This window comes from Vulpes vulpes, chromosome 15 (assembly GCF_048418805.1).
Source record: "Vulpes vulpes isolate BD-2025 chromosome 15, VulVul3, whole genome shotgun sequence".
In the NCBI taxonomy this organism is placed as follows: Eukaryota; Metazoa; Chordata; class Mammalia; order Carnivora; family Canidae; genus Vulpes; species Vulpes vulpes.
In genome coordinates this window covers 54,409,685-54,698,042 of record NC_132794.1, presented here as the reverse complement: position 1 = coordinate 54,698,042, position 288,358 = coordinate 54,409,685, and the positions used below count along the sequence as shown (strand labels likewise).

Below are 288,358 nucleotides of genomic sequence, written 5' to 3'. Positions count from 1 at the left end.
ACATTCCAAGAGGGAATATATAGTTCATTATACAGAGATCTCATCTGTGTGTGGGTTCAGTTATTCTCAACAAGTTTATATGTACTCTTCAGTGGGTCTTGAATTAATGAGCCCCTTCATGGTATTATGTGTAGATTCCTGTGCTGGGTGTACTTACTTAACCACAGAATGAATAATCTTATGAGTAAAGCCAATAAGCAGTCCTTTACCCCTTAGAGAATTCTGTTGGAGGATGTGTATGTGCAACTGCTGTGTTACTTAATGAAATGTATTGATGATGAGTTGAGTAGTATTATAAAAATGTATTAAAAATAATAAATGAGGGGATCCCTGGGTGGCTCAGCAGTTTAGTGCCTGCCTTCGCCTCAGAGCGTGATCGGAGTCCCAGGATCAAGTTCCGCATCGGGCTCACTGCATGGAGTCTGCTTCTCCCTCTGCCTGTGTCTCTGCCTCTCTCTCTCTCTCTCTCTCTCTCTCTGTGTGTGTGTGTCTCTCATGAATAAATAATTTTAAAAAAATCTTAAAAAATAATAAATGAATAAAGCCAGCATATAGCAAATGTTATATGTTATTATGTGCCTAGAACTGTGCTAAGAACATTATGCCATGTAATTTTTACAACTCTGGGAGGTTTTAGCCACATTCTGAGATCAGAAAACTAAGACTCAGAGAGAGTAACTAACTTGTTCAAGATGGTAGAGCAAGTGCATGGCACTGAGAACTCAAACCCAGATCTGCCTCACCCCTGAGCCTATGCACCCAACCACTCTGGCAAAGCAAGTGGTGACTAATTGTCTAATCCTTTTTCTGGCCCTTAATTATTGCATTCTGCTGCTTTGTGGCCTGAAATTTATTTTAATTTTTCCTGTGGCTGATAGCCTATGGCATAAGATTCCACATTCATATGCTATGATTGCAAAAAGCTTATGTGGATGGCCAAGGAAAACTTCCTTTTCAGATTGTAATCACTTAGAAATATTTGTCTTTACTTTCTAGGCTTGCATTTACAGTCGGAATGCATAAGCACTTCTAGTTACTCTGCTTTTCCTTTTTTTTTTTTTTTTTTAATGTGTTGGATACTTACTGTGTCAGCCAGAATTCTAGACGTTGGGGATACCAAGTTCCTGCTCTGACAGAGTTATTATTCTGTATAGATATGATCTCACTGGAGGAGATAGATGACTTCAAGTTGACATAGATAGCATAAAAAGTGGTAATAAAGTGCCAATAAGAGCAATACTGGGAGATAGTGACAGGGGTGTATGTGTGTAATGTATTTTTTTCTAGGATTCTCAGGTAGGCTTTTATGGTAAGATCAAGTTTGAACAAGGATATGAAAAAAATGAGGAAGAGTGTCCTGCAGATATGTGGGATAGCACTTGGTAGGTAGAGGACCAGCAAGTATAAAGGCCCTGGGGTAGAAGTGTACTTGGCTTGCTTGAGAAATGGCAAGTATGACTTGGGTGTGAATACAATGTAGTGAATGAGGGGGAAATGGTAGAGAAAAGAGTAAGATAATACAGGGTCTTATGGGCTCTGGTAAGGACTTCAGATTTATTTAAAGTGAAACATTATAGAGCATTGATCAGAGGAGTAACATGATCTCAATTACTTTTCAGAAGGATCACTCCAGTAGCTTGATGAAGTTTATGATAAAGTAAGGCAGCAGTGCAGGCTCAAAGCCAAAAGAGGAAGCTCTGGCATTATTCAGGGTTTGACATGGATTGGATTCATGTGGTAGTGGTAAGGCTGGAGAAAAGAGATGGGAATCTTAATATACTTTGAAGATAAGCTTATAAGACATAGAATCCAAGTGAGTAGATAGGACTGGAGATATTTCAAGGGGGTTGTCAGCATATTGGTGGACTGAATGAGATGTCTGAAGAGGGAGTGTAGTTAAGGGGCAGAAAAGGTCCTAGGGTTGAACTCTGGGGCACCACAGTGTTTAGAGGTTGGAAAGAGGAGGAGGAACCAGGCAAAACAATGGAGAAGGAGTAAACAGTGATGGGAAAGGAAGACCAAAAAGTGTGACATCCTGGCCAGGGCACCAAGTGAAAAAAGTGTTTCATGAAGGAGTGTGGGATCAATCACCTCAAATGCTGTTTGAGAGATTGAGTAGCATGGGTCAGATGATTGAGGGTTAGCCATTGGATTCTACAACATTGAAATTGTTGACACTTTTGACAATAACTGTTTAGGGGAATACTGGCATTGAATGAATGAGAAAAGTTGGTGTGGAGAGAGCGGGAAGAGCTAACTTTCTTCTTTATAGAGAAATGGGCTGGAGAAGAATATTGATAAAGAAAATTTTTATTTGGCTTTTAAATATGGAAGAAATGACAGTATGTGTGTTGATGCGAATGATCCATAGAGAAGAAAATTAGCCTTAAATAGGAGTGTGATTATCCACCTTTGAAATGGGAGGGAAGGCAATGTATAAAGACACAGATGCAGGTTAGTGGAGGGGGTGCATGTAGATTTACCCTTCTGGTTGCTTTTGTTTTCTCAGTAAAATAATAACCAAAGTTAGCAAATGAGAGGAGGAAAGCAGAGTTTTGGGAATTTGAGAAGAGAGGAGAAAGGGTGAAATAGAACTGAACAGGAAAATACAGGAGTGCCAGGCAGTGTGAGGGCTCACTCAGGTTTTTGTAGCTATGAATTCAAATGGTGACGAGTCAATATGGTGGTGGGATTTTCTTCAGCCATCCTCAGCTGCTTGGGTAGAGGCCTGAGGGAGCATGTGGAGAACTGGATTTGACAGGATTGTGCTCAGCCTTGCAAGCACAAGAATTTTTTTCTAGGCAGAACACTTATAGAGGAACAGAAGGGGAAGGGAGTTGGGCAGATGTAAAGGAGTAGTTATAATGACAAGGTTAGATGTCCCAGTAGGGTCAGAGAACTAGCAGACTTCAGGTGCTAAAGAGGGGTAGCTGGATATATAGTTATATGGTGGTCACAGAGTGGAATGCCGAAGCCTGAGTTTATAAAAATACTCAAGTATTGTGATGACACCATAGTTGTGTAAATTGCAACCTGAAGATTCTTGAGCAGTGGCCCTATAATGTGGAAAGTAGTCAAGCATTCCTTGGTTGCAGATAATCTGCCATTTGGTTGTTAAAAACTCCTATTTTATGAAATGTATTATTGAAATAATGTCGGAAGAACATGAGTTTGATATTATTGTACTACTGAGTCTTTTTTCAAAAAGAATTTTACTTAAAATAATTAAGAAAATATGAAGACTTCCTTTGGGCCCAGAAATCCCATATCCAGAAGATAATTAGAGATGTATTCTAAGATGTGTTTTCACACTGTTCACCACAAAATTAATTATAATAGCAAAATTTGGGGAGAAGTCTGATGGACATATATTGATTAAATATATTATGGAATATATAATGGAATACTACTATACAGGCATTAAAATATGATATGGAAAGAATATTTTTTTGGCATGGGAATATCTTCATCACACTTAACTAAGAGAAAAGTAGTAAAAAAATAATGATTTTTTTTTATAAATAGCATTTATAAAATGCTAGCATTTTATATGCTATATATATATATAAAGCATATGCATATATAGCATTCAAATGGTCTATTTGAATGAACAATATTGCATGAAAATACAGCAGGAGTTAAATTTGGCTGGTGGCATTGTAGATATTTTTTCCTCTTTGTGGAAAAAGTTTTCTCTGATTTTCAGGGTGTTTTAATTGAGCATGTATTGCTCTTGAAATCAAAAGATAAAGCAAATAATAGTTGCTATGTTAAAAATTCTACCTTTTTGCAGTAACCTATATTTGTTAACAATTATTGCCTGTTTATAACTTGGTTCTTTCCTTAAACTTCAGCAGAACAATTCATCTCAAGTTATTCTTAGTTTGATTAGGGTTCCTAGGCCTATAGGTAGCTAAACTTGACATTCTTAGAACAGTTATTTAGCTTCTGTTTCATCTGAGAGATTTTTAATGACTATAGACTTTTTCACACTTTTAACCATATCTATTTCCATCTGTCACTTCACATGTAGCCTGAAAAAATAAGGCAATAATGATTTCAAGTCAATTCTAAAGGCATATATAAAATAAGAAATAATCTTGATTCTTTTGTAGCCATAAAAAGATGTTTTTCTTCTTAAAAAACACACAACATTGCCCTCTATCATCAGATATTTAGCTGATCAGTGTTTACTGATTAATTTCTTGAATATGAGTACAACTGACATCCCTTGCCAATAATGACTGCAGGCTTCCAGATCATTTCCATATCCAGATTTTTGAAGAAATCTGTCCCATTGTCTTTTCTGGAAACAAGCATTTAAAAACTATGTTTAATCAAAACCAACCATAGTTTTAGTTTCCGTTTAAAGAAAATCTAACAATCTCTTAGCATTCTCATTGGGTTGTCATAAGAATCTAGTCTTTTTTGTTAATGGCCTGGTTTGTTTCTGATTTCGCTGTTGCTTAATCTCCTGGGGAGTAGAGCCAAGTGCATGTTTTCAACATTCATCTATTTTCTCTGCACCCCAGGAAATGTGAAATGTGTGTCACATTCAATGAAAGATTGTGCTTCCACCATGGAGTCTTCATTTGAATGTCTACGTTTGTTTATCAGTTTCTATTTTCTTGCACAATCTGAGGCAAGTAAGTAGTTCTGAGTCCCTTATTCTAATACTAGAATTTTCCAAACCAAATTTCCTCTTAGCAGTGTTCATTTCTAGATTTTAATGTGATGTAAAAATTTTACTATCTTTGTGGCTTGGTTTTATATTTTTTCCCATATTATAAGCAAGATTGAGATAGATACATGTATGTCAGAATTTTCTTCCTATCAATGGTTCTGTGGACAAAGACTGCAATTAAATTTGCAGAACATTTACTGGAAAGTCATCTACAATAAGACGCTGAATTTTGAGGAAGATGATGTCAGATTAGTAATTATTTGGTTTGACAGTCTAACTTTTGACTTTGTGTGTATGTTTCTGTGTGTGTGTGTGTGTGTGTGTGTATGATGTCTACCACCAGCTGTACATGCTTCTATTTCCTTAACTATAAAAAGAATTCCTAAATAGCAACCATTTAATTTGTCTGAATTCCCTTGCAAATATTTACCCAGATGTATTAGTTTTACCAGAGGTACAATCATATACATATACCTTTTCAGTTAAATGTACACTATGTCATCACTAAATGAAAACAAATTGTGGAAGGCACAATTCTGAATGAGTGGAGAATTTGAATTGCAGGATATTTATGGAACTTGTTTCAGAGGCTTTGAATCAAGGCTGCTGAGTGTTACTCCCCAGAGGTTTTGCTTTACTGAGCGACCAAGATGGTTATTTATAATCAATTTCTCAAGGGCTTGTTAATTGTTCTCAATGTAAGGAAGGGTGCTTAAGGAAGCTGTATTTCTTCAGTTGGGGTCTGTTGGATCTCAAGTATTTATTAAAATGCAGCTTCTATTTTCAGTTTTAGTTCTGACATGCAACGAGCTTAAAAGTGGTCACTCTTGGCTTTACAACAAGAAAACGCTGAACAAACTGAAAATCAGCATCGTTTCTTGGACTTGTCAGAGAACTGAGGTTGCAGAACAAATCAGCACCCTGAAATCTGGAGAGACCAGCAAATCTAGAGTCATAATTGATATCTGTTTACCTGGAGAAGAACTACTCGAGTCACAGACTATTATGACCACTTAAGTGTTTGTTTTGATGAATTAACTGCAGGTTGATTTTATATTAGCTTAAGAGTGAAAATCTCCTTGGGGCAATAGTCTTGGAAGTGATGATGGAAGCATCTCTGCATTACATGGGTTTACCTCCAGGAACCTTACCATGTTCTCATGGTAAAGAGCAAAGAAAGAATCCCTTCATAGTTCTGTCAGGGAGAAGGGAAAAGCAATTATTGTGAAACATGACTAAAGATTCTCTATCACAAAATCCTACTCTCTGTGGGGGAAACAATACCAGAGTTTTAGTCCACCTAGAGGAAGAGCATTTCTCCAATAATTGCCCCCTGTACCCCTCCTGTCTCACCTAAGCAGGATGGATGGAGATAGGAAGCAAACACTGGTGAATGTCCTAGCCCAGAGATGCAGACCCACTAAAAGACAGTTTAACCACCTGGCCACCACACAAATGGGACTCTAATACCTCAAGCTGGATTATAGTTTAAAAAGCTACAAGCTGCAGACTCCCAGTGGGAATTTTTAGAGAAACCCAAAGATACCAGGAGAGATGAAAATGAGGTACTAAAGGAATTTGAAGTTATTGGCACCTTATAGTTTCAGCACACATAAAATGCAACCCAGATAAACATAAAAACCTCATACTATAGGCTTATTTACCTTAGTTCCTATTAATCAATATGGTATGGTATACTTTCATCAAAAACTTACAGTGCATGGTAAAAATTAAGAAAAGTCACTATTTGAAGAGACAAAGTGGGCATCAGAACCAGACTCAGATATGACATAGATTTGAAATGATCAGATAGGATATTTAATGAATGAATGAATGAATGAATGAATGAATTAGTAGAGGGGCAGAGGGAGAGAGAGAATCTTTTTTTTTTTTTTAATTTATGATAGTCACACACACACAGAGAGAGAGGCAGAGACACAGGCAGAGGGAGAAGCAGGCTCCATGCACCCTCTGCTCCCTCCAGGGAGCCCGACGTGGGATTCGATTCCGGGTCTCCAGGATCGCGCCCTGGGCCAAAGGCAGGCGCTAAACCACTGCGCCACCCAAGGATCCCGAGAGAGAGAATCTTAAGCAGACTCTGTGCCCATCATGGAGCCTGGTGCAGGGCTCGATCTCAGGACCCTGAGATCATGATCTGAGCTGAAATCAAGAGTCAGATACTTAACCAACTGAGCCACTCAGTACCCTCAGATAGAATATTTTATTTTATTTTTTTCCAATAGGATATTTTAAATAACTGATTAATATGTTAAGGACTCCAATGATAAGAGTAGAAAACATGCTAGAACAGATGGATAATGTAGGCAGAGAGAAGAAAACTCTAAAAGAATAAAAAATGTTGGAAATAAAATATATTGTATCAGAAAAGAATGTGGGACTCACAGGTGGCTCAGTGGTTGAGCGTCTGCTTTCAGCTCAGGGTGTGATCCCAGGGCCCGGGATTGAGTCCCACATCGAGCAGGGAGCCTGCTTCTCCCTCTGCCTATGTCTCTGCCTCTGTTTCTCTTGTATCTCTCATGAATAAATAAAATCTTTAAAAAAAGAAGAAGAAGAATGCCTTTCATGGACTTATAAATCACTAGACATGGCTAAGGAGAGTCAAAGAACGGAGATGGCAATAGAAATTTCTCAAACTGATGTGCAGAGAGAAGAAAGAATGGGAGAAAGAAAGAAACCAACCAACCAACCAACCAACCAACCCAAAACCCAACCAGAACAGAATGTCCAAAAACTGTGGGACAATTTCAAAAGGTGTAACATACATGTAACTGAAATATCAGGAAAAGAAAGAAGAAATATTTAAATTGACTATGGCCAAGAGGGGCATCTGGGTGGCTCAGTGGTTGAGCATCTGCCTTTGGCTCAAGTTGTGATCCCAGGATCCTAGGATCGAGTCCCACATCAGGCTCCCTGGAGGGAGCCTGCTTCTCCCTCTGCCTATGTCTCTGCCTCTCTCTCTGTGTCTCTCATGAATAAATAAATAAAATATTACAAAAAATAATGGTCAAGAATTTTCCAAAACTAGTTACAGACTCCAAGCCACAGAATCAGAAGCCCAGAGAACAAGTAGGATAAGTAGCAAATGATTACCATTATAGCTATTATATTCAAACTTCAGACAGAGAAGAGAGGAAAGGAACTCTTATGTATAGAGGAACAAAGATAAGAATTACAACAGACTTCTCATCAGAAATCATGCAAGAAATGAGTGAAGTACTTAAAGTGATGCAAGAAACAACTCTACCAATCTAGGTTCTATATCCAGTGAAATTATCCTTCAGAAGTGAAAGAGAAATAGGTTTTCTCAGGAAAACAAAACTGAGGGAATTCATTGCCAACAGACCTGTCCTGCAAGAATTGTTAAAGGAGGTTCTTTAGGGAGAAGGAAATTGACACCATCAGCAACAGGGATCCACATAAAGAAAGGAACAGCATCAGAGAAGGAACAAAATAAATGGATATTAAAATTTTTTCTCTTAATTGAACCAAAAGATAGCTGTTCATTTTAATCAATAATAATAGTGCACTGGGTAATTATAGCATATGATAAGTGAAATGAAGGATGGGGTTGTCTTAAGGGACAGGTTGGAGGCAGTGGTGTACTCTGTTAAAAGGTACCTATGCTACACATGGAGTGGAATAGTGTTATTTAAAGGTGGACTTAAATTAATTGTAAATGTATATTGCAAACTCTAGGTGAAACATTAAAGTTGTTTTTTAAAAAAGATTTTATTTATGTATACATGAGAGACACAGAGAGAAAGAGGCAGAGACACAGGCAGAAAGAGAAGCAGGCTCCATGCAGGAGCCCAATGTGGAACTCGATCCAGGACTCGATCTGGCACTCCAGGATCATGCCCTGGGCTGAAGGCAGGCACTCAACTGCTGAGCCACCCAGGTGTCCTTAAAGTTGCTTTTAAAAGAAGTATAATTGGGGGCACCTGAGTGGCTCAGTAGGCGAAGCATCTGCTTTAGCTCAGGTCATGATCCCAGGGTCCTGGAGCCCCACATTGGGTTCCCTACTCAGTAGGAAGCCTGCTTCTCCCTCTCCCTTTATCTTCTCCCCACAGCTCATTCAGTGTCTCTCTCTCCCAAATATATAAATAAATAGAATCTTTAAAAAAATAGGTATAATTGATAGGTTAAGAAAAGAAATAAAAAGGAATTACATAAAATCTTCAATTAATACCAGAAAAGGCGGGGGAAGGGGGGGAAGGAACAAAGAACAAATACAATGAATTGAGAATAGTTACAAATGGTAAATAGGTTTACATTGTGTCTCTTTGGTTAAAATAAAATGTTTCAGACTTGTGCCTGCCATGGCCTGTTGGAGACTTTGTCCCTACCACACAGCTAATGTATGAGGGCAGCCTCTGCATCTGAGGGACACTGGGCAATAGTGTCCTTAGTTTGGATCCCTTTGCCTGTTCCTGGGCCTCTTTCTCCTTTGTGGAATTGATTTGAACGGAACCCATGGAATGTTAGACCAGAGGAAAACCCTGGACAGTTGTGGGGAAGAGGTTTTTCTGCCAGAGGGAGCCTGTGCTGATTGTTGTGTTCATTTTTTTACCCTGTGGAGCTCTCAGGAAAGATATTTCACTCAGAATTTTGGGATAAGCAAATGAAGGTAGCAATGACAATAAACCCTTGGGGGAAAGAATCATACAATTTATATTCTGGAATTCTATGACAATCATAAGAACAAGCAAGTTCCTGTTCCCACCTCCCCCACTGGAATAGTCTAATTTCCAAGCAGATTTATCAAATGCTAGTTTTATAATAAGGCAAATAGCATAAAACTTTAAGACTTGATATTGACCTAATAAGTAGTTGTTGGATGTAGTCAACTGACATAAAATTAACTTTTGGGATTCTGTAGAGTAAGTAAAAGGGCTCTCATCAGTGCATGGCCTTAGAAATATCTCTGTGCTTTTTCTTGTCAAGGATATCCTTGTCATCTTGCCTTTCCACCTCAGTTTCCTCTATTAAAATTCTATTTTCATCTTTATTTTTACTACAAAATTCACATGCTGTTTCTGTCACGTTAAAAAAATAGGCTAATGATTCACTCTCATGTTTTCTCATGTTTGTCACCAATGTGGGTCCCTTCTGCATGTCCTATATGGAATTAACATTTAACTTGATCAGAATAAATATGCTTTCTAGTACTGAAAGACAATTGCCTAGGGTTACAAAATTCCTGAGTGACAAACAATCCATTTTCATTGTTCAGTTTTTTTTCTAGGGATTCCAAGAGTGTCTTTTAAGTAAAAAATAAAATCTGCCTTTATTATCCACACTTAACAAATACTGGTCAGTTTATTTGCCATCAGAGGTCCATCAAATGTTTATCATTGTAAATTATCATTGTAAAGTACTACAGCCTCAAGTTCCTGAGAGGATACTTAAAATATTTTCCATAATTTAATATACTCAGATGCTTTCATACAATTAGACTACATTTCCTAAAATGATGTTCCCTGAATATTAATAGCTTGCCACAGAAGTTTCTTGCTGAAATATTTTTGAGAAAATGTACTAAAGTCACTTTAAAGATTTTAGTACACTAACATACATAATGAATTGCTAGAAAGTGGTTTATTGTTAAATATTTGGACAATGTTCATTAGGACACTTCCTCCTGCATGATGAATTTAGCAGTTAACTGGCATTTTTATTATTTAATTTTGAATAGATATTTTTTGAGAGAAACCATGGGAGGTCTGAACACACACACAAAACTACTTTAAACCTTGTTTGTGTTGGTATGTTTTTGTGCATGAGCCAATCACTTATTTTGTAGGTACTGAACTTGATGATAAAATGGTGTTTATGATGCAACTGATATTCTGGTTTATTAGAAGTGATGAAGAGATTCTTAGGACAAATCAAGTACTTAAGTAGGAAGCCAGAGGTGGAGGTGGGAGTGGGGGATTCTTGATAAAGAACCTGGAAGTTGGAAATATGTTAAGAGGCTGGTTAAAGGAAGAAAAAAGAAAAGAGATGACATCCTTGAAGCGATACAAAAGATCAGAGAAGTTGGGTCTATAAAGAGACCATTCAGAAATGAAGCACTAGCATTCCCAAACATGGGGGCAGTTTATGGAGTTCTATGATCCAGGCTGAGGAGGAAGAGACACAACCATGGTTGCTAGTGCAGACTTCTTACTGAGAAGAATGGAGGCAGCTGGAGAGAGCACACACATAGTAAATAGGGAAGAAAGCATTTCTCCTGGATTACATTTCCAAAACAAGATGGTCAATGCTAAACCACATTACTGCTATGCATTTCTGCAGGTTCACGCAGAATGAATCACGTTGCCTCAGGAGACATGGACTGTTTATCTAGTGGTTGCATTCCTGAGAGGGAAGCTAAAGGGCATGTAGCAGAAAATAATGAGCTTTGGAGTAAAAAATCTGGATCCCAGTCCTAAAACTGTCGCTCATAAGTAGTGTGATTTGGGACAAGTTAGCCTTCCGAAATTCCAGTTTCTTTTTTCATCTCTAAAACAAAAATGATGGCTGCTTCTTCAGAACATATTAATAGGTGTAGGATAAATTTTGCACATAGAAGCAGAAGCATTTTTTAAAGTTCCAAATATATTTAATTCAGCTTTGATTAAAGTGAAAACTAGAGGTCCACAAGTTATTTCAAGAAACTTTAGAGAGCAAGAAGCAATATTAAAAAAAAAAATCAGAACATGACATTCTGGAAATGGGAAAAACTGTGGAGACAGTTAAAAAGATCAGTGGTTTCCAGGGTTAGAGAGGAAGGAGAGATGAATAGGGGGAGCACAGAGGATTTTTAGGGCAGTAAAGATACTCTGCATGATACTATAATGATGGCTACATGCCATTGCATGTTTGTCCAGATCCACAGGATATACAATACCAAGAGTGAACTGGCATGTAACCTATGGATGTACAGTGATAATGTGTCCAATGTAGATTCATCAGTTGTAACAAATGTACCACCAGTTAGGTGACAGGGGGCAATGTCGATAGTGGGGAAGGCCACACGTGTCAGAGTAGGGAGTACATGAGAAATCTCTCTACCTTCCTCTTGATTTTGCTGTGAACCTAAAACTGCTCTTTTTTAAAAAAATTTATTTATTTATTTATGATAGTCCCAGAGAGAGAGAGAGAGAGAGAGAGAGAGGCAGAGACACAGGCAGAGGGAGAAGCAGGCTCCATGCACCGGGAGCCCGATGTGGGATTCGATTCCGGGTCTCCAGGATTGCGCCCTGGGCCAAAGGCAGGCGCCAAACTGCTGCACCACCCAGGGATCCCACCTAAAACTGCTCTTAACAAAAAAGTTTTAATTTAAAAAATCAAAGTGTTAGGTTAGTCATTAAACTCTGTTTAAAATTAATTTTAAATCTATAAGTTACCATAAAGATGGATTTCCATTTCAATTTGTTTGCAAAAATATTTTTGTTTTAATAATTTAAGGACTATTGAGTTGTAGCCACAACTCATTCCATTGCATGAGTGCTTGCAATGGAAAACTCCAGTTGTTGAAAGGCTCAGGTAGAAAACAGTTCTCCTAAAATGATAACCATTTTTTAAGAGGTTGATTTCACCCACCAACTTAGCAAAAATTAATCCACTAATTTTTCTTTGAGTGGTTTATTGCATGAACTACCAATATAGAAAGACTGTACAGACTCTCAAAATTATGAATAGATTTAAAGTGTTTTTTCCTTGAAAAATGTATCTTAAAAAAAAAGAAAAGAAAAATGTATCTTACATATAATTTTAAAAGTGGATAAAATGCATGAACTTTAAAATACAATGCAGAAACTGAATTTTCTTCAACACATATAAATATTTGTCTTAATCAGTTTGGTCTGCAGCCTGTTCCCTGTTCCTTGAAAGTTCCTATTCCCACATAGCCCACAGTCTGCCAAAACCTCAAGAATTCGAAATTAAATATTCTAAGTTAGAGGTAGAGAACAATCCTACCTGTCCTTGTTATCACCTTGCTTCCAAGGGGTTCTAACCTACCTGGCTGGCATGTTTGTTGGTTTAAGAGTCATTCTAACTTAGCTGGGAGATGAAGGACAGGGGAGAGATGCAGATTCCAGGCAGTCATAGCCATCCTACCCTTTCATAAAGTTTTCATTATCTCTGGGTTGGCTGCTGACTCTGTTTAGATAGCACTCTTCTATATTGGGGGTGTGAATGTGTGCGTAGACAGCAAGAGAGAGGAAGAGAATGATAACGCAGATTGGCCAGAATGTTCACAATTAGTAAATCTAATGTATATCGGTGTTCTTTGAGCTATTCTTACAATTTTTTTAACATTTGAAATTATTTCAAAATAGTTAAAAATAAAAAAGAAACATGGCCTGAGTTCTATAGAAGAATCTCCCCACACATCCCATGCTGGTTGGGAGGTTGGTTGGTGTGCACATAAAAAACCTCTAAGACATGGTGCTGCCTGGCTTCCCTTTTTCGGCTCTGACTCAGCTGACACACTCTGTTATAAGTAGATGAAGAAGTAGTAACCTAGAGGGAAAGATGATTGCCTAAGGAGGCATATTACATCTCTGGTTTTTGAAAAAGTTGGGGATGTAATCTAGGCTTCCTGACCTGTGTGAAGCTGTAATAAGTGACTAGAAAGGCTCGAGAAAGCCAAATGGACCTTTGTCATCCAAATTCAAACCCTAGTGAAATTGTCTTAAAGGAAAGAGAAGTGTGTGTGTGTGTATTTGTGTGTGTTTTGGGGCAGAGGGTGGGGAAGGGAGTGGCCTGGACCATTTTTCCACAAGCCCAGCCTTGTTCTCTTAGTTCATAGTCATAGTGCTCACATTTCCTTCCAGCTTCCCTCATCCCTGCCATATTATTCTTTTAGGAATGATTCCCACCTCTGGAGGATTCCACACCAGTGTGGCTCAGATCCTTATACCCTGAATACCATGAAATTTTGCTTAGAAGCAAGAGTAAGCCAGGGCCCAGGAAGGGACACATGTTGCAGCAGCCCTGATGCAGAATCTCGGTGCAATGCAGGCAGTGAGACAGCAGCATGGCAGCAGATGACCTGATGTGCCATATGGATGTTCTCCATGTGGACACCCTTCTCAGCACCCTGGCAGGGGAGCTCTGGGCAGGGCTACTTCCTTTCTTGAGACAAGTTCATTGATCGGCAACCAAACTTGGGCTCAAATTTGACCAATGCTTTAAAATACAGTGTGTTAATAGAAAATTTGGGATATAATTAGACCAGTATAGCAGGAAGTGATTGCCGTAGACAAGAGAGTTTATTACTCACAGTTCCCAAGAGGAGGGGGCAAGCCATGCCATGAGGTGAGGACACATGGGGAAGCTCCAGGGCCATTTAAGAGGCAGAGGAAAGAGAGGATCTGTTGGTGGCAAGAACCTTTATTGTGGCTCCTGTGAGGATGGGTTTAAAATTTGCATCCAAAGCATTATCATATCCTCCATCTAACTGGGCAATTTGTGTTATCCTCCCATTACATCCACCGGTTTCTTGAGGCACCATAATACTGAGAATAATGTAAAAGATTCTAATGAAAATAGAGTTAGCAAGCCCAGAGGCAAAGGAAACTTTGATGTGAAGGTAAGATGGCTTTGACTGTTCAGAACTGGCATAATGGCTGGCTATGAAGGGAATTTGGAGCTTTCTGTGAAGTTCAAAGCAGGTAGAGACCAGACTTAAGATGGTAGACTTGATACATTGTGGTCCCCAGGGAGTAAAGCTACATGCACATGAGTTTGAACTAAATGAATTCTTACCCTGTCCACCTCTAGGGACCATAAAGCTAACAGATGGAGAAGTTCAAGGAGAGAAGACAACAGGCCAGCAGGATCTCCAGTCCAAGTCTTGGTTTCCGTCTCCTGAGTCCCAGGCCACAAATATTTAGGTAGCACTTCTAGTCACAGGAGATCCAGAATACTTGCTTTCTTCTCCAAAGAGATAAGTTGCTCTTGACGTCAACTGCAGTCTGTCTTAAATCAGGTGCCCAAAGGCCCCCAGGACAGGGCTAGCTGGGAAACTGTGTGCGAAATGAGCCACTTTGGAAGGCACAGAGGAATGCTGTAACAGGACAGAGCATCCCCAAACGATGAGGGAGATGGTTATGTTGGTGGGACGTATACTGTAGATTGCTGTCATTCGTGTTACCACTTATCCTCCTGCAGTGTTTTATAATAAAGAGAAGGCTGAACGGGGTGGTGAGTACCAGGCCAAGTGTTTGCAGGCATGACCTCTTACTTCTGACTTTGTGAATCCTTGTCTTGGATCCTTGCCATTTTGCCTTCCTAAGCTGCCTCCTAATGCTTCCCAGTTCCTCATATTTCCATAATAATATCTGACTCATAACTGGCTCTCTGGAGAGTTTGAAAAGCATTTTATATTGAGTGTCTGCATTGGTCACCTCTGTGAAATCAGTCGGGGGCTTTGCACTATTGGATCATTTGTTTTTATGTTGGGCCACCTAAGAGGGCATTGGCTAGACTGATATTTAAATTTTCCCTTTCCCCTGTGATGTCTGGTGTCAACTTTCTTGTGATACCTCAGAGTATATCTCCCTTCAATGTGTTTTGACCATGCAACTGCCAGCTAGAATCAGAGCTTAGATATCCTGGGTGGCAAGATTTAATGAGTAGCTTTTATTAATTCCTAGGTAATAAAATTTAAAAATAGGTCTTCAGATGCATTTAAAAATGTGTCATGTATTATTTTAGGCATGTGAGCTATGAAATAATGGCAATAATGATGTGTTTAAACCCATTAAATCATGTAGCTGGCTGAAAGTGTTCCATAAAATAGAGTGGGAGTAATAACTGTAGGTCAAATTGAATTTTGAAAGATGACCACACAGGGACCAGGCAGGCTCAAGAACATGAATATACTCTGAGGCAGAAATCATTTTAATGGAATTTCCTGAGTTTTGCAGAGAACACATGTAGTTCGTAAGACAAAGATAGCACAAAGGTGTAGATATTCAATAATTGATTCAGACATCAAGCAGGATGGCCTGCTGGGATACTCCTTCCCTAAATCAGTCTGTGTTCAACAAGTCCTATGTGTAAAGCAATCTGGTAGGCACTGAGGAATTCCCTGTGGATTTGTTCTAAGATGCATTTTTATGCATCTCGTTCAGTTCTCTCATGAACCCTAGTGAGGCAGGCTGAGCAAATAGTTGTCTCCCAATCTCACAGATGAAGCACTTGAAGCTGTGGTACCCCTCAAATTTTAATGCACATATGAAACAACTGGAGCTTCTGTTAGAATGCAGATTCTGCTACAGTAAGCCTAGAATGGAGCCTGAAAATTTGCATTTCTAACAGATTTCCTCATGATACTGATGCTGTGACATATGGCAAGATCTTATAGGACATAAATGATTCCAACTGGTCTGGCCAGGAAAAATCCATTCAAGGCATAAATAAATGGCCATCACATGATTGCTGAGTTATTATCCTGATGCTATTGGCTAATAGTTGAAAAATATGTAGTGCAGATCTCCATAATAGAACTTACCATGATGAATTATATTTTACTGTGCACTGAACTGCTTCCTCAAGCAGCCTGTAGGTTCCTTGAAGAAAAGTAATGGTGGTGGTGGTGGTGGTGGTTGTCGTCGTTGTGGTAAGGGGGTAAGGTGGTAACAAGTAATGGCAAAGATGATGATCCTGAAAATCATAGCTAAAATGTACTGAGCACTTACCTTGTGTCAGGCATTGCACTAAGTCCTTCACGTTACTGTCCTTAATCTTTACCACAATCTTCTTCATGGGACAAGTACAGTCATATTCCTAACCTACAAAAGAGATATGGAAGGGCTAAAGAAGATAAGCAGCTGGTTTTCAAACCCAGATCTTTCTTGTTCAGGATGGGAGCCTTATCTTCCTCGTCTTTGTCTTTTGACACCTTGCATAGAGCTGCTGAGGGGTGGCTTTTGTTTTTGTGAAGTGGGTATTTTGGGCCAAGAAAAGGTTGGGCTTCCTCATAAGTGCCACAGTAACACAATAGACTACCCTGGTGGAGTGACTGCCCTGATTCTAGGGATTTTTTAATTGGGTGGGTAACTGGACTAACTTAGTGGTTTTTAAACTGTGTTTTATAGAGTTGCTTCAGAGATGACCTGAATGGGGTGAAATGCAAACCTAAAGGGCAGGCTCTGGACTTTCCTCTGCTTTTACTAGAGTAGCACTGTTTGATCTGATTTATAGATTCAGGTTGTGTGTTAGCTTGTGTTTGAATAAAGGTTTCTGATGCTATAAACATGTCTAAACATGTCTTTAGACCAAATGATCTCTAAGATCTTGTCTAAAATTGACATTGTTTAGTTTGTCAAGGTCTCCTGCCAGCAATTGGCGGAGCTTGGATTAGAATCTGGGTCAACTGGCTCTTTCTTCTAACCCATGCTATTCTGATTCCTAGACCTAGCATCTTATTCCTCAAGTAATTCACTGATGAATTTAATTCTCTGAGGCCCAGTATTTTAGGGAAAAGAACTGAAAGTTGGATGACCTTTGTACAAAACCTGGCTCCTCCACTATTTAGCTATAGAATCTTTTTTTTTTTTTTTTTTTTTTTTTTTTTTTTAGCTATAGAATCTTGAGCAATCATTTATTTATCTCTCAGATATTTATTCTACCTTGCTACAGACCAGGCAGTGTTTGATACCCTGGGAATATACTAGTGAACAAGGCAGACAGAGTCTCCACTCTTATCAAATGCATATTTAAAGTGGTGATACAGAGGGGTACTTAGGTGGCTCAGTCAGCTGAGGATCCAACTTTTGATTTCAGCTTAGGTCCTGATCTCAGGGTCCTGGGATTGAGCCCACTCAGGCTCCGCTTGGGGCTCCATGCTCAACAGGGAGTCTGCTTGTCTCCATCTTCTTCTGCCCCTCCACCCCACTTGCCTTCTCTGTCTCTCTCAAATAAGTCTTTAAAAATTTTTTAAATAGAGTGGTGATACAGAGAATACAAAGCATATTGGTAAACAAGATAATTTCTACCAATAAGGACCACCACACAGGTGAAAAAAATAAAAGGGGTAGGATCAGAGAGGAAAGTGAGAACCATGGAAGGAGGATCTACCTTGGACTGTAGCAGGGGCTCTTGATGAATAGTTGTTTACTTTTCTACCTTCCAACAGGAGGAAAGATTCTGTTAAAAACAACAGCAACAACAACAAATGAAACAAAAACAGAAACTGAAGCAAAACAAAACAAAGAGATCCATATCTCTTCCCAATTGGATCCATCCTTTTGTTGTCAGGTGACCGGCACTCAAGAGGAAGGAGAAGACGTAGGTCTGTCTTCTGAGGCTCGTCTTCAGAAAGCTTGCCTGGGATGTGCAGGCACTCAGCACATGCTTGAGGAGGAATGAGAAGGCCCCACATGTGGCGGGACGGTGCTCCAGGTCTCCCTCCCCCCTGGTTTTCACAGTCTGCCCAAGCAGTGAACAAGCATCATAAGAAGCAAACACGAGTTCCCAGGTGTTTCTGCTGTTTCCTCCTTTTGTCTTGTCTTGGCAGATAGTTTGCATTAATAAAAGGAACCCTCCACCAGGAGACCTGAGCTCCAGTTAGAGACATGTCACTAGCTGGTCAGTTGACCTTGAGGAGTCCTAGAATGTTAGAGCACAAAAAGATTTTAGGGAAATTCTTCCTTTTGCAGGCCAAGAAGTCAACCTTAATTCAAGATTATTTGGTAAATGTGGACAGGTCTAGAATCTCAGGTCTCATGATTTCCAGTGCAGTGTTCCTTCCGTAACAAAATGTTCTCACTCTGTCTCTGGGCCTTAGGTACCTCATCCATAAAATGAAGAGATTGACATGGCTCAGGGTCCTCATCAGTGCACAGATATGCTTTGTCCAGCTAGCATGGGGCTGGAAAGTCCTTCAGTGTGAGTCCATGGGATAGGTCAAGTCTCTGGTTTGACACAGACCCTGCCAGTCCCGTTCACCATTCACTGTCATCTGCTTGGCCCCTGTTTGCATGAGTTTAGGATCCCAGACTAGAGGTTTCTCTTAGATCCCTTCCAACCTTGAACACATCTGATCCCCTGTCTTCTCCCTTCATACCTTTAGACAGCAGACAGAATTTCTGATGGGAAAAGAGAATCTTTTGGAGCGACTTTGTCCCTTTCTGGCAGAAATACCACCCATCAAATCAGAGAGGAGTGAGGGAAATTACAAAAGTTTAGTCATCTCAACCCAGAGAGGCCAAAATCTGACTAAAGGCAGCCTCAGCTTATTAGAAATTTAACTCGTGGAAAACCACTCAGCAAGATCAAGAGGTGAGCCTCTGTGGGCTTTAGAAATAAAGGGCCCCTTGTAGCTAAAACTCCACCCTTTCAGGGAGACCCCTGCATCACACATGCAGAAAGTATGTGAGGCTGGAACACCATGTTTTCTGGGATGGCGGCGTCCCAGTGGATCCAGTCTGAAGCTTAGTGCTGGGAGGAGCAATGTTGGCTCCAGATATTGGCCTCGAATGAAACAATGACTATGCATGCTTCAGGGAATTTTACTAAGTATGAGATCACCCTGGCTGTTCTGGGCTTTCTTCACAAAGCCTGTTATCTATAATTGGGGAGTTAGAAAAGGCAGAGACTTTAAATATTTTGGGGAGCTTAGCCCCTGCCCCACAGAGTGAAGCTCCTCTAGCCCTGCTATCCCCCTACCCACAAACACTGGCCTCAGATTCAGGGAGGCTTTTACTTTCAGTCATTCTGCAGTAGAAATGCACATTGCTGCACATTTGCTCTGTCAAAGGACCTGTGTGGCCCAAGTGACAAAACATTGATTCCATTATATCTCATCTACCTAATCTCTTCATTCCCCTCTTTGCTCACTTATTTAACAAATATTTATTGAATACTTGCCTACCATGTACAGACATTATTCTAGTGCTTGGGGTACATGAATGAACAAATCAAGAAAGAAATTCTTGTGCTTATAGAGCTTGCATTTTATCTGTGCAACAGGTGATAATTCTGGGTGGTTCCTAAAAATGTCTAAGGTTTTATGAGTACCTTCTTAGTTACTTGACAATCTCTTTGATGAGATTTTAAGGGATACCAAGGGTCTAAGACATGTTTTCTTTACTCACTTTTCTCTTTACACCCCACAATGACTGTGAGGAGCAAAAATATGATTTCCCAGATTCTATGGCTCTTTTTCTTCCTCCAATCCTATAACCACTAGAGAGCCTCAAGGCTTCATTGTCATAGCCTGAACTCCCACTCTAGATTTCTGAATGCTTGAAATGGGCTTTTTAAACTTCTGGTTTATATCTAGTTTAAAGACACTTCTTCTTGGATCCCCATGTGGAAACTCAAGATGTCTATAAATGAAATGGTCTCTCCACAACCAGCTATCCATCCTGGTTTTGATATCTCTGTCATCAATAGTAGTTTGTTTATTTTTTTTTCTTTCTTTTCCTTTCATTTTCTTGGTTTAAAATCTTGTCTTCACTCACTTCCAATATTTCTGACACTCAGCTTATCTATGAATTTCTTTCATCTTGTTCCCCCATGTCTGTTCCTGTCTTTTCATTGTCATTGCCTCCCCCCACCCACCCTGACCCTCTGTGCTCATTCTTGGGTGGGTACATCAGCCCCTGCCTGCCCCCCCCCATCTCTCCTGCATATGCACTCCAGACAGATGTGCCTTAAACACAGCGTTCCTCTCACCACTCCCTGCTCCTGTCAGACGTCTAAATCCCTTACCAGGTTTGTGAGGCCCTTTGTGACTCCCCTCTACTGATCCGACAGCTTTTTCCATTTTCCCATTTTCCTCTACATGTACTCTCTGCTCTGAGTCAGGTGGGTCTCTTAACGTTTCTCAGATGCACAAAGCTCATTCTATTTATGCTCATGCTTTTATTCTCAGCCAGGATGGCCTTCTCTTCTTTCTTCCCTTAGCCTAAATAGATCACACACCTATTATTTGGAATAACTCAAGTGTCACTTCCTCCCTGGAGCCTCACTGGCCAATGAAGAACCTCCTTCCTCTGGTTTTCACAGGTTTGCCCATAGTATTTAGCAATCATTTACATCAGTTGTTAGTGGTTTGCCCATTGTTTCTCATATTAATCTCATCTCTCCAGTCAATCAAAGCTCCTTGGTGAGGAACTGTAGACTATACTACAACATATATAGTCTGTTGTACTACATTATACCTACACTATAAAATTTTGAGCCTAAGCTTTCAAACCTAAGCTTTTTTGATTGATTGTGTTTTGGTAGACTCTACCCACATTTCCCCCATGAAATAGGATGCTATTGCACTTCATTGTCCCTTACAACATTTTATGTCAAGGATAAATAAAAGTTGATTTATATGAAGAAAAAATAGCTAACCATGTTTGTCCCATCTCTGAGATCCCTATTTATGTACATAGATACATTATGTGCGTTCAGGCACAGAGTTTATTCTGGTGTTCTTGGCCATATCTTTTATATTAAATTAAAGCTCTCACTTTTTTTTAAATCCCCTACTCATCTGACCTCAAAGGAGAAAAATAATGTTAAAAGATATTAGGTTGGTTCATCTTTAAGATAGGTATTTTTTCTGTTAAAGTCATTTAACATAAGGTTTTATAGTCATTTACATAGAAGAGAAGTCACTTTATGCCTGTCAATGTGAAAAATAATTTGCCTAGAAGAAACGGGAATATGATTGTTTATCCTCTGGCAATATATGCAACTTAGAACTCAATGAGCTAAAAATCTGTTCTTTTCAGAATATAAATCAACTGTCAAGAATCTGTGTACCAAATGATTATGTGTTGCATATTTCTCTCTTAATTCATGCACACCATGTATTGTATAACATTACCTCATATGCCGTAATCATGTGTCACATGCAAGATACATAAAATACATCATGAATGTCCCACTAGATATCAAAGCCATCCAAGTCTAATTAACTTACTTTACAGACTCTTTCTAGTTCCTGTCCCAGAACATATAAACATTAGAAATCAGAAGTCAGTCTAAATGTTTGAATACCTTATCATAGTAAATCATAATATCTTGACTTGCTATTCTTTGGTTATCTGTACATTGAGTCTGGATGTCTTTCAAGTGTACTTCTTGTTTTTTAATGTCACTTCAATGCAATTTAAAAAATGATATAAATAGGAACCTCTTTTCATATTGAATAGGTTCATGAACTGTGAATTATTGGATATGACTCATTTACCATTTTAATCATCTGTAGGTTTTTCAAGAGTCAGAAGGTTCTATCTTGCTTCCTGGCAGAACAAAAATTATACTCCTTTTATTTAATTCAGGAGAATCCATAGGCTAGAGGAAAATCTGCAGAAGAGAACAGAGATATTTTGTCCACAAGCCCCATGGGCATATTGAGGTTTCTAGCCATTTGGGATCTGCACTACCTCAGAAGAAGATAATATGCAGAATGTGGAGGGCACAGAAGGAAAGTACATGGGGTGGCCTGGCCTCCATGTCTTTTCAGCGCATGTCATCATGTCCACAGAGCTCAGACAAAGGAGAATATGAGCTCCAGCCCATGACTGTGTATGTGCATTATTCATCAAGGGAACAAGCCTTAAACACATTCCTCCACCCACATCCATTCCCTTCTTCTTCTGACACATGCTTTCTGCATCCTCGACTTTTCCCATATGCATCAGGGTCTGGAACAACATAGGAGTAGCACGGGCTGGACAGTTTGGGGAGCCCTGTGTCAAGAACAGATATGCACCCTTTGCCTGCTTTGGAAGAGATAGGAATTTTTCTTCTCAAGAAAACTTGCCATATTCAAAGAATAAGGAGTAAGAATAAGAAGTAATCCTTACTTCTCATCCATTAATGTTTTAAAAAGCAAGACCTTGTAAGCACAAGGCCTTGAAACAGAACCCTCAGTTACAGGTTAAAACTCATGAGTTCACACAGTCTGAAGTTCTGATGTTCACTTGGATACATGTTGCCACCAAGGAATCAGCAATTGTGTATCAGGGCTCCCCAACCATCTTACTCAGGGCAGCTGGCCGTTTCCATATTCATCCTGGTCAGGCCTGCTGAGATCCCCAATCTCAGGGTGGAGGAAGCCTTGAGCCTTCCCAGAAGACCACAAAGGAAAGGAAAATGCTAAGAAATCTTGCCAACTTGGATTGTAATTTCAGCAGTTTTATGACAAATTCTTGTAATGTTTACTCATTCCCCCCCCCTTTTTTTTTTCCCAGAAAAGGGTATATCTCTGCCTCCCAGGGTTTTGCAAGTAATGCTTACACATTTTTGTAGCAGCTGTCATTAAACAATGCTTACTTTTCTCCTAGTTTTCATTATGAAGTTAGAATTCATTGAAGTGGGACAAATGAAGTATTGTTTTTCTGCAGTTTTGAGACCATACTGAAGCAGCAGCAATGAAGGAAATGGGTGGGGAATTGCTATTAACTCTATTGGACTTGAGTGTTCCCAAACTGAACACATTATCTTTCTAGAAAGTGTCTCTGAGCTCCCTAAATACTAAATTCCTTCCTTTTTCTCTCTCCAACTTTGTCGCCTTTCTTTTTAAGTAATCTGAAATGTGAATTGTTTTTCCTGCTAAGTGATACAGAATAACTATGGAACAGTGCTTTGCAAATAATAAGTATTCAATAAATGTTTCAGAATGAAAGAAAATCGATTGTGGTTTTAACTGTCATGCCTAGGAGTCATGAATTCCAACAAATAATTCTTTTCCTACCCTTTAAAATGGTGTTTACTTCTTTCTAATGCATCTTCTTTGTAGTAAACTATATACGGTACCAACGAGAAAAGATCACTCAAAATTCCCTCGTTACAGTGAAAATATCTTTTTTAAGATTTATTTATTTTAGAGAGAGAGGGAGAGAGCTGGGAGTGGGGGAGCAGAGGGAAAGAATCCTAGACAGACTCCCCCACTGAGCATGGAGCCCAATGTGAGGCTTGATCCCACAACCCCAAGACCACAACCTGAGCCACACCAGGAGTCAGGTGTCCAAGTGACTGTAGCACCCCTACAATGACAATATTTTTATGTGTATTTTCCTTTGGCTTATATGTATATTTACATAATCATATTTATTTATATATTTAACTTTCTATCATATAGTCAACATTTTCCAAATTATAAAGGGCATGATTTTATTTTTTTAAAGATTTTATTTATTCATGAGAGACACAGAGAGAGAGAGAGAGAGGCAGAGACAGAAGCAGGCTCCATGCAGGGAACCCGACGTGGAACTTGATCCCAGATCTCCAGGATCACGCCCTGGGCTGAAGGCAGCACTAAACCACTGAGCCACCTGGGCTGCCCTAAAGGGCATGATTTTAAATAGAAATATCATATGTTATATAATTCTATCGCATTGTTAACTACTGCCCTTTTAGTCAACAAGATTGTTTTTAATATTTCAATATTACAAATGTTTTTAAAAGATTTTATTTATTTGACAGAGAGAGAGCAAGCACAAGCAGGGGGAGTGGCAGAAGGAGAGGGAGAAGCAGGCTCTCCACTAAGCTGGGAGCTAGATGTAGGGCTCAATCCTGTGACCCTGAGATCATGACCTGAGCCAAAGGCAGATACTTAACCAACTGAGCCACCGAGAAGCCCCTCAGTATTATAAATATTGAGATGAGGATACTGTGACCATTCTGATATATTTAGTTCTGAATGTTTCCTTAGGGTTGATTTCTGGAATCGAAATACTAGGTAAAGATGTATTGGCATGTTAAGGCATTTTTATTATGGACAATTTAAAGCATAAGGAAAAAGGAGAGAATGGCAAAGTGAACCCCATGCACCCATCACTCAGCTTCAACTATGACCAGTTTATGGGCACTCTCCACCCATCCTGGCGATGGGCTTCTCCACCATCACTACCCACACTCCCTTCCCCATCCTGAGGGTAATTTGAGGCAGATACCAGGCATCTGCCCATTTGGTCCCAGAACTCACCCCCACAGTTAACTATTAGCACGTCCCATTGCTTTTGTCTCCAAAATATACTTTGTCCTCACTCCTCTCCATCTGTGTTGGCATCACTCCAGTTCAGGCCACTACTCTGTCTCACCTGGACCACTGCAATAACCTCCTAATTGGTTTCCCTGCTTCTATTCTTGCCCACTTATCTTAAGGTAAAGATTTAATACTTCTAATAACTATTTTAAGACTAATCCCTATATCAACTCACAATAAATTTGTCTAATTCTTTACATTTTTCTGTTGAGCATGTTCTTTTTTTAAAGGATTGCAAAAAGTTTTCAACTTGTTTCAGAGAGATCATTCCAGGTGCAACTTGAGCAAGTAATCTCTTGATAGAGGAGGTAGGGGAGAGAGGGAGGGAGAGATGTAGGTATATATATATATATTCAGGAATATATAGATATATATGTAGATTGTGAAAAGATATATATAGTTAAAATCAATCACTGAGTATATCTAAAACTAGTATATCTATAGGACTTCTAAAAATTATATATAGGTGTGTGTGTGTGTGTGTACACACATAGAATTACATATAGATCTAGAGCTAGATTGTGGAAACAAATAGAGATATAATGCCAAAATCAGTCACTAGGTGATATCTAAAATTGATGTACCTGGACATATTCTAAAAAATCATATATGTATTTTGATTTCTATGTTTGAGGGATAGTTCTGCCTAGAGAGAGGAGGCTAAGTTAAATGAATTTTAATTAAACTCTTTTAGCTATTAAATTCTTTGAATCTATGACTTTTTTTTTTTTAAATAGACCCCACACCTAGATTGGAGCCCAATGCAGAGCCTGAACTCATGACCCTGAGATCAAGACTTGAGTCTGAGATCGAGAGTTGGACACTTAACTGAGCCACCCAGGTGCCCCTTTGACATTTCTGGTTGTAATGTAAATTTCTAGGTAAAATATTTTTTTCTAGGTAAAAATTGAACAGAAAAAAACTTATTGCTTTTGAAGACATGACAAAGATGAGCTATCGGGTTAAAGTCAAGAAGAGGTTGATTAAGTAAATGATGCTGATGCTGATGCTTACAATATGTCCATTTATATTTTGTCTGTCCTGCAGTTGCTGAAGCCATTGATGTCATAGAAAGTGTAGGAGGACTGGGACGTGGTAATTTATAATAGTCTGGAAATTTAATTGTGCTGACTCCTCAAGGTAGAAGGCCCAGTTTGTTTCTCTGTTTCTTTCTTTCTGGAAAAAAAAAAGAAAAAAGCCGGAGGTGGAGAGGGGCAGAGGGAGAGGGGAAGAGAGAGAATCTTAAGTAGGCTCCATGTCCAGCACAGAACTTGATCCTGAGATCATGACCTGAGCTAAAATCAAGAGTCAGACATTTAACAGACTGAGCCACCTAGGCACCTCTAGAAGACTCAATTTCTATCACTTCAATATTTGGACCTCAGACTATGTCAGACAGCCCTTTGCAACACTTCTGATCTCCCCATTTTAGCAATCTGGGGCAACCCACCCCATGCAGACCCCCTCCATCTTCATGCAGATGTGGTGGTGGCATAGCCTCTCTCTCAAGACAGTCCCAGGGCTGCTTCGTGTACCTCTCACCTCCTGCACACTCCTGGGAGGAAAGTAAGCCTACCTCAGCCTGTGCTTGGAGGAGTGAGAGTTATTTTCTTGTGGGGCAAAACTTAATAGATATATGCACCCTCTTTTCCTTTTCTGGATGCAGCTCTGAGAAGCATATTATAGTGCTCTATGTCCACTTACTAACACCTCTGGGGCTGCCTCTTCCTCTTTTCCTATGCTGGGCCCCCACCCCTCCGGGTAGGAAGCCTCTACATTCCCCCTGGTATCCTGCTTCATAGTATTCATACAGTTGGTAATCCTTTGGTAATCCTCTCCTTGATTGTGGGCTGGACCTAGCGACCATTCTAAAAACAGAATACGGCAATGGTGGTAGAATGTCCCTTCTGAGGTTAGAGTATGAAGAGACTCTAGCCTTTACCTTGTTTGCCCTCTTTTGCTTTCTGTCTCCCTCTTGGAGCCCTGTTTCTGGACAAAGCAACCTGCCATGTTAGTGTTGTGAGCCCAGTGGAGAAGCAAAGGAAGGATGTCATCAACCAATCGCCAGTGAGGATGTAAAGGCTGCAAACACCCACCTGAGTGAGGCTGGAGCAGATCCTCCCCCAGCCCACCCATGAGGGACCTTCATTGCACCTTGTACCACTACCACCCCAGCAGATACTTTGTTGCAGCCAGCCCTATGGGAGAACCTGGGGGAATTTAGCACCAGGTTAAGCTGCTTCTGGATTCCTGATCCACAGAAACGGTGCAATAATGTGTTGCTTTAACCAGTGAACTTTTGGAGTGTAATGGAGCATCTGCAACAGTGATAGATAACCAAGGCATCCTACACCCTGCAGCACCCCTCTCTTTCACTTCTGCTCCCTGTGTGCACACTCCCCAGTAAAGTGCTCACAAATAGGGTTTTGTCTTAAATGGTTTTCTGGGGAATGCTAACCTATCTTCTTCATGTTTTCTGGTGTTTATTTGCTCATTCTCCCTGTGACATGCAAGCCTCCATTTATTTATTTATTTATTTAGCCTAGAATAAGGTAAATCTTTTTGATTTGCTTACTCCCCTCTTTTTTTCAGCTCAGGGTAATTTTCCTCAGTGGTATTATTGGCTGTTATTCCTGTGCCAGGTTTTCTCATTTCTCTCTCGGGAGCGCTAACAAGTGTTTGGCATGCATCTCCCTTTCCTGTCCTCCCTGCTTGATATCTTCTCTCTCATCTCTCTGTCTGAAAAATTTTTTCCTTTGCATTTTGAAGCAGGCTCTCATGATGGTTTTTCATATTTCTGATTCTGTTTTCAACTATTTCCATTACGGACTCCAAATGATATTGACTTCTGGAATTGATGAAAATACCTTTTATGAAAAACATTTAGATATTTTAAATTAAGTTTTACATTGCCCTTTGGTCGGTTGATAAAATCTATTTTTGAGATATAGAAGATTGTGGTAACTCAGGAGCCCCGGGGGACTCAGGAGAGGGACAAATCTGTGTAGGACCAGGGGTGTGGTGAAGACTTGAAGACAATGTAAAGAGACTGAAGAGGGGGGTATATTACTTTGCTTTAATAACAAGCCCAACTATATTATAATCAGCCTACATGTTTCCCATAAGAAGTGCCAGCCAGACAATATTATGTGCTCATGTGTTCCCCTGAGGCTGCACATTGCCTTTCTCTGATTTCTTATCTCCTTCAAAGCTACACTTGATATTCATTGGAATTAGGTTTCATCTATATCAGAATATTTAGGGTGGGACCATGCTACTATGATTTATTCCAGGAATGGCCTTGGCAGTAAGCGAGCAGTGTCTTTATTTCATAGCTGGGAAAAAATGGTTCATAGAGAAGTTAAATAATTTATCCAAGATTGGAAATCTGAAGGAAGAGCAGAGAACTTTTTAGCCGTCTCCTATTTTCAGAAATTCTTCATTTTAACAATTGCACTGTTTCAAAATCAGGTAATTATGAAATTTTTTGTTTTTTACTTTATTTTTTTGATGAAAGGCTTTTTATTTTATTTTATTTTATTTTATTTTTAATTGGAGTTCAATTTGCCAACATATAGCATATCACCCATTGCTCATCCCATCAAGTGCCCCCCTCAGTGCCCGTCACCCAGTCACCTCAACCCCCGCCCACCTCCCTTTCTACTACCCCTTGTTCATTTCCCAGAGTTAGGAGTCTCTCATGTTCTGTCATCCTCACTGATATTTCCCACTCATTTTCTCTCCTTTCCCCTTTATTCCCTTTCACTATTTTTTGTATTCCCCAAATAAATGAGACCATATAATGTTTGTCCTTCTCCGACTGACTTATTTCACTCAGCATTATACCCTCCTGCTACAAACATTGGGGTGCAGGTGTTCTGGCGTCTCACTGTATCAGTATTTTGGGGGTAAATCTATCTCCAGCAGTACAATTGCTGGGTCGTAGGGCAGATCTATTTTTAACTCTTTGAGGAACCTCCACACAGTTTTCCAGAGTGGCTGCACCAGTTCACATTCCCACCAACAGTGCAAGAGGGTTCCCTTTTCTCTGCATCCTCTCCAACATTTGTGGTTTCCTGCCTTGTTAATGTTCCCCATTCTCACTGGTGTGAGGTGGTATCTCATTGTGGTTTTGATTTGTATTTCCTGATGGCAAGTGATGCGGAGCATTTTCTCATGTGCGTGTTGGTCATCTTTGTCTTCCTCTGTGAGATTTCTGCTCATGCCTTTTGCCCATTTCATGATTGGATTGTTTGTTTCTTTACTGTTGAGTTTAGTAAGTTCTTTATAGATCTTGGATACTAGCCCTTTATCTGAGATGTCATTTGCAAGTATCTTCTCCCATTCTGTAGGTTGTCTTTGAGTTTTGTTGACTGTTTCTTTTGCTGTGCAGAAGCTTTGTATCTTGATTAAGTCCCAATAATTCATTTTTGCTTTTGTTTCCTTTGCCTTCATAGATGTATCTTGCAAGAAGTTTCTGTGACCAAGTTCAAAAAGGGTGTTGCCTGTGCTCTCCTCTAGGATTTTGATGGAATCTTGTCTCACATTTAGATCTTTCATCCATTCTGAGTTTATCTTTGTGTATGGTGTAAGAGAATGGTCTAGTTTTATTCTTCTGCACGTGGCTGTCCAATATTCCCAGCACCTTTTATTGAAGAGACTGTCCTTTTCCCATTGGATAGTCTTTCCCGCTTTGTCGAATATTAGTTGACCATAGAGTTGAGGGCCCATTTCTGGGTTCTCTATTCTGTTCCATTGATCTATGTGTCTGTTTTTGTGCCAGTACCACACTGTCTTGATGATCACAGCTTTGTACTACAACGTGAAATCTGGCATTGTGATGCCCCAGATCTGGTTTTCTTTTTTAATATTCCCCTGGCTATTTGGGGTCTGTTTTTTTACCTTAAATTGGGTCTTACTTTTGGTGAAATTCTCAAAATTTGTCTTCAGTACATACAGTCTTCTGTTTCTGTGGTCTTTTCCTGCCTTCCCTCTTCTTTCCATTTCTGCTTATCTGTAATGTTTCAACCAAGGATCCTTTATCAAAACCTGGTCTTAGCAAAGGAGCTGAATCTATACCCTCATACAAGAAAGGTATTAATTAATGTTTAAGATATTACATCTCCCTGTGAATTACAAATAAAGGAATCTTGTGCAATTAGGGGGACTTGATAGGTTAGAATACAAGGTTGGAGGAACTGAGGTGAAGAGTAGGGAAAAAAGTTTGGAAAAATTTCTTTTCTTGGCCCTTATAGGTCACCATGTAAGTTCTACTTCTCCTGTTGTTGTATTGTGACACAGTACACTGTACCCTGTATACACAGTACACTGTCGCAGAGACTAGCAGGATGCACTAGTCAAAGTACATCAGGAATAGGTATCCTGCTTGCTCAGGTTTACATTTAAAAAAAGAGAGAGAGATATTTTATTTTATTTTATTTTATTTTATTTTATTTTATTTTATTTTATTAGGCTCCATGCTCAGTGTGAACCCAATGCAGGGCTTGAACTCAGAACCTTGAGATCAAGATCTGAACTGAGGTCAAGTGTTAGATGCTTAACCAACTGAGCCACCCAGGTGTCTCCAAAGACTAATTTTGAGAGCAGTTTTAGTTTCACAGCAAAATTGAATGGGAAGTCCAGATTGTTTCCATGTGCCTTCAAACCCCATCTCTCCCCACAGACTTCCTTACTACCACTATCCTGTACCAAAGTGGATATGTGTTACAACTGATGAGGCTACATTGACATAATAATAATAATTTAAATAATTATCCTCCAAAGTCCGTAGGTTATATGAGGGTTCACTTTTGATGTACATTCTCTGGGACTGGACAAATGTATAATAACGTATCCCTCATTATAGTATCACAAATCATTGTTTCACTGCCCTAAAATTCCTCAATGCTCACCCTAATCATCTTTCCTTCCTCCCTAACCCCTGGAAACCAGTAATCTTTTTACTCTCCACAGTTTTGCCTTTTCCAGAATGCCATATAGTTGGAATTATATAAAATACAGCATTTTCAGACTGACTTCTTTAACTTGGCAATAACATTTAAGGTTCCTCCTTTCAGTCTTTCAATGGTTTGATAGCTTCTTTCTTTTTAGTGATAAATTATAGTCCATTGTCTACATGTACCACAGTTTATCCATTCACTTACTGAAGAACATTTGGTTGCTTCCAAGTTTTGACCATTATAAATAAAGCTGCTTATAAACACTCATGTGCACATTTTTGTGTGGAGTAAGTTTCTAAGTGGAGCATGGTTCCTGGACTGTATGGTCAGAGTATGTTTAATTTTGTGAGGAACTGCCAAAATGTCTTCCAAAGTGGCTGTACCATTTTATATTCCTACCAATAATGAATGAGAACTCCTGTTGTTCTACATCCTTATCAGCATTTGGTGTTATCAGTGTTTTGGCCAGTCTAAGATGTGGCTAGTGGTATCTTGTTGTTTTGACTTGCAATTCCCTAAGAACAAAGGATGTTTAGCATCTTTTCATGTGCTTATTTGCTATCTGTATATCTTTTTGGGGGAGATGTCTGTTCAGGACTTAACGCCCATTTTTTAATCTGTTTGTCTTTTCTTACTGTGAAACTTTAAGAGTCCTTTGTATATTTTGGATGGCAGTCTTTTATCAGATAGGTCATTTACAAATATTTTCTCTGAGTTTGTGGCTTGTCTCATTCTCTTGAGGCTTACACTTTTTGAAAGTGCGTTACCACACTTCAATTTTACAAAAAAACCGACATTAGTACCTACTTTCACTAACTGAAAGAAATCTTGGGATTTTTGCTTTTCCAAAAAAAAGATTTATTGATATATTTTAGAGAGACGGTGCATAAGTGTGTGTGGGAAGGGCCACAGGGACAGAATCTTTGGCCATCTCCCCCCGCCACCTCCCTCCAGCACCGCTGAGCATAGAACCCATCTTGGGGTTTGATCCCACCACCCATGAGATCATGACCTGAGCTGAAACCAAGAGTTGGTTGCTCAATGGACTGAGCCCCTCAGGCACCCCTTAGGATTTTCACTTTATGAAAAGCAAAAAATAGCATTTAATGTTTGCTTTGTGGTGAGCCATTATAGAGGCAGCACACTCCCAGCAGCAACAGTGGTACTGCCAAGCTCCTTCCCTGGGAACTACACCCAAGCATCTCAGCATCAAGCTGCCATAGCTTTGAAATGTGTCTGTGAGCATCTGTGCTTTATCTCAATTTATTTTGTGCATCTGCTAGCAAGATGTGTCCTGAAATATTAGAAAAGCCTAAGAAGAAGTTATTTTTTGGGTCTGGGAATGCTCAAATTTTTTTTTTTTTCTATATAAGTTAATGGTGATTGCCTCTTTGTTTTACACCATTTCATCTTTAGAGAGAAATGCTCTGCTTGCAGATAAGGAGGGCAACCTGTATACGAAAAATAGTTTCTTTTCCGTGTTCATTTCCTTATTTGTTTCTGAGAAGCAGCCAACAGAACTGAGGTGATGAGAAAAGAACATTATGTTCTGGTATCCATGGAGTAGGGAGGTCCAAAGAAGGACAGTTAATTTCTTGTCTGTTTTCAGCTGCTTGGTTGCATACATCTCAATACTAGAAGCTATACAGAGATTAAGGAGTGGAATATGTGGAACTGAAGTTTACCTAGATTTTTGCTATATTCTTTGGAGCTTTAAGGCCTTGTTGCTCTTGGAAGTTACAGATCCCAAATCTGTGTCAATGTCTCATATGGACTGTAGGATCAGCTCTGTCTCACAGGGATGCTTATCAATAAAACTAATCAGGTCCTCCAGTGTATAGTGATCTTATTGTGGTTCTAATTTGCATTTATTTGATAACTAATGATATTGAACATATTTTCATGTGGTATTTATATAATCTTTTGTGAAATTTAAATACTGTGATCATTTTAAAAAATTGATTGTTTTCTTACTGAGTTATAGAAGTTCATTATATGTTTTGATACAAGTCCAATGTCGGGTATCTATTACAGCCATTCTCCCTTTGCCTTTTCTTAACAGTGTCTTTGATGTTTTAGTTTTGGTGAAGTTCAACTCATCATTTTTTTCCTTTTATGATTAGTGCTTACATTTTCCCTGCCTAAAAAAAATCTTTGCCTATCCAAAGATCACAAAGATATTTCCCCATATTGTTATCTAAAAATGTAGGTCCCTTTTAAGATTTTTATGTAGTGTTAGATAAAGATCAAGGCTTACTTATATCTGTCTGGCTATCAGTTTTACAGCATCATTTACTGAGAAGAGTGTCCTTTCTTCATTGACTTACTTTGGCACTTACATAAAAAAATCAATGGGGTGGTGGAGCACAGCTGGAGCAGGAGTCAATATGGCAGCGAGCACCAGATGAAATCCTTGAAAAACCTGTTGCACATGAAGTTCATGCAAAGGGCACTGGACTCGGAGACCAAGAAACAACTAGAAGAGGAAGAAAAGAAAATCATTAGTGAAGAGCACTTGTATTTGGATTTGCCAGAGCTTAAAGAAAAAGAGTGTTTCATAAAAGAAAAGCAGATTTTCTTGTTACATGAAGATCTTCTCTGTGGAAGAAAGTCAGAGGATTTAATCCTGAGGTTGAGAATGCTTCAGATGAATGCTAAGAACAAAGCGGAAGAAGTTGAGGGTGAAGCAGTAGAGCTCCATGTATCAGATGAATAAATGTCCAGAAGAGAGGAGACCTTGGTGGGGACAATTGGAAAAAAATTTGCCAAGAAGAGAGACCATGTCAATTATGAAGAAGATGAAAATAGACACATAAAACCAAAAGTTAAAGTAAAGAAGATGTTTTTAAAGCCCCAGGATTAAAGTGGATGCTTTAAAACAGAGCTCAGGAAGCTTTGCAAGAGTTAGCATATTGTGGAACTCATTCTGATGGCTCTCTGTAATTAGTAATTAATACTATAATGTTTATTTGTAAAGAAATGGATAATTTTGGAAATATGCCATTTTTGAAACAGATGTGTGGTGGATATTATACATCCTTTGCTTAATGGTGTTCATCAAGAATGGATTTTTAGCCCTCGATCTTCAAATGTGCATAGGTATGTGATTGCTTCCTAAAGATCTTTGTGACCTCAGATTTTTTAAAATAGACTTTTCCAGTCACTGACCTTGAATTGACACACATTAATTAAACTAGTGTTTAAGTTGTCCTTATGTTTATATTTTACTTTAAGTTATTAATCATGAAAAAAAGTTATTAATCATGCCAAGCCAATTTATACATACATTTTAGAATTGAATGTCATGAGACTTACATATAAATTCATCAAGAACAAATATGCCTCTCCAGACAGAAGTACTTGAATGCTACTAAGTCATTGTTAGTTTGTGGAATTATGGGTTGTTGTTTTTTTTTTTTTAAGATTTTATTTATTTATTCATGAGAGACAGAGAGAGAGAGAGAGAGAGAGAGAGAGAGAGGCAGAGACACAGGCAGAGGGAGAAGCAGGCTCCCTACAAGGAGCCCAAAATAGGACTCCATCCCAGATCCTGGGATCACGCTCTGACCCGAAGGCAGATGCTCAACCCCTGAGCCACCCAGGCATCCCTGGGTTTTTATTTAAAGCTTTTATTAATGAAAATTGTTCTGTAATAAAAAAATCAATGGCTAATATATATGTGGGTCTGCCTCTGGACTCTCTAATTACTTCATTGATCTATGAACTATCCTGTCACAAGTACCACACTGTCTTGATTATTTAATTACAGTGTAAGTCCTCTAACTGTGAGATTTGTTTCAAATGAACTTCTGGCTCATCTAAATGTGTACCTCCATTCCTCCCAGCTCCTTTTTCTTACAACTAAAAATCCTTGCATTTAACATAACCATGAGCTTAGGAAGTCTCTGAAAGGTAGAAAAAAGAAGATGGGTTGCAGAGGGGCCGCAAGACTTAAGGAAGATCAGGTAGTGAGTTTCTGGGTTTCTCCTTTATCTTGAACTAGGAGCTGTAGAAATCTTCAACCCAGATGGCTAACAGGTACAGACACAAATAGCTCCCAACCCTCTCCTTCCAAGTAAATAACAAGTAACTCTGTTCCCCCTTGCCAAAGTTTGGGAAAAAGATGGCCTAATAAAATAATATTTTAGGCATACTGGCCCTACTCCATCCAAACACCAATGGAAAAACCACACTCCCTTCTCCTACCCCACAAACAAACTATGTGCTCCAGTTCCCCCATTGGATGTCAGCAGGGCTGAGCAGGAAGCTGATCTTCCATTCCTGCCCAATGGAAGCACATGGTGCTCCAATTTCTATGCCAGGGTAGTGTGTACAGAGTCCAGTGATCAGCTAAGTCTCCATGCTCACCCAGAAGCCACAAGAAATAAAGAGGCAGTGCTAGTCACTACTAGGTTGAATGGAGAGGTAGACACATCCACAGTTAGAGTTGGGAATATCAATACCCCACTCTCAGCAATTGATAAAAATAGTGAACAGAAAACTTTTTTTTGCCATTCTTAGTCCTTTGTATTTTCCCTAAAAATTTTGAGTCAATCTTTCAGTTTCTGAATAAAACTCTAATAGAATTTTAATTGCGATTATGTTTATAGGTTGTACATCTCTAGCCCAATTTAAGAAGCATTGACTTCTTACCAATATGGAGTCTTTCAATATATAAACTGCTATCTTCCCATTTGTTTAAGTCTTTAGTTTATTTTTGTAATGTTTTATCATTTTAGTGTACAGATCTTACATGTTTTATTATGGTTATTCCTATCTATTTCATATTTTTATAGTACTTTAAATTATTTACTTAACAAAAATGTCTTTATTTGTCCTTGGAAGATATTTTTGCTAGGTATAGATTTTGGAGGTGACAATTTTTGTTTGTTTCAACACTGTTAAGATACTGTTCCAGATTTTTCTTGCTTTCATTATTTCTGATAAGAGGTCAATATTTCCCTTGTACATGATGTGTCATTTCTATATCTCCTTTCAAGATTTTCTCTTTATCCTTGCTTTTCAGCAGTATCAGCATAGTTTTCTTCATATTTATTCTCTAGGGGTTTCCTAAATACCTCTAATCAGTAAATACAACTTTCTCCAAAATAGGAAAATATGTGGTTACTATTATTCAAAAATTTTTCTGGTCTCTTCTCTCTCTCTATCTCCTCTCCTTATATAATTTCAAATATATGCATTATAGACATTGATAAGATAAATCCTTGAGGCTCTGTTAATTTTTTTCCAATCTTTACTCTTGTGATCTTTAAATTGGATAAATTTCTATTGGTTAGTATTCAAGTTCCTTGACTTTTTTCTCTATTGTCTCAATTCTATTATTAAGCCCATCTAGTACATTTTTAGTTTCAGATATTTACCAGTTTTAGAAATTTTGGGTTTTTTTATGGTTTCTATTTCTCTGTCTTTCATTATGAGCATGTTTTCCTTTGCTTCATTGATCAGAATTATAATACCTGCTTTAATCATTCTTGTCTGCTAATTCCAACACCTGGAACATCTCAGGGTTTGTCTTTTCTCTGGAAAATTGCTTGCATTTTTCTGTTTCTTTGTGTGTTGAATATTTCAGATTATGTCCTGGACATTGTGAATTTTAAGTTGTGAAGACTTTCAGTTTTGTTGTATTTCTCCAGAGAGAGTTGTGGTTTTGTTTGGTTTAACAGGCAATTAACTTTGCTGGACTCAGACTGTGAACTCTGTCTCTTGGGCAGTAGGCTCAAATTGCAGCTCGGTTCTTATATCCTTCACTGGGTTGGTTGCAGTCTGTCCACCTATCTGCAAATTAGGCAGATATTTGGTATGAATATATACAAACAATTTGTAGCTCCCCATTTCTATATTCTCCTTTTGGGGGATTCCACTCTCATTTTTAGCAACTGAATTGCTCCAAACTTTGTATTCTGTTTCTTTTGTCCTGAAAGACTGTGACTTTTCTCTTGAAGGTTTAGTCACCCTGAACAATGCTGGTTGCAGTCCTCTACATCTAATGTGGGGCTCAAACTCATAACCCCAATATCAAGAGTTGCATGATTTACTGTCTGAGCCAGCCAGGCACCCCAAGAAAAGATAAAGTCTGGGCAAAGGTAGGTATTCAATAGCAAGAGATTTGCAGAGCCGATATGGAATTTGGCTTGATGAGGGCCAAGGAGCAGAGAAGTAAATGTGGAAAGGGTCCAAAAGATGCCCATTAACTTGGGTCCCCTAGGTTCCTGGGGGCCTAGGAAAGTGGTTAATGTCTATCCTAGAAGCAGTGATAAGTCTACTAACTAATAATATCAACTTTTCTTTCTAATGCTGGTTATTTTTGCTGATGGACACCTAGACTGATGAAAATGGATATTCATTTTTGCTCAATAAATACAACAAAATCTTTCAACCATGGGTCTTTGTTTAAAAATTAATAGAGGAAGACATTAGTGGTAAAAAGTTGGAGCACCAAGTGAAAACATTCTGGTTTATTTTTTGTTTTTAAATATTTTATTTATTTATTCATGAGACACAAAGAGAGGCAGAGACATAGGCAGAAGGATAGGTAGGCTCCCTGTGGGGAGCCTGATGCGAGACTCGATCCCAGGACCCTGAGATCATGCTCTGAGCAGAAAGCACACACTCAACCGTTGAGCTACCCAGTCCTCCCAAAACATTCTGGACTAAAATCAACAGCAAGAACATACCTTTAGGTTCCTGATCAAGAATGTAATTCTAAAGTATTCTCAAATCTCAAGTCAAGAGCTGCAGATTTAACTCTGGAAATGTAAATTTATTATTGCATATTATAAACAGATTTTATTTTGATTTTTAAAAATTTTTATTTTTTCTTTCAAAATTTTTATTTAAATTCCAGTTAGTTAATATACAGTGTAATATTCATTTTAAATGTAGAATTAAAATGATTCAGCACTTACATACAACACTCATTGCTCATCACAGGTACCCTCCTTAATCCTCATTATCTATTTAACCCATTCTCCCACAACCCTCCCTCCAGGAACCCTCAGTTTGTTCTCTAGAGTTAGGAGTCTGTTTCTGGGTTTGCCTCTCTCTTTTTCAACCTGATGTTCATTTATTTTGTTTCTTAAGTTCCACACATGAGTGAAATCATATGGTATTTGTCTTTCTCTGACTGACTTATTTCACTTAGCATAATACTCTCTGGCTCCATTCCATCATTGTGAATGGCAGATTTAGAATGAAATGAATGTTTTGATGGCTGAGTAACATTCCATTCTAGTTGATGACTGACTAACATTCTCTCTATATATAGAAAGTGGAATCTATATATATACACACACACCACATCTTCTTTATCCATTCATCAGTTGATGGGCACTGGATTGGGCTCTTTCCATAATTTGGCCATTGTTGATAATGCTGCTATAAACATTGGAGACAAGTTTTAAAGAATCGCCGTCTCTTAAAGGATAAAAAACATTTTGCAAAGCTTTCTATAATTGATGTCATTTGAGTATACACATGCATTTATAATATCATTCACAAATCATGCAGAAGCGAATGCAATACATGAATGTAGTTTGTTAGTCATTCCCAAAATTCTGACCACAAATGGAGATTTGCAGGTCTTTTTTTCTCCTGGTATTTGCCAGGAGCAGGGTCTATTTCTGGTATTTAGAGGATGTCCTTTCTTTCCTCTTTAGTTAATCAAAATTCCTACCCTTCTTGTTAACAGAATCTGTTCCTAAGAATATATCTGAAACCAGAGGACAAATGCTGGTTAATTATAGGGTTATCCCCCCCCCCCCCAAAAAAAATTATAGGGTTATCCCTTCCAGGTCAATTTGCTTATTTATTAGAAATCAAAACTCTAAACTATAGGAAAACACAATTTTAATTACCTGGTAAATATAATTTCTTACAGATCCTCACCCATCTAAACCCCTTGTCACTCCTAAACAACCCCTGCATCTCCTTTGCCCACCAGCTACTCCAGCTTAGCTGAGCTGCCTTTAGAACTGCCACATATAACAAGCATCAAACTCACGTTATTTTCCCTTCCACGTTCCCGATATCTCTCCTCCTCCAGTCCTCAATTCTGTTCATCCCCCATCCAACCTGTTTCTAGTTTCACTATCACCTTTGGTTTCACCTCTCCATTGCTCTTCATATCCAATCATTTATCCAGCCATGATAGTTCTACCATCGAATCACACAGTAATCTTTCTTTTGTTTCATGTGTGCTGTCATATCCCTGGAGCTCACACTCATCACCAAGACACAGAGGCTGCATTTGCTTCCTGACCTCCTTTCTTAAAAGATTTCTGTTCCTCAGTCCCACCATCATGACAAAAATTTTTCTAAATCATGTCACTCCCATGCTCTATATTCTTTAATGTGGTATATTTCCTTAAGACCTCAAACTTCTAAAAAAAAAAAAAAAGACCTCAAACTTCTGACCCCACTTCCTAATCTCATCTTTCATTCTTCTCCTTTATAGGCCACCTGGTTTTGTCCATTTTCTAAACAGGTGGTATACTTCCTTGTCTTTGGCCCTACCTTGTACAAGAGTTCCTCTTCCCTTAGGAGAGAAGGGTTCTAGTACTCACCTGTAAAAGATTGTCCCAAGTTTTCAATCCTTACCTTAGCTCCTCTTTTCTCCATGGCCTCTCTTGCATAGAGGTCTCATTTTCTCCTCTGAACATCTAGATCTCCAATTCTCTACCTACTTAGTATTTAAATATGTATTGCTATATATTATTGGTTTCATTTTCTTAATGTATAGGTTAAATATATTTAATATAAATCTCATAATATTATATGAGACTTACATATGAACCTGTTTCACCCTCCAGCTGGAGAAGGATCCCAGGCTGATTCTTTCTTTTGTAGAACACATGGAAGAAGCTGAGAGAAGGGAGAAATAACTCTACTTAATAAAGAGCTTGTGAACATGGAGATAGGCTGAAGAATCCCAGGAGAGAGTCTAGGGAGGAGAGGAAGAGAACCAAGGTGGGGGTAGGTGAAGTGGTTGTTCTGAGAGATTTGGAGAGAGAAAAAAGAGGGATTGAGAGAGAGTTTCTACAGCAGAGAAAGTCTTGCCATGTTTGGTGTGGCACAATTTTCCCTTTACAACTCCTCAAGAGACAAAACAAAAAACAAAAACAAAAAAACAAGAAAACAACAACAAAAACCCCCCCAAAACGAAAACAACTCCTCAAGAGACCTTAGTAAAGATTTACATTACTTTTTTTTTTTTTTTTTGGTATTTTTTACGTTACTTTTTATTGAAGATTGCCTCAGATGGTTTCTCATTACATCAGGTTCTCTTTCTTTTGTGTGTGTTTGTATTATGGACTGAATGTGTACCCTCAAAATTCATATGTTGAAGTCCTACCCCCCAGGGTGATATTTGGAGATTGGATCTTTGAGAAGTAATTAGGGTTGGATGACATCATGAGGATGGGGCACCCATGATAGGATTAGTGGGAAGAAGAAGGAGAAGAAAGAAGAAGAAGGAGAAGGAGAAGGAGAAGGAGGGGGAGGAGGGGGACGAGGGGGACAAGGGAGAGGAGGAGGAGGAGGAGGAAGGGGAGGAGGAGGAGGAGGAGGAGAGATTGTTTGCTCTCTGCTATGTGAGGATGCACAGAGATCACCATCTGTAAACCAGGGATATGGCCCTTACTAGTGAAGGGGAGCAGAATATGCCATCCCAAAAATATGTCATTTTAGCATATTATTTTAAGTTCCTTAAGAAACAGTTTGGGCAAGGACACTCTGATCCTCCTTAGTTCCCTTGAAAGCAGGAAATAAATTTCCCACGTGAAAGGTACCCTCCCTGTACCAGGAGGGTAGAAGTCATCCCTTACCACCAGAAATAAGGAAGTTAGGGCTGAAACTGTGTAAATGAACCTGGTTGCTTCTTCACTTACTTACTACCCCAAGTCCAAACTTCTTTGTCCTGTCAATTCATCACAAATTTATTATTTGTCTAAAAGATGTAAAAGCTGACTGCTTTAGTCACTTCTTTGAGTTTCATATTTTTTCTAGAGCTTCCATACATACAAATTAATTTTTTTTCACTTAGTCTATCTTATGTGAATTTAATTTTTAGACCAGCCAAAGAATCTAGAAGGGGAAAGTTTTCTGCCCCTATACCAGGAACTGAATAGGCCAAAACTTTAAACATTTATTTATTTAATTTAAAATTCCAGTTTAATTATCATCTGGTGTTATATTAGTTTCAAGTGTACAATATATTTTACAGTATAGCAATTCAACGGTTCTATGCATTGCTCAGTGCTCTTCAGGATAAGTATACTCTTATTCCCCTTCATCTTCGTCACTCATCCCCCCATTCACTTTCCTTCTGGCAACCATCAGTTTATTTTCTATACTTAAGAGTCTGGTTTTTGGGTCTCTTTTTTTCTTTGTTCATTTGATGTCTTTCTTAAATTCCACACGTGAGTGAAATTATATGGTATTCATCTTCCTCTGACTTAATTCAATTAGCATTTACCCTCTTGATCCATCCATCTTGTTGCAAATGGCAAGATTTCATTTTTTATAGCTAATATTCTGTTGTGTTTGTGTACATATTTATGTGTATATTATTATATATATTTATATATATATTTATATATGTGTAACATACCACATCTTCTTTATCCATTCATCTATCAGTGGACACTGGGGTGCTTCCATAATTTGACTATTGTAAATAATGCTGCAATAAACATAGGGTTGCATGTATCTTTTTGAATTAATGATTTTGTTTTCTTTGGATAAATACAGTAGTAGAATTACTGAATTATATGGTAGTTCTTTCTTTTTTAAGATTTTTATTTATTTATTCATGAGACACAGAGCGAGAGAGAGGCAGAGACACAGGCAGAGGGAGAAGCAGGCTCCATGCAGGGAGCCTGACGTGGGACTCAATCCTGGGACTCCGGGATCATGCCCTGGGCTGAAGGCAGGTGCCAAACCACTGAGCCACCCCGGGATCCCTTATATGGTAGTTCTATTTTAAACTTTTGAGGAACCTCCATACTGTTTTCCGCAGTGGCTGCTTAGGCTAGCATTTTGATCTTGGACTTGCCAGCCTCCAAAACTGTGAGAAATATGTCTATTATCTAAGCCACCCAGTCTGTGGTATTTTGTTATGGCAGCTTGAACAAATAAAATGTTGAGATTGGCTTTCAGGTTCAGAGAGGAAGAACTAATTCTTGTGCATGCACACACACACACACACACACACGCCCACACACTCATCTAGTCTGTAAGTTCCCTTGGACCAATAATTTTTACTTATTATTCCATGCAATACCAAGCAGTACTGTGAATATAAGAAACCCACCTGCTAACCTGTTTGTCTTTGTTATTCCTGGACCTTTGTGCCTCTCTTCACCCAATTCCAATAGACATCATAGTCTAGTGGGTATTCCAATGAAGTGGATATGTCCCAGTCACTATGCAAAGAGATACATTAGGGTTTGGGAAGAAGAGAAGGTGGGAGAAAATGAGATATAATCATTTATAGGAAATATATATTTTGTCATTTGGGTTACCAAGATATATTTCTCATATATATTTGGTCTTTGTCCAAATTCTTTGTCCAGTTCCTGGCTCACAGCTTCCAAAACTCTTGGAATTTCCTGAGTGATGAGAGCAATTGGGAGCATCTTTTGTTATATTTGGCCTCTTTTCCTAGTTCCCGAAAAGCTTCAGAGCCAAAAAGGTAAATGGGTGTCTTGTTATTCATAACAGGTCCCTATCCACCACAATTTGGTTTCTGTGAATGAGATGACTTTTGGAAATCAACTAGGGATGGGGGCTGGTTGCCAGCAGAACCAACCCTGAATAGAGGGGTTGAAATTTCAGTCCCAATTTCAGTCCCCAACCCTGATTCCTGGGAGAGAGGAAATAGGCTGGAGACCGAATCATCATGAATGACCAATGAATTTTTTTTTTTTAATGAAGTTCAGTTTGCCAACATATAGTATAACACCCAGTGCTCATCCCATCAAGTGCCCTCCTCAGTGCTGGCGACCCAATTACCCCATCCCCCCGCCTGTGTCCCCTTCCACTACCCTTTGTTCGTTTCCCAGAGTTAGGAGTCTCTCATGTTTTGTCACACTCTCTAATTTTTCCCACTCATTTTCCCATCTTTCCCTTATAATCCCTTTCACTATTCATTATTTCTTATATTCTCTGTATGAGTGAAACCATATGATAATTGTCCTTCTCCAATTGACTTACTTCACTCAGCAAGATACCAATGAATTAATCAATCATGCTTATGTAAAGAAGCTTCCATAAAAACACAAAAAAGGAGAGGATTTGGAGAGCTTCCAGATTGGTGAACATGTTTAGATTTAGGGAGAGTGGTGCACTCTGAAATATAGAAGCCTTGCCCCTGTCCACATATCGCTTCCATCTGGCTGTTCCTAAGTTATCTGCTTTTTTTTTTTTTTTAAAGATTTTATTTATTTATTTACTATAGTCACACAGAGAGAGAGAGAGAGGCAGAGACAGGCAGAGGGAGAAGCAGGCTCCATGCACCGGGAGCCCGACGTGGGATTCGATCCCAGGTCTCCAGGATCGCACCCCGGGCCAAAGGCAGGCGCCAAACCGCTGCGCCACCCAGGGATCCCGTTATCTGCTTTTATAATAAACCTGTGATCTAGTAAATAGAATGTTTCTCAGAGTTGTGAGCTCCTCTAGAAGATTAATTAAACCCAAGGAGGGTAATGGGAATGTCTGATTTATAGCTGTTTGGTTGGAAGTACAGGTGACAACCTGGACTTGTGATTGGCACCTATAAAGGGGAAGGGGCAGTCTTGTAGGAGTGAGCCCTTAGCCTGTAATGCAAGAAGGGAGTTGTTGGAACCTCCAATCTGTAGCTGGTTGGTCAGAAGCACAGATAACAAAGTGGGTGTGTAATTGTTGTTTCAAGTGAAAGGCATCTCATGAGACTGAGCCCTTAGCCTGTGGAATCTTATGCTATCTCTGGAAGAACTGAGTTGAAACTGAGTTGAATTATGGAACACCTAGATGGTGTCCAACAACTGCTACTTGATATTGGGGGGAACCCTCACCCCACACACCTTGGAAATTTTGCACAGAACCCCTTTACACATATATGTACACACACACAAAATCATCCTATAAATTTTTAATTTTTGTGTTTTATAAAGTAAAACTGGCATATAATAGAAACTGCTTGACAATTATAGCATTAGGATTATAAATTTCCAAGGTGCCTAGGTGGCTCAGTCAGTTAAGTGTCTGCTTTTGGCCCTGGTCATGATCCCAGAGTCCTGGGATCAAGCCCCGAATCAGGCTCCCTACTCTGAAGGAGCAGAAAGCCTGCTTCTCCCTCTCCCTCTGACACTCCCTGCTGCTTTTGCTCTCTCGTGCTCTCTCTCTGTCAAATAAATAAACAAGATATTAAAAAAAGAATTGTTAATTTCCTTTGAGAGGGTAAAGTTAAGGATTTTTATACCTGGATATACTTCAGAGAGCTGGTCACTTTAGAAGTACAGATTTCTAGGCCACATCTCAGACCTGCTGAATCAGCAGGGTGTGAATATCAGGGCTAAGAATCTGAAGTTTGACAAGCTCCTTAGTTCATCTTAAGCAACCCACCCATGGCTCTGCTTTTCGCTGAAATTTAACCCCCTCATTTTCTTTTCTCCCCCCCCCCCCAATTTTCTTGAAGAGGAAACTGAGGCTCCCAGAAGTAAAGAGAGTTGCCAAGAACACAGTAGGTTAGGAGCGAAGCCCAGACCAGGACCCACATGTGTCTTCTAATCCCATGCTTGTCCCATCCCAGTTTCTGTGGTTGATGTTCAAGCTACAGGCATCATTTTCTAGTTTCCCAGCCTCTCCCTTCTTCCATTCTATCACTCTGGACACTTCCCAGGGGCTGATTATCTGTGGAAAGTTATCTAGTGTGATGTCATTAACATTGTTGCTAGCAGAAAGTCATGTAGAAATAGAGAAAGTTCTTGCTACAGCATGTTATGTTTCACAAATGGCTTGGTTTCCAGATGGAACTCACAGGAGGCAAATTTTAAGCTTACTAAGTCACGTCGATTGTGGTTAAAAAATACAAAAGCATGTGAGCTTTTGTGGATGTAAGAAACACAAATGAAAGATGTCCAGCAAATCTATTGTCAGCATAGGTGAATGGATGCATGGCAGTCCTGGCTATAGAAATAGAGAATTTAGGGGAAGGAACAGGTTTAGGGAGTTTGCTGATATATTAGTTATCTATTTCTGTGGAATAAATTAGCTCAAAATTTAATGGCTGCAAGCTCCACACATTTATTATCTCAGTTTCTGTGGATCTCTCTGGACACTGCTTAAGTGTGGGCCTTGGGCTCCAGGTCTCTCACAGCTGCAGTCTAGTTGTTGGCTGGGGATATGGTATCAGTTGAAGCCTTCCAAGCTCACTCGTGGTTGTTAGCAGAAGTGGGTTCATCCAAGACTGGGTACTGAGGACCTTAGGTCTTCGCCCACTGTGCCCTCTCTCAGTTCTTTGTCACAGGGCCTCTCCACGGGGCAGCTCAGAACATGGCAGGTGCCTTCCAGCAACAGGAGCAAGCAGGAGAGCAAGAAAGGGCAAGCAAGATGGAATCCAGAGTCTTTCTGTAACGTAATATCACAAGTGACATCTTATCACCTCTGCCACCCTCTAGTTGCTAGAAGTGAGTCACTAGGTCTAGCCCACACTCATGGGGAGGAGATTACCCAAGGGCATGAGTACCAAGAGGTGGAGATCTTTGGGGGATGATCTTGAGGGCTGCTGCCCAGCCTGTGGGAGGACGAGGTGGAGACACCCAGCAGGAACTTGGACAGCTAAATTTGAAGCTCTAGAGGGATATCTGGACTGGAGATACAGATCTGGGAGTTAGTAGCATTTAATGAGCAGGAGGTGAAATCATGGGAATAGATAAAGTCAACCAGAAAGAACATTTTTTTTTTAAAGGTATCCACCATTTACTAGTATCCACTAATTACTAACTTCTTAGAGAAAATTCAGATTGAAAATAAAAACAAAAACATGGAGGAAAAAATAAATGTCACTAAGCAAAGCTACTTGTCATTCCTAACTTGATTAAGACTTTGAGATTTGCCATGAAAATTTGGGCTAGGTCATGCTGCATTTCCTGGTAAGATTAGAATATTATTAAGATCCTGAGAAAAGCTAGTTGTCCACAGAAATTACTTACAAGAGATGACAAATTGAAACCCAAGCAGTCTCCTGATGAAGAAGAATAAAGTCTAGTTTGTCCTCTATCTATTTTAAACTACAGATCTGATGGATCTCAGTGTTTCCAACAAGTTTGGGTGATGAATACAATAAATATTCATAAAATACAATTAATCATGGTCCTTTAAAGGCCTCCTCCCACAGGACCCCTCCCCTTCATAGACACCCGGCCCAGGGCGTGTCACAGAAGCCTTGGAGAGTTAGAGGTATGTCACAGTGAAGGATGGGAAAACACCTCATAGTCTACTTTGGCCCACGATCTTCCCTCCCTATGTGCCTTTGCCTCATGCTCATCGGTTCTGCTGGAATGTTCTCCCAGACTCTCTTATGCAGCCAAATCCTACCCTCCCTTAAAGGCTCTGCTCAAATCCCACTGCTTCCATTAAGTCTTCCTGACTGGACAGGCCCAGCCCAGCCCACCCCACTCCTCTTCTCCTGGACTTCTGTCTTGGTGCCGCCCATTTTGCAGGCTAATCTCCAGCCGTTTTCTGTGCTTGCTTTTGTGTTATTCAACAAGGGCTGGCAAACTGAGGTCCATGGGCTTGATCTGATCATACTGCCTGTTTTTATATAGCCTGCAGGCACAGAATGTTGCCTTTTTAAATTGTTGAAAAAAGAAGAATAGTATTTTATGTGGATAATACATGATATTTAAATACAGTGTTCATAAATATTAATTTTTGTCTGTAAATTTTGTGGAAATTTGCTTTCTTTTGCCTCTCTGCCCACAAAGCCTGAAATATTTGTCATTTTAGGGGGAGTTTGCCGACCTCTGCTAGTAGGCATCTGATGTCTCCCTCCTAAGAGAGGCTGTAGCCTTTCCAGGAAGACACAGCGCTGGCACTTTCTGGTGGCTTCTGTGGGGTCTACCATAGCGTGGAGCACTGAGTTGGTGATTGGCAAATACTGTTGAAGGGAGCTGAGAGAGAAGGCATTTTTAATTTGTGATGGATACAATGTTACATCCTTTCTTGTTGTTCAGGCCTTTTCTCTGTTCTGTTATGTCTGGTAGAAAAAAATGACAGGGAATACCAGGGTGGGTCGCAGAACTTATGGCAAACACAAATGAAATGAAGTCTGGGAAACGGAGCTTTTGTTTTGGGTGGGGAGGAACTGTTTGCTTTGGGGATTGAGGTAATGAAATTTATTTCAATAACATAATTTAACAGTTGTACATGCTTTCTGCCAGAAGTACAGCTAGGCAAACCTCACCCAGGAACCCCCATCTGCAAAATGTGAAGATTAAACCCTGCAATGCTGAACAAATTCTCTTCCCTGTTTGGCAGAATGCAAAAACCATACACACACACCTTGGTTAGGCTGTGTAAAATGCACCATATCGACACAGACTAGAGAGGAAAGCAGAAAAATAAAAACAATTGTGTTAGTGTGGTGGGATTATGGGAAAAGACTCACAAAAAATACTGTTTTCTTTAAATAGCTCAAATATTTCTACAATAAAATCTCTGAAAATAATTAAAATGAAAAAAGTCACATTCTTTCTCCAGCATGCATACATTTTAAAGTTTTTTTTTTCTTTTCACTTTTCTCCCTCACAAAGCCAGAATTTTACATTGAAGCAGAAATTTTTAGGAGACTGGGTATAAATATAGACACACACATGTACAAATTTTCCCTAAAAGGAATATCTATATCATCTGAAACTGCCCCTCCTTAAACTCAAAATCTCTAAAACTGTAAAATGGGAAGAACATTACTGATGTCCCACTTAACACAGTGCTTGGATAACCCAGGCTTCAGAAATGGTAGTTGTCACTAGAAGGGTCTCTTCCAATGCACTAGACCTTGTGATTCTTACAGGCAGATATTAAAGCTCCTTCACAGTCAAACCCTCAACTTCTGGCAATGGCTGGCACATTGTACCTGACTTTCAACTGAATTTGGTTAAATGAATAAATGAGCCAACTAATAATAATAAATTATATATATATATATATATATATATATATATATATATATATATATACTGCTTCTATATATAGAAGTAGTCTGCTGGCAAGCAGGCAACTTAACTCTACCTTCAGTTCCTTTTCAAAGCCAAGACCCATTCATTCATATTGCCTCCCGTGATGGAACATCTAAAGCTCAGCCAGGCAATGTGACATGGCAGGGCTTCATCAATAGCTGGGAGCCTTAAGACTTTCCTTACAGAGTGATAAGGAAGAATGGGGTGAGGTTTTTAAGTGGCCATGATATGACCGTCTTGAAAGGAAGTTAAGGTATTCATCTGTGCATTCAACAACTATTCATTGAGCACCTGCTATGTACAAGGAATTGCTCTATGTGAAAGAATGTGAGTAGGAACTAGAAACTGAAGCAGAGAGGCAGGGAAGTTGACTACAGTAGCTGTTGTGATCCCTTCATTTCCTGGGAGATGTTAGTGACTGTAGCATAGAGTAGATGGAGTTCAGTGTATATTCAGACCGTGATAGAGCTTGAGGAATGAATTATCCATAATAATATCATGTGTTATGGATACTGGGAGTGGCTTCCATCTACATCAATCCTAGATCTTGACTGGCATTTTTCTGGCAGATGGGTGAGGTAGTGGTGATGAAATGAAAAGTACCCTTGACTTGCTGTCAAAGGCATGGTTCTGAATCTAGCCCTGCCTCTAGTACTAGTTTAATGAATGTGAGTGAGTTTCTTGGCTTGTTCTGAGTGTGAGCTTATTTATCTATTAAAACTGAGACAGAAGTGTTTTCCGTCCTAAGTTTGTATTAGCTATCTATTCCCATATAATAGACCATCCTAATAATTAAGAGGCTTAATTAAAACTACAATGATATCTTTATTTTGTGAGTTCACTGGGCAATGCTTCTGCTGACCTACTGGGCTCACATTTGTAGCTACATTTAGCTAGCAGCTTGGTGAGGGTCTCAACTTATTTGAGACAGAGTTTTTCATCCTGGACTTCTTCAAGGCATGACCATCTCAGGGCCCTAATATCTCAAGACAAAAGAGGAAGCTACGAGGTCTCTTAAGGTCTCTAGCCTTGGAAGTCATACCACATCACTTCCATCATATTTCTGCTGGTTAAGGGAAGCCACAAGACCAACTCCGATTCGAAGAGTTGGGAAATAGTCTCCCACCTCTTGATGGAAAATGATAAGAAATAGTGTGCTTATATTTTTCAATCTACCATAAAGTTGTGGTGAGGATTAAATGAGATTATGTATGTGATTTAGTATTGTTTTTCTTATGTAAGTAGATATGGTTTCTGGTAACTGTCATATATACATTCTATTTTTGTAACTTCAAAATTCTATAATAAGCAGTATTCTATGAGTCCAAAGCTAGTATTTAATGGTATGACTGATTGTACTATAAAGTATCTATTTGCCAGCATCAATGAAGAGAATTGGGGCTACATGAAAGTCTAGTTAACTCATTTCACAAAGTAATGCTTTAGTTTTCTTTTTTTTTTTTAAAGATATTTATTTATTTATTCATTCATTTGAGACACAGAGAGGAAGAGGCAGAGACACAGGCAGAGGGAGAAGCAGGCTCCATGCAGGAGCCCGATGTGGGACTCGACCCCGGGTCTCCAGGATCAGGCCCTGGACTGAAGGCGGCGCTAAACCGCTGAGCCACTGGGGCTGCCCAATGCTTTAGTTTTCAATAAAAGACCCAGAATCTGATTTTTGAGGGTACAGAGGACATCTGGACATTTCGTGTGTGTGTGTGTGTGTGTGTGTGTGTGTGTGTGTGACAAGCATCAATGCTCCCAGTGTTGGTAATAGTGTTTTGGTCATTCTTTATGGAGTAACCCCCTTCCCATGGCATGCATCTTGTTAGGACCATGCATCAAGATGCTCCATCATCTTCTAACTAGGATTGTGGGTAGGTTCCTTAAACTAGCTAAGCCAGTTGGACCCTAGCCTTTGAAATTGAAGCCTAAGAGAAGTGGCAGAAGGACTAAAGTGGTTGGAATTGATTCACCCAAACAGTATTACCTTGATGAGATTCTCCATTTGTTTCTGCTGCCTCTACCCAGAATTGTACGAGTTCCCATGATATTCTAGCGTCAGCTTCAATGAGCCATCTCATAACCTGATAATCCATTAAACAATTATGTTTGTTTAAATTATCCAGAGTGAGTTTTCTTGTAGATAGAGACTGCTGACATAGATATTTATTCAGTAGCTATAGAGTAGTGAGAGTGGTCTGGGAGCAAAAATGCCGGAAGACTAAATGATCAAACAGCAGCCAACAAAGTAGTTCGCTTTTGTAACAATTTTCAGGATAGTGTACAAATTTCCTTGAATAAGGCATATAGCCTCATCCTTAAGGATCTGTAATCCATCTAGGGAGAATAAGTACAATAATTACAGAAAAAAATTATAGTTCACCACAACAATATGTATTCTAATTGTCAGTGCCTGACATAGTGCTTGACACACAGAAAAGCTGCCTATAATTATGTATTACATGAATATATTATTAAATGAGTGACTCAGGTGCAATGAAGTTCAAACAAGAGAGGATCTTGAGCAAAAATTCCTCAGGGACAAGGAGGAATTCGAGCAGGTTCTTTTACAATGGGTAGAATTCTTTGAAATGAAGAGGAGGAACAAGGGAATTCTAGCCTGTGGACTTATTTTACAAACAGTGGTATAAACTGCTAAGATTAAAGAGAGGTGGCTCCTGGATCATCTGGCATCGAGAAAATCTTATTACAAAGACATGAGTTTCTGTGTTTGTTACTGAATTTTGTTACTGGTAACATGCTGCTTTAATATATGTTGATTGCCTAGATAATGGAAATATTTCTTACATATTTAAAAGTACGTTTGGGGGGGATCCCTGGGTGGCACAGCGGTTTGGCGCCTGCCTTTGGCCCAGGGCGCGATCCTGGAGACCCGGGATCGAATCCCACATCAGGCTCCCGGTGCATGGAGCCTGCTTCTCCCTCCGCCTGTGTCTCTGCCCCTCTCTCTCTCTCTCTGTGACTATCATAAATAAAAAAAATAAAATAAAATAAAAATAAAAGTACGTTTGGCTTCCAGTGATCAGGTTTTTTTTTTCTCTTACCCCGTATGGTTAAGCCTTGAGACTTACTGCCCCAAAAGGGTGTAGAGCTCCCAACCATACAAAGTGGAAGTAGAAAATCTTTGCTCTAGTGAAGGAGGGGGCCAAGGGGACAGAGGAGGAAAAAAAAGGGCAAAGGCGAGAAGCAAGCTTCAATCTAAATCTCTCCCTTTGAGGTAAAACCCTGGAAGGCGACCTGGAGTTGAGTTCGGAGTACATAATGGAAATGTTCAGAAATGTTGGAAGGGGACTCACAGGGCACCAGGGTTTGCTCTTTGTTTTGTGGGCAAAGCCTTAGAAGAGCCTGTGTTTAGCTGCTTCTGTACATGTCACTGAGTGGAGGAGTCTAAGAGAGATTACAGTGTCTCACATGCTGCTGCAGTGTAGGGATAGCAGGCAGACTTTGCAGATTCCTCAGAGGGTGAAGGACAATCCAGAATACTGTGGGGTCTTCTTGGATCTCCAATAGCCCTGCTTCTCCTGAGCCATGATTCCTCTGCTTAGATCCTTTTCCCCATCTGAACAACTCCCTTACCTTTTTCCCTGCCTGGGGAGACAAACCATGAAAAACTCCTAACTCTGGGAAACAAACGAAGGGTTGCAGAAGGGGAGGTTGGGTGGAGGGACTGGGTAACTGGGTGACAGACACTAAGGAGGGCAACATGAAGAGATGAACACTGGGAGTTATACTCTATGTTGGCAAATTGAATTTAAATGAAATTAAAAAAAAAAATGCCTGCGTCAAGGTTCCACTCTAGGCTATTTAAGTCAGAACCTCTGGGGACTGGGTCATGGTGTCAGGTTTTTTTTTTTTTTTTTTAAGGTCCCCGGGCATTCTACTGTATAGCCACGTTCCGAGAGCCACTACCATAAGTAAAGTCTAGTTACGGGTCTAGACATCAGTTAGTATCACTTCTTCAGGAAAGCCTTCCCTGATCAGTCCCAACCTAGGTCAGGTAGCCCTGTTATACAGCCTCCAAGAGAGCATCCGGTATTTCTTCCTCTTGGCATTTAACAACTGGGTCATTACTTTTTCAAGTCAAGTTTTGCTGTAGACTATCTGCTGCTGTGTGAGGGAAAAAAAAACCTTTCTGCCTTGCTCACCAAGGAGCCAGATGCAATTATGCACCAACAGGTAGGTACATAGGTGGTGGTGCTCAGAAAATTCACATCTGGGATGAATGTCAACCGAGGGGGTGTGACCAAGCTGCCAATTCATAAATCTGCTAAGAGAACTTTTACAGGTGAGACCTCAAACTGCCACATACTTCTAGGACTATGACTTTAAAGGGGCTCATGTGTTTGACAATTTCCCTGTTTTCATCTTCAGGCTGTTGTCCTAGTTGGGGAGGCTGATCATCGCCATTATAACTCTGCAGTGGTCAACATTATTACTTCCATCTGTCAATCAGAAAGAAGCTAAACAACTTGCCCAGGTTCCCATACCCTATTATCTAGGTACAAACAATTGCAAATAAGGAAAGCCCCCTTCAGCAAGAAGTCCTGTTTTTGCTGAGCTCTGATTTCTGGCTTGACAGCTGTGGCTGCTATGCGGGGATTTTCTGGGGTCTCCAGTTCTAGGGGCAAGGGCCCAGGGTGTGATTTCCTGCCCTCCTAAGCCTTTATAGAGTACCGGCAACACGGGGCCTTATCCATATCAGGATGCCATAAATACTGTATCCTTCAAAGTCACCGTGCCTTGCTTGTCCTGGAAGGCAGTCGTGTGTGTGTGTGTGTGTGTGTGTGTGTGTGTGTGTGTGTGTGTGTGTTTGGGGGAGGTGAGCTAGGATTGCCTAGAAGCAGCCCAGTCTTGGCTGCAGGCTGGGCACGAGGGCCATCCCAACCATCATCATCACCTCCGTCCCACACTTCAGTTCCCAACACTCACAGGCCTCCGACTCGGAGGAATCCCCCTCAGACGCTCGGAGCGTCTTGGATCAGCCTGGGTGGCGCGACCTGAGCCTCAGAAGGGGGAGCCTCGAGTGGGCACTCGACGCCCAGGGGGCAAGTGGCAGCGGTGGGGACCCCCTTCCGCGCCCCACACCAGCCCCGGCAGCCACGCGCCCTGCATCGCCCCCCCCCCCCCCCGCCCCCGGGGCTCGGGGCTCCGCTGCGGGCCGGGCGCGGGCGGCGAGGACGCGGGGGCCCTCGGCGGGGGCGAGGGGGCGCGGGGGCCCTCGGCGGGGGCGCGGGGGCTCGGGGGCCCTCGGCGGGGGCGCGGGGGCGCGGGGGCTCGGGGGCCCTCGGCGGGGGCGCGGGGGCGCGGGGGCGCGGGGGCGCGGGGGCCCTCGGCGGGGGCGCGGGGGCTCGGGGGCCCTCGGCGGGGGCGCGGGGGCGCGGGGGCTCGGGGGCCCTCGGCGGGGGCGCGGGGGCGCGGGGGCGCGGGGGCGCGGGGGCGCGGGGGCCCTCGGCGGGGGCGCGGGGGCGCGGGGGCGCGGGGGCGCGGGGGCGCGGGGGCGCGGGGGCCCTCGGCGGGGGCGCGGGGGCGCGGGGGCGCGGGGGCGCGGGGGCGCGGGGCCCCTCCCGGGCCTGCGGGCCGCCGTCCCCAGCGCGCGCTCGCGGTGCAGGTGGCACAGCCTTCCGCGCCCGCCGGGCCCCCCGGGTCACCGGAGGTGGCCAGCCTCGGGCCGGACCTCCCGGCGGCAGGGACCGCGGGACCGCGACCCCCGCCTGTTCCGTGCCCCCGCGCCTCGCCCGGCACCACGGTCCCCGGCCCGGCAGGACGCTGCGCCGGTGCCGCCTCCGGGCCGCGCTGGTCCTGCGCGAGGGAGGCCCCGCGCCGAGGCGGCGGCTGGCGGAGGGGAGTGGAAAGGGCGGATGGATGGGGCCGCGGGTGGGGGGCGGGGAGGGGGTGTGGGAGGGGGTGTCGTTTTCTTTTTCTTTCCTTTTTTTGAAAAAAGTATTTCTCTCGCGAGAAACCGCCGCGCAGACGATACTTGAAGAGGTGGGGAAAGGAGGGGGCCGCGGGAGCCGGGCAGAGGCGGTGGGTGCCGCGGGCGGACGGGCGGGCGCGCGGACGGGCGGGCGCGGCGGCGACAGCTGGGGCGGAGCGGGGCCGGGGCTGCGCGGCCGGGACCGGGGGCGGCCGCCGCCGCCGCCGCGGGAGCCGGAGCCGGAGCCGGAGCGGGAGCCGCAGCCGGAGCGGGAGCCGGAGCCGCAGCCGCCGCTTCTCCAGTGGGTGCCGCCGGGGTCCCGGCCGGGGTCGGCCACCGGGGCTGGAGCCGCAGCGGCGGAGGCTTTTGCGTTCGCGCCGCGCGGAGGGCAGGGGCAGGGGCTGGGGCAGGGGCAGGGGCTGGGGCCGGGGCAGGGGCAGGGGCAGGGGCTGGGGCCGGGGCAGGGGCCGGGGCCGGGGCAGGGGCCGGGGCCGGGGCAGGGGCAGGGGCCGGGGCAGGGGCCGGGGCAGGGGCCGGGGCAGGGGCCGCGGCCGGGGCAGGGGCAGGGGCCGGGGCAGGGGCAGGGACGGGGGTGAGGGGCTGCCCCGGAGCGTCCACAGGGGCGCTGGCCCTCCCCTGCCCGACGGCGTCCCGGCCCGGGGCTCCGCGGCGGATGCTCGGGGCCGGCGGGGGAGGCCGGCGGGGCTGCGGCTGCGGCTGCGGCTGCGGCTGCGGCTGCGAGCGCAGGGCGCGCGGCTCGTGCCGCGAAGCTCCAAGTGACGACGGTGCACCCGTGCGCGCAGCGAGGCGGCGTCGGGGAGGCCGAGGGTCGGCGGAGCCGCGGCCGGCGGGGCGGGGGCGGGCGCGGGCGTGGGCGCGGGCGCGGGGGCGGGCGCGGGGGCAGGCGGTCCTCGCTCCCCCAAAGCGGCTGCGCCACGCTGGGCGGCGCGCGGGCTGGGCTCGGGGACGGGGACCCCGAGGCTCCGGCATCCCGGAGCCCTGACCGCCCCCCCCCCCCCCCGGCGATTTGTCTGTTGCAGCTGGCAGGGGCCGCCTGAAGCGGAGCAGCGCCTGGAGCAGGCGGGAGGAGCCGGCCCGGGGCGCGGGCGGCGGGACAGCGGGACCCCGGCGGCGCGGCGCGCTTCGGGGCGCAGCGGCGGCCGCGGATCGAGCCCGGGGCGCGGCGAGAGGCGGCGGGAGCCGGCGGCCGCTCGGCATCATGCGGCGGGGAGGGCTGCTGGAGGTCGTCCTGGGCTTTACCGTGCTCGTAGCGTCCTACACGAGCCACGGGGCGGACGCCAACCTGGAGGCTGCGAGCGCGAAGGAGACCAGGGCCAGCCGGGCCAAGAGAAGAGGCGGCGCGGGACACGACGCGCTTAAAGGGTAACGGGACGCGCCGGCCCCTCGGCTCGGGCTCGGGCTCGGGCTCGGGCTCGGGCTCGGGCTGGGTCTCGCCGCGCCTCCGCCCGGGCCGGGGTCCGAGGGGCGGGCGGGCGGGCGGGGCCGCTTCCCCGCGCCTCCAGGCCTCGGACAGCGTCTCCGGGGACCGCGGAGGTTCGGGGGCTCCGGCCCTCGCCCCGCTCGGGGCCCACCCACTCCGCCTCTGCTCTTTAGAGACTCCTGCCCCGGAGGAGATGTCGTGGTTGACGGGAATCTTGGGCCATCGTCGAGGCGGACTTTTGGAGGCGAGAAGGGCTCTTTGAGGAAGAAGGGGAGGAGCCCGTTCCTCTCCCTTCACACCGATTCCGGTTGTGTCCAGGGGAAAGTGCGGGGCTTGCGGGCACCTTTGCAGATGCCCCGTGGGTCGGGGAGCGCGGCGAGGAAGGGCTGTGATGACGGGCGCGCGGGACGCACGCGCCGGTGGCTCCCCTCGGAGCTGGGCTCGGAAAACCGGGGCTGAGCCCTCCGGCTGATACTGCCTTTCAGGTGTCTGCACTGGAGGTAGAGCAGGGCACTGTTTTTAAAAAAGAAGATTTTATTTATTTGTTAATGAGAGAGACGCACACACAGAGAGAGGCAGAGACGCAGGCAGAGGGAGAAGCAGGCTCCAAGGAGGGATCCCAGCGCGGGACTCGAACCCGGGTCTCCAGGATCAGGCCCTGGGCCCAAGGCGGCGCTAAACCGCTGGGCCACCCGGGGCTGCGGAGCAGGGCAAAATTTTTGAGGACTTGGGTTCTTTGGGGTTGTAAACAGGTCCTCTTTTCATTGGGGCACTGATACTTCTGTGGCCGGCCTTAAAGGGATGTTTTTAACGAGTGGTGTAAGTGTTGTGTGCATGCGACCAAGCATTTCACTGGCTTCCCAAGTCCCCATCACAGGAAATGTTTCAGCAGGAAATATTTACATCAGGCAGGTTGACTGTCTAAGCTCTGTCAGTTCCCCGAATTGAAGGACGGTGGGAGTACAGTTCCCTTAAAATTGTTCAGGTCGAAAGAAAAATCTGCCTTGGTGAGATTGTTGGAATTCAAGCCTCTATAGAAACAGCAGGATGAACTGTGAATGATCCATTTTATCTCCTTGGAGTAGTCTGTTAAATGAACCCAGACAGTGTGCGGCACACAGAGGTTTTCTGTTAAGTTCTCATGATTCTCATTGTTGCTCCTTTTTGAATGATTCTGTAGCTTGATTATATGATCCTGAACGACCAGGTGATGATGTCCAATCCGATATGTGGCTGAACATCTCCTTTATTTTTGTTGTTGTTGTTGTTGTGGGCTGTTTTGACTAATTATATATATATATATATATATCCATATATATATGGCATAAAATTTATATTTTATATAATATTTTATATAATAGTTATATTATATTGTTTGTATGGCCCAGGTACAGGAAGAAAAAGTGTAGTAAACTGAATGGACCAGTTTTTGAGTCTTGGTCTAGACCTTGGAGGGACAAGGTGATTGTCAGGGCCAACCACTTGGGCTGCGGTAAAATATGCATGATTTTCTGGCCTCAGGAAGTAGTTATGATTAATTTAGTTCCATCTTGGCCTTTGTGGAAAATAAATCCAGGACTCCAGCAGTGTTGGAAAGGAAATTCCCTTATCATGTTAAGCCTGATTCTGATCAGGCGGCAGACCTTCACTGCTGTGTGCAAGGCCCATGCAAGCAAGTTCAACAGATGAACTAAAACTCTGATTTTCATACGTTCTTCAAAGGACCTGATTTAGTCAGCAGTTTTCCTTAAAAAAAAAAAAATATATATATATGTATATATATATATATACATATATATATTTCTGCTGTATATATTATCTTAATAGTTCAGCTGGATGGCATTGCTCTTACAGAAAGAGAGGAAGTGAGGTTTAATTTTGTGGATGAAAGTCTGCAGGGAGACATTGGGCCCTGCCAGACATTCGTCTCATCTCTGTGCACTATCACCAACCAGCGTTGTTTCCTCGGGAAGCACAACTCGATGTGAAAACAGAAACCAAGCTTTACTTTGTTGCTTAACAGAATGTCCCTAGTTTTACTCACACCAACACTTATTTCAAAGGTATTGCTTTTTTTTAGGATTATAGGGAAACATCTCTCTGTGTTCCTCATGGGTTTTGGTCACTAACATAGATGTTACTCTATTGCAAACTATTCATAAAGTCTTCCTAAAAATGTGTTATTAGTAGAATAGTAATTATGAGTGTGCCTCACTCTCACATTATCTGTAAGATTTCATGTATATATAAAGATATTAGAAATAATTATAATTAACATTTACAGTGTACTATATCATATATAATATGATAATGAACCTTTATAATAAAAAGGGTTTTGTTTTTAGAATTCTATGTTATCTTATAAGGTTTTATATATATACATATATACACACACACACATATATGTATATATATTTGGGGGAGGTGAAAAATAATTTAAAAGGATATGCAATTAAAAAATTTCCCTCTTCCCTCTCAGACACCATTTTTGTGTATATTTTTGTAGAACTATTATAGGCATCTATATGCATATACAAATATATATATATATATACATACATGTGTATGTATTTGGCTCACATTTGTCCTATTTAATACATGCAGTATACTATACATACTGTTCTGAGCCTTGCTCACTTCCATGTATTTTTAGTGCATCTGTCTGTTAATTCATGTGCATGTACCTTGTGCATTCTCTCAGTGTACGGAATCCCATACTGTGGCTAGAATGGTTCCGTAAGGTGGCTCTCTAGATTATGTTAAATTTTTTGCCGCTCCCAAATTCTGCACGCCTTTGTGTGCCCATGTGCAAATGTATATGTGGCACAAATGAATAAAAAGTACAATCTCTGGATGAAAGGTTTTCCCACAGATTTTTAAACAAGTAGCAATTTTGATTTTGAATTTGAGTAGCATTTACAAGGTATTCTCTCTGCTTATTGCCATTACAGCCTCACATGAATAAGTCTTTCAACCATGCCCTGCTGTATAAATCATCAGGAGAAGCAGTTGTGTGTAATGTTTTTCCAGTTATTGCTTAAAATCTCTATTTTTGCTAGTTAAAATATTACCGGCTTCAAAACTAACCTCTTTGACTTACAGCAAAAGCTGTTTACCATTTTGATGGCAATGCACAGTTCATGAAGTGAAAGTGATTTGTAACCCCAAGTCTGTCTGATGCCCAGTTGGTGGCAGCAACTTTCAGCACCTCACTAATATTTCCTCTAGTTAAAAGGTGCTCTAGATTCACCAGTGTCCACTGTGCGTGGGTCTCATCTCTTCCACAAATCGTGCCCTCTTGTCTTTCTCTGATGTGACAGGTGACTGCAGAGTTTGCCTTGCTCTTCTTGGGATGTAAATTCCTTCCCTGTCAGCATCCCAGCTTCACAGACTAAGGACCTGCCTCATTTTTCCCTTTCTGGGAGTGTAGTCCTAGCTTGTCTTCTTCTCCTCCCATCCTGTTGCAGGTGTTTTTTTTTTTTTTTTTTTCCCTTCCCACTGGGCAGCAGAAGCTGTTCCACAGTGGAAATTTAAGCATCTTCAAGTTTCTTCCCAGCTTTCACTGTGTTTTCTTAGACTAAATTGCCAATTTCTGTTTTTACAGGAAATCCTTTTTTTATGGAATGAGTGTGGTCCCCATTCACTCTGCAAAAATTGCATATTTCTCTATTTTGAAATGAGAATTTTGCAAGTTTCAAAAATGTTTTCGAATAAGAAATGTATAGCAGTTTTCCTTTGCCAGAGCACTGCTTCGCATGTGTGAAATGACTTTATGACAAATCATAAAATCCTATCTTTTTGTGAGAATTTCAGTTCACAAGACTTTTTCAGCTAAATTCTTAACTTCTGTGATTAGGCAAAATGTGTGGGAGACAATTCAATTAAAAGGAAACACACAGCTCTACTTGAATAGCAGTAGTTAGGAACCATTTATTTAAGAGTGCCTTATTGCTTTAGCTCTCAAATAAGGAAATATTGCAGTTTCCTGTCAAAGGGAAAAAAATTCTTTAGAGTGAAACCCCTTTTTCTTAAATCTCTGATAAGATGGATTGAGAATTTCTATCCTTGTTGCCTCACTTATAAGTATATGAGACTAGATGTATTTCACACAATTTGTGCTCTTGTGCGTGATTTTCTTTTTGGTCTTTGTTTGTTTGTTTATTTTTTCCAGAGGTCTTGTTACCAGAAAAATACACATGGAACAGTTCGTACACAGGGTAGATTATGTGACGGCAAACTCCAAGGGATTAATTACACAGAAGTCTGTTATTAAAGAACTTTAGCAGGGAACACAGAAAAGTTCTGTAGACTTTATAAAGTCCATTTATTTTACAAAGAGGACTTTAAGACTTCATCTGAAGTCAGGTAGGTTAATAATTAAATATGGGGAAAAGACTCCTGCAGTGGTATGGTTTGTCCTTGTGTTTATTGAAAAGATTAAGCTAAAATATTGCAATATAATTAAAAAAAGATATTTTTTAAAAGATTTTATTTATTTGAGAGAGAGAGACACTGCACATGTGCGTGCATGGGGGCCAGATTGGAGGAAGGGTAGAGGGAGAGGGAGAAGCAGACTCCTTGCTGAGCAGGGAGCCTGAGTTAGGGCTCCATTCCAGGACCCCAAGATCATGACCAGAGCGGAAGGCAGACACTGAACTGACTGAGCCACCCAGATGCTCCCTCTCCCCCATAAAAGATATTCTTAAATAGAAGTTCTTAACAATTCTACATTTTAAATGAGAAGATGGAGACAAAATATTTATTTATGTGACTCACATTGTAGCATTAAGACCTAGAGGCTATTTACAAAAATGCCTAAGTTGTTGATATCACAAATTAATTAAAACATACCTCAGCCTATGGTGAGATGAGCTTGAGGCTGATGGAAATGGAAGTACAGACATCCCTCCAAGCTTATGGGGAGTTTAAAGAATATTGAAACATTCCCTTGCTGTCTTGTGTAGCTGATGATTAAAAAGATTACAGTATTATGCCAATGACGCTTATCAAACAAAATACTGAACAGATTATTAGGGTATTTGCAGAGAGTTTGTTTGCTTTTTCTTTCAGTAAACCAAACAACCAATTTGTGAAGTTTACCCTTTAAAATGAAAAAATAAGATTTTAAATATTTTCTTGAAATAGAAATAAACTGTATTAACAGTTTCTTCACTTCTAGAAACTAACCCAACAAATGGGCCTATTCAAGCAACTTAGAATTTTTTTTCCATGAAATTTTTTAAGAAAGCTGAAATTGATTAATATATCAGGCCTGAATTCTACGGCAGGCATTGTTAAGGTTGATATTCATTCCCATTTGAGTCATGAATCCTATCAAAGCCATTTTAACACTAACTGATCATTAGATGGGGTTTCAAAGAGTTCATTAATTCAGGAAGCCTTGATTAGATGCCAGCCTGAATTTAACTCTGTGGAATGCCAGAGACATCCAGCCGGCAGCCTGCAGGGGCTTCATATTTGGTAGGAGGATGAGATGCATCATGGGAACCAGGAGTCGATGGAAAGGTAGCAGATGGCATGGGGCATAGGATTAAGTAAGAACAAATAACAACAATAATTGTAGCAGTGATAGGTGACTTTCAGATGACATTTATGTGTGCCAGGTCCTGCTCTCAGTGTTTTACATATGGTAACTCTTGATACTCACTGCAGTTCAGTGGGGTGGTTCTTTTATTAGCTTTTACAGCTGAAAGAGCTAAGGTGCATAAAAGTTAAGTTTTAAGGACAAATTCGCAATATTAAATTTTCTTTCTCCATTAATTTTAGTTATGGTTTTGGTTTTTCATTCCACTGGACAAAAAATGCAGGACTAAGACTTTGGTAAAATTCCACTTAAAATTCCTAATATTCCTTCATGCTAGTTCACACATCCCAAGTGTGGCTAATAATATTCTAATATTTGTCAAGTGAGAAACTTTCTCTAATATTTCTACAGAGACATTGAAAAAAAACACAGAAGGAATTAGAGAATGCCAGAGTTGGTGGGGGCTTTGGATGGCACATATATTATATTTTAGTATTACACCTTGAACTTTTACTTGAAGGTGGAAGGTCACCAGCACAGGTATCCTCCTGCATTGCCCATTTCTCTGAGTGGAACTCTTTCCTCATGATGTCATTCAGAATCTCTTGTTCTCATGTCCTGTGTGAAAAATGTCTCTTAGAATAGAATCGCAAGAGATGTTCGTCTTTTCAGGGGAAACTGGTATGTGTGTTAAGTTTTTACCAACATGACAAGTTATTTGATTCTTCCTGTTTCATTTTTTACCTTGGCCACCTGTAAGCTCAGAGCCATTGCTATCATGTAATTTTTACATTAAATTGCAGTAATAATAATGGTAAAGATTAGCAAGCTCTGATATATCACTCAGTATTATACATTACATACATTAATTCGTGTAATGTATAACTTCTCTATGAGGAGGATTATACCTACTTGCCCATTTATTACATGACGAGACTGAGGTGCAGAGTTTCAGTAATTCTTCTGGTGACATAAACTAATAAGAGTTGGGAAATCTGGTCTCATAGTTTCATTGCTCTTAACCAGTCTATCTTACTGCTTCCCAATTATAATAAATCTTATACTTGGTAGGTTTCTTTCTTTCTCCCATACTCGTGATAATAGCTTCATTTCCTCAATCTTCCCCCATCACTACTGTGGGAAAGACTCAGTATCTATTGAAGGCAAATGCAGTCATGTGACAAGGGAAGCATCACACTGGGAATAGAATTCATCAGAAAAGACTTCACAGTGAAAGTCTATTGGGGTTGGCAAACTGTGGACCAAGCTGCCTGTTTTTGTGAGATTTTATTGAAAAAAAAAAAAAAAGGCAGAGTGGAGTAGTTGTGACAAAGCGTGGCTGGCGAAACTAAACGATTTACAACTTGGCCCTTTACAGAAAAGAGTTTGCCGATGTCTGGTCTATGTGATAAATAAGTGACTATCTACTAGCACTGAGAACTTTTTGAAGATAGAGTTCACCTTTGTTTTCTTTATCACTGGGATATTGAGGAACTGGGCACACGATAAGTGCTCAATAGATGATTTTTGATTGACCAATATTGATTGACTGGGTAAGGTAAATAATATAAGTTACAGCTTGCTTGGAGGAAATATAGAAGAGAAGTAAGAGAAAATTTGACCAAAGAAAGCATAAAGTGAAAAGTGTGAAGGCATTGAGGACACTGAGTACAGTTGGGCAGGGTTTGCACAAGTTCAAGGGGTACAGTTCATACATTGGGTGGCCTAGGAAGTGGTAGTGCCCCCTACAGTATGCAACTGTGTGTGGCTATCCACAGCGTGTGACACTGTCAGGGGTGGGGGAAGGACTAAAGGAAGCAGAACATTACTGTCTGTTGTGACAGGTGAGCTAGAAAAGGATTCTAAAATGGGAACATTTTAGACCTTTGCTGTTCTGATGAAAGGTGTGTGGTTTAGAGGGTAGGGAGGCCAGAGGCAGGGAGATTGGGAGGCTAATAGAGGAGTTAGGGTGAGGGTGGATGGTGGCCTGAGTGGTGAAGGGGGTGAAGAGGAGGCGCAAGTAGTGTTTCAGAAGTAACACAAGTAGTGCTTGACCACTTAGTTGGTCAAGAGGAGAGGCAAAGGGGAGGACACACCTAGGATGCCTCCACTTCCACGTATCGTAAACCTCATTATACCTAGAAACATTACAGCACTTTAATGAGACACTAAAGAGAAGTGAACCATTCCTAGTCCCTCTACTGCAAGGAAACAAGCTATTTTCACTTGTGAGTGTTTTGATTTTCTTATTGCTACGTAACGAATTACCCCAAACTTAGTGGCTTAAAACAACAACAATTTTATTATTTCTTATGATTCTGCAGGCCAGGAATTTGGACAGGGCACAGTGGGGAATCTTGTCTCTGCTTCCCACAATGACTGATGGGGCTGGAGTGAGCAAGATGATTTCTACACGTGTATTTCTGGTTCCATGGACTGGCGCCTGCTGCCCTGTTTACTTTGGTGTGGTTAATCTAAATGGATGGACAGAAGAAGGGAATAAAGGAAGCAAAGAGCTACTTGTCAGGCTCTGCTGGGTGCTTTCCAGGTTTTAAAGCTCTCCTATACAGTCTCCTGCCTGGGCCTGTCACTGGGGGTGGAGGCCCTGAGTGTGTCTTTCCAAATGGAGAAACTGAGTCCCAAGGATAGCTACCAGGCCTTGCACAGGGTAAGTGTCTATCCTGGCCAGCTCTTGTCCCCCAGTCACGTGCTTTGAGCCCATACATTGACTACAGAACTGACTTGAATGGCTGAGGGCTAGCCGGAAGGGCTCAGGTGGGCTTATGTGTTATCAGCATTGGCAGGGTTCGTTAGCTCTCCTCCAGATGGTCTCAGGTAGTCTCCCTTGCCACGTGGCCTCCCCACACGACTCTCCAGCAGGAGAGCCACACTTTTACCATGTACCTCGGGATTCCAAGAGCGCAAAAGTGGAGGCTACCAGACTTTCTCCAAACTTATCCTAGAGTAGTGTGACCTGGAATTCCAGCAAGTCCCAGGCCATCCACATTCAAGGGCATGGACTTATAAACCCAACCTCTTGATGTGTGGAGCAGCATGTGTCTGCAGGGAGGGGAGGAATTTGGGGGGACATCTCTGGAGACTAGCTACCACAGTAAGGGATTAGGTTTTTGAGAAGGAGAATCAGATGTTTTAATCCTACCTTGATCCAGTCGGATTGATTTACTTCTTCATTGAAGATGCTGCTTTGTATTTTGCTTCTCTAACTTCAGGATGAAAAATGCCTACCCGCACAATGTGTCTTCTGATCTGTTAGATTAATGTTAAGGATATTGTTCCTAACTCATCCACAGTTGTCCATTTAAAGGACTCACATACCCCATGAATAAGTTTAGTCCCTAATAAACCGGCAAATTTTGTTTTTTCAAATACTAGAATTATGAAACTCCTAACATTACCCTCCTTTTTCCTTTAGCTTCTAAGACAGGGACCAACTGAATGCACAATCACTTTCATTTAGTAACTTAAGTATCTGGTGTGTTTTGCCTTCCTTCTATGGAATTTTGCTTTCAATTTCTATTAATAGCTTCATATTTATATATCTGTTGGGTAATTTGCCTCAAAAACATTTTTGGGGGAGCCAGGGATTATAACTGATCAGTAAAAATAGATCCACAACTGCCAATAGTAAATATTGTAGTGAACTGAACTCTTGTTATTTCTGCTGTAAATGGAGTAGCCACATTGTTAATAGGATAAAACTGGATTCAGAATACCATCAAGGTTGGATTGTGGATCCAGTGCTCTATTAGCTCTATTATAACAAATCCTAGTTTTAAGTTCTTGTGACTTCACCAGTTTCTCAAGTGGCTTTTTTGTTGTTGAAATTATCACTGAGTCTATTTACTCAGCCCTTCAGAGCGGAAGGGAGAGAGGAAGATTCCCTATGTCCGCCATTCCAGCCAGAGATAGATTCCAGACGGCGAGCAGGCTCCGGGTTTGGAGAGTTGCTCCATTAGACAAGTGATTTGGTTCAGTGTTTTGAAGAGTTGTGAATTCCTAGATCATCAGTCATACTTACATTCAAATATAAGTATCCAAACACTGAAGCCCAAATATAGAACAACCATGTTATGATGTTGGTGTTGGGAGACAGAATTTATGGGGGCCCTATGGACACATTATGTTTCTTGTTAAGTTTGTGGTTTTGAACTGAAGTATAGGAATATCTCTATTAATCAAGGGACAGGGCTTTGTTTTGTTTTTCTGTTTCTTTCCCTTTTCCTCCTTGCCTTCCTCTTTTCCTTCTTTCTTATCAGCATTTCCTCCTCCTTCTTTTTCTTCTTCATCATCATCATCATCTCATCTTCCTTTTCTTGCTTTTGTACTAACTTCAGAAGCTGAGCCATAGATAAAATAGGGATAATAGGAATATCAAATAAGAGTTAAAACATTAAGAAAAATAAATTCTAAGTAAAATGTTAAATTTTTATTTGGTAGTCTCAGGATGTTGCAGAAGAAAAGTGGAGGTAAGTAAGGATTTTGTTAGGAGAGAGAAGGAGAAAGATTAAAGGAGACAAGGGGAAAGAGTTGGGAGAAACTCCTAGACTGGAGAGTCTTACCAGCCATGGATCTGGGCTGGATGGAGCAGGTGCTGGGTTCAGACAGATAGGAATGACTACCCCCCACCCCAGGTGGCCAGTGGCTTTAATTAGCCTCTTCAGGGGACTGGGAGCTTCTGGAGGAGTCAGGGCACATGAAATAAAGACATCTGGATTTCAGAAAAGATTCCTACATAAACATTTAGAGAGATGCCCTGGAAAAGCAGGTTAATTTATCATACATGATGAGCCTATATATATGGTGCCATGTAAAGTTTGGTGCATCCCCTTCTTCCTATAGATAATGATTTATTGTCCACCAGTTCTCCTATCCATTGGTACTGATTTGTAAGATTGTGTAATCAGACCCAAATAGGTTGGTACCTTTATTGAATAACTTTTAAAGACTCTTATTTGAAAAATAATTTTTTGGGTATATTATAATCATGACTCAGATTTTTCTTTATACTCAGACCATCTATCTTTACAAAAATATTATAAATTAGTGTTATAGTGGGACAGACTTCAGAAACTTATAGATGCTGAAACCAAGGCCCAGAGAAAGTTCATTAAAAATTGCTCGCTGTACTTGCTTTCTTCTCCCTTTCACACGTGTGGAAGCAGAGTCACACAGTGACAAAAGACAATTTAAGTATAAGTGTGTGCTTGGGTACAAGATTATACCTCTTCTTTGTCTTCATGTCTTAGGAAGGGTGACTGGTATCTCTAAGTCCTCAATTGTGCTTCACATAAGCAAACCTCCCGCAGCATGTGGATGTGGACATTTGTCTTGTTCTTGTTTATTTAGCCTTAGGCAGTGCCATCAGTCTCTCAGTGGTCAACCCTGTTGGGAAGCTGGGCACTAGACTTTAACTCCTCAGCGCCTCATTGGTATCAGTGATGTCAGTCCATATTAGGTGAGGTTCAATAAGATGGGGCTTTCCAATAAGATGGAGGTAGTCACCAGTTAGAGTATCGGGAAGGGATGGGAGGACGGGAAGGGGAAATCTTTTCTGTGAGTCTAAAGAGTAACATCCCCTCCTACCACCACCACCCTGCTCATACTTGTAATTGCCAATTCGAGTGTCAAACGTCCTGGGACAGGCCATGGCACTTCTAGGTATGTAAGCTCAGACTCTTATCTGAGTCATTACCTGACTCAGTTATCCAAACTACTAATTTATACATTTAGATTCCATGTAAGAGGCATGCCAATGAAGAAAAAAAAAAAAAAAACGTAAGTTCTTATCTTTTCTTCCATATCCCTCTTCCAATAATTTTTAGAACATCTGCCTAAACCAAGGGACAACTATTTATTCAGCATTAATCGGACCTAATGTTTGACTTTCAAAGTGAACACCCCATCTCAAGTCTGTTGATATTATTATATTCTTTCCAGTGGTTCTAGGCAGAACTACATTAGGAGTATCTTTCTCTCCTTTGATGGGTGGGATTAGTGTCCGAGGTGATGTGGACAAGTGCTTTACAAAGAAGGACTTGATATGCAGCATTCAAGTTGACAAATAGTTTTTAATCTTTCATGGGCTGCTGCTGCTTCACACCCAGAGTTTAGGCCACTGAACTCAAGTTTGCAAATTTTATATCCCATTACCACCCTGTGAGCTCTGTACTCCCCAGGGCCACATAGTTGATGTTTTAGCTGGAATCTGAGAAAGTGTCTGAACATTTCCTGAAGAGTTGGCTAGGAGTGATTTGGCAGTTCAGTCATAAAAACCCGGAGCGAGTGGCTGGGGTATATGTTATAATTACCTCACACCGTTTCCTATTTGAGCCTGGTTGTGGGTAGCTGGGTACAGTGGTATTGCTTGTGAGACTATATTTTAAAGGACTGGGGAGTCATTTTCAATGAACACTAATAACCATTGGCCATGTTTTTAGGGAGGCTTGGAAGTGTGGACATAGACATGCCTAGAGGCAAATCCTGGCGTCACCACCTTCTAGGAAGGAACCTCAGACAAGTGGTTTGACCTGTTTGACTGTCAGTTTCTTCACTTGTAAAATGTGATTATAACACCCTTCTGGGTTTTCTAAGGAGTTGATACATTTCAAGTTCCTGGTGTAGTGCCTGATGTGCTTAGCTACGGTGATGAGGATGATTATAATTCTGTTACGGATAAGGATAAAGAGGGCTGGAGTCCTACAAAGAGGCTGGATTTTTATGACCAAACATTTAGCAAAACATTAGATAGCCATTAGTATCTGGAGACCGCAGTCTCAACTTTCTCATTTTGGAACTGATTATTTTCAGAATCAGAGGGAGCAAACTTGAACTTCAAACATTTAAAAAATATAATTTTAATGGAAACTCACTTTGTGGAAATCTGGTTATACCTAAAGACTGTGCTGATAAGGTTTTAATTTTTAAATTTCCCCTTCCCTCAAATTGTGTTATCTTTATTGGAAAATAAATTTACTGAGTGTGTGATTCCTCATTAACACACCCTGCCAGAGCTGGTGTATCTTTTTACTGGTAGCTCTGGCAAAGTGGCCTTGCCTCCTTCCTGCCGGTCCCTTCTTTCGGCACCATTCCTGTCACTGTACCCAAAACTGTGACCAAAGAAATGGGGCACTTGGGTGGCCAGGCCTGAGTCATGTGGAAAGGGTTTAAAGAAGTAGGAGGAGTGCTAGGTTGTTAAACACAGTATGTACACCCAAATTGAGAAAACTCCCTTTCCATAGACCCAGAACTCCTTCAGCTCAGTCTGTCATTCCCATTCCCTCTGGGTGCTTTGTGGGCAGGGCTATCTTATGTGATTTGGGGTGAAGCTGACCCAGATTGGCCACCCCCGAGAGGAGCCATGGCCTTTGCTCTGCAACTGAGCATTCCCTTCCTTTGGCTTCACGCCGTGTAGCAATGTAATGCTCATTCAGTACAAAGGATTCTTACTTGTTGTTTTCCTTCTGTGCCCAATTTCTCTGGAGAAATGGAAAATCTTGCTATTTTTTCATTTTCTTTTAATGATTCCCATTTTGATTCTAATGAGGGTTGACTTTTAAGAGATATTAAACTACAGGGCATCTGGGAAAGTGGAACAAAAACATACATTATCTTAATTTAGACAGTGCTTTGGTAGAGTTCCTATACCCTGCACCCTTACATACTGAACCCTAGTTAACTGATTTGGCAATAAACACGAGGAAGTTGTGGTTGCTTCATGTTCATTCACAGGCTATAAAAATAAGAGTGCTTTAAATAAGGAATGGCTTAAACAGACAATAATTATTTTTCTGTTTGTCATTAAAAATGTTCAGATTACCTAATCTCTCATTTCTTTGGGGTAAATCACACCATCACCAATACAATCAAATTTTATAAAAAAACAAAAATATGAAAACAAATAAACAGCCAACCAGGTACTTTCTCTAACTTCCCATAAAAGAAATAAACCCGAAATAACGAAATAAACTTTTCTTTTTAAACTTTTGAAGACCTTTCAGGAATTTAACAAGAATATGCAAATCGTTGTCTTCTTCCTCCTCCTCCTCTTCTTCTTCTTCTTCCTCCTCCTCCTCCTCTTTAATTATTACTTTTTTTTTGTTCAGCAATTCTGACTTTGTGTAGATATTTTTGAACATCTGACAATTCTAGACAATGGAGCCTAAAATGGGGTTATTTATTTTTGAGGGTTTTTAATAAGATTATTTGCTTATTTATTTGAGAGAGAGTGAGAGCAAATGCATAGGAGCAGGGGGGAGGGGCAGAGAGAGAAGGAGAAGCAGATGTCCTGCTGAGCAGGGAGCCCAGATGCTGCTGGATCCCAGGACTCCCAGATTATGGCCTTAGTCAACGGCAGAAATTAACCAACTGAGCCACACAGGTGCCCCTAGATAACAGAGTCTAATTGGACCTTGGACTGACTCCTCTGCTCATTTGCATTTTGGACCCTCCTTGAAAATAGGTTGTTTAACACACATTTTCACATTTTGAGGAGTCAGAAAACATATAGGATACCTTGCTAAAAGATTTTCTTCTTCTGTTTCATATTTCCCATAACTATAAGAATTCTTCTGCTTGTGAACAGAAAAGCCAGCATTTAGCCCCATGATGGATGAGATGCAAAATAAGCCCTTTTCCCTCAAACTCATCTTTTGTTGAGTGATGAGTTTATGTTGGTCATAAGGAAAGACAAGGTGTACTTACGAAAATGGATCATGTCAAAAAGTAATTGTGATGCTCAAGGAAACCCATCCCCTGGGACTAACAAGCTTAGTTATTTGCAGGGATGTGGTTAAGTCCTTTGTTTTTGGATTCCTTGTCTAATGAACATTAACCTTCTTTAGTAGCTGCATAGAAACATTTTAGTTAGTTCTTCTGCTTGTTTAAGATGGGAAACATTTTGGGATTGGACTGTTATTATTTCCAAATGGGGATCCCCATCCCACTCAAGAATGTTAAGTTGCATAACAGATAAAAAGTGGGCCTTCAAATGAATGAAAACAGAAAGCAACATGTGTTGTCATGGTAGCATATAGGAGAGGATGGCTATCAGAATGAGCTAGGCCACATGCTGCCACAGAGTTGTTATTTTAACTTTTTAATATGGAGAATTTCAAATATACATGAAACTAGCAAGAATCATGCCATGCAGCCTGTCCAGGTTTAGCCCTTATCAATTAATAGTCAATCTTATTTCATCCACTTCTTTCTCTTGCCACACATCATTTCAAAGTAAACCCATGAGAAACTGTTTCATTTGTTGTGAACATCTCAATATGCACCTCTAAAAGATAAGGGCTTTTGAAGAAACATAAAATACAATACCACTATTGTTATTATTCTTTAAAGATTTATTTATTTATTCATGAGAGACAGAGAGGGAGGTCTCTCTGCAGAGACGTAGGCAGAGGGAGAAGCAGACTCTTTGCAGGAGCCCAATACAGGACTCGATCCCAGATCCTGGGATCATGACCTGAGCTGAAGGCAGCCGCCCAACGCTGAGCCAACCAGTCGTCCCACAATACCACTATTACACTGAAAATTAGCATTAGCTTTTTTAATATCCTCAACTATCCAGGCAGCATCATTTCCTTCTTAGAGGTTGTCACTATGTTGAAGTTTGGTGCTGGCATTGAGACCCCAGGCTGCTTAATTACAGCTTGCAATAGGAATATTGTCAGACCTTCCCCAGAGCTCAAAAAGTTTTGAGAGGACAGGGCTGGCATCATTCAGGCTGAAAGGGAAATCTTTTGGGTTGGATTTCAGGGAAGAGATATGCTGGCAGTTGACATGTGAGTTGCCACTTTCTCCACGTAATGGACAGTGTGTCAGCAAGCTTCAAATTAAGTTGTAGAGACATGAAACTGGAAGGTTTTAGAGAACATCATCTGGGTCCACCCTGGCCTTTGTGCAGCTCATTATCATCCTAAACCGGGTCAGACACTTGCCTGCATGATCTGATGGTTTTGCTTGAACGTAACTTTTAAAAAGACAAGTCATACCTGTATTCAAGTACATGTATAGAACACATTCCAGGGATAGCTATGAGTAGATTTTGAATTGTCACATTTTGAATCTCTACCTTGCCTCCCACCCACCCATTCCCTCTAAACACTGAACATATTAACAACTGACTCATATTTTCACTAGATGGAATAGGAAAAGGATACTCACCACACAGAAGTATAAGTCTATAGAAGTTGTTTTTTTTTAAGATTTTATTTATTTATGAGAGACACCCAGAGAGAAGCAGAGGCTCAGGCTGAGGGAAAAGTCCCCCTATTGGGGAACTCCATCCCAGGACCCCAGGACCATGACCTAAACTGAAGCCAGATGCTCAGCCACTGAGCCACCCAGGCATCCCTATAGGAGTGTTTCTAAAATGTGTTCCTTTTACCGTTGCTTTCCTTTTCCAACATGTTTTGTAAGATCTGTCTCAAAATGTTTGTTTTTGCAGACCTAAAAAAGAAAACCAAAATATAAAAAATTATGCATAAACTAGTTTATATAAACGAACACATTCTTGTTAGGGTATTTATGGAAACATCTTTCTAATCTCTAATCTAAAAATCTCTAGTATTAACCTTGGAATGTTTTATTAATAAATTCCTTTTGTTTTTAATTAGTGATTGATGACATGTTTCCATTGTGTGGCCTTTGCGCAATTACTTCACTTCTCTGAATTTCAGTTTCCTCATCTGAAAATGGGCACAGCAATATATTTTCTTTGATAGGATGTGGGGGAAGAGTCACATGATCACTTTGTAGATTATAAAGCTCTCCCCAAATTGTTATTATTTTTAGTCTACAGTGTGTCTTCAGATGGACTAGATAAATTCCTGACTTAGTGAAATTTCTTTAAATTTAAATTAGAGGGACTCCTGGGTGGCTCGGTGGTTGAACGTCTGCCTTTAGCTCAGGGTGTGATCCTGGGGTCTGGGATTGAGTAACGCATTGGGCTCCCCATGGGGAGCCTGCTTCCCCTTCTGCCTATGTCTCTGCCTCTCTCTCAGTGTCTCTCATGAATAAATACATAAAATATTAACAAATTTTAAATTAGACTATTCTTAAAAATAAAATTTTTCCAGAGATTTAAATGTTTAGATATAAATGTTTACAACTCTACCTCAATTGCAAAATTTTAAAAAGTTACCAAGTTCTTTATCCTTAATACTGTGCATTGTTAATTTCAATGAAATAATCTCAACAACTGCATGCTTTTAGCTAACTTCTTCTAACTTTCTAGAAACTTAAATTCTATCAGTGATTTATTTTCTATTTTTTTGTTCCTTAGCAACAATGTTGCTCTATTCTGATGAAAAAGTTTGGTAGACAAATGTTTTAAAAGACCCATTGCGTCTGGATGGCTATGAAATAAAGTTTGAGGCACAAGGTTTCTGAAACTTTTGTAGCTGTAAAGTGTTTCTAAGCAATTCATCTGAAACATGGAAAAATTTCACTTTCAGATCCCATGAATTCTATTTATGGGTCTCTTACACATTTGATTTTTTATTTTCAGTTTAAAAATTTTTAAAAAGTAGACGAAATATTGACTTTTGAGTAGTAATTGTCTTTTTCATTACTATTTTGATATTTATTGTTTTTATAAACATTTACCTTTTCAACAAATTAAATGCTCACTATTCTGACAGAAATCTCTCCCACTTTTGTCTTAGTCAGTGGAGATACATTTGGAACCCTAAACCTCCATTTACCATGGAAGATTCAGGTAGTGTGCTAGGTGCTGGGTTGTAAAGATAAATATGAATTTTCTGTCTTTAGGGAATTCACATTGCAAAGCAGAGGGTAATCATTGGAGTCCAGGTGATCTGAAATGCCTGAATAACTTGAATATGAGATTGAGGCCACCAAATCGAATTCAAAACTGACCTGTTCCTTTGCTTCATCTGGAAGCCAGTCTTCCTGGAAATGGCTCACTGAACTCTTGGTCTGTGAACCAGTCCAGGATACTGATCTCATATTATAGTTGCTGGCAGGGTGAAACCTTCTGGTGTTTAAAGAAATCAGGTATATTAAGGATTAGAATATCCAATTGCTCCCCAGTTTGGCTTTTTTTAAAAAATTTGAGTATAGTTGATACACAATGTTATACTAGTTTCAGGTATATACTCTCAGTTTTTAAATCGCTGATTTTTAAAATATATTTTATTTATTTATTCATGAGAGACACAGAGAGGCAGAGACCTAGGCAGAGGGAGAAGTAGGCTGCCTACAGGGAGCCTGATGTGGGACTCGATCCTAGGACTCCAGGATCACACCCTGAGCCAAAGGCAGATGCTCAACCACTGAGCCACCCAGGCGTCCCTAAATCCCTGATTTATTGACTTATTGGATCTGCCCTGTTGGCTCTGACAGTCTCATGCAGGGGAGGGGGATGGCCCTGGGCCTGGGCCTGGGCATGCTCCCCTTCCAGCTGCCCTCTCAGGACAGTGGATTGGCCTGAGTTTAAGGTGTTGGGTTCTCACAGCTCACTGGGCAGCCTACTGTAGCTGCAGGGACCATGAGTTTGAGTAGCCAAGTTTCCCTCTGGTTGCCTGCTGTGGAATGTGTTTTCCCATAGAAACAACATTTTAAGTTGTGGTCAGGTTCCCAGACCAGCCTACAATAGCCTATTTAGCTGATAGAGACTGCTATTTGACTAGCCTGGGGACCAAACCACCACCTATTAACATTGTTTCTATTGGAAGAGCCATTCCGAGTTTTAAATACCAATAGAGAAATGACATTTTGGAGCTCTACCTGTTTGTCCAATTGGGAGCTGCCAGTACTCAGAACTAGGGTATCAAATCTCTGTGCACTACTAGTTCCTGAAGGACCCCATTCTTTCCCCTAAGCCTGACCCCATTGGCTGGTTTTCCTGTCTTTCGTGGGGCTGCCAGTACATTCAGAAGATATTATTATCTCCCTGGACAGAGCTCTTGGTTTGAGAATTTCTGGGAAGTGGTGAGAACCATGGTTTTTTCTGTTGGTGGTAAAGACAAGGGAAGAGTTGGAAGTGAAGGGAGCAGTGAATTCCCCAGACACCACCCGGCACTGCCTTTCACCACGCAGGTTTTGGATCACCTCCTGATTTTAACCATTTCTATAATTTTATCGATCCTTTGGAAAAGTACAATATGGCTTTGGCTTTACTGAATGGAGTAGCAGCCCACTCAGAGAAACTATCACCATAATCCTTGAACTCATAGGTAAAGCCAAGGGGTTGCAGAGTTCTGGAAAGCAGTTTTCTAGAAGTACTCTGTGTTTTCATGGTGTCATTGGCCAGACCCTCTCAGATGCTGGCAAGATGCAAATTTGAAACAGGCTCATTTTTCTGTTTTGAGGCTATCCCTTCTCAACATTGTGGAGTCCAATAGTAAAATTCCAACTTCATAAATGCATACATCTCTCCCCATGTGTAGATGGAGGACCTTTTATACAACCAACTGTGAGTTCAGTGATGCCAGCTGGCCACATGCAAATCTCCCTCCCTCCCAGTAGGTTCAGTGCAGACTATGACAGCAAGTTAGTCCAGTCATTGCCTTTAGAAGCTTGGGGGCCACTTGGATGGTTCAGTAGCCTGTGCAGACTTCTGTATTCTAGGGTTGTAAACAATCCAGAGTACTAGGAGCAGAAAGTACTCAGTACTTCAGCAGGATTGGGACCTGCTATACATAGTGATACTTCTCGTCTTCATGGTTCAATGTCTAGTTTCCTGTTATAGTGTACTCTGTGGCTTTAGATTCTTTTTTTTTTCTCAAAGGAAAGAACACACACACACACACACACACACACACACGTTCCAGTCACCTGTAAAAGATTCCAAAGATTTAAATTGGCCTTTAGTTTAATATGTCCTCCCAGATTTGAGGTACTGTCTCTGCAGCCTTCTGTTCTTCAGTTTCTTTTAGGCCGTTTGTGTGGTGTGTGTGTGGCCCTGATATGATCACCTAAATTCTTTGGCTTTTAAGTTTGCGGACAGTTGCTTTTGATCAACACAAAATCCCCACAAAAGCAGTTTACGGTGCACAGCAAATCAAACTGTTGATGCAGTACCCTTGGTGTGGTGCCTGTGCTGTGAGTTACCTCACTCAGCAGTGAGGAAAGTGATCCCCCAAGAAGCATCTCCAGGCAGACCTTTTAGTGCACCACCCTGTGAACTTTGTGACTGTTGCCTTTAGGAATTGGCCACATATGGCTGACACCATCTCTTGATCAGTTGCAACAATCTGCCACAGTGAAATATGCACCAATTTGTGAGCTGAGAACTTTTTGTTTAGTTGCTTTGGGATTTTTGTTTTTCTTTAGCTAAAGAAATAAATAGAATCAATATTCATTTATGAGTGTTTTGTCTACACTGAGTTTTTGAAGGAATATATTGATCCCTGAAGTAGATATTGGTAACTTCACTGATCACAATAAATTAATGATTAGCACATCAGCAAAATAACCAAGGCATGAAACTATTATATATTATTGTTTACCTAACAATAACCTTTCAAAGGTATGAAATGTTTTTCTTTTAAATAGATTAATTTGTAAGACATTGTTCCCACTATTAAACAGTTTCCATGTTGGTGACATTTATAGATGGCCTATTTAGGAATTCAAAGACATATTATTAATGTTTGTTAATTGTACTTTGTACTTCCTAAGGCACTCAGTTCAGTCTTATCTTGTATGCTTCTACATAGGCTCCAGGATATTTTAGGCATGACAGACATTGTTTCTCTGCCTGAAGAACTATTCATTTTGGAACAGAGAGGGTAGGGGCAGGTTGCAGGGGCGAGAATCTAGACATATAATTATTTAAAATATATGACTACAGGATAGCATATGTAAGGTTTTGAAAGGTATGTCTAGAATTGTGTTGGTAGGTTGAAAGGTGGTTGGAGTTAATTGAGGAGGAGGATTACCACTATAGCGGGAGATGAAATTATATATTAAAAAGGAAAGATGGAAGAGCATATATAAAGATAGAAGAAGCATTTGGATTTAGCATGTATGTCATGGAGGAGAGGTGAATGCATGAATGAGGGCTGAAATGATGAGGGGAAGGAGTGGGGTGGGAGGGTTGAAGTTGAAGGTGTAGGTGAAGATGAGAGTTGGGTGATAAGACCTACCTGGCAGAGATACGAAGCTAATAGTGAGATGTTTCATGTCTTAGGGAGGGTAAAGGTCTATGCCTGGAATGTAGGAGAACAGAGCTAAGCATGATGAACACGAAAAGGTTAGGGTTGGCTACATTGTTCTAATGAAATAGGATGGAGGAAGCCAGGAAGAAAAAGAATGTAGTATCAGGCAAGCAGTGAAACACCAAGATTTAAACAAGGGGTTGGCCTGAGGGTCAATGGAAAGAGGTGGGTGAGGGATGGGCTAACTGGGTGATAGGCCCTAAGGAATGCACTTGTGATGAGCACTACATGTTATATGTAAGTGATGGACCACTGAATTCTATACCTGAACCCAATTTTACTATATAGGTTAACTAGGACTTAAATAAAAACTTGAAATTAAGAAAAAATAAAGAACAAAGACTTTTTTGTTAATGGAATTAGAGAATTTAAGAGGAATCTCAGCAGTGGGATGAAATAAAACTAGTGATTCCTCTTAGCAAGTGGGAAACATTAAGTCTTATTAGCTCAGAGAGGTTTCTGCTGAGCGTACCTGGATGATGGGGCTGAGCACCCTTGTTCTGGACTCCTAGGTCTCCAGGCTGATCTTGATATTTGTTTTTTACCTCTTTGCATATTTGCCTGTCTTCTTCCAAGAGCAAATACTGTGTCTTAGTCATCATCAAAACCAGGAAAGAGTTTATTTATAATTGCATGGTTACAGTATTTCATTTTACTTTTTTAAAAAAGATTTTATTTATTTATTTATTTGAGGGGGGCTGTGAGGGGAGAGGGACAGTCAGACTTCCCACTTAGCGTGGAGCTTGACTCAGGGCTTGACGCAGGGCTTGATCCCAGGACCTTGAGATCACAACCTGAGCCGAAGTCAGATGCTTAACCAACTAAGCCACCCAGGCCCCCCTATTATTTTACTTTTTAAGAAATGTTTCACTGTAGAACACTTTTAGATTTACAAAAAATCAGGAGGATAACACTTCATGAAGTAGGTTGGAGAGGTTGGCTGGCTTATGCTTTCAAAGTTGGAGACCAGAATTGTCCTAGTCCCAGCCAGTGTGGACCCAGACAATCCAGAAATGGGTTGCTAGGTCTGAAGAGCCCCCACTAAAGCTTGAGGAGACTATGGAAGCCGTTTTTATTACCAGGACTTGAAGTTTCATTACCTGAGATGTTGTGAATGTTATGACTGACAGATGGGCTGGAGTAGTCACATGTGGTATTCAAATCACTGCTAGTAGATGTGTCATCTGCCTCTAGCAAAAAGGCCAGAATAAAGGCATCCAAGTAAGGGGAGGAGCTCTTGCAAAGTTTACTGGAGTAGTGGCAGATCCCCTCCTCAGATAGTACTCATACTGTTTCATTTATTTTTTTTTCTTTTTACCTTGATAAAAAAAAAATCTGTCAAAAAAACTATTAGAGCCAGGGTGTATTGTTCACAATATATATAGCTCATTTATGTGTTATCGTTTCTTTCATGATCTTTCACATTTTTTTGACAGTGAAAATTATGATTTTTAAAAAGTGGAACAGTGGGATATTAGGATATTGCCTTGAGGCATGTTACATGGACAGTTGGGTACCCTTTATATTGTAGGGTGTATGCCTTTGATACCCCTCCACACTAATACTTTAGAGGACTGAGTCATCATCCCCCACACCCCCATTGCAGTTGAAAAAAGCAGGCAACTCATGCATGGAGTAGGGTCAGCCTCATTAACCTTTATCTTCTTGCCCAGGGATTTAATCGCTTCGCATGTATATGAAATAAGAGCCCCCTGAATTTGTTTTTATTACCCAGTCTTGTCTGAAAGGGAATTTGAATTTGGGATAGGAAGGAGAAAGGCTATCTTGCCTATAAGAGAGGCCAGACTTGCAGAAGTGGATTCTGGCTAAGGAATGTGGACACACTACAGACATCTTGCACAGAGGCCAGTTCCTGCAGTGATGTGGTCAGACATGGTAAAACCCAGCTGTTTGCTCCACTGAGAGGGGCTTTGCTAGCCCACACGCTCTCTGAGTGCTGTGTCTGAACTGGATCCCAATATGTAGCCTGCTGAGGCTCACCTACTCCCCACAGAGATTGGAGGTGGGTTGTTGTAGAGCACCGTATTCAAAGCACTTGGTAAGAGAAGTTACAGATAGAGACTTAGCAATTAAAACAGTATAATATTCAGTGGTGAAGTGGACTCTAAATGCATTTTCCTTTTCCCCCCCTGAACTATTACAATATCGATAAAATGCTTATGCTTAGTTGTTGGTTTATTGATGGACATTCTGTGGCTTTTGTTACTCATACTGTCATGAATGCTATTGGGTGGAATACCATCTTGCCCCTAAATGCATCTCTTTGCCTTAGCATAGGGATTGAAAGAGTGTACTCTGGTGTCAGGCTTCCTGAGTTCAAATCCCTTTTCTTTATTTCTAAGCTGTGGGACCTTGGCTGGTTTGTTTAACCTTCCTAAGTCATAGTTTTCTTAGTGTTAAAGACAATAATAATAGAACTTACCTCAAAGGGTTGCTATGAGGGTGAAATAAAGTAATATATCTTTAGCACTTAGCATAAAGTTTCTTCTGTCTTTAAGCTCTACTTTTAATTTGCCAAATGCTGCTGCCACTTGTACTAAGCTTTAACCCTCAGCTTTTTTTGGTGGTGGGTTGGTGGGTATGACTGATGAAGTGAAAAGGAAGAGAAAGTTAAGAGTGCTATGCTTTCATTTACACACACACAAAAACTTCATTAAAGATTTATCTTCTTTGTTAATGTTTTTTTTTTGTGCTGAAACCTTAGAATAAAATCTTTTATAATGGAAATAATCCAACATGTCCACCTTAGACTTTACATATTTTTGTGCTTTCCAGCTTAAATAAGACATTCATTTATTTCTAGAATTAGAGTTGGTTTTTTTTCTGTGTATAAGTAGAATAAATGCTACCCAGTTTGTTTGAATGGGTGCTGTTAGTTTGCAGTTTTCAAGACCAAAGTTAGCAGAGGAAAAATCTCATGTCTTTCTACTACCTTGCATTAAGCCATATAACCTAGTAGTATTTAGGGTGTTAAAGAATGAATAACAATGAGATAAAAGAGTCATTGTTTGAGGAGGTTGGTTGAAACGATTGCAATTAAATCACATATTACTACAAAGGATAAAATTATTACACTTAAAAAAGATCAGGACCTTCAAACAAAATAAATCACAATTAGACATTATGTAGAATTTTAAGTAATGCAGTGAAGTGCAAATGTGATCACTAATGAAACGGAACAGTAGGGACACCTGGGTGGCTCAGCAGTTGAGCATCTGCCTTTGGCTCAGGGCATGATCCTGAGATCTGGGATCCATTCCCACATCTGGCTCCCTGCAAGGAGCCTATTTCTCTCTCTGCCTATGTCTCTCTGTCTCTCTTTCTTCTCTGTGTGTCTTTCATGAATAAATAAATAGATCTTAAAAAAAAAAAGAAACTGAACAGTAAATGAACAAAGCAGTTCATACAATGAAGCAGAAAGTTCCCTATTTATGAGAGATGTTTATACTTTTATTATTATTATTTTTTATTTTATTTTTTATTTTTTATTTATTTATGATAGTCACAGAGAGACAGAGAGAGAGGCAGAGACACAGGCAGAGGGAGAAGCAGGCTCCATGCACCGGGAGCCGGACGTGGGACTCGATCCCCGGTCTCCAGGATCGCGCCCTGGGCCAAAGGCAGGCGCCAAACCACTGCGCCACCCAGGGATCCCGAGATGTTTATACTTTTAAAGTAAAGTTACTTCTTTAAATAAAAGAGGATGATCAAAGTATGACAGCATGAATTAAAAAAATGAGCAGTTAGGAATGAGTATTAGATGAGAAAGCAAAAGAATTGTCTTCATTTCCCCAGATTCTCATCTTTTGAGGCAACCAATTTTAGCCATTTCTGGTTTCAGTTCTTCTTATGCTTACCTTCATGACACCATGTACTGTGCCTGTACCTCTATTTCTAGATTTAAACAGTACCCATTGCCTCCTTGCCATGAAGGCTAGGAATGTAGCTCACTTAGATATCGATACCTTTCTCTTTTCCTTCCCATTTTTTGTAATAATAGTATGACTTTCAGTTATTGGTTATTTTAAAACCTATAAGATACTTAAACTGCTATTTCGTGGATCAACTACTTTTTCTCCAAACCTTTCTTCCCAACTCATTTCCTGACTTATGACAGCTATACTATTACTTTTACAGGTGCAGGTTTAAAACATTTACATTTTGTTTTGCAGTCATTGTAAATCATAACATCTTCCATGGTTTGTCTGTAGGTTGATTGTAAACATTGAAGAAACGATGAGGATTGTTTATATTATTGTGATTTTTCAAACACCTTGGAAAATATTTTGAATATTTTGTTTTGTAGGACTGAAATTATTGATTCTGGCCTCTTTTTTTCTTAGCCTTTTCCATGTAATACATGTTATTGCTTCATAAATACACTCATTCTTGTCAGACAATATGTCCTGATTTTTGTTTGGAAACATAGTTACTCTGACCGCAGGACACCTACAAAGGCTCAGGGGTCCTCTGAAGCTATTCCAGGATATGGTTTGGGATTGGACTGGATCCAGTGGAGTTGTTGTAATGAGCTGTTAGTGGGGAAGATTTGGGGTGGTTGACTCTGGCTTGGATTATCATTTTCAATATAGGGAACTTTTGTGGAGTTTGGAAGGTTCAATTGTTCCCCTGACCCTAGCTCCCTATCCTAACTCTTGCCTCACTCCTCTTTCCAAGATTCTGAGTTGCCCCCAGAAGTTTGGGTACTCTGAACTGAAGTTTGGGGCACTGTTTGTCACAGGAGGGGCACAAGATTGAGAGCCACTGGCTTAGAATTTGTGATAAGCTCTCTCTTCCTTAACCTCTTATAGTTCCTTTGGTTGAGTCGCTAATTTAGGTGAGCAGATAATGCTGTGTTGCATTCATGTCCATATTTCATCTGATACACACACGATGTGGCCAAGGGAGACATTTCATTATCTCCATGTGTGGAGACTCAGAGCCCCTCGTTTCGGACATGTAGTAAACCTCTCTATCCCATTATTCTCTGGCTAGCTTTGGAGACATCCAGGGCTATTGGGAATGGATTTAGGGCTCTTTCCCAGATTCTTTTAACTTTCTTCCTCCTTCTCATTCTACCTTGACATCAGTCAGTCTGAAGTATGCATTTTGCCCTGCAGTGTTCTAGGTCCCGTGGGGCTGTAAGATGAGCGCAGGACCAGGCAAAGACTTTACCTTGATTCCCAGTCCTGCTTATGCTTGAAGTAGTGAGTTCAGAGGAGGTGCAGGAGGCTTCTGTACTGTTACACGTGGTCTGCACACACAAGTGCACCGCAGCCAGAAGTGCATTTAAGTTACACAGTTGTTTTTAAAGGGTTACGTGAATGGGACTCAGGATTTATAACACCAGGCCTTGGAACAACTACTGTTTATGAAATTGATTGCAAAACATTTGACCTTATTATTCTACAGCCCTCAAGCTTGAGGAAGTAGCATCAATGTTTAGGCCCTTGGATGTGGCATAGTGAAATGAATGGTTTCTTTGGGGTCACTGTGTGTTCAATCCTATGCCTCAGTGTCTAAGAACTAGTATAGAACTAGCTAGATCCTTACCCAGTTACTCCCTTAAATTGTTAAATATGGATCCTCTGGACTCTGCATGGAGGCTTTCCACCAAGAAACCTGATGAAATATCTGTATACAAGAAACCCAAAGTTACATTGACTTTATTTTTCTGTAACTGCCGGTATCAACTATTGTGTTTCCAAACTTTGGCTAAGGAAATATTTACATTTTTTGGCTTTTATTTTTTCTGACTAATGTCAGAGTTTGTATTCCCGTAATTCTGGTGAAAGGAAGAATATAGTCACATTTTAGGGGTGAGTTGGGTCATAGAAAAAAATATACACAGCTTTAATGAGTAGAAATTTCAAACTTTGTATGCAGGTTTTATGATGACCTTTCTCAACTAGATTGGTAGGAATTTTATTGTTTAAATTAGACTCATATAGCCCCATAGATTTTTATATCTGTTCCTTGTGATAGGATGCACTGCATTTGGTATTTCTGGTTTTTGTTTTTCTGAGGTATGCATAGGTGATATTAAGGGATATCCTTGTTGGTATCATTATATTAAAGAGTCCCAAACTATGAAACCAGTATGAGTTTACCTTTTTTTTTCCTGCAAAAATTCATCCAGTTCTTGTAACTCAGAGAGACTTTTTTCCCCCTTTTATTGGTTCTATATATATATATATATATATATATATATATATATATATATATATTTTTTTTTTTTTTTTTTTTTTAAGTCTGGAATTCTTGTGATTGGATTTTTTTTTTTTTCCAGACCCAATGTCTGTGGATCACGTTATAATGCTTACTGTTGCCCTGGATGGAAAACCTTACCTGGTGGAAATCAATGTATTGTCCGTAAGTAAATAGATGATCTGTCATTCTTCATGTTCTTTTGTTGTTTTGGTTGCATGGTGATTCTTAGTACTTGTTTCTTTGTAACTGTATACTATTAACATGTTTATAGCAGAGTCTTCCAGCTCTAAGATTTTCCTACTTCCTCTGAATCAAGATTGGGAAATACACTAATTTGGTCAAACCACTGTTACACTTCAGTTCAGTGGCTTCTTTTAGAAGATTTCTGATTTACAGGGAATAGAGCCACAGGGATACTTAGCTCCAGGGTAAGTCACTTGGCTGTGTAGACGTGTAATCACTTTTGATGGGATTTTGAAAAAAGAATACCATGTTACTGCTTTTCTTATTGTAATTTCTAACTGGGCTGGCCTCCCACAAGCTTACCCAAACCTTGTACATTGAATTTTGGTGGTCGAGACCAAAGACAGACCTAACTCATAGAGGGGAAAGGAAGTGGATAGAACATCAGCTGCAGATGAGTGGAAAGCTGAGGGAAGAGCTCAGATGGTACTGGAGATTCCTCTACTGATGCTGCTGCCGCAGTGAACCTCCAGATTCTCATCAAATCCCATAAATCGGGAGTGATAGACCACATGCCAGAAAAAGCACTATTTAATGGAGATACTAAGTCAAATTGGTTATGGTTTCTGTTCTGTGTGAACTTTTACTGTCATCATACCTATGAAGTAATTTCCAGTTTTCAGAAAATTCTGTCAGTGTAATGGGGGAATTTTAGAGCTGAAAAGACGTTAAGGAATCAGTTACTCTCCTTTCTTTCTTGGCCTAGAGTGGTCTGTGTAGAAGAACAGAATATTTCAACCATGTTCTTCTGGTGACCTGACAAAGTTAATCCCTTTCCCAATTCTTGATTTTGACCAAAAGCATCTTGCTCATTTGGCACATCATGCTTTATTTAAGGATCAAAACTGAATCACTAAGAGAGATGTATAATGGTGTTTGTTTTTTAAATGAACTTGACAACAGAATGCTTTCCCTGGTGCTCTGTAGTATCTCTGAGAAATATTGTCTTCAGGTATTTAAGTAAACGTTTATAGGATCCTTTGACGGTTTATTTCTTAATAGTTTTCAATCTCTATCCTAAGCTTTTTTGATGTTTCAGTGCACTTTCTATCAAGTGTATTATTTTTAGCCTTGCACATCTCATTTGCCTCTTGCAGGGTTATGCAAGCGGGCATTTGTGGAAGGGATCATGCTTTTTTTTTTTTTTTTTTTTTTTTTTTATTTTATTTTATTTTTTTTGGGATCATGCTTTTGAGTATAAAAAGTAGTGACCAAATCTTTGTTAATATATATAAATTATTTTCCATTTAAACTTATTTTTCTAGCCACCAGCAGAGCATTTGGTATATACTGTACAAGTCTCTCGGTGGCATGAAAGTGTTTATATTTCTCTAAAGAGTGAACAGCTTATTGACTGTAGAATCAGTGCTTTTTTCATGAATTTCAGACTCCTCTCAGACTGTTGATGTAATTGAGAATGGAACTTAAACCTAGGGTAAAAGCTGCTCCATAGATTATATGTTCCCAGTGGGCAGGATCTGATGTAGAGAATTAGTCTGAGTAGGGGCTAATATTTTTAGAAAAATTATTAGGCAGTAACCATTTATAATAAAATAGGCCCCCAAGAATACTGCTGCAATTTTTATATTATTACATCTTAAAGTTAATAGAAAAACAAAATGCTCCTAGGCATTTAAGTATATTTAAATGCAGGACTTCTGTTTGTTTTGTTTTCTCTAGATAGTATGTCCTGGGCTTTTGATAGAATGGGTGCTGTGTGGAATAAGCCGAGGGAGTTTGAGGACCGCTGATATGAATAAGGGAGTTACTGCATTTTACATCCAGAACTTATTTGGTCCAACACATTTGTTTTGATTTTTTTTTTTTTTTATTTTTATTTATTTATGATAGTCACAGAGAGAGAGAGAGAGAGGCAGAGACACAGGCGGAGGGAGAAACAGGCTCCATGCACCGGGAGCCTGATGTGGGATTCGATCCCGGGTCTCCAGGATCGCGCCCTGGGCCAAAGGCAGGCGCCAAACCGCTGCGCCACCCAGGGATCCCACACATTTGTTTTGTAAATGCATAAACCTGAGACCTAAGGTCACATAAGTCATGATGGCAAAATTAATGAGAAAGCTGAGAGTCTAGATTTCCTCATTTGAGGACTGGGTTCCAGTAAAGCACCATGCTCTGAAGCCATGTACTAACAGACCTCTGGTTTTATTCACAGCCATTTGCCGGCATTCCTGTGGGGATGGATTTTGTTCTAGGCCAAATATGTGCACTTGCCCATCTGGTCAGATATCTCCTTCCTGTGGCTCCAGATCCAGTGAGTATAACATGTTATTATATATAATATTATTTTATGTGGTTATGCCCTATTTTCTCCTAAATTTGCTTTTGGCTTTTCTCTTGCCTGCAATATTTTTTTTTTTCACTAGAACATCTGCCTTCTCTGTTCTGCCCAAAATACTTGGAATGGCTTTCTTCAATCTGGCCTCCCATTTTCCTTCTTCACTCTTTACAAGGAAATACCCATGGGACATAGTTACTATGAGTAATATAGGGATTATGACCTCCTTTGTAGGTATTGCCTTATTTATCTTTGTATCTCCAATCTAAACACTGTAAAAGATGCTCAATGGAATGACTGTTTAATGAACATTTTAAACAGTTCAAGACGGCTCAAGAAAACTAGGCATTTTTCCTTATGGTACTGAAATATGAGTCTGATTAAATACTTTTTAAAAACTGAAGACCCCTGCCTTTGCAAGAAGAAAATGTGAGAAGTCATTTATGGCAGTTCTGTGATTTTTCATGAAGCACAAATCTATTTTCCCTTTCACAATTTTACCACTTCATTCTGCGAAGCCAAATAAATGCCCACAGTTCATTCTCCAGAGCCTTTGCTTGCTTGTTATATTCGTTTTTTACACTTTTTTGGGGAAGGGGGGTTTATTCTTTAAATGTGGGGTACTCAGCAATGAATTAGGGGAAATGCAGTGGTTGGGGACAAGGTGAGTCATTATTGGTCATTAAAAAAGTTGAAGGTTATGCCTATATAAACAGCCCCTCAACACCTGACCATTACCAAAGCAAAAAACTTAAGTTCCTTTTCCATTTCCCATTTCCTATGAGAAAATGAGTTCTCCTTAGAGTGTGTTCTGTGTCTGACAAGGTTTTTGGCAAAAGTATTATGGAATAAATTCATTCTCTTTTGTCTGTTGCAGGTAGAAATTTCAGTGTGGTCAAGGTTCATTACCTGTTAAGAGTCCCTAGTATTTAGCTATGGTTCTCATGAGCTGATTAACAAGATAGGGCAAGTGGTCAGAATAGACCCTCTTGGTGTGTGCTAACATACCTTGGCATTCATAGGTGAACACTGGTAACTCTGCCTTAGAGGTCTATAAAACCTTTCTGGCGGGGACCATGCCAGGTCTGAATGCAGGGCAAGCTGGAAGTGCTGGAGGGTTCGTGGCCCTAGATGCATCTGTTAGTGACAGACAGAGAGTGTTGGATATGTGCCCCAGCTTCCCTGCTTCTCAGTTTTCAGAACTTTGAAGTGTGTTCTCAGCTGTCTCTTGGAGTTCCCTAGTGGCTTGAGCCCCAGCTGCCCCCATTGGTAATAGGCTTGATCATGTAGTGAGCGTCTTGACCATCTTCCTTGTCTCACCTCCTCACTCTCCTGCCAGTGTTTCCTGAAGTTACTTCTAAAACAGACTACTTGCCCTTAAATTCTTGTCTCAGAATCTGCTTCTGGTGGAACCCAAACAAACACAGCCTACTAGTCCTTCGGAGTCTAGATATCAAGTTGGGAACAGACCCCATTGCTAGATTGGCCCTTGGACCAGCCAACAACAGTGTATTCCTCTGGCAGGGATAAAATGTAGCTGGATGATAAAACTAGGTATCCAGCTGGGAAGGTCTTCAGTATGATAGTGTGAGGTGCTGCTGACTTCTCTGTCTAGTAAAAAAAAAAAAATCACAAGATGGAAAGATAGGATGTTAATAAGTTGGTCCTAGTAGATTTCAAGCTGGCCTCAAATGGGAGTGTAGCAGGTGGTCCTGTGGACCAGATTTAGGTTAGAGACTGATGTCCAAGACTTATGGATGATGTTCTCTGAAGAGGTTTAGGTCTACCTATGATACCTGGACTTTGGACCTGAGTAGCTTGTGGATAAGAGTGGTGTGAGGAGGACAATTTGGTATTATCAGGATCTTTGAGGCATTTGGAGACTTTAAAATCATTGGCTTGAATTCTACTTGAATTAATGTCTAAACATCTTATAAAATTAAAGATGGCAGAGTATTTTAAATTAAGGGTAGCAGTGATAATCAGAATTCATTTCTGGTCTTTTGAAATGTTGCTCTAAGGAATAGCTATACTGTCCTCTAGAACTTCCTGGCCACGGTGTGGTTGACAATAAATATGGAGAGATCCCTTTGCTAACTTTCCTGCTAGTAGGAGGATAACTCAGCACAGCAAAATATTTGCATCGATTACCTGTGGTTCCACCAAAAGGGGGCAAATTTAAATCATTTCACCAATAATTCCCATGAGAAATTTTATACTTGTTATATGATAGGATTGAGGAGGCCTGGGAAAGTTATGGGTCCTCTGAGGCCTTAGTTTTCTCATTTGAAAATGAAAAGAATGAAAGGAGGGTTGTTCTTTCAAGTTGTTTTCTGCTTTTGAGTGTCCTGGGACTCTGGGAATAGGAAATGATCTCTTAGTGGCCTGAAGGGGAGATTGCATTTCCAGGAGGTCCTAACTGCCAGCTAGCAATTCCTTTGGACACTAGGAAGACAGGGCTCCTCTTAACCTCTTGGACCTCTTGGCATTGGTCATAGGGGCACCAAAGCAAAAAAAGATTAGCTAGCCAGAGTCAGATAAATGGGTTTTCTGGACTTTTTGTGTTTGTTTTTGTTTTTTTTAAAGAGAGAGAGCAGGGAGGAGGGGCAGAGGAAGACAGGGAGAGAGACTCTTAAGCAGGCTCCATGTGGAGTCTGACAACAGGGCTCTGATCTGACCAACTTGAGGTCATGACCTGAGCTGAAACCAAGAGTTGGATGCTTAACTGACTGAGCCACCCAGGTGCCCCTCATGTATATGTTTTTATATAAACATAAGTCTTCATTTCTCTGAGATAAATGCTTAGTAATGGAATTGCTGGGTTGTATGGTAGTTGCATGTTTAGTTTTTCAAGAAACTACCAGGCTGTGTTTGGAGTGGCTGTACCATTTTATAATCTCACTAGCAATGTATGAAAGATCTAGTTTCTCTGCATCCTTACCAGGTTTTGGTGTTGTCACATTTTTAATTTGAGCTATTCTGATACGTATGTAATTATATCTCATTGTGATTTTAATTTGCATTTTTGGCCTGATTTATGATGCTGAACATCTTTGCTTGTGCTTATTTGCCACCTGCGTATCTTCCTCAGTGAAATGTGTCTTTATGTCTTTTGCCCAGTTTATAATTGGATTATTTGCTATTTTGAGAGTTCTTTGTATATTCTAACTACTTGCTCTTTGTCAGAAATATGATTTGCAAACATTTTCTCCCATCTGTAATTTGTTCTTTCATGTTCTTAGTTTTTTATAGAGCAAATATTTTAAAATTTGATGGAAATACAGTTTTTCAATTTTTCCTTTAATGGATCATGCTTTTAGTATTAACTCTAAGAGCTCTTTCCCTAGCGCTGGATCCTGAAGATTTTCTCCAGTTTTTTTTAAAAAAAAGTTATATAGTTTTATATTCTAAATATATACCTGTGATTTATTTTGAGATACTTTTTTTTAATGGGGTGTGAGGTTGAGATCGAGGTTCCTTCAGTGCTTATAGTTGTCCAGCACCATCTGTTTTCGAAAAGATTGTCCTTCCCCATCGAATTGCTTTTGCACCTTTATCAAAAATTATATTTGTTTAGGTCTATGTCTGGGTCTTCATTTCATTCTGTTGATCCATGTGTCTATCCCTTCTCCAATACCATTCAGTCTTGATTACTGAAGCTTTATGAAAAGTCTTGAAAATTGAGTAAACTAATTCCTCTCACTTTGTTCTTCTTTGTTGAAATCATTTTAGCTATTCTAGTTCTTTTGCAATTCCATGTACATTTTAGATTAATTTTCTCTCTCCCTCTCTCTCTCTCTCTCTCTCTCTTCCTATATATATATAACTTTCTAGGATTTAGTAAGCCTGTAAGTCATTTTGGGGTAGTATTAACATCGTTCCTTTGTGGAATCTCTTACAGTTTGAAAACAAATGATCATTTTCAGTTTTTTTCAACTCAGTGAGATTTGGGGGTGCTTTTATTCCCAATATAAATCCAAGCTCTAAGGGAGAAGGCTAGGGGAGCAGCTCTAGACCAGTGTGTGAGCAAGTTTGAGCAGGTTTGGGACAACCACATGCTGAAAATGTGAGGGCACTCAGGATAGGAAGGAGGTGCTATCGCTAATCCAAAAGAAGTGACCCTTGGAAAGGTTTTTCAGGGAAGTATGGAATTTATATGAACAGGGAGGAGAGGAATGGGTGGGACCTGCTCAGACTAGAAATAGTTTAGTCCTTTGCTTTCTAGTCTGTTCTAAAGTGCCTTTATCACTGCTATCATTTAACCTTTCTCTGATTTTTTTTCCAGCTATTACTAGGGTTTTGTTTTTGTTTTTGTTTTAGGTACTTTAGTAGAAGTTGCTCTTCTGAGTGGCATGTCTTTCGACACCACAAGACGTTTATGCACGTAGGGGAAAATCTCATTGCTGTTGTCTCTCTGAATGAAAATTACTTTTGTCCTGCAGTGACTCTGCCTTTGTGTACCTGTCTCAGGTGTAAAGTCCAGGAATTAGTCTTACTCTCTAACTAGTCTGTCTGTGCTTTTCCTAGCCTAAGTTAAAATCACGTGCTTGCCATATAGATGCTTATTTGCAAATTGCTCTTGATGTTCTTTCTGTCACTTGTGCTTGCCAAGATAATGGCAGGTCTCCAGAATCCTTCCCAACCTAATGCATCCCAAAGAAAATGATTACCCTAGCCCAGCATCTCTCTCATTCCCATAGCATGCTCAAATTGTTGTCTTCTGGTTGGTGATCTTATGAACTAATTTGTACTGGGCTATCACCTAAAGTGAATTTCTTCTACTCTTCCTAGTACATGGCAAAAAGAGGGGATTTAGTCATTTATTTATTGAATGACTAAAATGATTGACCAAATCTGGAAAAAAAACCCCTATAATTTGTTTAGGATCCTATATAGATACATTCCTGCTCATTCTAAGATGTTGAGTCTTACTTGAAACCCTCTGAGGCTGTATTCTCATTTTCAAGGGGAAGTCCTCATTGGATCTTGGCTTTCATGGTTATCTGCTTGTAGCAGCTTGGACACTGACACTTGAACTCCCCTGGTATCATCAGTTTCTGGTAAAATCTTAATGCAGATTGAATTTAGGTATATATTCTGACTTAAGGTATTTAGAACATGTAACAAATTTACAGCATTTTTACGGGTTTAAGTAGAGCTTTGGCTTTTTCTAGAGATATAGTACTTGGTCTTATAATGGCCAGACATCTGGGATGCTTGTTCAAAGCACTGTAAATTTGAATGTGCATCAATGGCAGAACTCAATAAAAAAACTAAAACCAATTTATGTACATATGGTCTCTAAATTGTTCTCCAATGAAGCTACATGTCTAGTTCCTTTATTTCTTCATAGAAATCCCATGTGATTATTCTAAAGAAATATGTTTCTCCCCTGAACATCTAAGACTCACAAAGAATGTGAAGTTTCTTTGGCAAACATATTTATGGCAAAGCAGATGGTTAAGATCCAATTATCTCTTGTTACGCCTGATCCCCCAGCTCAGAGATTCATAGTTCATTGGTTTATTGAGACCACTGGACTAACTATGCTTTACAGTTTCACGAGTCTGACCAAGGGTTTTATTTTTTAAAGGAGACATGGTATTTTATGCTGGAAAAGGTTTACCTGAAAGAGTAGGAAAAAAAAAAAACTGTAGCAGAGTGATTTTTATTATATTGCATTTAAATGTAAACTTATCATTTTTCCTGAAAGAATTCATTCTATTTTTCAATTTGAACAAATAATGTAAAGTTACTATTTGAACTACTGTTAGCTTTTTATCTCAAAGTAGCTAAATGGCTTTGTTACTCATGTGGGAATGGAAATTAGCTCTTGGCATGAACCACTTTAATTGAAATCAGTTTGTGGGTTGAGTTCCTATGCTGCTTGACACATGACATCATTTCCTGTGCTTTTCCCAATCCTCACTGTTTTTCTAAGATAGGATGAAGCTAAGTTTAACTTCAAATTTTAAAGCAACTATACACCTTTTCCTGACCTACTTAGAATATTATCCAAATTTTCACCAAATCATTCCTTTTGTATATTTGTAGATAGTTTTTTAATTCAAAAGCATTTTGGCTGAGACATTTTAATGGAATCATAGGAGCCTAAAATAACTGTTTTAATCAGTTTCCTGGGTTGCTTGACTTGTATAACAATGTTCCAACAAAGGAATTATTTCTGCTTTTATACATAGGGAAGTGTAGATAAAATATTTTTAATAGCAACCTACTTACAGCTGTATAATAGCTTAGGACATAATGGGCAATTTCTCAGTCTTAGTGTTTGAGAATAGCTTTCTATGTCATTATCTGGTGGTGTGAGTTAAGTAAGTGGAGATTACCTTAGTAGAGTTTTATGCCACACCTGCAAGTAGGCAAGGTACTACTCTAGGCACTTGAGGGTATAATTAATAACCACGATGCTATTCACTCTAATGAAGCTTTTAGACAAATGGGTTGGGAATAGGAGAAATAACTAAATAAAATAGGTTAGGTTATATAATAGACATTTCAAAAGAGAAGCATAAAGCACTCTGGAGTCAGAGAAAAGAGGGCTCATATCTAGTGGGAGAAGGAAGAGAAAACAGAAATCAGAAAAAAAGAAAAGAAGATACATTTGCAGTGGGTCTTAGAGATAGGTAGGGTTTCAGTATTTGTTAACAACTGTGTGTATGGTATGTTGGGGATTAAGGATTAGGGGTAAAGAGACCGGTTAAAGAGGAGATTCCATGAGGAGACTAGAACGATGTGTTTGGCATTTTGCATGGCACACAATAGGCACTCAGAAATATTTGTTGAGTGAATGAATGAATGATAAGTGGATTGGGGATTGAGTCACAGGACATAACTAGGAATATGTAGAGGAGCCCTGAAAAGCCCATGGCCACGCTGAGAGATGGAGGAAGTTCTTAGTGTACTAGAGATAGGGAGTTTCTGGTGGTGCCTCAGAACACTCTCAGGTGTTCTTGAGAAAGTGTATCACTTTCCGTCTGACTTAATTAACTTTCTGGTCCTCTATGAAGGCATCGGAAGTACTGAGTTCTGACATCTCTTCCACATTGTCATGCTGAGATTTGTGTAGCTCCTTATGAAAATGGCACTTTCTCCTGGAGTCTGCAGCCACTTTTTGATATGGCGTGGAGAATCCTAACGAGGCCTGCTCAAGAAGGTGGCTGCTGCGAGGCGTCTTCTCTCCACTCATAGCAGATTTGGCCTCTATGCTCCAGGAAGACTGAGCATAGGAGCAAGGCTGAGCAGCTGATTTCTGCTGTTGCACAGAAGGAGGGGTTCTCTTCTCCCTATGGAAAATTGTGGATCCTTTTTCTGTAGGGATTTTCTTCCACAGCTTGGGGGACAGGTTGGAGTAAGCCAACTTCCAGTGCCCAATCCCGGTCTCCTTGTGTAGGGATGTGTCAACAAGGATTCATGACGAACTGTCAAGCCCTTAGTCTTCTCCAGGTAGGGTAGTTATTATTTCCAGAGGACGAAGGGACAGCCTGGGATTCTGAAAGTGTTTCAGCATCCTAAATTACTGAACTAGAGACAGCCTAAGCACTAGAGAAAAGAGAGCACACGCCATGCTGTTGTTCCCCTTCACACACGTCTATTACTCTAGTTTCCTCTAGTGTCTCGTCTCACATCCAAGGCTGCCACCCATGGTCCTTCTTCCCTGACCCCCAAAGTCACACTCCTGTAGGTGACAGTGTGATGAAGAGTGGATTTCAAACACTGTGGGTCTTATTTAGTTTAAGGTTATGGTTTAAACAAGCAGCTCTTTCTGAGCCAAGGCTGGCTACCTCCGTTATCAGGCAGCTTTGTTATTAAATGCTCTTATAGTTATTTTTTCCTTCTGTTTGCTGCCTCCAAAATTAATTTCCCTTCCTTCCTTCCTTCCTTCTAGATTTTATTTATTTGAGAGAGAGCATGAGGGAGAGAGAGAGAGAGAGAGAGAGTGTGTGTGTGTGTGAGAGAGAAAGAGAAAGAGAAAGAGAAAGAGAAAGAGAGAGAGAGAGAGAGAGATGTCACGGCAGGAGCGGGAGCAAGGAGGAGAACAGAGGAAGAAGCAGGATGCTTGCTTGAGCAGGGAGTCCCTTCCAGGACTTGATCCCAGGACTCTGGGATCATGACCTGAGCTGAAGGCAGAAGCTTAACTGACAGAGCCACCCAGGCGCCTTTGCGGCCTTCAAAATTTCTTTAACAAAATTCCTTGGAATTTCTTACTCAGACTGTTTTCCTGGCCACCTACGGTGGGACTCTAAATCTTTTAACAGGAAAATTATTGCCGTTGTAATCTTGTCTCATACGGTTGCTCAGGGCACTATTTTCTTGTTAGTATAACTTACAGAAACAACATTGAGTGGGAAGTCCTGCTAAATTAGGGAAGTCATTTAGCACTATTAAGGTAAATATCAAAGAAACAATTACATTGTAATTGATTTTATGTTCACAAAAAGAACATGTTTAGTGTTCAGTTGGGTTATTTCTGCACAAGTATGTGAATCTTGATAAACCATTTTATTTTCTCTCCAAATCACAGCAAATCAATTCTTGTGAAGTGTTGCAACCTACTTACTTAAACTGCAAAAATAAATCATTCTATTTTTTTTTCCTTTTCAAGTCCAACACTGTAATATTCGCTGTATGAACGGAGGTAGCTGTAGTGATGATCACTGTCTGTGCCAGAAAGGATACATAGGGACTCACTGCGGACAACGTAAGTAAATATAAGTATCCTAAATGCTAAGCTATGCAGACAAATGTGTAGACAGATATGGAGACAAAATGAATCCCGAGATAGTACTGATGGATTCTCTCTGATTATCTGAAATGTGGCATTTTTTACAAATGTCCCGTGAGTCTTACAGATGATCAGATCACTCACCTAAAGCACTTTGCACCAAATATCTGATTGGATCCTTGAGAGTGCTGGTTTGACTCATTTCCTTTTCATTTTTCTGCAGCATCCCCCACTTACCTCTTCCCATTAGTATATGATCAGCACCCAAGGGACAGAATTCTTGTTTGCTCTAGATGTATACCTTCCATTTGATTGTTGAATATGTCCACCTGAATTTTTCAGAAGCATCTCAAAATATTTCAAGACTCAACCTCATCTGTCTCCTCAAACATGTCCTTTTTCTTGATTAATGGTATCTGTATCTCTCTGGTTTCCCAATCTAGATTCTGCTACTGTAATACCACAAGGTGTTCAGTTTGCTGGTTCATACATGAACACTGTTTATTTTGTGTCTGCTCTTAACCAATCCCTGCAAAAGGCACAAATTCCTTTAAGAAAGCTTATTTTTTATTACACTAAGATGAACCTACACCCTGCAAAAAATGTGGAAAAGTGCAAAAATAGAAAACAATAAAGTTCTTCATAATCCCGTCATTCCAGATATTACTTTCTAGTCTTTTAATGCGTATCTGGTACATGAGATCTTATTGTTTGCATGATTTTTCATACTCCTTTTTTACTTAATATTTTACTAGAAGTATGTTTAATGTTATTAAACATTTTTAAATAAGGTTTAATGGTTGCAGAATACTCCATTATATAGATCTTTTACTATTTATTTAATGAATCTTTAACGATGAGTGTTTATTCTGTTTGCTTCCGGTCTTTGCCATTGTATATAGCTTTACCATGATGAATAATGTTATTATAAATAAACCAAAATTTATATAATGCTCCCATGACTGGCCATGCACTACAGTGTGGTAAGAATAATGAGTGAGTTTTGTGTAGCCCACAGCAGCAGCATGGGGAGAGGAGACACAGGACGGCTTCTCCAGTTGGGGAGACCCTTAAGCTGAGTCTCGAAGGATGGGGTGGAGTTCACTTGTCAGATGATGGAAGATGAGCCTTTTATGCAACTGGCACAGCGTGGGCCAAAGCACAAGAACATGGCGTAGGAGGAGATGTCAGACACAGCGCGAGTTTTGGTGTTGCTGAGGGAGGTGATGGGAAGGGAGATAAGATCAGAATGGAAGTCGTGGGCCAGATTTTGAGAGCCTTTATGCATCCCATGTTTGCAGCCAAAATAGACCCAGGGAAGAGGAATGAATTATTTACTACGTACCATGTGCTGGACACATTTTCAAACTCTTCACATGGATTAACTTGTTGAATAAAACAACAGCCTCCTGAGTTAGAGGCCTCTGTTACCTCTAACAGATGAGGAGAATGGGGCACCGGGTTGTCAGTAACTGGTCTACAGTTATATGGGGAGGGATTGGCAGAGTTGGGATTTGAACCCAAGCAGTCTGTCCTCATGGCCCGAGCTATGAAATGCTGGCCTTGTACACTTTACTTAAAATGGTTTAAAATGAGAAAGATCGTGCTGGCCACAGTGTAGAGGTGTAACTGCAGGGGTAAGAAACAGGAAGCAGGAAGACTAGTACCAAGGCTGTGTCTATAAAGGTGCTGGAATGGGAATGTAGTCAAAGGCATTTTTGGAAAGGGAGTCATGAGTTGCTGCTGGAAACCTCCATGCTTCCTTTGGTGCTCCTTGAAGTTTACCCCCCCAAACTACCACTTAACAGACACTCAGTTAACACTTGCAGAGTTAGAAAAACTTTCCTAGACCTCATTTTCCTAATCTGTAAAATGGGATGGTTGGCTTAGGCCATCTCAAAATTTCTTTTCTGCTTTATCTTTTCCTTCTCTCTTGACTATAAATTAAGAGGCAAATAGGAAAAATGAATATATATAAACATCTCTAATTTTATGATGAGAAATGGACTCTGGCATAGTTTTGGCTCTAAGGGGTTGTGTCAGTTCAAGTTTTCTAATCCCAAGCAGATGCCAAGACAGAATTAGATATACATGAGATTTATTGTGGAAAAGGCCTGTAAAGAATAAAGGGCTGGGGGCAGAAAGCAGGAGTAGAAGGGGAGGGCCTTCGTATATAATGCTGGTCTAACCTCTATACGAGGAGAGTGGGATTGTGTAGATTGTGTAGAAGGTACCTCAGACTATAATGCAGCTCCAAGGAAGCCTTGGCCAGGCTGATGGCAAGCTCAGAGGAAAGATTTCCCATCAGGAGAGTTCCATAATGGGCAGAAATGCTCAGTCTCTGCTATCCCACTAAACTTAGTCATTGGGTGGTAGCAGCCAGAAGATATGTGTCCTTGGCATGAACATGAAGCAGATCTGAAGGTGCGGCAGCTGAAGGCTATCAGCCAGCTAAGCTCCTTACATTAGGTTTTTTTGGAAGGATATCTGAGTGGCTCAATTCCATGACTGCCACAAGGATACAGATAAAGTGTGCAGGAAATATATGAAGGAGGAATTAATTCAAAAGGAGGTATTAGGGAAGTCTCATGGAGGAATGAGATTGGAGCTGAGCTTTGAAGAGTGGGTGGTGCTGGCAAGTTTGATGCAGCAGAGCCCACCACCTGGGGATAAAGATGCCTGGAAAGAGGCTGTGCATGAGAGAATTGCAGGAAATTGTACAGAGATGAGTTGTTCAGGGCTTGAGCTGTTGGTTCTTATTTTACTACCTTTTCTGGCAAGTAAGATGTCCCTCCCGCAAGCATCGCTGGACTTATCTCACTGATAGATTCTGTTACAATAGTGGGATCTTCATTATGGTCCGTAAATATGGTCAGAATATATATCTGTAAGGGTAACAGAGGTCAATGTTTCCCTCATGGGAATCCTCAAATCATAAGCAAAAGAGTCAGCTGGCTAAAATGCAGTTCTCATTCAGTGACATCTCTTGTAAACCACCATTTTAGATGTAGAACTGAAAGTATTGCTCAGATACTTCCCAGAATGAAGCCATCAGCATTAACAGAGGTACAAACTCACCTCTTCCAGGTGGTTTGACCGGAGTTGACTAAGGAATATAGACAGATATGGGACTGTAAAGTAACTGTTTAAAGTGAATGCCAGGATGAGTATTTAAATTTTTTATTGCTGTCCCTGCAGGGGATGGTAGGTTTTACTTCGTTAGCATCTACTTTCAGGTGAAGGCTCTCAGCTTCTCTCTTCTTACCTTCCAGCTGTCTGTGAAAGTGGCTGTCTCAATGGAGGCAGGTGTGTGGCTCCGAATCGATGTGCCTGCACATACGGCTTTACTGGACCCCAGTGTGAAAGAGGTAATTTTTTTAATGAATGAGTATAAATATGTTCTGGTGGCTAAATCTGTTACTGATTTAAGCATGCATTGTGTTTATTACAGCTACTTCATGAATTTTGCTGAGCTTTAAGGGGGTTTCTGAATTGTCACTGAGAGGGTTCCTGTGATGATAGGACAGTGGCCCCAAGTCTATGCCTGTATTCAGTAATTCTTGCTAGTAGACTGCAGGACTCACTCGTGAGCCTATGCATAAGCACCAGTTGGCAGGCATCAAGATAAAAAGAGGAGAATTTTCCATAAGGGTAAGGATTGAGCTCATTATTGTTCTAGTAAATTAGAGAAGTGGCTCCAAACGAAACATCTGTATGGAAAGGAAAAAATTTAGAATGAAGAAAAATACTTGAAAGATCTGTGAGAACCTACTGGGGGCTGTAGTAGCTTACAAGCATAGCATCCAAAAGTCACTAGAAATGTCAATTGCTGAGGAACTGGGCTTTCATGTATGTGGTTTATCTAATAATAGTGCAGCCTACTGATGTGTGTATAATCCTCACTTTTCCATATGGAGACCAAGGCTTGGGGAGGGCAAGGGATCTGCCTAAGCTCACACACTAATAATATGCTTTATTTATTTTTTATTACTTTTTAAATTTAAATCCAATTTGCCATCATATAACAACCAGTGTTCATCCCATGAAGTGCCCTCGTCAGTGCCCGTCATCCAGTTACCACATCCCCCCACTCACCTCCCCTTCTGCAACCCTTTGTTTCCTAGAGTTAGGAGTCTCTCATGGTTTGTCTCCCTCTCTAATTTTTCCCACTCAGTTCCCCTTCTTTCCCTTATAATCCCTTTTAGTATTTCTTATATTCCACATATGAGTGAAACCATATGATGATTGTCCTTCTCCAGTTGACTTGTTTCACTCAGCGTAATACCCTCCTTTAAATGGAATGTGGGTATTGTGTGTCTAAGTCTGATGCTTACTGATGCTCCTAATTAAAAAATTTTTTTAGCCAATATGCCTACCTGTAAAAGGAAATATGATATTGAGATGTATTTAGATGTGTAATATTATTGAGTTTTCCCCCCAACCCCCTGAAATTTGGCTTTATTGAATGTCTTGTCTCTACATTCGTAGCTGTTTCTCATCATTCATAGTTTCATGGTGAAAGTTTGGGAGGTTTATTTCATACAAAACTGCACAAATAGTCATGAAAACACTCATTAAAAATATTCACGAACCTTTTATTTATTTATTTATTTTTTTACTCATGAACCTTTTAAACTGCAATCATCGGGGGATCCCTGGGTGGTGCAGCGGTTTGGCGCCTGCCTTTGGCCCAGGGCGCGATCCTGGAGACCCGGGATCGAATCCCACATCGGGCTCCCGGTGCATGGAGCCTTCTTCTCCCTCTGCCTGTGTCTCTGCCTCTCTCTCTTTCTCTCTGTATGACTATCATAAATAAAAAAAATAAAAAAAAATTTAAACTGCAATCATCACTTTTATCCAAAGTTTTATAAAGATTTTTTTCTATTCTGAGATGGAAAGCTAAGATTCAAGTAGCAGATGTTGAATATATGTTATGTAAAAACAAAGAACAGAGATTGGTATGGGAGAAATTATTTTCTGCTTCTATTTTTGTAAGTTCATCTAAATTCAGTTATCTATTGATAAAGCAATAATACCAAGTTTAGTAGATAATAACTAGGCTAATAGTAATAGTAATTCTAGTACTCTAGGTTAATTACTATTATTACTGGATAAATTATATTGTATCTTAGTTCGTTACCACCAAATGGTATTGATGAGTAATCAATACATCAAGTGTTTTTATTGATTCAGAGATAATATATCTCTAATGATATTCAAAATAATAGAGATGCTTCTTTTGATTAGGTGGTAGCATTCTGTAGCCTTATTACTCAGCGAAGATGATCGGGGATTTAAATTGTTGAGAATAAAATTGCTGGCATGTAACTTGGACAGTAGTGTGTGAAAATAATTCCTCAGATAATAATACTAAAATAAATAATATATTTTAGAAAAATCACAGAAAGTTTTAGGGTATTTTACCTCTAAGGGAGTGGTTAATGATTTGCTGTAAAGAATATTGATGCCCATAGTTCAGACATTGATGATAATACAGTCTAAAATAAAAGCATGATATTTTACCATTCCACAGTTATTTCTTCAAAGACTTCACCTTTGACCAAGATTAAGAAATGGGGTGAACACATTGAGTTACTAAACCTATCCTCAAAATTTGCATATTACTTAGGAATTTCTCTAAGTTTGGAGTGTCTTTAACTGCTCCCTTTGAGGATAACGCTATCCTGAAATTTGAACTAAGATGTAAATATATTTTGGTGCCGTAGAATCTTCACAGTGGTGATTATCTAAATAAAATTATTCCCTAAATGGTAGATTTTCAGGCATATGCAGTAGTGGAGGTTGGGGAGAAAGCAGGCTCTCTTTGCCTGTTCAACCCCTGAATACAGTCCTAGACCTTCAGTGAGAGAAGGGAAACACAAGTGTAATTTCACTCACCACATGGGAGAGGGGAGTCTTTTTTATTCCAGAATTGTATTTAAACTTAGAGAATCTTCACTGTTTTCTGCTCTTATGGAAGTCATCTGCTTACCTCTTTAAAGAACTAGAGGTAATATCTCCCTTTACTCAAATGCATGCTCATGATTTCAAGAATGATTAACAAAAATGTAGGACTGAGTCAGGGCAAATCCATCCTGAAGCATAGGAAAATGTTCAGTGTGATTTCTATGGTGGTTTAGTATACTAATGAAGTTGTTTATTGCTTAGGTTGGTTTATTAAGTTGTTTCATTACCCAGGCTAGTTGCATTGTGTTTTAATTGGGATATGGCTTTTTATTTTTAAAAATAACTTGCAGGAAGTCTTTACTAATCTCCTCTTTTCCTTCCAAAAGGCCGAGCCAAGTGCTCCTTCTGCTTTCTCCCTTAGTACATTCTCCACGCTTGTTTTGATAGCATTTACCACATTATATTGAAACAGCGGGTTCCCATACTTCTCTCCCTGACTAGGGTGTTAGCTCTTCAGCAGCAACTATAGTTTCATCAACTTTTTAATTTGCACCCCAAGTTCAATGTCTGATGCATAGTATTTGGCCAATAAATGTTGAACTGGACTTATTTTAAAGCACCAGAAGGGCAGCCCCGGTGGCTCAGCGATTTAGCGCCCACTTCAGCCCAGGGCGTGATCCTGGAGACCTGGGATCGAGTCCCAAGTGGGGCTCCCTGCATGGAGCCTGCTTCTCCCTCTGCCTGTGTCTCTGCCTCTCTCTCTCTCTCTCTCTCTCTCTCACGAATAAATAAATAAAATCTTTAAAAAAAAAGCATCAGAAAATCTGGAGATATGGTTATCAGGTATGAATAAATATCTCCTGGAAGTAATTGCTGTTTACCTACTTGTTGATAGTCCTGGATATTTTTCATTGGTTTTGTTTTAAGCAGAGTTTACAGTGCTGATGACTAATTGAATTTGGCCCTATCTTTCACAAGTATGATCTTTTTAGGGCCACAAGATTGTCATTTTTTTCAGTAGGAAAGGATGTGAAAAGGAAGGCATATTTTGACTAAACCAGGTGGCACATTTATACCCTTTGGGGGTGACACTGGCAGGATTTGGATCATTTTGAGCCAATAAGTGAATCTTAATAATCCATGAACATAGTGTTTGGATTTGTGATGGAGACAAGCAGTGGATCCATGCTTGAATTGCAAATCAGAACATTCATTCAACAGATGCAATCAGAATATGAAGCAAATTAGTCTTTCCAGGAAAATAATGTTTTAAAAAAATACCTTGGGAAGTTAGCTTTATGGGGAAGGTGGCAGTGATACTGTTGCCTGTCTCTCTATACTAAGAGGAACAAAAGTAGAGATCTATGACTTGCTTGGCCTGCAGTGTTTACTTTTTAAAAACCAAATGTGAATGCCTTTAGTTACATTTTCCAGTTTGTCACAGTCTTTACCTCTCCCTGTTGTGATGCATCCTGCTCTCTTCATCCGTTTTTCAGTTGCTTCTATTAGTTGCATTAGTTTGCTTCTTAGCCCCGGCAGGCACTTAAGTCTGCCACCTCCTACTACATTTATACAAAGTGTAGATTTACACTTAGGATTTTCTGGATAACCTCCTCCCTCAGCTCCCCTTCATTTTTGCCTTCTCTCTGCTGGGGCCCTGAGCTACTTAGTAAAGCTTGTCTTGCCTACCCTCAGTGGTGCAGTATGTTAGTCTTTCTTTCTTTCTCTCTCTCTCTCTTTCTCTTCCCTTCCTCCCTCCCTCCCTTCCTTCCTTCCTTCCTTCCTTCCTTCCTCCCTTCCTCCCTTCCTCCCTTCCTCCCTTTTCTTCCTTTTTCTAGCATTTCTTATTTGAATACTGAAATGAAATCAGTGCCTATTTGGCAGTGACAACACAAGCTGGTTGTGTATTCCTCTAGTTATTGCCAACAAGAGTATGTGGAATCATATTTTCTCTTGCCATCTTGCATCAGAATGCTGATGACTTAGAATCTTGTTAAATGCTCTTGTATTAAACAAAGTGAATCATGTGATGGATAAGATTTCTCTAGGTCATGAAAAAAGAGAGAAGGATGATGGGGGTAGAGCTGAAGTTGAAGATGGGGAGGGGATAATGATGAATAGGCTTGGGGAAGAAGAGAACAGAAGATAGATACTAAGAAAGCGTGAGGAGAAACAAGGCCACCAGGAGAACACTGAGTGAAAGAAACTAAAAGCAAGGAATTCAAGAAATAGCTTGACAATTGTTACTCAAAGGTCAAGAAAGAATGAGAATCACAAAGAGGCCCTTTGATGTAGCAATAGGTGATGTGTACTGGATGCTTAGAGTGTGCCCGGCAGTGTGCTGAACACTAAGGCAGTTTGCAACAATCTTATGACCTATAACAAGTCCCACCTTGTAGAGTAGATAGAGACAGAGAGAGGACAAAGAGCTGGCCCCAGGTCAGAGAGCTTGTAAGAGGTACAATCAAAAACTGAAACCAGCTAGACTGGCTCAAAAGCCTATGCACATAACACTGTGCTATATTTGGATTTCGCTGGGAAAAGCTCATTAGTAACCATAGAGAATTTTTCTGAGGAATTATAAGAAATCCAGAACCATGAGTTTTAGCATAGAAAAGTTACAGATTTTTAAAAAAGCACTTCAAGAAATTTGGCTAGGTAAGTAGTTTCCTTCTTTGGTAGAGTTAAGTTGCTTTTAAATAATTTTAAAAGCCAAGGGAAAGGAGTCTTGAGTATTGCTTGGGTGCATCTAATGTAGGAACTCGAACTATTTCTCTATTTGCTGATTTTGTTGTTTTAAACATTACAGTCCACTCTTGGAGAAAGGGTGATACCTGTCTGTTTATAGTCCATGTAAATTGACTCCAAAAGACTGAACCAACATTTTGAAATGTAGACCTACAAAATGATTATTCTTTGTGCAGTTACTATGGAAGGTTATATAGTTTTCCTATGATATTACAATTCTTCAAATCATATTTGGAAACTCTTTTTTGGAATTATCTTTACAGAGTCAGCAATACATTTGAATAAGTTTGTGAACGTTTTGCCTTCCTTTCTGGGAGGCATTTAAATTTTAAGAAACAGCCTAAAATAGAGTCCATTCTAATGAGTCTAGTGGATAGTGGAGCACTTTAGTTATTTGGGGTAAAAAATGGATTTAGATTAAAAAGTTGTGTGACTTTTGAAGCACATGGAATTGGATTAATGTTTTAATGTTAAATTTTATGTGAGCCAGAAGATGAACTCTTTTGGAAGCATAGATGCTAGTAACAAGATATTTTCTATTATTACTCCATCTGGAGATCTTCATTATGTACCATCTGAATGTAAACATGGACATGGATTCTTCTCTGTCTCGAATCATTTGTTTAGTGTTTTCTAAAAGGTAACAAGCAATAAACTGCTTTTACTGAAATATGTTGAGGCCCTTGTGAGCTTTGTTTTTGGTATTTGGTCTAAATGGAAAGTAAATACCAGTGTGTAGATAGCAGGGTATCATGCCCTAAATGTTACTATGCATCTGAAGTGGTATTGCAATATTTGGTAGTTGGTGGATCATTGGATAAACTTGATCTTCCTAGAACACTTCCAGAAAATGCATATGTTGACATAGATATTCAGTTTTTGTGGTTGAGTAATGATATGAACGTAGAGAACATATGCTACCATGCCCCTGGATGCTGCATGTGCCTGGTGTGAACAAGCAGGGCTATTCACAAAATTAAAGCAGTTAATTTTTGTCTCCCACTTACAGTCCCTCTGAGCCCAGTCAGTAGGCTAGTCTTCTTCCAGCTGGTGGATGGAATTTTCTGGTCCCTTTCAGAATGTTTCCCCTGTGGGTCCCTTATGTGAGCAAAGATGTCTGTATTCTTCTTGGTTGCTTACATTTCCTTCTTCAAGCCCTAGATGTCCAAAGGTACTCCAGCCATTTGGCCTCTTTGCCACTCCACTCTAGGCAGCCCTTTGAGGAAGAATCTAAGTCCATTCCATACCAGCTTTCTCTTACAGTGGTCCACAACTACCTGGTGGAAAATACTCATGCGTTTTTTGCCACAATACATTTTTAGAGTGCACACCAACTTCAACAAAGAGGCAGCCTCTCCCTTGAACCATATCCAAGCATCTGGCCAGCCAGTGTCCAGGCATTTGATGGTTCCCAATCTGCAGTGTCCTCCAAACTGTGGTGGATACAGTCTGAGTAGTCTCCTTGAAGCCCCTCTCATGACTTGTCATCATAATGTGGTCTTCCACCAGCTTCCTAACTGTGTTATCCCCATCTCTTCCTACCTCAGATATTTTTGTATTCCTGTTAGGCAATAACAGGGTTTAAGAGCCATATGACCAGATTGTCATCACCTCCTTTGCAAATTCTGCATCATAGTGTCACTCTTGACTTAGAATGTGGCATCTTTTATCTTGGTGCTTCAACTGAAATGTTCATTTTAACACCCTTTAATATAAAAATGAGTCATTTTGTACGGCTATTAAATTTTATTTAAAATTTGATATCATGGTTTCATCTTCTAAGACCATTTGTTTTCAAATTTCTTTTTTTCCTTTTAAGCTCTTATGAACTTCTAAAAAAGATAAAACTAATTTTTATGTTAGTAGCCACACTTAATATTTGGATCACTTTTCAGTCTTGGGTATTCAAAATGCTATTGCAGATAACACTGAGCAATAGAAATATAATGTGAGCTACATATAGAAATTTTAACTTTTCTAGTAGCCACATGAAAAAGTAAAGAGAAACAGGTAAAACTAATCTTAATAACATATTTTGTTTAACCCAGTATATCTAAAAGTTTTATTTTAATAGATAGTATGAAAAATTATTGAGATATTTTGCATTCTTTTTTCCACAGTAAGACTTTGAGCCCTGATGCTTGTTATCCCACATCTCAGTTTGGGCCAGCTAAGAACCAATGTGGCTAGTGGCTACCATATTGGACAGCACAGCTCTAGAGCTTTACTTCTAATATTACACATCAACACCTCCCCTAAGATCTCTATTAGATCTCCAGTTTTCCTTCTTCTCACTGCTTCTTCTTCACCTTTTAAGAAAGCAGCATCTTAGAGAATCAGAGCCTGTATTGATATTTAAAAAATAAGCCAATGTAAACCCCCCCCCCCACAAAATTAGAGGTTTTAGGTTAGAGTCTAATTTCTCAGGAATTGCTAAGCTGAATTTTGTTCAAATATAAGCGATTAGCAAAATCTCTTGTAGTCACATCAATTAAGTATTAAGAACTATAGCAAATACTTCATAAAGGCTCAGCCTTAAGCTAGGCACTGTGATGAAATCAGAAGGAAATTTATGGTTCTTGTCATCAGGGACTAAAAATCATTTTTCAAAAAGATAGAAATGTGTATGTGAAATAGTAAAATAACAGCAGGGCAATGATTTAGCTAGGTAGATGAAGGAAAGTCTACAGATGAAGGGAAAGAGATAGTACAAACATGAAGAGGCTGGAATTGACCAGAGGAGATGGAGGGCAAAGTTGCCCTTAGGAAGTTCTTGCTATGCTAGCTTTCTAGCATGTTGGAAACCTCCTCTGAGAAAAGACGAGGGGGCATGATGCCAACTTGCCTAACTCCAAAGAAGGAAAAATCTATCTCAAATCTCTCTGTGATACCCGTCTGTTCTACTCAATTGTGGCTTCTGTACCATTTCTGTATGAGGCAGGGTATTGGTATTTCAGAACATTCTTTGAATATATATATTAGTGGGTGGACTAGTCTATTTCTGAAACTGTTTTAGCTTAATCCTGTGGATAGCAGTCTGGAGACCCTTACCAATTTTATATGCTCAATTGAGAGTCCTTGAGAATGTTTGGTGTTTATGTTCCCTAGTAGTTATGGCCTCTAGAGAGTTTGTGCTGTTTTTGGTTTATGAATGTATATCGGACAAATATATGGGACTTCGTGGTCTAGATGATGTGCCAAAGTACTTTTTGTAGAACATTAGTCCCATGGGGGTTCCATGAAATGAAGTTTCCATGGTCAATAGCATTTTGGAAACTCTATACCATATCCTCTTTTGGAAAGGCAGTGGGTGTATTAGTATGTTAGCTCTTGGGAGTACTTCAAGGTAACTGTTTTTATTTAGTTTAACTCAGCACTTCTAAATCCATGAATTTTAGAATCCCCATCCTCCCCCGCCTTTCTCCATTAACACCTTTAACATCTTTATCTTGAAGATCTGGATTCTGATTATTTTAACAGTTATTTTGAAAATCATTTGACATCTCTGTGACAACACCTTCGTGTTTTACATAGATATTCTAAATCCATATATGATCCTTATCTGAAGATGAGTATTTACTACATGTCTAGAGGTTCTTGGAGGAAGATTCTCAACATGTAGTAACTCACCTCTTGTGTTCCTAAGAGGATTCATTTGGCCATAAATTGAATTGCAGTATGAAACACCCATTCCCAGGGATTTGGTTTTCAGACATTCTAAAGTATAACCTAGGTTAGGTGGACTGTGATAAATACCTGGTTCAGAAAGGTTTGATGTGGGCAGCCTGGTGGCTCAGTGGTTTAGCGCCGCCTTTGGCCCAGGGCCTGATCCTGGAGTCCCTGGATCGAGTCCCACGTTGGGCTCCCTGCATGGAGCCTGCTTCTCCCTCTGCCTGTGTCTCTACCTCTCTCCCCCCCCCGCCCTCTGTGTTTCTCATGAATAAATAAAATATTAAAAAAAAAAGAAAGGTTTGATGTGATTGGCATTATGCTGTCTAGTTTTGATCAGCACTTGAGGGTTCTACTTACCAGAACTGGGAATATGTGGTATTCTTGAAACCAGAGCTTCTCTTTTCTAGATTGGTTAAATTCTTTTCTTTCAAGGTCAACTTTAAGGCTTATTCCTCCAGTCTTTTCTTGACCATAGGGAGTGCCACCTCCCAACTCCATCAATTTCCATACGAATTCACTGACATCACTCTCTCTGGTGCCTGGACCTCTTCTATATTTCTATTTGATAGTCAATGCGTACATTAAATGATTGGTCTTTGTCGTTTACTTTAAGCCACATTAGCCATTTTAGTATTTTTATTCCTCTAATGAATTATTTTTCTTGTACTTCATTACATTTTTAAATAATTGGGTGACACAGCCTTTGTCTTTGGGGATATATATATTTGGGGGATATATATATATATATATATCCCCATCACTGAGCCACCCAGGCATCCCTATAGTGATAGTTTTTAATGATGTTTATTAAGAAGTAAGAAATGAGCATGTTCATCTTGTCAGAAACTTCTTTCCATGTACATTTATTGATTCTTATGTTGAGATCCTTATATCAGCATAAAAATATCTAGAATCCCATTTCATGCCTCTGAGGAAGCCTTATAAGTAATTTATAATATTTTAAGCTTTCTTAAAAATATTTTCTTTAGGAACACTTGGGTGGCTCAGTGGTTGAGGGTCTGCTTTTGGCTCAGGGCGTGATTCTGGGGTCCTGGGATTTAGTCCCCCATCGGTCTCCCCGCAGGGAGCCTGCTTCTCCCTCTGCCTATGTCTCTGCCTCTCTCTCTCTCTCTCTCTCTCTCTGTCTCATGAATAAATAAATAAAAATTTTTTAAAAATATTTTTTCTTCACTAAATGAAACATAAATGACATACTCCTTTAAAAATGTAAATATACATACATACACAAGCATGAATATATATGTAAATATATATACACACATATATATTTTTTAACTAATATTTTTTAAAAAATTAAATTTGGGCTATTGGATCCTTTCTGATATGAGATGCATGATCTGAGAATTATCAAATTTGCTGATCTTATTCTAGTTTGGGGGCTAACAAAATGCTGATTCATACATAGTCTTCTAGCTGGTCTATGGTGCTTTTCATAGACCAAAAAACCAAAAAAAAAAAAAAACCAAACAACCCCAAAAAACAACAAAAATAAACCCAAAAAACCAAAAACTGTGTCTCATTGAGTACCAATGAGAGCCCAGTACTGTGAGGAGAGTAGGTATGCATTAAATCTTTGTTGATTTACTTAATTTAACTGTGGGACCTTGAAGTTGATGAGAGTATCTAAGTATTAAATATATTTGTTTAATACAACATTTTTTTAAAAAAGGGTATTCTGAACAATAGCACCTACAAATGCATCTGTATTTCATGTGGAAATAGGAGTACAGATATTGATAATTGAAATGTGTGGGAAGTGAATTCTGTTGCACACATGAAAGAAATGTTCTCCAACTTTCCTACCATATTCCCTCAGCAGCAATCCCTTTTCTCTGAACTTTTCAGAAGAGCTTTGTAAGTAAACAATAGATCAGGATATTTATTTCCTCAGGAAATAAGGAATGTTCTAATGGTGCAAATCATAAAACAGGCCCATTTCTATCTTGGTCCCTGGAGACCCCTCACTCTCTTTCCTGCCTCCTCATAGGAGACATTGTTGACCTTCACTGTTGTAGGACATTCAACTAGGTGAAAGAGAAGGCTTGCAGGTTTGGGGGCAAATTTTACTCAAATTGAAAATGGTTTTATAAATATTCATTAGCTCTTAAGGATCATTTCTTTCCTAAAGTCCTAATGGAAAAATCTTATTTTCTATTTAGGGATTTCAGTAATTTATTCTTTAAATTCAAACTGGTGAACTTTAAAAGACAAAGGCAAAAATCATGGCCCTTCAAAGTAAAATTTGATTCATTCTTTGTATAATGATTTGTAAGCTTCATTTGCAAAGTGGGGAATATTTTGGAACTTTCTTGTACTATGGGAAAAATAAAAGGCAAGGCATACATAGATTTTAATGATATAAAACTGGTTTTGGATAGCAGTGTGTAATAGAAGTTTGAATTGTCCTCTTTGAGGAAAATAACCCTTAAACACCATAGAAAATTCTTTCTTTCTTTCTTTTTTTTTTTAAAAAGCAGAATTTGGAGTTGGATAGAGCTATTTCTTTTCAGACCTTATTTAGGCTTCATTTCTTTCTACAGTGTTTTTCCACACTGCCAAGCAGAACAAGCTATCACAAACCCAAAAAAAGGCAATGGCTCTAAAAAGTCATTAGAGCCCTTTACAGAGCCAATCTGCAGTGTGCATAGGGTTCACATGTTCTCATGACTTCTAGATTGTGATTTTTAAATTTTTTTATGAATGAGAGGAAATGAAAGGAAAATTGTTTTCAAAACTAAATTTTTATTCCAAAGGACTCCTCATTCCAACTTGTCAATATCACAGGACAATAATTTCAATGTTTTAATTTAAGATGCCTAATTAGGAGATGGATGTTTTTTCAATTGCCTCACCATTCCTTGAAAACTGGTTAAGAGCTCAGACTCTGGGAAAAAAAAATGTTCTCTATCTTTATAGGTCTGATTCTACTTTTTGTTTGTTTCTTCATCTGTTTTGTTTTTATTCCACATGTAAGTGGAATCATTTGGCATTTGTCTTTCTCTGTCTGACTTATTTCACTTAGCATAATACCCTCTAAGTCTCTCCAGTTGTCTCAAATGGCAAGATCTTATCCTTTCTTATGGCAGAATAATATTCCATTGTATATACATGCCACATTTTCTTTAACCATTCATCTATTGATGGACATTTGAGTTACTTCTATATCTTGGTTATTGTAAATAATGCTACAATAAACACAGGGGTGCATGTATCTTTTTGAATTAGTGTTTCATTTTCTTTATGTAAATACCCAGTAGTAGAATTATTGGATCATGTGGTATTTCCATTTTTAAATTTTTGAGGAAACTCCAAACTGTTTTCCCCAGTGGCTGTACCAATTTACGTTTCTACCAACACATTGCATGAGGGTTCTTTTTTCTCCATATCCTCACCAATACATGTTTTTTCTTATGATTTTGATTTAAGCCATTCCAACAGGTATGAGGTGTGATACCTCATTGTAGTTTTGATTTGCATTTTCCTGCTGATGAGTGATATTGAGCATCTTTTCATGTGTCTGTTGACCTTCTGCATGTCTTCTTCAGAAAAATGTCTATTCAGGTCCTCTGCCCAGTTTTTAAATTGGATTGTTTTTTGGTGTTGAGTTGTATAGGTTCTTTATATGTTTTGGATATTAAGCCCCTATTTGATACATCATTTGCAAATACCTTCTCCTATCCAGTAGGTTGCCTTTCTGTTTTGTTGATGGTTTCCTTCATGGTGCAGAGGCATGTTATTTTGATGTAGCCCCAACAGTTTATTTTTGCTTTTGTTTCCCTTGCCTTAGGTGACATATCTAGAAAAAATGCTGCTATATCCAATGTTGGGGTATTTTAAAACCATGCACTCCAAACCTCACTTATTAGAGTTCAGTTTTGTTAAATGCACCCATAAAAAGGCATAATATTAAGCTGAAAAGAAAATGTTCAGTAAGATATATGAGTTTTTATGTTGTGTTATCAGTTTTTTCCCTGGTACTGTGTTAACAACTGGAGATGTACAATAGTACATGAGACACACTTACTTCTGCCTTCTGGAGTTATACTCTAATGGGAAAAGAGATTATAAAAATAAACAGAGAAACACCAAAGTACCAATGTGGCGAAGATCATGAAAGAAAATAGAGATTATGAGGGCAGGTAATAATAATGCATGTGGACTGATGGTCAGAGGTGACTCTGAAGAATAAGTTGCCAGCCATGTGAAGAGTAAGAGGAAGCTTTCTAGATGGGAGGAAGAATGTGTGTGTGTGTGTGTGTGTGTGTGTGTGTGTGTGTGTGTGTAAAGGTTCTAAGATGGTAAGCGCCTATGTATTTGAAGAAATGAAAGTAAGCATTTTATGGACAGAGTTCAGAGAGTGAGGAAGAGTGATAGGAGATGAGGTGGGAGCAGTGATCAGGAGAATATTATAGGGAGCACTGTATGCAGCATATTAAGGCATGGACAGTGGTGCCATGTCACCCACATTGGGGAATGAGAAGAACACTGTAGATTTTTCTATGGCACCTAAGAATCCTGATGGCTCAGGTCATCCCTGAGACTCTGCTCTAAAGAGCCCCCAAATACTGACTCAGATAAGGTGGTAGAGTTCTTTTTGCAGGTTTCCAATGCCCTTTCAAACTAGGGGAATCTTGAGTTTTAAGTAACTTGTATTGCTTTTCCTCCAATCCTTGTTTCTAGAACTCTGACCCCTAGCAATCCCCTAGGAAAGTGGTGGTTAAACTGAAACTTAGATGCTTTTAAAACACATAAAACAAGTTCACTATGAAAATGGTTTGTTGAAGCATCAAGTATGTTGAGATAATTCATGCCTTTGAGTGGACTTCTCCCCAGGGAACGCCTTTGGATGTCATAATAGCAATTCTGGTATCAATAAATCATTTACTGTTTGGACAAGTTATAGCCACCACCTCAGTCACCAGATACATTTGTAATGGTTTATGTGTGAATAATAACAATAATCACCTAGCAACATACTGTTTGGTCATGTCATTTGTATAATACCACATGTGGTTTTGCCATCTTTGGATAGACAAACTCTTGATGTGTTTAAAATATATGTTGCAAATTAAACAACAAATATTGTTGGAGGCCCACTGTGTACACAATACACGAAATCATGCTGCATGGTGTGTGGCTTTACAGAAGAATGACACATTGATGTCTTTTGCTAGTTTTTTTAGTATTTCTCCTGCCTTATGAGAGAAGGGACTGTATCTGTCTCATTTACCATTTTACCTCCAGTGCTAGGCACCTAGTAGCTCAGTAAGTATTTGCTGACTGGCCGGCTGGCTGAATAAACGGATACTTTTTAGGCACATTTTATTTCTCATAACACAAATAAGAAATAAGTGAACTAGGTCTCTGCTTGTAATGGATGGTTTTCCACTTGACCTTTTAAAGCCATGAACAGTGTCAGATATCTAGCTAAATAAATAGCTAATTGAATTCTCTGAAATGTTAATACCTCAGAAGAGCCAAAGTTATGGGATACCTTCCATACATTCAGTACTTTATAGACATATACACAGCCTCATTTGGTTCTTGGAACAATCTTGAAAGGATACTCTTATAATCAAGGAAATAGATTGGAAAGACCCTCTGTGTCTCACCCAATGCACATCTCAAGAAAGAGATCTCTGTTTTCTACTTCAGCCCAGACAATGGTGCATCCATAGTTTCCAATAAATCTTTGCCTTGATTTTAGATCTATAGTCATCTGTAGGATTACACTTAGCCATTATCAATTATCTTTATTTAAGCTCTACCTTTCTTTGTTTCTCTCCATCCCATGTATCTCTTTGATTCTTAGTTGGCCTGCTGACACTTGGCTATTTCCATTCTTTCTGTTTCTCAGTCTCTAGATTAAGTTTTAAAATACTAAATTTTGTGGGACTAGGCAAATCTTTGCAATTGAATTTGTTGGGGAGAGCTAGTCTTTAATTGTAAGTGGATGCTATATGATGAAAATACTTTTGCCTAGGCCAAAGACAAATATAGTGATGGATATGGGAGCTTAGCTGCAATTGAGCTGTGAATGGAGTAGGAAGAGAATGTGGTCCCAGTGGAGCCTGAGAACACACAGACACAGAGAATTTGGATGTATGAATGAATTGCTCTGCTTTGGTGTAATTTATGTAAGTGTGAAATTAGACCAGGTATAATGCAGTGTGTGTTCAGGGAAGGGCTGAGAATTGATTTTCTTTTAGGATCAGTTTGTTTTCTTGATGCATGTGTCAGGGGATTTGCAGTTTTGTTCTTATAAAAATAACTGAGGATTTAGAGTAGGAGAATAGTCTCATCTATAAGCATGAGCTCCATAAGAACAGGAATTTTTGCCCATTTTTCACAATGCCTAGAATAATGGCTGATGCATAGTAGATGCTCAGTAAATGTTTGTTGATTAAAAGAATGGATCTGGTATACATGCAACCTCTCACATTTAACAATAGTACTAGGTTCAGAGTGAACTGAATGATTTGCAGGTGTATTGTCATAACGATGTCTGAACTAACTTAACTCAGTGACAACTCAAGCTGAATCAGGCTTGATTCTTGTCTGCTCCACTGTACCAGTGCATGCAGTTCTATTCACTGTTTCCAGGGGGCAGCTTCCTACCCCTCTGATTCACTGTATTTGATTTTGAAATTATAATTAGCTGTAATTTAACTCTATATGACAGAATAGTAACTTCTGCTAATCTGTGGCTGAAAATAGGAGGATAAGAATGAAAAGAATTAAAATGGATTGCTTTGGATAGTCTAAAATGACATGGATTAATATGCTATCAATTTTCTTCCCTTGAGAAACATTTGGTCACAAGGAGATCTGGCTTTCAGAAGAAATTCAAATTTGGGTGTGTGGCTTTTGGCATAGTCTAGCATCACTGGAATGGTCTAAGTAGATTTTGTTTCTTTTTTCCCATGCCTTGTCATAGTTGCTCAAAAAGACCCAATCCAATGTCTTGACTTTAAGGTTATCTGTCAGCTATAGGCTGAGCATTAACTTGCCAAGTCTCATTGAAAAACCAGTTAATAGAGTGCACTTAGGCAGTATATAATACTATACTAATGTTAGGGGTGATATAATGTGGGATTTCCATGGAGAAGCTAAGAGAGAAAAAGATTGATTAAAACATTGATCTCCAAAGAGTAGGCAATATATTTCATGTCTCATGGTGCTAGGGAACGATATACTTTTAACGGATTCCTTTCAATTGCCCCAAGAAATATAAATGTCATGTTTGTGAGATTTTCAGGAACTAATGTCCAAAAGACTGTGTTTTCTTGTAGTCATGGTGTGTGCATAGTCACTGTGTGTTCTTCTTTGATAGTGTCACGGTATGGGTAGGTATGAGGATCTTTTGGCTGAAAGGTAACAGGAAAAAATGGAAAGGAAGGAAAAGAAAATTAAAATAAGATGTTGGATTGAGAAATAACAAGAATGGTGGATATTTCAGGTTTACTTTTTTAACTTCAATAACTGCCAAAAAAAAAAAGAAACAGAAATGTCATAATCTCTCCTCAATTTCAAAATTTATATTTTGTAGCTATTCATAGATTTGTTTCTTTTTCAAATCTACACAATATTAAACTTATTTCAGAAACTTCATCTTCACTAAATAAATATAAAATGTTAACATGAGATTATGCTATCAAAGCAAGTATTCTCATCCAAAATATTTTAAAGAAATTATAGGGCAAGCCAATTATCCTCTTGAGAAATAAGGAAGAACTTATTCCTTGATCAAGTCACAAATTTACCTTTAGATTCTTATTATTTGGGCTCTTTTCTCCCATTAGTGTTTAATTCATTCCATCTTAGAATAACATTCATTTCAATGTACAACTGATTTTAGAAGAAATAAGTAATTTATTTAATGAGCTCCTTTTTTACCTTCAGAAAGTTAATACAAATGATAACTCTTGGGGATCCCTGGGTGGCTCAGCGGTTTAGTGCCTGCCTTTGGCCCAGGGCGTGATCCTGGAGTCCTGGGATCGAGTCCCGCGTCGGGCTCCTGGCATGGAGCCCGTCTCTCCCTCTGCCTGTAGCTCTGCCTCTCTCTCTCTCTCTGTCTATCATGAATAAATTTAAAAAAAATTAGAAATCTAAAAAAAAAAGATAACTCTTAGTTCAAATGATTGTTAGAAGATATATACACCTTGCCACCCTTAGGGCAGTTCAGATGAATTGGATCTAAGTGTGCACGGATTTGATTAAGTATGGAAGAGGTGCTCATTGATTAGGGCACTTCCTAGGACATGGAGCCTGAAAGGGCCTGACTTACAACTTAATTCTTCTTTCCTTCATAGTTTGTGAAAAGATAGAACAGAGAATGCTTTTTTTCATATATAGTTCTCTGGATCCAAGTGGACTGAGATAAGATGTAGAGTTAAAAGAACTCTACATCTAAGTCAGAAGATTGCTAAAGTATTCTCATTGCTGTTCACGTCCTGAGCTGTTCTAAACATCCATAGGTTTCAGAAAGCTAGCTCCAGGCAAGTTGAGACTTTATAGAACATAAACAATGAAAAAAACACCAACTCACTTCCTTTCCTGATTTTTTGAGAGGGTGGTAGAAATACACGTTCAACTGTATGTAGCTGAAAGCACAATATAAAAAGAAAAAAGAAGGGCTGGTATTTAAAAAAAATTTTTCTTTTTCCAAATTTTTATTTAAATTCTAGTTAGTTAACAGTGTAATATTAGTTTCAAGAATAGAATTTAGTGATTCATCACTTACATACAACACCAGTGCTTATCACATCAAATGCAATCTTAATTCCCATCAGCTTTTAGCCCAACCCCCACCTTCCCTTCCAGTAACCGTCAGTTTTGTTCTCTATAGTTAAGTCTCTCAATTTGCCCCTTTTCCTCCCAGCGCCCCCCCCATGTTCATTTGTTTTATTTCTTAAATTCCACACATGGGTGGAATCATATGATATTTGTCTTTCTCTGACTCACTTATTTTGCTTAGCATAATACTTTCTAGCTCTAGCCATGTCATTGCAAATGGCAAGATTTCATTATTTTTGGTGACTTAGTAGTATTCCATTGTGCATCTTTACCACATCTTTTTTATCCATTCATTAGTCAATGGGCACTTGAGATGTTTCCATATTTTGGCGCTTATAGGTAATGCTCCTATGAACATCAGGGTGCATGTATCTCTTTGATTTAGTATTTTTGTGTTCTCTGGGTAAATTACGCAAGTAGTGTAATTGCTGGATCATAGGGTAGTTTTATTTTTAACTTCTTGAGGAATCTCAATACTGTTTTCCAGAGTGGCTGCATGAGTTTTCATTCCCATCAACAGTGTGAAAGGGTTCTCCTTTCTGTACATCCTCACCAACACTTGTTGTTTCTTGCATTGTTGATTTCAGCCATTCTGACTGGTGAGAGGTGATATCTTATTGTAGTTTTGATTTGTATTTCCCTGAGTGATGTGGAGCATCTTTTTATGTGTCTGTTGGCCATCTGTATGTCAAGAAGGGCCATTGTTAAAATTAAGAGCAGACCTAGCAGTAATCATGTAACTGGTTTGCTTCATACGTGGAATTAGACCTAAGTTCAATGAAAATGGTATTTCTAAGAATTGATTTTTGCCGGGAAATTATCTGTTTTTAAAAAAGATTTTATTTATTTAACAGAGCACACAAGCCAGGGGAGTGGCAGGTGGAAGAAGAAGGAGGGCAGGCTTCCCTCTGAGTGAGGATCCCGATGTGGGGCTGGATCCCAGAACCCTGGGATCATGACCCCAGTGAAAGGCAGACGTTTAGCCAACTGAGCCACCCAGGCACCTGGAAATTATCTATTATAAGCATGTAAAGAAAACCTCATTCTCTACTATAATTGCTACATCCAGGCATTTATCATGACACCCCACAATACTTTCTAGTGCTCCGGGTACAGTCTCTGGTCCTCATATTGCATTTGCCTTGTCTGTCCTCTATTCAAAGCTGTGTTCGCCACTTAGGTACATAGTTACTATAAGTGTCTACAAGCTTTAACAAGTCGGAGATGCATTTTTGCAGCTGACATTTTTCACTTAAAAATAAATCACAGAATGCACTTTGGAGAGTTCAGGTCTAGGAATGGAACATTAACAAAGGATACATCAAACCATAGACACTTTTAGTTGATCCAATTTACAGTGTTTCCACATCGCCTGAAAAAATAACATTACTACCAGCAGAAGTATTGTTTAGTCATTATTTCTGCGAACATACTTTTTGAGTACACATGTGGAGGCAAGTACCCTATGCTTCTTACCTTGGAGACTTGAATTTTCTTCCTTATTTTTCTCTTTTAACAAATAAGCTAAAAAATGAATTTGAACCATTTGCCAACCTTAGAAGGTTTGATTAAAAAAAATTTTTTTCCAAATACTTAAATCAGTAGAATCACTCTTGATTCTCTGCTTCATCCCTTGCCAAAAATAAAGACTCTAATCTTCAAGTTCTTGTAAACAGTGTATTCTAGGTTTGTTTGTTGGTATAAAGAACAGTAATATTTTAGTAATAACTATATAATAACAGCTTAATTTTTAAAATTGAATTATTAAGCTACCTAAATCAGTCATTCCGTGTCAAATGAAGACTGTCATTACAACAAAATATATATCATAAACATACCAATCTTAGTGATGTATGGTATCTCAGGCCTTATGGGAAAGAGTTGCAAATAGGATGGTCATGCTAGGGATCCCTGGGTGGCGCAGCGGTTTGGCGCCTGCCTTTGGCCCAGGGCGCGATCCTGGAGACCCGGGATGGAACCCCACGTCGGGCTCCCGGTGCATGGAGTCTGCTTCTCCCTCTGCCTGTGTCTCTGCCTCTCTCTCTATCTCTGTGACTATCATAAATAAATAAAAATTTAAAAAAAGGGATGGTCATGCTATAGAGCCAGCTCACTTACTAACTTTTCTTCATTAATTCATGCAGTATGGAGAGTCATGTTAAAGTAAAAATGACCTTGTTGAGTAATCAAAACTGTTGACTATAGAATCTCCAGGGAAGGAGGGGCAATGAGCATTTTTTTGGACCACTTAGTTCAAGAAAGAACAGGCTTTGTTTATTTAAGGGGCTAGTTCATCTGTTTCCTGGTTGCATTCTTATTGTGATAATGCCAGAGTATATTATAATGGATAAAATGGGAAGAAATAAAGTATAATTTAAGTGGGCCAGGAAAGAGTGGTGGTAGATGTTTGAATGTTCCCTTGGAATTAATCAGTGGTTCATAACCCTAAAATACTTTATCTCTAAAACTGAGTTTCTGACTCAAGTTACACGGGAGAAAATACTAGTTGGCTTGAGAATGGAAAAACCTTGGTTCACATAAATTTGTACACATATTCCTTTATCATGGGAGAATTGTAATTAGGGATTCAGAATCTTGAGAACATGATTATGACCTAGTTATTCCTGCACTGCAAGTGCTCATAGGAGGTACTGGCTAGACCTGAAAATAATGAATTAAGAGATTCCAGCTGGGATATGATGAAAGCATTTTTGGGAATCTCTGTATCTTGGCTGGACCACATGGTTTACAACTTGGAAAGGCCTAAACTAGTAGTAGTATACGACAGATTTATAGCCCAATTGATGTTGGGCATCAGAAAAAAAGGCTGAGGTTAAAAACAACGACTTGAAAATTATGAGCTTTAAAAGAATTGCCATTGGAAGAGAGGCTGAAGAAGGAAAGCATGCATTCCTTATAAGAAAGAAAATAATAATAATAAAGATTGAGGGTAAGGCATTGAATGGGAAGCATGGTGGTTTGTTTTTCATAGCAACCCTCTCTTCTAGTACCCCTTATCCACCTTCTCTGCTTCATAGGTCTCCATGCCACTCCTTCTACCTAACACATTATATAGATATTTTTGATCTAGCTTTTCCACTATGCTACTGAACTTCATGAGTACAGGAATTACTTTTCTGTACCACTCCCCTCAGCTACTTTGTTGGATCCTCAGCTAGCAGAGTGGTGTCTGACACATAGTGGGCTTTCAATAAAAGGATACTGAGTGAATGAAAGAATGAATGGTGTAACTTTAAACCAAAAACTCGTTTCAGTCTGTCTTTCCTTCACTCCTTCTTTCCCTCCTTCCCTTCCTTCTTCCAGCAAGTACTTATTAGGATGTGCCAGGGCACAAAGACCCAGAAAACAAGAATCCTGCACTCCTGGAGCTTACAGTCTGTGGGAACAAATCCAGTCACACAAACAAGCATATAAATGAGTAAATGAGAGATTTCAGTACAGGGTAATAATGTGATAGATGTATGCACAAAGTAATGGGAGTAGAGAAAGAAAAAGCATATCAACTGAGAGGTCAAGGAAGATTTTTTGGAGGAATGGAAAATTAAGGATTTCTAGAATCTAGAAGGATTTGTATGAGTTAATGAAAAAAAAAAAAAAAGACTTGGCCTAGAAGAATAAAACAGCATTTCTAGGGAAACTGGAGCTAGCTTATTGTAAACAGAGACATGATACCAGAGCAAAGGGAGCTTGGAGGTAAGCAGAATGGATAATAATTTAAAAATCATTGTGTTTACAAGGTGTTTTGGCGTTTTCACTGAGTCGAATATACTGAGAATTCAGAATATTTTAGACAAATAGGGGAGATCATTCACTCTGATCATCTTACCTTTTCTATCTGTCTGCTTCCTATCTACCCCTTCCCAACTTGATATCCTAGGTTAAGAATTAGGCAGAGCTCTAAAGCAAGGTCACCATTCCTCTGCCAGCACGTTATTTAGAGTGTGTGGAAACTTCATTTGAGCATAATAACTGGTTGCAAGGCTATAAAGTCTATGTTAGGACAATGGTCCTTTCAGGCTAATTTTGTTATCTGTGATTGTGGGCAGAAGCTGTTCTGGGATAATACTCATGCCTACCGTGTTATTTACATATGAACTATTTCCAATTTCTAATCTGCAAGTGTTCTCTTTTGGAACCTATTTTTACGGTTAGCTCTAGGAATGCCTACCTATTCAGTAAAGTGGTAGTTCTGTGTTAATTTGATCTAATGTAGCCTCCAAAGTTTAGTAGTGTTAGTATTAATATCTTCACATATGGAGGTTTTTTCATCCATATATATTCATTTAAATTGATATTTGGAGGTGCCTGGATAGCTCAGTCAGTGAAGCATCTGACTTCACCTCAGATCATGATCTCAGGGTTCTGGGATTGAGCCCCATGTTGGGCTTCTCACTTGGTAGAGAGTCTGCTTGTCCCTCCTCTCCCTCTCCCTGTGCCCTTTCTCCTGCTCATGCTCTGTCTCTCAAATAAATAAATTAAATCTTTAAAAATAAATTGATATTTAAAATTAAATAAACAAAGCAACATAAAATTTTCGTAAAATTGGGTGCTATTTTGTATCTTACTCGAGTTTTCAAATGGGAGACTCCTGATCGTCTTGATTTGATGTCAAATGGAAACCATTCCATAGTTTTGACCTTTCTCATATTCTTAATCATGTTAGCATTTCTTTGAATATTTTCTAGCTCATTACATTTATATTTTTCATATTTTCTAATGATAAAAAGAATGGGAGATGTTTAAGCTATAGATGTATCTGCACATGGGGCCTGCACAAAATGGATGCTTAATACATTTTTGTTGAATGGATGAATAAGAGCTAATTTAAAAACCTACATTTGATCATTAGCAGCTTCCACTGTCTTTAGGAAAAAGTCCAGGCTCCTTTGCAAAAGCTACCAGTCCATTTACAATCTGGAACTGGTAGACCTTTTGGCTTTATCTCTTGCTGTCACAACCAATGTTCATGTTGTGCTCTATGCACTCATAGCCTCATGTCTTGACTCATTCCGTCCCTTCTGTCTGACAGATTCTTACTGATCCACTAGATATGGAAGTTTCCCTTACTATTGCAGAAGAATGACTTCTTCAATATTTCCAAAACATCTCATGTATACTTCCATGAGAACACCCATCTTGGCACTTCACTTGATGTATTTGTGTCCTCACTCAAGACAGGGCCTCTGTCTTATTTACCTTTTTGTCTCAGGGTCTAATATTGTGCTATTGTGACCATAGCAAGGACTCAGTAATGTGTTTTGAATGAATAACTGGTGTGATTGGGCCAGAGGCAGGGCTTGACGATCACCTGTTCTATAGCCTATGCTCCATACCATGAGGACAAGAGCCCTGTGATCAAGACAAGGCAACAGGGTTGGTAGGCTGAAGAAGCCTAACCCCTCGCCAGGGCATCTGCATGGAGGAGTAACCCTTGCCAGCTTCTAGAAAGCCATGGATTCTGGCCCGTCTGTCCAGCTGGCCCTCTTTCGGGAAGAGTCCTTGAATGGTGCTGCTCTCGCTGCCTTGCCGGCAAAGCCTTTCCCGAGAGATCTGGATCAGTCAGAAGCCTGAAGTCTGGTTCACAGAGTTTCTTTAGTTGTTTGCCAGGCATCTGGTTAAAGGAAGTATGACAGACTTCAAGGGACTGACGAGAATCTGAAATCTCCTTGTTGGGCCACAAATTGTAATTGAGAGCCATATCTTAGGAGCATAATAGAGATTATTTTCCTTAGGACTATGATTTTACATTTGCTGAAGCTTATTTCATATTTAACTTTCTGTCCACTTAGCCTTATAACAGCTTTCTGTTTTATAATGATAGGCATTGTGCTTTTTAATTTTTATTGTGTAATAAGCCACATCGTTTAATTTATGATTCATTGGATTCTGTTAGCATATAAGGAGTCATAGTGATAGTACAGAAATGTGATTAGGTGTCGTTCATGGTGCCATATGAGATAAATGTGCTTCATCACATGAGCCTCGAATGTGCACTGCCAACATATAATTTGAATTGCTTTGTGTATTCTGAGCCATAACTGAGACTTTATAGATATAAATATAAATGCAAAAATTACAAACTTTCAAAAATCATTTCAGACAATCCCAAAAGATAGATCTCAGAGGAGGTTCCTTTCTTAGTTGAAATGCTTTGCTAACTTTGTTTTCAGGTAGTTTTCAAACTTCTTACCCTGGCACATAAGGGCTCTTATAACCTTCTGTACCTCCCCAGCTCCTTTAGCACTTTTTAAAAAAGATTTTATTTATTTATTCATGAGAGACACAGAGAGAGAGGCAGAGACACAGGCAGAGGGAGAAGCAAGCTCCATGCAGGGAGCCCAACGTGGGACTCGATCCCGGGTGTCCAGGATCAGGCCCTGGGCTGAAGGCGGCGCTAATCCGCTGAGCTGAGCCACCCAGTCTGCCCTCCTTTAGCATTTTATATATTTTGCCTCTATGTGAAACAAATAAACCGTAACATTTCAGATACAGCTGCTGTCTTTCTCTTTTTTTCCTTTCTAGTTCCTTTGCCAGTCCTCTCACTTAGAGGCTCCGGTCACTATGAATTTGTCATGTATTTTTTCATCTCTATACTTCACAATACAGAAGAGCTCTTGGCCATTTGCAAATATGTAGATTTTGCTGTATACTTTCTCTTCCAGATTTTTAAGTGAATGCTAGTTAAGCCAATCCCACTGCTGCTCCCTGGGAGCTCTTTGCTCCCTGTAGTTTGAAGGTTCTTTGTTTTGTTTTCTAACAAATTCAATTGTTGCTCATTTTTAAAAAAAGTTTTCTAAAATTTCCAATATGGTGCTTTTTCAGAGATTTTGTGGAAGTCTTGTCACTAAATTTTGAATTTGATTTGTCACTGTTTTGGAAGGTTGGTTGATCTTTCCTCTTATAATCTTTCTGCCCCCATACCACAAATATTAATTATACATAATTTCTTTTTACAGAAATCATATTACCTTTTATTAACAGTTTGCATCATCTGTTTATCTACACATAAACATTTAAAAATACCATGGAACCATTGTGTTTCCATTTTGTTGGGCATTTGGCCTCTACCTTTAGTTTTTATTCTTTTCTGTTGTATCACTGTGTGTAGCATTTTGTACATGGAGCTTTTTCTGTATTTAGAATAATGTGGAATTATTGGAGCATGGTGGTGAGCACCTTAAAGTTCTTGAAACATATTGCCATTGTGTTCAACATGTGCCTCTGGGTGTCTAAGTCCTGGTTTCTCCTCATTCTTACCACTGTTTCTTTTTATTTTTTATTTTCTTTATTTATTCATGAGAGACACAGAGAGAGAGGCAGAAACATAGGCAGAGCAAGAAGCAGGCTCTTGGCAGGGAGCCTGATGTGGGACTCAATCCCAGGACCCCAGGATCATGCCTGAGCCAAAGGTAGATGCTCAACCACTGAGCCACCAAGGTGTTCCACCACTATTTCTTTTTAAAATAATCAGAAAGAAAATGAGTTTTTGCTCATCAATCTCAATAGCCATCAGCTTTTTATAGAAGAAGTTCTTAAATCTTTATCTTATCTAAATATTTTTCAGGTATTTCTATTGTACACATAGAAAAAGGTGTACAGATATTTTTGTTTAATGTTTCACATGGACCTTTTCTTTATGGTTTCATCTACGGTTTTTGATATTAAAGAGCCCCCCAACTTCTAAAGATTCAATAAATATTTTCATTTACAATCTTTCAACTTCTTTATGGTTTGATTTTTAAATACAGTTGATGCTTTAGTCCCATTTGGACTTGTTGCAAGCTTAAAACAGATACTACTGAAGAACCATTGTTCTGCCGTGACTAGTTTAAACCCAGGATAACTGCAGTGGCTGATAGATAAATTCCAGGATTCATCTTGCATTTTGTGTGTGTGTGTGTGTGTGTGTGTGTGTCCAAGTGACTCTTGTTAGAAGTGTCATTTAAATCAGATTGATAGGTGTTGGGACGCCTGGGTGGTTCAGCGGTTGAGCCTCTGCCTTTGGCTCAGTTGTGATCCTGGAGTCCCGGGATCGAGTCCTGCATCGGGCTTTCTGCATGGAACCTGCTTCTCCTCCCTCTTCCTATGTCTCTGCCTCTCTGTGTGTCTCTCGTTAATAAATAAATAAAACAAACAAACAAAAAAAGATTGATGGGTGTTACTAAAATGTTGGCCAACCTTGGACTTCCTCTACTCACGCTGCCTCCTGTGGCTCAGTGGGGATCTGGCAGTTGTCCCTGAAGGATACATTGCTCCTATTTTCTGATTGTCCTCCAGCTAGTTCATGCTAGGTCTTCTTGGCCTTTCTTTTGGGCTTGTGACTCTGCCTTTCAGCATTACTCAACAAACCCATTTTCCTGAGGCTCTGAAAGGCCTAAAACACAGAGTCATTCATCTGTCGGCAGGATCCTTTCCAATCACCTTCCTTCCAGGATCTGCTCACCCATCTCCTGCGGACTGGCCAACAGATGCAGTTCTCCTGGCCTCACCAGCAGACTTGGGCCAGCTCTTCCTCCTTACTAGCTGAAAGGCTTTCTTTTCTAGCTCTACTGCTTCAGAATAAGCGAACATTCTGTTCACAGCAACAACATTGTGCGTGTTTTTAAAAGGAATGAGTATGGAGCAAGTGATTTAATAACTAATCAAAATTTGACTTTAAATAAGCTAGACTTTGTGGGTAAGACAGCTTTTGAAACTCCCCAGTTTAAATGTGATGAGCTCCTTATCACTGAAAATGTTCAACAGAGATGGGAAAACACTTAAGAAATTGTATATAAGGGAGTCAAGAAGTTCACGAGGATAACCTCAATAACTTTCTTACCCTAGGGTTCAAAAGTTTTATGAGCATCTCACATCCTATCTCTGTTGTTTTTCTCAAAGTTTCCCCAACATTTATAATAGCAGAAGCACAAAACAAAATTTCCAATTCTAGAGTCAGTTTGGAAAAAGTGAATTTTAAGAAATACAGGAAAGATGTTGAAAAATGTGTTAGTTATCTGCCCCACGTGTTTAAAGAAATACAAAGCTTACTCACCTGGTAGGTAAAACAAACCACACATACACAAAAAGAATAGCAAGCCTATATAGCTAAGAAAGAACTAGAACATCTAACTGCAGATTTGTAAGGTTCAATATAAGGTCAATATATGGATGTATCAGTTAATACATGCATCTTTTAGATAAAAATAAGAATTGATGAGCCAGTTGGGTTTTTAAAAAGCTTTGTGGAGGTGTATTTTACATACCATAAAATTCACATGTTCTGAAGTGTACAATTCAGTACTTTTTAGTAAGTTTAGAGTTATGCAGCTATAGCCACAGTCTGTATTTTTGGGGCATTTAGAACATTTCTATCAGCCCCCAAAAGATCCTTTTTGCTTATTTGAAGAGAATCCCTTGCCTCCATCCCAACCACACCCCAGCAACCACTTATCTACTTTTTGTCTCTATAGATTTGCCTTTTATGGATCTCGCATATAAATGGAATCTTATGTAGCCTTCTACACGGTTTTTTCTATCTGACTTTCTTTGCTTTGCATAACATTAGTATGTGTAGTATACATTAGTAGTCTGTTCTTTTTTATTGCTGAAAAATATTCCGTTGCATGAATATACTACATTTTGTTCATTCATTTACCAGTTGATGGACATTTGGATTGCTTCCAGTTTGGGGCTATTGTAGTAACTATGGCTATGAACATTCACGTACAAGTCTTTGTGTGACTGTATGTATTCATTTCTCTTGGGCAGATACTTAAGTATGGAATTGCTGGATTGTAGGCCAAGTTTAACTTTTTTGAACTGCCAAATTGTTTCCCAAAGTGGTTGTACCTTTCCCCTTTATCAGCAATGTATGAGGGTTCTAGTTTCTCCATATTCTTATGTCTACATTTTATTGTCTTTTATATTGTAGCCATTCTAGTGGGTGTGAAATGATGTCTTAATTACAGTTTTAATTTGTAATTTCTTAGTAACCAATGACGTTAAGCACCTTTTCATGTACTTATTCATTATTTTCTTTGGTGAAATGTCTACTCAGATCTTTTGCCAATTTTAAAGTTGGGCTATTTTTCTTCTCATTATTGAGTTGTAAGAGTTCCTTGTGGTTTTTGATGCAAGTCCTTTATCAGATATTGCAAATATTTTCTCTGCCTGCAACTTGTCTATTTTCTTGATGGTGTCTCTGGAAGTATAAAAGTTTTTTATTTTGATGATGTCAATTTATTCATCTTTTTATTTAATGAATTATGCTTTTGGAATTGTATGTAAGAGTTCCTTGCCTAACCCAAGAACTTAAAATTTTTCTTTTATATTTCTTCTAGAAGCTGCATAGTTTTAGCTTTTATATTTAAATTTTGATCCATTTTGGATTAATTTTTGTGAGTAGTGTTAAGTAAGTGTCAATTTTGTGGGGGAGGCATTTGGATATCCAATTTTTCTAGCAACATTTGTTGAAAAACCATCCTTTTCTTCTTGAATTTCCTCAGCACTTTTATTGAAAATCGCTTAACCACAATTGGAAGGGTTTATTTCTGGCCTTACTGTTCTGTTCCATTCATCTATGTCTCTTTCCTTACTCTAGTACCATAGTCTATTGATTACTATAGCTTTATAGTAAGTTTTATAGTTCCGCAGCGTTATTCTTTTCCCAAATCGTTTTTTCTCTTCCGGATCCATTGTATTTCCTTTTTTTTTTTTTTTAAGATTTTATTTACTTATTCATGAGAGATGAAGACAGAGGCAGAGACATAGGCAGAGGGAAAAGCAGGCTCCTTGAGGGAAGCCTGATGCAGGACTCTATCCAAGGACCCCAGGATCACGACCTGAGCCAAAGGCAGGTCGACCACTGAGCTCAACAACTGAGCCACCCAGGTGCCCCTCCATTGTATTTCCATATAAATTTTAGCTTCAGCTTGTGAAGTTGTGCAAAAAAATCCCACCAGGATTTTGATAGAGATTGCATTGAATCTACAGATCAATTTGTGGAGACATGTCATTTTAATGATATTAAGTTCTCCATTTCATGAGCATGGAATGTCTTCCCAGTCCTCAGTATCTTTTAGAAATGTTTTTTAGTTTTCAGTGTGAAAATTTTGCACTTATATTATTAAATTTTTTATTGTAAATTTTATTATTTTTGATAGAATTATGAATGGATTTTTTAAAATTTCATTTTCAGGTTCATTATTAGTATATGGAAATATGATTGCTCCTTGTATAATGATTTTGTATTCTATGACCTTGCTGAACTTGTTTATTATAGTAATTTTTTTGGTAGATTCTTTAGGATTTCCTCCATACAAGATTATATTGTTGGTGAATAGAGATAATTTTACTTCTTTTCAAAGTATGCTTTTAATTTCTTTTCTTTGCATTATTGGCTAGAACCCCTAATACAGTGTTCAAAAGAAGTGGCAAAAGCAGACATCCTTTCCTTGTTTCTGATCTTAGTAAGAATATATCTATTTTTTCACTGTTATTTATGATATTAACAATAGGTTGAGGGAGTTCACTTATATTTATATTATTTATATTTTGTTAAGAGTGTTATCATTAATGGACATAGGATCTTGTCAAATGCTTTTCCTGCATTTATTGAGATGATCATGGTTTTTGCCCTTCATTATATTAATATGGTATTGATATTGGTTGACTTTCAGATGTTGTAAGCCAAACTTGCATTCCTGGGATAAATCCTACTTGGTCATAGTAGAGAATATTTTTTATATATTGTTGGATTCAGTTTGTTAGTATTGTGTTGAGGGATTTTGTGTCTCTGTTCATAAGGGATATCTGTCTGTAGTGTTCTTTTCTTGTGATGTCTTTGTTTGACTTTGTAATCAGAGTAATATTGGCTTACAGAATAAGCTGAGAAGGAGGCCAAATGATGTTTATTTTTTTAATTATGGTCAGGACAAGGGAAAGATGATATAGAAGTGTTTCTATATGTATGGTGGAATTCCATTTAAATGTCATTTTTTAAAAGATTTTATTTATTCATGACAGACACAGATAGAGAGAGAGAGAGAGAGAGAGAGAGAGAGGCAGACACAGGCAGAGGGAGAAGCAGACTCCATGCAGGGAGCCTGATGTGGGACTCGATCCTGGGTCTCCAGGGTGACGCCTCCGGGCTGAAGGCAGGTGCTAAACTGCTGTGCCACCGGGTCTGTCCTTAAATGTCATTTTTAATCTGTTGTGAAGTAATCCTTTTATAAAACATAACAAAATATAGGAAAATTATGCAAAAATATAGAAATACAAACCTCATTTGTAAAATAGGTTTAGCTTATAAAAAATAATCGTGTCAAATTGATACAACAATTTCTACAGGCTTACTATTTTTTTAAATTGCAATATAATGGTCATATAACTTTACATTGGTTATAGGTATACAACATAATGATTTGATATTTGTATATCTGCTAAATGATCACCACAAAAAGCCTAGTAAACATAGCCTTGTGTAACCACACATAGTTACAATGTTTTTTTCTTGTGAATTTAAGATTTACACTTTTAGTAACTTTCAAGAGAGTTATTATTACTCTTAATTTCTATACCTACTCATCACAGACTGGATACGAACAGCTCTCACAAGTCTGTCAGCCACCTTTGAGTAGCACGAGCAGACTTATGCTTCTCAAATGTTAGTTGCATAGCAATCACATGAGGATTTTGGGAAAATGCAGATTCTGATTCAGTAGATCTGGGATATGGCCTGAGATTCAGCATTTCTCTCAAGCTCCTAGGTAATGCTGATGCTGGTGGTCCACAGACCACACTTGGGTACTAAAGCTCTGAAATATAATGCAGATTGTAAGAGAGATGTGATTTTTCTTATAACTCTGTCATAAATTGCTTTGGGACATATTTTGTTTTTTCAAAGACAGTTGGATTGGTGTCCACGGGTCAGGATACTCTAGATATCAGTTGTTTTTCTTGGCCTCTAACCTCCAACTGCTCATCTACAAATTGAGGAGGTTGAACTAAAGATCTCTGAAGTCCCTTCCAGATCCCATAGTCTGTGATGTTAAGCATGCACGTCAAGGGAGAATTATGGCTGGATTTACATTTTCTTTTAATATAAATCTAATAAAACAGGAACACCAAATCATATGTTACCACAGTTCTTAACATGATGTTAAAAACTAACAATAAACATGCTCTCCTAAATTTTGGATGATACAGAAAGATTAATAACAACATTCAAGGATTCTTCCATGTTGAAGCCTTCAAAAAAGTGGGTGGGGGTCTGGCTTAACCTTATAGTTGGAAATAGAATTAAAAAGTAATTGACTTGCCTCAACTGTGGAAAGACAAGTAAAATAGGTGTTTATATTATGAAATTCAAGTTGACACAAAATAGCTGAAAGGCTTCAATTTCAGCCAAGTTGAAATGATCTCACTTTCCTTTATATTTCATTTTATTTACTGAGATACTTGAAACATTTCCCCCTATTGCTTAAAAGCAAATGGAAAAGGTGCTAAATGCATGGTAGAAATGTGTTGTCAAAGCCTCCAGGGGCTGTATCCTCAGTCTTCAGCACATATTAGTGTGATTCTGCTATTCTTACTACAGATGATTACAGCAAACTCTGCAATGATGGGTGGAGACACTTGGTTGGCTTCCAAAGAAAGTGACTAATAATTGACCTAATGTACAGAGCACATGAATAACATATTCTTTGGGCAAAAAAAAAAAAAAATGGTTTACAGGGTATATGAGAGTTCACATCCCTCTTTCAGTTCTTCCAAAAGATTTAAGATACTAAGTTGCTTTATTAAATTTTTAATCCCTTAGTCAACTGCAGATTATGCATTAAATGCCACTCTGCAATTCAAGAACACACTTCTGCCCTCAGGGTTTTCTTAAAGAAGTTGTTTAGAATTTTGAGGAGAAATAGTATTGATTTTGTTACATTTAAGTTTGCAGTGGCCTCACACTGTAAAACAAATTTATTATAGTTTTACATACCATTAAGCAATTGTTTCCTTTGGTGAAGAGATTTGAAGTCTCTAAAATATGCAGGAGTTTTTATTTGATGAGGAGATGAGTGGAAAGTTTAGAACTTTCCTTTTCTCTTTTCATTTAACACATTGAACATCACTTGAATAATACACTTACTGTATTTCTGTTATTTTTGGCTTGGCTGCAAGATATTTTATTTGGTGGATTTCCTTTTATTCATTTAGTAATAATGGGGTCAGCTCAGCAGACCTTTTTATTTTTAATTAACTAACCCTTGATTGTGTTATGTGCTAAGACACATCCATTAATGTTAAGAAGGACACAGATCAAAACATTTTACCGAGGTTCTTTCTGGGGGGTGAGATTATAGTTGAATTTTATTTCCTGCCTTCTAATTTTTTGAATATTCTACAAAGGCCATTTTTTAAAATTAAAAGACTGCAAATATAAAAATTAACAAAGCCTAGGGATTTCTAGCTTTATTTCTCTAGTTTTATTTCTCTTTGTGTGTATGTGTTTAGCATACATTGTTCACCTACTAGATGCCAGAGACTTTGGTGAGTTTGGGCAGTAAGGCCATTGAGACTCTGCTGTTATCCTGAAGGAGCTCAGGCTCTAGTCATCATCTCACCAAAGTATAGTCAGGGAGCCTGATAAATGGCACCCCCGTTATATTATTATCACCCATAAAGTGCATTAATAATGCCATGCCTCTCCCCTGGGGCATTAAAATGATTAATTGAAATTGTGGATATCAGGTGCTTGGTCTAGTAGCTGGCACATAGGAGGCTTTGGTTATGATTATTGTGCTTTGAACATTCAACATGATGGGGAACTTGTTACCTCCAGAAGTAGCCCAGTTTATGCTTGGACATGTCAGAGAGAAAGTGAGATATTACACCCAGGTTAAATCAGTCTCTGAAGAGCCTTCCCCATTGCTATAGCTGCTGTTTCACATAGCATCCCTTTAAATATCACAACTAGTGTTTTTGGTTATTACATCGGTTTGAGCCAAGTTGTTGTGATGATTTCTCTGAAAAGGCATCTTTATTCGTATCATGGGGGCTAGTAAGAAACTAGGATTTATTTTGTCCTTATGCAACTATATAGATAGTTGTTTTGTAGATATGTGAGGACCACCTGGAGTTTTTGCTTTTTATTTAACTAAATTAACTTTATGTTATTAGTAGAAAACAAGCATTTGAGAAGACAAAGCTGTAACTAGAAAAATATAGGTGCTGGACATCTGAAGCAATTCAGATGAAGACACTGAGTCCAAAGATTTCCAGTCAATTCCCTCCAAAAATATCTTTTCTCTGACCTCACAACAAAACACACATAAAACCCCATTGGCTTTGTATCACAGAAATGCTTCTCTGTCCTCACAGATGATTCTAATAAGTTTGCCTTATTGATCTGGCTGCAAGGGGTGCTGCCCAACAAATAATCTTATAAAATAAAAAGCCTCTGGAGATCCTTTAATAGCCAGGGTGGTGTTGGGTCTGCATGATGAAGAGGATTATGGGTGAGCAAAGTCCAGCTAATCACAGGTTTATTGTTCTAGAGTTGAGTGGCCACAGCGTCCCTTTTGAGCTTTCCGTATGCCTGCCTACCATACCAAACATTGCAGTCTTTCCCTAAAATTTCCAGACCACCCACTGTAACAATATAGTATATAAAAGGATCCAGATGCTCGGAAAGAGAACGGGTGAAGTATAGAGCACGCGTGATACCTTCTAGATTTTTGAGTACTGTTTTTACATAGCTGGCTCATTAAAGATACCAAGCTTCATCTCTACATCTCCTTTCCAGGGCATTTACAAAAATTACATATATCAGGATTAGATGTATCACAGAAATATGCATTTTAAGATTGTACTTGATTCAGGGGTCTCTGAGCCTTTCCAGCTTTGCACCCCTCTTTAAGCATTTCCTGGAGAAAGGGGCAGACATGGATGATTATAGGGCGTGTATGCACGCTGAGTTGTTAAGACAGATAGGAGGTGGCCAGTACCATGTAAGAGAGTGATAGCCCTGAGGAAAGTGTACCAGATACCTGTGGAGTTTACACCTGCAAAATGGAGGAGTAGAACTAGCTGCATACAGATAACATTACAGTTTATGGCTTAATTGCTTGAAGTTCTAAAAATGCTTTCTTCTGTATCTGTTTTGGAAACACATATGCATTTGGAATGTAGGCAGCTTTGCAGCATTTCAGTGGTGGTCTGTGGCTTTGCAAACCAGGTTTGTTCAAAAACTGGCTTAATAGATGTGTCTCACCCAACCCTAAACACTCTGTCCAGGAGAGGTGACTTTTAAGAAGGAATCGTCTTCATAGGAGACTCCTGATTAATTTATTTATCTTTACCCCTTTATTTTCTCTCACCATTCTGCCTAGTATTGTTTCTCCCATCCCTCTTTATCACATACTATATTTTAAAAAAAATACTCACCTAGAATTTTATCTCTTCCTCTAGAAAGGTTGCTTCAGGAAAGCAGGAGCTAGCCACCTGTCTTCTGCTGTATCTTTAGAGCCTAATAAAGTGCCTGGCATATAGTAAGTAGGTTCTCCATAGGGACTGATGATAAAACTTGGTCCATCAAGGAACTCTGGACAGGACTATGAGAAAAAGATCTTCTTTGTTCATTCATTTTTTTTCTTCAGGCATTTATTGAGGACCTGATATATGACAAAGACTGCAGTGCTAATTAACTGGGTAAAGCTTGCTTTAAAGGAATTTATAAATAGATAAAAACACATCTATAATGCAGTACAACCTCTTCATTAAAGAAAACATAAACTAATGAACACATTTAAAATGTCTCATTAAAAAAATTAAAAAATGTCTTATTAAGAGTTTTAGACTCTTCAAAATCTTTTTTAAAACAATAAATAAAATTTCCCCTTCTAACTTAAATGCTGTAGTCAGGTTATGAACAAAGAACTTGTGTGGGCTGCTCTCTGTCTAATTTAGACTAGGGGCCCCCACTTGCAGGGAGGATGCTTTCCCTAAACCATGGGCAGAGATTGTCTGTCTTTTGTGAGTTGGCATGCAAGTGTTTAAGTGGTGATCTACCAATGGGCCATCACTAAGTGCCATCTCTAAAAATAGCAGAACTTTATCCTTGAAAATGAAAATGCTTTGGTTTTAAAAATATGTTTCTGTTTCTAATGAATCCAAGGCTTGAATTTGTTTAAAGACATGCACATTTCCCTATGGTGATGGCAAAAAAAACACAAAACATTCATGCCCAAGCATGAGGGCTATTCTGTACAGAGTCTCTTGACATTGACCTAATTCCCTATTTGTAATACACAACCCACCCACCATTTGACAAAACATGTTATTTGTGGGGGATATGTTCCAAGACCCCCCAGCAAATGCCTGAAACCACCAAACCCTATGTGTACTATGTTTTCTCCTATACATAAATACCTATGATGAAGCTTAATTTAAAAACCAGACACAATAAGAGAATAACAACAGTAACTAATAATAAAATAGAACTGTTATAACAATATACTGTAATGACTTCTGTGAATGTAGTCTTTCCCTCTCTTAAAATATTGTACTGTCCTCACCCTTTTTTGTGAGGATGTGAGATAATACAGTGCTTATTTGATGGGATGAAGTGAGATGAGTGATATAGGCAGTATGACATAGTGTTAGGTTACTACTGACAGAAGATAATCTGCTTCTGCACCACCCTGACCTTGGGTACGAAAAACTATGGAAAGTGAAACCATGGATAAGGGGGACTACTGTAAGTAAAGTTTCTCACAGTGATCTATGGTCACTTTTTGTCCTGTTGTCCATCAGAGTTGCCTAAGATGTCACACTGTGTGGGTCTCTAGAGCCAAACCTTGTGACCATCTGGCTCAGTGTCTGCCTTTTGTGGGAATGCTATGAAGGCCCAGTGAACCAAAGTTACTAACCAGGGGAGCTAATTGATGAGAGTCCAGACAGGTACCCATTTTCCCAACTTCCAGTTCAGTGTTTCCCAAATGTGGTCTGCTGAGCACTTGGATCAGAATTGCCAGGATTGCTTTGTAAAAATATGATTTATGTTCCCCTAGGGAATCAGAATTATTGGGGCTTTAGTCTAGGAATTTGCATTTTAATAAGAATATCCTCAGTTATTCTTATGTACAGTAAAATTTAGGCTTCAACCAAACAGCCTGCTTGCCCAGAATGACCCACCTTCATATTGTCACCTGCTCAGTAGGTTGACTGTATCAACCATTTAAATATTAGTTCTTTTTTAAAAAAGATTTATTTATTTATTGGAGATAGAGAGTGAGTGAGCATGAGCAGGGTGAGGGGCAGAGAGAAAGACAGAGAGAATCTCCAGCAGATTCCCCACTGAGCGTGGAGAATGGCTTGGGGCTCGATCTCATGACTCTGAGATCATGAGCTGAGCCAAAATCAAGATTGGTTGCTTAACTGACTGAGCCACCCAGGTGCCCCAAATATGAGTTCTGATAACCTAAGAACATTAGTCTAGTTGGTGAGGTGAAGCCCCTAATAGAGAGAGAGGTTATTTTTCCATAGTGTTAGAGTAAGAAAATTTTCATTGGAATGTTGTTGATTTAGTGGCTCAATTGGAAATTGTTAGTGAGGTCTACAAACATAAATATGAGGCTTTAAAATTTTGGATTGAATCTGATGAAGCTTGAGGAGTTGACATTTAATATATTCACATATGCTTGTGTTTTCATAAAAACCTCTCTGGATGAATGTTGAAGGCACTAATAAAGTGGTTACCTATTTGGTGGGAGAAATTGGGCACAAGGTGAGTGAAGGGGAAGGAGGAGTGAATACTCTGCATTTCTTGAGTTTTGAATCTTATGAATGTATTGCCTATTCTGAATTACATAAAATTTTAGAGCGTTAACATTTACTATGGGACCTTAGCAGGTGATTTCTCTGATTCTACCCAGCCTACATGAACACAGGCTGAGGAACCTAGATCTTCCTGTAGCAGGAGGTAATAAACATTCTAAAGGTCAAGGCCAGGAAGGGAAAGACTGCAGATTCAGCTAGTTTTAAGGAAATCACTAATTGGCTTGAAAAGATAGGTCACTGTGATTGCTCACGTATACCCATGATCTCAAAACCTTTCCCCAACAGAGACCGTTCATCACCAGGAACTCAATGACCTTGGGAAAATCACTCACCCCTCTTGAGACTTAGTTTTCTATTCTGTAATAATAGTGATGAAAACTCATTACTTTTCAGTTTGCCAACTGTTTCTGAATACATTCTTTTATTTAGCCTTCACAACAGCCCTGTAGGGTGGGGGGTGTGGTGCCATCCCTATTGTTCAGATGAGGAAAAATATGACCCAGAGAGGTTAGTTGGTTTTGGATCATATAAGGGGCGTTTAACTTCCGTTACTGAATTCCTTTTATTGTAACATAAAGTGGCATGGATCGGACAATGTCTAAGGCCTCTTCCAGCATTAAAGTCCTTGAGGATATTAGCTATTCAGAGCTTAGTCAACTTTTCTTGAAGTCTTCGGAGAAATCCAAAAAAACTGAAGTTATGGATCCTCAATTGTAGGAGCTCCCATTGTAATTGGAGTATGAACATGCTCATATGATGTAGACCAAGGAATACTTATAAACCTAGTATAAACCAATCGTAAATGATAAATATACTAGAAGTTTTCATATCACATAGCCTATCCTTGTGCACCTAACTACCAAGAGGGTAGGGAATTCCAGTTCCCAGGGAATAACATCTGAGTCTCCCATCCCCTTCATGAATAATAATAATAGTAATAATAGCAACTGCTCTTCGATCACCTACTAGGATAAGCATTTATTATGTATTACCGCATTTAATCCTCACCACAACTCTCTGAGAAAAATATTATTACTCAGCTTCTATAGATAAGGAAACCAAGTACCTTTAGATCCAGGGATTTGAACAGCCATCTTGTAGATGACAGAGCCAGGTCATTAACCAGGGTCCTTTATTGGTATTAGGTATGTGAGCTTCACCTCATGGCTGTTTAATCTTTTGTTTGTGAATGCGTGTAGGATGGTTTCAGATAAGGGTATATTGTAGAGGAAACTTAACTGACTCCTTTCAACATCTAGGGCAGGCTTGATCTCATGCAATGGCAATGTAAGTCATGTTCCTGTACCCATTAGTAAAGAAGAGTCCATGAATTCTGCACTTTTATGAGCCTCACTTCCGTGGAACATCTGTTACCTTGTTTTGCCTCCTACATATTTGAAGTAGGAATAGACAAATTTACCCTTGCAGATAATAGGTGATGGAAAGTAAACGATGAGCATACTAAATCATGTGACAGGCTTTGTCTCTATAAAAGAAGGGTTTTGTGGATAAAGTACTTTCAGTCTTTTCAGTATATTCTTTTCATTATTTTTGTGCAATTAGATATGAAAACTTTCCTCTGTCATTCTCACCTTCCTATCTGCCATCATCTTTCCGTTCCTCCTTTGCCAGAGCAAATCCACTCTGTACTTGAATGCTGTGGAAACCTCTTGGCAGTTCACAGTCTTAGCATTTACTCAGTCATTCTGGGAAGCAGGGAGAGTTTACATTGTTTCCTTAATTCACATGGACACAGGCAAGGTTCATAGCTTGCTGGGTTGGCAGACAGTTTTTGAGGATTGTAAAAATTATGCTTTGCTCGGTACCCTGGCTGCTCACAGAGGCCTGCTTGCCTGTCCTTGGTCTGTGTCCTCGGCAGGCCTTTTACTCAGTCAGACTCCTCTAATGAGAGAGTTCTTGGATTTCAGTCTGGGGGAACCCAGCCTCCACCCACCAGACTTCCTGGAGAGCTCTCTGCCGAAGCTGAAAGTGCCTGGGGCCTTGAGGATTGCATCAAGCTCCCTTTCGAAGGGGTCTCAAAATTCCTTAGACATAATTTATTTGTGGCTACAATTTGTTACGAAAAGAACCACGCTATTCCAGCCAATAAATTGTCAGAGGAGCACATACCTAAGATAGAGAAAATGGCTTGAAGTACAGAATCCTTATTCCCTGTTCTAGTGCTCTGTATTCAGTATTTCTAGTAACTTTAAGTAAAGCTTATTTTTGAGCAGACCCCTGGTTTCTGCTCTTTGCATTTACAAAAACCCTTGGGGCATATGTTAAGTCAGGGCAAGCCATTTTATTCACCTGTTTCTTAGTCTGAATTTAAGATAATCATCACTTATTCCCAGTGTGAATTCAAAGAGCTCTGAATGAAGCAGCTCTCTTTATGGAAAATCAGATTAAGTGGATGTGTATATGCAATTCTCCATAGCTCACAGAGTAAGCTCTCACCAGAAAGTCAGAGCTATGTAGCACCTACAGCTACTTCCATGTTACGTCAAAGATCATCCTGGCTTTATTTTTTATAAAACTGGCTTTTAGAAAAAATAGACTTAGCTCATAGGCATTGCTTCTTTGAAGATACATTTGATGTCCATTCCTACTTAATCTTCTCTCTGAATCTGATCCTTCTGCTATTCATGTATCTCTGTTTTTGCATAAATATATACTGTAGCCAAATATTTTGTATGGTTTCTTTGGGATTGTTTGTTTTTGCCCTTTTGTAAAATTTCCTTAGCTACTTCTTTGGTATAGAAGTAGGTATAAAATTTACAAAGCTAATGGTCAATGTGCCAAAATCACCTTTATTTTAGCAAAATAACTTTATGCTTTGCTTAGCTGGGCTATAAGATGACTTAGATAATTTATACTTCTCTTTACTACACTTTAGGGAGTACCTGCTTAGAAAGGGTTTCATATCCTAGCTTGGAATAGATCTAATAATTAAAACTCTACTTTCTGGAATTACCAAGATATCAAAGAACTAAACCTCATGGTAAGAATGTTGAAATGATGTTCAAAATGATACTCAAGTATTTATAATCTTTGTATCCTGAACTACATTATTTACATAAACTTGGAGGAGATACTCTGGAATGGGACATAGTTGAAAACAAAGGTATGTGCATAGAAATATATGAAATGTGTTGTAGGATTGAGCAGTTTCAATGAAGCAAAGAGAATTCCAATAGGGAGGTGAGAAATGAGGTTGGATGCTAATTTAGCCTAGTTGAGAGAGCTTGGGTGCTAATTATTATTTGTGTCCAGCCTGTTTAAGAGTTTTTTGTTTTAGAGCACCTGGGTGGCTCAGTCGGTTAAGTGTCTGCCTTCAGCTCAGGTCATGATCCTGAGGTCTTGGGATTGAGTCCTGCATTGGGCTCCCTGCTCAACAGAGAGTCTGCTTCTCCTTCTCCCTTTTCCCTTCCCCCTGATTGTGCACTTGCTCTCTCTTGCTCTCTCACGCTCTTTCTCTCAAATTAAATGAATAAAACCTTTAGGGAAAAAAAGTTTTTCTTTTATAAGAAAGCATATTTGAATGGAGGAAATGCCACTCTAACTTGTGACTTAGCCACTGAAAGGGAAGTCTAGTTAGTCAGATCTCAAAGCCTGAAAACTGTGGCCAGGTGGTGGCAAATTTGTGGCCAGGTTGTGGCTGAATTATATTTTAGGCATAGTGTTTAAGGTGAGTGTTACGTTTTATTTTCAAGTAAGAGCCTTGCAAATGCAAGCATATCATTTGCTGTCAATGTTATAAGGACCCTCCACAAATAGCTAATTATGCTCAGAGCAGCCCCAGTAGAAGAAAGATGCTGTAGAGGAAAACCGAGTTGTCAGGTATCTTTCCTTAAACTTTCACCTGATTCTTTTCCCTTCCCCAATCTACACCCATCTTGCCTAGCCTTCTCAATGAATACTTGGCTTGAATTTAGTTCACTCAACTTTGTCGCTGACACACCCGTTGTTCTGACGGAATCCTGGCTTGAATGGAGCTTGCTCAGCTGTGCGTTAGACAAACCCTTCTGGCTGACCTGGTTTAAACCTGGCTTTCTTGACGCCATCTCTGGCATGTTCCAAGGTGAAAAAGGACTCTGCTGCCCTTCCCATTGCTCCCCTGGAGGGGAAACCAATTGCTACTTGGCACCAGAGTTTATCAGGCCCACATCCAGAGTAGTAACATGATTTAGTGAGAATAGTCCTGGGCTAGAAGGCAGGAAACCAGAGTTCTAGTGCTGGCTCCACTTTTCAGTAGCTGTGTGACCTTGGGCAAATCATTTCCCTGCCTTAGCTCAGTTTTTTCACCTGGAAAGAAAAGTTAGGACCTTTCTGATCCTAAGGATCAAGTATGCACATAATGTTAACAAATCTTTGAATGAATGGGGATTTGGGTTCCACGTGCTAATTAATCCTTCTGCCTTCAACACTGCCTCTTTGCCCAACACATGTGTCCTCTCTATTGTAGTTCTGTAGTGTGCACTCAATGCACCTCTTAGGCTCGGGCACTTCAAGTCCTTCCTTCCTAAGATGAAAACTATCCACTTGGGACACTTCCAGCTACTTTACATGCAATAGTTTTCCTCAGCTTTCCTCAACAACCCTGTAAAGGGCTATTATTACCTCTACTTGATACGTGGTAGGAATTGAGGTTCTCTGAGGTTCTACAACAGCACAGTGATGGTAATGGGTAGGATTGGAATTCATATCAGACTCACCTGTTTCCACAGCCTGAGCTTAGCCACTATCTTCTCTCTGAGAAGTCCCTGCCATTGACATAACAAGTACCTGACTTTTGTACAAGAGATCTCAGGGAACCCCTCTTGTTAAGGGCTCCAAGAAAATGATTCCTAACTTCATTTCAGATGCGTAGGATTTATGCTTTGCCAAGCACTTTTCCACTTAATTTTAAATCCGTGGATATTTCAAGGGGAATTTAACCCATATGTTTCTGTTTCCCTTGTACTTAACTCATCAAAGAGAATTGTTTTGTAAACCTTAGCCTCTTCTTATGAGCACTTTAGAGCTCATATTTGGCGGGCATTGGCTGGATTTTGAATCTGCCATGGTTGAAGCTTGATGTTAAATCCTTCTTTCCAACCACTACTTCATGGTGGTTTCATCTTGTGAATGGTTAGAAATTGAAGGTGAATTATAAAGACTCTTCCAAAACTGCACCAATATTCCACTGATATAAAAAGAGTCACTAACATTTGAAGTTTATTACGCTCACCTAAAACCTCACTCCATTAAGCTGTTGAACTTTGTGTGAATATGTTCCATGAGGGTAAAAAATTAAATTCATAAATGCTGCATTTTCTCCTGAAAATGGTATAGAGCAAAACTGTGAGAGATATTTGAGAAATTTAGATGTATTACTGCCTTGGAAAAGCCTTTTAGCTTAGAATCTCCTGTTTGGAAAATATTTTAGTTACATAGCTAGTGAAAAGTTTTTCAGAGACCATTAGAAACATGGAAGGCAAAAAAAAAAAAAAGCCTGTTTATTATCTTAGCATGTAGATTAGTTGGGTACATTCAGTTCTGATATCCTGCTGAGTTGGAGAATTAATTAACTTCACATGAGCTCATCTAAGGAATGTGTATAATTGTTGGTAGTTGTGCATGACCCAAAGGGAAACAAGAACAATTTTTCTACCTGGTTAAAAGTTCAGTTCAACAAACATATATATTGAGTGTCTTCTGTCCCTGGCATTTAGGGATAGAGGAAGAGAGGTCAGAGGCAAACAAGGGACTGTCCCTCCTCCTAGGGAATTTACCCCATTCTGTATGCTTCTGTCTGTACCACAGGCCAAACAGTGTGAGTGTTAAATAGTGTAAAGGCATTGCACCATAGAAGATGATGATGTTCATTTTGACTGATGAAGTTGGACAGGCTTCCTCCAAAATGAAGTGTTTAAGTTTGAGCTTGAAGGATGAGGTCTTTAAAGGGGGCTAGCCATTCTGGGATGAGATAACCAGACATGTTCTTGGACAATATAGACAATGCCAAATAGTTTCCCCAGATTTCTGCCCTGTGTGTAGATGTGAGGTGGGGTGAGTCTGTGGAAGTGGATCAGAGTTCTAGAAACTCAAGCTGGGCTAATGAGGATTGTGTGTGTTCCTCATTAATGAGCACCTAGGATTAGCGTGACAGCCTTTAACTGGACACAGGTTTTCAGTGCTGGGAGCCTTTAGTCTTTAATCAAGGAGAGAACATGGGAAAGTGATAAGGAAAGGAACAAGATAGTGAGGAAACATTTATGCAAAATTTACGTAAAGTTAACATAAGTACCATGTATAAATGAAATTAGCATAGCACATTACGTATGGCCTTATGTTTGAATAGTGCACAAATGAGGGTCAATTATTTCTGAGGGAGGAGAAACCAATCAAATGATGCATGTTATATGAAAAGATCTCCTCTATTCATGCTACCATTGTTACAGAACTATTAGACATAAGATTAAATATTTTACATACTTTATCTCCTATCATTCTTATGAACACTTTGCCTGTTATTATCCCTATGTATAATTAAGAAAACTTAATATCAGAGAGTAAATACTTTGTCCATGGCCACATAGGTATATAAGATGCATCCATCTCAGTTTGTAGATAGTTAGAAAGTTAATAGAAGAATATACAACACTTAGCATAAGCACTGGAACAATGCCAATACCTATTTAGACTTCCTGTCCCAGCTGCTGGAGGTAACTACCTCTATTATAAATTTTAGCACTTATATTTTCAACTGACACCAAAATGGCTTTTGTGTTTTCATGATTTAAGGTGGATATATTTACGAAAACAAAATTCGAATGACTTGCATTTCATGTGAACACTCCAACACTGCCCTGAGAGTTTAAATATAGCTCCAGATTTAGGACTAGAAGTAGGATCACTGATGCTAATACAAACATTGCTTGAATCTTGAGGGTTGTGATTTAATCCTGACCTACAGAAAGACAAAGAAATGGAACCTAAAAGGGGGTGTCAGTATGAAGGCCTAACCCAAGATTTGAGAAGTCTGAGTTCTAATTCCATCTGCTATTCATTTGCTTTGTGACATTGAGAAGATCACATCACTTCTCTGAGTTTTAGTTTACTCTTGTATAAATTGTATGATCTCTTTGAGGAAGGCAAAGTAGTAAGGGGAAAGCACAGATTTTAGAATCAGAAACCCCAAAATCAGAATTTTCATTCGGCCACTTAGCCTATGTATGGCCTCGGGCAAGTGTCTTTACTTTGAGCCTCCATTTCCTCTTCTATAAAATAGGATGGGGGAGTCTCCCTCAGAATTGCTATGAGAATTAGGTGAGCCAGCATGTGAAAGTAGTCAGAACAATGCTCTAATCAATGTGTGCTTTCTTTCCTCCATCTATAAGCTTTTTTCCGGTTCTAAAATGAGAGATTCCAGTGCTCATCTTATACGTAGACTTTTGAAGCACAACCAGCTCATAATTATGGAATTTCCTGTATTAAGGGGCTAAGCACTTCTCTCAAATCAGACTTGTCATCAGAAGACTTTCCAAGGTCTGGATGAATCTTTTCTTTTTCACATTAACAACAACATCTGGGATTTAGAACAAACAAATAAAAACCCATCTCTTTTCACCCAAGCGTTAGGGGCAGGTAATGGAAAGGAAAGTGTGATAAAGTTCATTTACCACCCTTTTTCTTCCCCTTCTTTGAGACAAAACAGATTAGAAGGCTGAGACTTTGTTTTTATTGGTTGTAGGGACCATCTGTCTCTGCATAGGGGATCAGCGCTGCTACACTATATGAAGATTGAATAATTCCTCATCTTGATGCAAATGCAGTGACACCTTTCAGGGGCCTTCCAGTCTCTCCCTACCCATTGGCCTCCTCAGCATTTACATATTTCTTTGCTTTTCAGTACATTCTTATTGACACATAGTTTGAAATTGCCACTGTTTGGCAATAGCTCCAGGATTCCATTAGTTCCAGATGTCCCCTGTATTTGTGTATATTTTTATGATTGTTATGGTAACAAATCAAATACACATAACAATTAGAAACCTGAGGGAGAGGGTAATGGTCTTTATTTTCAGTGAAGGGCAGTATATGGGACAGATCACATTAAAAAAATAACTGTTAAGAAAATAGAGAAACAAATTGGTGACCTTATTTTTAAAAAATGGAATGTGTTTCACAAATGAGAAGTGGCAGTAGTGTTGATGCATATGATTCTTTCTATCTTAGTTAATTTAACAATGCGTATGCATTAAAAGCAGAGTGTTAAGGCAAGTTGGCAGAGGCTAATCATGTCCCAATGTTAGACACCTTAACCAGTTGCCAGGAAGGAAAATTAAGTTGATGTTTAGAATATGAGTTCATGAAAGAATAATATCTGGAATTCTCCTCTGAATTTAGGTGAAATTTATTTGAATGTACTTGATCTGTTTTGCTTAATCTTTTTGCTCTCAATTTTAAAAATACATGCTATGTAAAAATTTCAGAAATGTAATATCTTACCCTTAGATCATTCACTGATACATGTGCCAAATGATAACAAAATCCATGTACTTAGTGTCTCAGTTGGGAGTGAGTTTGGATGAAGTAATAGAAAACTACCACAGAGACTTAAACAAGTAGGGATTAATTTTTCTCATGTTACAAATTAATTTGTAGGTATCAAAAATGCCATCAAGGACCACTGGCCCTTCTTCCTTAATGCTTTAGCCATCCTTAGCTCTTGGGCTTTTGTCCCCATGATTGTAGGTTGGCTGAGGACTTCCAGGCCTCACATCTTTCTAGAAGGGCAAAAGGATAAAGGACAAGGAGGGTGATCCAGATTACTGTGTCTCATTTTATCAGAAAATGAAAAGCTTTCCATGACTCTCCATCTTGTACACGTCCACCTGCACCTTTTTGACAGACCTGGGCACCTGTCTACCAGTAGCTGGAGGGTGGGTAAGGAGAAAGGGATGGAGAGTGGGCAAGTCATCTGTCCACCTGTGCCTTTCAGCTTCCTTGACTTGATCTTCATGTCAGCTTTTTTTTTTTTTTTTTTTTTTTCTTGGGCTCTTCTGTGTTTGGAGATTTTTTATTTTATTTTATTTTATTTATTTTTTATTATTATTTTTTTAGTTGTACAATTCAATTAACTTTTATTGGTGTTCAATTTACCAACATACAGAAAAACACCCAGTGCTCATCCCGTCAAGTGTCCACCTCAGTGCCCGTCACCCATTCCCCTCCAACACCTGCCCTCCTCCCCTTCCACCACCCCTAGTTCGTTTCCCCGAGTTAGGAGTCTTTATGTTCTGTCTCCCTTCCTGATATTTCCCAACATTTCTTTTCCCTTCCTTTATATTCCCTTTCACTATTATTCATATTCCCCAAATGAATGAGAACATACACTGTTTGTCCTTCTCCGATTGACTTATTTCACTCAGCATAATACCCTCCAGTTCCATCCACGTTGAAGCAAATGGTGGGTATTTGTCGTTTCTAATTGCTGAGTAATATTCCATTGTATACATAAACCACATCTTCTTTATCCATTCATCTTTCGATGGACACCGAGGCTCCTTCCACAGTATGGCTATTGTGGCCATTGCTGATAGAAACATCGGGGTGCAGGTGTCCCGACGTTTCATTGCATCTGAATCTTTGGGGTAAATCCCCAACAGTGCAATTGCTGGGTCGTAGGGCAGGTCTATTTTTAACTCTTTGAGGAACCTCCACACAGTTTTCCAGAGTGGCCGCACCAGTTCACATTCCCACCAACAGTGTAAGAGGGTTCCCTTTTCTCCGCATCCTCTCCAACATTTGTTGTTTCCTGCCTTGTTAATTTTCCCCATTCTCACTGGTGTGAGGTGGTATCTCATGTCAGCTTTTACTTTTGCTCTATTTTGCAAATCCCAACTATCATTCACAAGAGAAGTTCAAGCAAGAGAGTAGAGCAGATCCAGAACAAATCTATCAGCCCTGCTGAATGGATTAAAAGGTACACGTCCTGTGGTCTGTTGGTCAGGGCCATTGTCTGTTTTTAAGATTGTCAGAGTAACTCAGTAATCTGTAATCATGGTATTTGTAGGGGAAAGGGAATGGAAGAACTAGGAACTCTGGTAAGTATTTTATATACATGCTTTCCTGCACTACTCATACTACCTACCTTGGAAGGCAACCCCGGGAAGCAGAAGAAACTGACTCAAGGGTAACTACTCACTGCCACACTGATCATCATAGTTTGAGGATTAAAGTCAGATGGGATAGATTCAGGGAATCACAAGTAGTTAATTATGGCTTGGCCAAAGGGAATGTGTAATGCACAAGATTATGGGTTTAGACTAACTTGGGAGATATGTAATTTTTCATGTTCATTCATTCATAAATACTTGAGAACTTATTATGGTCCCACAAACTAGTCTAGGCCCTGGGAATAGAAAGTTTAATGGGATAAAATATTTATCCTTAAGGCTTACAGTCTGATGAAAAACAATCATATAAATCGTGATTATGGTGGAGTCTCATTAGTGCCACAGAGGAAGAAAGAAGAGAATGGTCAGGGTAAGACTTTCAGAGGAGGAATTTGTTGAAAAAATAGGGGGAGGAAGGGCATTCCAAGGAGAAGGGACATGAGTTGAGGAGATACAATCCCCTCGGGGTCACAAAATAGGGACTGCACCAACGGGAATGGCAAGAGATGAAGTTGAATAGGAACCAGAGAAAAGCAGAGATGGTTGGTGTTAGAGGAGGGGCAGATTAAGAAACTGTCAGGGTGTTAAATTTTACAGGGTTTGTAGGGATGGCTAGTATGGGACGTGAGGACTTTTGTAACACCCCCTCCCAAGTTTGTGGACTAGGTGATCTGGGCTATGATGATGCCTAGATACCAAAATAAGAAGGGTGAGAGGACAAGTCTGGTAGAAAAATGAGCTTCTATCTACATATGTTTCTACTTACACTGCCTTTCTTGGGTGATGAAAATGACCTTCTCTCCCAGGACTGTTATGTCCTGGCTCAGACCAGCTGAGAGGCCACCAGGGCATCTGAATGGTTCATGGCTTGTCCACTTAAAGTCCATCAGACGGGAGGAGTGTCTGATTCGAGATGCTCAGCAAATTAGTTGCTAAGCTGAGACTGAAAAGCAAGTCTCTTGACTTTTTAGGCCTACTGCTTTTCAATTCTATCCCTATGGCGTATTCTGCTTAAATAGACAAGGTAAAAGCATCAATAAATGCCTGCTGCCATTTGGGGCAAATCAACTAGAACCTTGTGTATTACCAGGAATTAGCTACTGACTTATATATGACTGTGATAACTTTTCTGCAAATTTATTTGTTCTCATGTGGCCCCTCTTGAGTTACAATTGAGATAAGAGGGTAGCTGCTAAAGTGGTGTTTGGGCAGTGTTACTCACTGGGGAGGGTTTTATGTTTTCACTTTTCTTTGAGAATGGAAAGTTACATATTTTATAAAACTCTTTCTGGTTAATCTTGACAAGTTACCTAAGTAGTGCCACAGTCTTATTAAGTGGTGCAGAAGTTTATGCCTTTTTCGAGCCACAAATACTCTTAAGAATCTGATGAAAACTGTGGACTCTCTTCGTCCAAAAAGGTATAAATACACACCAACCAGATCCGGTTGTTTGCAAGTAACTCTAGTTGAAGCAGAAGGGAGATTTATTCCTGAGGTGTCCCAGGAATTCGAGGGCAGCAGTGCACCAGGGCTTTATCGAGGGCTGAAAGCAGGAATCCACAGCTCTCTTGGCCTCTCCCTGAGGCCATATGGTCTCTGTCCTTGGTCCTCTCCACAGACATTGTCCTTCCTCCATGCAAATAACTTGCTCTGTGCTTCTTTAAATACATACTGGCCTAGAATTCCAGAGGTGACATCACCTGAGGTTCCTGCCACCTGCAAAGATGAAGACCAATACTTCCCAATCCCACTTCCAAGTTTCTTGAAGAGAACACATGATTGCCTCCACTTGGATCAGGCACTTAGTGAGTAGGGTCACTTCACTGTCCAGCTCTGTCAGACTGGTACACATGATCTGTGTGCAGTTTCTGGGCACTCTGGGACCTCCTGGGTCCCAGTTAACTGTGATTGTCAAGGTAAGAATTATGGACTAGAGAAATTTGAATGCTGATAAAGAGGTGCTACCTTTTAGCCATAAAACTATTGCAGAAAATGGAACATACATTTGAGTAGAGGATGTTTGCATGAGCATAAGAGCTAAGAATACTTGTTCCATGCAGGAGTTGTGAGTTTTGAATATCAGTAGTTAAATCCCAGGATGGTGAATCTGATGTAGATTGAATTATAACACTCTCCAAGGTCATTGATATTATATTCCTAACTTTTACCCTTAAAGGTTTGGAAATTCAATTTTAATTATTGTTAACATGCTTCGTAAATATCCAAGGGAATACAATATAGACCTGTTCATACATCCAGAAAGCCAAAATCTGGCTCAAGTTGTTTTTTCTTCCACAGTTGGAGAAAATTGTGGTGTTCAGCTTGCCTCTTGGGGCATGTTAAACCACTTTTAATGCTGTCTCTTATTATTTTCTGACCATATGCACTTTCCACACATATCTAACTAGCTGCCTCAGATGAAACCCAATGTCTGGCCAAGCTGATGTAAATCTTTAGTAAGTGGTAAGAAAGAACAGAGTGACACAGTGCCCATTTAGTGTTCAGACAGTACCCGATTTAATAGTTGTAGACCTTATAGTCTCAGGAGCAACTTGAGATTTTCTTTCCAGTTCTAGAGAATGGAAATTTCTGAGCCGTCTTTCCACTGGCTGCATGAGGTGAAACTTAGCTACAACTAGATTAACCTATTTGGCTACTATGCCTATAGCATAGTATTCATACTTAGCTCTTACCTGGGAAGTCTGGAATATAATTTTCACTTCCAAACAGCATGATGCATACTGTGCAATTGCTAGCTATTCAATGCTGCAAAACCGCTGTCACCTACAAAACATACATGCCCCAGAACATCAAAACCTGTATGTTACCAGCGAAGCTGCCAAGAGGCCAGAAGCTGCCATGATTGTCCAGTTAGTAACATGTTCTCAGCACATGTGGTAGGTCTTACAAATGGATGACCATGAAATAACAGCAAAAATGCACTTCTAAGGTTCTAATGCTTTTAGTCTTTGGTTTCTCAGAAAATCAGTCTTCTGCCATGTTTTGATATCTGAGCATGCACAGATTTTTGTTAGGAATCTTCTTTTGTTGATTAATTAAAAATGATCTGATTGGGTTTTGGAACTGTGGCCTCTCCCATTCCCTCAGCTTGCATGCCTGTCTTCTGTACAGTTCACTCACGTGTTCTAAGTAATGCTTATACTTTCTTCCAACTTCTCTTTCTTCAGTTGAGTTCAGTGCCAGACTCGAGCTGGAAACAGTCTCAGGAAGTTTTCATTCATCAGTCGTTTTCTTCCAAAGAAAAATTCTGAGAACAGGAAGGTCACCTTGAGAACTGCTTGATAATAGAGTATCATAGTTCAGTGATGTGTGTGTGTGTATGTGTGTGTGTGTATGAGAGAGAGAGAGGTTGAGAGAGAGAGTCATACACAATGAGAGGGATAAAGGTGGAGGGGATGATCAACCTATATAATCACGTACCCATAAGCAAATGAATATTTGGTAAAAAGCCAATTCTAGAAATAACACTTCTTAACCAATGTATCTAAGCTCTCTCACTGCCATTTGTCTGTCTTGATAGTACAGAAAGTCCATATTTATATGAGGCATTTTTCAGTTGTGGTTAAATAGCTGAACTTTTGTCCTCGCTTTAAGTTTTTCATCAGATCTTTAAGAATTGATAATATCATCGGAGTGTGGTATGTATCAATTTCCGGTAGAATGAGCTTTGGGCTGGCAGCGAGAATGCTCGTGGTCTTGGATTCCCTTGCCCTGTCATTTCATAGAAGCAGCAGTGAAGTTCCTCTGGAGGAAATCCCACCCACATGCCAGGATTCCATCACATATTATTGGTCTGAGCCATGTGTACTTAACACTCGGGTTTCTGTGAGAATTGGCTAAACGCGTTTGAAGTAAGAATTTCAACCATATAGTTTATATATAAATTTGTGAATGTGATATGACTACACGCTTGTTCAGAAAGAGGAAGGGGAGGGCAAGAAATATAGTGAAAAAGCTAAAATGCATAGACCCAGATTAATTTCATTATACATAGGTTTTATAGCATCAAGATGTACAAATAATACTGTATTATGCAGGGCCAGCCTCATCAGTTCAAATCACCTGTCCTATACTTAGTACTTGTGAAAGTGTGAAGAACTTTTGTATTGCTTATTGCTAGTTAGAGACTAATCTTTGGTCAGAGTCCCCATTTTGGTAAGAGACTAGCCATGTATCCAGCTACTGGAGCCAGAAACCCACAAGTCATCCTTGTCTTTTCAGTTTCCCTCACCCCTCACCTGCAGACCACCTCTAAGCGCTAATGGTTCTCACCCCCCAGGGACCCCTGCCCCTTCCCAGTTGCTCTCTACTCTTGTGCCATCACCTAGCCACCGCCATCTTCCCTCTGATCCTCCAGTAGCCTCCTTGTAAGCCTTCCCATTTCCGCTCTTGAACCCTCTACACAGCACTTTAAAAATAACCTGTTGTATTTTCCACGGCTTCCTATTGAGCTTAGAGCCAAATCCAAGCTCTTTACCATGGCCTGGAATGTGCTGTGTAATCCAGTTCCTCCCAATGTTCCAGCCTCATGGCGTGTCCTTTTCTCTTTGCTCTCTGGGCTCTGGTCACTGTAGCCATCTCTCATTACTGGAGAAGCCAGGCCCTCTCAGGCTAGAGCCACTGTTCTCTGAAGCACTTACTCTCACTATGTGCAGCTGGTTTGCTCTCATCTTTCAGGCCTCAGTATAAATAGCACCTTCTCCAAGAAGTCTTCCATGGTAGGTTTCCCCAATTATTCTGTCATGGCAGCATGCTAATTTCATTTGTAGACTAAATCACGGCCTCAAATCTAAAGGGATTTTAAACATATTCACCTATTTGCTGACTACTTCCCCTGCCAGACTGTAAATTCCATGTGGTCACGGACTTTATCTCCTGCTGCTCACAGTAGCTTGATAAATATTTGTTGAATGAAGAAATCCTTGATTACATTTTACAGCTGTAAAGTTTACTCATTGAACTTTCTCGTTGAAGTCAGAATGTCTGATTTTATTTTATGCAGTGGGATTTTTTAAAATTGTGGTAAAATATATATAACAAAATTATCATTTTAGTCATTTTTAGAGGTGTAGTTCAGTGGCATTGAGTACATTCACATTGTGTGCAACCATCACCACCATCCATCTCCAGAACTTTCTTACCTTCTTGAATTGAAACTGTACCCATGAACCAATAACTCCCCATTCCTCCTTTCCCTTACCCCTGGCAACCAACCACCATTCTACTATGTTTCTATGAGTTTGGCTATTCTGGCTATCTCATATTAGTGGAACCTACATCGAAGTAACACCAATAGGTTCATTTTTATTGCCCCTTTACAAACATAGGCCTTTATTCTCTATATGTGAAAATCTCATTTATAATGATAATTTTCCAAATTTAACAATAAACATTCCATTAGAATCCTTCAGAAATAGAATTTCTATAGAATTTGTATTTGGAAATTAAGCAATATTACAAGGCACTTTTGAGACATGTGAGTTGATCTAAGAATATGTTGACCCTGGAGAATTTTATATGTAATATCATTGATCACAGGGCCCTTTACTCTTTTGTTATTAATCTTGCTCTTGGAATGTGGGGAATGTTTCATACTTGGTGGCTTTGAAGAAAATATAAAAGAATAAATAAATCAAATTGTTATATAATACTATTGTTTTTGTCTTGCTGTTTAATAGCTGATGCTCTGTGGTGAAGCTGCAGTTTGGTTTAACATGGCATTCATGCAAGCCATTTTAAAAGTGCATAAGTCAGAGCCAGCTGGTTCTTTAACATGCTATTTGCAGACTATGAAAAATGAAGACACTCTGTAATTTTATTATCTTTTTTTTAAAAGCTTTTATTTATTTATTCATGAGAGACACACAGAAAGACTGAGGCAGAGACACAGGCAGAGGGAGAAGTAGGCTCCATGCAGGGAGCCTGACTTGGGACTCGATCCCCAGTCTCCAAGATCACGCTCTGGGCTGAAGGTGGCGCTAAACCGCTAAGCCACCTGGGCTGCCCTATAATTTTATTATTTTTTATTTATTTATGATAGTCATACAGAGAGAAAGAGAGAGAGGCAGAGACACAGGCAGAGGGAGAAGCAGGCTCCATGCAGCGGGAGCCTGATGGGGAATTCGATCCCGGGTCTCCAGGATCGCACCCTGGGCCAAAGGCAGGCGCCAAACCGCTGCACCACCCAGGGATCCCTATAATTTTATTATCTTGATGGTAAATATATCACCCAACCCAGAGTTTGACTTCTCTCCACTCCGGCACCGCCTTTTTTTTTTTTTTTTTTTTCTAGTAAAGGTAGTTTGGAGATAACTTTGAGGGAAAATGAAAATCAGTAATGACTTGTAGGATGTTCAATGAGGGAACAAATAGTGTCAAGTAACTGATTATTCAGACATGAGATTTTCTCTTCCCTGAACAAGATTGCTTACTGTCTTCATCATGGCACAGAATAAAATGTGGTAACAGTATTTGGAAGTTGAATTGCTGCTGCACATAATCGGATTCCGTAGAACTATGGCCTAGATTTGGTGAATCACTGAGTCTGCATGTTAGAATTAAAAGGTGTATCACCTTGTTTCTGCAGTTTTGAATGATATTTATATTTTATCATATTAAATTTATAATGGTAATACTTTTATGAATTAAAGAAGTTAAAAGTCAGTGAAATGTTAACAGAAATAGCTTTGTGTTTTATTCTTATGCTCTATTTCTAAAATGTTTTAATTAGTTTACAGTGAAGCTGTATCTCAGATACAGTTACTGAAAGATAAACATTTTGCATAATGTAACTTAGTAAATTTTTTCAAAAGTTAATATTCTTTAAATAACATTATGGAGATCACATTCATACTCATACTCATATTTTGCATGTAGTATTTTGTAAAAACTGTATGGATTGGAAAGTATATTTGAAATTTATTATGTCATTTAAAAAAAACATAGCTTGGATAAAATAAAAGAAACAATATTGCATAGTAAAAGTAGCCCAGGAAGGAATTATTAACCCCTCAGAATTTTTATTATTAAACGTTTCAAACTTACATTAAAGTTGAAATAATGATGTAAAGTGTACCCATATACTTCCCACCTACATTATTTGTTAACATTTTTCTACTTTTATATATATAATATTTTCTATGTGCTTATTTGCATATGTATATCTAAATACATATTTTATATGTGATATATATTAAATATTAGTCTGTGTATATTATATGTAATTGTAGTTATATATTATATATTTGTGTATATATATTAATAGGTATATATTTATATATATTTGTTGTCTGTTTTGCTGAATCTTTTGAAAATTAAGTTGCATACATCATGACACATCACTTCATAGATAACCAAAATACCATGACCATATCTAAGAGATCAATAATTCCATGATATTATGTAATATACAGCCCATATAAAATTTCCCCAGTTGTCTCTTTTTGAAACAGAATCCAATTAAGTTTTGGTTATTATATCTTTTTAATCTAAATAATCCCTCCATCTTTTTTTTTTCTTTTTTAAGAGAAGATGTCTTATATTTTTGGAAAAGTTCAGGACAGTTGCTTTTAAAAATCACACATTCTGGATTTTCTGAGTATTTCCTTGTGGTGTCATTTGTCTTGTTCTTCTACCCCATATGTCCTCTCCGCTACAGGTTAGGTCTAGAAGCTTAATTTGATTAAGGTTTGACTATTTTTGGCATAAACTTCATAGATGATGTTTAGTACTTTATATTTAATCAAATCAGGAGTCATGAAAGTATTTCAAGGTGGCCTGTGATCGTGCAATTCTTGAGGAATTGAATGTTAACTTTTGGTGTCACTGATGCTAAGTTTGATCAGTGTGTTTGGAACCTGGGCGAAGAATCCCTCTGGCATTCTACTCAGGTACCATGTCTAGCACTGGGCAGGGCAGTTGGAAGTGGGAATTCATGGTAGTAGAATGGTGTCATGTATATAGATGTGCTTTATAACCCTGGGAAGGGAGAGCTTAGAAATGTGAATTCACTTGACTATTAGAACAGTGGAGCAGTGGGTGGTTAGCTTTCTTAAATTTTAATTTGCTGTTTTGGTTTAGTGAGCTTGTGGTTAGTATAACTAATAAAGAACATAGTAAAATGCCTCATAATCAGTCAACATTATGGAAATGAATGTTATGGAATTGGTTTATATTGAGTAGCAGCGATCCTAGTCCATGGACTCACATTTCTAAGGATTCTAAGCTGACTGCTTACCTGACCTTTAGGTAAGGCATCTTGCAGATGCCTCCAATTATGGAACATAAGAACTTCTCAATAAAGTTAAGAGAGAGAGAGGGAAAACTTAGAGCCCTAGAGGGCAAAATCACAATGGGGGGCTTTTGTAAAAGACAGATGGATACCCAAGACTCAAGCCACATCAACTGAATTGGATTCTAGGGGGTGGGGGTGGGGGAATGAGGAGAGAGGCTATGGGAGGACAGGGGTGAGGCCCAGGCATTAGTATTTTGAAAAACTTCCCCAGGTGATTTTGTTATGTCCTAAGGTTAAGAATAATTGGAGGAAGAAGAAATGGGAGCAGTTATGAGACTAATGATGATCATGGAACTTCTTTGCTTTAATTTTCTCTGGACTGAAAGTTCTCTGAACTCTTTCCTCAGGAGGTTGTATTGAAATTCCACACGTTAGGAGTCTAATGTGTCCCAGGCCAGCCTACCTGAAAGGAAGAAGCATGCTGTGACCCTGTCATGGAGAAATTGATAGCTCATTCTTTTGTTTGTAATTTTTATGAAAAGAAGGATTTAAAATAATTGGAGTCTACTGCCCCAAATTATATCCTTGTGCCTTCCTGTAGTTTGTGGTTTAGTGACTGGGCAGGAGTGACAAGAATTCATTGTACCACAGAATATCCTTTCTCTGTGCATGATGCATTTTCTTTAGGGTGAAGTCTGATTGCAAATGAAAGTGAAGTAACATAGTGGGTCACAGCATTCTGAGCTGCGGACCTGGGAAGGGGCTGAGGATCTGAAGCCACACATACACATTAGTTAGATCCTAAGCCTTGAGGCTAAATCTATGGGGACTGTGGAATAGTCCTGGAGCCTCACCACTCAGAATGGGAACATGTAGATGCAAAATTTCCCATGAACTAGCCATATTAGGGTAAGCCAGTTAAAAATAATTAAAATTGTATTTTAATTTGGGAAAGGCTTGGCCTGTTGCCCTAGTTCATGGTGGTCTTATAAGGAAGTGATTGTAGAGCAATTTGCAAACAGAAGTATTTTTAATACTATATTTTCGTAGCATCAGGAATAGTTATTTATGTTGAAGGAATGAGTCAGACATTACCCCAGCATTGAATTAGGCACATTCCCTTTCTAGTGCTGGGACTATCTGAAAAAAATAAATAAATAAATAAAAAGAGTGTGTAAATTTAGCCTAGTATCATGTAAGTGCTATGGGAATAATTGTAAATAATTGGATTATTTGTAAGGAATTGGGAGTGGGCACATTTTTTTCTGTGGTTGAGGTATTGGACAAAAAACAGCATAGCTTTGGCAATCTAATGAAACACAGGACAAAAAGCACATGCTGCCAAATCAGAATGACATTTGAAAACCACGTTAATAGAGCATTTACCTTCCAAGGGATTTTTAGATCCAATTCTGTTTCATCCAGATTATGCCTCTATCCTCTGCACTCAGCAATTTTTATTGAAAATGTGGCCGTACAAATACATTTATGTACGCTTACTAATCTGTACTGTCAAATGGTCTGGTTTTTATCCATAGTGGTATTTACTGTAGAAATGTGTTAAGTCTATAGATTCTGTTATGTATACTCCAACTATTTGCCAAATATCAAATATGTTTAATAAAGGTGGGTCCCTGTGGGCTCTAGAGATGCCCAAAGAAAATTGCCAGAATTAACAAGTGCCATTTCTATTCTGTGTGTTTCATATTAAAATGAGGGTAAGAGGTTGTTAACCCTGGAAAAGTCTTAAGGATTATTTTTTTTTATGGGGGTCTTCCAATGAGGAATTCATGTCTGAAATCATGAGGCAGAGTCAGACAGAACTGAATCAGATTTTCTGAGTATTTTGTAGTGTGCCTTGATTTTGCTGGTGTCACTGTCAAAACAGTGTGTTACCCTGAATCTTTGCAATCCTCATATATAAAATCTTTCCATAAGCATTTTGATGAAATGAACAGCAAAACTAAAGCTAAGCAGTGTTGAAGAGAGGATTATAAATTCAAATTCATGTTCCATTATGGTTTTTAAAGATTGAAAATGACATGCCAACATGAATCTGAGTCAAACATTTGTACTTACCTCAGTAAATTAAGAGAAGGAAAAAACCTGAATTTCTTTCCTTGTCACCTAACATAGGTTTTATTTACTTTTTAAATAAAACCTTTTTATTTTGCTGTGATCTTTCTAGTCTCAGAAGTAAAATATGTATATGTAGTCATAAAAATCTTGATGGTTGTTGCGTGAGACTAAACGTTTTTCATTCTAAAGTAATTCATCAGTAATGTACAATGAATGTTGTATGTGATAATGAAGAATTGGAAGCAATTTAAGTAACACACAGAAAATTATTGAATAAATTATGTTATAACTTGATGGAAAATTAGGAGGCATTTAAAATCATATTTTGGAATGGTAGTTACATGGGGAAATGCTTTTGGCAATTTTAAGATTCAAAGTTGTATCTTTAATATAGCTTCTATTTTGTGGTTAAGAGCAAAACCCCTGTAAAATTAGGTTAAGATAATATAACTAGTATGCATCAAAGATTTCTTTGGGTGCAATTACATGTGATTTTTCTTATTTTTATTGCTATGTTTTCCTAGTTCTCTAAAATAATTATTTTTGAATCACAAACTATATAATGAAATGTAAAATAGAAAAGAAATGCTGTATGTTGGAAAAGTATTTGTTAAATGCCTATAGGTATTTGGAAGAATTGAGCCAAATTATGAATGATGGCACCTTTGACTTTGTCCATGTGTTTACTGCGTTTAAGAGCACTTTTGCTGCAAACTGTCATGGTGGTATCATTTTCCTTTATTGACAGAATGAAATGAGGGCAGAGATTTTATTCCATAGCATTTAATTTTTGTATTCTTGTTTGAATTCAATACTCTGGAAGAAGATAGCAGATTTTTTAATAGATCTGGCATACTCTGAAAAAATATTAAATATCCAAATGTACCTAGAATTTGACTATTTAAAACTAAGAATAATCAGTTGGGTAAAAAAAAAAAATGCATGAACAAAATAAAAAGACAGTAAACTGAGGAAGCAACGGGAGATAAGGCTGGAAAGGTGGGAGGGGCCAGAGCAGTAGAGACTTGAGTGGAACAAAGTTATAAGATTAGTCTTTTGGAACGGTAACACTGGTGGTGTTTAGATGTTTAAAAACTAAACAACTTTTTGGCCTATTTGCATATCTTGTATTAGTATTTACTTAATATTTTTATTTAATATTTTTCTTTAAATCGAGTTAAGCTTCTTTTATTCATCCTCATAGCAAACATATTTGTGAAATCATGAGTAAGTTATGGTTATAGTTTTTAATAATACAAATTAGAATTAATAAGTGACTATTCAAACCTGACTATCTAGGAGCACCTAGGTAGCTCAGTCAGTTCAGTGTCTGTCTTTGGCTCCAGGTCATGATCTCAGGGTCCCGGGATAGAGCCCTATGTTGGGCTCTCTCTGCTCGGTGGGGAGTCTGCTTCTCCCTCTCCCTCTGTGTTCTTTTTCCTCTCAAATAAATAAAATAAATTAAAAACCTGACAATCTAAAGCCATCTTGCATCCCATCAGTGATACACATAGCACACTTTGGTAAGCACTTGCATGGAGAAAGAGATGTGGAGATGGAGACTCCACATTTTGGTCATCCTGTCCATCTCTTAAGCGTTACCATAGTTTGGGCCTAGTCCTCTTGTTCAACTTGACCAGGTAATATTTTGTTTTAGGCTCATCTTTCCACATGGGCATTAGGGCAGTGCCATTGACCACAGGTGGCTCATTCCAGCAAGATAGAAGGGAGAATGAGGAAGAACATTTAGTGATAGGGAGCTGCTAGGGTCATAACTGCAACAGAGAAAGCAGGAGAGAATACACAGAACAGAGGCATGACTGCAGGTAAGATTCAGCTATTGTCCAAATGTGGTCACGCTCCATCCTTCACTCTTGCTGGTACTGTAATGAAGAGTTGTCCTTGGTTAACTGCATATGTATGTTTCATGAGCTACCTAAAGAAAGAAAGAAGAAAAGTGAAAACCTAACCCAGCTATTACATTAGCACACATGGTGATTTTCATAAAACTGTGGAATTCAGTGGTGAAAGGAACTTAGTTATTCAGTTATTTATTACTTGTTTACTCCATCCCTGGATTCACAAGAAACTATGCATTTCTGAAAATGACATAGGGAAGCATGCAGTGTTGCGTAGTGGATAAGCCCATGGGTCTTGCTACAGCTCAGCCTCCCTTATCTGTCAAGGTCACTGTAGAACAGAAAGGGATATTCTGGTCTCAATTTCTCTCATAGGGAGACTGAGGACAGCCTGATTTTGGTCCTCTATGCTCACTACATGTTAATCTTTCTTGTCTTTTGGCTGCTGAATCCAGATTGACTTTCTCCTGCTAACAAAACAAAACAGAACAAAAACGGAGGCAGATTTTATATTCAATGAGAATACTTGGAAATTCTCCTATGGCCTTGGCTTATCCCTGTTTGCTTGAAGATGGACTTTTGCCCAAGGGTTACAATGATTTCATACCGATGTCCCTACTGTTTATATTAAATACCTAATGTCTTTGCATGGGTAAATACTTAATAATACTTACTTGTTTGCTTGCTTGTGTTTTGTGCTTGAAGTAAGATGGACCAATCCAAAAGAAATGAGTAGTCCATTTCTTTTGTTCAAGGAACTCCCAGGAAGAAGGTGCTATGACTTTCCTCATTGCAAACTGAAATTTTTTGCTTTCTCCAGCCTGAGTAATAATAGACTGTAAGCTCTGTAAGGGCAGGGATTTGGTCTATTTTAATCACTAAAACATCTCCATCAAGCACAGGGGCTGATTGATAGTAGGCACTGGTACATTTTCTTGAGTGAATGAATGCTTATGACTCTCATAATGCTGTATTTGTGTAGGACACTACAATTGTAAAGTGTTTTCCGTTAGCTCATTTGATCTTTGCAACAGGGTTTTTTCACAGTGGTTAGGAACTAGTGTTTTTACCCTTGTGTCATAGGTGAGGGGAATGGAGGTGGGCAGTAGAATGGTCTGCCAAAGGCTTCACACGGAGTCACTGATGTGTGGTTCTCTCCCTGAAGACTGTTTCCCGATTGGGAATCAAACAAGATGGGGCACAGCTGTTCCTCTGTGTAATGGTTCCTGCTTCTCTGGACCTTCATGGAATTCTTCTCCTTTATTTTCAGATTACAGGACAGGCCCATGTTTTACTGTGGTCAGCAACCAGATGTGCCAGGGACAGCTCAGCGGGATTGTCTGCACAAAAACACTCTGCTGTGCCACGGTGGGCAGAGCCTGGGGCCACCCGTGTGAGATGTGCCCCGCCCAGCCCCACCCCTGTCGCCGGGGCTTCATTCCAAATATCCGTACGGGAGCCTGTCAAGGTAAGCCTCTGGCTGATGCAGCTATTAATGGATTCATCTTATTTGCTCTGGAGAGCCGTTCTCCAGCAAAGTTGGAGAGAATGGAAAAGCGGTGTCAGAGACATAACTTCACGATTTCGCTGACGGCATGATATCCAACTTAGGCATTAGGAGTGTGGCTCGGGAGAGAGCAGCTGGTCTCCCTGGACCTTTCCTTGCCAGCAGTTCCCCCCCTGACCCCAAAGCTGTTTCTTTGGGGTGATATGGTTTTGTTTGCAGCAGTGCTGTGCATTATAACAATGCTGTTTATCAACACTAAGCAAAATCTCTGAACAATGTAGTTTCTTTTTCTTCATTTTCTTCATTTTTTCCCTTCATTTGGTGTTGTTGGAGTTCCTCTGTCTCATGGGTTGTACTTAGTTGACCTCAAGAAAATAGTTCCTCTCTCCATTTTACATGCTACATTATGCTTTTTTTTTTATAAGTCAGAAATAAATTAAGATTTGTTTCACAGTTTTAAATATCCCCAGATGTCGCCTGCTTGCTTCTTCTCCTACCTCCCATAGAAGCCCTTACTCTGTTTTTGGCTTTTACTCCTGTTCTTCCAGCTGTACAAATTCTTTTATTGTCTGGATGTCTGGCAGGAAACAGGAGGAAGTGAACGGAGGCAGTTCAGCACTAAACTGATGGGATTGAAAACTCCCAGGCTGTATCTGTTTCCTTTAGACATCTTCAGGGCTTTTTTAGCAAGTTGCAATATTTCCAGAAAATTCAGGGTATGCACTTTTGAGACAAGTAGATACCAGTTTGGTTTTGTTCTGTACATTAATTCTAAGGCTGATATGCCGTAAAATAGAATTTGAGCTTAATCCCATAGTTTAAGCTCTGTTGGTCTCCATTAAATTATACTTCCACAAATTCCACTTGTGATAAACACTGTTGGTCCTCGCTCCTGATTGCTATGTATAACATACAGCCCCTTTATTTGCCCTTCAACTTGTCCTTCTGAAAGCCAGGAGCTGCAAGAAGTCACTTTGAAACAAAAGAGTTACAGAGGGGTCTAGCGTGTGATTTTATAAAATCATAAGTAAGTTTGGTTCCCTCTCTCTTGGGTACCTCCTTTATTTTTCTCAGCCTTAGAAAGCCCCAGTGAGTTCTGAAGAAATGCTTGGTCTTAGTGTTGTGAAGGCAGCTAGTACCCGTGAACTCATCAACAGAGACCAGAAAGCCGGATTTGGTGTCTGTGAGTCCTTGTCAGAAGTTGAGGCTCTGAGAGAACTGGGGGACAGAGAATGGAGAGGGAGAGGGAAGAGCGATTGCTCGGTGTCTTTGCTATGCATTTCATACAGTCTAGACTTGTCCAGCATTTTCTTTCTGTCCCTTCCTGACTCTTTATCAGAAATTTTGTGAAACCCTTGAAATCAAGATGGCAGTTATACTGCCACTTTGAGAATGAAATTCCCCATGTTTTATTGTGGGTTTTTCCGAGCGATTCTGCTATCAGCTTGGGGCTGTGTCTCTTTGCTGGTGTTTTTCAGACCTTGGGCTAGATGGGAGGGGCTGTGGACAAATGAGTTCATAAAGGAGCTCATTCTGTCTTCAGTCTTGAAAGATGTGGCCAACAGAGAAGTGCCCTCATATGTATTTCCTCTTGGCCAAAATTTATGACCAACAAGACTATCAAGTTTTGCTTATATGTGCCATCAATTTCAAATAACATTTTAATAACATATTCAGTATATTAAGAGAATGGAAACTTCTGGTCTAAGAGAAAATTGAGATCAGCTATAAAATGTAATCTAATTATATTTCACATATAGTGGTTCATTTGTGGGCCAGGACCTTCCATTTAACATAGTGACACTTTTATAGCAAAATAAATTGTTGGTTCTTTAGTATCCTTTCCATCATGCCAACTTTTCTTAAGAACACTGGTTATTAGAGATCTTAAAATTGGTACTCACTCTCTTGCTTCATACAATGAAGAATAAGACAAAGGAGTACACTAGGTTTCCAGATTTCTAAAAGAATATCCAAAGTGAGAGAAAGAAAAGTTAGACTGCCACACTGGGGGTTCCTTTATTAAACTAGACTTTTGTGTGTTATATATGAAGAGATGGAAAGAATGTACATGTATTTTTTTACAATCTTTCTAACTGAACATAATGAGCCTGGAGTGATTCATTTTGTTCCTAAGGGGTTCGTATTTGGGACTACATGTAGGACCATGTGTCAGGGATATTAGGTGTCAGGGATACAGCAGTGAACAAAATAGACAAAAAAACCTGCTCTCTGAACTTTGTATTAAAGACAGTGGATTTATGAAACAAAACAAAGCAAACAAGGGTTCACTAGGTCAGCTGGTGATTTGTCCAATGGAAAAAAAATAAGCAAAGGGTGGTGAAGGATGGGGGAGCTGGCCATTGCTATTAGATTGGCCAGGGAAGGAGGATCCACTGCTACAGTGGAGTAGACACCTGATGAACAGGGCAACATGAATCTTTATGCAACTTTATGGAGGGAGAACAATCCACACAGAGGGGCCACTGCTCCAAAAACCCAAGGCAGGTACATCCTTGGTATATTTAAGGAATGGCAAGGGAGCCAGAAGGAGAGGAGTGAGAGAGGAGGCCAGAAGATGAGGTCAGAGAGTAGAGAGGGCAAATAGGATCTTCTAAGATAAGGGCTTGAGTTTTAAGCCAGGAGGACACACTCTGACTTACCTTTCAAAAGGTTCCCACTCGTGGCTGCTCTGCCAGCAAAGTGAGTCTGCAGCTCAGACTGCACATTCATCTAGGGTATCTCACACTTCTCAGTCTAATGTCCTGGGTTGTTTAATTTTCACAGTGCAAGATAATTCTACAGAGTGCAAGGTGAACATTTCTCGTTTCATTTGCATAAAAACACCTTCTCATGTCCTCCGAGAGATCTTAAGTAAATTTTGTTTTAACTGAATGATTCAATATAAGTCTTAGAGACAGTTTTATTATAGAAATGTGTGGCATTTTGATTCTCAGGATTTCTTGTATGACTCTAGTTGTTACTGTCAGCCTTTTAATCATTGTACCCCTATAATTTGCGGCATGCATAATAAACCCCACAAAAATTAATATAAAAACTGCTCTTTACATAAGGGAAGATGGAAGGTGGGAAAATTAACAATATTCACATTGTTAATTCAATAAATTAACAATATTCTTATAAACATTATTGACCAAGTTATGTTACTCAAATAATTTATTTTACATAAAGTAATTTTGAAAAATAATTTCTCTCATCATATTCCAAATATTGTGATGGACAAATAGCTCATTGACATAATTATGGTAATATAAATGTAGACAAACTATCACATTTTCTTCTGCAATGACTTTTATATGAATCTCTCCCTCTCCTCTCTCTGTCTTCTAAAATCTGACAGATGTGGATGAATGCCAGGCCATCCCTGGGCTCTGTCAAGGAGGAAATTGCATTAATACTGTTGGGTCTTTTGAGTGCAAATGCCCTGCTGGACACAAATTTAATGAAGCATCACAAAAATGTGAAGGTAAGAAATATCATGCTTTGCAGTCAAGGGGTGGAGGGGCAGGCAAAATTCAAATCAATGACAAGCTTTATTGCAAATTGTTCCAAAATCCTTCTGTCTTTGTCATTCCTGTGAATGTGTAAATATAATATTCTTACCAGGAATAATATGCCTTTGTGCTATTGAACCAGAAAAACCCTGCAGCTTTTTCCACTTTTATAGACCCAAAATAAGAGATCCATCTGAATCAAATTAGATATTAAAACATGAAATATTTTTGAACCCATATTTGGGTTAAAATGTTCAAGACATGTTTTTGCATGGTTCTAGAGACATGAATTTAAATTTAATCATTACATATCATTCAGAAAGACATATCTTCTGATGTTTTCCTAGTTAAAATGTATGTTTGATTTTTTTGAGATTAACTCATATATTTATGCTCCTACTACAAATTTAGTGTTTTCTGCCTATCAGATGGAAGCCTTTTAATGTTAATCAAACAGAAAAATAATTTATTTTCTGGAGGTAAATTTATCTATTTGCATTTAGTTTATAGATTGAGCTCCTGAAAATGTGTATAGAGAGAATGTGTTCATATTCACCACTACTGCTACTTGCCAAAAAGAGGCCTGGCATCCAAGGCCGTAATAAATGCTTTTTCCATGAGAGGGAAGTAAGTAGGCAGCATCAAATTCTCTTTTCTTTGAGGAGTGCATGTATAAATAATGTCTGACAGTCATGGAACAAGGTACCTGTCTCATCAAACTCAGCACAGCAAACTTCTTCCATCATTTTCAGCTCTACTTGATGTGATGTAAAGTTTCATTTCAATGCGTGCGCTTTTGTTGAAAGCAGTTGCTGTTGTGTCTACTCCCAGCAACGAAGAATAGTTCATTCTAAGCCATGTGTCTGGGATTGAGTCATTAATCTTCTTTGTAGGTACCTATAGTGTATCATACGTGGGAAAGACAGCTTCAAATTTGAGGTGCAATTCATAAATTACATTTAAGAAGTTTAATACCTACTTACCCTGAAACTGAATAATCTGCAATTTGACTCTACTAGAATTATCTTTATGGGTTAGAGTTGTTTTTAAGTTATTAATCATCATAGAATTTATAGTGATATGTTCTTGAACATGCCATACACAGTTGAAGTAGCTGTGAAAAATAGGTTCTAAGGAAGTAGGACTTTTTAAGAATATTTTAAGTTTCAAAGAACAATAAAGTTGATTCTTACAAGCCCAATGTATTCTTGAAGTTATATTGTGGATCTATGTGAGCACAGAATGTTGATACTGAACAGGGTAAAGAACTTACTGAGTTGTACCTTTCACATTATAAAGAACCAGCTATGTTAAGTGGCCTGATTGAAGTCATTTAGATCGTGCTAAAATTTACTTCTTTTGATTCATACTCTGGTACTTGCTGTACCATATTATATAGTCTTTTTTCTTGGATATAAGCCATAATCTCTAATATTAATATTTATATTTCCTAATATTTTGAAAATTTTACAATATTATAGATTTTCAGGTGCCATTTTATATGTCTCGTTATGCCATTGCTACTAAGCTGTTAGGTTTATAATAGCATGCAAAGTCCACAGCAGCAGTAGGTTGTGTCTTACATTTTCAGGCTTTCTCAGCTTGATATATTCAGCTTAGATATAGTCAGCCTCAAGATTTAGGGCAGTATGGTCCATATGATTTGTCCAGTCTTTGTTGTTTTCTGGAATTTGATAACTTCCAGCTTGGAGTACAGTTGTTTGCTTGTGTCCCTGGCCTTTCCCTCAGACCTGTCAGTTAACATGGGTCAGGATCCATCACCTTGTGTGGTTGGGAACAAGTCAGAAGATTTAATACTGAGACTGAAAGAAAACTCATTCAAAATCCTTTCGTTAATGCTAAGCAGCCTATTATGGTGGTGTATCCAATGGACAAAAAAAATTCAGTCTGAGAGTGACTTAATCCTTTTTCACAAATATTTTTTTTTTCCCGGCTACATATTGAAATCAGTAGCAAGATAAAAACAGCATATTTTTGGCTAGACTTTTTTTTTTTCTCCTAGCCATCTACGGTTACATTAAATTCAGATGATGGGGTTTTTCCCCTCTTTCTTATTTTTTTTATGCAAAATTGATACTGGAAGAGAATGTCCCGTTAGTACTACATGTTCTCTGGCCTAGAGCTGGTTTGGGCATTGTTGACCTGTCTTACTCGGGTAGGAGAGTAAATCAGAAAGTCCTCCAAGAATGCTTGGTGAGCTTAGTCCCCTCCTCCTCTCCCTTGCTTTTCTCCAGCTCCATGCCTCATTATGGAAATGTCGTAACTCTGGACATAGGATGATTGATAGGATGGTCAATAGAAGGAATTCCAGAAAATCTGGCCTACACTGCTGAAAGTATGAAGAGAACATCTGTGTGCCCTGGGAAGATGGTCAGGCCACAGTGGGATTCTGTGCCCTTGTGAAAATCTTTCTGGCATCTTTGCCATTTCTTTGAGTGGCTTTTTGAAATGCATCTTCCTCTTGACTTGGAAAGGAAGGAACTGGGTGCCTGGAAGCCCGCAGTAATTTATTTTAAAAACCAATTCAATAAAAAATTGGCTTTAGCAAATTTACAAGATGCTAACCTTCACTCCCTTGGTGATGGTAAGAGCAGGTTTTTGGTGAGATCTTCCTTTTGCAGGACCCTTCCTTCTTAAAATATCCCCTTTCCCTGAAACTGAAGAAAGCCATGTACCAAGTTTTAGATCCAGGCATGCAATTTAGATTCATTTGAAATGTAAATTAACAAGCTGAAATGATTAAATAACAATTATTAAATTTTCATAAATTTAAAAAGAAAAGATTGAGATTTATAGCTGTGATTTGAGAAAAAGGGAAACAAAGTTCATGCCCACCTTCATTGTTGATTTTTCCAATGACTCTCGAGTATGCACACTGAAAGAACACATGAGCCTTTTCTTTTCGGAAACCAAGTCCATATTTGCATAGGTTACTGTGGGAGGAAATTAAGAAATAAAAAGTGTAATTAAAGGATTAAGTTTTATTTCTGGAAGAGGTCCCTTGGATTCCTAATTAACCACTAATATTTTGGGATTTAGATTATCGCCAGCCCAGCCTTTAGCAATTATAATAGCACTGCATGATGCAAAGGACTTTTTAAAAATGTAGCTCTTAAGTCCGTGCACTCCCTAATACATGGCCAAAAACCTTAAGACTTCCCTTTTCTAGAATAATGACATATTTATCCAATGGCTCCTTGCTATTAGGGGCTTTTATCCACTCAGGCAGCAAGGAGAATTCCTAGGGCTACTCAACCCACTGCTCTAGATGGAGCCCCACCCTCTGCAGCTACTTGTAAGCCCTTGACTCCCATTGTTCAGGGTCACCAGCTCCCTCCATGTTGCTGAACAAAATCTCTGCCATGTAGGCGTAAGAGCACTAGGCACAAGGTAGCCCTGGCCCGGGTCCTGGCCCTCAGGTCCTCCCATATTCTGTGTGACCTTGGACAAGTCAGTTACCAGCTCTGAGATACTTCAAATTTCAAATGAGGAGGTGGAACAAGATGATCTCTGGAGGTCCTTTCCAGTTCTGCAATCCAGACTCCATCTCTTCACATTTCTCAGTGTTTCCCAGTTGTGATCAGATAGCAGGTACTGCATGAATAAGAAACCACACAAGCAGGCATATGTGGTATGACCATAAAATAGTATAGCTGATGTTTTTTTCAACATGATTTGAAGAATTAGCTGACACATTACCACCCTATGTCTCCTGACTCACTGACCTTTGCAGGAGGGCATCCACCTTAAGTTGGACCCCTGCCCCTCTCCCTCCCAGCCCAGCCCCTGGCAATTGAAGACCTGGGCTTAGCATCACTTTATAAATGATCCTCTTTGCTCTTCAAGTTTTACTCATGTCAGCTTTCTGAAGGTCTCAGTGTAATGCAAGCGTTATGCCCAGGCACCAGACTTGCAGAAATCAGTGCTATGCTTGGACCTATACGATGAGAGTTAGATGAGTTGACAGTCATAAAACCTTTAATCAATGTCTGGTGCTCCATACATGTCAACTCTCATTATTATTAGTACTGTTGTACTATCCTCTCAGCCAAGGAGCCAGATCTAACAGCCAGCATGTGAAGGATGCCTCCTCCATTCTGCCAGTTCATTCTGTTTTTTTTTTTCAGTAACTCTTTCTAGTATATTTTGTCGCCTAAATAACCTCTTTGGTTATTGACCTAAGTGGCCTTAATAAGGTTAGTAGCAGTCACTTATACTAACAGGTAGAAAAATATTTCATTTAATAGACACTATTTCCTCACTTCTTTTTTTTTTTAAAGATTTATTTATTTACTTATTTATGATAGACATAGAGAGAGAGAGAGAGACAGAGACACAGGAGGAAGGAGAAGCAGGCTCCATGCCAGGAGCCTGATTGTGGGACTCAATCCCGGGTCTCCAGGATCACGCCCTGGGCCGAAGGCAGGTGCTAAACCGCTGAGCCACCCAGGGATCCCCTCCTCACATGATCTTTGATAGGAGTTCAGTGACCCAGACATTCACCTTTAGCGACACTTTGGGGAAGGTACCTTCTTCTTAAAACCTTTGTGTTACAGGAGTGCATCCTCTTTCATTCTTTAATGAGGTTGTTGAGTCCTTGAGGTTGAACTTCTGTGGTTTGTTGTGGTGGTGGTTGTTTGAGAGAGAGACAGCATGCTCGTGCTGGGAGGGGAGTGGAGGTTAAGAGAGAGACTCTCAAGCAGGCTCCACTCTCAGCGCAAAGCCCGACATGAAGCTCGATCCCAGGACCCTGAGATCATGATCTGAGCTGAAATCTAGAGCCCGACACTTAACTGGCTGAGCCACCCAGGTGCCCCTTGTTGGTTTTTAAGTAGGATTGTGGCTGGTAAACGTGGGAGGATTGATGGTAAAGAACTGTCTTAAAACGTGCCTTCTGATACTATGCTAGTTTGAATCTTTAAGCTCCATTCCTGGCTATTTCTTGGCCTGACTTTTGCCGACTCCAGTAAAATGTCTATCTGTCGGAATAGAATATACATTTTTACCATTATACAACTTCACAATGAGAATGCTGTTTATGTTAGCATTGACTCTAATATAAGCAGGGGAATATTGTTTGCTTTAGCCTCTAGCCTAGCATAGAAGAATGGGGATTTTGCTTTTAAAAAGGTTAAACTGCATGTAAACAGTGTCACTGTTGCCTTTTTGACTAACAGGGTGAACTTGAGTCAGACAACACTTGAATCTGGTCCACTCAGAATTCTATTTTGTTTTACAAGTGAAGAGCAGTACTTAAACTAGAGAAGAAATATTCTCTCTCTTTTTAAAAAAATTTGGGCTGAGTACCAACAGTGTAGTGTGGCCATTGCAATACTCCCAGGGGGCTTGGGTCAAAATCCATGTGTCCCTAGGTGAGTGCAGAAAGCCTCCTCCTCTTGGAGTCAAGGTCGTGCAAATACCACTGTTACTCTGGGTATTTACTTTTAGCCTAGGCAAGAAGTTCTCAACTTCTTCTCCCCTCGCTGGTGCCACATCTATTGACAGCTGTCAGTGTTGAAAAGTCCTTTAAAGGAAATGGTTGGATTTGTCCTCAGGAACTTTTACTGCTTCCTTGGAGGAGACCAGTAGTCTCAGGCCCTGAGCACTGATTCTGACTATGGCCTCCACTGACCTCACAGGGGATTCGGGAAGTGGGGCAGATGGCCAGACCAACCATTATCTCTCTTCCACGATCAGTCATAGGCTGTGGGCTCCCAGGAAGGGTGAAGTCTGAGGTGAGGCAGCTCTCTACAGCTTACACAGTCCTGGCAGTAGCTGAGAACCCAAGCTGTCTACTGATGGCACCCTTAATGCTGGGACAAGTCCTCCCTTGAGAAGGATCTGGATGGAGCATCCCAGTGTTCCCCACCATTCACTCACCGAACCCACAGAAAAACCATCATCATAGCAGATTGGGTGTCCCTGAGAACCCCACAATGGCCAAGTCTTGGTCAGCACTCAGACCAAATGCTCTTCTCTATAGGATTTTCATACCTGCTTTGTGGAAAGTCAGATTGAGAAGAAATGCAGGAATTGATGCAGAATATAGAGTAAACATAAGGGACCCTAACTCAGTGCAAACCATAGAGAGAATGGAGAAAACGAAATTTTAAAATAAATGACATTGGAATATGAGCAGGCTATAGTTGCTTGGTAAAACACTATATAGTTTTAGATTTTACAGGGGAGGTTTCTTCTACTTTGCTGTAATCTCTTGAGCTTTGGAAGTTCCTTGGGTAAGCCTGTGTTGAGAGAATCACCCTTTTTAAAATTGACTATTTTATTTATTTATTTTTAAAGATTTTATTTATTTATTCATGAGTGAGAGAGAAAGAGAGGCAGGGAGACATAGCAGAGGGAAAAGCAGGCTTCCTACATAGAGCCTGATGTGGGACTCAATCCCCGGATCCTAGGATCATGACCTGAGCCAAAGGCAGGTGCTCAACCACTGAGCCACCCAAGTGCCTCTGAATTGACCATTTTATATGCAGTTTTTGTTTTGGAGATTGGTTTGGTTGGTGTTCGCTCTGAACCTTGTGACGATGAACAGTTTTCTGCTGTGTTCTATGAATACTAAACTCTTCTTTATGTTCCAGATATTGACGAATGCAGTACCATTCCTGGAATCTGTGATGGGGGCGAGTGTACAAACACAGTCAGCAGTTACTTTTGCAAGTGTCCTCCTGGTTTTTACCCCTCTCCCGATGGTACCCGATGCGTAGGTAGGTTTAATGATAAACAGCATGCCTGATCCCTGTAAATCAGTTCCATAACAAACATCTTTCTAAAGACATTTGTGCAGGGGGACTGATAAGTTCTCACTTGATGTAAAATTTACATTGTCATTTTATCAAACAGTTGAGTGCTCTCTTCAAGAAAAGAGGCACCTTGTGGTGTTGTATTAGGATTTTTACCTCCCAGAAAGAGGGATGATCCAGGAGCCCATACAGAAATCCTCAGTCTATAAATTATCTTTGTGATCATGCAAATGTCAAACCTTCAGCCATTTCCTGGGACCTGTGTTAATTTAGGTCTGAAATTTTGCAATAATCTCTTAATTGGTCTCCCTGCTTCCTGGCTTCTCTACAATCCATCCTGTCAGATTTATCTTACTAAGATAGTGCTTTGATTCAGTAACTCTGTTGCTCAAAAACCTAGTAGTTTTCCATGAGGATGTAGAAATTGGTGTTTTTCAGTGTCACATGGATTATTCAGGTGCAGCCAGGGCCGCTAGAGCTTCTGGGGTGGGAGAGGGGAACAGTGCAAAGGAGTAGGCAATGCTGCTTTTATTTGGTGGTGTGTTAGGCTTCTATGTAAAATATCAGTTGAATAGGGGATTTTGTTGTCTTAAAAAACAGGTTTGGAAACTGCTGGATTTAACGATTGCTAAGACTTCCTTCCAAGTCCAGTTTTCTAGTGTTTTCAAGTTCCAGTTCCAGAGTGTGCAGCCTAATAGTTAAAGACCTTCACTCTCTGACCCCTCTCAACCTTGCTTCCTTATCTGCACAGTCCTTGCCTCTCCCCCTCAAACACTTGTTTTGATTTATTCCTGCCTTTTTGATCATATGTGTGGTACCACTCAGGACAGATACTCTTCTTCCAGCTCAGGCCTCCTTTCATATTCCTCCTCAGCTTCTCTGTCTTTGAGGACACCCCGGATCAGCCTACCTGAAAGCAGTTTCTCCCTTCTCTGAGGATATGATTCTCATAAATGATCTAGGGAAATTTTATGTCTGTATGTTTTTATCTCCCTAAGTAAGATGTAAGCTCTCCTTAAAGGCTAACTGCTATCCTCATCTGTCCCCAGTGGTTCTCGGCATGATGCCTTGCATGTCATAGGCACTCAGTTAAGTATTTGTTGAATATCACAATGAGTACTTCCTTATTATTAGGGCAGAGCTAGGAAGCCCATGGCACATGGCCTTGGAGAGAAATGAACACTATCTTTTGATGTTTGTTTCTGGCCCATATTTTCAAAGACACTCAGCTTCACATCCTCACCACAAGCCATGAATTTCAGACCCAAACTGAGTTGGACTTGAAATTCTGAATTCCTTTTTACTTAGTCACATATAATAAAAGCTGAGGGCTATCTCTTAAGTTGACATTCGAATAAGTACAACCAGTGAGGGAAGCCTATCTGGATTTCTCCTTAAAAACAATGGTGGGGCCTGGATTGCCTGATTTTCCAAGATATCTTTGTACATACTGGCACTGCAGTGAAAGAATGGCCAGTGCAATTCATGTATCTCCTTTTTCTTCCCAAACTGTTCCAATTAGCATTTGACATCCAGTGGATACGCTCAGCAAAGAGGTAGATCAAAAGTTCTTTCCTGTCCAAATAATAGGTAGATTTATTTTTTAACTTTCAAAAAGAGCCACAAATTAAAGAGATGAAAACATTTACATAACAGATAGTTTACACTCTTAACAGATATATTCATACTATTTACAAAGAAAGGGAGATGTGGAGAGTGAACTAGGATTCAGGGGTAACCTCCTGGGTGTGAGGTGTTCTACAAGAATTACCTGACTTCACGTTTACAACCATACTGTGGATGGGAAGAAACTGAGGTGTACGGAGCTCAGATAAGTAATTTGGTTTGATTGCTTAAGCAGCTAAGAAGTGAAGGAGCTGGGATCCCAACTTGGACATGAGCCCACAGTCCCAAACCCTCTCATTATTCCTTCCCAAATGACTACTGGACACAGTAAAAGCTTTCTAACCATACACCTAGACAAGTACAGTTTCTTCTTCTTTGGAACTTTATTGTGCCCACAATTAGGAACTTGTTATATAAAATGCTCCAAGAGACATTTCTGCCTTCCCTAATGCTGATATTTCCTGCCATGGTAAACACAGAGACACCCTCCAACCCCCCTGCCAAACCATCCCTAGTGAAAAGAAAATGCATATAGTTTCCAAATTACAAACAAATCTAAGCTTTGTTGGTAAGTTGGCTCTTTGGAATTAGTCAATCTAACCAATAGAAAACCCCACCTATAGCTAGTGGTGTGTCGTACTTCCTTATATATCTCTCCTAAGCACAAGATTCCATCTGTTCCCTTCAGTCACCACATTCTAAGGCTCGCAGACCTCTCTGTCCCCAGCATTCCCTTTGTTCTGTAAGCTCTTAAAGTATTATTTTATGTTTTTATTCTGTGATCTTCTTTTGGAGCTTTATAATACCTTGTGTAGGGTGGTCTTTTCACATTAGTGTGCTCTGTCTCATCAATTCCCAGCAATCCCAATGATATCCTGTACCTAGTTTGGGCCTCACGGTTCCTAGCTCCTGGTTGGACACAACGATGCTAGTGATTGGTTAGGAGAGGCCTACTGATAGGCTAGGATGACCTGCAAACACCTGTTTAATCCATAATATATATTTTTTGATATAGTATGGTTTCTGGATTCTGAAAGGAAGGAGGCCAAATGATCCAGAAAGGGAAAAAAGGAAGAAAGCATCCTACTCCTTTTCTGCTGGATGCCTTGGTCAGAGCAGATTCAAAATAGAAGAAGGTGTCTATGCTTCCTCCTACCTCCACTTACCTCCTCGAAATCCTAACATTCTTCCCCCTCGGCTTCCACAGGTCTTCAGATTGCCCACAGCCACTCCTTAGCCTCTTTGCAAAGTGATCCAGCACCACAACAGTTTCCTTCCCACTTCCTTTGGCATTGCTGCCTGATGGCATGGGAAACTTCAGGCTGGTGTGCCCGGGGTGGGGGTAGGGGGACAGTTCCTCCAAATGCTTCCTGGCTTTCACATATTTTCCCTTTCTTTACTTATTAGCCAATAGGTTTGTTTCAAAATTATAAGTTGTGTCAAAGTGTGTATTTTTAACCAAAGCTCTCCTGCACAAAGAGAAATTAGCAAAATGCTCACTGTTGGTAGAGGTGCCATTTGTACATCAGAGACTGCCAGTAGCCCAGCCATGGCTGGTAATGTTTTTAGCCCCAACATTCACCATTTTGATCAAGAGTTTTCTAGTCTACCAATTTAACATGTAAGTGAGCCAACTGGGCAGTAAAATAATATCATCGTCAATGTGCAAAATAATAGACATTAGCCCATTAGGAGTTTGCAGTTGGCAGCTCTAGGTTTCAGTTTTGCTCCGAAAGATAGCCCACACTGAAAATTGTATATACAAATTTTGGTCAAGTGTTTATACCAAGTTTTGACCACCAAATTCATTTGAAACTGGGATATAAGCCAGTTTTGAATATTTCTTCCCATTCTTAACAGCCTTTGGTTTCCTTGCCCCCAAACATCTACTAAGCACTGAATAGATAAATTATCAGTGGCTTTAAAGCCATGAAAATTAGAAAGTAGAAAGTTCTATTGCTCTTTCTTCTTCACAGGGAAGGTGCCATCTGTGGCTTCAGAGAGCCTATCTTGTCTGCACTCCTCTCTCGGGCCATTTACCCTGGACCGGGCTGGAAGGAAATTTGCTCTGCCTCTCTGCTGAGACTATTAGTCTAATGAGAAGTGTAGGAATGGGGCCACAGAAAATCTCTAGAAAGCACATGTATACGTGCTAGTGGTTTTAAGTATTTTTTCAGAAATAATCTTGTATTCTTTAAAGCTGATCAGTAATCTTATTTGATGGTTTGTTTAGGTTTTGTGTAGCCTTCTTCATGTGATATTAGTAACTGACATGTTTGTAAGTTAGCCTTGCTTTTCATTCATTTCGTTTTATTAATTTATTGCAACCTTCAAGATCTGAGAGCTTAGTGTTCCTAAGAATGATGTTGATGAAAACAGTCATAGGGTTGGCGTTCTCTGATCAAACATGAAGTTTCTATTTCGACTTACAGGAAACATAGGGATGAAGTTTTAGCTGTAAAAAAGTTCCTCATTTTATAAAAAAATACTTACCACCTTATAGTTCTTCAAATAACAAGTATGCTTAAAGTATAATTTACTTTTTAACTATACTGCATATGGACTATGCAATGATACCCCTTCCTTAAAGAGAGTACATCCTCAACATGTCAGGTGGATCAAAGTGTTCTGTACTTAGCTACCTTCATCCTCTGTTTCAAGGCACTTCCTCAAAGGCCTATGAAGTAGTTAGGTTTCTAGTATGTCGCAGGCTCTTTTTTGATAGCCTAGACTTGCACTTCAGTGTGTCAATGTTGTCATGACAGTCAGACATGATGTAACCCAATAAAAGTGGTATATAGAAATATGTCTTCCCATGTTGCTTTGAGAAGATACCTTTCTGCCAAAAAAAAAAAAAAAAAAAAAAAGCCTTCAAGAACTATTGTATCTTATAGGACTAAGAACTTGGAATCATGAACATTTTGAACTTGTAAATAATTAGTGCCTTATAAAATCTGTTAGGGCCCTAGGACAAAAGGAAATCTCTATTAACAAGCATTGGATCTGACTGCAAAGTGGCTCACTCCTTAAAAAAAAAAAAAAAAACTCACAAGTCTGACTCACAGTTTCAGTCTGAAAAGTAAGAAAGATCTTTTAGAAATGTAGATTATAGTGCAGACTTAATGTTGTTTTAAAATAGATTTATATCAATATTTGCCTAAAGTGGCTTGAATTAAGTAGTTTGAAACCAAGGACAACACAGTCTCCCTTCAGTATAGAGAAATGTCTTTATAACTAATTAACTGTCACTGCCAGTGATTTTCTTAGTCTCTCTTTTCCTCTGGCACATATGGTTGTAATCATTCGTTCCCACCTTGGGGATGGAATGTGGGACTTTGGCCAAGTGCACCAGCTCACAGGGGCGAAAGGTGTGAGACGAAGGGAGTTCTGACCAAGCATTGTTCCTGAGCAGCACATACTGCTTCTCTTCCAGGGGGAAGGGTGTCAGTGCATCCCTCCAGAGCCTGAGTGTGAGGCATAAAGGTGCTGGAGCAGGAGAGTGTTGTCACGAGTTCCATCTCAGTGATGTGTGTGTGGGTGTGTTTCTTTGTTCTCTCAGATGTTCGCCCCGGATACTGTTACACAGCTCTGGCAAATGGGCGCTGTTCTAACCAACTGCCCCAGTCCATAACAAAAATGCAGTGCTGCTGTGATGTTGGCCGATGCTGGTCTCCAGGGGTCACCGTTGCCCCTGAGATGTGTCCCATCAGAGCAACAGGTAAGAGCCCTTCCAGTTATCTGTAGAGTGTCCCACTTCCACCTCCACGAGCCCACATGCATGACGCGCATCTAGTGGAAATCCAGGTAAGTGAAAAGATTCCTGAAAATAAAAAGAGGCAACTCCCAGGAAAATTTCCCCTGGATAATTGGCTTGGGGAAATACAGAGGTTCATACAAGTAATACTGGTTTTTGGTACTGCTTCTTATTGAGCTTGCTTATTACTAGTAACTCGCAACCTTTTCAGGAGTACTGGTCTCTCTTCTTATATATTTCTTTTGGCTCTCACGTAGTCCTCAAGAGCTCTGTTGAATAAAGCTCAGGTCTCTCAGAGCCTTTTCATGAGTTATGCTGGATACATGTTTCCTCCTTCCCTAACATTTGACACTTTCCTCTTCCTTGGTGCCAATTCTTGTTAACTTTTTTTTTTCTTTGTAATACTTCTCTCATCTGTCATATTCCTTCTACTTTCACATAAAGCTCATTTTCTCTCATCTGGACTATTGCAGTGGCCTCCTAACTTGTCTCTATGAAATCTGCAGCTGCCATATATATTTCCCAAAGCATAATTCATCTGAAGTTCAGTTAAAAAAATTATGGCTGGGGGAAAGGTAGGGAAAGATGTCCAGAAAAATTTTCCCAGGATGAATTCAGGCAGGATCTAGTGGTCCAAGTCACTCCATTTCTTGAAAATAAAATTTTACTACTTGGCGGAGCATCTAGCATCCTCATATCCGACCCCAGTTCATCTTTTAATTCTTCTTCTTTATAGTGGCTTTATTTTTCTAGTTAAATTATATGATCAAGCTTTCCTTGAAGCCAGTCTGGAGATCTCTAAACTCAAATGTTCTTTTTCCCTAAAACTTCTCCTTACTTCCTAGCCCCTGCCACCTTGCTTGTTAAATGCCCTCTTGTTTGGTAAGGACCCTAACATGATTCCCGATAGGACCTAATTCATGAATGTCCCAAGAGAACCACAGCTGGAAATGATGTCTTCTGTCTCAGGGCACCAGGCATTTACTGCTGCTGTGGCACAAATCCCATATTTTCTACTCTGGGCCAATATGTGTTCACGTATTACTTTTTTACTCTTTGATAAATCTCATTAGGAGGTGTCATTCATTCTTATAGTCCCATATTCCTTATGCTTTCTTACCACTTTCACCATAGTTAGCAAAATCTGGCTCATAGGGGGCATTCAGGTAGAGTGAACAATTTATTAAGTGATATCTTTCCCACTAGTTCTAAGTGAAAACTCCTTCTTAATCAGATTCCTGAACAGTGTGTTTGACTCAGAAAACTAACGGAGCAAATCAAGGTGAAGAAGGATAAACACAAGAGTTAACGGAATGCTGCAGAATGTTATTCACAGAATGTGAATTTACCATTATCCTGGGTTCTACACCTGCTCACAGATGTTACTATAAAATTTCTTTTATTGCTGAGAATTATATGTGTGGATTAAAGAAGCAATAAAAATCTTTCAGTACATTTTAACATATAACAAGTCATATATTTTGTCTGAGTTGCTTACTGTCTATGACCTAAAAATATAACCCACTACCCTTAGTGCACTGGGGGGACCATTTAGTAGGTCCTGTTTAGAAGTACGTGACATTCTATTAAGACACATGGCTTGAGTACCAGGAAAATGGCTTTTTAAATACATATGTTGGGACGCCTGGGTGGCTGAGGTTGGGCACCTGCCTTCAGCTCAGGTCATGATCTTGGGATCCAGGATCGAGTCCTGCATCAGGCTCCCTGCAAGGAGCCTGCTTCTCCCTCTGCCTATGTCTCTGTCTCTCTCTCAGCCTGTGTCTTTCATGAATAAATAAATAAATCTTTAAACAATAAAAAATAAATACATATATTAATTTAGGAATCAGCAGCATTGATGCAGATTCCTTTCTGTGCTGAGGCCTTGAATAGAGGACAGAGGGACAGCAGGTTGAGGTGCCCAAAGACCTGCTTTGGGATGCATGGTGCAGAAGGCCCTGTTCCCCTGTGTAACTTTGCAGGGAACTGCTCTCTCATGTGTATCACTGAGATACCTCCAATCTAAAATAGGCCCAGGGCAAAGCAGATTGACAGAGAAAAGCTAATTTGCAAGTTGGTACGTTTGCTTGCTCGGATGTTCTGGTAGCAGTGCTGTAGAGCTCTAGGTTTTTAACTTATGGAGAGGATTTTATATAGATATAAAATACATATATATATAACATATATATGAAGGATTATTTTAGGCTAGTCAACTTTTCACAATGTAAAAAAAAAAAATCAGTATCATCTCTAGGTTAAATGGAGTTAGGAAAGATGGATATCAGTTGAACAAAACTAGCCCCGGTTCGCTAATCCTGAATGTAAAGGAGCTCATGGGAAAGTTATGAAGCTTAAGAGAGTAGAAGAGAGAATAGGAGCCACTCCGATATACTTTCCTATAGAGGTTAAGATGAATTTAATAGCATGCTTGAATTCATATACCCACCTAATTAGCAGAAATCCTGATAAGCTATTCAACTTCTTTCATGAAAATCCTAAAAGGCTAAAGAAAAAGAAAGGTTGAATTGGTGCTTGAAGCAAAATGAGTCCCTTAATATAATTGCTATCCAGTTAAATCCAACACATAGTTTATGAATTCCTTTTCTGTGCAATCCAAAGGGCAAGGCTCAGAGTGGGAATTAGTCATAAGTTAGACATGATCGTTGACTTCAAAGACTGTGCACAGTCTTAGTGGTAGAAATTTGGTGGAAAGTCAGTAGCCAGGAAATGATAGATATGGCACATCCAGGTGATAATTCTGTAAGAAGGATCATTATGGTTTGGTAAGTGGGATTGTAGCATCCTGGTTCAGGAAAGCATAAACAATATATAAATCCTTTCCAGATGCAGTCAAGTGCTGCAGAATCCGTGTGGGTTAAAATTACAGATAAATAATAATTAAAATGCAGCAATAGAATTCTCTGAATACATAATGTTAACCTGAGTTGGAAATGCCAAATTTAATTGAAGAAGTTTTAGTAATGGACCCATATGAAACCACAAGGTACATGATAGCCAGGTATATTTAGCTACCTGTGTAAATTGGCAGATTTTCCCCATGACGTTGAATATAAATGTATTTGCATAAAACATATTACAGTACTTTAGAATAAGTCAGATTTAGTGCACAAGTAAAAGTGTAATATTAGCCTAATTTCTGTTCATGGACAAAACTAGTATAGAAATGATCTGTGGGAGAATCCCTGTGTGGCAGTAATAATAAAATTATCAATAGTCTGGCAAGAAGGAGAAAAAGAAATTTTTAAAGATCACATGATAACATACAGAAGGAAACTATAACAAGATGTGGCTATTTGTAGGAAACATGAAAATGTACAAATGGTTAAGTAAATACATCCCTGGAAATCTGGATACTGTCTTAAAACACATTTTTGGAAGCTCAGAAAAAAGTGTGTCACAAATCTAAAGATAATTTATACTAGTAAAGACCTGGCCTGAAAAAATCAGCCTGTATGTGCAGTCAGAGGGAATCCTTGATTAACTCAAGTGTGCTAGTTCAGGGAATCATTATGCAGCATTAACAACAGACGCACCACTCCCTAGTATTCCACGGGGTGCTGCTTCTCCAACACTTTATTGTCTTGTACAAATAGGTATTCCTCAGGGCTCTGTCTCTGTACACTCTTCTCTTCACTTTCCACACCTTTCCTAGGCGAGCTCATTCATCCTCATGGCTTTAAATACCACCTATCTACTGATAATTCTGAAACTTATATACAGCCCCCACTTCTCATCTAGGCTTCAAACTCTTACGTAGCTGCTATGTGACAAATCTCCGTGGATATCTGCTATCTCAAGATTCATATATTCAAAGTGGAACTTGGCTTCTGCCCATCAAACCTGCTCCCATTGCAATTTTTCCCATTTGGCAAATGTCCCCAACATCTACCCGGTTGGTAAACCAGAAGACTATATCATTCTTGATTTCCTGTTCCCTCCGCTCTGACATTTACTCCTTCTTGAACCACTACCTACTTATCTCTAAAATATGCTTCAAATTTGTCCACTTCCACCCAGTTACATGGCTGTCTCCTTTGTCCAGCCAATGTTTTCTTGCCCTTGGCTTTCTGTAACAGCCTTGCCTCCTTTCAGCACATTCTCCATGTGTCAGCAAGACTGATCTTTTGAAAATGTTCAGTTGATTACATCCCACATTAGTCTGCTGAAGACATCCAATAGTTTTCCGTTGCACATACAGTAAAATCCAGTTTTTTAATGTCCTCTTTAGAGAGTTGCGGGATCCACAAATGGGACTGAGTCAAGAAAGTGGCATTTGATTCTTTCTTGAGATAAATCGTGACTTAGGTAAAGACTTCCTAAATTTTGGGAGAGGTATGTGGTACATTCTCTGGGGAGTTTGGTTTTGGTTTTGAATTACTGTTCCAGTATGGTTGCTACTGTAGCTATTAGGATGGGAATGATGTCAATTGGCTTTTTCCCCCATTCTCCAATTGATCTATGTGGTTCTATGACTGATCTTATTCAAAGTTTCTTTGAAATGTAAGGATGACTTGCACAGAGTATGAGTTACGCTACAACTCAGCTTTTGTGTTCTGTTGTGTTGTGTTTTTCCAGAGGATTTCAACAAGCTGTGCTCTGTCCCCTTGGTAATTCCTGAGAGACCAGGATATCCTCCCCCACCCCTTGGTCCCATTCCTCCAGTTCACCCTGTTTCTCCTGGCTTTCCTCCTGGACCTCCAGTTCCAGTCCCTCGACCACCAGTGGAATATCCATACCCGTCTCGGGAACCACCAAGTAAGGACTGAAAAGTCAACTGGTTTTGTTTTGTTTTGTTTTACATTAATTGGCTTAACTTTTTTTGTTGTTGTTTATGCTGCTTTAGTCATTAAATTAGTGTATCAATTCTTAGATTAACTAGTATACGTAGTGTGGTATCTAAGTTTCTCAATTGGCCCCTTCCTTAGGAGAAAAATAGGAGGTTTCATATTCTCCAGATTAATGTCCTTTTGTTATTCAACAACTGTGGGAGAGTTACGGGAGAGATTTAAATCTGATTCGCAGGATGAAGTCATAGAGGAGGTATAAAATTATACTTTGAGTTTTGTATAATGCAAAGTAGTTTTGTAAGTAATTACCAGAACTCATTGCCTTTGTCAGTTACCCAAACTGGAGACTTGAGAGCAAGGCAGAAAAGAGGTAGGGAGAAGCAGGCTACAGTGAGGCTTCAGGACCTGGCTGCATGCGCTCTCTGTAAGTGGGCATGAAATTATACTTTATTGGTCCCAGGTGACCTTTACCCAAAGAGCGTCTTCCTTCCTTTATGATTTAGCATCTTGACCATTGTGAATGGGTTAAGAAGTGATGAAAGATACCCTAGTTATAAATGATTTTAATGGGGTTTAATGTTATTCCCTTAGGGGTGCTGCCAGTCAATGTCACTGATTACTGCCAGCTGTTTCGATATCTCTGTCAAAATGGACGCTGCATTCCAACTCCTGGGAGCTATCGGTGTGAATGCAACAAAGGATTCCAGCTGGACCTTCGTGGGGAGTGCATTGGTATGTGATGCCTAGGGTTAGGTTGGCATGAGAAGCTATTGCAGTTCTGTCCCATGACTATATGGGTTTTCTGTTGTGGCTGTAATAAATCACCTCAAACTTAGTGGCCTAAAATAACACAAATCTGTAGTTCTGTAGGTTAGAAGACCTACACAAGTCTAACTGGGCTAAACTCGGGTGTCAGCACCCTGTGTTCCTTCCAGAGCGCTCAGAGAGAATCCATTTCTTTGCTTTTCCCGTGTTCCTTGACTGATGGTCTTTCCTCTATCTTCAAAGCTAGGAACATAGCATTTTCAAATCTCTCTCTAAATCTTTGGTTCTATCTTCCAATTCCCTCCTCTACTTGCAAGGACCTTTGTAATTACATAGGGTCCATTTGCATACCTCAGGAAACACTACTACCCACCACCCCGCCCCTGCCCTCGGTCAAGGTCTACTGATTAACAGCCTTGATTCCCTCTTGCCATGTAGCGTATTTAGAGGTTCTAGGGTTTAGGACATGAATATATTTGGGGAGAAGCATTATTCTGCCTACTATAGTGACTTCTAGCTTTCATGGTAAATACATTCAAGTCTTGCTGGTCACTTCAGCTTAAGTCATCTTCTCAAAATGACCATTAAAATAAAGCTTTAAAACTGTCTCCAAATTATGAATTTTTGCACATTTTACTAATTCAAATGAATAACTCACCAATTGTCTGTAGTTAGTCATTAAAAACTGAAGAGTGAAACTTTGGATTGTTGACATGAGTCATTTAAGCTAGCAAAAGGAGGAAATGTAACACAGGAATAATTCATCTGTTAATTGGAAAAGAACACCCAGTTGCCATCTAACTTTTTAAAAAAATAAGTTAAGTTATAGAAAGCAATTATGTAACTATGAATCAGGCAGAAATCAGGAGTTCTTAGTTTCTCTTGCTGTGTAGTTTCCTGGTGTTATAAATGCCCCTTCTGGCACACGCTAAAAGAGGTCATCCAGAGCTGGTGGAAGAGGGGACATCTAGCTTACGGTGGACGAGTGCACCTGCAGCAAGAAGCATGTGACTATGGATAAATAGGTTATCTTCCAGAAGTCTTAGTTTCCATCTCTACAAATAGGGGAATGTAAACCAGGTCACTGTTAAATAGACTAATAGTTCTATACAACTGTAAAAGTAGTGGGAGCCTGTCTGGGGATGAGAGTTGAGGGGTGGTCTCTGTGGTAAGTGAGAATAGGTCATTAAATGACAACTGTTTCATGTCTTATTCTGATGTTCTCAGCAGAACTCAGCAGGGAATGCTTAGATAAAGTTAGGCTTCCTTTTTATTGAAACATAGAGCTCCAAGAGATACTCAGAATTCTATCTAGAAGCCATTTCTGAAATGTTAGTCTGTTTGATTCCCTTAGGCCAGACTCAAGGAAGAGAAAATGTTTCTTAGCTTGGAGTGTTGAGTTGCTACGTGTTTGGCATTTTTCTCTGAAAAATAACACAGGATAATAAGACACTTTACTCCACTGGTTTTCAATTGGTCGGTGACACAGTACCTTGTGGCAAAAAGAAAAAAAGATCCTCTTCATTATGCTATTTATTTCTTAAAAGGAAAGTGTTCTAATATGTAAAGGAAAGCAATAAAATGTTCTTAAAGTTATGAGTTATTGCCATCTAATTTCTTACTAAAATGCACCATATTTTGCAGATGTTGATGAATGTGAGAAGAACCCTTGTGCTGGTGGAGAGTGTATTAATAACCAGGGCTCGTACACCTGTCAGTGCCGACCTGGCTATCAAAGCACACTCACCCGGACAGAGTGCCGAGGTATGGTCCTAACATGGAAGATGCCAAGTGAGGAGACATATACACTAAGTAGGAGGTTTGCTTCGAGGGAATTTAATGGAGTTTGAATAACCTTGCTGAAGAGGCTCATAGGCCCTTGTTGTTTTCTGCACTTAATTCCAGATATTGTCACTCTGAAGGACAGCATCATAAAATCCAGCAAACGTTCAAATCATTTTAAAAAGATACTTCTGTTCCTGGAGAAATATCTTATTTTATATATATATATATATATATATATATATATATATATATATATAATTTTTTTTGCCTCATCACTGTTGCTCGTAATTTTTCATCTGAGAGCCAAGGAATGGGGTTGTCCTTTGTTGACACAGAAAGTGAGGACAGTTTTAGGTGAAGTTGTATTTCATTAATTTCTTAATGGGAAGATCTAAAGGAAAAGGAAGTAGCGACAGTGGTCACAGCAGCATCGCCTGAGAGCTGATTGGAAATGCAGAATCTCAGGCCCTGAGCACCTCAGACCTACTAAATCAGAATCAGTATTTTAATAAGATGCTCCCAGTGATCCATAAGCATGCTAAAGTTTGAGAAACACTACTATAAGTGTTTGCTGATAAATTTTTCCCTCTGTGTTTATTAATTAATTTATTACGTCATCCTATATGCCTTTTATCAGATGACTGATATACTAAAGTTTCTGGGACAGAAATAAGTAAGATGGACTTTCAACTCTTGGGGAACTCAAATATCTATGTCTCTATAGATTTGGCACAGAATAAGGGATTTCACTGATCCAGGAAAGCCAGATAAAAGCGTGTTCTGTGAGAATTCTGTGTTAAAATTAAATTCCAGGAAAGGTCAAAAGGTTTGTATCACTTTAAAAAAATTGTCAGCTATTAACAGGAGTTTCTTTTTTTTTAGCAAAAGCTCTTCATATGAGTTAAAGACATAGAGCCTTTATTTTTAACAGTGACTGGTTGCTGAGTCTTAGAATGTGGTTCTGGCTTAGAGATTTCTTGCCATTTGTATATTTTAGTATACCACCTGTAAATGGCAGTTTTGAGCAGAAGAAACTGGAGCACAGAATGTCAACCTGCTAATATTTCTAGTAATGGCCTTACTCCCTGGATATAAATATAGGTAGTTTGAATGTATAACTGAGTTTAGAACATCATTAGTGTTATGACTGTTGTTTACAACAATTAGCATGTATGGTGTACTAGGCATTTTTCAATAGTGGAGAATAAACCAAAACCAGTTTCTAGAAGACTGCAGAATTAAGTAAGCAAATAGAAGAGATTCTTGAGGACTCCGCTGGAGTGAGAGCCAGCCAGTATAGATGCCTGCTGGTGTTATCGCTCTGAGACTTAATTTATCGGAGGCTGAGGATTACCTAAAAGCTTCAGATAATGTCTTCTTTAAGAGCTAGTGCTAAGCTTATCTCAGACATAAGAAGTTGATGACATATTCATGCCTTGGGGTCAATGAAAGTGGCCACAAGACAGTCAGAAAGTTGGTGTACTTAGCTGAGGAGAAGAGGAGGAGCTGAAGAGACAGACAGAAACACAGTAGGGAGGTTTGTATTACTCAGCCATTAGAAACGACAAATACCCACCATTTGCTTCAACGTGGATGGAACTGGAGGGTATTATGCTGAGTGAAATAAGTCAGTCGGAGAAGGACAAACATTATATGGTCTCGTTCATTTGGGGATATAAAAAATAGTGAAAGGGAATAAAGGGGAAAGGAGAGAAAATGAGTGGGAAATATCAGTGAGGATGACAGAACATGAGAGACTCCTAACTCTGGGAAATGAACAAGGGGTGGTGGAAGGGAGGTGGACCGGGGGAGGGGGTGACTGGGTGATGGGCACAGAGGGGGGCACTTGATGGGATGAGCATTGGGTGTTATACTATATGTTGGCAAATTGGATTCCAATAAAAGATATACCAAAAAAAAGTTTGAACGGCAAGCTTTCAATTTATCTTGCAAGGCAGTGAGCAGACTGATGGTGCTCTGAAATTAGTGAGGAGAGAAAATGCCGAACTCTTTATACTGTTTGTTTTATCCTGGGGCCTCAAAAGATTATTGAATCCTAAAAAAAAAAAAAAATTCTCCTCAAGAGTATGTGGCTTTTACTATTTTTTGGAGTGTGGAGCAAGTCAGATTTTTGCAAGGATTAAGAAATAAATGAGAGAGAAAAAGAGCGTAGGTTGTTGGCACAAAGATCAGACAGAAGAAAAGCCCAGACTGCCTCAGCTAGTCCAATGACTCGTGTGGAAACCACTGCTGGATCTGCCCAGAAAGAAAGTGCGTCTGAGGGTCAACCTCCAGACACCGTGCAGACGCAGGGTAGACAGAGTAACCAATGTGCCGTGAATGCACATTCTTGTCGTCCAGAGGATGTTTAGGGTGCTTATACTCAGGCACATGTGGCCTCAGCTTTGCTCCCATGTACTACGACACAGTACCCAGGTCTCCGTCTTCTGAGGAATGAGCCCTGGCAAAGGTTGTGCGTTATGTAGACAAGGCAGCGTGTATTCATCCTCTTTGGTGTTCATCCAGGTATCTGGCCTAGATAGAAACTGAGGGGAACAGATAATCCAGGGTACCATGTTGTCCAATTTGAGTTCATCATTGATCTTTAAATGAGAGATCTGATAGACGTTATTTGAGTTATTGTCCTTTTTAACACTTCCACGTCAGCCTCTGTTGTTTGCTTTGGCATAGTATTAGACACAACAGAAAAGAAGGGGAAATGCCCCCATATTTTATTTGGTAGATAGAATGCTTATGAAGTTGTCAAAGAAACTAAGAATATACAAACAATAAAACTATACTTGGACCAGAATTGCCATAAGGAAGGTAAACATTTCATGCAGTTGCTGGTTTTCAGATGGCATTAAAAATTTTTTATAGGATTTTTGTTTTACTGTTCTGATGTAGCTGTGAGATCTGCCTTTTTGAGCATGTGTTGAAAGATGCCAGCCAAAGTTTAATATAAATAATGATATATATACTGGCTCATTAAATTAGCTAGGAAAATGAAGAAGAATCTATTTTGTGTATACAATTGAGATTTCAAGGATCTTGTTAGAAATTAGAGTTAGATCAAATGGTCTTATATTGGCATTCTTTTTCTGTGTTAGGTCTTGGAAACTCTAATTAGTCATCTAAAATCTCACATTATTGGATATCAAGTTTATGTTAAAGAATATCAATTAGTAATTAAACCCCGAAACTACCATCATGGGTTTGGAGATGGAGGGAGGGAGAGAGGGAGATAATAAAATAATTGTCAATCTGCCAACTGAAGACATATCTTCTGTTTTACCTTTAATTTTAGATATCGACGAATGTTTACAGAATGGCCGTATCTGCAATAATGGGCGTTGCATTAACACAGATGGCAGTTTCCACTGTGTGTGTAATGCAGGCTTTCATGTGACACGAGATGGGAAGAACTGTGAAGGTAAATGATAACAGTATGGCAGTCAGAGTAGCAGAATAATACTAACCCCCTTCTCCCATCCCGGTTTCAGTATCAGAAATCTTTAACAAGACCAAGCCAAACATTGAGTGAAAAGTCAAAGTAGCAAATATATTTCATATATTGTTATTATGGGTGAGGCAAACATACGTGTCAATAATATTCATACCTTTAATTACATTTCTGTGATTCACGGAACATTTCAAATATATGAAGAGAGCTTGTCCTTTAAAGATACCTGGTGATGATGAAAATTCTATAACATAGATTATTATTATTATTACTTCCTAATTTTAGGCAATCAGAATTTGTACATTGTTTTTTTAATAGGATACACCTGAACTCCTATATTTCTTTTTTTTTAAATTCTTAATTGAAGCATAGGTGGCAAAAGCCATATAGTTTTCTTACATTTATAATTCTTCTGTTTAAAATGTCTGTCTAGTGGGACACCTGGGTGGCCCAATGGTTGAATGTCTGCCTTCGGATCAGGGCCTGATCCCGGGGTCCTGGGATCGAGTCCCGTATCGGGTTCCCAGCAGGAAGCCTGCTTCTCTCTCCGCCTATTCCTCTGCCTCTCTCTCATAAATAAATAAATAAATAATCTTTAATAAAATAAAATATCTAGTAAGAAAAAACTACTGAGTATCTGGAACTGTAAAATTTTTTGAAACATTGACTATTGAGAACTAGCTATCTTGCCTCTCAAATTAATCACCTCATTTTGAATTGGGCTGTTTCAAACATTTTGTCTTTTTCCCCTGCAATTTTTTCCTGAATTGAAAATATGACCATTATTGATGAGTTTCCACTTCTTAGACCTTTAGCAAAAAATGAAGAATGCTTCTTATCGTCTTTCCCAACGTCTTTGGGAAAGATCCCAAGAATCTATTCATACATTAAAAGAATTTCAAAATTGTTCTTAGAAACATTTTTGGCAGAATATTATCTTAGTGATTCAATTCAAAGACTTAATGCCAGAATTCTCGGTTGGGATAGAATCCTGTTTTAAAAAAAAAGAAAAAATCATAAATTACATTGGTTTGACTAAAGCCTGTAAGTGAAAACACACTGTGTCTAGAAGAGCAAGTGCCTCCCAAGACAACTGTAGTATTAAATAAAATAAGATATTGATGAATTTAAAGAAATAAACCTATGATCAAGGAGTTTTAAAGGTTAGCTAACATGGCTATACTCCATAGAGTGTTGCATTTTAAAAATACATTTTTTCCTACCCCTATTTAAAACTTCAAACTTGAAGCTGTTCTCTTGTTTCTACTTTATAAAGAATCAGAAGGTAGTCTAAGTCTGTTATAAGTTCCATCATTCTTGGTTTTGATTTTTGTTTTTCAGTGTATTAGAGGTAATATCAGTGAAGTAAATAGAACTGTCAGACAGTTAACACACTTTTCAGTTTGCAAACTACTGTCTTTAAAGAAAAAGTCCTGGTAGCTTCCATTGAGTCTAATTTCATATAAATATATATCATACACATGAGGTTTTATATAAATGATTATATATGGATTTCATGTCTATACACGTGTGTATATATGTGTATATATATATATACACATAAAATAAATTTAGCTCTGTAGTTTGCATGCACACGTCAAAAATTGAGAACATAAGAACACACATTTTATATGGCCCTTCTTCTGTGTGCTATAATTTGGAAGAAAATTAGCCTTAGACTATATAATTACAAGAAAATGGAAGAAAAGTGAAGAAAAAGAACTATGTTCATTCAGGTTGTCTTCTTTTGTAAGCTTGCTCTTCTGGTCATAAGGAAATGTATCTTTTTATATTTTTCAGATATGGATGAATGCAGCATAAGGAACATGTGCCTCAATGGAATGTGTATCAATGAAGATGGCAGTTTTAAATGTATTTGCAAACCTGGATTTCAGCTGGCATCAGACGGGCGTTATTGCAAAGGTTTGTGCTGTAAAACTCTAAGTTGTATTCTCCTCTTGATTTTTCTCCTTTCTGTATCGCTTAGAGGTGCTTTGCCTCACTGAGTCTCCCCAGTTAAAGTGCTCCTAATTTGGTTTAGAAAACCTGTTTGGACCTCCTTCTTAAGGACAGCCATCCAGAGAGGTATGGTTTATGCTCAAGAGGCTGCTCTTATTGCAGAAAGGGTGTTAGGGGTCTCCTAAAGGAGAATGAAAGGGTACATAGCAAAGGAATGAGAAGCTTAACTAATAGTTGGTCCACTGATAGATGTGAGCATCTTTTTAAAGAAGCTGGATTCTTCCTTTTCCTTGCATTTGGGGAATCATGGAAGTTAGGTTTTATGATGGCTGTCATTTGCTACCTCTTGCATCTTTACCTGGACAAACTATTGTAGATTCTTACTGCAGCAATCTCTTTTCTGTAATTTCCTCCAGATATCTTAAGAAACAAAGTTTCTTGTGGATGATTTATTTAGGCATTCTTAAGTCACATAAGCATAAAGGGAAATAGAATTGGGCAGCCCAGGTGGCTCAGCGGTTTAGTGCCGCCTTCAGCCCAGGGTGTGATCCTGGAGACCCGGGAGTCCCACGTCGGACTCCCTGCATGGAGCCTGCTTCTCCCTCTGCCTGTGTCTGTGCCTCTCTCTCTCTCTGTGTCTCTCATGAATAAATAAATAAAATCTTTTTTAAAAAAAGGGAAATAGAATTAAGCAGAAGAGATTAAACTAATAGCCATTGTTTAGCTTGGTAGCTTTTGAAATAATCTCATTACTTCAGGTATGGAAACAAAAATGAGGATTTTTACTTGTGTTGTTGAAAACTGGGGTTCTAAAAAGAGTCATCGAGATAAATTTGCACTTAGTATGTTTTGCCTTATGTAGTCAGGGATGAGTGATTATTGCCCTTGGGTCCAAATTCTAAGTTGAAACCATACTTCTCAAGGAATCTTGTATCCAAACAGGCCCAGGAAATCTGCTAAAATACTATACTCAAAGCCTTCTGCTCATAGTTTCAGATGGAGAAGTGCAGAGTGTCAAGCTGTTTGGTACTGAGAAAACAGAGTAAAGTCCTATGATGCCTTTTCTCCAGGTTCCCCTGGTAGACAGTTTTGGTAAAGGTGCTCACCAATAGATGAGACTTCTTCTTCTTTCTTCTATGGAAGAAAGCCTTGTATGAAGTTGTTGGCAAGATGTACATTTTTTCTAGGCTTAAAAGAACTTCTATCCCTTGGTTGTTTACCAATATCCTCCATGACCTTCACATCAGTGTCTCTTAATATCGTGCAACTCTGTCCTCTTAGTAAGAGAAAACATTTGAGTTTTTAAAACTTGAAATAAGAAATAAGTTTCTATATTACTGAGCCCTGTGCGGGGAGGAACTTATTGTTTGGAAGACAAGATTAACACATGGAAATATTCTACAATGTAAAACAGAATACAACTAAGTTCCAAATTGTGCAGGTTGAGTGCTATACAAGTGAAAAAGAAAGGGGAAGGAAATGATTGCTGGAATACTTGGAATTAGGCTTCCAAATAAAATAGCAGAAGGAAATGTGAAAGCCCCTTTGTGAGCAGATCTTTTGCAGGAACACACACTCTTGCCTATCCACAGGGCATACTGAGATTGACTTTGGTGCCTGTAGGCTGCTGGTGACCCAGGCCACTGCCTCTCAGCATTAAGTATGACCAACAGATAATGCTGATGTAATTATTTCAGAAGACATTATGACCTCATAGATTAAACTAGGTTTTCCAACTGTTTGCAACCCATGAAAATAGACTTCAGACTAAAGAGAAAAGAAAGAAATTTCTTGTATGCCAAATTTCTCCTTTTCTGTAACCTTTCTCTTGACATCATTGGATAAGATTTTCTTTTAGTACTGAGTATTTAGTTCTGAGACCACAAAGATGTGACTGTTCAAAGCTAGAATAAACAATGCTAATTTAATCTCTATGGTTGACTAATCTGATAAACAGCATGGCCTCCTTGATCACTCTCTGAATATTGGGGCCACTCAAATTGAGTCATGTCCTTTAGATCTATGTTACAACTCTGTCCCCATTAAAAAGCCTTTGTGTCACTTTTCAGGCTATAGTTGTCACTGTATTACTGTATATCTCAACTTGAACAAAAAGGTGACCTGAATAACTGAACCAATTTGAGTTCATGTATTTAAATATAACTGCTGCTTTAAAATACAATCTGTACACAGAATCTTGGACCATCCAAGCATATCTTGTGCCAGATAACACATGCTAAGTAAAATGTAGAGGTGTTTCTCAGTTTTCATTTGCCCTTTTAAGGTCAGAACAAAAAGAAATAGTTGCATACACTAGTTATATATTATAAAAAGAGTTGTTAGAAAGTGACTTGCTTCTAAGTGTTAAATGTTTTCCAAAATACAATTTTGGTACCATTTCTACTTTCTCATATTGAAGGGGGAAAATATTTGCTATTATTAGCATATGCCCAATAAAGTCTTTTACCAGACCTCCCTAAGCATATACATACAATACTGTAACGTATCTGTAATACTTAAGAAAGATTTTTCTTTGCTGGGTTCCAGTTGCTTACAGTGCTGTTGTTGGCCAGAAGTGGTCATCAAAATATTCTATATTCATTTTCCATTTCTTTTCTATAATGTTCCATCAGGGTTTTAGTTCTATATCTCTTAATGCCACACTAGTCATCTCAGAGAGTTTAGGCATGAGTGATATTGGAATGGACCCCAGTCTGAGTGTTGGATGCCAAATGGAGAAGCTTCCTGCCCAGGTCAAAGTTGCAGTCTATTATCAAGCTAGATTTCTCACAGTCCTGGAAGAATTGCCGTGTGAAATGTTCCACAAGATCCTTTGTCTGTTAGCTGTCACTTTTCTTCTTCTTCCAATTCTGTTTTTGCCTTCTTGATTCTTATTTTGGATAAAAAGATCTCAGGAGGATATTATTGAAATAGCTTTCTCTGTGGTAAAAAAAAAAAGTGCTCAGTGTAGTTTGTCAATTTTTGTTACTATTTTCTCAAAGGACAATGAAATGTGTCTCATTGAGCTTTGATTGTTGATGCTGCATATTACTTTCCATCTTCCCCATTTTCAAGTGTTGTAAAAGAATTATAAACATGTGATGGTCTCATATAAACATCACTCTGTTTTTAATACGTGCTTTTCCCCACCACAGATATTAATGAGTGTGAAACACCTGGGATCTGCATGAATGGACGCTGTGTCAACACTGATGGCTCCTACAGATGTGAATGCTTTCCTGGACTGGCTGTGGGTCTCGATGGACGTGTGTGTGTTGGTAAGATAAAGCTACGACTAGATAGACACGTGGTAGAGATCCACACTCTGTCGACCACTAAATCCCGCCAATAACAAATGCACTCTACTATAACGGATAGGACAGAATTAATATTTGTGGGGGAACAAACCAACAGTATCAGTTTTCTTCTTGCATAAATTTAATAAGAGGTAGAAAGATGAGCTGAGATAAATGAAAATCAAGGGAATCCCCACCTCTCTTTCCCCTTTTTCTTTTCTAATCATATAGATGTACTTAATTTTCACCAACTCTCCTTTGTTGATAATAGTCATGGAAATTGGCCTGTATATGCTCATTATCTCATAGCGGACATTTTCGTATAGGAAATTGAATGTCCGAAGGGAAATCTAGAAGGCAAAGGAGGATACAGATAATCAAGAACTTTATGTAATATTTTTATGTCTTTGCATGAATTTTGAAATTTATTGAGAAATAGATATTAATTTTATCCACATTATTTTTAGGAAAGGCAGTCAGTAAACACTTGAATTGGGAGTGGATTGGGCATGGCTGGAAACTCCCTCTCTGGTGGTAAAGATGACACTACTTAGTAGAGCAATGTCTATAAACTTGTATAATGAAACTTTTATAGATTAAACTTCCTCCATTTTGAAAGTGCATCTAATTCAAACATTCAGTAATTGCATGTTTATTTTGAGATAGGCCACACTTCTAAGAAAGATCTTATTTATCATGGGATGAGGGTTACTGGTCATCCATCATTCATTTAACTTGTATTGCCTTGTCTGCACAAGTTTGAGGAAGACAAAATGAATAAGATAGAATCTCAGGACTTAAGAATCTCACAGTTGGGTAAACCATTGGTAGTCCCTAGAAAACTGAGAGTCTGGCAATTGGTTTCCAGTTCTTGGAAGCTTAATGTAGTGTGTTTTATTTTGTCTTTTTCTTTTGAAACCTAAGACCAGAGGCATTTTCTGTGAGTTAGAACAGGGACGATGGCTAAATAAAACCAGCTTCAACTTTGACCTGGGGAGTTCTCATCTGTTTGAAGTGATAGTGTGATGACAGTTGCTTCTTTCTGTTTAGACACACACATGCGGAGCACATGCTATGGTGGATATAAGAGAGGCCAGTGTGTCAAACCGTTGTTTGGTGCCGTTACTAAATCTGAATGCTGTTGTGCCAGCACTGAGTATGCTTTTGGGGAACCTTGCCAACCATGTCCTGCACAAAATTCAGGTATGTGGTGTCATGAGGATGCCCTCGTACTACCAGCCTTCTGCCACCATCTACAATCTTTGCGTCTATGAAAGTCACAGGGAAAGATTATATTATGTTCTCCAGATATATCATTTACCTTCCTGGGGTCTTGGCAGGGTTACCCAGGGTCTGATCACACGTTTTTCACCCAATCCCAATAATCTTTGGGAACAAGCAGCATGTTTAGAACCTCCATCCTAACCCTTCCACCTTAGTAATAGTCACGCTCTTTGGAATTCATGCAACTTGCCTTGTTTTCTAAAGTAGTTTCACAGTGTTTGCATTTTGCAGTAACTATTATAAAAGCAGAATTTTACAGAGTGTAAAAGTAAATAATTTTCAGATTACCTGAATATTTCCAACTTTTTTCCAAAAGGCCATGTGAGAATTTTGTTCAAATCCCTCATGTTGATTTAAGTGTGCTTCTCCTAAATGATTTTATTCAACCCTAGGGAAAAAGTATTTTTCTCAGTTTGAAGTGACATGGTATAATGAAAAGAAAACTGGTTGGTGAGTCAGAATTCTTCCCAGCCATGGGCAGACAAATTACTTAATTGGGGGGTTTAGTTCTTTGTAGATTTTTGTTTATTTAGGAGTTTTGCTCACCTACTTTCAAAAGGACCGGAGATGGCTTACAATAGTAAACAACTATAAAATAGAATAATATGGAAAAGGTATCCTTAGTTTTCTCATCTACAAAATGGATTATTTAGGTAATCTAGAAGATCCTCTCCAGTTATAAATTATTTCTGTCTGTAAAGCAAAAATAGTTTATTGAAACTAAAGCAATAAACAGTCAACATTTGGAAACTTGGCAGTTTCCTTTCAATGTTCTAAAATAGAGTTAGATCCAATGTTGAAAACATGTAGCTTTGATTGGTTGGTTTAAATCTAAGATCCAGTTAGTTCATTTCTGGCCTATATACAATCAATTAAAAATTAACTCACAATTTTTAAACATCTGCCATTTTGAAAATAATATTTTAAATTAGAGAGTTAGAGATTAAAATATGAGAAGTTAGAGAAAGTTAAATGGAAGACTTTAAAAGAAATGAAGGAATGCCAGTTAAAGAAGAAAGCCTTATTCTGGCTGATTTCTTCACAAATTGCCATTTTATGAATGAGTACCAATCAGTTCAATTCATGCTCACAATAATACTTCAATTATACACCATAAAATACAATCTTATTCAACAAAGATACCTCCATGTAACTTTATAGTTGTATATCGTTAATACTGTCCTTTTGTAAGTTACTTTAACTTTTCAAAGTACTTCTCTTACATACTTTGAATTTATAAGATGAATGAGTATCATGAAAACTGAGAGTATAGGTGATTTGTTTACATCTTCAGTAAGTGGAAGAACCAGAACTTAGAATCCAGGACCTTTGGTGCATATAGTTCTTTGCTTTTGCATTTTCCTCTGGACCCAGTACGTGTCCAAAGAATTCTCATGATACCTAGGGAAATGAAGTAATATTATAAAAAGATGACTAAAAGAGACCAGATTTCTTTAAGCAATGAAGCTTAAGGAGGGTTAAATTTGAAGCCCAGCCCCACTAGCTTCTGTTTTATATTTGAATGTACTTGCACAGAAAAGGTCCACATGTGGAAGTGCTTTCCCTCAGTTTGGTTTCTCCACCTCTTTGGTAGATGAAAATGCCAGATCATGAAGGATCTGAGCATAGAATATCCCTTATTTCAGGGGAAAGGGGATATTTTAAAAGGTACTTAAAATATCTAAAAATTTCCTTCTTTAGTCAATTTAATGAGAAACTCCAACCAGATCACATCTAAAGTCCATCTTTGTGTCCTGGAAGGAAGCCAAGGAAGCTATATATGAAGATATTTCTCACTGGCTGCTGCATGTTTATTTCTTATAGGAATCAGTCAGTTAAATCCACAGAAGTATAAGTATTAGGAATCTTCTCATATGTCCACATACGGTTGCCTCTGTGGCACAACACCAAATTGGCTCAGCAGCACGTACCACTTCTTAAATGCATGAACTGTGTGAGGAGCCATGTGGAGCACTTTACATGTTCTCTTGTGACATCCATAGAACTGTCATGTGAGTTGGGTATCCTTGTCTCCAGTGTGTAGAAGAGGAAACTAACAAAGGGAAAGGGCTTGCTCCTAAATAAGCATTGTCCTCAGCGTTCAAACCAGTGCTGACCTGACTTGACTGACTGCAGAGGATAGTCTAGTATCAGATCCTACCCAAATGGAAAAGAGCTGTAACAATAATTTGCCTCCATTTAGGCCAAGCATCAATTAATTTAGCACTAATTGTGAAACTGCTCTTTGCAAAACTGGCATGATATTGTTTTTCTTATTCTGTTACTTACAATATTTTGAAAGTGTTTTAATTAATCACTGACATGAGAGAATAATGACATGGCATTTCTTTTGGCTATGACATGGCAATTCTTTTGGCCTCCAGTCCCAGGCTTTCAAACACACAATGGCAGCTACCTTCCCAAAGGAAGGTCCCATTTAGCTGGATTTAAAAATTAAGGAATTTCACCAATTCTCTCAAATTGACATTTGCATGAAGGCAGAGGCTCTGAAGGGTTCAACCTTCATTTAAAAAAAAATTCTGTGTAACTCATTTGCATCCACTGTCACCAGGAACAGTTTTCTAGCACTCAGAAGTTCAGGAGCTATTTGCTTCAGCAGTGAGGTGTGGTTGGCCTCTGTAAAGAGGCCGCCCCTAATAGCTGTTCTCCTACCACTTCAGCACAAATGATTTGCATTTGACCATGAGACTCCGTGGTTGCCGGAAACTGTGGGCAACTAAGAGGACACTTTAATTTGTTTTCCTTGGATAAAGTATGCTTCCAGTTAGTTCTCCATTTACATCATTCACTCTTATGTTCATCTAAGTATTGTTGGAGCTGTATGTGAAACATTGCATCAGTTTTAGGAAATAGAAATCTGATTCCATCAGAATTTGGGAGCATATTCTGCATACCTCAGTTTCTTGGTAAGACCTCAGTTTTAACATTATGCAATACTTTGCCTATGGATTTATCAGAGAGGATGAATCTAACATTCCAATGAGTGTGAGTTTTAAAAATATACTTAAATACAAGTGCAGAGAGAAATGAGAAAATGTTAAGTACTTGATTGTACTAAAAAAAAAAAAAAAAAAACCCAACAGTTCACACTAAGAAGCAAAATTATTCCCAAGATAGTGGGAGAAGGTTTTATTAACAGTTAAGAAACCACATTTTAACAGGCACATTTCACTGTAAGTGTAAAGTGTTCCCTGGTGAACGAAATCAAATTATAGGAAAAACACCTTTTCCAAAAGCGCTTTGCACAAGGAATTACTATAACTTGCTTATGTCCTTCAAAGTCGTTTTCCACAGTGATGCAGAGCCTTTCAAATGGGAGCCTGGGATACCAGCGACTCCCTCGGGAGATGCCTCCTTTTTCTGTTACCACTTTCTTTCGGTTCCACTCACTTAGGAGGAAATGATGTGTGCAAAGCCAAGCACAGGATCGACCTCTTCTACAAACAAAGGAATCATTTACTATCTGTTAATTTATTGCAGCGGAATATCAGGCACTCTGCAGCAGTGGGCCAGGAATGACATCAGCAGGCAGTGGTAAGGACTGGTTTGGAATTCCCTTCCTTCAGCATGTGCAGAAGCAGCAGTGGTGGGCCCTCCTGTGGGTTTCCAGTTGGTCCCTTTACATGCAGACTGAGGAGGTCTGACCTCTTCTCTGGTCATCACTGCATGATGTACCTAGAACACCTAGAAGCCCCCAGGGGCAGAGCAACTGTGGTACACTGGGTCCTGGATTGCTGGGTTGAGATGTGGGGCTTGATACTGAATAGTTGGGTGTTCTTCCAGGGTGATTGATGGGAACACTGCAGATTAAATACAATGAGTGTGGTCTCATTCATGAGAAGAGACAGTCTGGTCCCCCTTTGGCTCTTCCACCATCAAGTGCTGTTCAGGGTTATGGGCTTAGTTGAATTATTAGACATTCATATTTGAATAATTTATTGACTATCAAGTGTTCAGGCAGTATAAGATGTCAATAGGGAGCTATCTTATATTTTGTAGCAAGCAGAGATAGCAATTAACTGAGTGGGAAGAAGATGAAATATTTCAGTGGACAGGTTAGAACTAGAGAAATATCTGTACCATGAAAGAATTAAAGTTAAAAGGGAGAATTAGAATGAGGGTAAAAACAGGTGACAGGAAAGATGAAGGGATTATTTTATTAATATAAAACTAAATAATTCAACTCAGGACAGGTCTGAAAAAAAGTAGACCGAATTGATTGTCCGCTCATTCTCATGGTTAATTTCATCATTATATGTGGATGAAGGTAGAGAGGAGATATTTGAGGGAAAGAGGAGTAGTAAAGAAATTTATAATGAATAAAGAGTGAGTGGGGAATAAATAAAGTTGTGATAGGGACCTGGAGAAGGAAAAACATGTCAACCTTGACTTATAGAAGATTTGAGACTCGCCATTCACTGATTGTCATCTGCATCACTCTTGGCTAGAGAGCTCTCCTCAGTCTGTAGGCACACAGAAGAGGGAGGACTTAGCCTCATCTGGGCTGAGCAGCAGAGGGGTTTCCAGAACAGGTGATGTTTGAATGTGCTTTGGACCAAAGAATAGGCCTGGTTCCAAACACTCCCCACAAAGAGCAAAAGGGCATTGTATGTTCATGGAAGAACGAGAAATTTAAAGTAAATAGAGTTAATATTTTAACTTAATCTTGATTATTGAACCTACAAAAGTTTGAACCATGAGAGTGACACAGTCATCTTGTTTTTAAGCTAAGTCCGATGGCTCTGTGGAAGGTACATCAAAGAGGCTGGGCTGGTGGCAGGGAGACCAGCGGGAGGGACTGGGGCTCTGTGGTGATCCACTTTTCCATCATGATGTTTGAGTCAGAAGACCAGGGGTTTTCCTTCAGCCTGATTAAAGATTGGTAATCTTGTAGTTTGAGCTCAAATGCCAAGTTCTTCTCTAGGACTGGTGGAAGGAAGATGTGAGTCAGAACATCTTGTAGTGAGAAACGGTGATCAAGTTTCCTCATCAAAGTGAAACTTTATTTTCACTAGGTTCTAAAGTTGTTACATTTATTGTAACGTTATTTTCTTTGGTAGTTCTTTGATGTTAACATTAGAATGTTATTGATACTGAACTTTTTTCTGGTGGTGCAGATATAAATGAATGTGCCTTAGATCCGGATATCTGTCCAAACGGAATTTGTGAAAATCTCCGTGGGACCTACAAATGCATATGCAATTCAGGATATGAAGTGGATCCATCTGGGAAGAACTGTGTTGGTAAGAAGTTTTACCTGTTTCCTAAGACATCTCACACATCATGCGTTGCTTCTTTGTTGCTTTGAGGAAACTGCTTTCAGTAGCTGAAGGGCCTGGGCAAATGGATGGCCTTCACTTTGGGTGTCAGCATGGCACATACATGCCTTGATTAACTAAAATTTACATACCTGAATCCTGATAATTTATAAGTAGTCGTGTGTCATGTTCACTCCAAAAAAGAGAAGCTCCTTAGATGTATACAAAATACAGATTGTGAGCCATTTCTTATGTGTCTACAAAGATAGCCCTATTTTTACCGAGAGAAACAACTCTTTTCCCAACCACTTTATTAGATTTAATCAAAGAAAACCCAGTTTATTTTCAGTAATACCTGTTCTCTGTTAAGTTTAGCAAACACCATATATTTTTTAAAGATTTTATTTATTGGGACATCTGGGTGGCTCAGCGGTTGAGGGTCTGCCTTCCACCCAGGGCATGATCCTGGAGTCCCAGGATCGAGTTTCACATTGGGTCCCTGCATGGAGCCTGCTTCTCCCTTTTCCTGTGTCTCTGTCTCTCTTTATGTCTCTCATGAATGAATAAATAAAATCTTTTAAAAAGATTAATATTGTATATATTTATTTGAGAGAGAGAGAGAGGGAACAAGCAGAAGTGGTGGTGGTGATGGCAAGGGGGTGGGGAACAGAGGGAAAGGGAGAAGCAGGCTCTCCACTGAGCAGTAAGTCCCATGATGCAGGTGTCTACGCAGAATTCCAGGATCATGACCTAAGCCCAAGGCAGATGCTTAGCCAATTGAGCCACCCAGGTGCCCCAAGAAAACACCACATTTTGATGCTCTAATAAAATCTTAATGAAAGTACCAGCCAGTAACTATAAAAAAACAAAAACAAAAACTTTGGGAATAAAATGGTCAGTATGGGCACCATTATTCTTTTTTAACTTTTTCCAGTTGCCTAGACTAGTATTTTCTGAAATCTACTATCTATTCTATGGTGCAGTGACATACTACTGCAGATTTCCTGAAGTTCAGCTTCTAACACCAGAATATTCAAATTTATGGGAATATGCCAGAGTATACCAAAAGCAAAATGTAAAACGGTGTATCTTTTTGATTTGAAAGCAAAACAAATTTTACATAAAAAATACTTTCATGAAGTAGGGAGAAAATTAATCAGTTTTAATAAATATAAAAACGGGGCCTCAAATATACTTTTAACTCTCTAAAAGCCATTTAGGGTTTAGGTGTTAGAACTTATTCTCTCCTGCCATAAGTGGTATTTTAGTTGCAGGGTTTGAAAAGTACTGCCATACGGTAGTCAGTCATTGGAACATGTAAAAATTCTGAGATGCTACAGATTGAAAAAAACACAAATGTCTTTGTTTTCATTCTTTCAACACATAATCGAGCAAGTATTAACTACTCCTCAGGTGCTGGACTCAACTATTGCCTAGACAGCCATAGTTGCTATATGTTCTGACTCAAGAAAAGAAAGTTCCTTCTCCTATTTGTCCCTGGGTAACAAGCAATTTTACTTGCCATGGCTCCTTACTTTACCATTGCAAATCTGGTGTTGAGGAGCTTGCCGAAATACTTAGATCCCTCCCAAGAGACTTGTTACCTCTGATTAGACAGACAATACTTTAACCTTAAAAGGATTAAGATTAAATTACATCATATAGAACATCATTCACTTGGACAGGGAAAAATGGCCATGTCAATTAAATATTTTGAAAAAGTTTACTATTTTGAACTATTAAAACATGACCATCTCTGATATATCCATGAGTTTTCCTCTGTCTTCTTGTCATTGTGCAATTCTTTTCAAAGCTCCTCCAACCTAATTGTGTTATTTCTGACTCCTTTCAGGAATCTTTGTACACCAGAAAGTACTCTAGTTCACTATAGTCCTTTTAATGTATTACAGAAGGCCTCATTCACATTTGATTCTTTTATACTTCACCATTTCTTCTTTTTCTTTTCTTTTTTTTCATAGCTTCTCCTCCTACAAAATTCTGTGTTTCTGTGGACACTGTGAGATCAGTATTAAAACAATATGTGCACCTTTACTCTAGACTCTATGTGTGGCTCTGTGTACAAAGACTCTATGTGTTTCTCTGTCTGTGTACAAAGAAAAGTGAATGATTCTAGAGATAGAATGGAGAGGAAAGATAACTAGATGTCCTGAAACAAACCCTCTATTGCTTTGCACCTTCTGGCTCTCTGAACACCTGAGTCATTTCTGCAGGTCACCTATGCTCACATGTTCCTGCCTTCTCTTCTTCCCTGTACTTCCACTATTCACCATAAATAATTTCTCCTTTTGTCTTCTATCGAACTGCTTGAAGGACAGAACATGGCGAGAATACAGTTCCTCTTGTACAATGTACAGTTCTAGAATTTTGCAGGTTGAAGTAAAGTGTCACACCTAATAGGTGCCTTTTATTTTAGGCCTGCTGATGATTGTCATTATGGGCAAAGTAGAGATATCAGTTATTTTCAAAGAAACAGAAATCTTCCTTGAATATTTTTCATGTGCTTTCCATCTTCACATGTGGCATTTGCACATTCATAAAAACAACTAACAGTAAACAAAAGCAAATTCTTTGCCCCCATTTAAATCACTTTTCACCTGAGTGTCAGGCTAAAACAGTGCCTAGGAAAATGAGGTTAGGAGAAGGTCAGGGGAGCCACATACTTATCCTAAAACCCTTCTTTCAACTACAGGTTTTTTTTTCCTTTCCCTAACTTTTATTGCTGGCCCAAACTTAGCCCTTTTTCTTTGTGGTCTACAATGACTTTTGAGAAATGAATTCTTCCTCTACCACACCCTTAATTTTAGGGCTTCTTTTCTGGGGTACAGTTGTGATTTGAGTGTACATGGTATTTGCAAACTAGATTAAACTCACAACTTTTACTATTGCATTTTTCTGTAATAAAGCCTCTCCTCTTTGGCAGACAGAATCATCATTTATCTGAACAGGCCCGGAAGGACACGGAGATGTTTTAGCTTCTTCCAAAATTTGTAAAAAAAAATTCCTTGTGGACATATAGCCCATTCTGTGGGGTGTGTGATATAGTTTAGCCCAACTGTATATAACAAGCTGTTAAAGTTCCACACTTCCTGAATTACCTAAGTAATTCATATCAAAACTTAGATTTTGCATCAGACAGACCTATTATTTACCTGAAAGTAAGGAGTTTTTCTGAGCTCTCTGAATCTTGAGTCTGAAATTCCTCATGAGAATTATAAACTCTATAGATTGCTTCATACTTTATAAACACAACCAGAGACCATTTCAGTTATTCTAAAGAAGAAATACCCACCTGGAACTAACACATATCAAGGATGGGCCATACTTTCTAAATGTTCTTTTAGTTCCTTAAATCAATAGGATTAGTTCTTTTAATCCTGGGACAATGAACAGTTATATAAAGATTAATGACTTACAGCAAATCCAGGTTTCTGTCTGTTAAAAAAGTGTACTGAATAGTATCTGGTGACTTTATACTTTGTAGATACCTAGTAAAAATAATCAGATGAAACTCCTATTTTCCTCAAATTAGGTTAGTTAGGCAAAAACCAATGTTAGAGGAATTTTGCCTCTTTGCTTGAGTTAATCATATCATAGGACCTTAAATACTTAACCTAAAAAAGCATGAGAAGTTGTGTGCAATGGAATGTGCTCCACTTAAGTTCATGTTTATTGGTTTTCCAGATATTAATGAATGTGTATTGAACAGTCTGCTTTGTGATAATGGACAATGTAGAAACACTCCTGGAAGTTTTGTCTGTACCTGTCCCAAGGGATTTATCTACAAACCTGACCTAAAAACCTGTGAAGGTAATCTGTGTTTTTATTCTTACACTGTGTACTGTATTGTCTTTCAGTATGCCAGTGAAAAACCATGAGAATAAGTTAGAGTCACCTCTATTTTAGACAATTATGTCATTATAATTGAGATTCTGTGGTCCTAAATGACACTTGTATGCACTTTGTAGGCTACTGATGGTACTTACTTACAGTTGCCATTTTATTTGCCATCATTTAAAAGATGAAGAAAATATCACACTAAAGTTAGTAATTTGGATATCACATCTAATGTTTGCTTCAGATTTTCTGAATAAAAAGATTCAGCTGTATGCCAGATTCTGTGCTTAAGAGATATGCTCAATCATTATTTTTGACATTCCATCTAGTCTAGAAAAGAACTTTCTAGGTCAGCTTTACTATCTAATAAAGAATATGTGGTAGCAATTGAGGCCAGAGTTTAAATATTCTTTCATGCCCAAGACTACTCTTTAGCAGTAATGTGGACCTGGTTTTGTTTTAGACATCGACGAATGTGAATCAAGTCCTTGCATTAATGGAGTCTGCAAGAACAGCCCGGGCTCTTTTATTTGTGAATGTTCTTCTGAAAGTACCTTGGATCCAACAAAAACCATCTGCATAGGTATTTATCCTGCTGATCAGCATTGTATTTAATGTTCACTTTTAATGCAAAAGAGTTTATTGCAAAGAATTTAAATATGGATGAACAAAATTGTAAATGACCACTATCACTTGTTTCACACGTCATTCATGCTGTAATTCCAATGCACATTGCTTTTTTTATATAGATTCTGTTATCTATTAACATCATCTCCCACCCCCTGCAGAAACCATCAAGGGCACTTGCTGGCAGACTGTCATCGATGGGCGGTGTGAGATCAACATCAATGGAGCTACCTTAAAGTCCCAGTGCTGTTCCTCTCTTGGTGCTGCCTGGGGGAGCCCTTGTACCCTATGCCAAGTCGGTAAGAGAGTCAGGCCCATTCCACTGGTCACTTTGCTTAGAAACTGGAAACCCAGTACTTTGTTCATTTAGATATACCTAGGAATTCTAGATTTAGTTCTTATGACCTCTGTGAAACATATTGCTGAAGAGGAAACTAAGAGAAGTGTCAAGGACAGTAATTTTGTGTGATTTGGTGATTGGGTTATTTTCTACCACCCACACTGTAATGTGGTTACCTAGTGTTGCTTTCCTAGATCAGGAATTCCAATGGGTTCTCTTGGAAACTCATGATTAGGGGTCTTGAGGTTTTTACAGGCACAGATTATCTTCCAAAAAATGTACTGATGTTCTTTACATTCAGGACTTAACTTCTAAATCCGTTGCAAAGCTGAGGTCTGAGATCCTTGATGATAATTTTGTTGATTAAGTGTTCAGATATATAAATGTGTGGATTTAAATAATGTGAATGCTGCATGGCGGGAGATCTTCGAATTCTAAAGTTTATTTTCCGTGTTCATGTTCTAGGAATCATATATTGTGATTCCTGTTTTAGAACTGATAGCAAAAAAGAAGTCTAGCCAAATTCCTTCTTCGTCATCACCTTAGCATGATCTTTAGGGGATCTTTGGGTCTTTCAGGACCTCTCAGAGGAATTGAGCTTAATTCAAGGAGACATTTCATCCTCCTCCTCCTCCTCCTTCTTCATCTATGCAATCTCAGAAACACTTTGTTATCTTAGACTTATTCATAGCAACAAAATCTAATTCATGCCCAGGTCCTCTTTTGGATTTCTTATACTATGTGATAGAAAGTCAGGATATTGTTATCTCAAATTTGTTTTTTGTTTTTGTTTTTGTTTGTTTGCTTTACAGATCCCATATGTGGCAAGGGCTACTCAAGAATTAAAGGAACACAGTGTGAAGGTATATTTATGCCTATCTATAAACCATAAATTTCTGTGTGCCTGAAGAATGCTTGTGTGAACTTGGACTGGATAAAGTTGTCATGTAACTTCCCAGTGAGAAATATGCAGCAGAGAGGAAAATAATGAGAACTGCAGAACATAACAGATGTTAATTTCACAAGCATATATATGCTGTTGCCAGTGTTGGATCACTCTGGCCACAGGGCAGGGTGACTGAGAATGGTTTAGGCTGACCATGGTTTTGAGTGACTTCACTTTCAAAATACTATCAGGAAGAGAAAAATGGAAGTTTTCGATGAGGCTATAAAATTTGCATTTTTTTCTTGGTTTGTCCTGGTGTGTGTGTGTTTGTTTGTTTCATGGTCATGGATGACCTTTAGAAGGACATACTCTATTGTCTCTTTTTTGAAAGCTTACATGGATTCCCTCCAGTTTATTGTGATTCTTTCTCACGGAGTCCCAGATAGACGTAGGTCAGGGTGACTAACACAACCTGACATGACACGGCAGCTGAAAAATTTTAAAAACAGCAATTAGTCCCATATGTGGAATGAAATGAAGTTTTTTTTTTCCCCTGCTAAAATAAAGAGAAACACTACAACCCCCACCCAAAGTTTTGTTCCAAATGATGACTGAATCCTTTGGCCTTTCTCTGGTCCAGACCCACTGTTAATAACTTATCTGACCTCAGCAGCACATTTTGGTGTACAAGTGGCCAGAACAAAAAAACCCCAAAAGGTAAATTTCCCACTTCCCACTTATCTCTCTCACAAGGAAAGACTTCAAATATTTTTTTTTCAATATCCCCAGCTTAAAAAGTTATTTTTTTCTAAACGGAGACACAGTATGGCATTGGGAAGTGCTTTTCTTTGAATTAACTTGATAGTGAGTATTTATCCAAATTATGGCAGGGAACACACTACTTTCTATTAAACAAACTGGGAAGGACTGGTACATTTGAGATGTTTGGGTAAATGGTGAATGAATGAACATGAGCGTCTTTTGACTCTCCCTAATTCAAGCTGGGACCACCAAGGCTTTGACAGAACAGTCTGAGACTGTTGCTGAGCTAGAACTAGTCATACACTTTCTGGGGACATCTCAACATTTCTTAAAAGACATTCTCTTGACTGGCCCCACATATTTATTTCTCAGTGGGATTTTTGTCTTCAAGCTATTTCTTCTTTGCTAGTTTGAAAGATGAGGTTTCTGTTTCTCTATCTATTTTGGATATCTGATCTCATAAAGCTAGTTATGTGGCTCCTGGGGGCCTTACCTGAGATGTCCATAGTACCCAGAGCTGTCCCCAAGAACTCACACCAATTCCCAGCCTCTATAATTAAAAAATTACTCCCTCAGACTAATGGAGAAACTCCTATCTTTAGTAAAAGGTGGACTCAGGTTGCAATTCAAAGTTCCTAGAAATTTTACATGAACTATTTGGAGACAAACTGGCTTTATGAACTTATTTGGTTCAAAATAACCTTTTCTGTTGTGAGAATAATTATGACTCCATGAATGAAATAAAGTAGAATGATGTTATACAGATATTTTAACTTTATTTTTTTTCCTTCATAGATATAAATGAGTGTGAAGTATTTCCAGGAGTATGCAAAAATGGTGTATGTGTTAACTCTGAGGGATCATTTAAATGTCAGTGTCCCAATGGGATGACTTTGGATGCCACAGGAAGGATCTGCCTAGGTAAATCCTGAGCTCATTACTTTTCTAATGGTCATTTCTTAAAGATTTAAAAACTCAGTTAATAAGATAAAGCTGAATATTTGGTTCCAAGTACAGAAACACACATCCCAAATTCAGCATTTCCATTAGGATTCATAGTGGTTTCCTTGATAAATAGCCTTTCTCACTCAAGCTCTTCATTTATTCTTTATAAAAAGAGGCTGGAACATGTTAGTGAAGAGAAACTTTAGTTTCTTACTGATGTATAACTATTCCTTAAATCATTACCATCACAATCATTATTCCAGAACTCTTAAACCTGCCTCTATATGCCAGCAACTATAGGGTATAAAGTGAATGGTGGGAAGAACAATTTTGCTTGATTAGAAACTGTAACCCATGTCCACTAGGCATGTCCTGTCATTTACCAGATGGACAAGTCATCTCAGGAAACCCTTGTGGGTGTGAGTGAAGAGTACCAGATTCCTGAATAGCGAACCCGAAGGTGCCCAGGCCACTGTCACTTCTAATCATGGTGGGATTCTCCATGCCAACTGTTAGAGCCCAAGTGGCATTGATATGGAAGAGACTGGACTCTGAGTTCTCAGAAAGTTGTCCTGTGGGCTCTTAATGGCAGCAGGTCTGAGATCCCACAGTATGTGTGTGGCATCTGGCAAACTTATTCTGAAGCTACTTCAAGGCTTCTGACTGCCAGGAATATGTCTCTTGGATGACTTGTTTTTGAGTCCATGGCTCAGGGACATTGTATATCTGAAACCATATTCTCTGAAGGTCATCCTGAGTGAAGGACCACCATAGATGGTTTAAAAGAGTGGTATGAGGTTAAGGGAGTTGGATCATGTATGAATCAGAACTAACAAACCTTTAAATGTAGAGCTTTATATGGCTTACAAACATAAGCAATATGGAATAGAAAAGCTGGAATCCAGAGGCTAGAGTCTTTTCATGGCCGTGGATGTCAGTTAATCTCATTTTGAGTCTGCTTTTTTGTGTAGGAGGAATTGACACTTAATGAGAACCTTCTTTCAGGTTCTTCAGTTCAAAGATGTTTCAGTGTTTAATTTAGAAATCATTTAAAAAGTATCCATACATCATATTGGAGACAACCTGAATGTAAGTTTGCCCAGAAGGCTTCAGAAGCTTTCTAACATTAAAGAAAGTTCAGGCACGTAGGTGAATGGTTAATGACCACATTGTGAAGGAGAGAGGGAAGATTATGCCTAAGGTTTCAATTACACTTTACAGTTTCTAGATACACAGTCTCATCTGAGCTTCATAGAACGCTTTCAGAGATGGGTGCAACATCATTCTATGGATGTGGAAATTCAGGGTCAAGGTTAATAATTTCTAAAACAAGCAACTTCTTAGTTGCAGAATAGGACTACATTCCAGATATCTTGACATCTGGTATATCACTTCTCTTCCTCACAATTCCACAAATTTGGGGTTGGGGCTGGACGTATCCCATGTGTACCCAGAAGAATATACATGTAAGCCCATGTAGAGGTGAAAGAAATACTTGAGAAGAGGAGTGAATGACTTTGCTTTGTTGATTTTCCTCTTCAATATTGAGTAGGGCAGTTTCATTTTGGAATTTAACATTACACTTCTCCAAAAAAGAAATGGATGTCAGGAAAAAGTGTGGGAGCTAGTTTAGATGTTCTCCACTGATAAAGAGTTCAGTTTCTTTTTAGCTAGAGAGGAGATTCCAAGGCATTATGGAATGCAGGTATTGGTAGTAAGCATGTCTGTACAGAGAAAACATCTCCCAAAAGAGCACTGTGGGATTTCTCAGAATACTGTTCTTTATGTAGAATTATCAGAAAAGGCCTAAAATTGAAAGGAAAGTTTCCAGAAATAGGAGGTGCAAATAAATATGAGCTGCCAAAGAAAAGAAAGTATTTTATTAGGTGGGAATATTCATCAGAAAGCCTGGACTCCTTTTGAGGAAAATAATTAATTCCAGCCAATAAGTACATAGCAAATTATTATGGGTATTGTACTTTGTCTAACACAACGGGTTGACAGTTTGAGGTGGTGAAAACAGGGTAGCTCTCCTTAGCCTCCCTCTGTTCCGTCTGGCAGATATCCGCCTGGAAACCTGCTTCCTGAGGTACGAGGACGAGGAATGCACTCTGCCCGTTGCTGGCCGCCACCGCATGGACGCCTGTTGCTGCTCCGTTGGGGCAGCCTGGGGTACTGAGGAATGCGAGGAGTGTCCTGTGAGAAACACGCCTGAGTACGAGGAGCTCTGTCCCAGAGGGCCCGGATTCGCCACAAAAGAAATTACCAATGGAAAACCTTTCTTCAAAGGTACAATGGTTTCAGTGGCTGGTTGCTCTTCTTTTTAAACCAACAGGATGTTCTGCAAAGAGGAGAATAACAGTGAATATCATCAATGTGGTCATCCCTTGGTCATCTCAGCAGACATTCCTCACTTTCTGAGTTACATTCAGCGAATGTTCACTCTGGAACGGGTTTTCTTTTCCCACCTTTCAGGACTTCCTGAGGTTACCTGCCCCCCCCCCCCCCCCCCCCCCGCCTATTAACCATTTATGAAGTGTTAAAGTAGATTTTAAGACTACCCTAAGCCAAATATCAACAGAAAGGAAATTTTCTTGGGGATTTTTTATTCTGTCTGCTAAAGCCATAAAACTTGACCTCTTCTCTGATTATTTAATCCAGGTCACTGCAGTTCACTTGAGTATACCGTAGTGGAGGTGAATGGCATGACAGACCCAGTGGCAGATCCTCTTTGTCCAAAAACAGTGAAAGTCATTCTTATGGCAAGCACATTTCAGTGACTTATGATATTTAAAACATTATTTCAGTTTATTATGCTATAATCTAAAATTTGTATAAAAAATGAGAAGTTATAGATCTAATCTAATTCCAAAATTGATTTAACTTTTTATGCACAAGGATACAGAACTTGTTTACTTTAGCATGTGGAAAAATCATGACTGGTTTCCCAGAATTCCAGTTTTTCAAAGAGGCCCAGCTTTTGTTCCTGGTAGAGATTTTTGTCTTGGTTGCCATTGTGTCTGGGCCTAGTTATTATAATACTTCATAACTAAATTGACTTATAAAAATGGGAAATGAATATATGAATATTGCTTAATTATCCTTATATAAATGTGTAAAAATAACTTTTAGTACTGAGTGTTTAATCCAAGAAGCCCTAGAGGTTGAAATTCACTCTAGAGAGACAGTTTCTAGATGATCCTCTTAAATGTCTCCTAAGTAAATTCAAAGGAATTTGAATGATTTGCTTCCAAAGGCTGTGGCACTCCATTGCCGCGGAAAGACATGTTCTTGAAATTTAATCTGCTAGTTCTGTCTTTCATGACATTTTATAGAAATGAACTTGTATTTCTTGAGCTTTAGGTCTTGCTTTAGAAAGGCTCCTGAAGGAGATCTTTCACCCATTATATATACAGTATCCTACTGTACAAGAAACTCTTTTCATTATATTAATGAAACCTTAATGTTAATTGAGAAAATGTTTTTAAATTATATACACACTTGAGAAAATATTTTAATAGCATACACTTATTTACAAATCATTTCAATTATAAATAACATCTTTTTTTGAAATTCTTATATTCTAGACGCATGCAAGAAAGCATACATGGATATCTCATTTCACTATACTCTTGTTTGGTTGCCATGGACATTTTTTTGTCAGTCATCTACTGTGTGCTTTGGGAATAGATACTAGTGGCTTAGAATATTTATTCATTCATTTGGCAAATACTTAAGTATTTGGTATATATTTCAGGCAGTGTGCTGGGCTCTAGAAGTCCGAATAAACACACAAACACACCCTCTACTTCCCTAATAAACTTTCTAAAATGTAGAAGTTTAAAAGTCTAGATATGTTTACAAAGTCATAGTTCTCATGGATCATCACACATTCTTTAAAATGCATATTGCCAAGACCTTAAATCAAGACCTTTCAACTCCCTGGGTTTAAAATAGAGGCATTGAGAACTCCTAACAGGATGCTTAGGAACTTTCTGCATGTTTTATTTTTCTTGAAGATATCAACGAATGCAAGATGATTCCCAGCCTCTGTACCCACGGCAAATGCAGAAACACCATTGGCAGCTTTAAGTGCAGGTGTGACAGTGGCTTTGCTCTTGACTCTGAAGAAAGGAATTGCACAGGTCAGTGAAGGGCTTCCCTTTGCAGAACGCCCTTTAGAACTCTTCACCTTTACCACATTGCCACAAGAATGAAAGCTCTCCTGTTACTCATGTGTTGCCACTTACTGCTTGCATTCAGACATCGATGAATGCCGAATCTCCCCTGACCTCTGCGGCCGAGGCCAGTGCGTGAACACCCCAGGGGACTTCGAATGCAAGTGTGACGAAGGCTATGAAAGTGGATTCATGATGATGAAGAACTGCATGGGTAAGTGTGTGACCATCTGATCCTATTACACAGGTAATAAGGGATTCCCTGAAGCTTTGATGACTCAGAGCCTCCCTCCCAGCTTCTCCCTGCCCACCCCCCAACCCCCCTGCATGGGTCTCCTGACCAGTGTGTCTGGAATCAGTCTGTGGCAGAGGGAGACTGAGGTGTGGAAAGCATGAGGGACTTCTTGCCATGGGTTGGCGGGTGGCCTAGGACATTAGTTATGGGTCCCAGAGAAGTGAGTTTAACACCTGGAAGAGACACCCCAGGGAAGAGAAACGATTCAAGCATTAGCTGTATTCAAGGTGACATTATAGGGTTTCTATCCAATATTTCTAGAAAAAGAGCTTGATTAAGCTGGCTGCATTAGATTAGGTTCCCTAGAGAGAAGCCTGAGAAGGGAATTTTTTTTTTTTTTTTTTTTTTTTAAGGAGAAGCTGTAGAGAAGTGAAGGAAGGAAGTTAGGGCAGGGGAAAAGGCCTCTTAGCCTTAACCTGATCCCACTGAGTGCTCTGGAATGTGAATGGTATCAAACAATTGTCCTGCTTTTAGGCAAAGCCAGACTGCATACTCCCTTGTCTGCCATGGGCAGCTGCCAACATTTGAGGGGGATGTAATTCTCACCTCTCAAGCATTTCTGAATGAGGTGGACAGCAGTTCTCCAAGAAGGGAGCCTGTGAGGCCTAGCAGCCAGGACTCCCAGTGACCCTGATGCACTGAGGAGTGCCCTGGCTTGGGGTCCTGAGCAGGACACCACCACCATCTTCAACTTGGGTCATTGTCATTTTGCAGATATCGATGAGTGTCAGAGAGATCCTCTCCTGTGCCGGGGTGGCGTTTGCCTCAACACTGAGGGAAGTTACCGCTGTGAGTGTCCTCCTGGTCATCAGCTCTCTCCTAACATCTCAGCATGTATAGGTAAGGAGGAAGACTTTCAGACCACGTATTTGTGTCTCAACCCACATCTCTGCCACAGTCAGAAGCTTCTGGCTGGATGTTTGCTATTTTTATTTTCTAAACAGACATCAACGAGTGTGAACTGAGTGCAAACCTCTGCCCTAATGGCCGTTGTGTGAACCTCATCGGGAAGTATCAGTGTGCTTGCAACCCTGGCTATCATTCAACTCCTGACAGGCTGTTTTGTGTGGGTAAGTTCTCTCTTTTATTTTATACTTTATTTTATTTAGTCTTTTTCTAGAAACACCCCAGTAATGTTCTGAGTTCTGTTTTCGTCACTAGTTACTTTTACTTAATCTCTCTTGTTTTCCGTAAGTAAAATTCTTTTCATAGTGGCTCACAGTCTTTGGATCTCACCTCCCTTGTCTGTTAAAGAACCATTTAAATGAAGGCTATGAAATGTTTTAGCTCTAACAAGTCGAATTTGAGCCACGCTGCTTTGAATACTGAATGATAGCACATGCTTTGTTTATGCACGTGCATACCCAGGCAAATCAGCAAGTACTAACCACTTGCAATAAATGAAGCATGGGTTCTGTGAGAAACACAAAAAAACAGAAGGTACAGCATCTGCCCTTAGGTGGTTTAGATCAGCTATGAGATTTCAAAGATTAATTATTGGCAAGAAGACCATGTTCTCTTCATTCCTTACATTGAAATGGAGGCCAGGTCTGGAACTCCTTAAAGATGGGGTTTTGTGGGACAAGCATTTTGCTTTGTGGCTGGCCCTCTGTAGGTTTAGTTGTGCTCGGAAGAGTGGCACAGAAAACCCTCTGGGTTTATTGTGCCCAAAGTCAAAGTGAAACTTTGTGAAAACTGCCAGTTTTTGCCTGGTTTGGGGTGTACATCATGTGGAACTGCCAAGTCTCACATGGTTTCCACCCAAAGCCATAAATCAGCCCAAATTTTTCTGAATCATGGCCCAGGACAACTCAGAATTCCAAATCAGGTTCTTGAAAAGGATCAGAATCTTAGCCAATCAAACTGAATGTCTAGTTTATAACTGAATATGTGACCCAGAGAATTTCATCCACGTGCCTATTATCATAACTGGGGTTGTTCGTTTAGCCCTACCTGGCATGTGGCACCCCATGTATCATGTAACTGATTATTCACCTAACTCCCCAGCTGCAACATAAGCATTATGAAGGTAGGTATAGGTCTGTCTCATTCACGATTAGATTCTTATCTCTAGCATATAGTAGGTTTGCACTTTATATTTGTTGAAGGAATTGAATGATGCAATGATTTCCAGTTGCCTGAAGATGTTTTTGTTGTGTCGTGTTGTGCTTTGGAAACTTGAAATGCATGCCATGATCATAGACATAAAGAAAGGTGATATTCTTTTTCTTTTTCTTAGACATCGACGAATGCAGCATAATGAATGGTGGTTGTGAGACCTTCTGTACAAACTCTGAAGGCAGCTATGAATGTAGCTGTCAGCCAGGATTTGCACTAATGCCTGACCAGAGGTCATGCACTGGTGAGTAGGTTTTAGCCTCCTGTGAAATACCTCAATAGCCTAGAGAGGTTCAGGGCCCAGGCTGGAGTCAGACAACCCTGAGTTCAAAATTTTGTTTGTCACACATTTTAACTATGCATCCTTAATAAAGATCCTTAGCATCAGTTTCCTCATCTCTAAGATGAGGTTCAGATTGCCTGTGTGGGGGAATGCATACAGCACTTTGCACAGTTCCTGGCACATAGAGTAAGATATAATTTTGAAGAATCTGATCTTTTGACTTACTTCAGAGCTACACTAGGTGTGCTCCTTGGACCAGCCGCATCAGCATCACCCAAGGATATGTTAGAAATGCAAAATCTTAGGTCCCACTCAGACCTACTGATTCAGAAACTTCTGGGGATAGATCCCAATAATCTATTTCCACAAGTTCTCCAAGTAATACGGATACGTGCTAGAACTTGAGAACTGTTGCTCTAATTCACACCTCTTGTTGTATCATGCTGGGCTGGAAGAGTCATGTCTCCAACTAGAGATGAGAATGGAGGTTGATGATACAGGTTTTAATTTTGGTTTTGGCTAAGAAGAGAACTTGGGTTTGGATATCAAAATTACTTTATCAGATCTAGGAAAATCTCCAAAAAAAACTTTAGATGTAAATTGACCAAAAAAAGTTAAATGTTGAAAATAAATATTTTTAACCAAAAGTACATGTAAGTAGATATGCTTGTTTTAAGCAAGTTTCACCTTTACAATATCAGTAAACCAGAAGATAATCAACTTTAGGCATTGAAATCTGACAATGAAAAAATAAAATTTAATCATTGTTAAATGATAAATTCATGTCAGGGATAAAATTGCTAGTTAAATGATGGATTTCTAATAAGGTGTAGAGATTGATCCTAAATAATATGCTATAAATCTTGAAAATGGATCTCTGCTTTTTCACCCAGGATAAATTGATGGGATAATTTAACCCTCCGTTTGGATTTGAAGCAAATAGGCTGTTTGTTTGACTTGAGTTAGTTAACTTTTTCACCACTTATTAATAGAACTAGTGTTAACAACATGTTGGTTTTCTTCTCCACAGACATTGATGAGTGTGAAGATAACCCCAATATCTGTGATGGCGGTCAGTGTACAAACATTCCCGGGGAGTACAGGTGCTTGTGTTATGATGGATTCATGGCATCTGAAGACATGAAGACTTGTGTAGGTGAGCAAAGGACACAGAATTTCCCATTGTGTCTGGTTATTCACAAGCATGGTTAAATTACATAAACATTAGTTTGGGAAGTTGATAAATGGATCCTATCGGAAAAGTAAGGATATTTAGGGACATATTACTAATGTTCCAAGACCAACATTCCAAAGAGCAACTTTCTTGTGACTGGGATATGATGTTCTTATCAGATATGTTATATGGATTGAGTTGACCATTGGTCACTCCACGTGGACATTTATTTTATGTCTGCGCGCTATTTCTGTCCACTTAACCCTAGGCCTTTAAAATCTTTTACTAAAGGCAAGCAAAATTTATTTCTGACAAGAATGAAGTAAACTCTAGAATTGATTGTATTGATGTATTCTATTGCTATGTTTTCAAATTTCTCACACTGTTCTTCTGCAGTATGTAATCCCATTCAGTATCATTGTCATCTCAGACATTGTAATTTTTGTCTCTAAAAATTTGATTTGGGCCATTTTTCACATCTCCCCTGGGAGCGATGTGAAAGTTAGATCATTCCTCTAACTTTGAGCCCATGAAATAGAATTGTAGTAACTGCTCTAATATCCTAATTCCATCATCTGTGTCAGTTCTGGGTCATTTCAGTAAATTGACTTTCTTCCTCATTATGGGTCACATTTTCCTGCCTCATTGAATGGCTGGCAATTTTTGACTGGATGCCAGACATTATAAATTTTGACTTACTAGTTGCTAGATGTTTTAAATCCTGAGGAATATTCTTGGGCTTTATTCTGGAACCCAGGTAAGTTATTTGGAAACAGAAGGATCCTTTAAAGTCTTGCTTTTATGCCTTTAAGCAGCAGTTACTTAGAGGCTTATTTTGCCCCATTACTGAGGCAAGACCCTTCTGAATTATGAGATTTTCCAGTCTGACGAGTAGGAATAGGCACAATTCCAGGCTTTCTGTGAGCTCTGATGATTGTTCCCTCTAATTCTTTTGAGTGGTACTTCCCCTAGCTTTGAGCAGTTTCCTTACATGAGTGCATTGATCACTACTTATCTGAATACATGACGGGGCTCTCTCTCTATGCAGCTTTCTTCTGTCCTTTACTCTGCCCTGTGAACTCTGGCTGCCTTGGTCTTCCGGGACTTCCAGTGTTATCCCCTCAACTCTGGGACACCACTCAGCTCCATCTCCCCTATGTCATGGCCTTAAAACTGTCCCTACATCATAACCTGGGACATTCCTAGAACTCACCTAGCTTGTTTTCTTTCTGTCAGGCATGACAGTCTTCTGTTGCCTCTGTTGTCCTTTTGCTGGTGTTTTCACATGGGAAAATAAATTCTCTCTCTATTACTCCATCTTGGCGAGAAGCGAGAGTCTAGAATTGAAAATATTTAAATTCTGTCACGTTTATATCTTTAGAAAACCTTTACTGAATATTTATGAAGTCCTATAAATTAAAGTGAAGTCATAAAAAAATAATTTGTAATTTGGGGAAGACGTCAAGTTTATAACTATCTGCACCAAGACTACCAGTTCATCTATCCTTTATTTTAAATATTGGAAACTAAAATGTTGGCAGCTGGAGACTGAATTAAATTTTGTATCTTACAACAGAATATGCTGTCTTTAAAGTTTCCTAGACTGTCACATAAACAGACTCTATACGCAGTCTTGAGTCAGTCAATCAGTTTATTTGATTACCTCCTGCTTATGGCCCAGATAAAGAGGCAGTCTACCTGGTTAGCCTGCAGTATAGAAAGCAAGTGTGAACTGCTTGTGAACCTGTAAATATGATACTCTTTTTTTTTTTTAATGAAAACACTTCACCTTTTGTAATTTATTTGTCATAGTTGTTTTATCTCAGGAAAAATGTTTTCAATGATATAAACACATGACTGTATGTATTAATAATATCTGTATTTTACAGATGTCAATGAATGTGACCTAAATCCAAATATCTGCCTAAGTGGAACCTGTGAAAACACAAAAGGCTCGTTTATTTGCCACTGTGATATGGGATATTCAGGCAAAAAAGGAAAAACTGGCTGTACAGGTATGTTTTTTCAATTTGAACAATAAAACGTTTGATGGTTAAAAGACTATTACCAGAGGAATACAAGTTTTAAAACTGCTAACATTTTAATTGCTTTGTAAAGCATTTTATATAACATTTTTCATTAACTTAGCTTGTCCTTCTTTGAAACTTGTCATATTTTAGATTAGATCTTTGCTGAAGCTTTTTTTCTTTACCCGTGAAAAAAGGCATATTGGATGAATTCTCACTATAACTAACACCATAAATATCACATTTTATGAGGTTAAATATCACATTTTTATATCAAATTTAACATGCTATTTACCGTACATTCCTATCCCTTTTTTTAAAGCAAGACTCCCTTGTCAACATTTCATTTGAGGGTTTATAATTAAGGTTTTTAAAGAAACATCCTACAATTCATATTTTTCATCAATTCTCATCAGTCTTCCAGTTCCTTAAATTAGTGTGCTTTTGATATATTAAGTTGCTTTAGCCTAAATAATTCCTGGGACTTAGCAAACTTTATGAGGTGATAATTAAACCATTTGTAATTTTGTTTGTCTAATACCAGTAATCCATAAAAAAATCTTTTCACAACGTTTGTAGAAGATTATTTTATTAAACATCAAATTAAAGAAGTCACTCTGTGTGGATGATATTGTTATTAAGCATTTAGTTGGTGTTTTCAAATTTGAGGCGATGGTGATAAGTATGTGGAATAATATAATAAAGTTTTACTATAGTTACTTGTAGTAATATAACAGATTATGGGATATAACATAATTTAAAACATAATGGAGATCATGGTGAGCTTGATTAGGTAATGGCATAATTTCTTTACAAATAACAGACTTTAATTCCAAAAGCCAGTTTGGCCAGCCCTTGTGATTTGAAACGAACATTAAAATATTTGCAGATTGGCAATGTGGTAAATGTCCTTTCTTAATTATATCAACATTTTTCAAGAAAGTTTGCAAGGATATTTATTATCATTCCAAACTGTCCAATAATGCTAAGTTTCAAATTTATAGATATACAAGATAATGCCAATAATATTACTATTGGTTAAAAAATGACAAATTCTAGCCAAATTACAAAAAGAAGTATGAAGCTAGAATGCCTTCATGCTCACTATGTTCCTCAATCTTCCTATGAAGCATGGTCAGCAGTCCATTCTAATAAGTGGCACAGTGTTTAAAATCTCATCTGTTGCTCTCTGGGATACAATATGTCTGTGGTTCATGTTTTATTGTAAGCTCTCAGGATAAGTATAGGACTTGAGGTAAGGGGTGGTATTCTGGCACTAATGAAGGGGAAGATAAGATTGTTCCATATTCCATTTTACCTGATACAGGCTAATACCATTGTTTGGTTCAGTTAAACTCATGAAATCCATCCCAGAGAACCAAGAGGCTTACAGAGGGAGAAATTAATCTAATGGGACCATCAGTCTTCATTCCCTATAAGAAAAGGATCTCTAGAACTTTATGCTCCAAATCAGAGGCATGAGCAGAGGCTGATTATTTTAGGCCTTTAACCCTAAAGAAAGCTTAAATTCTCATACAATATTAATATCATTTTAGGTAAATGATATATATATATATATATACACACATATATATGTATATATATATAATGCCTTTGGCACAATATTTGGTATATAGTAGCTGGTTAATAAATAGTAGCCAATGTCATTGTAAAATGAGACCTGCAGACACAGTATCGAGAAGCCATTTTAAAGACATAATTTCTAGTTCAGCAAAATTTTATAGTACTATTTACTGATACATGCTTGAAATCAATTTAAGAAGGGAACTCTTACTTGGTATTCTAAAAGGCTTGTTTTTTATAATTGATTTTGCACTGTGGTGATGAGAGCCATGTACTCTATATTAGATGAGATGACACACCAGTTTTACATTAAGAACAGCAGTCTTTTGGTAAATCTCATGAACAGAAACTTAGATTTGAGGTCCAAGAAATACTCTATTCTTTCCTAAGGCCAACATCCCCTTACTTTTAAATTGTAGCCTAAAATGACTTTTCAATTTCACAGAACCCAGCCAGCACTGTAGGGAGAAAATTGGAGTTTCATAGCCTCTTTGATATCACAGCAGCACGACATGTGATATTCTCACGTGAAGTAGTAGAACTCCAGATTTTATTGCTAGTTCTTCCACTGATTCATGAGCTTGAACAGCTTATCAGGGTGCTCTGTAGTTATGCAAGTGTTCCTCTTAGGTAAGCACCCCTGCAGTGAAATATGGAAAGAGGGGATGCATGAGGGAGGGAAAAAAAGAGGTCCTCCGTAAATACTTTAATTCATCCAAATGTATCACATTTGATTGGAAATGACGTACACAAACAGGAATTGGCAGCAAGTTTGGTATACTTAAAAACAAGTTTTAAAAAATCTGAGCCAAAATGTATTTTTAATACCATGTAACTAGGGCTCTTTTAGCCTGCTTTTAGTTTAAAATTAGTGTCACTCCCCGCTTAGAATATCATCAAGTTTCCCTGGTGATAGTCATGTTAAAGACAAGTGTTTATAATGTCCCCGGCAACTAATGTAAATAGAGATACGTATCTTGCCTAATGGGATAAGCAAACCACACCACAAATAACAGTGAAGAACAAACCTGGAACAATGTTTTTGATGATGATATGTAAATATATTTTTGTACATATGTAATATGTATACAGACATACAATGTGTATACTCATATATGTATATGTGTATATATGTGTATATATATATATATATACACATATATATATATATGAGTACCCTATAAAGGAATTATAAAAATATGTATGCTATTTCATAGAGAACTTTGTTTCATGAGAACTCAAAAAATGTCCTCTGGGTTCCATTACAGCTTTGTCTAAATATTTCAGCTTCCTTGTCATTACTGATTGTTTCCATTTTAACAAATAAACATGTTTTTTTCTCCCAATCACTTTAGCAGTGCTCCGAATCCACCGACTTACATTCCCAGCCCACACAGATGTTAAGGGCTTCTTTTTTTCTCCTTAAGCTTTGTTCATGGGTATGCTGAGGAGAACATTCAATTTAATGGAAGGAGAATGTACATTTGCTTAATATCTAGAACACAGCTTTTCTGTCCTTAGCTTATGGGGGCTGGATTACAGTGTTTCCAGTCTGTGGACCACATGCAAGGCTTCTGCTCCTCATTTCACAGATTTGTAATTAGACAACAAATTGGAAGATGGAGAACTAGGTTGCTGCTACGTACCATCTCTGTGGGTCCTGGCTTTCACAAACTCACTTGTAAGAACCTACCTTCCATCATGTGCTCACTCAGTTGGTTAGTGAGAAAGAATGCCATTAAAATCAGAATTGTTTTCAGTTAAAATAGCAGCATAGCTGGGTAATGCTGTTTCTCAAACTCTCGGCTGCTTTTCACATGAGAAATGTTACTCATAGGTCTTAGTCCATGACAGAGAATCATATACTCCAAACCATCAGGACTCAGGGAGAATTTGTACCCATTTACTTCCAGCTTCTTATCACTGCTAATTGTCCTCTACTGGCTGTCAGCCTGTGAAAACTCCGTGGGTGTTCAGTTAAACAGTCTTGGCTCAAATTTGGATCCAAATTGAGAAATCCAAGCCTTCATGTTTGGCCTCTCCATTTATTCTAATGTCCTCTTCCCCAATGCCCAGTCAACGAGATCTCCCATGTGCCAGCTCTGCCATGATTGATGCCCAGATGACAGGAAGGCAGGTGTGTGGGGGTAATACAGCCTCTCCTTATATGACTGGCAGAAGAGGCCAGAGAAGCTCAGAGCACAAGCCTTTACTTGAATGTCAGTGGGACACACCCAGAACCTGTACTGGTGTCTGCTCAGACCACACCCTTGCCTGTCAAGACAGCCATGCAAGTAGGACCTTTGCATCTTTGTGAGGGAACTTTGGTGGGGTTAAGGAGGTTGCAGTGTCAGCCCTAAATTTGAATTTCCTTGCTTTTTTTGGCTTGGCCTTATTCTTAATCTTTAAAAAGGAATTTTCTGTCTGGAGCAAACTTGTGGGGGAAAGAGAACATTTGTACAGAAAGAGATGTTCTTGGCAAGCATGTGCTATGTTTCCTTCACACTATTGAAGAGTAGATGTTTGAATACAGCACTTTGTTTGCTTGTTTTCCTTATGGCTCAGTTTCCCCTTCTGTTTGCTTTTATAATCAAGTGCAGTCTTAGGCCCAAGTCTGCCATGGAAATAATTAATAAATAATAATTTGCAATAGTATGCATGCACATATACACACATGCAAAGAGCTTTTACTCAAAGATGCCTCTACATCTTATGACCAACTCTTTCTAATTCATTTATTACATATTAAGAGTAAATAATTGAGATGATGACTTAAATATTCATAAAATAAAGAATTGAATATTGTCTCCTGAGTATCATCTCCTAGTATCCTAAAGCCTATGATACATGGCTTCTTGCCAATGGAATTTCTTTTCACCTTGAGAACATTGCAGGAAAACTACATGTATTTTCTTCAATTAGAAATTTATATTGTCAAAAAATAAAAAAAATTAAAAAAAGAAATTTATATTGACATATTATTAATGATTTAAAGATGGAAGGAGGCTCCTTTTAAAAGAAATCTTAATTGTATGATTAAATGTGAAAGCTAAAATAATCCATATGAAAATCAGAATATCTTTGGTCATTTGAAAATTGGAAAGAAAACAATTCAGAATTACCGGACTGACAGGTTACAATCATCTCTGAAAATTGTATTAGTAGAAAAGATTAGTGAAAATTTCTACAAGTCTGTTAATACCAAGATTTTTAAAACTCCATAAAGTGGTACTTAGAATAAAGTCTTTATGTGAATAAAGAAATCAGCACGATTAGGCTGTTGTGGCCCAAGAGAAAGAGTGCCAAGCAGCAGACAGGGAAAATGAGTTCTGACAGACTTAGAAATGAGTTCTGCTACTTATTGACCTTGGGGCCCTAGAAAGTCCCCATGTGCTTGGGGACTATGGTATCCTCCTCTGAGCAATTGAGAATTAGGAAAGTCAAATTCTGAGTTTTTTTCCAATTAGAAAATTTCTTGACTTTATAACATTTAGTAGCTTCAGTGCTTAGGCAAGGGAAGCTCATTGTTTCTACTTAACTCAGAGATCAGGACAAATAAAGGAGGGAAATGAAGATAGGACTCTGCAAAAGTGGTCCTTAACTCTGAGGGGAGTGATTACCTGAGGAAGAAGAAGTGTTGATGGTCCTGCTTGGGAGCCCATGAGGTCAGGCTTACTTTTCTTGAATTTCCGTGCATACTTACCACTATTATCCCTGGGCTGGCCTTCCTCCTCATTTCCTTGGAATGTGCCGTGCTCAATTATTCAGTTGGTTAAAGCTTCCAGTCACAAGTCTAAAGCTGCTTGGTATGTGCCTCCCTTGACCTGCTTTAATAACTCAATAGATTCATGTGGCTGCCAAAGCTACATTAAAATTCACCCATACAATACATTGTAATTGTAAGAACTTTCTTCAGGCGTGTTTTCATTTTATGATTATTAGTGATGTTATGAAGTATTTCCGTAGGAAAAATGTCATTCTTTTATTTTATGTTTGCTCTCGAAGTTATGAAGAAGCCAAATATCCCAAGACCATTTCAGGGCTTCAGATGGAACATTTGGCAAGCAGCGTGTTTCCAAACACTTTCAAATCATTTAATTGGGCTTCTTAAGTAAACAAAAGGGTAAACACAAGTTGCATGCCTGGTTTCTTTTTCATACCACTTTTCAAATGACCGCTGAAAATTCTTGCAACATTTCACATGCCAAAATGATCCTTCTTGACCTAAGTTTTGTGTTAGACAGTGGTTTCCATGTAGAGTCATTGTACCCATGCTTAAGAGTTCTTGTTCGTAGTTAATGAAAAAGTTATTATAAGGTGAAGTCCCTGTCTTTCATTATGGACTCATCTTGGGCAATAAAGATTCTGGCACCAATTTCAATTCTGATCACCAGCAGGGTGTCTTAAAATTCAACTCAATTCTGACAACAATATCTGCCTGAAGACAGTGAAAGACTTCACAGGTTAAGGGCTCAGTTACGCAAGACTGTCTTCATTTCAGACGCCAGTCACAAGTCTAGGTTGTTACCTGGGCTTTTGAATGACTGGCTATTAATCCTATAAATTAGAGGTTCCCACCACCTCTCTATCCTATCACAGAATGCAGGAAACCAGTTTCCTTGCTAGATTACTAGTTTATTATAAATGGATAAACTCAGAACCAACCAGAAGGAAGGGATGCATAGGGCAAGACATGGGGCAGGGGTATTTAGTTTCAAGGCTTTCTCTAGGCAAGACATTCTTTCTGAATCTCCATATGTTCACCAATCCAGAAGCTCTCTAAACCCATCTTTTTGAGTTTTATGGAAGCTTCATTACATAGATGTGATTAATCAAACCATTGGTCATTGGCTAGTGATTCAACCCCCAGCCTCTCTCCCATGGAGGTCAGGGTGGTAGAAATGAAAGTTCTAACCCTCTAATCACATGGTTCATTCTCCTGGCAACAAACCCCATTTTTAGGTGAAGTCCAAAATTACCTCATTAATCTTACAAAAGACACCTTTGTGCTTTCATCACTTAGGTAATTCCAAGGGTTTTAGGAGCTCTATTCCAGAATCAAGGACAAAGACCAAATGTTTATTTCTTTTTATAAGTTACAATAACACAGAAAATAAAACATTTCACTTTATATTTTATGGCACTTTTATGTTATAGAATCTATCTTGGCTAAATTTGGAAATGGAATTTTGGAGAATGGAGAACTTTCAAGAATTTGGAGTCTTTTAGTGATGTTAAAAAAAAATCAAATTCAACTGAGTAAATTGGCTTTATTCCATGACTTATGCATCCAGCAGCGTCCCACCTGGCAAATTCAAAGGAGCTCCAAGGAGCTGTATAAAATGGAAGGCTTTGAGGGGTAGAAAGAAGGAGAGAAACAAGGGAAGAGCAGATTGTTTCAGCAAGGTCATCTTCCTATAGGTCTATCAGGTAGATTACCTCTTAGTGCTAACCAGATAACTCCAGACTGACTGGTTAAAAGTTTCATTCCTGGAAGAGGCTGTAATTAAGTTAAGTATTAAGCCATTGTTTACTGATATGGGGCTTAGCACAAGTGACTTCACTTTAGGCCTGATGCCTCTTTCTGACAGTAATGTGACGTTAATCTGGTATTCCTTTTACAGAAAAATCTCCATTGGATTGATTTGAGTTTTACATGAAATATGCAAGAAGGCTTGGGTCTCCAAGATGCTAGAGGTCTAAGAAGCTAGAGGAAAGATGGTTCACTCATTGCCTTAAAGAAAATTCTCTGCAAATGTTTGAATTAGGAATGCCTAAAGTAAAACTTTTATAGAAATAAAGCATAATTAAATAATATAGTATTTCCATTTAAGAATAAAATATATTTAATATATAGCATATGAGTGAAAAAGTTTTCTAGCATGCCAACAACATTGTATTCCTTTGTTTGTATGAGGTATGATAACAATGTGCCATTACTCTATAGTTGACTTAATAAAAATATTGAGAATAGAAACATGTGACCATGCGTGTTATTACCATAGAATGTTAGGCAAATCACTTTTTAAGGTCTTCAACTAAAAAGAGGTTCATTTTGGTTTTCAGTGACAATGAAAGATTAATGGAATTAAAATAATGGAAGATAATTAGAATTAATAATAGCAAGTAGCTATTATCATATTGTCCTTTAAAAATTGAAATTTAAAGCTGTTGAATGTTTGTAGAGTTATATATGTGGATGCTAAACCAATCTATATTATACTATGGAAAGTGTGAAAGTGAGTCAACTTTTGAAGTTGCTAGTTGCTGTTCCTAAGTTATTTAAAAGACCAAAAAGGCATCTGTGCTAAACTTTTTTTTTAACCACTGGTTATTTTTCCAGACATCAACGAATGTGAAATTGGAGCACACAACTGTGACAGACACGCCGTATGTACCAACACAGCAGGAAGCTTCAAATGTAGCTGCAGCCCTGGATGGATTGGAGATGGCATTAAGTGCACGGGTGGGTTGGAAAATAATTGCTTCTCATGAGCTGCATAGGTTATAAATACGAAAATATTAATTCTGTAAAGAAAAATTTGTATGCTACTGATCGTAAATGTGATGCTTTTTTATTCATAATGATGTGACTTTTTTCCATTAGATCTGGATGAATGCTCCAATGGAACACACATGTGCAGCCAACATGCAGACTGCAAGAATACCATGGGCTCTTATCGCTGCCTCTGTAAAGAAGGATACACGGGTGATGGATTCACGTGTACAGGTAGGCTCATGTTGGAAACAGCTGTATAAAGGGCAATCAGAGAAGCCAGGTATTTCACCATCTCTCAGACTGTCCATTGTTTGGACAGTTATAGTCAACTTTTGGCAGGAAAGATTAGGTATTTGAAACTACATCTCTTGGGAATGGAAATTTGGTGTCAGGTCAATTAGGGAGACCTCAGAAGCTAAATATAGTTATATAGTTGATATGGGTATCACTGTATGCAATGATGTCATTACTTAAAAAAAATCATACTTCCTTTTACAATCCTTAGCCTTTATATTTTTGTGCCTATTTCTCACTGTTATTTTCTGTACCAAACCCAAGAGTGAGCTTGCTGTAGAAAGCTATGTAAGGAAAAGAGATTCAGACATTCTAGATCATAATAAGATATTGAGATCCATTTCATATGACTTGAAAGCATCAATGAATGTATCCTGAACATTTTGCTCGCAAGACGCCATTCAAACATAAAAGAGACTAAGGCGTAGTCAGTGGTTTACCTGGAATTTTTTCAACTTGCTGAAAATTTTTATCATATTTGAAATTGTTTATGTCTAACCCAGTGAAGTTTTGTCATCATAAACCTCCCGTTACTCCTTAGAAAATATTCAGTTTCATGTATTAGGCATATATGATTTGTGTGTTTGATATTTAGTGCCTGTGCTTATTAGCAAAGCTCAGTAGAGATGGAGCAGAAAGGAATGTTTGGTCTCCTCTATAGTTGCTGTTCTAGGTCTTTTGCTGCCCATCTGAGCCTAGTCTGAAACCTGAGAAATAGGCACAAAGCACGGCACATTATTTCCTGTCATGGATGTGTCCGCCTTTGCACGACCCTGCTCGTGAAAGCCTTAATTTGAATAATTCATTTGACTTATTCTTCATTTTACATCATTAGGGATAATTTAGCATTTAGCATTCAGCATTCTGAATCCAAGGCCCACATTCATGGACTATTCAATACTAACATTCAAAGGGAAAGAAAGAATGGGTTTAAATGTATCAAATACAAACTATGATGAGACTCCACTACTCTCAGGGAGTTGGCAATGATAAATGAAAGATCTGAGGAACTGAAAAGCTCCTAACTGAGGAAGAGTAACTTGTGTATCTTTCTGGCTGTAGATCTTGATGAGTGCTCTGAGAACCTGAATCTGTGTGGCAATGGTCAGTGCCTGAATGCCCCGGGAGGATACCGCTGCGAATGTGACATGGGCTTTGTGCCCAGTGCTGATGGGAAAGCCTGTGAAGGTAACTGATGGGGAAGCTGCCGGGGCACTTGCAGGGCCTGACAAGATTATGTTATTTAAACATTACTGATTTTTTTTTTTAAATTAAGGTGTGTTTTGGCTTCACATCTGAGCTGGTCAGTTCAGTCTGTGGAGGTATTAGGTCTCCAGCTGGACCATTTCTTTTGTGCAGAGAAAAATCTCAGCTTTCTGGTCACAAGCTGCACATCCAACCTTGGTCAGATGGTCTGCAAGAGTACACTCATTGGTCATAGGAGAGACAGGCTAACCAAATGTGGTTAGCTCAATGCAACCTGTTTATCCCCATTGCTAGGGGAAGGAGCTCAAAGTACCTGTCCTCCAATAATGTCCCATTGAAGGAGTCTCTTTAAATATGTTTTTAATCTCTGCCATGGTTTGGTGTCTAGAAATAAAAGCTTTAAAATAATAAGAGCAGATAATCTTCTCCATATGCAGAATAATGTACTGGGTATGTCTCACATGGTCTCTAAATATCTAATATATGTGAACATGGAACAGTCTTTTGCAAATCCATTCAGTAGGGGGCCCCTAGGGATAATGTTGTATGTCATGCTGTCTCTCAGTGCAAGGCTCTGTCTTCCTGAAATGCTGGTCAGACAAGAAGAATCCTGGAAGCCTCTTAGCTAAGGATAGCTCTCACTAGGAAACACAAGGTTCTTTTCTTTCCCCATGCTTGTCAAATTTAAGTGCATTATCTCTCACCGAGAAGAATTAGCATCTACAGTGAACTAAAAAGATTTCAGTAGAAATAAACAAATGATAACAATTGACAGTAAAAGTTTAAACAAGACCCTGATTAATGTCTTAACTAATAATTGTTGCTTGTTAACAGGACATTAACTCAAAATCAGTCTTTAGCTATGACATGTATACTAATTCTCTCATATAGTTCTATGTAAATACTTTTCTTTGTTATGGAACCATTAGGTGTTCTTTATACCATTTATATTAAATATGCAGAGTTTGATACAAAATTCCTCTGAGGCAAGAAACCAGATTATTCTCTTGACTGTGTGCCTAATGCCTGTTTACTTTTGTTACTCTGAACATCCAACCAAAACAGGTACTGTGCCACCTCTGGTAACATAAATAGTCACAGTCAAAGTTTTGCTTCTTTTCATGCTATAAGGGAAGGTTGTGTTTGTTTGTTTGTTCTTAATATAAATCACTGCCGGTGGAAAGGTTATGGCTATTTAAAGCCAGTTTCAAGGCAATGCCTGCGTGTCAATTACACAAGCAGAATGTTAACGTGAGACGGGGATCAGGGCCTGAAAGAAGTGTCTGCAGTTTTTAGATCTCCATCGACAATAGCACCCAGCATAGCTCTAGGGATAGAGAGGATTATAAATTTTTTTTTATTTACTTATGATAGTCACAGAGAGAGAGGCAGAGACACAGGCAGAGGGAGAAGCAGGCTCTATGCACCGGGAGCCCGACGTGGGATTCGATCCTGGGTCTTCAGGATCGCGCCCTGGGCCAAAGGCAGGCGCCAAACCGCTGCGCCACCCAGGGATCCCCGATAGAGAGGATTATAAAACCGATTATGAAAGTTACCGCAGATCCTTTGTGGTTTGTAGAATTTTAGCCTACAATAAAAACAGTGACTATATGTGAATAAAAACCCCTAAAGAATTGGGTCTAAGGTAGCCTTTTTGACTCTTACTTCACCAAAGTGACATGGGCCTGTGTGAAACACCAGAAACTACATTTGTAATGCTCAGCTTACTGCTTGGCATGTCATGGGGCGGGGCGGAGGGGGGGAGGGCTGAAAAAAGTGATTTCTCACCTATGAGGCTTCCTATATATGGCAGATAATCTAACAGGCTACAGGAGAAGCACCTAGATTGACGTCAGATAGCCTTTTTCTTCATAACATCAGGCGCCTAATGACATGAGGCAATTCCTTTGGCAAAAAATAAAGTTTCATTTCTCCCCCTTTGTGTCCCTACCCAAGATATCGATGAGTGCTCCCTACCGAACATCTGTGTTTTTGGAACTTGCCACAACCTTCCTGGCCTGTTCCGTTGTGAGTGCGAGATAGGCTACGAATTGGACAGAAGTGGCGGAAACTGCACAGGTAAGACATCTGTTGCCGTCGGAAGCTCCCCCTGGGTGTCCTGGGGACCTGGCTGTTGGGGCCTCACCGGAACCTCACAAGAATATTCAGTCACAAAAGAAAAGTGAAGATGAAACAACAGGAACCACAGAATAAATTCCCTGAAACGGGCTACATGTAAGGATGCACAGGAAAGAATGGCAGGTCTTTGAAAGAGCAAGATCTGTAGCCTCACAGGCAAGCTCATGGCTGCCAAAGAAGGTGCCAGAAGTTCTCTGGCTGTAAGGTTTCCTAGCTATTCCTTTTCTCCTTAGGCACGTTTTCAGAGAGTTTCCCTTTGAAGGCCATGCCCTGCTCTGGGATCATGAGTTTATCTCCTTGCACATCTCCACTGTAACACCCACTTCTTGCCAGCCTGACCTGTCTGTAGTCGCCAGAGAAGGTGATCAGAGAACTTGCCTACAGATTCCTAGCATATAGATGGTTTTCATGTAGATCAAGGGACTCTCAGGGAACATAAGAAAAAAAATTAGAAGAGCTAAAGCACCTAGTAGACTGTCACTTGGTTCCCTTTGGCACTGAATTAGGACTTTGCAAGACATTTGCAATTCTCTTTCCCAGGCCACCGTAGTCCACTCAAGGATATTGAGGAAACATGCTCTAGGATAGGCCCAGGATTTCAGGCAAAATATGTGTTTTTTCCAGCTACCTAAACAAGCTATGAGTCAGTGGCTCTCCAGATTACAACCACTACCACCACCATCATGACCACCTCCTTAAAATAAGTTTAGACCAGGGTTCTCCTCCCTAGGCATTTTTCTCCTGTGTTTTTTTTTCCTGAAAACGATGATCGCACCAACCTGGGCCTCTAGCACACCATGGCCCATACCCCTTCCTCAGTGCCCCAGATTACCTTACCATCAGCATCATTCTGTCTGGTCTCATTTCCTTGAGTCTGCCCTACTGCTCCACGTTCATGTGCAATCTGAACAAATGAATTTCCTGCAGTGGAACCTACAAGAGGGTTACCAGATCCAAGGTGGGGTGGGTGGGAAACCTGAGAAGAAGGTATCACCCTCAGTCCCCATTCCCTTCTCTCTGAGTCAGCTTGTCTGTTCTTGAGCATTTCCTGAGTGTTCAAAACAGACAAAAGGATTACACAGGGTACTGTTTGCCAAAACCCATGTCCTAAATCTGGAATCCTGTGCATATTTTTGGAACAGAAACTGAAAGGGAAATATTACACACAGCCTTAGTGATGGGAGAGTAACTCTTAGCAGCTTGAAGGAACATGCTAAGCCTCATGCATATGTCTGCACTCGTACTCAGCTGGACCAAGGCAAGCATGCCCAGTTGGGCCAGCAGCAGAAGTTGCCTGCCTGCTCCCAAGGCTTCCCTGGGACATCTTGCTCTAATTTGATGAAATAACAAGCCACACATATTAAATATATTTTCTTAAAACCTGTGTCTGAATTTTTGGTTGACCGAGGTCACAGTAGTGTTTTGCTTTCAGTTACCTTGACTGGAATATTTTTCCTAGTTCCAGAGTTATATTTTCTCCTGATGACAAATTTGAATGCTAAATGTGTTCCAGGGGAAAAAGACCAAAGACGATGACCTATTTCCTTCCTGAGGGGTTTTATTTCAGAAGTAGAAGACTGTATCCCTAGGGGTCATTATAACTAGTAACTCTTAAAATTCTTGTTGGGGGCCCCAGGTTCGGTGCTACCGTTTTGTGGTGATGTCTTCCCCACATTGGCTGATAATTGTGCCCCTCATTGTTTGGTCTTAGATGTTAATGAGTGTCTGGATCCAACCACATGCATCAGTGGGAACTGTGTCAACACTCCAGGCAGCTATACCTGTGATTGTCCTCCCGACTTTGAGTTGAACCCAACTCGAGTTGGCTGTGTCGGTAAGATCTTAAAACTTCTTAGAGAAATATACTTTTATTTTTTAAGCAGCATTGACCATTCCACTCTCAAATTTTAAAAAAGTGATAATGTAAAAATTTAAACATCTTCTAAGTCTGGTTTGTACTTTCAGTTATTTTTTTCTATACGTAAATTCCCAGTATATGTGTTTGGACACTTTTTAGTTTCCAAAACTAAAAAAGTAGATTGTGGTTTTTAAACGGTATCTTAAAGGAACTTGAATTTTCAATCCTCATATAGAGAGAATCTTCTTGATACTCTTTTGTTTGTATATGGAAACAGATACCCGTTCTGGAAATTGCTATCTGGATATTCGACCTCGAGGAGACAATGGAGATACAGCCTGTAGCAATGAAATTGGAGTTGGTGTCTCCAAGGCTTCCTGCTGTTGTTCTTTGGGTAAAGCCTGGGGTACTCCTTGTGAGCTGTGCCCTCCTGTGAACACATGTAAGTGAGCATCCTCCTGTTTATTATTATTATTCCTGCTCAGGCCAGTTCTTCTTGATAGATCCACAGGATAGACATCACAGAGGGAGAGAGCTGCCACCAGTCCCTACTCTTCGATCAGAGAAGGGAGATCAAACCTCTTAGCTCTGTTGAGGGACCCCACTCCCAATTTGGGTCTCAGAAATATCCCTACTTGGCTTATAGTAAATGGTCAAGTGGGGCAGATATTATTTCCCTTCTATTTGAGTAAAAAGTAGATAGCATTATTTTAAAGAAGATTTTCCAGGCTAGGTTACTTATAGAATATTGCTTACCTTCCAGGAACACATCAATTTATCTCTCTTGTCATCTATTGGCTAATTTTCAATAGCTCTAGGACAGACTAGAGTGTCCTGGGTGAAAGAGAAGCAATTGGTCAAGTATGAAAGGGAAGACTCTTTTCTGTTTTTGTGACATGACTTGAAAGAAAGCTTTAGAATGTGATTTTTTAAGGACATAAATAAGTCTTCTAAAAAATATAAAGGGCTTCTCATTTTTCTAAGTAGGTCCTATGTTAGGATTCAGAGTTGGGTATAGCTTCTTAGGCAAAGTTTAGTGGTTCTGCTAATAGTGTGTATTAGGATAGGTACTGATTCTTTCCTTGCTGAAGGGTCATTTAATACACTTGTTCTAAAATTATTTGTTGAGTACCTAGAGTGTGTACTTTGGATGTGCAAAGATGAACTTGACTAGATTCTGCTTTCCAGAAGTATACAGTCTAACAAAATATGATCCAGACAGAAAAGCTATAATTCAGCATAAATCTCAATAAAGGAAGAAAGAAACAGTTACAGTGCCATGAGCAGGAGAAGAAGCACTCCTGGTTCCAATTAGGACTCTATCACTTGCCGCCCATGTAACTTTGGGCAAGTTACTTAGCAAGACTGAGTTTCATCATTCATTTAATGCCTTATAGGATTAAGAGAAGTCATTCGTGTCAGACACTCAGCACAAGGATGAATGCTTACTTAGCAAGCACCTCCTTCTGTCTTCTCTTCAGAAAGGAAACTCAGTTCTGAATGGCAGAGGTGGTGATGAATTTGTTTTTTAATTGTCCTTGAAGGAAGGGTATGACCTGAAAGAGAAGAATAAAAAAGAGTAAAGATTGCAGAAAGAGGAGAAAAGAAAAAAATGAGAGGTGGATAGTTAATTTTTTGATATTGAAAGAAGCAAGCCAAGATGTTTAAGTAGGGGAGTCAGCTCTATTGATTAATAATGATTAGCAAAGCAGTAGAGGTCCACACTACCCCAAACTGGACCAGAGCTAGAACTGGAATATATGCACGTGTACACTTAGGTGTATACAAATAGCATCCCAGAAGGCCAGGAGAGGGATTATCAGATTTGGGAAGATAAGGATAGAGTATAAATGAGCTGATTCTTATTGCTCACCAGGATGACACAGCAGATTAGGTATATTCTTATTTACTCGTTCCTCTATGTATCACACTGCTGGTGGATGGCACTGAAATAAATGTTTTTGATTGAAATACTTGAATGACAGAATTAATGGAGGGAATCAAAGGACACTGTAGAAAGTTGGTTTGGGAAACCAGAGAAATCAATACTGCCCTCCATAGAAACAGGGGCAAGAAACATCTCTAGGCATTAAAGAGAAAAGTGCAATGGGAGGGACACCTGGGTGGCTCAGTTGGTTTAAGCCTTTGGCTCAGGTCATGATCCCAGGGTCCTGGGATAGAGCCCCTCATTGGGCTCCCTGCTCAGTGGGGAGTCACCTTCTCCCTCTGCCCATCTCCTCAGCTTGTGCACTCTCTCTTTCTCTCAATCAATCAGTCAATCAATCAATAAATAAAATCCAAAGAAAGAAAGAAAGAAAGAAAGAAAGAAAGATGAGATGGGAAACAAGAAATAACATTTTTTCCTAAGTTTTTGTTTGGAGAGGTTTTTGGAGACAGGCTGATCAACATTACTAAGGAAGGAATTACAGCCTACAGAAGTAAGGCTGAACAAAACAAAAATCAGAGTTCTCTAGGAAGTAAAAAGGGGAAGAAAATCTTTACAACAAAATGGTGACAGCAACAGGGAATAAAATAGTTCCCAAGAACGTGAGGCCAAGAGATTAGATGGAGAGTCCAGAGACTAGGGACAGTGGCTTACATTTATTTGGCACACATAGGAAAAGCCATTTGAAAATAACACGTAGACACCAAGTTGTTAACTTGCTTATGACAGGTGGGGTAACTGCTGAAGATTTGTGAAAATGTTGCAGTTGGATGCATCAGTATTTGTCTATTTCTAGAAGTTTTAGGTTCAAAGGAACTCAATTTGATTTTTTTTTGTTTCAATAGCTGAGTATAAAATTCTCTGTCCTGGAGGAGAAGGTTTTCGGCCCAATCCTATCACTGTCATATTGGAAGGTAATTCTGTGTCCTTGATCTTCAAGCATGCACATTTTGAACTTCCTTGGGTTTATTTACAATGCTGAAGAAATGCTACTGTTTTCATTGTGACAGACATTGACGAGTGCCAGGAGCTCCCAGGGCTGTGCCAAGGCGGGAAATGTATCAACACGTTTGGCAGTTTCCAATGCCGCTGTCCAACTGGTTACTACCTGAATGAAGACACCCGAGTGTGTGATGGTAAATGGTCCTTCTAGGATTATAAGTTCTTTCAACTATTGAGTACCAACCTCAAAAATCAGCATACAGTCACCAGTAAAACTAAGAATTTAGCAATAATAGTGTAATGGTCTAAACATGAACATAGCCAGGTAAATATGCCACACATGGGGCAGATGGCATTAAGGTTACTGACATGCTGTCATTTCCAGTACCCCCCAGATCTTCCTCTTTTTCTAAGAAAAGTAGAATTTGATTATCTTGGGCCATACTCCCACTGATGCCTACAGTTTTCTGGGCTCTTTAGAAAAGCTATTTTTGCCAGAGTAGCACAGAACTCATTTCAGTGACTTCTATATTCTGGGAAGTTCTGAATTCCTCTTCCTCGTGTTCTTCAGCACTTACCTGTACTAATGCATCGAAATGAGCTTCCCTTAAAAAGGCAGCCTCTTTGGCTTTATGATGTAAGTGATAACTCCTCTTTATCCTGTGTTACTGGAAAGATGGACCACTTTTGGCTTTCAGAGCACTTGGACCATAGACCAGGGTGGGAGAGATGGTTTCCATCTATATGCAGGAGTCACATGACTAGTTAGGGAAGATATCTCCTTGTGTCCCGGAGGAGAAATGTTTCTCTGTCTCTCCAAAAGGCTTATTAGGTGACCTCGATAAATGATGTCATTGGATATTAGTTGAGTATCACAATGTAACCTTTGACAATGAAACAATTGTAAGACCTCTGGAATTAACAAAGATTAGAATCAACCCCTATGTTTGAAAATGGGAACAAAGGTGTGAAATACCTACTTTAACACCTTACCAATGCAGGTTCTTGAGACCAGTTGTTGATGGCTTCAGGGCATATCATATCCTTCCATAGATTTTGTGAACATTTGAAGCATTAGCTGTCTTTCTGAAGGATATTTGAAAATTATAATTTGTCCACATTTCCATCTCTGCATGCCTTTGAGAATGTTACAGACTCATTTATTAGGAACTCATTCCAGAAGGCAAAACCTCTTTTTCTGGAGCTTCCTTTCCTGAAAACACACATATTAGCGTAGACAAAGTACACTGATGAATTAAACATCTATTTTTCTTACACGGATTTCAAAGTGCCCCTGTGGCTTTTTTCCTCAATTGTCAGCATTTATATGGACTCTGAACATTAGCCATTCCACAGAGTGAAGTTTTCATATTCACATACCACTTTCTATTTGGATTACAGATGTGAATGAATGTGAAACTCCCGGAATCTGTGGTCCAGGAACATGTTACAACACTGTCGGCAACTACACCTGTATCTGCCCTCCAGACTACATGCAAGTGAATGGGGGGAATAATTGCATGGGTAAGTCCAAGCTCTATTCTAAAGCATGCTTGTTTCGTCCTCATCTATGAGGCGAAAAAGAGCTTGTAAGCACAGCAGTTGGTCCTTAGTGTAACATTACTCATCAGACCGAGTGCTGTCTGCCACCCTTTCACTGTCTTTGTGAGGGCCTCCTCCCTTATAAACCATGAGCTTGGCCTTTTTTCTCCACCTTGTGTGGGTGGTTGGGAGTTTTCTTTAAAATGTAATGTTGGAAAATCCCAAACAACAGTTTAATAGTACTTCTTTTGTTTGACTGGGTGTATCTTTATACAATTATATTTACAGCACTGACCTACAGTATTAAAACATCATGAGTCGGAAATGAGAAAATTGCTGCCAAATAGCAGTGGAGAATTGTTACTAAGAGACTGGGTGGAGAGTTGTATAAAGTTTATTAATGCCGCAGTTCCATAATGACTTAGTTCTGTGGCACAAAATACCAGGGAATACATTTCTCAAAGTCCCCTTTCGTATGGCAGCATATATGGATAGAAAATTGGGTAAGGGCAGGCCAGGCCATTCTTGCTCTCATCAAAGTCACAAGTCACAATAAAATCCAAAGAAATACACTCCTTGAGAATCCCCTTAGAAATCTGTCATGCTTTCCCTATGACATCACCAACCCCTTCTCTCTAGATATGAGAAGAAGTCTGTGCTATAGAAACTACTATGCTGACAACCAGACCTGTGATGGAGAACTTTTGTTCAATATGACCAAGAAGATGTGCTGTTGTTCCTACAACATTGGCCGGGCCTGGAATAAGCCCTGTGAACAGTGTCCTATCCCAAGCACAGGTGAGTTGCACCATCACCAAAAACATAGGTTGGTACATTACCCATGGCTTATTGGTGGAAATGAGTCTCAGCAAGGGAAGAAAAGGGCTCGTCGTTTATCTTCCTAAGCAAAAATTCGCTCACAAAGACAATTGTTTAAATTCACTGTTGATTCTGGTCCTTCCAGCTGAAAATTGAGTCACAGAACACACTTTCTAACTTGTTCATTCACCAGACTGATAGACTCAGCGGATCATAAGAATATAAACATTGTTAGTGTTATGGCGTTCACCATGGAACTAAAAGACTGGAAACATTAAGCAAAAGCAATATGACAAATAGGTGAGCCATATCCCTATTATTCTTCCATATTTATAACTGGTCTTGTTCCAAAAAGAGTTTAAGGCAGCCCACAAAGATTTGAATGTAAAATAAGAAGGCCTAAGGCAAATGGCAAACAAGGGTAAGAAACTTGGAGCAAGGAGCGAGGCTAATATGCAAAAATCCAAGCTGGGAATTTCTACATTCTTGCCAAAGATGAGCAATAAGTTTGGCTCCAAACTTCCTAGCAGCTCATATAAAAAGCAAGAGATAATCAAGTCTAAGAGTCTCATTGACTACAAAGCAAACTCAACACCAAGCAAAAGCACAACTCTTCTTGAAAGAAATTGTTTCTTATATCCTCATAGAGAACAATCTATATGATGTTATTTGTGTAAAAACAACAAAAGTCTAACCCATGTCCTTGGAGTAAATGAAGTGAAGCCTGGTTCTCAGATGGTAAATGATGACATTATCATTTAGAGTGAATGAACTGTGATGCAGGTATTGCTTAAAACATTCTATAGTACCTACTCCATTTCCCCACAGTGATCTGGAAGACATTAAATCTCTTGTCTAGTGCTGACAACACATAAAACAGGATTTTCTTTTTTAGTGAAATATGCCAGTTCATCCAGTGTTTACTCCAGAAATAATGTAATCATCATCACTTAGCATTACCTATGAGTTATCTCTGGTCTGTCTTTAGACCAGGCATTGGCAAAACTATAGCCCATGGACCAAATCCAGCCCACTGCCAATTTTTGTATAGCCCAAAAGCTAAGAATGGTTTTTACATTTTTAAAATGGTTGGAAAATATCAAGAGTAGAAGGTCATGACCTGAAAAACATATGAACTTCAAATTTTCGTGTCTGTAAATAAAATTATATTAGAACATAGCCATACTAATTTGTTTACTTATTTTCTATGGCTGCTTTCATGGGATGGTTGAACAATTTTAATAGAGACTGCACAGCCTGCAAAACCTAAAATATTTACTCTTTAGCCCTTTAAGAAAAAGATTGCTAACTCCTGATTTTGACCAGTGGTCTTCAAATCTTTTGATTACACATACCTATCAGTAAAAAAAAAAAAAAAACAACTAGCGATTACATGTACTTGGTGTGTGTGTTTACATGTAAAAGTATATGTGTATATGTCTCTACACATTTTTCAATGAGATCAAAAAATGCATGTATTATTTTCATAAAGTGTTCTATTAGAAAATATGCACAAGACTAATTTTTTAATTAGATTTTACAAAGAGAAATAGAAGTCTTAGTATTTTTCTTTTTTATCTTAATGGATCATGGTTCTTCTACAGACTTCTTGGCAACCCCTAATAAAGATTATCATTTACTTTCAGAAACATCTGAGTTTTTAAAAACTTAAGTATTCTAAATATAAAATACAAGATTCCTTCTTCATGTTGAACCTAGCCAAATCTGATCATGGCTTTTCATTAGGTATATGGTCTGCACACATTTTAGGAGGTCCTGAAATTTGTCTGGATGACCAGTGTTAGCTTGGCATTATACTGGTTATTTAGATGTAGGCACTCAAATATCAAGGAAATAAGGCACTGGGGGAAGAACATGCTACATGTTTTATTAAAATACTTCCAGAAACCTTTTATAATTTTCAGTGGGTTTGACCAATAGGACAACCTTGAGCTTAGATCGATGCCATGCTCTATCAATTAAATTACACTCGGGATCTGGAAATACAGGACCTCAGAGTTCAAAGGGACTGCAAATGGCACTTAGTCCATCCTTTATTATCAACTTTGATGAATTCAGGCACATGAGAAGAAGATAGAGGGTTGGGGGAGGGAGAGAGAAATAACGAGAGAGCTGCACCAAATGAAATCCAGCTCCCCGAATTGAAGTAATGCCACAAATTGGTTGTTTGAACTGAATTAGTCATTAATAGACTTGATGTCAAGAACTTGGCTAGATTTGCTATGGTCTCCCCTGATCTACTGAGGAAATGGCTTTTGTAAGCATTCCTCAAATCCTAGATCTCTTAATGTGAATGGAAAGAGGCACTCTTGTCAGTCCCTGGGTTCAGAGCTGAACAACATCCTTCTAGAAACCCAAATTCCTACAGGCAAGCTCATACAAATGCGTGGGCTGTGATATGGAGCCCTTTACTTTTTCCTCAGTATTACGTCAACATGAGTTCATTCCATTCAGTGTTTACCTTCAGGACAAGGTTACAACATCTGTGGGAATTTTCAGATTTATTTCTTATTTTAAATTCTTCAAAATACAGATAAATATTTTTCAAGACATTTATGAAGTTCTTTCAGCCTAGCTAGCCATTGCTCTTTGCTGACCCCTATTCTCGCTCCCCTCACCCCATCTTTTTTAATTACTACAGATGAATTTGCTACACTTTGTGGAAGTCAAAGGCCAGGCTTTGTCATTGACATTTACACCGGGTTACCTGTTGGTGAGTTATGATGCCATTGTTGGAATTTTCTGGTTTTGCCTTTGTGTTTCAAAAAGGGAATACATACCCTTATTTTCTCAGTTTGCTTTTTTTTCTTCTTAGGAGAAAATCATTAAACAATGCCATTTAGCTTTATTGAAACACTGATTCTTAGTTTGAAACAAACTACAAACACCCTGTGTAGCTCCACCTAATTGGCAGCTGCATTTGTTGCTCGTGATTAAGGGGACTGGGAAGCTTTTCCCAAAATTACAATCAAGCTTAGTTTAACCAACCCTAGGCATCAACAAAGAGAGAGATTCTGGGAGTAGGGCCAGTTGACGTTTGATTTGACTATAATTCCCAATCTTTCCTTCTGACTAAGACATGAGTTTAATATGACTTTTAATACTGATCTCTATGTGTAGGTTGTTCACATAAAGCCCTTTTGGGGATCAATTTTATCTCACATGGAATCTCCTCAGTTCATCTACTTCGGGAATTTCAGATGTGAACTAAAAATTCTTTCCAATCGGAGGCCCCATCTGGTAACTGGAGCAGAGACCACTGCAGTGTTAGAGATGCTTGTGCAAGATTCAGAAGTATTGCACAGCGTTCAGCCAACAGAGGCAAGGCCTTTGTGGTTTAAAAGCAAATAACATAAAAGTAGATGGAAAGCTATTGCATTCTCAGACTTTTTCCCCAGTGTGATTTATATGCATCCTTAGATGCCCCTCTTAAGTCTGAGCAATTGTGTCTAGTAGCAAACATCACCACTTGCTTGTTCCACCTTATTCCTAATAAGTAAACTGAAATCCACATCAGCCTTTCCAATGACCTTGTTTAAGAAAACAAGGGTCTGGTCCAGCAATCAGCCTGGCTACCTTAGTGCCAAATCCATATGGCTCCACAGGCTAGTCAACGTCCAAAGAAACTTCATGGTTTGGAAGGAAAAGCTGCTAAATGACATTGGCATGAAACACCTGGCCCTCGCTGCTTTGTTTTTCCCCTTCCCAAAACAGATCTTTTCATCTCCCTAGAATCTCTGATCCAAAGATAAGTGGTCTTTAATAGTAATGGTTCTCCATGGACAGACCAGGCGTGTCCCCCAGCAAAGCCTGCCCTCTAAGGTTGGCAGCAGGTGAAGATTCAAAACAGTATCGACATCGTCCACTAGTTGAGCTGGAGACATCTCAGACATCATGTAGTCCAAGTGCATTGCTTTACAGCTGAGGGGACAGAGGCCCAGAAGGGGAAGGGACTCAGCCGAGGTCACCTAGCTAATTAATAACAGAGCTGGGACCCAAATCCAGTCCTGACTCACAGCTTGCTTTGCCTCAAGCTCTTGAAAGCTGGAAATATGATAGTTAGCAATATACTTATTGTTACCAAATTCCACCATGACAAAATATTTAGATGACTGAGAAACTTTGTTTTATTTGAGTTTTATACTCTCCTTCTGAAAGTCTTAAGATTGTTGGCATATAGAGCCTATTCGTATGGGGTTAAAACTATAGCAAGTTTATTAATCTTGTCTTAAAATATAAACTTCTCCAAGTTGAAGTTCAAATGAAATCCAGACAGGAAAAGAAAATATAACTTTTAATATGTCCTTTTGCTATTTTATGCCTGACAATGGCTAGAAATTTGACCCAGTCTGTTTTTGTTAAACTTGATAATATATCATTTTTATTTAAAATAAATGAATGTGAATATAATGTTTCATGTTTGAACTAAAAGAATATCATCCGAATTGTTTGTTTGCTGATGGTACATTGTTGTGATGTTACTTTGCAAAACCTTTTAAGAACATGAATGATAAATGTGTGAAAAATCCCAAAACACAATCACCTGTATTCAAAATAGCAATATACACTAAACTTTTTTTTTCATTAAAGAGATCGATTTGCCTTTAAACAAAATCAAACCCTTTAGAAAAGGGTCTAAAATAAACCTGTGGTCTATCAACTTTCTCCTTCAAAGCAGGCTGGCTTTAGAGTATGATTATTCTGAAAGTGTGGCAGCTCTTGTAAGCTTCCCATGTACAACTGTGGCCGACTTCTGATGCTGGAGGCAAACAGAGTTCCCTGTAGAGGCTCCAGACTATAATATGTCAACAGAAGTATCTCAACACCCCCTCCCAACTTCTGAAGTGCTCTGTGAAACTCCAGCAAAGAGTGGTAGATGGGTCCTCCAAGATAACGAGTCATTCGATTGTGGTTTTGTGAAACTGTGGTGTGGAAGAGCCTGAAGGAGGCAGAATAGCCTGTTAGCAGATTTCTGATATCAAATCCTCATTCTACCTCTCCTGAGCTGTGGGGTCTTTGGTGAGAGCCTCAGTTCTACCATCTGCCCAGTGAGGGTAGTCCCAGTACCTGGAGACCATCTCATAGGGTGGTTGTGATGATTCAGTGAGTAAATCCAGGTTGAATGGTGAGAAATAGTCCAGGTTTAGAGCAAGTGAGACACTGTCAATACTCCTACTGCTATTATCCTAGAAGACACTGTATGGTTGGGAGTTGAGAGCAGGTCAGACAGACAGGGAACCACCGTGCCAGTGAGGAGGCCAGACCTACCCACAGGGCCACCTCGCCAGCTGGCAGCCTGTGTTCTGGCTCTGCTGTCATTCCTCCTTGGTCCTGTTTTAATGCTCACTGATCCAACTTCCAGATACTGATTCTTAATTTACCAAATTTTAATTGACTCAGACAGCATACTAGGGACTGGGGAAACAGTGCTGTCACAGCCAGCCCCAGCCCCTGGCCTGAGGAAGCCACAATCTATGGTAATGGGCTTTCCTCAGTGCTAGCCCCCACAGTCACCATGGGCCCTGCATACAACTCCCAGACGTCACTCACCCACTTCTCAAAGCTACATGAGGGAGGAAGGGGTGTTGAAAGGGAATTTGAGAGTTCAGAGTCTATGACCATGGGTTCCTCAGTTCTCCACCAGCTCTCCTTTCCCATTCTTGTCAAACACCACCACACCCTTTGGGTAGAGAAGCTATTGATTCTCAGAGGTTCTTTGATTCCACTCCTCCAGTACATAGTACCCAGTGGGTACCAAAATGGCTCCTACCATTTTGGACAAAGCTGATGTTCTGAAACAAAACCAAAAAGACAGACACTAAATCCAGATAGACACTAAAGGACAGACACTAAGTCCCGGTACTAAATCCAGACAGAGTGTCTGAAAAGCAGTTTATTATTTCCACTTACTATTGATTGATGTCCCACATTTCCATCATCACCACTCCAACACACACATGCCCATCCAAACACCCATGCACTTTCTCTTTTTTTGTTTTTGGACCTTATGTAAACATTGAGTTAGAAGCTGCTGGCTTTCACGGTTGATTTACCCTACACAGAGATCACGAATTATGCCATCACTCATGTGTGGCTGCTATGTTTCCAGATATTGATGAATGCCGGGAGATCCCTGGGGTCTGTGAGAATGGAGTGTGTATCAACATGGTTGGCAGCTTCAGATGTGAATGTCCGGTGGGCTTCTTCTATAATGACAAGTTGTTGGTTTGTGAAGGTAAGTGATGTCACTATATCATGTCTAGAAATGAGCTGATGAGCTACTTGCCCACTTGCCCACACAGACTTTGCCAATTTCACAACATTGGAATTTCAGAAATTCATCAAGCTCTAGCAGTAGCATAGGGCACCATAAGGAACATCATTTTTCCATGCAAAAAATTCCCTAACTCCCAGTGGGAAAAGCAGGACGTACATTCCCAGCCCTGCCCCTCCCCCCCCATACACAATGTAGTAGATTTCCCAGCTGATATAAGAAAGCCTTGAGTTCCTAGGTGTGTCGCATAGACTGCTTTTGTTTCATGTTGCTTGAAAGTGACCATGGGTGGTGGGCGGTCATCTTTACTTGAATCTCAAAATAGTGTTCTCTTCCAAACGGAGCCTACGCTACTCCCAAGTGAAAACAAGGTTAATGCAAATATTCCAAATGCATGAGAGAATTCCAAATGGCAAGAACAGCAAATTCGATTTTATATGAAGAATGTTGGCATGTGTGCAAGTGGTACTTTTTTCATTTTCAAATTACCTCCCCTTGCCATGTGTATGTACTGTGATTCTGTGCATTCCTCACAGCACTTCATATTTTTCCTACATCTGGGGAAGATAGTATACTTTTACATTTTAGTAAAAGGGACATTACTGGTTATTAAATATACCACGTACCCTAGGATAGCTGGAATCATTGTCTATTCAATACTTAAACTCGGGGCCTCTTGCAGAGTTTTTGTTCTTGTTGGAAAGGATTATTACCCCTCAGCATGTGTGAGAGCACATGTGTCAACATTTTAATGTTAAAAAACCTTTTTTTCTTAAACTAGGGACAACTTGCAGACCATGAGTAAAGTTTTGGTCCTCAGCACATGCTTGTTAAATTCTCCTCACCAGGCTTTCAGTTACGTGGCCAAGTGGGCACTTGTCCCTGACTCTGCCTGCCCTGGTGGTTGGGGTGGGGTGGGGGGTGCTGGGGGGGCATTGGGGTGATAGCCATTTACAGCCTTCCTCAGGAGATAGTCATCTCAGGCCTTGGCCCTAGCCCCTGTGCTCTGTTGGAAGGCCATCAAGGATCAGGTGTCTGGAGAGGAAGCATGAGAGGAAGCGTGATGCAGAAGAAAGGAGCCCACAGCAGATGATCTGATAATGCTAACCTTGGCTAGCCAGTCTTTCCCCTTTCATACATGCCTGGGATGCCTGCCACTGTCCTGGGGCCTCTTTTGTTCTCTTCCATTTAGAGATCCCAAACCTATAGGCATGGTTACCTGTGACCATCAATTCAACCTAGACATTGCTAACAACATGAGATAGCTGTACCAATGTTAGGGCACTTTGCTGTCAGGATAGTAGTCAGTGGACACTGAGATTACAAAGCACTCCAACTTTTGGGTTCTGTTTCACAGGATATAAGGGATATATTCACCCTCATCAGGGTGAATGTTTAATCCAGGGCCCACTGCTTCCTAGCACACTCTTAGTTCTCTGGATCAGAAAACGAAGGTTGATTTAATACATGCCTCAGTAACCCTGAAATTGGAATGGATTCCAGAAGTGATTTAGGGAACATCCATGAATCTGTTCTCCTCAATATGCATATAATCCCAAGCAGGGCCTCTGATGCCCCACAGCAATGCTTCTCTGTAATACCTTGGCTTCTCCAACAACAGGCTACTCTATGTTTCTGTATGCTCCTAAGATGAGGGCAGACCTACTGGGTGAGGTGGTGCCAGTCTTGGGGCATTGTAACCCAAGGCAGGCATACTTCTGCACTTGTATCTGCTGCCCAAGGAGGCACCCCCCGCCCCCCCCCCCCCCCCCATATTAGAAACTCCTACTGACAGTAGTCCTGTAGTCTCCTTATCACAAAAGCATACACCTGTGAGGTATCAGTTGATGTATTTGCCGCCCCCTTGTGGGAACTTCTTTGGCTGAGCCCATTTTGTAAAACCCTAATACTGGTGCTAAGAGCCAGCTTCCTTCTGCTTGTGTTTAGGCTATTCCATTTACTAGACTTAGCCTGAATTAGATTGTTTTGTAGAAGCAGGGACAGAGAACATGAATTTTGTTCCATGGCATAGACTGGACTATGCAGTAACTTTCATAATGGCATGAATTTGAATTATGTTAGCTACCTGGTTAAAAAAAAAGAAAAGATAGGCAAATAAACCCCCTGAGTATAGTCAAAGCTCTGAAGCACACAATATCCATTTATTCTTTTCTTTAATAGTAAGAGTTGGGTTGTTTTAAGTAGTTTTATGTGCAGTCTCTCATGTTAATTTTCTTGGTTTGACTGGCATGTGGCAGTACTTTAAGTAGAAGCCTCTACAGCCCTGTAGTTAAACACACTGCCTGTGAATCAGGAACATCGGCATCAATTGCAAGCTTATTGGAAATCAAGAATCCCAAACCATTCCCCAGACACACTGAATCAGAATCTGTGTTTCAACAGGATCCCAAGTGATTCATAAGTGCGTGAAGTCTTGAAATGCCCTGCTTACAGAACTTAGAAGGTTCTAAGTTCTATAAGCAGAACTTGGCAACCTGGTAGATTCATAAAACCCTGGGGCTTTGAGCAAGTATATTTCCTTAGGATATTTAGTCTAGACCATGCCACGTCCTGGTCCTAACAGCTGAGTTTTATGGCTTTTTTTTTTTTCAGACACAGCATCATTACAGACCATATGTGGTCATAAACCAAGTACTCGCATTTATGAAAAATATTAGCAAAGGGGAAAAAGTAGAAAGGGACTCTTCAGTGTTACCTTGTGTTCAATAGAACTGATCAAAATAAGAAAATAGAAACCTGTTTTATGTGAGAGGCTTCATCAACTTGACACCACATTCTGTTCTCCTTCTAATAAAATTCTCTTCTGCTTGGAGATATTGACGAGTGTCAGAACGGTCCTGTGTGCCAGCGCAATGCCGAGTGCATCAACACAGCAGGCAGTTTCCGATGTGACTGCAAGCCCGGCTACCGCTTCACTTCCACAGGCCAGTGCAACGGTGAGTGCTCCGCCTGCACGCCCTCACGAGCTGCCTGTGCCCACCTGTGGGCTAGCTTCATCATGTTTCACATACCTGAAGTTTTTTGAGGTCAGGTTGAAGAATACATGAGTTACAGTTTAGACAGCTGAGTTCTAGTAGCTAGACTAGCAAAAAAGAAAATTATTGAAATGTCTAAACACTTACAGATATGTTATCCAAACAAGAAATATATCATCTGCATGCATAGATTTCATATTTGCTTATCTCCTGCCCTGCTGCAAACAGCCCTTCCCACAAATACACACATGTGCATGCACATGCATACATGCACACAGTCCCCTAGCCAGTATTCAGGGACAAATACTTTTTTGTTTCCTTTTACATAATCCCCCTTAGGGTGGGAGGTTGTCACCATTCCAGCCACATACCCCAATTCTAGATAGTGAACCTCTCCTGAGCTGAGTTAGATTATACTGCATAAACCAAGCAAAAAGAACCAAGAGCACCACTTTTGCTCTTAAACCTCTAACAGAACCAGGGGCAGCAAACATTAACAGTCTTTTATCAGCTATAAGTCACCTACAGTAAAATGAGAAACTGTCCCCTAGAGAATAGAGTATTTTCGTTGTTCACTTTTGTCACTGGTGAGGTACAAATAAAAAGGATGAGCTCAAATGGGTGGTAAAGTTTTAAATATCTGATGGCATCTACTAGCCAGTGGTAGCAAAATTAATACACCAGTGTTTCAGCCCAGAAGCAAAATTATACCTCAGATGATTTTCATGCGAGTTTTTGAGTAATTATAAATCATTGTATATTTAGCACAGAGGTCAGAAAGAATGTTATTTTGCTATGGTTCATTTCCCAAGGAGTTTCCTGGATATTTTATGCATTTGTGAATGAAACAACACAAGGGAACATGGTCAGATTTTCCTTGGACTTCCTTGCCTACCAGTGATTAAGTGGTAGGAAGTGCACTGCTCTCTGTAGGGTATTTTGCATTGTTTTATTAGACCTTGGTGGGAAGAGGGTGTAATAGCAGAACAAAAACTCACTTTAAGAATCAAGGCTTGTTTTGTTGGGTTTAAGGGAACATGTGCAAGTGTTTAGCATTTTGTCAACAAAGCAGTTGTTATCCGTGTATTAAAAAAACAGGACAGGAAAAGTGGGGACGTCTCTGATATGAGTCACAATACCCTAGTGTAACTTGGCATTTATACCACTTCCCTGCATTTTGCTCTTAATTTATATTTCTTTGAAACTGGGCAGAATAATTCCAATCAAAATAAAGAATTGCTGATAATATAGAATGTGTCGTTTCACACCATTTCACACTCAGGCAAGAAATGGGACAAGCTATTTATACATCAAGACAACACATCCAACCAGGGCCTACTGCGGCTTATCCCTGCCATATTTTCCTGTAGAACATTAGCACTCATAAAACTCATCCAGCACTAACCAAGGATAAGTACTGTGAGTGAGTGCTGTTTGTAGCCAAAGCTCACTTTCCCTCATTCATTGGAATCCTCAGAAAAAAGAGAATGTACTTGAGTTTTGCAATTATTCAGCCTCTAGGGCTGAAGACTTCACTCTGGAATTCCCTTCATTTATGTCTTTAAAAAACTGTTAAAATGTCTTCAAATGCTATCCTATGCATGGCATTTTTTCCAGCATACCGCAGAAGATGTTAAGAACCAAAGTTTCCTTTCCTGTGCTTAAGATGAAAAGAACCAAAATTTACATCCCATCATTAGATTTTTACTTGAATTCATAAGTACATCATTTCAAATCCCAAATTACAGCTGGCCATATTACCCACATTGTTGAGAGAACGTGTAGGTATCTAAGCCCAGGATGCTAGTCTGATGTCAGGAACTGTGTAGTTAGAGCAAATGCAGCCCCCTTCTGAAATGTCTTGCCCAGCTAAAAGCAAGAAACATGTTGTTCCTCGTCACTTCCTCATAGTCTCCTCTGTCTGTTATGTCTTTCCCCCTAAAACCCTGTTAAAACCTATTTCAGCCTCAGATATAATTTCCTGGGAGCTCAAATCTGGTGCTTGTAGAAACCTAGTTTTCTGGTCTCAAGACAAAGTGAACCTCACAGTTAAGTTCTCTAAAATTGTAACTTTTGGGCACCTGGGTGGCTCAGTGGTTGAGCATCTGCCTTTGGCTCAGGTCATGATCCCGGGGTCCTAGGCTTGAGTTCCGCATTGGGCTCTTTGCAGGGAGACTGTTTCTCCCTCTGCCTATGTCTCTCCTCTCTTATGAACACATAAAATCTTTAAAAAATAAAAATAAAAAAATAAAATTGAACATTCTGTTTTACCATTAGAATCTCAAGATGCTCCATGTTTCATTTTCTTAAAACTAACATGAAATAGGCAGTGTGGGAAAGAAAATCCCTAACTGGAATTTTTGTAATTCCTTTTCTAAGATGATCCTTAGTGCACTCATTTCCTCTGAGCCCCAGAGATAAGACAGACCTAGTTCCTTGCATACTTTGAAATCCACTACTACCTTAGGGCACCCAAGGTTTGGTCCATCTCTGATATGGTGGGTCCTGAGATACCCTTCCTCAAAACCAGCTCCCTTTATGGAACTTAGTGATGGAAATCAATTTCTTAAATCCATTTTCTCCATTGGGGATGTTCATAATTTGTTAGGTTAATAAGCAATCTAGGTGAGCAGTAGCTCCTAAGCTGCATTTCCTGATTTCTCCATTAAGATGATATATTCAAGCTCACTTGAGATTTTTAAGTTACATGGTGATTCATCAAACCTAATGTGCTGTGTATTGGAAGAAAGTAGTTGTAACAATGGCAGCCTGAGCACATGGAATAGAGGGCATCTCTTCTCTTCTGGCATGAGCACAACTGCTTTGTGCAGCAAAAAGTGCCCATTCCCAGTTAGTGTCTTCTCAGGGGACAAGACAGGCCAACAGCAAGTTTGGATTATTCAAATGGAAGCAGGCTATTGCTGTGCTTTTACAGAATCTATACTCAAGTTGGCATTCTGCTTTTTCTTCTCTTTGATGACAGTAGGATGATACCAAGATGATACAGTGCTCTTCAGATGACATGTGTCCTAAACATAGAATCTTGAAAGCTTTAAAAAGAAATTAGAGACATAAGTAGGCACACAGTTATATCATTTGTAGATTCATCTAATAAATTCTGCCCCTCAGAGAATCAGATTTCAGGAGAGCAACAAAGATTCACTTGATGATAAATACAATATAGAGCTTAGAGATTGGCAGAGGCAAGATGACAGGGCTTTCCTCTGAATGAATAGGAATAAGAAGAAACATTGTTAGAGGATTGTCAAAAGGTTATAGGAATAAGACAAAACAATGAAGTAAAACTGGAACAAGGGACAGCTTGGGTTGTCCATGAAGAAAACCTATCTTAGCAATGGGATTTGCTTGACTTTGCTATAAATTTCCAAAGGAAGTCATGAAGGGTCCATGATTTGAGGCACCAGGTCTGGACTAGACAAAATAGTTAACTCATTCCACAGTCTGTGATATTACTTAGGCACATAATCAAATGGATTATCTCCCAACTTGGATTCTTCTTCCCCATTCTACTTCTAAATCTTCTCAGCTTTCAGAACATGTTTTTTCATCCCTTCATGAATTGTTAATATACTCTGAGTGATCTCAGTAAATGAGAATAAGTTTTAGCTGGTTTTGAGGTAAAAGTAAATATAATGCCAGTGTCTCTTCTACTGGCTTGGTTTAGAGCTAGGATCAGTCCTGAGCATGATACCTAGAAGTATGTTATTTAACACAATTTTGTCTCCTAAGACCTACCTAAGATTCTTAATGATACATTTTATCTACAGATCGCAATGAATGTCAAGAAATCCCCAATATTTGCAGCCATGGACAGTGTATCGACACAGTTGGAAGTTTTTATTGCCTTTGCCACACTGGTTTTAAAACAAATGCTGATCAAACCATGTGTTTGGGTGAGTATGCGATTATCATTTTAACTCCTAGCCTATTGAAAAATTCATTTGCATCTGAATATATATATAAATATTAACACTAAACCTTCAGTATTAGTTTTGCTATTTGTAAAATAAAAACACAGGCAGGCATGTAGCATTAACATCCCTTGGTATTTAATCTTTGGCAATCTGAACACAATAAACCTCTTCCTTGATAGTCATTTGGCTGCCAGGTTAGAAAAACTTCTAATGAAGGGAAAAACTGAGAAAAATATTAAAACAAAAAATACTTTTTATTAATGCTGATAGCCTATTATTTTATTAAATCTGTGTGGGTTTGCCTTATTGGAATAGAGTGCAGCTTTTGAGTGTTTGACTATGAGCATTTTTTGAGAAACATCTATAGTTTGTACCAGATCCTCAAAGGCAAACTTCTAGATCCCACAAAGACTATAAACAAACAAACCACCATGTTTTTCTAGGGCAAAAGCTCAAGATTTTAAATCTCTTACCCCTTGCTTTCAGCACTAAGTCATGATGCTGATTTGGAATATATTCCAATATTAATCACTGTCTCTCTTTTCCTCCTTCCTTTTTCTACTTTCAAACAACATCCATTAAGTGTTTTGGGGACTTCATGAATATGGTTCAATTTCACAACTGGAAAAGAAGAATCAATAGAGTAATGTTTAAAGAGCATATCTTTCACTGTAATTGAGTTGATCCATTAGGGAACAGTCTTTTAAAGTTTTATCTTCTTCAGAACAGATAACAGGTTTTAAACTAAAGGAGTATAATCAGCCCTACTTGTCCCTGGGAAGCTAACCCCTAGAGCAATGGCACCCTATGTAACAATCTTATTCCCTCTTCCATCTGGATTATCTGGAACCCTCTACCCAAAAGCCTGCCCTATAGGGGAATTTCACTGGCTTGGCTAAAAATGAATCAAAGCAGCAGCTCTTGATTGCTGGCAGGGTGACTCATCTGGATGTCGTCTTCAACCACAGACACACACGTTGGACCACTTTGTGGTCAGCAATAACTTTCTGATTTAGGATCATAGATAACTTATCTTCATGTCCAAAATTTGAAAGTAAAGGAAATCCTAACTTGAAACACTGCATTTTGTTAACTTGAGGTGTTGTCTTCCACTCCCAGAATCTCCCTACATTTGCCCTCACTCTCCTCATTCTACAAACCAGCAGAATCAACTTTCCTTCATTTTAATTTTTTATTTTCTTCTGAATATAACATACACCTGCTGTATAAGAAAGATGTTAGTTGCCGTGGCACAATGCAAAGACACAAAAGATGCCAAAATAGCTTTATAAAGTAATCAAAGAGAAAAGTCATAGACCATTAAAAAGACAAATAATAACACAAGTGTGTATCAGAAAAGCCAGATTAAGTGCCATCGATTTGGGATAATTTAGAAGAGTGAGATAAGTCACTAGTAGTGGGAGTGGTCATAGGTTTTTTGGGGTGGACTGGGAAGAAGGAAGAGATGTCAAAAATATCAGGTGAATTAGAAACCTAATTTATTTTGTTGCTGATTTCAGGGTAATATCAGGTGACTCACTGCTTTTTGGTAAACTGGAGTGAGAATCTTAAAGGCTGAAGTTTGCCAAAGGTGGCAGCAAATCAAGACCCAGATGCGCACAGAATTTTCCATTTCCAAGTGAAAATATTTGAGAAAAGTGGCAAGGGTGGAGAATTCTAGAAGTAAATAGAGTAAAATAATTCTTGTCCAGTTCTCATGTCCTTAGCTTGCCTCCCTTCACCTGCCAACCAAGGAAATGGTTTATTCCCAAGGTTTCGATCCTCGCCTCTTGCTGATTGCTCATGGGGAGCTGCCACTGCTGGGGCTAATACCAACATCAAGACGTTCTTAGCCTATGCCAAACGCATGGTGAACCCACAATGCCCTTAGCCCCCAGGTAACCACTCACGTCATCTTCTGTTAATGGCCATGTTTCTCTACACTCTTTGTTCCTACTAGACATAAATGAGTGTGAGCGAGATGCCTGTGGGAATGGAACTTGCCGCAACACGATTGGGTCCTTCAACTGCCGCTGCAACCACGGCTTCATCCTTTCCCACAACAATGACTGCATAGGTGCGTATGCACACTGGTGGGCACTGATGGAAGGCAGTTTCAGATGCATCCTTTGTAATTAGCAGCCTCTTGGAGTGCCAACTGGTTTTCTTAAATATATGCCCTCTAATACATGACAACTGGTTAAAGGAATTGTCGAATATAATATCCCAAGTGAATGTCAAATAGTCATGGCTTTTATTAAAATACCTCATTAGCAGCTATAATTTGTATATGTACCCTACTGTGAATTGAATACATTTTTAAATGAATTGATGACATCTTAAAACAAAAGTGATTCTTAGTATAGAAATTGCATAATTTAGGAATAATGTGGACATACTCGTCTCAATGTTTCACTATAGCTTTTCTTTAAAGAAGTCAAGTATTGAGTCTATAAATTCCTCCTTATAAAACATGCTGTTATTTATAAGTGCGATTAATGATCCAAGTTTTATATCATGCTAGAGGCTAATTTTATATGCTTCTAATTACAAGAATACTTAATACCTTCAGCTGTACTGTGTACTAGTAATTCAGTTTTAGCTTTTAAAAATGAAACATAAAGGAAGATCAAGGTGAAATTCATATAAAGTTCCAATATACATTATCAATCTCTAATTAATAGAATAGCATAATCTTGTTAGGTTTTGATAGGTGAGTAAAGCCAGGTGTGTTGTTACTAACTAGATCTTTATTGGAATTTTTAATGTTTGGCTGAGCCAGCCAAGGCCACTGAAATTTAAAATAAGTATTTTTCCCTTTAAAAGTTTTGATCATTGCTGGAATTATGACATTTTCTTTGGAATATATCAAAGGATATTTTTTTGGCAGATGTTGATGAATGTGCAACTGGAAATGGGAACCTTTGCAGAAATGGCCAATGCATCAATACAGTGGGGTCCTTCCAGTGTCAGTGCAATGAAGGCTATGAGGTGGCTCCAGATGGGAGGACCTGTGTGGGTAAGTGCTGCCTCCAAAAGACCTTCCACAGAATGCTCTCAGAGATGAAAGAATCCTGCAGTCCCTATCATCATCCTTCCTTCAGAAGCGTGGAGGGAAAAAAAAATCAGAGTATAATTACACTAATTCTACCTGTAGACTGTGTATGTATGTGTGTGTGTGTGCGCGCACACATGTGACAGATTTGTAATTTGCTTTCTTATATTTTTTTTTCTTTAAAATAGCTTTGTAGAAAGCTCTTATATAGTCTTTTGGGTCACCTCAAAAATCTTCATGCCCATTCACTTTTCACATGCTATACTTCTGTGGAAATACTAAATTTGTGATAGGTCACAAAAATATGGTTGTTCTACTGCACACTTCTGAAAGCTGATAAAGCTTCTTTTTACTGAGTCATTAATTTTTCTCCATGGTAGTTTTATGTATTTCTTTGATTGGATTCCAGTTTCTTGAAATTTTAATTGCTTGATGGAAATCATGCCAATAGGAACTTCTTCCTTCTTTTTCCCTTTTCTTTGCAGATATCAATGAATGTCTTCTAGAACCTGGAAAATGTGCACCAGGCACCTGTCAAAACTTGGATGGGTCCTACAGGTGCATTTGTCCACCTGGATACAGTCTACAAAATGACAAGTGTGAAGGTAAGAGTAGGAGGACTGTCAGTGTTTGGAAGCGAGCAGTGTTTATTACTGCACTGGCATATTCAAAGTTAGTTTTTGTGATGGTGTGATGGTGTCCTGGTGTCTTCATTTTGGAATACTTTATCAGAAACAAATCCAAGAGCAGAGGGTTTGACTTACGTTCTTACACTCAGATGATGAAACTAGAACATCCAATTCTCATGCTAATAATATCTGATGACACTGTGCATTTGGTTGGTGATATGACCCTGACTCTTTTCCAGTGTGCTTTTATGCAACTTGTAAAAAATCCTGGATTCCATGTTTTTAAATGCTAATAGGTTGCAACTAAAAATAGCTTCCTGAGTCCAGCTAAAATCTTTAAGTGACCACATTCAAGGTTGAATGAATGTGGCTATATAATTTGTCGATGTTGTTTTGACCTACAGAGCAGTGAAAATGTGTTACTACAAATAAATTCTCAGCAAATTTTATAGTACTGCAGTCCTCAATACATATGTCATTAAATTAAATGAAGGACATTAATTGCTAGAACTTCATAAATAACTAGCAGAAAGGATTTTTAAGAAGTCACCTAGTCCTTGCTCCCACATTTAAATAGGCCTGTATCTAATCCAAAGTAAGTAAGAATTTTCTCCACTTTTAATACCATGGAGAAATTTTATTATATATCCAATTTAAATCATAGTCAAGCAATAATATTCTAAGTGCAAACAGTTTATCAAAATTGGGCCTACATGCAAATTATTATAAGTGTAATTTTACTTTTACTAAAGATCAACTTTATTTACTCCATGATTAATGCAAAATTCCCCTAAGATGAACAGAATATAAATGTATAGAAAGAAAAATGACTTCCCAAATACTTAATAATGTGCCCATTCTACCATCCTTGTCCCCATCTTTATGAAGTTGTCACCTATGGGTTAATTTCTACCATAAGAGAAAGAATCCTAACAACAATGACAAAAACAACAACAAAAAGAAATACTTGAGTATTTTTACAAAAGTTGGCTTTTCTCTTAAGAAAAGATTGGATGTGGGAGTGGAGGGCACATGGGAATGGAGTCATTCATTCAGCAGCAGCAGCTCAGATTCACTAATATACCAAAAGCAACATGATGCAATTGTAAAGGCAACAGAATAAACATAACATTATTATTATGAAGAAATTGGTTTTGCACTGAACAGGAGGATGGATACTCAACTTTGAGTTGCCAATTTTGAGAATACCTATTGTTTGATATTTACAATATTAAGCCAAGATAATGGAATTTCCTAACTTCCCCTTAGATGATCTCATGAGAACTCATATAATATGAATATGAATTGATGTAGGTAGAACTCTCTGCACAAATACAAAAATAAAGAGCCCCATGGTACAAGAGATACATGTTTTGTTGAAAAAAAAAAAAAAAGGTATTTCCATAAAAATAGCATGGCTCAGAATCAAGACTTACCTCTTTTTTTACTACAAATTCCTGCTGAAAATCAGGGGAAAAGATGGATAAGTCTGTTGGAAAGAGTAGCCATACTTTTCCCACACATAGGGTGATCATGCAATTTATTGACCAAACCAAGACAGTTTTAAAGAGGGTACTCTTAATAATGAGGCCACGACAACAGGTATAAGCTAGGACTCTCCTAGGAAAACTAGGGCATTTAGTTACCAAAGCCATTCACACTTCACTGTAGATCACCTTTAATCAACCCTTCCTCGTGCTAAGGTATATTAATATGCTACAGGAAACATGTCACAATTCTATCAAATTCCTACTATCCATAAGATGAAAGAAAAACTTCAGCCTCTACAAGAAAGACATTTTTGTGTCTTAAGAAAAATTAACCAGCAAATGAGATTTAGGAGCCCTATATTCTGTGATACCTTTAATTTACACTGCACAAGATTCTTTTCATGAATGTTAGTATTCTTGTAAAAGTCATGGTTTTAGGGCTATAGCACAGGTGTTGAGAAAAGCACTACAGATGGATGGAGGGGAATACATTTTTGATTCAAAGGCCTAGATCTCTCACTAACTCATTGTCAACACAATTAAAATTTTCAAGATTCTGCTTACTATTCAGTGGTGAAGTTAGACTCTGGAGTTTCTCGTTTCTTGTGTAAGTTTAGGGTGGTAGGAAATTACCCTACCTTTTCTAACTAGCCAGGCAGCTGAAGTCTAGGTAAGAGATGTTTCTCATGGTATCCCTTAGAAGGCACTCACAGATTCTATTTTTCCATGAATTTTCAAGATTAATTTCCAAAAGGTATCACAGCCTAGAAACCTACTCACAGCATGATGATACAGAAAAGATCTTAATTACTGGAAGAGTTTTGAAACTCAGTTGCCTTTGGTACTTCTGTACTTTGCACTTGGTATCTAAAGGTGACTACACTGTGTTTTGACTTTGACACATCTGATTCTTATAGATATTGATGAGTGTGTTGAAGAGCCAGAAATCTGTGCCTTGGGAACGTGCAGCAACACAGAAGGCAGCTTCAAATGTCTCTGTCCAGATGGATTCTCCTTGTCCTCCACTGGAAGAAGGTGCCAAGGTAATTGCCTTTGAGGGCTTTTGACTTTCATTACTTTGTGTTTATTTGTTGTGGTTGCAGTTTCTTAAACATGACAAAGCTTTGATTATTTGCAAAAGAGAAGATGGAGAGTTTTCATTGACCCAGAGATCTAACGATCACCACATGTCAGAAAGGTCATTTTTACTGTTAATATTGAAAACTCATCCATCAAGGTATGGTTGCTTGTACAACCACTACCCTAGCACTTAAAGCTCTCTGCCTGCTAAGACCACATTTGCCGATAGGTCAGTCAGTGGGGGATCAGCCATGAGCCACCCAACACTGCAAAGCCTGGGGGAAGTTCAGCTACATGGTCCCTGCCTCTGAAGAGGTAACTTGTACAAAGGTGGGCCAAAATCTAGACTCTCAGTCGGAAAAATGCAGATTAATCCATATACTTTCAGGATATAGCACCCATCCCTTACATCACAAATTTTCTAAGAAAACAGAAAAATAAATTTGAACTGACTGGAACTCTTGCTGGGACATAATCTGTTTTCAGGACTAATACTTGTGAACTTTGAAAAAAAGGAAGCCCAAACTTAAGTATAACACAGTATATTATATTCCAGAAAATGGTTTAGATTTTAGCAAACAATGCGATAGTGTGTGTCTACCCATTTATACATTACTAGTTTAATGAATTTAGAACAAAAAAAATCCTACACAAACGCACATTTCTCCCTTCTACCTCAGTGTTTTGTTGTTGCTTGTTTTATTCAGGTTTTTTTCTTGGTTATTTTGTTTTGCTTCTGTGTTACTAAATAAGAGGTAATGGATATCATTTCAGATTCCAAAAATTGGATTTGGGGGCTCAGCTCTGCCATCTCTATCCTAGGGCAAGTCATTTGATCCTTTGGAAGTTCATTTTCCTCCCTTTAAACAACCATAATAACACCTGCCCAACCAATCATATTGAATATGTAGCAAAGCTTTGTCAGTTTCTGAGTTGTTTGTAGCCTCTTGTTATTCTATTAACTTTTTACCTTCCTTGCAACTGGTCCTTTTGTTACCCAATATTTAGAAGTGTGAAGGGGGTGTTGAGAATTCTCTGGTTGATTTGATCTCGCTGGTGGCTGTAAGAAGCCCACGTGGCTTTCAGGCTTGTGGGTGGGGTGATACTTGACTCAAGCAGATATTCTGTTATGGTACAGACCAGCCAGATAAATTCTAAGTCCTACTCCCTTGTTTTTGTGTGCCTTTGGCTTGGCCCACGTTTGGAAAGAAAGCAGTGAGAAACCAGGTGTGAATCTGCCGATGTGGCAGGCCAGAGGAAACTCATAGGCTATTAATTCAATTTGCACTGGCCTGTCACAGAGCAAGCTAGCGCTGCAGGAAGAATCAGCCCAGCTGTGAGCAGCCCTGCCACATGCTCAGCTCCAAGAGGCAGAGCCAGAATTGAGGAATGCAAGCAAGGAAAGTGACTTTTGTAGTTCTGATGAAATTTCAAAGGTCATTAAGGGCTCTTTGCAGATGGACTGGTAAACAGGCATCCTAGTGAGTCCTAGTTAAAGTGTGTGGGCCAGCACAGCTCTCTTCCCCAATGCAAGGCACCTTTGATTAATAAACCAAATCTAGAGGATCACCACAATCAAATGTAAATCTCCCACAGGGCACAAAATTTCCAGAAGCCAGGGAATTAAGAGCTGGGTTTTACTTATGACAGATTAAGAGCTTGTGAAATGAGAAAATTCTACAGAACCACAGATGTTTTTGAAAGAAGAATTGTGATAAGACTCAGGTGAACAAATCCTGGCACCTGAAGGACACAGATGTAAATGGGCCATTCCCCTTACAAACTTCAGTGAAGAAAATTTGTCACTTAGGCTCACTGTAAGCTTCATGCGTTTGAGCCTATGTCATGGCTAGATTTTTTCTTCAGGAGGTGGGATGGTAGATTGGTGCTGGGGAGACAAGGCTGGTTTATGGAGCAGGGTCAGTGATGAAAGGAAAAGAGAATGTATCTATATTTAAAAGAAACATAAGCTGGAAAATAACAGACAACTGAATTTTAATATATTGAGACATTTTTGTGAGTAGTCATTAAATTATACCTTAAGACAGTTATAGATACAAATAACACAAAACATTGTGACAATGAACTTGAAGAATAAAGCAAATCAAAAAGTGTTCTTCAAGAAACTATAATCTGTTAAATCTTGAAACTTTTCAGCAAAATAGATATTTGGATGGCAGGCGTACCACAGGACAAGGACTGGCTTTTATTGCGCTTGTCTTTCAGAAGACAGTTCACTGTGCCTGTTAGGTCCTAGCTATAACAGGTGTGAAAGGAGGGTAAAAACTAGCAAGAAAATGTATCTGGAAGAGTCAGTTGAAGAAGGTGAACAACAGATTCATTGGGGAGGCCAACTGAATTTGACTTACTAGACCCTGGTAAATATGATTCATTGATTGTTATTTTTACTTAATTCACGAAAATGTTTCTTTTGTGATCTTTGACAACTCAGTTATTCTTATATTGTCTCCTTTGTCATGAAATAAAAGCTGTAAAATTGTTTTAGCAGAAATGCATAGATAGCTATAATAATATGTCATAATATGCTACCTAGAGTTGAGAAACAGTGATAGGAGAGAGCATACCTAATCATAAAGGGGAATTGTACAAAATGACTATGAAGCATTTCCTTAAAACCTGCAGATTTTAGTCTCTGTGTAGCTAGAGAGGAGTCTGCAAGGCTTTGGATGTCAATTTTGAGAGAAAACACTCCAGGGTTTTGGATGAGCTCACTTTTTAGAGGCACCCAATTTGCTCTATAAGAAATGGAAGAGTCAGTTTCCAAAATTATGTCAAGCAATGTTGGAGAATTTTGTAGCAACTAGATCCCATCTTCTGTATTGGAGTCACCAAAAAATAACTGATATTAAAGAAATACATTCTTTGAGAGATTATCCTGCCTCTTATTCACCCATCTCCCTTCCTCCTCTTTACCTTTTCTCTGTTGAGCTAAATAACCTTCTGTATCTTGTGTGTGTGTGCATGTGCACATGCGTATAAAATCTGCAGAAAGCCCCACGTGCATTTTGTGGACGATTACATCAGTAGCTGCTTCAGCGAATGGCCATTATTGTCATATTTTTGCCAGTCCACAAAACTGCCACGTCTTTATTTACCCTATGCCTGGAATCAGGGGTTTTGTTTTGGTTTCAGGGCTTAAGGGACACAAAATAAATAACATAGTGTGATAGCACAGTAAGTACCAGAACTGGGAGGTCTACCTCAACCTAGTATGCCTGCTACATGCTATCCAAAACACAAACACAGCTGTCAATGCAGGGGTCTTGTGAATGGTTCCACTTCTGAATGTCTCCACCCTGAAGTCACTGATGATGTCAGGTTTGAAATGTGATAGTGTTGGATTTTGTTATTCATATCAGGTTATTTTGGAAAATTGGCTAAAATGAGAAATAACATGAAAGCCACATAGATGTATTCATTAGATCTTACTATAAAAGTTATCTCTGACTTTAAAAATCTGAGCTGAGTTACTGTCATAATGACTTATGTTATGGAGTCATCCTATTGTAATGAAAAGGAAACACATTTAACAGGACAGACTGTTTCTTACTTACTGTTATACAATAATGATGTAGTAAGAAAGCATCTAAAGGGTCCCCTGGATTTATACTGCAGATCTGCGAATGAGCTACTGCTATGCCAAGTTTGAAGGAGGAAAATGTTCATCACCCAAATCCAGAAATCACTCCAAGCAGGAATGCTGTTGTGCCTTGAAGGGAGAAGGTTGGGGTGATCCCTGTGAGCTGTGCCCCACCGAACCTGATGGTATGTCCACCATCTGCCTTTCTCTTTGAGCTAGTCATAGGGCAGACTGGCCATGGAATAAGAATCGTATGTAGACCTTCAGGAAAAATAAGACAATTTCATTGTAAATCTACCTAAAATATTAATAAGATAATTTTAACTCATGAGCTGGGTAGTTGTTTTCTTCTGAAGTGTGCTGTTAACCAGGGCTGCCCAAGTAGTAGTCATACCAGCACTGGGAGACTTGTTCACTGTCCCTGGTATCTGGGTTTGTCTCATTCATTGTTTCATGATACAAGCAGTATGTAGCCATCTGGCCACCACACGCTGCATGGGAAGCACCCTGTAGCCAGTTGCCATTGGTGTATCTATTAACAAGTGTTCATCTCTGCCACAGAGGCTTTCCGCCAGATCTGTCCCTATGGAAGTGGCATCATTGTGGGGCCTGATGATTCAGCAGTTGGTAAGTGGACTCCATAAGATTCTCAGCATTTCTTTATATTCTTAACCAGCCTCTTCCCCTGCCTTTTCTCCAGCTGTTCTTTTTTTTTTTTTTTAAGATTTATTTGAGAGAGAGAGCAAGCATGAGCAGGGGGAGGGGCAGAGGGACAGAGAGAATCCTAAGCAGATTCCCCACTGAGAGTAGAGCCCAATGTGCGCTCCATCTCATGACCCTGAGATCATGACCTGAGCCAAAATCAAGAGTTGGACAGTTAACCACCTGAGTCACCTCCAGGTGCCCCTCCAGCTGTTCTTATTTCTCCACATTCATCTTGGAAAATAACGCTCTATTTTTCATTTGGATACCAATTATATTATTGTATTGTACGGTAATATTGTATTGTAATATTAGATATCTCATTGATTAGATGCTGAAATGGTCATAGTTTACCTTTTTGTTTAAAAAAAGGTACCTTGTGGGACCCCTGGGTGGCTCAGCGGTTGAGCATCTGCCTTTGGCTCAGGGCGTGATCCCAGATTCCTGGGATCAAGTTCTGCATCAGGCTCCTTGCATGGAGCCTACTTCTCCTCCTTCTGCCTATGTCTCTGCCTCTCTTCCTGTGTCTCTCATGAATTAAAAAAGAAAAAAAGACCTTGTTATTCACTAATTTTTTTTCTCCTTTGTGTAAGATATGGATGAGTGCAAAGAACCTGATGTCTGTAAACATGGGCAGTGCATCAATACAGATGGCTCATATCGCTGCGAGTGTCCCTTTGGTTACATTCTGGAAGGGAATGAATGTGTAGGTAAGTAATAGATCAGTTTCTTCCATAGGGATTTTACAAATTAGAAATTAGGCTGTAGAGCATTCACACCAGGAAGTGTAAGTACCAAGATTGGGACAGAAGTAAGTTTCGTCCATTCGTTCATGCATTATTTATCTGCAGTACAAATTGAGTACCCTGTGTCCTAGGCTCTGTGGCTACAGCAGTGACCCACGCCAACATGTTTCTTCCTTGCATGGACCTTACAGTCTAATGAGGAAGACACTATAGACATATCTGAAGTCATTGTGGGAAGGAAAACTATCATATATTTTTTTAATTTTTTAAAAGATAAATGGTCATAATCTTTTTCTCTCAATATATAAAACATTTATCCAGATTTTATTACATTTAGTAATGTGAAAGCTATGTACACAATATAAACTCCTTTTGTTTTTGCTCTTTTTAAAATTTCAAAGAATGGCTATGTCTGACCTTTGACCTCTTGATCCATAATACTTCAAAATTGAATCCAAGTATTATGTTTATTCCTCTAAAATTTCACCCACAGCTATCACCATGAAGCATAAGCAAGTTCCTTAGTTTTTCTAGGCCTTAGAATGTCATATTATGCATATAGACTTATTCGTAATTACCCTGCAGCTCTAAAAATCAGTGATACCGTGATGTTTATTGACTTAAAAGAGATGCAGTATTCTGGACAGTGAAATGCAATTTCATAGCAGAATAAAAGCAAAATTGTTAATGTTTTCTCTCTGGAATCTTCAGTTAGTGTCTCTATGTGCATGTTAAACGAGCCTTCTCATACAGTCTGTCTACAACAGCCTCTTGCCTTCACTTTTTGACTCAGAACCCACCAGAAGATATAACCCTGATCATAGTCCATTACTATTCCATGTCCTAGAGAACTAAGATAACTATTATTTCCCCAAAATTTCCCTTTCCCAAAGGAAGATACTCTCCCCAAGTGATTTGTCAGAACAGTCAGTATATTCTAGGTGGATGGGTTGGGAGGTATATATATTTTTTAGACCTCTTTGGTAAAACTTGTTCTCTCTCCATGGTTGTTTACAGAGATCCTACCCTAAACATATTTCTTTCTAGTTTTTCTTTTGCCTGATGTAAACCATCTGGTTTCAACAGAATCAACAAAAATCTTCTTGAATCTTGATTTTATCCAGTGTATTAATTTTGCTTAACCTCTAGTCTCTTGTTTTGTGTAAGCTTAGTCTTCTATTTTATGTCTGGCAAAGATCCATCATGTTTAAAGCTTCTTGGAGAATGATGTAATGTAAGGCCAGACTGGAGATGTATTTCTAGCTTTATGTAAGTGAAAACTTTTGACTTGTGAGAGAAGCCTTGTTTTAACCCTTGAAGCATCTATTCCTGGTAGATTTATTACAGGACCCTGGAAAAGCTCATGGAGAAGAACACTCTGAGAGGTGGAAGCCCAGATATTTTAGTGCCACTGCCACTTAGCAGGTCAAAATACATAGCTATCAATCTGTGGAGTTAAGACAGAAGGATTCTTGCGAAGGCAGAATGAAGATAAAACAAGATGCCACTGATCAAAGTGCTCCCATAGAGTGAGAGGTACTATTTGACTCCAAGTCCATTTTTTTCTTAGTTCATAATGTCTTGAATACTTCTTGCTTGCAGATACTGATGAATGTTCTGTGGGCAATCCTTGTGGAAATGGAACCTGCAAGAATGTGATTGGAGGTTTTGAATGTACCTGTGAGGAGGGATTTGAGCCTGGTCCAATGATGACTTGTGAAGGTAAGCCTCTTTGCAGAATAGTTGGTTACATGTTCTGGTCCTGTCTTATTACAGGACCTGATATTAAATACCACTCAGTGTGTAGAAGAAAGAACATCTAGGCCTAATGAGCCATACCCTTATTCTCCTGAAAAAGGTGGAAGTGGTTCGTGGCACAAATTACACTGCATATTATGCAGAGTTCTTTTTGCTGTCTCCCTACTGCAAGTATTTGGATATAACTCCTGTCTTGTTTGCTACCTTCCTTCTTATTTTCCATTTTCCCCTTCTTTTTCTTTCTTCATCTCCCATGTTCCCTCACTTTTTCCTTTCTACTTACAGAAACATCTGACATAACTACTAACATCCTATAGCCATCTGGGGACAATTACAGCAAAAGAGTTGCCTATGCTCTGTAAGCATCTATCAGTATGCCTGGTGAGCTAGATGTATGGAGAGAAGGGAAGGAGAGGGAGTGTCTAGAACAGTGAGTCTCAAAGGGTGGTCCCTGTCTCAGCCACATCAGTATCACCTGGGAAGTTGTTAGAAATACTGATTTTCAGGCCTCATCCCAGACATCCTGAATGAGAAACTTGAGTGGAGCCTAGTAGCCCTCCAGGTAATTTTGATACACTCTCAAATCCAGATCACTGGTCACAAAAGAGAATGAAAGGGAGGTGAAAGTGAAGGATAAAAATGGACGTATCTATCTATCTAACTATAGATTGGACATCTATATCTATATATAATGGACATATATATCAACATATATATAGATATATAAATATATATACCAATATATAATGGATACATCTTTAATGAAAAGAGAGTTTTTTATTAGAGATATGTCCTATCAATACCCATTGTCCTAGCTGTTGCTGAATCTTTAAAGGCTATGACTAAATATAATCTAGGGTCTCCGGCAGCCCCGGTGGCTCAGCAGTTTAGCGCCGCCTTCAGTCCAGGGCATGATCCTGGAGACCTGGGATCAAGTCCCACGTCAGGCTCCCTGCATGGAGCCTGCTTCTCCCTTTGCCTGTGTCTCTGCCTCTCTCTCTCTCAATCTCTGTGTCTCTCTTGAATAAATAAAATCTTTAAATAAAAAAGCCAGGGTTTCACTGATGTTCTCAGTCAGCATCATTGGACTTAGAAACATGATAATCAAGATGGTCTGTTTTACACTGCTTTTCCAAAATGTATTTGGATGCTTCCAAACTATGAAATCTGTAGAAATCACTTTTATCTATTAACAGTAAAGTCATGGCAATTTAAGGTCACGACTTGGACATCAGTATAAACTTTCCATAAGTATAAAATTATTCAGAACACCATTTGCTTGGGCACAAGAATCACCGTTATTTTACAGGACCCTCTTTTATATGGGGAAGGGGAGCTGCTTAACAGTATTGGGTGGGTCTGCTTCTGTTCTGATTGCAATTGACTTGGCAATTGTTTTGACTAAATGGTGGTAAAACTGACTCCCACCCTATGTGACTTCAGGGAATGGCAAGTGATCAACTTGAGACTTCAAAGCCAGAATTTCAGAAAAGCTCCCTATATGTAGGGTGGTCTATAATTTCTCATCCATCTAAATAACATTAATACTTATGCCAGGACAATAAGCCAGAACTGGGACTATGCTAGGAGAACTATGCTAGGAGAACCAGGACACCTGATCACTTTCCCTATACCAATTATAAAAAAGCCAACTCATTTTATGATTCTTTGGAAACCAGTGATTGCTTGGTACATCCATATCGATGACAATGAAGCATTTCAACTTTTGATTAAAATAGGGTGTTTTTTTGGTTGATGCCCATGATACATTATTTTCCATGCTCCTTCTGCTGCAGATATAAACGAATGTGCTCAGAATCCTCTGCTCTGTGCTTTCCGGTGTGTAAACACTTACGGGTCATATGAATGCAAGTGTCCCGCTGGATATGTTCTGAGAGAAGATAGAAGGATGTGCAAAGGTGAGACATCATCTTACCTGGGGGACTCTCACTCTATCTACGATGGGAAATGTCTCTCCAAAGCTTCTATTAGTAGAGAAAGACTGGGGATCAGGGAACTCTTTCATAGTCCATGGACAATATGGGGTCATCATTGCCTATAGTATGATAATATTAAATTAGTTAAATATTTTTTTTTAAAAATCTCCATCACTAAGGATGTTATATTCCAAGAATAGGGATAACATATGGAATCCACGTTAGTTAAATAATTTCCATTTAGTAAGTAAATGCTTACTGAATGCCTGCAATTACGTGGTTCTGGACTAGGTTCTGCTACACAAAATTATGTAAATCATGGGCTCCCGGAAGAGCACTGATTTGCTTCTCCAAGGTCTTAAATGAGCAGCTACTTGTTCTCTTCAGATGACTTGAATAGGATTTTTATTGAAGGTGAACAGATTTCCTAAGAGCTCTACATCATATGCAGGATAAGTCCAAATTTTCCAGCTCAGACCATGTAAAGGAGAAAGATAAAGAGAGGGAAATGCAGTAGGGCAACAAGGAAAGAAAACCTGTCCACGCCAGAAAAAAGGAAATGAGAAAAGGAAGAACCAGGAGAGAATATGATATACATGAATGTTTGTCTTTTCCTCAAAGTATTAAAACCAAAATTTGCATTATATAATAATTATTCTAATCATATTAATTATAATAAAATCAGATATATTAATATTACATAAAATTTCATATATTACTATAATACTTATAATGGAATTTGTGGCTTATTATACCATATTGTAACTATAATGCTGTTATAATTATTATGAAAGTTTTATAGGAGGCCCTTTTAGTTGAATTCATCAAAAAGAATTAACAGCCATTCTACCTACCTTTGAAGAGGTTGTCAGAGAATAATTTCTTCATCAAGTTCAAAGGTGGTTAGAAGACTCCTTCCCATCTTAGGAGGCCAGCACCCACAGTACAAAAGGAAACAGGTTCACATGGAAATAAGTGTAAATCAAAACTGATGACTTGATACCATCTCATGCTTAAAACACAGGAAATTAATGCAGCTGCTTTTATAATTCGCGGTTGTGTGTTCTCTCCAGATGAGGATGAGTGTGAAGAGGGCAAACACGACTGTGCTGAGAAGCAGATGGAGTGCAAGAACCTCATTGGCACATACATCTGCATCTGTGGGCCTGGCTATCAGCGGAGACCTGATGGAGAGGGCTGCGTAGGTAAGGGACTCCTGTAAGTCAGAAGTAACAAGTGACAAAAGGAACCTAGATTCTGAGTCCCTGTGGGCAATGTGTTCTTCTTGGCCAGAGCCATCTTCCCTCTCTACTTCACTCATGCCACCATTTCCCTTAGAGAGCCCCTTGCCTCTTGATTACCTCTGAGTTCCACGAGCACTGTTACTCTCTCCCTGCCTCTGTTGTCAGCCCATTTCACTGCCAGGATTTGGCAGCAGGTGTCTCCTCTATTTCTTTCCTTTACTTCCTAAACTTTCTGTTGTTTCAGGGTAAGTTCTCTTCACCATACTGGAATGTCTTTCTATTGACCCAACTTTGCTGTTCGCACTCTGACACTGAATGACAGAGGCCAGGTCCCTCTGAACCAGAAATAGTTTAAGATCCCCTTAAACTAAGGGGATCTTCCTCCAGAGAGTCTCTTCTTGTCTAGAGTAGGGCCCAGACACTGGCATTTCTTAAAGCCTCCTGGTGATTGTACTGTGAAGCCTCCATTGAAAATCACAGCTCCAGACCCTGGGTTGGCAAACTACAGCCCAGGGGTCATACCCAGCCTGCTAGCCTGCTGCGTATGTTTGTAAATAATGTCATATTGCAGCGGAGCTGTAACCATCCATCTATACATCGTCCATGGCACTCTCATGCCACAATGGCAGAGCAGAATAGAGTGAAGGCAACAGAGACCTATGGCCTGCAAAACCTAAAACAGTTACAATATATAATAAAGTAATACTGTAATATCACTACAATTTAGAGTAAAAATTTCCTAACTTCTGGTTTAGATAGTCGATACAGGTGAAAATTATCAGAAAGATCCCATATGCTTCCTATTGATTTTTAATGATCAGTGACACCAGAAAAATAAATCTTATGCTATCAGCCAAGAAGCTTAAGAATCTCATTGCTGCCTAACCCTGTAAGATACAGAATTAAACAGTAATTGAAGAACAGACTTTAAAAGCACAGAAAAAGTGTTTGGACACTAGCTCTTCCAGGTTCAGTGGTTCTCAGCCTCAGTTGCACACTGGAATCACTTGGAGAACTCAGGTCCCGCCCTAGACATTCTGATTTAATTGATCAGGGGATAGCATGGGATGGGGATTTTTAGCCTATTTCAACAGCACTGTAGCTGTCATTTCCCAAGTCTGCCTCTCATAATGAGATCCCTGCCTCGGGGGTTCAGAACTATTCTACATGGCATGTACCTAAGCAAGTCTATTTATAATCTTTCTAAAAAATCATCAGATCATTCTAAGAACCTCCAGTTTGTTTTAATGCTTTTTTTTTTAAGCTGGGAGACTGGATTATTTCTCAATAATATTGTTGAAATATTACAATAAACCTAATCTATGTTGAATTGGAAGAATATGTGTAGACAAACTCTCAGGTCAGAACTGACCCATCACAGACTTATTCTGATGAAGTATAATATTCCTATAACACAGGAGCTTTTTTTTTTTCCTCCCTCACTTGAAATAATCCTTTGGGAATCTTTTATATGAACAGATACTGTAAATCTTTAATTTTTATTAAGTGAAAAACTGTACATAAAATGCTGCCATCTACATTTAAGGGTATCAGCGTGCCATCAAATATGTTTTTAAAGGACAGAGGAACACAAGTACACAGATACATGCACATATGTATTTGCTTGTATATGCGAAATCCATTTCTAGAAGGATACGTAAGAAACCGGCAGTGGCCTGGTTGCCTCCCAGGAGGGCAGTTTGGTGGCTAAGGAAGAGGGAAGGAAGGGATACTTTTGCTGAATATTCTATTATACCTTTTGAATTGGGAACCACTTTAAGAGGTTATCTCTTCACAAACTAAATTGGAAAAAAGAAAGACTCCATCCTTTGTGCAAAGGGGTAAGATGACTGCTCTTGTTCTTGCTCTTTCCATTAAACCCCACAGATGAGAATGAGTGTCAGACTAAGCCGGGGATCTGTGAGAATGGGCGCTGCCTCAACACGCGGGGGAGCTACACTTGTGAATGCAGTGACGGCTTCACCCCCAGCCCTGCCCAGGATGAGTGCCTTGGTAAGTACAGACAACAGGATGCTTTCACAACCCAACCTTCGCGCTGGATGCTTGTCACCCATATCTCTGATCTGAAAGAACAGACATTGTGAAAATTTGAGAAGGGTTCATATTTTGGAAATGACTTAATGACCGTGATGGCCCATGGGGCTTAGCACCACCCTGCAGCTAAATTCTTCCTTTGCTAATTGTATCAATGAATCACTTGTTTGGAATTTCTTTCTCCCTGCCTTTTTAAGCTTTAGGTGCTCAGGATCAGTTTCCATGTGTTTTTCTGCTCCTCTTTCTCAATAGCATGACCACTCCTCCATATTTCTGGGAGCAGAGAGAGTTGTAAACTTGCATAGGCCACTGACTGAATTTCTTGTCTTGTTTCCTTCAGACGTCATCCTTTCTCTCTTACTGCTGTTTCCAGCTTTCCCTTCTCGCTTCTTCTCACCCAGGGTAAAGTGTTACATCCTTTTTGGGTTTTATATTTAACCAAATTCTTAGTACCTTGTTACGCTCTTAAAATTCCCTAAAATCCTCTTTGCAATACAATGTCCCTTCCAGACAACCGGGAAGGGTACTGCTTCACGGAGGTGCTCCAAAACATGTGTCAGATCGGCTCAAGCAACAGGAACCCTGTCACCAAGTCTGAATGCTGCTGTGATGGAGGGAGAGGCTGGGGCCCCCACTGTGAGATCTGTCCTTTCCAGGGCACTGTGGCCTTCAAAAAACTCTGCCCCCATGGCCGCGGATTTATGACCAACGGAGCAGGTATTTCCTTTCGTTCTGATTGAAGTGAAGCAGGTAATTCACTTATGATCCAAAAATACTTGCAGGGAATCTGCTTGTTTTATGGAAAACAGTTGAGAATGTGGAATCTACAGTATAGGCTTAGGCTGAATTGCATGGTTTCCATCAACCAAAACTCTTTATTTATAGTATTTTAGGTGTTCAAGGTCTGCTTGCCAAAGTTGTGCTTGGGTCCCTGCCTCTGCATCACAAGGAATCCCTGACTTTTTAAACAGAAGTTTGTTATAAGTCAGTTATTGGTTACTCAGAATGTAATTTTTTTAGATAAACTTTGGAATAAATGATCACTAAATTCCTAGACTAGTCCACCAGTATGCATTTTAACTCATAAAATTGGCTGGAATATGCTGCATGAAAGAAATATAAACAATGCTGATATATTGGCAATTAAAACACAACTGCCTCTGGAAAAGTGCCAGCTGCTTTCACCTGGTAGACATGGAGGAGGCTGTCAGGGTGTGTGAGGTAGCTCTGGAGAGGACTGCCAGGCCCTGTGCTTCTCACCAGTAAACTGCACTGGTTTCCAGTCTCATAAAACGAACAGAGAGAGACTTCTCGAGCTCCATGGGAAGGAACTGGAAGTGAGAGGGGAGAAAGGAGAGAAAGCAGGATTTGTGTTGATGTTAGAAAGACGTGGCTAAAGGTAGAATAACAGAACTGGATGTGGTAAGACACAGACCTGGATTAGACGGGGTGACCAAAAGCAATTTATGTCTCTTCCAAAGATGTGAAAATGAGATGGTGGATGAGACCTGCTTCTCGAGACCAGGGAGGGCAGGCAAAATTACATTTCAGGGTAAATTGGAAGAGTTAGGATAAATAACATTTGTTGGTATAATATGGTTGTTTGGCAATCGAAGGCTATGAAGTCATTTGGCATTGATGCCCCAGCAAGCAGTAGGGAGCTAAATGGGTCATGATGTGAAAGGACAGTGGCTTTAGTGCTCAACAGTGCATATTGACCAGATCTTTCTCCCTGGGGTTGAACTGTGAATAAGGGTCTCTCTTCCTTATCAGGCTGTGAAAATTCAGCCCAGAGATCCAGCCCGGAGTCCTAGTGCTTCCCTCACCAAAGGAAGTTTGGTCCCATTTCCTCAGTAGTATGCAATTTGATATTTTTCAGGATTAACTTTATAGCAAAAAGAATGGAAGGAAACCTCCCTCCTTATCGTGGACATATAATATTAGAAAAAAAATGGCATTTTCTTGTCAAACAAGTCTACTGCTATGATCCATTTATGAGAGGTCAGCAGGAGGCAAGTTTGATGGCATAAGATAGAGCAAGGAGCCGGATATGCCTGGAAGAGACAGATGTCTGGGGACCCAGAAGGGAAAACTATAACTATAGAAAACTGATTATTTTTAAAGTGTTCCCCTAGCCTGATTAGTTATTATACTATCATCCAGTGCAGTTATTCATTTATTACCATTACAGATGAAATTTACACTGTCATCCCTTTGGTTTCATTTCTCAGGTCCATGAGATGTTAACACAGTTTATTAGTATTTATAGTGAGGTCACCCCCTGCATACATGCATACATGTTTCATAATGTCTTTATTTTAACTTCTGTTACATTGACAGATATTGATGAATGCAAGGTTATTCATGATGTTTGTCGAAATGGGGAGTGTGTCAACGACAGAGGATCCTATCATTGCCTATGTAAAAATGGCTACACTCCAGATATAACTGGAACTTCCTGTGTAGGTAAGTGCTCTGCTTTTGATTGGGTTTATTCTGAGGGGAAATTGTATATTATGGGAAAAAATATAAAGTCCTCAAACTGAACATCTTAAAAGGCCCTGTAATTTCATGGGAAAACATAAGACAGTGATTGCAGACAACACAGAGTTTTTTTCTTTCCTCAAAGCTGAAATTCTCTGTTAGACCCTATGGGTACTGAGCATCATTATAGATGGACAATCACACTGTATTGTTTTGATCATAGATCTGAATGAGTGCAACCAGGCACCCAAACCCTGCAATTTTATCTGCAAAAACACAGAAGGGAGTTTCCAGTGTTCCTGCCCTAAAGGCTACATCCTGCAGGAGGATGGAAGGAGCTGCAAAGGTAAAGTGAAATTTGCCTGTACCCTCTCACCTGTCTCCTGAGCATGTTTTTGCGTTCCTTGTGCATTTGAAGAATCCAGAGGCAAGCTCGCCACAGGCAAGATGTGCTTCCCTGGGTTTAGTACCTCCCTGGAATCTCCCTGCCACCCTCCTCCTAGGCTGGAAGGATGGAGGCTGAGGCCAGGAAGATCGGGGTTGGGGGTACAGTGGCAGCCTCCATCCTCATGACCCACCCCTTGGGCATCCATGGGGGCTTCCCATGATGGTCTCAGAGTGGGGCCAGGGGTCTAAGGCTCAGGTGGAGCAGATTCCTAATATATTACTTCCTTTCTGCTTTCCATTATTCTATTTATGTAATCAATTCAACAGCTACAGAGCCCAGGTCTCTGGTATTGTCCTACCTCAGATTAATTACTGCCTAGAAGACATTGTGCCCAATTAAGTAAACCCTTTGTCTAGGTTTTTGTTCTGTGAAGGAGGGCCATTCTTGCCCTCCATGATCTGATGTGAGCCATAAGTATCACAAAGAATTAAGCAGCAGCAGAACTCTATGCAGAAATCAGTCCCTCCTCAACTAGAAGTTATCTTTTGCAAAATTCTGTTGGTGTAAATTTACTCCTAGAAACATCTTCCTCAACAGTAAGAGCTTCACATATTGACTAAAGAGCACAAGACTATCAGACTTAAGGGTAACTTTGAAAATGAGGGTTTTGGAGAAGGAAAGGTAGACCAGATCTCAGAACAAATGTTGGAGCATTTCTGCCATGAAGGGTTGTCAGAGTAAAAGGAAAGTAAGAAAAGTTAAGTGATGGGGCAGAGTGAAAGTGGAGAGCAGAGGGAAGTAGGACCCTCAGCTCCATTCTTGTGTCTGCTGGAAAACGAGAATTAAGAGACCTGTAACACAGGATGACATGATGAACAATGTCTGAGGTTTTCCTATGCTGCACAAATCTTATATAATCCTGTAATTTCGGAAGAGGAAGTTGAGAGACCTACTTAAAAATTCTATCTTGGGGATCCCTGGGTGGTGCAGCGGTTTAGCGCTGCATGGAGCCTGCTTCTCCTTCTGCCTGTGTCTCTGCCTCTCTCTCTCTCTCTCTCTTTCTCTGTTGTCTCTCATGAATAAATAAATAAAATCTTTAAAAAAAATATGACTATCTTAATAAAGTTGTTTACACCCTTGTTCTTCTTACACATAGAACTTAATCTCCATCTGTGCATCACAGTGAGCTCTGGGCAGTGTGAGGCTATAACTCAGAGCTATAAACTTACTCATGTAAATAGAGAACCAAATTAAAGAGAAAATATCTCTCAGTGTGTATATTATCTATGCCAAGCAAAACAAATTTACAGTCTTTTTCTAGCCTGTGGGGAGAAAATCCTCAGAAAGGTCTAGCAATTAATAGATGAAAAATGGAAATTAAATATATAGAGGTAACATTGTCTTTTCACAACGTATCAAACACACCAGTGATGTGTGTTTATGGGTTCCAGAGTGAGCAGAGAAGCAACACGATTCCTACAGATCCCCTCAAAACATAAGGCCCTTCCTCCTGCTGTTCTCATGACATCTAGAGTCTTCCACATACTTGGCTTGTTGAACTGAAGATCAAACCCAGTGGTACAGATACATGTACTATGAAAACTGACAGGAAAGAGGCTCAAAGGATGCCCAGGGGAGATGTGGGACCAGCACTTCCCCCATGAGAGCCGGGTAGGATCCAGATAAGAGGAGACAAGGGGAAACAAGATGTTCCTGGAGGTGAGAACAGCAGCAAGTGCCGCTGTTCTCAACATGTTGTAGTTAGAAAACGGGTAAGAAATCACTGAGCTGTCTCTCTCACCTGTGTGTCTCTTCTGGCCAGGGTTGAGACATACAAGTCAGAAACTCGGAACTACTTCCTAGGGCTATGGGTAGGTACCTGTGCTAGCAGTTCAACTCTAATACTCATATTACTTGGTTGTTTTTTTTTAATAGATCTTGATGAATGTGCCACTAAGCAGCACAACTGCCAGTTCCTGTGTGTTAACACCATTGGCAGCTTCACTTGTAAATGTCCTCCCGGATTTACACAACACCATACTGCCTGCATTGGTAAGTGGGAGAGAAGAAAACTCGAGAGGAAAGGTAGCTACTCCTTTAAGGAATCATTCTCTGGTTCCTCTGCTGTTGGAAGAAGATGATAAAGGAGTCAAAAAAGAAGATGTGTGTGTGTATGCCTGCACGCACCTGTACGTGAAAAGTTACTGGCCTTATTTGACCTTTTTCTGAGTGAATCGTCCCTCTCTCTTCCCTTTCAACAACACAAAGAGAGCTTCAGTGAACTTTAATTCTCTTCCCTCATTGCTTCTTATAGATAACAATGAATGCACTTCGGACATCAACTTGTGTGGGTCTAAGGGTATTTGCCAGAATACTCCAGGGAGCTTCACCTGTGAATGCCAGCGGGGATTCTCACTCGATCAGAGTGGTGCCAGCTGTGAAGGTGGGTAGGGTCCTCAGCCAGATGCAGCTGCTAAGTCCCGGTGGAGGTAGTCTGTGACGTTCAGAACCTTCAACATCATCCTCTAAGAGATACCAGAACTAAGCAGAGGGAGAACACCCAACTGAAGATGGGAAATATTTCATGGGGTTGGCACAGGTGTCCTATCTTAGAGACCCATCTTTTGTCTCATGCTTGATCATGTCTATAACATGTGCCTTTCCTCAACTTATCAAGGCCATTTCTACTCCATTAGTAATGTAATATAATAGGGCATGAATTAGTCCAGAAAAATAGCTAGGTTCCCAAATTTGATTCATTAATATTCTAGTCATTAGATCCAGATCCATAAAAGGATTCCCCTAATGTGGATTAAATAAATGAAGAAGGACTCCTGTGATAATATGTAATTAAAATTTAAATTTTTTAAATTTCCTTTTTGTATTGACATCTTTTAGTCTCTAATCCCGGCACAAATAAGCAAATACAAATAATTTACACAGCTATCCTATAGAGTGCTCTTGTGCCTTCCGTTAATGTTGCCATCATTTTCATTTGTAGACTTTACCGGGAATATCTGAATGTCTTTCTCCTTGGATTTATCAAAACCTCCAGAGCACATATTCTTGTAGTGTTGGTGGTAAAATAATTTTTAGTGGTCAGATTTCTTATTAAAATCACCTTTCCCATTAGTGTGCCTATAAATGTTGCTTCTAAGAACAACTCTGAGACAAGGGTTGATGTGGCTTAAAGGCGGCTCTACCTTTGTTTTCAGATGTGGATGAGTGTGAAGGAAACCATCGCTGCCAGCACGGCTGCCAGAACATCATCGGAGGCTACAGGTGCAGCTGCCCCCAGGGCTATCTCCAGCACTACCAATGGAACCAGTGTGTTGGCAAGTAGTTTTTCCTTGTTACTAAGACAAATCACTACTGGCTCCCATGAGTCAAAATAGTGCTTTCTTTCTGAAAACTTTAAACTTGTCATTAAATCAACAGATAGTCATTTAAAATTGCCCCAACCTGGTTGAAACCAGAGAGTTACAGCCTTTGCAAAATAGTAAACTGAGGAGAAAAAAATGATAAAAAATACTTTGAGAATATTGGAAATGAAATGCCCGTAGAATTCCTTCACTCTCAGTACCCCTGACACCCCTGCTCTTCTGCTGCATGTAGTCACTGGCCTACACTGGAGTTCTCTTCACATGAGGGCCAACAGAGTTCCTACCTCTAACTGAAAAATATCAGCCAGCCAAAGGCTATTTTGAGTGACTTTTGGCCTGCAGACAGAGAAGTCCCATTCAGCTCTACACACCTTTTGGGGCAGAGTGCAAGCAGCACACATGGCAAGTTTGTTCAGGTTGCTGAAAATTCTTTTGAAAATTAAGGGAGACCCACAGATTCATTAAATTGAAATTATGTCATTTTTGATTCCATAATGTCATGGGAAAGTCAGTCTTAGAGTGCATCAGAGAATCCAAGCACTCTGAGTTTAGAGGGACCTCAGATCCATCTAGCCCAAGCTCTTAATTTTACTATAAAAACCTGGAATCCCAAGGAAGAAAATTAATCTGTCCTTAATCCTGGTTGTGGCACACCTGGAGCTAGAACCCCAGATTCTTAACTTCCTGATTTAGGACTGCCTTTCAAGTGTCATGTTCACTCTTTTTTTTTTTTTTTTTCATTCAAGTATCTACGCCACACCACGGTGAAGCTCGTGCTCAGATAACCTGTTCTAGCTGCCACACACCTGGGTATAGAGCCCTCCTTAGCAAAGACACAAGGATTACCACTTCCTGGGTGCTGCTCCACTGCTCAGTGCTTCGCTTTATTCCAAATGAAGATGCATTTTGTGTGTTTTCATTTATCAAAACTGCATCTCTCTCATTTGGTTTGATACTTTTCAAGACACAGTTTTGTAGGAGTGAGTAGGATTGGCTAAAATGATGTCAGCGCTGGGAAAGTTTAGACTACACAACTTACTGACCAGCCCTCCTTTCCTCTTCTTACCTTCAGTCTGGGGATAGTGGAGATGGACAGGTCATGTCCTCATTGCCCGGAGATTCTACTTTGGCCCCTTGAAGATCATCCCCCAGCTGGGTGTTCTAGAATAAATTAAGAAGTTGGAAGAGGCTTAGGGGTTTTTGATGCCTGAGAGATACTAGCCCAAACTGTGCTCATAACTCTTAAGAATTATAGCTATCCAAAATGAGTGTTGCCTTGAGCCAGAATGGCTTTCCTGAGCCATGCAGAGCAGAGCAGATCTTTTGGACCAGACGTCTCTGGATTCTCAGTCCTGGGCAGCCAGAATTTCACTCTTAGAAGATGGATGGGTTTGGGGTCAGGGGCCACTGGATCTCATTGTTTTGTAGAAAATATCAAGCTTGCAGCTGCAGTTGGAGTTGAGCCAGAGAAAATTTGTAAAGAAAGCCCATCCTACATTCTGGAATTCTCCTAGCGGTCCTCTTCACACCATAGCTAACACATGCTCTGCAAGCCTAATGCTGTAGCTTTTGATTTAAGAGGACAGAGTTGATAGGTTTCAGTCTGTTTCTAAGGAGGGTTTTTTGGAGAATCTAATGTTTCAATAAAATTAAAATGTCTCTCTTTATAAAAAGGACAAAACCCTCCCCAATTTTTTAAAGATTTTATTTATTCATGAGAGACAAACAGAGAGAGGCAGAGACATAGGCAGAGGGAGAAGCAGGCTCCCTGCGGGGAGCCTGATGCTGGACTTGATCCCAGGACCCCGGAATCATGACCTGAGCCAAAGGCAGATGCTCAACCCTGAGCCACCCAGGTGTCCCAACCCTCCCCAATTTTAAGTACTGACTGAGAGTAAAAGATTTTGGAGTACAGAAAAATTGCTCCGGGAGCCATTTGCTCTGGAGTGCACAGGATGAAAATGGTCAGAATAGGGCAAAGCGTGTGAAACAAATCGTGTTTGCACATTGATGAGCAGGATAAGTGCACAGACTCTTTTCAAGCTGTAAACATTGAACATTTGCCAATTTCTTATCTTAATCCCTGCTCTGCTTGACCCCAGCTCTCTCATGCCGATAAGCAAGTTTAATTTAAACTTTGTTAGATTCTCAGAGAGTTTAGAAGAAAAAAAAAAGTAAAATAGAAAAGAATGTGAAAGGGGAGGGGAGAGTTCTTGACTGGGATGGATATTTATAGTAATGCAGATAGATGCCCAAAGCTAGAAAGAGCCTTAGAGATTATCTAGTCTGACCTCATTCCTGAAATATAAATCTTTCCCTAACCTCCCCAGTTATCCGAGTTTGACTTGAATACCATCTGGAAGGGCATTCTTTTTCTTCCAAGAAAGCCCAAATTTTGTATAGAAAAACTTTAATTCTTAGAAACATTTTTTTTTCATAGAAAATTACCTGCCCCCCCCCCCCACTTCTAAACATTGGTCCTATTTTTGTCCTTTGGAACAATATGGAATGAATCTAAGTTTTATATTGATGGGTCTTATCCTACATATACAGACATGGGCTGCCTTAGAGGTTTATCTATCAGAGTCCCAGCAGGAAACCGATGGCTGAGTCCAATTAAAAGCACAGGATGAAGGAGAAGAGCCTGTTGATGCTCCATACAGGTCAGCTTCTGGGAGCTGAGGGCGGGTGAAAAGTCAGGAGATAGACATGGAGGGGCAAGGAGAAGATATCCAGCCCAGGGATAGTCTTTCCACCAAAGGAAGCACCCTCAGCTCCTCATTCATTCTTTGGTGCCCATGATCTCCATTAGATCTATTACATGTTTCATTTCTGCCTTAAAGTAAGGGGAAAAGAACAAAGGCAGTGGCATATTTAATTATTTCTGTAGGATCCTGAAGTCTAAATGACCTTGGGTGGACACTTGAGAGTCCTTGGATATAAAGGATCCTCAAACAGACCTGTCACTAGGCACTGACTATAGCAGGCAGTTCAGTGAATGGCTTTCTTATTGTGTATTTATTCCTTCCACATGGGAAAGAAGGAGGGAAGGAGAGATCGGAAAAGGAGAGAGAGGGAAAGAGGGAGGAAAGGAAGGAAGGGAGGGAGGAAAGAAGGAAGAATATTATACATATGCAAGCACCCTGCCCCCACCATTTTTACCCACCTGTTCTTCTAATTTAAGAACAGGTATTTTCGGGGTGTCTGGGTGGCTCAGTTGGTTAAGCATCCAACTCTTGGTCTCAGCTCAGGTCTTGATCTGAGTCATGAGTTCAAGCCCCACATTGGGCTCCATGCTGGGCATGGAGCCTACAGAAGGAAGGAGGAAAGGGAAAGGGAAAAGAAAAGTACAGATGTTTTCTTAGAAACAGTTTTGTTTTTTATAAATGAATCAAAAAAGGTGAAACCAACTAAAAGACAAAGGAAGTACCAGTTTAAATGGTGCAGAGTCTCTTGAGAGACACTGACAAAAAGGCAAACACATGGCTTCTGCCATCAGACAGACCTTGGGTGTGCATCTCTGCTCAGCTGCTGCTGTTGGGAGATTTCAGAGAGGCTCCCAGGGCCTTACTTTCATCATCTGTAAAACAGGGATTATAATACCTACTGCCCGTGTTTGTTGGAAAGGTTGAGTAATGAATGGGAAGCACCTCATACTCTGTCGTGCAATGGTCATCTAACAAACATTAGTTACAAAAATGAAATAAATAAAAGTTAGTTACATTTACCCTCCCCCTTCCATTGGCAGTGTTTGCTCAGTGAAGGTAAGGCCAATGGATGTGCATTCAAATGAATATATGCTTGAAAATGGGCTTTGGCAACTAAGGAATGTTTTACCAGCAAGCTTCCAACCTGTCCTACGAAGGCAGGCCTACAAAAATATATTAGAGATTTCAAAAAGGTATAATTTAGAAATAGCGAGATACTCAAGGTTTTCTCCCTCAAGTTGATTTTTTATAGTTCGATTTCTTTTTCCTGCTTTTTACTGTCAGACTTGGCAGGTGCCTACGGGTAGCCAGTCCTGCAGCATCTGTCTCTATTGTGGGTTTTTTCCAATTATTGCTCGTGAAGTCTGCACTGAATTTCTTCCAGCCATACTTTGCTTTAGACACGGCCCAGACACTCTGGGCAGGAGGCTGGTTTGGATAAGGGGGGGCCCATTCAGAGATGGGAGCAGACATACCAGAAGGCACTATTCATCCCCAGGACAAGCACCTGGGGGCTTTTGCAGATTTTTGCAAAGGAAGTGCAAGTGGGGCAGACACTTCCTGCAGGATGTCAGCCCTTGCCAGCCCTGCACATCCTGAAAAAGGACTGGGAAAGCAGCCTCTAGGAGTATGGTTGGTCTCTGCTTTGGAGATTGTCGTCCCGTTCACGGAGAGCTGGAAGGCTCCTTCCCTCCCACCCCGAACCTTGAACCTTAGCTCCAAACGAGATCCACGTGCTTCACAGAAGGCTCATGTGGAGCGGAACATACTAGTGTTGGCTTCAAATGAGACCTGGAATTTGTCGGTCCTTGGCATGCCATCCTCTAATGCACTCCACCTGGTACATTTGACCTCATCGACCACGTTTGCTCACCACGTGGCAAGAGGCCACATCCATTTCCACATCTCTCTCTCTCTCTCTCTCTCTCTCTCTCTCTCTCTCTCTCTCGTCCCTCTCCCCACCCACCTCGGCCTGCCCTACCTTCCTGAGAGTGCTAGCTGAGGGCCAGCTGGCTGGCAGTCCCTGATGGAAATGCCTGGCTGGTGTCACACATGCCGTGTGTTCTGGTTTTCCCTGCAGATGAAAACGAATGCCTCAGCGCACACATTTGTGGAGGAGCCTCCTGTCACAACACCCTGGGCAGCTACAAGTGCATGTGCCCCGCCGGCTTCCAGTATGAACAGTTCAGTGGAGGGTGCCAAGACATCAACGAATGTGGCTCTGCACAAGCCCCCTGCAGCTATGGATGCTCCAATACTGAGGGTGGCTACCTGTGTGGCTGTCCGCCTGGTTACTTCCGAATAGGCCAGGGGTAAGCGCTGCTCTTCCTGTTTGTGGCTAAAGGCTCTCTTGCTCCTGATTTCCTGAAGTATATGTAATTCCCAGTGACCCATCCTAGTTGAGGAAAACCATGCTTTTTATAATCCTAGAGTGCATTTGGTTAGCTCTGCAATGGTTTTAGGCTATTTCATGTGAAAGGAGGCATCAAGATTTCTGGAAATTCATGGACTATGAAACTAATTGTAAATACCTTGATATATGTTTCTCTTTCTCATTCTCTTAATCTTCTTGTTGAAAATTGATTTCTCCAAAATGCAGGGGCTGACCCATGCCAAAACTGGACTCACACTGCACACTGCTGATCCCCCTCTTCTCCTGGGGCAAGCAGGATTCTGACTTGACATGAAATGCCTTCTCATCCTTCTACTCTTAGAATAAATCACAAAGATACCTGGTTTTTAAAATATATCTTATACCTCAGACTTAAGTTTACATTAAGAACTACTCAAAGAGCATGAAATATGAGAGTTAAAATAATTACGGTCTTCTCTAGGTAGAATACTTCACCACATTGTATGTGTGAGTGTTGGGGAAGGGAAGAGACATTTTTATTTTACTCAGTAATTTGAAAGTTTAGTGGCGAGTTTTCAAATATAGGTCTTCTTTCCCCTCTGAATTCATCTAGACTTGATGTCCATGTAGTTTTGTCTGTCCTGTTAAGGATTTCAATTTTTACCTTTTTCTTTAGGAACACACAGACATGAAATATACATGCACACGTATGCAACCACACATACACATATATACAACCCACAAAATCACGTATTCCATAGTACAGGTACATGTATATATCAAGTTAATTTAATTTAGTGGCCTTTGATTTCTTGACACACAAACCTCAAGTGATTCATTTTGGGTCCATATAGGCTTGAAGGTAAAAGAATGTTTCATGGGAAGCACACAGAATGCCAGCAATAGGACACAAATTCCCAGATGTTTGTGTCTGGCTCTCAGTAGACTCATTCTTTATAAGTTGAATGCCAGAACCATTTTCCCAGCAAAAATTGTGACACTCCAAACTGGCTTCTGGCCAGTGGGACTTTGTAGTCACACTTCTTGTAAGTGCTGTTCAAGGGATACGAAAATACTGGAAAGGAGTTCTGAGAAAAGAAGCAAAGCATACAAATTTGAGGTTTTCCTTCTAATAACTTAATCATTATGTGAATGTATACATACACACATGATGAGCATTCATCATTTCATCCATTTTATTGTTTTTGCATGTTTCATGCTACAAGATGAAAGAAGAGGAAAGGAAATGTATTGGGCTCTGGCTGGATTGCAGAAAATAGTAGGAGCCCATATATTGCTGAAAACACAAAAAAGATTCTACTTAAAAAAAAAGATTCTGCTTATTGGCATTATATTTTGAATCTTAAGGGCATAAAGGAAAATGGGTTATAAGAAAATAGGCCAACTAATATAGAAAAAGAGAGATATTTGGTCTTCATTATGACCTATTAATAGAAATCTAACCATTTGTAACCGTTTGGGCTTCTTTATAAATCACTAGAGTGGACCCTGCCCCAAAATAAAGACTTTTAGGATCATTCAGATATTTCAACACATTTTGAAAGAGGAGCCTGGTAAATACATTCCAAGAGGCCTATGAAATAGTAAGCAGAATAACAAAACAAGGTACTTGTGAAACATGCAAGCCTCCCTCTGTAATTTGGCTTTGATAACTGAAAGGCAAAGAAAAACAGCTGAACTAGTTCTCTCTTGGGCATGGGTTTGTTTATCCAGCCTCACATGAGTCAGAGCCAATGGCCCTAGTGGTTTTGAATGACTTGAAACAATTTCCCACAGTTGGGCAAGCTCTGATACATGCATCTTACACATTACACATCTTTACAGTTTGTGTCTAAGTCAACTTCAGTTCTACCTAGAACTTTATATTTTCAGTACCTTCAGCCATAGTGAGTGGTCAAATAGAAGAAATTGCTCAGAAGCTGGAGTGATGAAAGCTGATGATTGTGGTTGTGGAAAGGGAGGCAGCAGTGATGGGGTCAGTGAAGCAGGAAGAGGGCAAGGAGCTCAATAGTAGTGGCTCATACCTTTCTCACTTTCTGGTTCATAAAAAGAAGACGTTTTCCTTTAACCTTCCAATTCACATGGGCTCCCTCACCCCCCATTATTCCCCTGTTTCCACTCCATGTCCCCTCTCTGGCATAAGGACAGCAAATACCTGCCACAGTCAGGTTCAGAAATGAAGGGGAATATCAATATGTGACACAGGACCTTGAGAGATAGTAGAAAGAAATCAGCCAACCCCAGGAACTGGGACTCAGAACCTAAACACAGAGGACTTTATGTGGCTATCAGAACCAGCGTATCACCTAATGAACAAGAATCAATGGCTAAATGTCACTAGGTGGGGGTCCATGCTTCACCAGAACTCTTGTACCTCCTCCCATATCTCCCAGTTCTAATGAAAAAGGGCTGTGTTCCTCCCTTCCTCTATAGGCACTGTGTTTCTGGAATTGGCATGGGCCGAGGAGGCTCGGAGCCACCTGCCAGTGGTGAAATGGATGACAATTCTCTCTCCCCGGAGGCTTGCTATGAGTGTAAGATCAATGGCTACCCCAAACGAGGCAGGAAACGGAGAAGTGCAAACGAAACAGATGCCTCCAACATTGAGGTGGGTCAGAAGGTGGTTTCTCCTGATGTCTTCTGTTGCAGAAGAGCTTTCCAGATTCCTGTGGTTTCCTCCAAGGATGTTCCAAAGTGTGAAAAAGCTCCCTGGGGAGAAAATCCAGACATTCCCTGAGCTCTAGGCTACATTTTACAAGAGTCTGTGGGACTCTCTGGAGTTTCTTGCTGCTTTTAGGGAGTGGCCACTCGAAGGTTTTCACATACTTGCTCATTTCCTCTGTCTCGCCAAAGAGAAAGTCAAACACCCACCCAAAGTCTGCTGAAAGGAAAGGTCTGAGCTCCAGGACAGCAAGTGGGCAGAATAGTGAAGTGACATAGTGCTCTATCCATAGGGACGCCAAGTTCTGAAAGCTAGAGGCTCCTCTACTGAAAAGAGCCATGTGGAGTGTGAGGGAACTTGGATTCTAGACAAAAACAACATGGGAGCTCAAGCAGCCTGGTTTTCTTTGCCTACGGCTGCTACAGCCTTTCAGTCAACTCAGAAAGGCACAGATATTCACCCAGACCTCTGGCTCCAGGCCCAGAGAATCCTGCACATGTGGTCCCAGAGAGGCAAGCAAGAAGCCAGGTGAAAAGCATTGAATATTAGCAGATCATCAAAGTCAGGAAGTAGGTTCATAGGCGTGTCCTTCAGAGGGGATGCTTTTGCGTCAGTGAACAAAATTGAAATAGACTGGTTCTTTCTTAGCATCAGTTGCTTCAACCCATCCGCTGTGGTTTGGGAAATGAGATAAGTCTACGGAAAGAAAATAGTCTATGAAAACAGTGGTTTTCGAACTTGAGCATGCATCAGAATCATCTGGAAGACTTGTTAAAATGGATTGCTGGGAGACACCCCCAGGGTTTCTGATTCAGTAGGTCTCAGGGGGCACCAGGAATCCTGTGTTTCTAACAGATTCCCAGGTGATGCTTATGGTCCAGGGAGCACACTTTGAGACCCACTACATGAGAAGACCTCCAGCTAACTACTTGACTTCCAAACTTGACATCAGTTAAATAGTTTTTTTAATATTATAAGCATGTGCCAACTTAATGGATTTGTGACTTAAACAGTGTTTTATGAGAATAGGCATTTTTGACACGGTGTATACAACCTGAGCAGAACGTGGTATTAGCCTGAGATTCGAGTCACTTTTTCTTTAAGATGAGAAATGAGTGGCATATTTACCTTTAACCCATTGCCATGTGTCTTTCCAGGACCAGCCTGAGAGAGATACCAATGTGAGTCTTGCAAGTTGGGACATTGAGAAGACAGCCGTGTTCGCGTTTAATATTTCCCACATCAGTAACAAGGTCCGAATCCTAGAGCTCCTCCCGGCCCTGACGACTCTGACAAATCACAACAAATACTTGATTGAATCTGGAAATGAAAATGGCTTCTTTAAAATCAACCAAAAGGAAGGGATCAGCTACCTCCACTTCACCAAGAAGAAGCCAGTGGCTGGAACCTATTCATTACAAATCAGTAGTACTCCACTTTATAAAAGGAAAGAACTTAATCAGCTAGAAGATAAATATGACAAAGACTACCTCAGTGGTGAACTGGGTGATAATCTGAAGATGAAAATTCAGATTTTGCTTCATTAATTCACCATACAGAGACCAAATAATTAAAAAAACAAAGATAGATAGGTAGAACGGATTTTTCCCCCAATCAGAATCTTCATATCATAGGTACAATCTTTCACCAAATAAATTTCTATAAATTAGCACTATTCTTGTATTACAAAAAGCAAGGTACAGGTGACTACCCTAGTTCAAAACAACCACTTTCTCAGGCTTCTCATGTGTGTAGCTGAGCTACCTTGTCATATGTGTTGATTCTTGAAAACTGGGACACGTATTTGCATTGGGGGTCAGCCCTTCACGCTGACGCGCCAGCCTTCTAGCAGATGTACAGGAATGTGCTTTCAATCGGTGGACTGTCTTATTTTTTCAAATTTTTAAACTTTGCTTCTCCAAACACGAGTACTAGGTTGGCCAATTATAATATCTATTTGGTGCTAGTAAATTCTCAAACTAGATTTATAAATGCACTGTAATATTTACACAACTTAGAAACCAAATTACAAGTATTCAGTTCAAATACTTCATTAATTTCAATCAACCAAAGTTAGTTCAGTAGCTTATCTCAGTTATGAGTATAATACATTACATGTAAATTAAGTGTGTGTATACTGTAATCGTGCTATTTTTTATCATTGAAACATGTATAAACTAGAATAATAATGCCCTTAATGTGAGGGTTTGTAATGGTGCTTATTAAGACCAAAGACTTGTTAAATGTATACACCAAGTGGTAAGGAAATTTCTGTGACTGGCCCACACGTGCATGGAGGTCTGGGAGGACCAAGAACCAGCCTCAGCAGCCAGAGGATCACCAGTGCATCCTTCATCACACCTGTGCAATATGCCAAGACTACCCTCGGTCATTCCTATCAACAAGGGGTCCATGTCATAAATGTCACAATAAAACAGTCTCTCTTTTTTTTAGTGTACCCTTGGCTTTGTGTTCTTGCATGGATGTGGGATTTGAGGGGGGCATTCTGGAGGCGAAATAATGTTTCTCAAGCTTAGATGATCCTGGGCATGGTAGTCACCGCTTCAGAAGGTGCCAGATGAATAACCGCTAGCAGAAAAATTATATTTGAGTTAGTCCTTGTTCTATTCATTAGAAACACTGGAGTACTTCTCACCAGGAAGAAACTGACATTGTAGCATCATTTCTAAAACACGACCTAATTAATCCTGTGATTTTTAGAGCACTAGATTTAAGTATCTTAAGATCCCAAGTTTGGTCATTGTCTTAGAGCACATGTATTTCATTATAAAAGATTGATCATGCCCTCTCCCCACACACACAGTGTTGGCAAACCTTAGGTGCTCCATCCTTTTCCCCCCTGAACATCTGTTGTTAGGGCTAGTCTAATGACAAAAGGAGAATCCCCAATTGAATGGGTTCTAGCTCTTGTTTTTTTACTGTCCTGATTTCAAAATGCTGTTTTAAATGCAATATTGAATCCTGAACAGTTAAGCTCACTGAACTGATATGAAATAATTCCTATAATCCCCAAGGACAGTAAGGTGAGGGGTGGTGAAAATAAAGGTGAAATTCATTTGCTGCACGAAGGGGGAAGAAACGATACAGAACAAAGGAAAAGTCCTCTCAACATCTTCAAAAAACCACATTAAAGACAATAGAGTATGTGTGTTCCATCTTATTCCAGAAGACAAAACTCAGTTGCAATGAAGTTGACCTTAACACACACCTTCCTCACTATTGAGCTAGCCACTGAGGGACAGGTTTCCTGTGATGTGGTGAGCTGTCACTCTTTAGAGGGCTCCAGTCTAGGCATAATGGCAGTCAGTGGACAAGATGCTTTCTTCTACCTAACAGGCCATGAATATCTTGAAGGTTTTTTTTGTATCTCTGATTTTGCCATCCAAAAAATCTTGCTCGTAATAGGTGCTAAATAGAAATGAATCAAATGACTATTTTGGAAGCAATTTGTACCTTGGTTAGGAAGTGAAATATGACTCAAAATTTCCTTGTAACTCTGTGCCTGTGGGTCTGCGATAGATGTGTACTAAAGTTGTTAGAAAAGAATATATAGCATATGGTAAACAACAGTTTGCATTCGGAAAACGTCTTTGATAATTTAACCAAAACTGCATTATATTCAATAATGGATTCTCTTTATAACAAACAACAGAAGAATATAGAGTTGGCACATGGTAGATCACTTTGATATTTTTAATAGTCTCAGTCTGGATTTTATTTATTTCAGAGCCAACAATTTTCAACAGCATATTTTCCATGTTTCTGTCTGTAACAAAACATTTTCCTCATTGTTCCATTGTAAATATTCCTCTTGTTGGAACCCCTTTTGAATCCTGAGATTTAAACCTGTACCTTTTTAATTGTCTGTGACCTTTCAATTTTACTTTCAGTGGTTGACGAACTTGGTTCTGTAAATCTCTCAGAAGCTTGAAAACGTCTCGTCTCTACCCCCCAGCCCATTCCATTTGCCAATAATTATTTTGTAAGTAAGGCTGAAATGAACTCAGCTGGCCTTGTGAAATGTTTAAACTTGCACAAACAACTACATTTTTGTTCAACAAATAGCACTTTACTCAGCCAAAATTGCTTTGGACATTGCCATTACAAATACTGTTAAACTTCAGAAATCATGTTTGTAAATTAGATGAGCCAAAATAAAGGACAATTAGGTTGATACTATACTAAAAGTTACATACCTATAAATTGTTGGGAAATTTTTAGATCATTGTTTTGTCCACAGAATGTACTTTATTGTGATTTTTAACTGTAGTTCTTAGAGATCTATCAAATGTCATTGTTGCATGGTTTAAGGACCTTGTTTTTAAATGCTAGAGGACTATTGCTGGGAGGATTAATTTTCACTCACAGACCTGGAGACAGTTATTTTCCCCTTGCCAATTTTAAATAACACTTTGCAAAAAGAAAAAAAAAAGAGCAGCAGCAAACCGATTTACTTCATTAAACGTTTTAAAACCCAATGAACACCAATAAAAATTAATAAAAAAAAAAAAAAACCCAATGTGAGCCTAACGTTATATTGTTAGGAATGGATTCTCAGTACACTGAGTTTAGGGTTAGAGAGAAACAAGAAGTCTGTGAATTTGACTTTGCAGATCCCTATGTGTATCCATGACTGGGCTCACTGACAGGTCTGGGTCTCAGTGAAAGGTTCTGACATTCTCACAAATGTCTGTATAAACATGAGGGTCTTGTATATTTGACACCTGACATACATTTGACAGGACCTGGCAATATCACAAAATCTGTTCTTTCAGATAACTGCTAATGAATCCAAAATGGTTTTTCTGGCACACAAAGTCATAAACCTCTTTTTAGGACATGGGCTGTTTTGCATCCTCGAGCCAAGCCTGAATCATGACCTCTAACAAACGGACATCAATTTCATTTTTACTATTGGACAGTGGAAGGTGCATTCTTTTTAAATGAATGAAGTTGTAGCAGGTAAGTGGGTCTGATTTCCTGCTAGCTTAACTCTCCTCATTTTGTCCACTCTTGTTTTCTTCCACGGAGAGTTATATCCATCGTTATTTCTTCTAATCCCTGTGACTATTGCCATTTTGTAAATAACTGCAGCACTGCCCTCTCTGGGCTCCCTATTGCCCCTCGTGGGTTAGTTGTAGGGTCAGTTAGAAGGTCTCATGATCACTCTTCTAGTTGGAAGTGAAGCAGCACCAGGCAGCGAGTCTCAGGAGAGAGCCACACAGCTCCATGCAGCAGTCTCTTCCATAGCCGGCCCGGGGTATTCCTTGCAGCCCAGCGGGGAGTTAATAGAAATCAGAACAGGTCTGTTTCCTCTCCAACATAAAATTGTCTCGGGGAGAAAATTAAATCAAACCTAATTGTTTCAGCTTTTTCTTCTCCTGGAAGTAGAGATATGGAAAACATCCTGGTGATCATCACACATTTCATTGATCCCACCAGCCCATGGCCAGAAAGAGGTCACACACCCCTGTGGTTGTGTCTGCATGGTGAGCTCTGCTCGGGGAGTCCCACACCTCTGCTAGTTTAGAAAAGATTAACGGGACCCTGATAGATGAGGATTTCAAAAGCATGAAAGGCTGTGTATTTTTGCCGCCAGGTGAGATCAGCACAATCAGCGGTTGGCCTGTCTTCGGTTGTACCAAGATTATCCTTCAGGGTCTTCATTGCACCTCTGTAGGGCAGGGTCCTGATCCAATTCCAGGGATTCTGTGCCTCAGGCAGGATTCCAAGGTCCCCAGAGCCCTGCTGCTTCCTCCACGTTCCACCGTAGCAGGCTGTCCTGTGGGTCATTCACAGCGAGCACTGAGCCCAGGAGTCAGTCTGCTGCAGAACCAGCTCCGTGAGGAAAGTGACTCTGATCATGCCTGTTCCATCCACACACACACCCACCCACAGCTGCCTCACTCCCATGGGGAGGGGACCGGGAAGCCAGGGCCACTGTTCTTCCAGGCTGAGCTCAAGTCCTTCTCCCAGGGTCTGTGATCCTTGTTTCAGAGCTTTGACCTTTCTTTTGGCTTATAAAGCAAGTTCACTGAGAGCGCAGTTCAGACCTCAGGTCCTGAGGAGTGCCTGGCCCAGAGTCCTGAAATGGCAGGAAATCTGAGGTCAGGAAACTGTGTTCAAATCTTAGTTCCCTAAGTTATTTGGCCAGGGGAACTCCTTGATATCTCTGAGGCTTGTTACCATCATCATCATCACATAGATATAGATATAGATATTTGTAAAGCCAGCACATATGCAAATGCACATATGCACATCCATATGACGGGGCAGCTCTCTCCCAGCTCTTTAGTGAGGACATGGTTAGACTTTGTAGGTGCCTGAAGTTGCAGGGTGTAGGGGGTCCCCACTCCCCACAGTCCTAGAAGGCAGGAGGCAAGATAAGTTTCCCTAGTAAATTCACCTTTGACATTTGCAGGCCCAGGTCTAGATCTTTCTGAATCACCAAAATTAGAAACCACCATTCTAGCATATCTCCCCCACTGTAATGCTGAAAAGTGATGATTTTCAATAGAGAATTTATGGTTAGAGTTAGATTCCCAAGTTTAAATGAAACTTACCCTGAAATCTAACACATAAAATCAGGCTGAGCTCTTTGAGTTAAAGCAGATCTAGGTAGCCTGGGGTCTCTCTGCTCACTCCCTTCAAGACAATTCTTAATGGAGAATTATAACTGAAAGGTCAGTTAAACCCTGATTGTTTCTCCTAGGCCCACAAAAAACACTGTTAGGTTAGTGCTGTGTGATGGATTCTAACCATTGGGATGTCGGAAGGATGACATATGCCATTTCCAAATCTAGCAAAAAAAAAAAAAAACATATGCAATCATCCACACTCACAAGAAATAAACTTTACTGCATTAAGTAACTGATTCTTTTGGATTGTTATAGCAGCAGCCATTAATTACCCTAATACAAATATACATGTGTAAATATAAATGCATGTGTAAATATAAATATTAGTCAGGGTAATTAATAGATACATGTATTGATACTATGGTAATTTTCTATACACACACACACACACACTAATGTTTCTCCACCTCGCTTGCAGCATTAGAATGACTCAGAGTTTTTTTTAAAAATCCCAATGTCCAGGCTGTATCACAGATTCATCAATTCAGAATCCCTGGAGTTGGGACCCAGATGGTATCAGTTTTAAAAGTTCTCCAGGCAGCAACCAAGGTTGAGAAGCACCGCTCTGAATCTTCAGCCCATTGTAAAAGGCAACTTGGGAAAATCTACCAGATAATTCGATATGCATCCACTACTGACACTGCTAGTCGACAGGATTATCACAGAAGAACATTAACCATGTCCATCCCTGACTCTATAAACCATATCTTTTCACTGGTGTTTGGGGTACAGCATCAGCAAGGAACAATCAAGCAGTGATGCAGTGTATACGTTGCAAAATTGGTTGTTTAGACTCATTAACGGGCTGTGTGACTGTCACTCGCACTAGCCTAGGGGCAAGATTGCAATCCTTGCCTCAATACTGAGAAGTTCCTGGGAGTCAGCATCTCCAGGTGAAGTCTATTAGTAACAAAATGCTGCCAAAATCCTCCAAATATATTTAAATTGGAAATATGGCCCATTGAGTTCATTTATTCATACTGCTCTTTACATTATAAAACTGGAAAATATAAATTAGTTCATTTGAAGGAGGCAGTTCTCTGAAGTGAAAACAGAAACTTCCTTTTCAAGAAGCGGTCAGCTTTTGTGAAGAACCTGCAAGTTATTTTTTTTTTAAAGATTTTATTTATTCATTCATGAGAGACACAGAGAGAGAGAGAGAGAGACAGGCAGAAGTAGGCTCCATGCAGGGAGCCCAATGCGGAACTCGATCCCAGGTCTCCAGGATCACACCCCAGGCCAAAGGTGGTGCTAAACCGCTGAGCCACTGGGGCTGCCCAAGAACCTGCAAGTTATATGGTGGGAGACAGGTCAGGCCACCATGGAGCCCACCTACTGCCTTGGGGCTGATGTCTCTCAACCTTGAATTGCAGAAATGAAAACATGAGGCATTTGCCAGGAACAGGTGATACATTCTGTTACCTAAATTTAAACCCTTACTATGCTTCTCACAAGCTTTTTGGTTCAGAAAACCACAAAAGACTGAAGACAAAACAAGAACTACAGAAAAGTAGGATGTTGTTGCCAATTTGAGAGTCAGAAAAAGAAAGTTCAAAATATATTTCAAATAAGAATGCTCAGTGATATTGCCATGTACTTAATTATGAGGGAATATCCAATTACAGATGATGAGAAAAATGTGAAATAAGAGAGCATTTCAAGTAAGTTTAAATGTTATGGTACATTCAATGCATGTAATAATTTCCCTACGTTGAATATGAAGAAAGAAATCCATTTGAATTAAGAAAAAAATCAATTTCTTTCTATCTCTGGTAACTAAATGTTAACTAACATTCAACAATATTTACTTGAAGACACCATATTAACCTGCCTGGAGCAACCAGGTGTCAATCTCACTGCCTTAAAATCTCCTACAGCAGTGCTTCTCAGACTTCGCTGGCCACACACACCAACTGCGGAGCTTGCTAAAATGCAGCTTATGATTTTGGAGGCCTGGGACGGGGAGTCTGAGATTCTGTATCTCTAATAAACACTCACGTGATGCCCATTCTTCTCCAATACAACTTTACTTACAAAAGCAGGTGAACAGCTCACAGTTTGTAGTTTGCTATTTGAATATTTTAAATTTATATTTATCACAGTTACTGAGTGTTTTTGGTGCATATGCAAGAAGTGTGCCTCACTTACCTGGCCCTTGTCCCAGCCCCTGGTGCAGCCTGCAGACCACACTCCCTGCAGCGACACCCCGGTGGACTGCCTCCTTGTTTATCGCTCCTGGCCTGTGAATGATCCACACTTCATATTCAGATCCATAGCTATGCCTCCCAGCCTGCTTCCACTCTACACTTCCAGTTCTCCTCTCACATGGGATGTCTTCAAAAGCCCCAGATTTCAAGAAGATCCTGGAATGTGTAATTACGTATGTTGCCTCTGAAATTTTAGCTCTCCCTAAATGAAATTCCCGTATTAGGGAAATAATTTTTAAATTGCCTCACTATACATGTAGATGTTGCATTTTCTGATGGTGTGCGTGTAGGTGTGCATATGTACCCCCTTTTAAAATGAAGGGCTTATATTCTAAATGTTTTCTTGAATGAGACTCATGAAAAAAGTGTGCCTCCCACTCTGGTTGGCCATTATTCTCTATCTGCAGTCAACAGAATATACTCGGGTTATTCTCCTTTTCTTAGGGACCTTTTGTCTGAAGAGATTAGGAATATATTCTTATGTATTAAACCATGTCAAACTGTCAGATTTAAAAGAAGCTTCAACCAAGTCATCAATGGTCAAGGATAGAGCCTGATTTATTTGTTTAAGATATGTTAAACTTGTGTTGGCTCAAAATAACTTCAGATAATCCATCATTCCTTCATTGCTCTTATTCTTTAAATATGTGTCCTCCTCTTAGAAACACATTGACACAATTCCCAAAGTCTCAACATACCAATATGATGAGATGGTTGACCTTCATCAACTTGATATTTTATACAAGGCAGAAGGGCTTAGCAACATCCTCCAACTCGCAGATTTCATCATGCAACTCGTGTCTATGGCTCGTTTATAAAAATATGAAACAAGGTCACCTCCAGCATGGTTTCTTCACTGTTTCCAAAGAGTTTAATAATTGGCCCCCTCCCTTCCCTGACTGGCCTCCACTCCACTGGTCACAAACCACAAAAGCGCTTTTATCCAAATAGATACACCCATTTACTCACATACTGAGCAACAAGATACAAAAAAATACACTTTAATGGGTGGGTCCGTGGGAAGCCAAGGAAAAGGAAATTGGCCACGTGGGTGGGGTAGGGGGGTCACACATAAAAGAGAATAAAAAAAAGAGATGTCTGATGGGCTGGGTGATGGGTGGCCTATGGAGAAGATCATCAAAGATGTAGCACAGGAAATCAGTTTGCTGATATTTTAAGCCCAAATGGTTTTTGCCTCTTAGTAAACATTAATTGAGATTTTTTAAAAAAGGTTTTATTTATTTATTCATGAGAGACACAGAGAAAGAGCCAGAGACACTGGCAGAGGGATAAGCAGGCTCCCTCTGGGGAGCCTGATGCAGGACTCGATCCCAGGACCCCAGGATCACGCCTTCAGCCAAAGGTGGATGCTCAACCACTGAGCCACCCAGGAGTCCCTTATTGAGATTTTCTATGTGCTTTGCCTCTGCTAGACATCATAGTGATTACAGACAGGATCTACATTGAACTGCTATGCAAGGGATTTACAATCTACTGACAAAATTAACACAAATTAAGTCACTGCATGGGAGAGTTTACACATACACACACACACACACACACACACAAAGATACAGAAAATATTTAGTTCTACAATGTCTTAAGCATTTCAGAAACATCTAAACTATGCCTCACAACCATCCTGCAAAGTTGGGGACTATTGATTCCTTCTTACTGATAGAGAATCTGAGGCCCAGGAAGGGTAAGTAATCTTCCCAACATCACACAGCTCAAGAAATGGCAGAGATGGAATTCAGTCCAAACTTACATAACTCTGTTTTGGTCAAGGAAAATCTCAGTAGTTTATCAAAATGTATTTCTTCCCCAAATCCACAAATATTCTTGGTTGTCTGGGCTTTCCTGGGAGGTTAATCTCCAGGTAGTGACTCAGGAATCCAGGCCCCTTCCATACTGAAGCTCTGCTATTTCCAATATCTGGAAATATCCAAAAG

General features: G+C 39.5%; 1 protein-coding gene and 1 pseudogene across 2 annotated transcripts; both read left to right on the top strand.

Moving 5' to 3' along the window:
• Positions 1–33,062: 33,062 nt before the first annotated feature.
• LOC112919889 (M-phase phosphoprotein 6 pseudogene) lies at positions 33,063–33,521 on the top strand (annotated as a pseudogene).
• A 20,489-nt stretch (positions 33,522–54,010) lies between these two features.
• Positions 54,011–279,998, top strand: FBN1 (fibrillin 1). 2 transcript variants are annotated; one of them, XM_072738473.1, is made up of 66 exons: positions 54,011–54,134; positions 54,874–55,216; positions 82,342–82,424; positions 84,679–84,777; positions 93,425–93,520; positions 96,817–96,912; positions 157,151–157,348; positions 160,749–160,874; positions 167,520–167,645; positions 172,867–173,025; positions 177,658–177,837; positions 178,461–178,601; positions 180,279–180,398; positions 183,727–183,852; positions 185,683–185,805; positions 188,997–189,119; positions 190,188–190,340; positions 193,923–193,976; positions 195,560–195,685; positions 199,403–199,528; positions 200,019–200,138; positions 200,344–200,481; positions 201,335–201,385; positions 202,966–203,091; positions 205,177–205,404; positions 207,135–207,260; positions 207,379–207,507; positions 208,303–208,428; positions 208,533–208,658; positions 209,828–209,950; positions 211,020–211,145; positions 213,053–213,178; positions 221,118–221,240; positions 221,382–221,504; positions 222,630–222,755; positions 224,730–224,852; positions 226,624–226,746; positions 227,048–227,212; positions 229,561–229,629; positions 229,726–229,851; positions 231,059–231,181; positions 231,839–231,997; positions 234,681–234,752; positions 238,149–238,274; positions 241,148–241,270; positions 245,098–245,223; positions 247,205–247,321; positions 248,135–248,263; positions 248,785–248,904; positions 251,336–251,461; positions 255,135–255,284; positions 255,661–255,726; positions 256,395–256,511; positions 258,150–258,269; positions 260,102–260,224; positions 261,316–261,447; positions 263,374–263,499; positions 264,052–264,258; positions 265,882–266,007; positions 266,249–266,371; positions 268,349–268,465; positions 268,728–268,856; positions 269,629–269,748; positions 274,585–274,816; positions 277,312–277,486; positions 278,698–279,998. In XM_072738473.1, exons 2-66 carry the CDS (start codon positions 55,053–55,055, stop codon positions 279,085–279,087), a joined length of 8,616 nt encoding a protein of 2,871 aa, XP_072594574.1. In that variant the 5' UTR covers positions 54,011–54,134; positions 54,874–55,052; the 3' UTR covers positions 279,088–279,998. The 2 variants fall into 2 exon arrangements, 1 of the variants encoding a protein (XP_072594574.1); XR_011997378.1 differs by lacking the exon at positions 54,011–54,134 and adding an exon at positions 263,882–263,943 and having other exon boundaries at positions 54,926–55,216.
• The last annotated feature ends 8,360 nt before the right edge of the window (positions 279,999–288,358 follow it).

Bases quoted from the DNA above. Each gene is read 5' to 3' on its own strand.
- FBN1 (XM_072738473.1), top strand. From the start codon at position 55,053: ATGCGGCGGGGAGGGCTGCTGGAGGTCGTCCTGGGCTTTACCGTGCTC. The intron at 55,217-82,341 runs GTAACGGGACGC...TTTTTTTTCCAG, and splicing joins GGACACGACGCGCTTAAAGG to ACCCAATGTCTGTGGATCAC. The intron at 263,500-264,051 runs GTAAGTACAGAC...TGTCCCTTCCAG, and splicing joins TGCCCAGGATGAGTGCCTTG to ACAACCGGGAAGGGTACTGC.